The 288,358-nt window shown below is 45.7% G+C and overlaps 1 protein-coding gene across 1 annotated transcript; it reads left to right on the plus strand.

The window, feature by feature from the left end:
- The first annotated feature begins 47,008 nt into the window (after window positions 1-47,008).
- Window positions 47,009-211,022, plus strand: LOC147718188 (extracellular calcium-sensing receptor-like). The gene is made up of 5 exons (XM_086966632.1): window positions 47,009-47,380; window positions 57,837-58,676; window positions 83,697-83,924; window positions 175,527-175,650; window positions 210,112-211,022. The coding sequence occupies exons 1-5, from the start codon at window positions 47,009-47,011 to the stop codon at window positions 211,020-211,022; spliced, it is 2,475 nt and encodes an 824-aa protein (XP_086822758.1).
- Window positions 211,023-288,358: the final 77,336 nt, after the last annotated feature.

Consider the following 288,358-nt stretch of genomic DNA (forward strand, 5'->3'; position numbering starts at 1 on the left):
TCACCCCAACAGAGACAGCAGAGGAAACAGCACATCTCTCTTAACCAATCAAACTTAGAGCACCTTACTGCTGGTTCATTCACTGCATCAGTCGCTGACTTTTATGCAAAATTGGACCCGGAACATCTCTTTGCCCAGAAGAGTCATCAAAACATTACAGTGAATAGGGAAAAATATAATAGTGTGACTGTGGATGTATCTGTTGTCTCTCTGTCTGTCCGGTGGTGCTGACAAGGGATCAAGCGTTGACTGTGCACTTAGGCATACCAGAGGTCCCCGGAAGGTCTCAGGGGGATGTTCTGGTTACGGATGAGAAGGCAAATGCATGCGGAAAAGTCCATCAAAGAGAAGACTTTACACTCCCAGACATTGATATAGAAGTACAATCAAGGGTTTGGGAAGTCCCTTATGACCAAGTTGACAAAGATGGCTATTCTAAGAGTAGATTCAGGGAGAAGAATACCCCAATAGTAAGCTCTTCCCCAGACGACTCTCATTGCCTTTCTTATATTGTAGCTCAAGTCATCTGACTGGTACTTCCGTGGAATCTGATCGCGATGCACATGATGTACATGATGTTTTCTTGCCTTGTTCACAAGTGAAGCTGGGAAATGAAAATGAGAAGCATGACGTCCCCTCTGAATATTTGGTCTACATTGAAAAAGTACCAGGTTCCATTCCATCTTTACTGGAGAAATCTGTATTGAGTTCAGACCATATGCTTGAAATGATCTCTGTAATGTATTTGTGCAGAAGGTAACAAAATCTGACATCATTTACCATTCGCCTAAGACTTGAACGCAAACGGGAGAACAGACAGATGCTAGGCCGCTTTCTCCTGCTCTCCAGAGAGAGTTGAGTGATGCATCTGTCTAAGCAGGAAAACCCCGTTTTCTGTTACCCCCATTGAATCTTTGTTTAATCTTGACAAGGAAGAGCTCTGTTTAAACTCACTCTTTGGGGAGTCCATAGTGGGCCCTCCTCTGGGAAACATCACACTAAACCTTACCCCTTGTTTATCAAGGGAAAAAAGGGGGGCAGTATGGATAACAAGAAAGATGGAAAAATGAGGAGCTATATAGGGCAAAAAGGTAGGGGAGAGATGGAAGGGAAGGCCCCATTCCCATCTACCTCTCAGGGTCAACCCCCTACTTCATAGGGGAAAGGGGGGTTAACAGCTTGGAAGAAGGGAGGCCCCACAATAATTCCTAAAGGGGATAATATGAAAAAAAAACATAAAAAGAAAATGGCAAAATTACATTTCCTACAGATCTCCGATAGTCAGAGCGATCCCCAAGTTACAATGGAGGAGGAAGGTCTTACATTGCCAGTGGAGGAGGGTGCTCCCAGATCCCCGATAGTCAGAGTGATCCCTAAGTTACAATGGAGGAGGAAGGTCTTACATTGCCAGTGGAGGAGGGTGCTCCCAGATCCCCGATAGTCAGAGCGATCCCCAAGTTACAATGGAGGAGGAAGGTCTTACATTGCCAGTGGAGGAGGGTGCTCCCAGATCCCCGATAGTCAAAGTGATCCCCAAGTTACAATGGAGGAGGAAGGTCTTACATTGCCAGTGGAGGAGGGTGCTCCCAGATCCCCGATAGTCAGAGTGATCCCCAAGTTACAATGGAGGAGGAAGGTCTTACATTGCCAGTGGAGGAGGGTGCTCCCAGATCCCCGATAGTCAAAGTGATCCCCAAGTTACAATGGAGGAGGAAGGTCTTAAATTGCCAGTTGAGGAGGGTGCTCCCAGAGACCTGACTATAGTACATTTTACATTAGACGAGGGCATGGGGGCGACAAGTCCATGTTGCAGTCTCCACAAGTACCTTATTCCCCATAGACCAGTGAGTCGTCCTCTCCCTTGAGGAGGAGGATTTTAAAGGGAGGTGGGCTGCTATACCTCAGACACGACCTAGAGCACTGTGGGCCAGAGTGGGTGCAATCTTAGTGGTGGGGTCTCATGTAATGGGTAACTTACAGATGGGATTAATTAGAACTTTCACAGGGACAATAACATTGTATAACAGAAAGTCAGACATCCCATTCATCACTACAGTGTCACATCTAACGACTCATTTTCATGAGGAGGCACAAGCTGTCAGGTTTGGGGATTGATTGCCTTTATGGATCCCTCCAAGAGATGCTGTAAAGAAAGATAATGGGATGCAGAAGTTCTCTTCTTCCATCGTGGATTTTATCTGGCTATTTGATGGTGAATCCTTTCTGGTAAATAGAGAATTAATTCTCAAGCTCTTCTCTGAGATAGAGGCACTAAAGTTGATGGAAAGTAGGGATATCTCGTTTGTGAAGATTAACATACACGAGAGCTTCTTTTATTCCAGGGTCATTTTTAGCTCTCTGATTGGGGCAAATTTGGTCCTGCAATACTGCAAACATTTTTTAAAACAAGGGCTGGATTTAATGCCTGTATTAGATACTAAGGAATATCACACTTTGTGCCCTACATGTTTAGGCACCCAACTCAGAGTTCCCATCGGGTAATGATCTGAATATTAAGGTGTCATTAGATAAAAGGGGTTGCTCAATAAATTTGGTGTCAGATGGTGTAGGCACCTGTCAGGACACAGACATAGATGACGATTTGGCTCAGTGGAGTCTGGTTGCAAAATCTTTGAAAACCAATTGCCCGGTGGTAGAAAGAAGAGGTTCATTAAGATAGCCAGGGGGCTGTGGGGGGGGGGGGTACTTCTGTCCTGGAATACGGCTGGTTGACTCCAAAAGGGGTCATGCTAGCAGGGGGTATCCATCTTGCTTGACAATACGACAAACTGGAATCAGAAAGTCTTCTGCCATCCAACAAATCTTTGTATCTGCCTCAAGCTGTCATGTTTGGGAGAATCTGGCAGCCTTATCTTCTTTCTGGAGGCAAATCTATATATCCCTCCAGGGAGAAACTTTGACCATTTGTTAAGTACACTTTTCTCATATATTCATGAGATAGCTACCCTGGAAGAATGCCACTTGGTTGTATTAGTGGGAGATCTGAATGAGAACATTTCGAATTCTGCACTGGAGATTTATGCCAATCCAGACAAAGAGGATATTTAGCATATTACAGATTCTCTGCTACATCATAAAATAACAACGGACAAACAGGGTCTTCTTTTGCTTGATAGTATCAGAAGCATGGAGTTGGTCATTTTTAATGGTAGGGTCCCGCTTGATAAAATAGCAGATTTTACTTTCAACTCCATCATACACAAAGCCTATTGGACTAGGTGGTTGTCTCCTACCAAATGTTTGGGCCTGTGAAAACGTAGTGGTATCTCCGTCAATATGGAGTGACCACAGTGTATTGAGTTTGACAATTGCCTTCAATCTACCTGCATTGAACCAAGGGGACCTGGACAAGAACTCAGTGGTTTTTAATAAAGAAAATGGCCGCTCCTTTTGGACCTCAAAAGATACTACTGAGGGAGGTGTGATGGTGAAGAAAAGTTACGTAGAACGGCAAGGCTCTGATTCCTTAAACATTTTACAGCTTTTCGAGGCACAAATGAAGGAGATAAAACATTTAAGTACTGACTCAACTGGCCAACGTGTTGCAAACCAGGGTTTGTCACTGCTGAAAGTATTAAATCAAGAAATGAACCGTTTAAACAGAAAACAACATTCACAATTTTCCATTGGTAACAACAAGAAATCAACCGCCTTCAGCGAGCTAGAAATCGTTATAAATTTAGAGAAAAGAGAAGAGAGTTTGATGCCAACTGGATCGGGTTAAGGGAAGCCACCAGAACCTAAACTCAAAAAAATACTGGCACCTGATCTCAGAATACATTGGTTCAAGACAGAGGGCTCTGCCTATTTCAATCACAGAAAGTGTCACGATTCGCTCCCTGTGCTCTCATACCCACCACCAGGGGGCCACATAGTGGGACTTTCCAGTCTTCCAATAAGCTTCCAGACCCTCCTCTGCATGCATATCCTGACTTGCAGCCATTTGGACACTTATTGAAAACTTACATCCATTCCCAATCCATGCCGGGTTTTGTGAAAGATAGCCTGCTTATACATGAGGCCAGCCTACTCATGCTTGAAACTCCATTAGCCAGAATTCCCTGCTCACTGCTTTGTCTTCACCCCTGCAGGCCAAGGATGGGTGGAGGAATTCAGCTCACCTGTGGCTGGCTGCTGCGAGCCTGCTCACACCTGATGCATATGATTACTGTGATCTCTTTTAAACCCCAGTTCCCTTCAGGCCAAGGTTGGTCATTGTAGCTGTTTACCGGTGAGACCAATCCTTGTTTCCAGTGTTTCCTGAGATTTAGTTATTCCTTGTTCCTGAGCTCCTGCTGTTTTCCTTATTCCTGAATTAGCACAACCTGCAGTGCTACCTTGACTCCTGAGCCTAAGCATTCCCTGTTCCTGAACTGCAGTAGTTTCCCTTTTCCTGAATTAGCACTGCAGTGCTATCTTGTTTGCTGAGTTCCTGAGCTATAGTTATTCTTTGTTCCAGTCCCTGGGCTTCTGCTATTTTCTTGTTCCTGATTTGCACTGCCTACAGTGCTCTCTTGACTCCTTGTTTCCCGAGCTGTAGCTAATCCCTTTTCCTGAACTAGCATGGCCTGCAGTGTTACCTTGACTCCTAAAGCCTTAGTAATTCCCTATTCCTGTACTAGCACTGTCTGCAGTGCTGTCTTGACTCCTGAGCTTTAGCTCAATTCTTGTTCCTGCCCCAGCACTGCCTTCTATGCTATTTTTTTCTTGATTCCTTAACCTGCACTATTCTATATACCCTTGTAGCCTCCCCTTCTGTATATGCCTTTCCATTTCCTACCTTTCTTCCCATTTTCTTGGTTCCAGTTCTGGTTTTCGGTCTTTCTATTCTCCTGTCTTGCTTCTGTTGCCTTGTATGTTTGTTACTTGCTTTCTGCCAAGTGTGCCCTGTGATTTCCGTCCTTTCCTGTTAAGAACTCCTCCTTGCTAGCTCCTTGTCTATTGTGCTTGTGTTTAGTTCTACCCCCTTTGCTGTTACTGACTTGCGTGTTCCTGTTTGATCACCAGGTTCCATGGGCAAAGTGACTATCTAGGTGGAGTTTCTTGTTCACTGTGACTATTGTCTTTGAGTTGCATTTATAACATCACTATAGGTATAAGCGCCACAGACCCTGCCTTTGCATGCATATCCTACATGGGGGTATTTGCAGTCAGTATCTGTAACAGTAATTGTGGGTGAGAAACTTACTGAGCTTTAAATTTACCGTGTGGAGCTCCTGAGTGCCTCACTCCACACCCCCCCTTTATTGTTCATGTTGTATTATATATATATATGTATTGCACGTCTGTCCTGGGTGTAGTTAGTCTGAATGCTATATTGCCTCTTGACTGCCATTCATTTCTGGGTCTTACCCATCTTGTTCACTTCTACAGGCTTCCCCTTTGGATCCCTTTTTCTCCTCTGACTCCCTGTATGATCCTGGGCAGCGCTGAACTCTTCTTTCTGTGTCCATTTTCTACCCAGTTCCCAGTCCTTGCCCAGGTCCCTGACTGTGTTCCCCTCATAGTCCCGGACAGTCCCTGACAGAAAGGGAGTGGGTGGTCTATATCTCACCATTATGTAAAATAACGGTACACTACCATTTTTGACACCCTCTATAGAGGAGTCTTCTCTTCTGGAATATGGTCCTCCATCAAGGGATGAAGTAGTGGGTTACATAAAGAATAGTACATCCTCCGGCACACAAGGGCCGAATGGAATTCTGATTGTGTTAATTAAAAAGGAGCCAGTGGCTTGGGGGGCTTTTTTAGCACCTTTGTTTGATTTCTGCTTTCGAACTATTAATATCCCCTCCTCCTGGAAGAGCAGCATTATAGTTCCTTTGTATAAAAAGGGCCTAATGAGTCAACCTCCTAGTTTTAGAAAGATTGCGTTGTTGTCGCTACGGGCAAATTATTTGCAAAAAGCATACTCTTTCACCTGCAGGAATGGGCCAATGATCAGAACAGCTTATCACCTGAACAGGCAGGCTTTAGAAAGAACCATGGAACCCTGGACAACATTGCGGCTGTCCAGACCATTGGAGAGAAATATGCTTTCTCACGAGGCATGCCAGTTTATACAGCTTTGATTGATTTTTCCACGTCATTTGTTATGTTATGTTATGTTATGTTATATTTGTCTTTTATAGCGCACGGCTACTCCAAGGAGTGTCCCGGCGCTTTATTGCAGACCTGTACCAAGAACACATAACAAAGAAAATAGCAGGAAATAAAAGACCAAAAGGCAGAAAGCCAAGACTCATATCTAAAGAGTAAAAAGCCAGGTTTTCAGGCCCTTCCTGAAGGCCAGCAAGTTGGAGGTGCGACGCAATGCCACTGGCAAAGTATTCCAAAGCTGTGGTAGCAGCAACCTGAAGGACCGGCCCCCAGGACGTGCCCTTTTTACACAGGGGACCACGGCGAGAAACAGAGACTCAGATCTCAGGGAACGGGCAGGGCGATAGAAAGCTAGCCTCTTTTGGAGATATTTTGCTCCAGAAGCGTGAAGACCTTGTGGGCCAAGGTCAAGGCCTTAAAAACTATCTGCTTCCGGATGGGCAGCCAATGAAGTGACTGCAGGAGGCCCGAAGTTCTAGCTCCGCCAGGCAGGCCAAAAATGGGCAGTGTTGCCGAATTCTGGACCACCTGCAGCCGTTGCAAAAGATACTCCGGCAAGCCGAGATAAAGGACGTTAGAATAGTCCATTCTCGAGCCAATTAAGGCCTGGACCGTGATCTTCCTATGATCCTCCCGGAGCAGAGGAAGAAACTTGCGGAGCATCCTGAGGAGGCCAAAGTAGGTACCAGTTAGGCCCAGGATCTGGGATCTCAATGTCAAGCCATTATCGATCTTGATCCCCAGATTCTTGGCTATCTGGGAAGAGCCTGCTGGATGAAACATATTAACAGGCCACCATTCCTGCCAATCTGGATCCGATCTGCAGCCGAAGAAGAGTACCTCAGATTTATCCGAGTTGCACTTGAGGCTGTTAAGCTGGATACAGTTAAAAACAGCCCCCAGGCACCCGCGGATACTCTCTCCGTCAAAATCTGCTCCTTTCCCACACGTAAAGAGGAGCTGGGTATCATCGGCATAGGAAACAATCTGGGCCCGAAAGACTCCGCCAGTGCTGCCAGAGGGGTCATAAAGATGTTAAAGAGAATCAGGCTCAACACTGAGCCCTGCGGGACTCCGACTCCCAAAGGTGGCATCTCGGCAGAGCAAGGAGAGGCCCAGACCATTTGTCGGCGGCCAGCCAAAAAAGATCTAAACCAGCTGAACACAGTCCCCCTCAGAACGATCTCATAAAGTCTGGCGAGGAGACCCTCATGGGGGACGGTGTCGAAAGCCGCCGACAGGTCGAGCATCACAAGCATCGCTTTGCCTCCTGAATCCCGTACCTCCTTAATTGCCTCCAAAACTTCCAAGAGCGCCGTTTCGGTGCTCAAGTTGGTGCGGATGCCGGATTGGGTGGAATGCAGCAATTTATTGGATTCCAAAAAGTTGGAGAGCACAATATGCGCATGCTTCTCCAAGATCTTGGCAAAAGCGGGCAGGAGAGAAATGGGCCTGTAATTGCCCAGAACCTCCGGGTCTAAGCCAGGCTTCTTGAGTAGAGGAATGATCATCGCCAGCTTCCAGGCCTGTGGGACCACCCCCCCCACTCAAGGAGCGGTTCAAAATGGGATTCACAATGGGATTGATGACTTCCGCCACCCTTGCCAAGAACTTGCCAGGGCACGCGTCAAGAGGCGATCTGGATTTAAGGTTGGCCATCAGTTCCAAGGACGAGGAAACTGAGAGTGGCGGAAAGTCTGCCAGAACCGGATCTGCACATGCTGTTAAATCTGAGACACCCTCAGTGCAGGGAGATGAAACAACCACCCTCAGGGGAAAGAGTCCTGGATCGATTTAATATTGGTGGTAAAAAAATTGGCAAGGGCGCTAACCCACGCCTCAGAAGGGGGTGCCTGGGTCGAAAGAGTGCGTGGGGCCGTACATTCCCTCACGATAGCGAATACATCTTTGCACAAATTAGAGGCAGTCTCAATCCACCTTGCAAAATAACCTCTTTTTTCAAAGAGGATGTCACGATGGTAGGCTTTGACAGAAGTCCTGTAAGCAAGTTTTTTTGCGGAATCGTACTGCGAGCGCCAAGCCCTCTCTGCCACCTTGCATTGCCGCCGCGAAGCCGCCAGCGCTTCGGTAAACCAAGGGGCGGAAACCCGTTTAGCTGTTTTGCGGGGGGGCATCACAGGGGCAAGATCGTCCAGCCTGTCCGTCAGCCACGCTTGCAGCGATTCTAAATCCCTTTCCAGGTCTCCTGTCATAGGACAAGGGTGATCTAGGCATGCTTGTGCCAGCAGTTCCGGAGTCATCCGATGGTACGCCCTCGATACTTGGCATAACTGCCGAGGAGCAGCACTAGATTTTTTTTTGCCTTTGACGCATAGTATTTGACCAGCCTATGATCGACCAGAGCATTTGACAAAGTAGATTGTCAAACGCTGTGGAGAAAGCTTCATCACCTCGGAATGCCACACCATCTCCTGGGCCTCTTGATAGAATTACATACAGACACTTGGTGTCAAGTGATGATGGGAGGCCAGCAAGGTCTATCATGCAATCAAGACTGATAATGGGCTGAAGTGGGGCTGCCGGTTGGCCCTTTTCTGTTTTCCTTCTATATATATATATAATCTTCCAGGCACATTAAATTCATTGAGGGTGGATGCCCCTAGAATTGGTCCATTGTCCGTAGGTTCCCTACTTTATGCAGACAATGTTGACATTTTTGATTTAACTCCTATTGGTTTGCAACGTTGACTGGATGACCTAACTAAATATGCGGACGACATTTTCTGAAAAATAATATTTCCAGAAGCAAAATCCTAATCTTCTGCTAGAAAGGTAATAGAATAAAGAAAGGTTATGAGTAGTTGTTAGGGCATGAAGAACTAGAGTTGGTCAACTCATATTTGTATCTGGGAAAGGTTTTTGCAAAAGACAGGCGAGACTCAGAACATAATAAATCAGGGGTCTCCAACCGGTCGATGGCGAGCTACTGGTACCTCGCTGACCCTCTATGAGTAGCTTGTGCCTCCTATCTAATTATTAAGACGTGATTTCACATTTTATTTTGTATTCCATCATTCTCTTTTAGGACAATCACCCCTTTCCCGCTATCACCCAAACCAGCTGCTCAGATTGGCCGGAGTGACCTTAGCTGGGTCGGGCGGGCTGAAGAAGGTGACGTTCTTCCTGAAGTCACACGCCACCTCTCTTTTTCAGGCTGGCATTGCGCTTCGTATTTCCCATTTGATCCTCCCGGAGTAACTGCACGGTAAGATGGCCCGTGGCCGAGCAGCCGCATAGTGGCTTGGTAAAATGGACTCCAAGCATGCGAGGCCCTTTGGGCTCAACATTGGCTGCCACCGCACCTTGGATTTGCATTCAGAAATAAAGCGCGGTGGCATCTAAATGCAAGGACCTTGCCTGCACTAATCTGCTTTCACTGACTTCACCACGCGTTCATTTGCCTGCGCACAGTAGTCAGTGAAAGTTGCTCAGTGCATGCAAGGAACTTTGATTTTAACATGGGCTGCAGCCGCGCCTCACCTCTGCCTGAAGTGATAATGCGTCGTGGCAGCCAACTTTCAAATTAGAAGTCCTTCCATGCACTGGGCAGCTACGACGCTGTACATCTGCCTGCCTTCAATAGTAAAACACGGTGGCAGACGACATAAGAATCCTTGCCAGCACTGAACCTCTGACCGTCAAAGGCAAATATATAGCGTGGTGGAGTAATCAGTGAAAGCTTTTCACTGATTACAACACTGCGCTATATATTGGCTTTAAATACTTGGCTTTTCTCTCGGAGCATGCAAGGATCTTGGATTCTAACGTCAGCAGCCGCTGCGCTTTTCATCTTTCTTCAATAGTGGCAGCGGATGTTAAAATCGAAGGGCCTCATATGCACTGAGCCTCATTTTTGTAATTTAACTGTGGGGCATGTAGAGAGCCACTCGGGCTCTCCACTACAATGTTTCATTTCCCCCACGCACGCACGCACAACCCCGGGGCGGGCTCGCGCCGGGGTATAAATAAACGGGCGGAAGTCCGCTCGTGGTCTTTCCAGCCAACTATCATCTAGTGTCAGTGTGTCCTTATTAGTTGTGTTATATTAGCACATGGTAGGCCTCACTTACCACTTTACATTGGCGACGAGGCGGTCGTATGCCACGCGTGCCCACCGCCTCCTGCACGTCCTGCTGTGTGTGCTCCGGCCGCGGTGCCCAGCCGCTCCTGCACGTGGCGCCCTGAGGTCGAGACCCGCCCACGCGTCACCCGTGAGGGTGCGCCTTCAGCCGGCGGGACTCGTGGTGCCAGTGCGCAGCCTTCGCTTCCTGCGGGTGAGTGATCCTTCTGCCCCGCCTGCGCGTGCTCACCGCGCCCCCGCATCTCGCCGGCCGGCGAGAGGAAAAGAGACACCGGCTGCACCACGTGTTCGCGGCCCGGAGCAGGCCCGCCTCTTCTTCTCGTCAGGAAACCCCAGGGAGACGCCTCCGCTGCGTGTGCGCGCTGGGCTCCGCGCTGCTCTCCCTCATCACGCACTGGCCCTCTGCCCAACGAATCAAGCACTGGCAGCTGCAATTCCGGCCTACCTCTGCCTGAGCACAGGACTCTTAACGGACAACAAGCATTGGCCAATACATTTCGGCCCGCTCCTGCCTCTGAAGAGGGGTATTTGCAGGGCCTGCAGCCCTGTGGACAAGGCATTTAACTAAGAGAGGGGAAGACACTAGAGACTGTCACTGCACCCAAGGGTACCAGCGAGCAACAGACCCCGGGCACCCTACTTTGTGCACCACCACGACCCTGGAAAGCACCATACATCCTCACCAACAGCGTCACCATGAGTCAGGACGCCGGCGCAGTACAAGATGGCGTTGTCCAGCCGCCGCCACCTGCGAATCCCCCACAGGCCAACGCCCAGGCGGGGAACCAAGCCCCTGCTGGGCCCACTACTCCTGCACAGCCTGCCCACCTGCACGCCGGCGCAGCGCCCATCCCGCCGTTCAGCGAAACGTCGGATCCAGCCACAGCCGCCCTCCGATGGAGAGCGTGGGTCGGACGCCTCAATCTATACTTCAAGGGAACCAGAGAAACTGATGGAACGGTGAAAAGGTCTCTACTCATCCTTTATGGGGGACAAGAAATCTACGACCTATTCGAGTCACTCCCGAACACCGGTGCCGAGGACGACTACGACGCCGCGGTCGCGGCCCTAAACGCCCACTTTGATCCACAGCTAAACAACGACTTCGAGAAATTAAAGTTTAAGCGCGCATGGCAGACTGAATCTGAGTCCGTCGACATGTATTATGCGCGGCTCCGTCGACTTGCAAGCACGTGCCCGTTCACTGACCCCAGGGAAGAAATCAGGGATCAAATAATTGTCGGATGCAAGTCGAAGCTGCTAAGAAAGTTGATCCTCAGGCAACCAGGGATTTCGCTCGACGAGATCCTCGTCCTGGCAAGATCGCATGAACTATCGGATGCGAGGGCTGAAGAGATGGAGGTGGCGTTGCGCACTCCAGTCATTGCTCCAACGATGGCGCGAACCCTGACCATCAAGGAAGAGCGTGTGGACGCCATTCACAGGCGATTCCCGCCGGCAAGGCAGCGACAAGGCCCTCCACGGACCAACCGCTGTGGGTATTGCGGAGAAGATCACCCGACCACCGCCACGTGCAGCGCAAGAGGCAAGACGTGCCTCAAGTGTGGGCGCCTCAACCATTTTACCGCCGTCTGCCGAGGAGGCAAATTCAAATCAGCAGGACCACGTGCTCGTGCGGTGACGCAGCGGATCCATCAGCTATCGCTCGACCAGGAGCGACCCCCGCCGGACACCGAAGCACAAGACCGTCGGCCCAGGTACGAGGACGATGAAGATGACGAGGTATACATCGTCTCCTACGTCAGCCGGGCATCTACAAAACGAAGGCCGCCGCCCATGTGCTCCATCACTGTGGACGGGACGAATGTCAACGCGTTGATTGATACCGGAGCGTCTGTCAACGTCATGGACTCAGAGCAATACGACAGCATGTCCCCGAAGCCGACGCTGGCACCGTCCACGGCAAGAATATACACTTATGGAAGCACGGAACCGCTCCCTCTCCGAGGGGTAATACAAACCACAGTCGTCAATGGGGAATACTCCACCGAGACCAAATTCCATATCACCGAAGGCAAGAAAGGCACCCTCCTGAGTTGTCACACTGCGGAGGATCTCGGCCTGGTATTCTTCGCCAACCAGGTGCATCAAGCACACGCGGATTTCATGCTCAAAGACTTCCCAGAACTGTTTAAAGGACTCGGCAAGCTCAAAGGGCGGAAGTTCAAACTTCACATAGACCCCACTGTGAGGCCCGTCGCACTCAGGCATAGGCGGGTGCCCTTCAACCTCCGGCCACAAGTAGAGGAGGAGCTGCGGAAGCTTGAAGAGCTGGGGGTGATTGAGAAAGTGTCGGGACCGATACCCTGGGTCTCCCCGTTGGTCGTCGCCCCCAAACCAAAGCAACCAGGAGCCATTCGCCTATGTGTGGATATGAGACTTCCGAACACGGCCGTTAAGCGTGAGAGGCATATCACCCCCACCATGGAGGACATAATAGCGGACCTCAACGGGGCAAAATGGTTTTCGAAGCTGGACCTTAACTCCGGATATCACCAGCTAGAGTTGGAGCCAGCCAGCCGATACATTACCACCTTTTCGACGCACGTGGGGCTGCGTCGCTACACAAGGCTCAGCTTCGGCGTATCCTCGGGAGCCGAGGTTTTTCAAAACGCTATTCGCGAGGTGCTGTCAGGACTGACGGGTGTCATCAACCTGAGCGATGACATCCTTGTCTATTCTTCAACCCTAGAAGAGCATCACACCAACCTGAGGGCGACCCTGCAGAGGCTTGCCGACAGAGGATTGACCTTGCATCGAGCCAAATGTGCCTTCTACCAGGAAGCAGTGAATTTCTTCGGTTACACATTTACCAGGGAAGGCCTCAAAGTAGACCCAAAGAAAGCGGAGGCGATTAAAGCGGCCAGCACACCTCGGAACCCAACGGAAGTACGCAGCTTTTTGGGCATGGCCACGTACTGCGGCCGGTTCATCCCGAACCTGGCTGCCATTGCGGAACCCCTCCGGGCTCTCACCCGCACCGATCAGAAGTGGGACTGGACCTCGGCCGCAAACAAAGCGTTCCACGATGTCAAAGCTGGTCTTCTAGATAATACCACCATGGCCTACTTTCAACCAAGACGGAAAACCGAACTGATTGTGGACGCCAGTCCCGTGGGACTAGGAGCCGTCCTTTTGCAAGAGTACGGTCCGGAAGAATGGAGGCCAGTCGCCTATGCCAGCAAGGCGCTGACAGACACGGAAACCAGATACGCACAGATAGAACGGGAGGCCCTGGCAATCAAATGGGCCTGCCAACACTTTCATCTCTACCTCTGTGGACAGGAATTCACCGTGGTCACAGACCACAAGCCTCTCCTACCCCTTTTTGCAGGAACCTCAAGACTAGCTCCTCCACGGATCGAGTGGTGGGCCGTCCAGCTACAGGGCTATCGCTTCAAAGTGGTGTTCCGGCCTGGTGCTCACAATCCCGCCGACTACTTGTCGCGGCACCCGGACGTTGCCTCGGAACTGCCACCCACCGAGGACGGAGAGGAAGTAGAAGAGATCGTGCACATGGTCACGCAGGCCGCGTGTCCCGACAACATGACCCTCAAGGAGATCGGAGAAGCCACGGCGGGAGATGAAACCCTCACGAAAGTCCGCCGAGCCCTGGAGGAGAACCAATGGGCCCGCTTCCTGGATGGCGCCGCAAGCCTCCGTCCAGAGGTCAGCCATGCGAGACAGCAGCTATGGCACATTCGCAGTGAACTCAGTGTGGGAGAAGAAGGAGTGATCCTGCGAGGACACCTCCTCGTCATGCCGGAAAGCCTCCAACAGCGCGCATTGAGCCTAGCTCACGTGGGACACCAAGGCATGGCGAAGACGAAGGCGCTCCTACGAAGCAAGGTATGGTTCCCAGCGATGGACACCCAAGTAGAGGCAATGATAAGGTCCTGCCATGCGTGCACGATCACCGGAGGTGAACCCCTTCCAGCCCCTGTAATCACGGAAGATGCGCCTCGGGCTCCATGGACCCAACTAAGTATTGACTTTGGCAGCTTCCCGGACGGGAGGCAGATGTTGGTGCTGGTAGATTCCTTTTCGAAGTTCCCCATCGTGGAAGTCATAGCATCCACCGCTTTCCCACACGTCAGAAAGGTGCTAAACCGAGTGTTCGCAACCATGGGACTCCCCGAGGAAATTAAGTCAGACAATGGACCTCCCTTCCAGGGTCGAGAATTCCAATCATACCTGGAATCTCTCCGAATCACTCACAGGAAGATCACTCCGTTATGGCCTCAAGCCAACGGAGAAGTAGAGAGGTTGATGCGGACAATAAACCGAGCCCTTCGGATAGCGGTGGACAATGGGGAAGATCTGGAGGTAGCACTGGATCTGTTTCTAGGAGCCTATCGGCAAACGCCGCACTCGACGACAAAGTGCGCCCCAGCTCACGTACTGTTTAAACGGGCCCCCAGAGACGGCATACCCACGGTGAGCGCATGGATGCCGGCCGGGAGAGATGCAGATGCCACACAAGCAAGGAGACGAACCACCAACGCCAAAGCAAGTCTGCATCGCCACGCCAAGGAGACGGGAATCCGAGAAGGTGATGCAGTGGTCGTCAAAGATCGCTACCCATGATGGAAGTTTTGAACACCGTTTGAGCCAGAGGTGTGGAGAGTTGAAAGAGTTCAAGGGACAATGGTCACAGCCAGGAGGGACGGGCAAACCGTCACACGAAACGTATCATGTTTCAGAAAGGCAACCGAAGCAGCCGTTGGGCACCAGCAAGCGGAGGAAGCGGAGGAAGAAGAGCTGGTGTTGGAAGAGGCAAGCTGCCCCAGGTCCCCTAGTCCTCTGCCAGGACCGACACGCGGAGAGAGTCAACCGAGGCCAATGCCACCCGGCCTCGGCGCCGAGCGGAGTCAGCCAAGGGCCTCGGACGTGAGTGAAGATCCTAGAGCAACCCCGGCCGGGGCTGCCGAACCATCAGGAATCCGGGGTCGTCGCTACAGTCTGAGGCCCAATCCGGTGCCGAGCCAACGGCTGAGAGACTTTTCATGGACATCTCCGTAAACTGCTATTTGAATGTTCGGGGCGAAAAGAACTAAAATAAAGGAGGGATGTAGAGAGCCACTCGGGCTCTCCACTACAATGTTTCATTTCCCCCACGCACGCACGCACAACCCCGGGGCGGGCTTGCGCCGGGGTATAAATAAACGGGCGGAAGTCCGCTCGTGGTCTTCCCAGCCAACTATCATCTAGTGTCAGTGTGTCCTCATTAGTTGTGTTATATTAGCACGTTGTAGGCCTCACTTACCACTTTACAGGGCAATTTGAACATTAAGGTCAGACTTGGGGCAACTACAACAGTACATCGAAAATAGGTTCTGTGCGTCTTGCTTTGCATATTCCTCTTCTGCTGCACAACATGTGTCAACAGGCAGAAACAGGGCACAGGGCATTGCCACCAGTCAATGAGATGGGTTTTTGTCTTGTTTTTCTCTGCTTTTTGAAGCCCAGACTGCAAAATTGCTAAATTCATGCCACATATAGTCAGAAGGGAACATACACTTTTACTTGCCATCTCCTACCTTTGCAGTAAGGCACCGGCTCCAGAGTCCAGCATTGAAGAGGTTTACACCTGTGTGCCCAGGGGGATGCAGCAAATGTGCACAGAGGACAGCTGTACTCTTAGTGAATGGCTCTTGAGAAAATGGAGATGTGCTTAGTGTAGGATGCAGACAATGCTGGCATCTGAAATCTGTGAAGTGAGGAAGAAGTGTGAGAACATGATTGAGTTAGGACAGGTGAAAGCTAGACGGCAAAGTAAGCCCTTGTAAAATAGACTGCAAATGAAAGGCTACCAAGAGATTGGAGTTGGATTTCTGGAAGTAGAAGACTGGGCAGAGAGTGCAAGGCTTAACAAACGGTATGTTGCTGTGCTGGAAAGAGTGAAGAGCTGTGGCTATGCATTTTCTGGACTTTGCAGAGTTGAAGCATGTGTTATAGAACTGAGTGAAGTGCTTTATAGTGAAACTAGGGTGGCCACCTTTCCAAACACTGGCCATTTGTTGCTGTTTTAATAGTCTGCAAAAGGCCCGTGCATGAAAAAAGTCATATGTATTCACTTGTAACATAACTTTTCTCCCTTTGTTTACTTTACTTTATTTGATAATGAAGTAAGGGGAGGCCTTCTGTTGCAGCATTCTATCCATTCTAGCACTTACTATTCAAATGTGTGGAACTGAAGCACTTACCTACATGAACCGTGGGTGGTTGGACATGTTTTCTTTGGTTTATGATCCTATGTGGGACGTGTTTCCTTATCTTCCCTGATGAACATCAGTAATTAGACTTAAAGTCGATGAAGCTGGGTGTGGGGGGTGTTGCAGAAAAAAAAGCGAGTTGCTCGGCCTTTAGTAGCTCACAACGATTTTTACTGATCAGAAGTAGCTTTCACTACAGAAAAGGTTGGAGGCCCCTGTATTAAATTATGTGTTAGTGAGGCTGCCTCCAATGCTGGAGCTCTGAATAGATTTCATAAAATTTGTGGGAGACGTCATTTTAGTCATGTCGTGTCAGTATTTAAGGTTAAAATTCCGCCCTCATTAACTTATGCTGCAGAACTATTGGATAATAATTACTGGCTTGCCTTTGACAAGGCATAAGGCTGGTTCTTCCGCCAAATTTTTAATCTAAGGGGCAAATGTATGAAAATCCGTGTTTGCGATTCTCAAATAGCGACTTTTTGAGAATCGCTATTTGTGAATTGCAAAACGGGATGTATTTAGAAATACACAATTTTTGTGTGATTTCTTAGTATTCCTTAATTGCGATTAGCAAATTACGAAATCTCAATTAAGGAATACCTTCCCATTCATTTCTATGGGCCAGGAGTCCCATAGGAATGAATGGGAAGTCATTCTCAATTTTCAATTCACAATTTGAGAATCGCAAATTGAGAATAATTTCAAGGTTGCAAGGGTGTCATAAGGACACCCTGATGCACCCCTGAAATGAACATGTGTGCGCATATGACGCACATACATTCCCTAAGGGGCATCTTGACAAATGCCAAAAGGTGCATTTGTGAAAGAAATGGCAAATTACCACCAACTTGAAGTTGGTGGTAATTTGGGATTTATTAAGGAGAAATCGCACAACTTGGCAGCTTGTTGTATAGCATTTAAGGAATCACAATTTGCAATTCCTTTAATGCTTACGCAAAATTAAGGAATCACAAATTTTGCAATTCCTTAATATTGCGATGCAATTTTCCTCATACATCACATTTTGATAATTTTTTGTCGCAAACACTGCTTTTTGCGATTTGCAGCGTTTGCGACCAAAAAATCCTTTCATACATATGCCCCTTGATTCTCTGGCCGCCCCACTTGTTTAACGTTTGGAATATGGTTTAGTCTCCTCTTTCATTTTAGCTTTATTAGAGGTCCTGAGTTGGGGAACACTCTCCTTTGGGGAGGTGAGTGTTCCCTCAGGGCGGCCCTGAGAGTGGAAATCTTTGACAAGCTAAAGGATCAATCAGCATTTCTTAGATCATTTTCTTATGCAAATGACTTTTTTTGGGCTCAGTTTAAATAGTAATTCACCTATGCCAAAGTCTGCATTGAAGCTATTCATAAAGAAGTCTGCAAGCTCGATTAGTATGGCAAGAGATATTGCTCCAAGTAAATCTAAGTCCAAAAATGAGTTGGTCTGTGGTACTGCCCTGAGGAAAAGGCCACAACCCGATTAATTTGGAATCATCCACATGGGATTGAAAGACTGTTGCTTCTTTTGAGAATTATTCTGTTGCCCTTAAGAGATGTTACTGGCATATGGGATAAAATCCCGAGAGAGGAGAGAATTTGCGAATTGTGTTATACTCAAATCAAGGATCATAATCATATCCTATTTGTGTGTCCGGAATGACAAATGGTAAGGCGTATGTTTTTAAGACCATCATTTATTGAATGTAATATTAATTCAGCCCAGGAGGCCAGAATATTTTTTTTATCCCACCAAATGAAATGGTCTGTCATAGGATATTCCAGTTTTTTTAAACTGTCCTGGCTATTTATTAGGAAATACTTACAATCTCACTATTAGGTTGCATTGTCTAATGGGTGGACATCGTTGAAGTTTGTACTGTATAAAAAGCATATTCACCCATCTTTCACACTTTTTAATCTATTGTTGAATTTTAGGAAAAAAAGGGAAATATTTCTATTTCTATTTCAACTTATATAGCGCATTATCACCCCAAGGTCTCTAAGCGCTTGTACAGGAGAAGGAGAAATATTGTTTTATTGTATTTAAAATTGTCGTATTTTACAGTATTTATGCATTTTGTGGACCTCCGTAGGAGTTCTTTAACAAATACAACTTTTGAATTGAATTGCTTATTGCATTTGCAGGTTACAGAACGAATAGGATAAATGAGCAAGCACAGATCTTGTTTAGGCAGTTTTCCAAACAAATGCAGTGAAATACATTTCAGGAATTTGCCAGAGAGTACCAGATCCTCTCCTTTAGGACAAGCTATTAAAGCATTGCCGCATCTGTGGATTCCACTCCTTCAGAAGTGGTGTTTCAAGAGTCCCTTTCACTCCACCTAAGCAGACAATTTGGCAAATGTTTTCCTTTGCGTATTGGCACAACCGGCACGCGGTAACCATGGTTTGTCTCAAACAGACAGGAGAGATGCATACAATGTTAAATAGCCATTAACTCAGCAACTTGAGCTTTGCCCTTTGCCCAAAGTGTTCTCTTAATTAAGGTTGTGATTTGAGAAGGCCATATGAGCTTATTGTCATTCATGCATGCAATCTTTTTGTCAACAAGGGTTTCATTCAGAGAAGAGAGCTACTTGGCAGTTGAATTGATGGCTCTGTTGAAGGTAGCCTGAGTAGGAGTTAAGGCCCAGAGTGACTCGGCCGGCAGTGTTATCAAAACTAAACTCATGTATTCATGTGCCTGGGTGTTGTCAAGATCAGATATAGTGCTCCACAAAACATTGGTTAGTGTACCACCAGACTCGCTTTTATCTTGTATGAAGTTTTTAAGTAAGGACCAAGGCTGTCTAGGTTCTGCCTCCAAATACCAAATTCTAATCCTAATGGGGCTGGTGAGGAATGACATGGGAGCGGAACACCCACTGGTACATGTTTTGCGGCCATGACTTGTAATAATAGTAAACAATGTATACAATTGGAAGATGGGTGTTCCTATCGAAAAGAGAAGTGAAACTGTGGTTGGAAATTCAACGAAGGGGGGAATCTTCACTATTGGATGGTATAGCCCTTACACACCCAAGTGGGTGTCATGCTTCATCATGGGCTTATCTCCTTGTGGAGCTGGTACTGCAATGCCCTATGGGCCCCGCAAGAGGTTTCTTTGGTGAAGATCTTCTCTTTTAGTGAGAGTAGATTGTCAAGGGAGTGTTACAAACAGACAATCGTACAATGTGCAATCAAAAAGTTGACATGTTTCACGTCTGCATTGTCCAGGAGGGATCTGTGGTGTTTCTTCAGCTCCTTCTGAAAACAAATATCCCTACCCCACTGCCGAGCGGGATGTGTGATCTAATATTGAACAACTACTTGTGATGCTCTCTAGGTATGTTCAAGGTCCTTTGTACATACAGATAAACTCCCTACTTGAATCTCAAATTCTAAACCTGCTGGTGTCATTATGGTTGCGCCTTAGGTCAAGTCAGAGAACTACGCATAAACTGTGGCTTCAAATAGTGTGACACAGAGATTAGCTTGTGACCTACCCCTCTCTGTGTACCCGACGCCCCCTTTTTCAGTAAGTAGGGGAACATTCAAAATCTAAGTATACCTGTTAACTGAAACTACCGAGCCAGGGTCATTGACATTACGACTAGTGTCAAATACCTCATATACTGTCTCCACTTTATTTTGTAAAAAGCAGGATAGTCTATCAAAAAAGGATGAGGCACTAGGGCATTAGTTGAATTAATGCCACAGAGGATTTTTACAGTATTAAAAAGTCATTTTGATGAGTCTTCAGCTGAGTCAATTTTCTCGGTAAGGAAATTATTTTTCTTGATCATAATCAAATTGTTAAACTCTTGGATGAGTGGATTATTTTCATGTCTTTCCACTAAGCTATAATGTTCTCTCTGCCTTTTCTCTTGTCTACAGCACTTTTTTTTTTAAAAGGCCATACATTTAGATGAAAACCATGGAGCTGTGGGATTACTTCTGTGATTTTTGACAGATTAGGAAGGAGGCAATTTGATAACTGGCAGATTGACTGAATCTGTGTAATTTACTGTAGCTATGTTAGGATCATTTGGATGAAAGGGCATAGTAACAGTTAAAAGACCAGTTAGTTCAGCTATGTTGATCTCGTACCAGGGCCGGTAAGGTATCGCCTGTGCAGTTTCATTGGCTAACTGGTTATTGCCCAGAAGATTTATCCTAAAATTAATTGATGTGTCGTCTGACCACATTAATAACTGCCCTGCTTCCTACCGCAATTGAGTATTACTTGAATGATCCCAGCATTCAATGCGGAAGCAAACGCGACACGCCAGACTGAGAGGACGTCGGCTTTGTGTTGCAGATAGAGGAGTGTTCTGCTAAGATTTACTCGCGATTTTGGAGACATGGATTAAAGACTGTACATACATCCCGATGTGCCTTCCAGGTCATCCTGGCTTTGGCTGCAAATAACAAGGGGCTACATACACAAGTCCTTTGCCTGAACATTAATACCACTTTGGGTTTTGAGACAACAGATTTGGTCTACAATTGGAAAAAGAACTTCTTGGTCCTGATAAGAACCCGACAAAAAGTTGGGTTTGAAACGCGTCGACCTTTCTTCCCTTTGTCAAGCAAACCCTGTTATGTAATTGACTCATTTATGTAATGAATTAGGTTCTGGATGTAGAAATTGGTGATAATTGAAAATCATTTCTGCATGCTATTCGAAACAGACAGGATTGTTTTTGTTTATTTGTTCTTGGGATTTTCAGTGTGTTTCATCAGATTTGGGGCTAATTAAAAGTCACTGTGTTCCCGCCCTGATGTCATGGTTGGATGGTGTGAGTGCTTGGTTTAAATGTTTGGCTGAATCTGTTCGGAATGTTTGATGATGTGCATTGAGTGTGTGGTGGTGTCTCTGCGTTTCTTTAGTTTGATGAATTTGACCCTTGTGTATATAACTTTCCTCCTTTTGTATGTATTGTTGAAACACATGTTTTTAAAGTGTTGTTGGTACAGTAATGTGCAAAAATATATGCTAAATAAAATAGTTGATGGTGTAGTAAAAAGTGCAGACCTATATGTTTCATTCATAGGTTTTGCCTAGTAAATAACGCTTTGGAGTATTGCTCAGTTTTAGCAATCGTTCCGGTTTGTTGTTATTGTGACTCAGCCTTACTGAGTAGAGTCAAGACCCTTTAGTGTTTCTTGCTGACATTTTAAAGGCAGCCCTGCTTTGTAGGCTGCTTTTGAATCAAACTATGAGATTAAATTAGATCTCAGAAGGCGGATTAATCTGTCACAGTAGTGACAGATAACCAGTTCCCCAAAATATAAATCCCATCGGAAATGTTGGGATTTGCATTTGTCGGACGGTTTTTCCTGTGGCCGCGGTGACCGATCAACCTGTCCGCCAAAATCCAAATCAGGCCCTAGGTCCAAATTCATCTTCTATTTAAAAGTACTTCCAAAGTCTCAAACAACCATATTACTACATAAGAGTCACCACTAAGGTCTACCCAGGTGCCCCAAGGGTCGGGTGCAATCCTAAAATAAGGCGCAGCATTATAAAATATCATTTATATGCTCCGGTGAGGGTAAAACTGCCAATTTAGTTTTTCCCAAAGTGGATTGCGAGCTCCGTAGGCTGACACGGGAGGCGTTATTTAACATTAATAAAGTCTGTCTTTTGCATGAGTGACCTTAAAATATACTTTAAAGCATGAAAATAATAGCTACAATTATTCTAACAACTTGCCAAGTTTGGATTTAATATAACTATTGTAAGATAGAAGTTATAGAACTGCTTTTCTAAAGTTACCTAAGATAGCCTCCTAGAAGCCTCTGTGACTCTGAAGAGGTGTGAACACGGCCTCTACTATTGTGAGGCTGCAGAAATGTTCGCATAATTTTAGATTTTACACATTTGCACATAATACATCATCTGCTGCATAATGTGCAGATTATAACAACAAATAATTCTATTTCTAGCTCAAAAAGTTCAAAAGTTACTAAAACCGTAGCAGCCCATGTTGCAGCGTAGTGGAACTTTTACAAAGTTTGATTGGTACCTTTCTATTGCTTATTGCTATATTTGGATAATAAACTGGTATTAATCTGGTGTACCCAATGCCCAGACAGTGTTAACAAGTGTAAAACGGACGAAATAATGACAAAATACTATTAAACATTGTGCTGCATTACACTGCTTAATTTGCCATTTCTTGCAGCATAATTTACTCAACCCTACTGCATAATTTGACCCTCTACTGTTGCTTAATTCTAGTGGCCCAAGCAAAGGAAACATCTAGTGGGACGAGATCTGCTGACTGAAGATCCCCGGACAGGAAGGGGGTTGGGCAGCAAAACTGGTCTTAAAAGGGAGAAAGGCAGTGAAGGCAGGAACCAGGCCCACCCCTACTTCCTTCGTCCACCACCAGATGGGATCCCCTGTAATTGACTGTGCAGAGGAGCTGGAAGGTTAGTGTAAGGAAAATGTAGCCACACCCGTAGGAAGGGCTAGTAATCCAGAACCTCCACAAGAGATTTTCTCCTTTTGGATTTTTGTGTTAACCATGCTTTCTGGGACAAAAATATGCCACACTGTTATGGGAGTGGACATCAGAGAGGGCAATGCCCTGCACCCCATTGGTAAGGTATTACCCCCTTTCTTGCCAGCTTGGAAATCTGGAAAAATGTGAGCTAGCTAGTCAGCAACTCAGATCCCTGCCTGGAAACAATAAGAGAAGGAGTGCCCTGCTTAACTCATGGTATGCACAAAGGAAGGACAGCACGTGTATGGACTGAACCTGCTGCACACTCTCACCTTCACAAAAGAGGTCCTTGCCTTGCTTTGAAGTTTAAGGAGTGGACTCCCTGAAAACAACTAATACAAAAGAGCTTCAATAAGTCACGTACATCATCTCCACCAGGAAAAGACCAACTTACCAGCGTCCAGTGGACTTTTAAGCATTTGAACAGGGGCATTGTGTGAATTGTAGTCCCAACCCTCCAAAGAGCAACTCAGAGCTTGTAGAACCTTGGAAACTCCAAGACCCCAAAAGGCCCTTCTGGAGGAAGATCCACAATTTTGAGACCAAGTTGAGAATATTTGGTAAAAAACTCCATAAGTTGACTGACCCTTCATCGAGATTCAAGCCGGCGTTGTTGAATCATGACTTGGCCTGAAATTCAGGTTTTCCCCTTCAGAAACTCTGGAAGTCTCTCCATCGAGGATGATAACCAAGAGCTATAAGATTTCACCTAGGCTTCATGCTGAGCAAGTTGCTGCGAACGAACCACAACCCAGCCTTCTGAGGAGACTCACTCGACATTGAGAGAAAAAGAACCAAAAAAGTGACTAAGTCAGAATGTAACAACTTGACTGGGCCCTACTGCTCTTTGTATCCGACCCAGAGTAGCCCTGATTCTTTGACTTTGTCCCAGTCGAGTGTGACCAGATGTCCCTGGTTGGTGTTTTTGGCATTTAAGCAGTAGCCCATTTTTACTGTTAATCTTTAAAAATACATTTCTCTTGTTCCTTATATTATATTTGTGTCATTTTGGTTTCATTTTAAGATACAAATTATTCCTATTTCTTTAAATTGTTATTGTGTGTTGTGTCATACTTATTTACTGTCTTTGTGTTAATAAATGCTTTACACACTTGTTACCTAAGTTACGCCTAACTGCTCATGAGTCAAGCTGCCAAGGTTTGAGCAAGGAGTAATTTATTGAGATTTGACTGGACCATATTTTCTGATTGTGGTAATATTACTACTTGTAGGTACCTCACCTGCACTTTCTAATAAACCACTTTCCAACAGCAGCTTACCAAAGTGGATCACTTCTCTACTGATTATTTGGCATGCCCACTCCCATCTCATACAAAGGGAGCGTCATGCCTACAAATATTGAAAAGAACATCTCCATGGAAGGCTTGACATCTTAATCTAACATTATAAAAGCAGTTTCTTATCCAACTGTCTTTGTAGGAAATGCTAAGACCAACCCAAACTTCCCACACCTAAAGAAGCCCAACTTCAACACTTTTAACCTTATAGTTTACAGTCCCTCATCTGCCATCTCATGGGAAAGACATCGAGAGGGACATTATCGACCACTTCATGATACGATCAGACCCCACACCCTCAGAGCTAGCAGTTTCTGTCCATGAAGCAGTCGATGTAGAGACATCAACGCCCCAGTCTTTGTTTACATTCTACTGACCTAGGGCGGTGGTGACAGCTGACACATTTCAGTGCTTGCTCTAGCCATGTTGTGTCCTATTTCACAGACTCACACCCACAAGGGCTTAGAGCACATTGGGATGCAATAGTTTGATTCATAGGAGAAAACCTAAGACTCGCTGGTCCAGGTGGGCACCTACATATCTGAGCCCTAAAACCGGAATACTTTCCGTCCCAAGTCAATTGTTTGTCCACTTTCCACTGACTTAGAGGTGCCAGATGCAATCTGATGTGGATTTTAAGCTCATTTACCCTTTATCTACACAAAATAGTTGAAACTCTTGTTATACTTTCTAGTTAAACAATGTTTATTTCACTTTCTGCAATACTTCATTAACGCAGATGATTACAGAGTAGACACTACAAGCCAGATTTACAAGCCCCGTACTCCACATTTGCGCCGCCGTTGCGTCACTTTTGTGACGCAGCGACAGAGCAAACCCAGCGCCATGCTGCGAGTATTTTCAACGTGACGCATCTGGGAAATGCGTCACTTTGTAAAGCCCTGCGCCACATGTGTGCGTTCCGGCACAGGGGGGGGCGTTCTGGCGCAGGAAAGCCTCAGAAAAGAGGCTGTGTGAAATCTAGAAGATTTCACTCAGTCACGTTTACGGCCATGCTGCGTCAAAACCCTGCACCTGCTTGAAGCAGGCATGAGGATAGACGCAGCATGTTAGGCATAGGGGCGCTTGCGACTCAACTCCAGCAATGCGCCGCCTTTATGCCGGGGGATGTGACACGCATCTGCCCATCCGTGCACCACAGAAGGCCACATTGTAAATGCGGAGCATCAGTGGTGGCGCACGGGTGGTTTGGCGTGTCGCAACTGTTCTGGCGCTTCCCTGCTGATTAGCAGAGATGCACCAGAAGTTGTAAATCTGCCCCTACAAAGATAATATTACCGCAGGTGCCAATTGTGGTAACTCTGAGGTACATTTACATTTGAAGCAAGGCAAAACTATTCAGGTCCTGCTCTTTCAATATGAATCTGAATGGAATATTCCATGTCATATCTGATGGACTACAGAATGAGTTAGTGAGCATTGCTTCAGAAGTTTCACTAAACCTTCTCCTGAACCCAGCTGCAGTCCTCCTCACAGGATGCGCTCTCAGGGTCCTGTGGGTAATTCCACCTTTTCCACAATAACACAGGTAGACAGGTAGTTTAGTGACACCTCTCTAATAACAGCGCAGAGCCCTCAGGGGGAAACAAGGACGTCAGCAGGCAAGTGTTGTTTTCTGAACCCAGTCATTATCACTGTTTTTATAAGGCATGGTTACCCAGTCAGTATTGGGCTGATGGTCTACCCTGAGTCTTGTTCCATCAAAAGGCAATAATAGGACAGATCCACAATCCTGGAAACAAGAGGGAGTGAGACAATAAGTCCGATCCAGGGCTGGTGCTCACCCCTGATGCACATGTCCTGGTCACCAGAGCATGTCTGAGGTGTCTCTATTGTGACTCATGTCTAAGCGGCTTGAAAGGATGAACATCACATCTCACTCCAAGCAGTTGTAGGGTTACAATCTCTTTTGCGAAATGGAGCTCCACAGCTGTGTGGTGACTGCACTTGTCCTTCTTGCCTTGAAGCCACCCTCAGTGTCTGCTTGCAGGTTGTCATCAGATAGTCTGGAAACCCTCTCCACACCGGGGCAGCTTATCTTGGGGGGTATAATGGCTGCTTACGCTGGGGTGATTTTTACAGAGACCAGCTACAGTGAAAAACCTGCCCCAGCTTTGTGCAAAAGGTAAGAAGATGTCAGTAGGTAACATGTACATCTGCTTTATTTGCTTATGATGTACCATCTTTGTTGTAACCTCATTGCAAAATGTGCCTCATGGGCAGAGTGTATATCTCATCCTTTCCAAACCCCCTGAGAAACAGAAAAGCCTGACTTTAACTTCTTGCTCAAAGTCAGTCTATTAAAAATCTGTACAATGCATGTGAACTGTGCGCCCGACAACGACTGCAGTGTATAGATGGGGTTTACACAACATCTGCACTATCCCCTCAGCCCCTGCCATATACAAGAAGAACCACAATGTATGCATGTGATCCACACAGCATCTGCACTCTCCCCCAACCCTGCCCTGTATGACAAGGACTGCAGTGTATCCATGGGGTTCACACAGCATCTCCGCTCTACCCCCTGCCATGTATGACAAGGACTGCAGTGTATGCATGGGGTCCACACAGCATCTGCACTCTCCCCCAACCCTGCCGTGTGTGACAAGGACTGCAGTGTATGCATGGGGTCCACACAGCATCTCCGCACTACCCCCTGCCATGTATGACAAGGACTGCAGTGTATGCATGGGGTCCACACAGCATCTGCACTCTCCCCCAACCCTGCCGTGTGTGACAAGGACTGCAGTGTATGCATGGGGTCCACACAGCATCTGCACTCTCTCCCCAACCCTGCTGTGTATGACAAGGACTGCAGTGTATGCAAGGGGTCCACACAGCATCTGTACTCTCCCCGAACACTGCCGTGTATGACAAGGACTGCAGTGTATGCATGGGGTCCACACTGCAGTCGTTGACGGTCCAGCCACAATTGTATGGAGCTAGCCTGAACCACATGACATGCAGTCATTACGGCAGGCAGAAAAGAAGCAATGCAGTGCCAACCAGCAAGAGGAAAAAAGGGAAACCCATTGACAAAAATAGAATGAATAAAAGCCGGTATAACACCAAATATAGTATGAAATATTAACACCTGGCCGGATTCCATGAGCTTGAAAAAATGAGCAAGTCCACGTTAAAAAGGACGCAAAAGTGGAGCAATGGGCTTGTAAATAAACCCTTGGTGTATTAACTCCCTAAAATGGTGTGGGAGATTTGTATTCATCAGTGACTGAATCTCACTTGAAGTTTTAGCCACCTGCAATTTCAAAGTCTGTCTAGCCCATGTGAGAGAGACTTTTTGTTGAAACAATAGCGCTTTGAGTCTGCTTAACTTGTTGAAGTCTGTCTTCAAAGTTGGAATTGAAGGCAACAGTGAGGTATCAACAACTCCCCGTGGAGTTCCAACATTGCTGCAACATGTAACATGTTGTGAAACAGTTACTATATACTGAATGCCTGCCCGTATGCTGCAGCAATTATGTTTATACAGTATAAGATAACTACTATTAGAAAGTAAAGTTAGCGTGGGAATTATCACAGGGACTGGAGTCCCTTTTAAAAAATAGGCCAATTTAGGGGCTGACACGTTACAAGTGCCATGCAATTTAACTTGTTTATATACTAAGGAATTCCCAATGGTAGAATCACAATCCTCCCCTGTAAGGAATAATTCCTTCTCCTCCTGTTGATAGCGGAACTGAAAGGGTAAGGACCATAATTCATGGAGAAAAGTACTACCAAGCGGTTCGTATCTCCCAATCGGATTATGCTGTTCAGTGCCACAATGCAAGTGCTCCCTATGGTAAATTGATGTATGGATTAGTGACTCCATGATTGGCTGGTTTAGTTTACTTGTCAGACTCTAGTAAAGTGCACTGAGCGTGCTCAGGGCGTGTAAACAAATTATGCTGGTGGGCTTGCAACACTGGTTGTGCCACCTACAGAAGCAGCCTGCAAAAGTGTGTCTCAGGTCTGCCATTGCAGAGCCAGTGTGCAGTCTGGTACTGCCATGCTGACTGGGCAAGTGCACCCACTTGCCAGTTTCTAAACTTCCGGTTTCTGCATATTAGTCATCCCTATGGTAGACCCAAGGGCAGGATGCATTTTACGTAAAAGCGAAGAAAAGCCCTGATGTGTGTGGCATGTCCTAATAGGGAATTACAGATTGATTTATGATTTGATTTATCCATTTGTAAAGCGCGCAAATGCCCGGAGGCGTCTTGGCGCTGTGACAGACTGCAAACTTCTGAGACTGGCAACCTAGATAACTGCAGTGAATAGCCAAGTTTTGACTGCTTTTCTAAAGGACCCCAAAGATGGGGTATTTTGTATAGATAGAGGCAGCCGTTTCCAGGCCCGTGCTGTGTGCACCAAGAAACTTCTTCCACCCCAACTGGCCCGTCTAAATTTCGGAACTCTGATTAGTTTCAGTTGGCTGGATCTACGAAGTCTGGCCGGTTCATAAAGTTTCAAGTGGGTCTTTAGGAATTGTGAGCCTGATCCCTGAAGCGCCTTATAGGCCTGGCACAACAATTTGAACTGCACCCTTTTTACTATTGGGAGCCAGTGTATGGTTTTTAGTTTTTGGGCAATTGGCTCATATTTAGGGATGCCAAGCACCAGCCTTGCGGCTGCATTCTGCAGGCTTTATAGTTTGGCTAGGATCTGTACTCTAGCCCCGGTGTTCAGACCATTCCCATAATCCAACCTCGACAAGGCTAGAGCTGTCACCACTGTCTTTCGTGAATCCTCTGGTAAGTACGGCAGTATTTTTTTTATCATCTTTAAAATGAACCAGACTATGGATGCCAGTTTGCTCGCTTGGGCATCAAATGAAAGTTTGGTGTCAAGAGTAATGCCCAGATTTTTCACTTTTTCTGACGGATCTGAACAGATGCCCAGGTTATCAGGCCACCAGGCCGGGGAACAGATGTTTGCATCACCCTCCAGTAGCATCACCTCGCTCTTGTCCCCATTAAGCTTTAGGCAATCATTCAGCATCCACTGGCTAACCTGTGACATACACAATTTACATTTTTCTGCCGTCTCATTCACATCCTTGCTGATAGACACCACTATCTGGGTGTCGTGGGCGTAGGATACTGGAGTAAAGCCACAACCCCTTATAATTTCTTCCAGAGGTGCAACATATAAATTAAAACGGGTGGGGCTCAAAGAGGACCCCTGAGGAACCCCACATGGTTAACTAAATAATTTGGATTTTGCCTCTCTTATCTCTACCGAGAAAGTTCTGTTCCCTAAGTAGGATGTGAGGAGGGCACAGGCTGAGTCAATCACCCTTGCTTCTCTCAGACGGTTCAGGAGAGTCTGATGGCTGACCGTATCGAAGGCCGCCGATAGGTCTAATAGAACCAAGGCGGCCTTCCCTCCATCATCCAGCACACTCCTGAGTTCTTCCACTGCCGTGAGCAGTGCTGTGTCCGTTCCGTGTCCCTCACGAAAACCAAATTGAGAGTGATCCAGCCAGTTATCCTCCGCCAGATATCTAGACAGCCGTTTATTTAGAAGTTTCTCGAGAATTTTTGCTGCGAAAGGAATCCTGGCTATGGGTCTATAGTTTGTGGTTCCTCGCAATCTAGATTCAATTTTTTTAAGAGTGGCATCACCAATATAATTTTCCAGGCATCTGGGAAAGTACCAGTTTTTAGGATTTGTGAAAATAGTTTTTCCAATAACGAGCTCAACTGCTCTGGGAAGAGCTGCATCACTTTAGGCGGACAGGGGTCCATTGGGCTGCCTCAACTAGTGGAAATCACCTCCTGCAGGATTTGATCTGCTGTAGGCGGAGTAAATTGAAACAATGGGGTTTGTGCTGACCGCTCAGCTATTTTTGTTGGGTATGAAAAACCTGAGCTGAGTTAGCTGAGTGGTGGGTCTTGAAGGAATCGAAGACCGAAGATACCTTGTTAACAAAAAATTCACCCAATGAGTTACAAAAATCTGAAGCCATTGCCTCCGTAGTGTTATTTTCAATTTTTGATAATTTTTTTACTGTGGAAAAGAGAGCTTTACTAGAATTTTTGACTCATTCATTTTTTGCACAAAATATTTGCTTTTTTCAGTCATAGTTTTTTATAGATGGCTAGAACCGCTTTGTATTCTTCTTTGAGCTTGGTGTCATAATTTGTTCTCCACTTTTTCTCTGCTCTTCTGCAGTTCTATTTTTGTGCCTTCAGTGCTTCTGAAAACCAAGGCTGTGAGGGAGTTTTCCTTTTGAAAATCACTCTCCTTTGTGGGACTGCAACCTGAACAGCGGCATCTATCCACTCATTAAATTGCTTACAGGCTATATTGCTGTCCGAAGCAAGATCTGGGTAGGATAAACAAAGTTTATCAAAAAAAGTCTGTGAGTTGACTTTTGACCAGTCTGGATAGGTGGCCTTCCTAAGAGCTTCAACGGGCCTTCCTGTGTCAGCCATTTTCGTTTTTTACTATTGCAATGCTATCTATTCCCCATAGGCCAGATTGGGCAGTTTGATTCTAACATTTTATAATCCTAACTGATTCAGGGAACGAGGTAGACCTTCAAGTTTAGTATGCCTGAACTCAGAATGATACAATACATCTTTTAGTGCAGTTGTTTTTAACATTCTGTGTTTGAAAATACCACTTTTAGAAAGTAGAAATTTTCTTGCCTAACTATCCAAGCCTGCCTCTGCTAAGTTGTGTATTCCGTGTCTGGAGTTTAAGTGACAGGGGCTGGGGGAGTCCAGGAGACAGGGTGAGTCAGCACAGGGCTGAATAGATAGATTTTCATGCAGATGGAAGGGAGGAGTTGCACCTAGGACCTGAATAGGGCTGTGCCTTCCCTCCACAATGCTGGCTCCTCCTCCTGTGGCGTTTCTGATGTCCCTGGCTTACACTGTGAAAGGAAAGAAGGAGTCTTGTCAACAAAGTGCTCCAGGACTGACCAGAACTGGTTTGGACTATTCAAAGGCCTCTCTGCCTTCAGAGAACAAATGGAAAATGACTATAAAAGGGGGGACCCAGACCCCAGAACAGTTTTGGGAAACAAGAAGAAACCTTTGCTGAGGAGAGGAACCAGAGGAACTGAGGAAGAGACTATCCCTAAGCTGAGTGCTGTCTGGAGGGGTTGGAATGCAGTGGTTGACTGACTGCCAAAGAAAGGAGAAAGGACTTTGTGTTACTTCCATTCAACTTGTGAAGAATCTCCAATGGCTTGAGATAGAGCTTGCCTCCTGTTGAAGTTTCAGGGACAACAAACTTCCCCCTCCAGTGCCACAGGAGTTCTGTTGAGGTGCCTGTTGTGGTGTTGGGCCTTTTGAGGGACTGCGTGTCGCAAGGAGCTGGAAGCGCAACTCACGAAGAAGTGTGTCACAGGCGCAGCTGATGTTGTCGCATCACTAGAGAAGGGTGTCACCACTGCCGCTGTCGCTTCGCATCTCAGAAGTGCCTCGAATCGCCGGAGAGGAGTGGAGCAATCGCATCAGGAGCCGTCGCATCATCGGGAAGCGTGTCGGTGCTGCAGCCGCGTTTGTCACATCACTGAAGAAGGGTGTCACCGCTGCAGCTGTCGCATCGCTGAAGCATCTCAGATCACCGGAGAAGAGGATCGAGGTTGCATCAGACGCCACTGCATCACCGGAGAAGCATGTCGCAGGGCCTGTCACGGCTCATAAGAATCGTTGAGTTATCACACGGCCGTCGGGCGTGCATGCTTCGTGTCACAACAAGGAGAAGACGCCATTTTTGTTTAATTGAACCAGATCTTCATCGCATCACTGCACTGCTGATCGCATCGCCACGAAGCACAGTAAGAAACAGATGCATCACCTCCCCACGCCGAGAAGAACCGATGCTTGCCCTATGCATCAGCAGAGACCCGGCGCATCACCGGTCTTGCGTGTAAGGAACCGACGCATCACCTTCCTTGCAACACTTTTGTTGGATAGCGTTATGCACTCAAAGGTACATTGAACTCAAACTGTTGCATTTTTACTTTATTTTTATTTATTTATTTATTGGTTTATATAGCGCTGGAATCAACTCTCAGTGGAGTATCTCTGCGCTTTGACACCTGTAGAGCACCAAGAAATAAATGTGGGTGGAAGCTAAATTTCATTTTTAAACAATATTGTTTTCAATTGTTTCCGGAATTTTAAATGATCTGTGCATTGTTTGAGTGATAAAGGGAGTTTATTCCAGAGAGTAGGTCCTGCTATGGAGAGTGACTTACTCTTGTGTCTGGCTTTCTTAGCCCGTGGTACCTGCAACAGAAAATCGTTGCTGGACCTAAGAGATCGAATGGGGGTGTAAGGGATAAATGTATTTTTCAAATAGGCAGGTCCTTGGCCATTTAGGCACTTGTGAATCAAACAACATGTTTTAAATTTCGTTCTCTGCCGGACAGAAAGCCAGTGTAATTGGTCAAGAAGGGGTTTGGACTGGAGGCAGTTCTAGGAGGGGCATTAAGAACCAAGCGGGCCGCCGTATTCTGGATGACTTGTAGTCTATCCAATACCCCTTCATTGGCAGCAAGCAGTAGACCATTACAATAGTCAATCCTGCTTAGAACAAGTGCCTGGACTAAAGTTCTCCTCACCGAATCAGGCAGAAGGGGAAAAAACCTTACCCAGTAGGCTGATGGTATTAACATGTTGCTTGAGTGTCAGATCTTGATCCAGACGGACCCCTAAGTTCTTTACCATTGATTTGGGTTCGGGAACAACACCCAAGTCGTTGGGCCACCAGTCCGGAGACCAAAGCAGTTTAGCTTCCCCAAACAACATAACCTCAGTTTTACTGACGTTGCACTGAAGGCAGTTGGTCGACATCCATTGTGCCACTGCCTTCATACCAGCTGAAAAAGATCTCTTCACTTCAGCGGAGATAGTTTTGAACGGGAAGAGGAGCTGCGTGTCATCAGCATAAGACACGGGGATGAAACCGTACTAACGCATCACTCTTGCCAGGGGTGCCACATAGATGTTAAAAAGAGAAGGGCTCAGACAAGAGCCCTGTGGCCCCCTTTGGAGATCTCTACCTCCGCTGACCGATATGCACCCATGGTGACACTCTGGGTGCGGTCGGATAGGAAGCTCTTTAGCCAAGCAAGGGCTTTGTTTTTGATCCCGGCGTTCGACAACCGTTCTGTCAAGATGGAACGTGACACGGTGTCGAACGCCGCTGATAGATCTAACAAAACCAGGATGACTGAAAAGCCCCTGTCTTGGTACATGTGCAAGTCGTCAGTCACGGATACCAAGGTGGATTCCGTACTATGCCTTGGCCTAAACCCAGACTGGGAATAGTCAAGAACGTCTGCCAGTTCGATGTATCTGGATAGATGGAAATTAACATGTTTTTCAGATATTTTTCCAAGAAAAGGTAGTAGTGAGATTGGCCTTAGATTGGTCAATTCCGTCCAAGGAATGGCAGTGTTCTTCCTAATGGGTCTGATAAGGGCTCGTTTCCAATCTTTGGGGACATAGCCGGAAGTGAGAGAAAGATTCACAAGTTGCTCAAAAGCAGGGCAAAGCTGCCCTGCTAGAGCAGGTATAATCCTGGCTGGAATAATGTCCTCCGGGCTCCCACTTTTTATACTGGTCATCAATCTCAAAATTTCCTCCCCAGAAATGGGGGGGAAAGATTCCAGAGAATGTATATCCTGTTTCCACTCTGTATCAGCCTGAGAGAGTGCTGTTATTGAGGAAACCTTATCATTACCAGCATTAATTATTTTTTCATAGATCTTATCAATTTTTGTGGTAAAGAAATTGGAGATCTCATCACACAACTGCTGGGATGCTATTTCTACAGATTCGCAAGCTGTGGGTTTAACAAAAGATTGCAGAATCTGGTAGAGAACTCTGGGGGAGTTTCCAGCCTCGGCAATTTGCGCTGTTATGTGTGATTTTCGAGCTGTCCGAATTGCCTTATGGTAGATAGAAAGTGAATCCCAATATCTTTTTTTATCTTCTACCAAATGGGTGGTTCTCCATCTCTTCTCTAACTTCCTCGCAGAAAGTTTCAAGGTCCTTAAGTGATCAGAAAACCACACTTCCTGTTTAGCAGCTGGTCGGGGTTTAAAATGTCTCAAAGGGGCTATTTTATCAATGGCTATTTTAGTCGCCTTGCTGAATTTAATTAATGCCATGTCAATATTATCACTGGGAGGGATAATGGGCATAATAAACTTCTCTACAAAGGAGCTCTCTGTGACTTTATGCCATTGTCTACGGACAGGAGGTAGTGAAATCTGCTGCGACCTGACAGGCCCAGGAAATGGAGTGTAAAATTCCAGGACAAAATGGTCGGTCCAATTGACCTGCTCCGCCGGCAGACAGGAGACCAATGAAGAATTAGATAAAATCAGATCTAGCGTGTTGCCAGCTATGTGGGTTGGTCTGAAGTTTCGATTATTTAGACCCAATAGTGACTGATCTGTCAACAAGGCTTGCGCTTCGCTGCAGTCGGACTTCTCACTGTGAACATTAAAGTCCCCTATTAATACAAAGTTACTATCACTGTTGACATAAGGAGCTAGCAACTCGATCACAAGATTAGAAAAGCCTGTACAGGAGCCAGGAGGGCGATAAACTAAGGCGACTGTCTGACAGTCTCTAGACGAGTGTGTAATTTTAAAGACAAGCAGTTCGATTTCAGTGGTCGTCAATTCCTCTAAGATTTTAACTGAAATGTCTTGTTTATATATATAATGGCGATTCCTCCGCCCATTTGAATTGGACGGTCTAGCCTAGTAATTTTATAGTTATTAGGAACTCCCAACGCAATAGCAGGAGTAGAGTGCGGTTTTAACCAGGTTTCAGTAAGAAAGCACAGGTCAGGTTGTTTAGAGGAAATCAAATCCCAGACCTGGGCTGAGTCTTTCGAGAGCGACCTGATATTACAGAGGATATTTTTTCTTCCGGCTCGGATAGTATGGTCATTAGAGACATGAATGGCAGTGTTGCTTTGTAGCATGTGACATCGAATATTATCTATACTGGGGACCTTTAGGGTAGTGTCAAACTGAGAGTCTCAGCTATAGTGCAAGGAAACTGATCCAACTTTTCAATGTGTAACATAGCGTATGTTGCGTCTTTCATAGACATAAGCTTCTGTTAATCTGTCAGATTAAAAGGTAAAAATAAGTCAGAATCATTTAAATAATCCAATGAAACTTTTCCATTTTTCAACATTTGCAATGTCCAACCAAACTGCATTACATACTGTGATTGATGTTTACCATTGTATAGCACAGATACATTTTGTACAATATCAAACGCAGATGAAACAATAATATCCAGTGTTTAAATATGAGGAGACAAAGTGTTAATGCTATTATCAACCACATCAAGAACTTTGCATAAATTATCCTGATCAAGTTATTGCAAGCGGAATACAGCTTCTATTTGGGACAAATTCCAAAATTGATTATATGCAGCGTACATAAATAGTTTTTTTATGAGGGGATTTTTTCCCTGAAAGGAAGTTTGGCATATCTGTGTCCCTATTTAAAAGAGACAAATGTTGTTTGACAGATGACAATGTGAATGTGGAGTGTCCCAACCATTGCTGGTATAATTTACTTTCCGAGTGTGTAGTAATGGTATGTGACTGAGGAAAGCAAGGGTCAGGTCTACTCAGTATAAACCCAGTCGAAGCATTAGAAAAGCGTAATTGACACGCATTGATATTTATTGACCACATCAACCAGCCAAATTGATTACAGTCTGATGAGTTAAGAGTACCATTTCGAACCATGTCATATAGGAAGGCCATATAATAATGTTTGTAGTGTGGCCCTGCACCATAGGCAGCCATTTGCTGAAGTAATGGAGCATTCACATTTTTTGTCGTAGCTAAACCAAAACATGTAGGGGCGTATTAACAGGGAACATGGAAAATTAACGCTAAGGGTGCTTAACGTTAATATTTTTAACGCCGGCTATTGCTGGATAATATCGCCTGGTTATCGCGTTATTAACAACGCTAACCACCTAGGCGATAGGAAATCCAGCGACAACGACATTTTGGGAGGTTATCACTGGTAATGCAGAGATAAAACTACAAGGATAGGGATATCCTTGTTTATAGACCATGGTGGACCCAGCCATGTAATCCACCTCCTATTGGATTATATTGCTAAATCTGAAAATTAGCAGATGTTCAACAGCAGCGTTAAGCGTGGTTAGCGCTGTTTTTTTAGTCTTTAACAGGGTTATTGAGTAGCTTGATAATAGGAGAAATGTCGCCTAGCGACATCTCTCCTACTATTTATCTCCGGATCGCCTACTTTGCAGCTCATTACTTATTGAAAGGGATGTGTAGTGAAAAAGGGTGCTAACATGCAATTTTGCATGTTAGCACCCTGTTGTTGATTGGGAGATATTTTTATCTCTGCTTCTTTGGCTTTTAAAGCCAAAAAAAGCGGAGATAAAGCCCTTGTTAATATGCCCCGTAGTCTGTTGCACTGTGTCATTCAAAAATATCAACAGTGATGAAATTAAACAAGCATGATGTAATGACTCAGTACCCTGGACCTGCCAAACTTTGGTACCCCATGTCAATTTCAAATCAATGGTGTCCTTCCAGTTATCATATCCTTTCAGGGACAGGTCGGTTATGAATGAAGAAGAGTATATATATTTAGTTTGGGTCAACATAAATTTAGATTATGTTTGTGTACTCAGTTTTTAATAAAACGACATCGGGTCTGAAAGATCATAGCCAGAAAAATATACAAACATATTTTTCTGTGTCAAGGAACTCCCTTTCAACTGTGTTGGACAATATTCCCTTTGCGTATATTTCGCTAAAGGTCTGACAGTTTTGTGTAAATAATGATGACCCTAATGTTGGAAACAGAATACGTCAGCATAGTTTGCAGAATTTAAATACAAATCTTCAATACCAAATGCTGTGTAATATTTCAAATCTGAAAACAGAGAACGGGCTGTGTTGACATCCGACTCATCTGAATGTATTCCTGGTGTGATGACATACCCTAAAGAAACACAAAACATGTATAGAATTTGAATTATATTAGTCGCACCATATATTTCGAATGGAATTTGGTCCCAAACAACACCATCACTACCTGCAATATGTTGAAATATCGACAAATGTAGCATGCCGTTTGGTCATCTGGTAGATGGCCAAAACGCTGTCTACCAGATGGGCTGCAGAGCATTCAGGTGAGTAATGACCATTTATTAGAAGGAAAAAGACTGTCACAAAACAAATCCACAAGAAGAGAAACACCATTGTTAGCACCATCCAGATGTACGTCCAAAGTGGAACCAGATAAGTTCTGCGAAACCAGGAGATGAGAATGCAAATCCGAGTTGGGGGGGGCTCTTGTTCAGTGGAAGCTGAAGAAGTAAACATTGAGGAAAAGCTATATCTCTCCATATAATAAATTACTGGCACCCAGGTGAAACAATGGGGGCTGTTTTCTATTAGAAGAGGAACAGATTTCATCATTAGGCAGTTCAACTGTAAGCTCAACAGGTGGAGAGGTAAATTCATGCACAATTGAAGCTGATGGCAGTAGAGACACCAAATCGACCGGGGTCTCCCCATCCCTTTCCAGTTGTGTAGTTGGCGGTGAAGCAGGTGAAGTAATCGGGATCAAAGAAAGATCCTGACGAGGAATGCTTGTAGACCCACTATTCAGAATAATCCAAATGGTATAGCTTGACATTTTCAATAGAAATAAATTGGTTTTCCTTGAAGCCAGGTACAGGAGGCGAAATCACTGTACGAGTACCCTTTAATCCAAGAACTGGGACAGGCTCAGATAAGAGGGACCAAATTCCTTTTGGTTCTCCAGCTTTTCTTGGACCAGATCACCAAATTTAGGAAGCCAGCCAGTAACAGGAATCATCACCTTTGCTTCAGTGGACGAGGGTGAATGATCTTTAGCCAGTGTGTCACGGGTCTTTTGTAGTTAGTGTAACATAGTGGAATGGTTATCTACATCAAATGTTGTGGCAGCCGCCACAATGTCTAGACCATCAAAGTCTGATGCACAAACATTTTAATGCCAAAGAGCATTTAATATGGGGTACGCCCACCTAGAGATCTTTTAGGGAGATTATTAAGGGCACATTGCACTCCGTACAAATGAGTTAGCCAACTCAAGTCAGTAAAACAACAAAGGAGAGAGGATAGAGGTTTCTAAAGAATAGAATCTACCTCCTAATAGACTTTATATAAACAATGGGATTCTATCCTGTCTTATTCTTTCAATGTTTTGAATTCTTTTGTGATAGGTGAAAGGGGCTTGTCTCTGGAGATGTTAAAGAGAAGCACTACGTGTTTTTAAAATACCCCTCACACACTATGAGTCCCATAGTGTCATGCTTCATCATAGGGGTCTTCCCGTCCCTCTACGGGGTGGGGCGTGCTATGACCTACAACTACGCAGGAGCACTTATTAGTGAAAAGACTATGTGTGTGGTGAATTTTGTGAGAGTGATAGGGAAAGTGAGGATTGTGCAAGATTTAAAAAAGAATGAAAAAATGACCTGGCTAGTGGAAAAATACACTTTATTCTGTTCCCTAGCAGGAAACCTTAAAAGGGGAAAATAAATGGGGGGCAAGATTTACTCCCTACTTGGTCAACATGTTTCGAACACAGTCCCACTGCGTTTCTCATCAGGACCTAGATATGATCCCTACTACACTCTACACAAATTTAGAGGATTTAAAGTATGCCTATTATCGCACTGAAACTGACCACAAAAATAGGCTGGGCAGTATTATCCAAAAGGGTTGAATTGCCCCCCAAAAAATTACCAAATTGGTATCTGTAAAGGAATAAAAGGAAACCAAAAACACATCCATATACCACCTACTGGCTGTCTACTTCATAACACATCATCATAGTGTGGATATGTTCCATAGTATTTTTAGAAAAGAAAATGTCAGATTATTTTGTGACATATTTTTCAGTTCATTTCCATGGTGGTAAATATTCCATTCCATTGTTTGACAGAAGCACTCCCCTTAGTGAAAACAGACTGAACCACACACCCCAATCACGTTAGCACAGGCCGACGTTCATTCACACACACATTCTCAAAGTTCTGTTGCATATTCTGTTTCAGTAACATAGGTTTTCGTTATGATCAAGATGGATACATACACGTTGTCTCCGGATAATAGGCCACATGAGCAAGCTACGGGGAAGAACGCTTCCTATTTGGAAACAATGTTTTTTCATTCTAGAACAAAATAAAATACCAAAGCATCTCGGGTTGGGTGATGTTATCAAAGAATGAGGGATTATTAACTGTGGGCATTAAGCCGGGGGATATGAAGACTCGGCCGAAGTCTAACTTACGTGGACACAGGAAAGCTCTCGCCTGCATCATATTCCGTGCTGCTCCATGATTTGTGTTCGGCAGACTGGGTATCCGCTATTTAACCCATGATTCATTACATTTCCCGCCTCATTAATTGCTCGTAAAGTGCACACACCTGTGTGCTCTCCTTCACCTGGAAGTGTACTCACTCTGAATGACTAGTCAAAAAAGGTTTCTTGGCCGTTGATTGGTTTGTTGTCTTCACCCTATCATTGAGTGCACAGCATTGAGCTTTTCAACTAGAACGCAAACAAATATGGCCGCCTCATATTGGAACTAATGTTAGTACAAAAAACTACTCGCTTCCTGTATCATTGCTCGAAGCACATGTGTGCATTCTGTTTTTTCAAATTTTTTTAATTCATTTTCTTCGATGTTTACCATGATATTACATATACAAAGGAGGAACCACTTGGGCATATTATGCTTCAAAAACCTATTGACATTCAATGTTGTTTTAATTTAGTTTTTAAGCAGAGTCATGATTATTATCTGTTTGCGGGTGAGAACGGTGTAACGTTAATGCACAGTGAACTTAATTGTTTACAATTACACAATGTACTTAGTAAAGCTCTACGTTGTGCTCATTCAGTAGGTGGATGCACACCCTTGGGTATTTTGCAAAGTTTTTTAGTGCTGTACTCGTTTCCGTTTGATGCTTGAGACCATGCCTTTAGGCCTCAATGTTGATGGTGTTATAATTTCCGTTGCTCAACCTCCTTAGTGGGGTTTATGTATGTATTTGTGTAGGACATCTTTGTCACTAGGTTATTTGCAGGATGAAAAAACGTAGTAACAGTGATTCAAACTTTTTAGAAACATATGTACCTTTCCTCTGTATGTTCTACTATTGTCACAATTGGCTCCACGGGATCTCATCATTGAGACCTATCTCATTGGTCCTGAGGCGGTGCACCCATCGCTGTTCTTTTTCAAAAAGATTCTTCATGTACCACTTGCTCTATCACTGTCCAGTAGATGTCACTGGGTTTATGCCCTTTTTCCAGGAAGAGTGGCGCCATTTTGGTTGTGCTTCTTTTTCATTTTATGCTGCTTTTGTGCTCACCTTTCCTCAATTTTACAGCTTGAGTCGTCATGCCAACATACTCTAGGAGGCATGGGCATCTGATCAAGTATACCACATTTGTGGAATTGCTAGTGGTAAACTTTCTCTTCTCCCAGGAACTTCCATTTTGGAATTTGATATCTTTTCTCTTGGATGTCAAATGGCAGACCTTGCATTTCCCGCAAGGATGATGACCTTGTATATTGTCCATTGCCGTGGATAGATTATGAGCTATGGTCTTTTTTGTGCACTACCATGTCCCTATTGCTTTTTACTTTTCTGTGGGAAAATATAGGTTTTGCCAATTGTAATCCACCACTATTTAAGATTTTCCAATGTTTATTGACAATTTTGATTACTTCGTTTGATTCCGTCTTGTAAGTTGTGATACAAAAGGGACGCTTGTCTTCCTGTTTTGGGAAAGTTGGTTCAAGCAGGCTTTCTCTGCAGTTGTTACGTGCTCTCTTGTACGCCTTTTTAATTATCTTTGTTGGGTACTGCCACATGTGAAGTTTTTCTTTCAGTTGATGAGACTGTGTCTTGAAATCTGCTATTTCAGTGCAGTTTCTTCGGAGGCGCAAACATTTGCCATAGTGAAAGTTGTCCCTTAGATGTTTCGAGTGGAAGCTTTGGTACATGAGGAGGCAATTCTTTGATGTGGTTTTGAAATGCATGGTCGTTACCAGTCTTCCATCTTTTAACATTATATTGAGATCCAAAAACACTAGAGTTTCTTTGGAGATGGTACTGGTGAATTTCAGAAATTCGTTTTGGTAATTCAGCCAAGTGATGAAACTATTGGCTGTCATCTCATCTCCATCCCAAATATTTAAAATGTCGTCAATATACCTTTTCCAGGTGTGGATTTGGTTATAGAATGGGTTGTTGGAATTCAGTATTTTTGTTTTTTCCAAGAGGTGGACATAGAGACCATAGAGACCATCTATGCTGGGAGCAAATGTGCTCCCCATGCTGGTACCATGTTTCTGGAGGTACAGTGTATTCTCGTACTTGAAGAAGTACTTGAAGAAGTTCTCTTTCAGAGCCAGATCACAACATTCCATGACCACATTTCTCGGTGTGTGATACTCCCAGTCGATGCTAAATAGGACTTCTTCAATGATGTTTAAGGTTTCTCCATGTGGAAGGCTGGTATATAGACTTTCGACATCACAACTTATTAGCAGTTGATGTTGTGGGTCAAATATTAGATCTTTCAAAAGCACTAGAATGTCTTTAGTATCTCTCAAATAGGTAGAAGTCTTCTGCACTAATGGTCTCAAAAAAGCATTGGCAAATTTGAAACCTGGTTCCAATATCGATCCTATCCCCTACACAATTGGCCGGCCGGGCGGGTTCACCAGGCTTTTGTGGATTAAGGGGATTGTGTACAGGTAGGGTATGATGGCCGATTTTTGTACAGCCTCAACTTTGTCTGCTAACCAAAACAGTAATCATTCCTATTCTGAGGAAGCTTGCCCATCACAGAATTAACCATGACAAGGCTAATGACTATGCCACCACCATACCCTGGGGGTTGTGGAGCAGCTCCAGCCGGGGCCACTTCTATATATCGTGACATATATTGTATAGCACTTCTGTGTATATGAATCAGAGATGTATGTAATTGTCTTAACTCTGCGAGTGTAACACCAAGATAATATGGATGAGGTATAAATCTGGCCAAAACATGCCATGTGACTCTGTCAACCGATAAAGGGCCTAAACTGACCACAGAAACAGGGTGAGGAAGGACTCCATAAAACCAGATGATATGCTCCCAAGCTTACAACAGAACTTCAAGTAAGCTATAAGAACGATATTGTTGCGGAACTTCGGCTCGTGCATATTCCTGAAATAAATTATCATTTGCATCCAGTGCAGGAAATGTTACCCACAAGTATAAAACCTTGAAGTGGAATGCTGGATCCACCTTGACTACAAATATAAAATCAGCCCCCTTATTAAGGACTCCATGTTGATTCAAATGTGCTTTGACCGGCATGCAGCTATGTGCCGCAATAGCTACTGTCATTACTAAAATAATACAGAAGAAACTAGAAAAACTGCAGTGCAAAATCGGGCTCCGATGAGAAACTACATCTTTCATGATCAAGCTTGAATAACCTATTAAACTCTAATATAGGAGGTGAAACCCACACACCACTGACCTAAATGGTGAGAGGGTATTATGGCCAAGCACAAGCACTACTCAGGTGCCTTGTGAATAAGAACCAGACCAAACGTTGGTGGCGCCATGTTACAGGGAGTCTGCACTTACACAGAACAATGCGCAGGTTTATGGGACCTTGCTGTATAGGGGCCAAGCCTTCCAAACACCTTAGTGCCCACTAGCCTAGGACCAACTAGATATAGTGTCTCACTCGCTCTCCTACACATTCACAGAGAAGCAAATGATTGGACACCCCAGAACACAACAGTTCGACTCTCTCAGGAATCATGGTAACGAGGCAAAACCCTTTTGCTTGCACTCTTATTTTTGTCCACAATAAAGTCTGACAGAGACATGAAATAGCTTAGAATATTTATTCAAACTATCATAATCTATAATGAAGTATACATGCCACAGCACGCAGAAAAATACATAATAGAAATAGGGTCAGCATAGAAACTAGACCATATATCATGAAGGGAGATGTCATCATAGAAAAGACAATAGAGCCTCCCTCCCCTTGCTAGGAATTGATATTATTATATAACAGACAACCTCTGGATTTTGTCAGCAGATCCCGTACCCCATACCTTAGTGCCTAGACTCTAGATCTATATCATAGGAACTGCATTGCTCTTCTCCCTGGAATGGTCCCTCTCCAAGTGTGTGATTTTCAATGTGTGCATCCACGTAATATCAAAATGCTGGTTTCCCACTGGCTGCATTGGTATGTTGTGTCTAAGCGCAAGGGCCTGACCTGAACAGTACTACAAAAATAGGAGTCTAGAGGGAAAGACAAACCGAACTAGGACGCCCTCCACTCTGAAAGCTAATAAACAACAACAGTCCTAGTTCTCATGGCAATATTTATTTGCTGCATTGTAAACATCTATGGTCAACATTCGTAATCCAAGGGATCTCTTTAGTCTTAAGAAAATCCTAAGATGATTCAATCTATTGCCTCTTTAAAACAACAACCTCTCTGATTGAAACAAACAGGACAGCACAGACAAAAAATGTGTGAAAGAGCGAGATGGCACCTCACAGGCGCACCACCAATGGGACCCCTGGTTGGTACTCACCAGGATGGCCCTGTTCTCATCATCGGTGCCATCAAGCTAAAACCAAAAACGTGTCTCGAACCTCAAAAATAAAAAGACAGTGAATGGTGCAGTGGACACAACTTATATGTGACAAAACTGACAACATTTAACATATAAGTCACTGAGCAACTGGGACCATAAACTTTACTTTCATTCCCTTCTCTGTTGCAAAACAGTGAACACACATATACTAAAAAAGAAGAGAGTAAATACTACCTATCGATTCACTCTCTACTTACAGCCGACATGTTTCATTGCCTTGGTTTCTATCAGGCAATTTCTTCAGGGCAATACACTTTAAATGCCACTGCAAGAGACACTGAAGCTTGGGTGCTGTAACATAAACAAACAAGAGTGTGATCACCTGGTGTCACCTGGTGTCCCTCTCTGTGTTCTGCATCTCAGACTATCAAACCACCATGCTATATTAGTAAATAAATGAAAGAATTCTATTTACCCTGCATGCAGTTTTGCCTCTCATACCAGTGATGAAAGTATGCTAAAAACGGAGTCCAGCCCCCTTAGGTGAGCATGGTCCTTACTCCCCGTTCGAGAAAGTTACTGCAATTTAAAAACACAGAGCATTTAATTAATTCAGTATAGGAGCCTGCTCCCAGCTAGCGCATTACACACAGCCTAAATGCAGCTAAGTTAGATGTTACCGGTGACAGAGTAGCGGTCGGCGTCCTCTCAACCCTCGAGCGCCGACCGAGTGAATCTCTGTTTATTTACCGGCTGTGGAGTTGCGCGTTTGCGTGCTAGGATTGGTCCGCGATGACCAAGGCTGCCGGTTTTTCCGGATCTCGGATTGGTTCCTGAGATCGCGTACCGCGCGTTTCCATTGGTCCACATTGTCAGCTGACACGGGTGCCGATTTGCGGAAATTGTGATAGGACTCAGACTGTCCTCATATTGAATGCCGGTCTTCAGTAGAAGGGCGCGGCCATTTTTAAACGGACACTTAAACCTGGTTCAGAATGGAAAAAGGAAATTAAACCAGTATGTTTAAAGTTTATTTTACGCCAAGGTTTATAACTAAACTGCACTATTAAAATAAATAGGTTTTGTTGATCGTGTCCCGTATTTATCTAGTGCAGAATTTAGGTGTTAACAAATTCACAGTGTATTAGGGATTTATAATGGCAACTCACCCCGTGTTCTAAGAGTGGAAAAGACAATTAAAGGCTAATAAGGGACTATCACATGCTAAGCCTGGTCAGATCAGATATGGTGAGAGTCATGGTGCTACTGAAATGGAGAAGGAGGTTTATTAATATGGATCTTATTATCATATGTTAATTTTAATTTAGGATGGAGGAGTACCACCAGTCATGTAGGACAGTAGACCATTACGCTAGAAGACAGCTCTTCAGGTGGTTAACGCAACTTATTCCATTCCAGTAGTTCGTTCAGCCCTTTCTGCTCGCTTTGTTCTTGATATATCCAGCGGGCTTCCTTGTTGATTAGTCGTCTTTCCACAGACTGCGCGTCGCCCATCACTCTCTCCAACACTACCCAGGTAAAGGTGTGTTTATTGCGGTGGCAATGTTGCACTAACTTCGTAGTCAGTTTTCCAATCCTTATCGTACTGACATGCTCCTGGATGCGGAGTTTGATCTTTCGTGTGGTGAGTCCGATATATTCCAAACCACACTCACATTTCAATCTGTATACCACGTTGGTTGTATTACAGTTACTGAAGTGATTCAGTGACCACGTGTTCCCAGATTGAAGCGTCACGGTGGTGGTTTTCTTAGTCAAGGGACACACGGAACAGCTCCCACATGGGAAATGTCCTTTAGGGATGGTAGTGTTCTCGGTTTCTCGTCTTTTTTAGTATATGTGTGTTCACTGTTTTGCAACAGAGAAGGGAATGAAAGTAAAGTTTATGGTCCCAGTTGCTCAGTGACTTATATGTTAAATGTTGTCAGTTTTGTCACATATAAGTTGTGTCCACTGCACCATTCACTGTCTTTTTATTTTTGAGGTTCGAGACACGTTTTTGGTTTTAGCTTGATGGCACCGATGATGAGAACAGGGCCATCCTGGTGAGTACCAACCAGGGGTCCCATTGGTGGTGCGCCCGTAAGGTGCCATCTCGCTCTTTCACACATTTTTTGTCTGTGCTGTCCTGTTTGTTTCAATCAGAGAGGTTGTTGTTTTAAAGAGGCAATAGATTGAATCATCTTAGGATTTTCTTAAGACTAAAGAGATCCCTTGGATTACGAATGTTGACCATAGATGTTTACAATGCAGCAAATAAATATTGCCATGAGAACTAGGACTGTTGTTGTTTATTACCTGACCTGAACAGAACAACAAGGGGCATTGTTTAGCGACCTTGCTCACAATGTTCAGGCTAAACTCCAGGAACAGCCAGAGAGCGAATACAGTGAACAGTTCCCATGTGAAAGGCATGGACAGAGTTGTTGCAAATTAAAAGCATCTAGTAACTTGTGCAAAGCTGAATCATGGCTGAAGGGCTCATGCTAACTGAGGGGCATATTATTAAGAACAGCGTTAAAGTTATTGCCGCTTTATCGGCAGGAAACTGCTGCTAAAGCAGGGATAATGGGCTTGATAATATGCCCTTGTGAATTCCCATCGAAACCCATGTTCCTTTACCCCTCTCACTTTCTTCCCACTCTCTTCCTTTTTTCTGTCCCACTTCCCTCTCTATTTCTTTCCTTCTTCTCTCGCCCACCTCCCCTTCTTGCTCTCTCTTAATCTCTGTCTCTCTGTCTGTCTGTCTCTCTCCAACGTGTACACACAGACATACAGACACACACAGACACCCTCCATCACACACATTCCCACATACCCATATAGCAAAATATACATCCACTCATACACACATGAAATGACTCACACACTCACTCACAAACCAACACAAACTTACACACCAGCACCCAAACTCACACACACTATCCACACACATACACACACACACACTTAATGCTTTTGGGACATTCAATAATTTGCCCAGATATTCCACCCAGTGCAAACATGTGTAATACATCTAAAAAGGCCAGCCACATTCATGAACACCTCAGGTTGAAGCTGCTACAACTTTATCCTTTTCCTAGTTTTCAGATCCGGTACTACAGGGACAGACTGGCCATACTTCTTGCTGCTTCTGAGATAAACGAGAACCCACATCTCCTTCCGAATAAAACTCTAGCACTGAAGATATCAGATTCATGCATGCAGGAGATGAGAGCCCTAGGGGGGATTCTTGCAATGCTTGCTGGGACAGAGGAGATGGTTCCTAACTACCAGTGCAAGCCTCACTCTACCCTCTTTGGTTTTGTTGGAGGGAGTGCCTCTTCACTCTCCATCGCAATGTCTTATATATTAGACCGCTACAAAATTCCTCAGGTATGAATTTTAATAATGAAAGGATATATTGTGCTATTTTTCCCATTTTTGTTGTGTTTAATAAGTGTTTTATTGTATTTATTGTGCTGATTCCAGGGCCCTCAATACGAGCAGCCCGGTAATTGCTGATATGAATCGCATCCGATAAAATCAGACTCCACTGTATGGGAATTTTTTTTAATGTGATAAATACCATCTAATAAGGTTTCATAAGGTTTCATTAGGATGTTGTTGCTTATGGCTCCAAAGCCTGCATGCTCCAGTAAATACTGGATATTTTCCCCCTAACAAATATCAGCCTGTGTGACCTGCTGGTATTTAACAAAAAAACTTGTGATTGCCATATATGCAGTAAGAGTAGCTACCCTACATACACAATTAACCAGGCAACATATGATAAGTGTTTAAAGGTTGTCTGTGTGACCTACCTGGTCCTCAGTAGCTCCTCCTCCCCGTCTCTTGGATTAATTTCATACGGCCAGTTTTAATTCTTGGCCGTAAGGATACTCAATCGCAACAGAGTACCTTCACCCCAAGAATGTAGTCTGCTCGCAGAAATTCGAAGTTGACGGACCTTCAGGTTAATCACGATGAAGACTACTCTGCCGGCTCCTTGATTCATCCTCTGTGATGGCCTTGGGGAGTAAGGGCCATTGGAGAAATGGCTACATGTCCACCCACCCATGTTCCACTGTTCCTGGTGGTAAAGAAGAGTAAAAACATGTTAGTGCCTCCCCTGCCATGGCAGGAGCAAGGGAAGCATTACTTGTTTTCTATATAAAAGAAAATCCTGTCACTGTTTGTTATAATGCTGCATCCATCCTCTGCAGCTCTGTAACAAATAGTGAAATACATTGACAGGAACTGCTGTGACAGTGGTTTCTGCCAATGCCTTTTAAATGACTGTCTGCTACTTGGTCATTCATAAATTTGGCGGACGGAGTAGTCGTGGCCTGGCAGACATGATGTCCTCTGCATGGCCAATGGTGACTACTCCATCTGGCTCATAGTGAGGCATACATATCCCTGACCTATTCTTCACATACTGTTTTATTGTGATTTTAAGAGATACAACATTCTAGTCAAGTGTAGAGCACCGACTGCAGATCTGTATTTACCTTTTTTGAGTGGAGAGGCTGTGGAGTGAAGCTAAGTGGGATTTGTCTGGGGTGTTTTCAAGGCTGCAAAGGGGAGCAATGTCAACAGCTGGACTGGTGCCTGCAGTCAGCCAGGATGGGGGTTGCTGGGCCACGTACACTGGAGAGAGAGTCAATCAATCAATCAGTATTTATAGAGTGTGGCTTATCACCCCGGGGGTTTCCAGGTGCTTTCCAGGTTCGCAGGGTACGCTGTGTGTGCTGGATGTTTGCTGTCAGGAGGCACCAGAGCAATTCCATGCATTACGACTGATATATAAGCCACTCTTGCTCTTGGCCGGCATAGTGGTGCTTTTGTCCAGTACACAAATGTAATAGATGATCGATGAAGCCGTCTCCAAGGCTTTGGAAACAAACACTGCTGGAAAGGAGAAGAAGTCCAGGGCAGGAAGGGAGGATGCCCAATCTACTTTTAACCTTCCAATGACTCGAATGTGGAAGCCCCTGGTACTTCTTCCTACGCCAAGTATGTGTGAAGACAAGAATTGCCACAGTTGTTGAACCCAATTAAAAAAAATTGGCATTTGATCCAGTCTATGTGCCTGGCATCCCAGGAGTTGATTTCCAAAGTACGTGAGCCCCCCCTCATTTGCAATTTCAATGAACAAATAAATTAAATGGATAATTTTTAAACAATGGAATGAGGTGGGTCCATGATGCTTTCCAAGTTTTCATCAAAAGGCTTTCGTGCTTCAGAACTATGAAGACATTATTCCATATAACGTCAAGGTGGACTCCACATTAGCCTCCTTGATTGGGCGAGCCGCAGAGATTCTCTAGGATTATTCTCTAAGTAGTGCTGCTGGTATTAAGATTGATATTGTTTTACAGAAGTCTTTTGTAGGTAGCCACCTAGCACTGAGAGCCGGCGCTTCTTCTCCCGACACTTCTCAGTCTCTCGTCAGGAACTTTGTGTCACAAACGGTTGCGACCCAAGGTGGCTATTCTGACCTCTGCCTCAGGTTGAGCAGGAAGCAGAATAAAGGGTTGACACATCTTGTGATATTTTTTAGGTTTAACAGCTGTATGTTCAGGGTCTAATTTTAAGGCAAGAATGAACTGGAAGACAGACTTTTTAGAAATATCCCCCTTACTAAGAATCCAATGGAAGGCAAAGATTCACATGTTAGGCTTTTATTTTTTATTTAAGAATGGATTTATTGCAGCTGTCTCTTTCCTAAAATCGCCAATACTTCAATAGGGAAAAAATGTCCTGTCCTCTTCTAAAATCTTGGTGTGTATGCAACTAACATCTTCACTTCCACAGGGCTACTCCAAATTAATCTGTAGCCTTAATTTGTGTGGCTAATCAGTCAATGTTCCAGTCATGTCATGTCTCCTGGGCCATATTATGCTCAAGATTCTGCATCAGATTATTTCTTTCAGTGATGGTGTATTGCAGAATATTAAGGGTTACTTTCAATCATGCTTACATCAATGTTTCTCTATGCTCATTTGTAGAACATCAACACTGATTGCTAGTTGGAGGCTGAAGAAAAACAAACTCTGAAGTCCTTCAAATTGCATAGTTGGAGACCACAATGCAAAGTTTAGAACAAAGATGGGTGCGACACTGCTGGCCTCGCCACTGGATCGCCCCTCAGCATTCTGGTATTAGTAGTGCGAGTAGCACAAGGAACCGGAAAGTTCAAAGTGTATCACCTAGGTTGGCGCAAATCAGTTCTAGAAAGATCGATAATCTCTAGACCCGAGACATGGCCCGGGTTTCGGGATTTATATCCCTCATCAGTAGAGATAAAGTTAAGGGGTGGTGAAGAAAGCCGCCGTAGATCCGTCAAAGTACCAGTGTCCCGAGGGGCGATCCGGAGGAGGGGCTAGCGGTGTGCGCTCCATTGCTGACTAAACACAATGCAAAGTTTGACAGCACGGATACAAACTTTATTTTTCCTTTTCCCAGTCCATAGAGACGTTCTTCAAATGATCATTCATAAATCATAGTTACAGGTAATTTGAACTCGCCCTGAGAAACTCAAGGTTTTAGTTGATTGGACAAAACAAGTGTTGGCCAGAATCAGCTCTGTAAAGAGCTTGAAGGAACTATCTTAATAAAGAATATGGACTTACATAAAACTGTGGATAAGACAATATGTGTGTAAAAGTGTTTGCATTCACTGAAAGTAATTTACGGAAATGTTCTTTCCCAATTGGAGGCTATTGGAATGGCTCCTCCCTCAATTTTGTTGTATACTATAATATATTTACAAAAAGTAGCAGGAGTCAGTGTGTGCTTCAAGAACTCTAGGGACATATTAGCAAGGACCAGCGATATTTATCGCTAAACGTGCTTAGCACATTTTCTTTTTATCGCAGCCTATCTCTGGATATGTTAGCGAAGAAAACATGTTATGTTATATGTTATATGTTATGTTATATGTTATATGTTATGTTATAACGGGGTTTTATATAGCGTGCGGCTACTCGAAAGAGTGTCCCGACGCTTTGAATTGCACACTAATCTCATAACACAACAGGGAAGTAAATAAAAGACAGAGAGAAGGAAACCTAATAGGGCACTAAGAGGTAAAAAGCCAGGTTTTGAGCCCCTTCCTAAAAACCAACAGGTTGGGAGTGCTGCGCAGGGTCACAGGCAGTTTATTCCACAACTGAGGTGCTAATAATTTAAAAGAGCGACCTCCAATGCAAGCTCTTTTTGCTATTACCATGTTATTACCAACGTTTTTCTCAATTGTGCTAAAATATTCAGCGATAGCGGTGAAATGCGTGAATATCACTGGAAATCCAGCGATATTCACGCACTAACGTCAATGGGGACTTAACCTGACAATCCACCTCCCTTTGGATAAACAGGTAAGTCATGTTTTTAGCAGGCGTTAGATTATAGCGATAATCACGCTTACCGCGATTTCTTTTATCGCTTTGCCTGCCTTGCTAATAGGCGATAGCTGTGTTAGCGAATGCTTTCAGTCGCTAACAGTTTGGGTACACCCACTTTACATGTCATTAACGATAAATATCACTGACATGCAAAGTGCGCTCCAAACTGCTCGCTATCGCCTGAAAGCTGTCGCTAACTGCTATTAGCAACAGCTTGCTGATAGGCCGATAAACATATTGCCGCTTTATCAGCAAAAAGTGCTGCTAAAGCGGCGATATGGCCTTTGCTAATATGCCCCCTAGTTCCCATGGTTATACTTCTTTGGGTACAGCTGGATTCAACAATCACAAAAGCTTTCAGGAAGCACACTTTACCCTATAAGGAAGCTCAGAGGCCATCTAGTGTTTCTTGAGCCTCTATGCGCAAATCATGACAATTCCTCTCACCCTTTCAATCCAGGCTCAGTGGAGGGAGAATCAAGGCCTTCTGCAGGGAATGGCAAAACAGCTTCCCGCAGATAGGTACTGAAAATAATCAAGAAATGTTTATGGATAGACTGTGATTATTTGCCTCCAGGCAAACGTTTTATTCTGAAGCCAGTTCAATGGATCCTCCCAAGAGAAAGGCTCTATGGTAAGGTGTACGTTTGCTATTGGCAAAGAAAGCCATTGTTCCCCTTACTCCAAGAGAGAAGGGAACTGGTTTTTATTCTAAGCTTTTACAGGTGCAAAAGCCTCAGGAGAGCTCAGGCCAGTACTGGACCTAAAAAGAAGACAATTTCAATTGTTTTGGAGGTAGAATTTCTGGCTACCATCAATATACCAGGTGTTAATCTTCATATCACATTTTTGCAAAACACAAGAGGTAAGTATGAATTGCAATGGGGTATCATCTCTTCCATTTGATGGTGATACCATTAGGACTAAAGACTGCCCTTCGAGTGTTTACCAAGGTTCTGGTGCCCTTGCACTAGGAGGGCAAATCTGGATGATTGCCTAGTCTACTGTGTAAACGGGTGCTGCCAGTATCTCATGTAGGGCGAACCTTAATAGTGAATGTTACCCATTCGCTATTAAGGACTCGCAAAATTGAATGTAGGTAGGAATGGCTAAAATATTAGTGATTCCTTACTATTGCTTACTAACGAATCGCAAATTGAGATTTGCTAATAAGAAACCCCTACCCATTCATTCCTATGGGCTAGGAGGCCCATAGGAACGAATGGGAAGATATTCAGTATTTGCAATTTGCTATTTAAGAATTACAAATAGCGGGAGCTATTTCAAGGGTGCCAGGGTGTCAAAAGAATACCCTGTTGGACCCTTAAAATGTGCATGTGTGCACATGAGGTGCACATACATGTCCTAAGGGCATGAATGTGTGCCACATGGCACTTTAAAAAAAGCTAAAAAGTGCTTTGTTAAAAAAAATTGCTAATTACCACCAACTTGAAGTTGGTGGTAATTAGAAATTCCTTAAGGCTAAATTGCACCTTCTTTTGTGCTACTTACATTGCAGTTACGGAATCGCAATTAACGATTCCTTAAATGCAAGAGCAAAATAAGGAATCACAATTTTGCGATTCCTTATTTTGCTAGAAGGTTAAAACTGACCGACATTGCTCGCAGCCAAATAGCGATCGCAAACGCTGAAATTCTGCTGATTTCAGCGTTAGCGCTCGCTATTTGGCCACCTACATCTGGCCCATAGAGAGTTATATTTTTCCTCTGGGAACACAGGTTCTTGACAGAAACTAAGAGGTTTCAAATGAAGCCTTCACATGTTTAGGTGTCTATCAGGGCATGGTTTTGTAACAGATCTGGGCCTGGCCATTCTTCCAGACCAAAGAGTCAAAAAAATACAGGAGGATGAATACAGTCTTCCAGCTCTAGAGGTTTCAAAAGGAGAAGTTTGATAACAGATTCAGACAGAGCTAGCAGCAGAAGTGTTTCTTGAGCCTTGGTTCAGGTTTCCCCTCAAAAGGCGCACAGGACAGCTATTGGCTCACTGGATTTCATCAAGCCAGGATATGTCCTAGTAGACTCCAGGGGTTCCAGGTGTGAGGCAGGAGTTGCAGTTTTGTTAAAATATCTAGAATGTTTCAAAGCTTGAGTCATTGTCCACTTCTCAATAACAGATGCCAGTGAGGCAGGATCGAGGTGAATGGATAGACTCTCACCAGATTCAAGGCCTATGGTCCCCAATTCAGGATCTCAGGGCATCTAATTAGAAGGAATTAAAATCCCTAAAATGTTCCCTTCTTTCTTGTTCCCTCCTGGTCCATGTAGGAACAGAAAATATGATAGGGAAGTCATACAGGGTCGACCTCTGACCCTGCTTGCAGGCAAGTCGCTCCCAACGCCACCACACAGCCGCCAGCTGCCTTGTACCTGCTCCCTATCGCCCACCTATTTTCCCGCCATTTCCCACTCCTTCCCCCCGCTGCATCCCTGCGGCCCCGACCCCCTGCTCCCAATTGGACACCCCACTCCCGCCTCACAGCTGCTCCTCCCTCCCTATCCCCCTCTTATGGAAGCCACACCACAGGTACACCAAAGGCAAGCCCGTCGGCGCCCGTCCCGACTGGACCTTGCCCAGTGCCAGAACCCCTGGACCCCTCGAACGCCACAACACTAGACTCTGCTACGACGCCAGCACCCTCTATGTACTCAATGCCAGCCGAAATCACACCTGCTTCCAAGCCACCCCAAAAATGACTCACGGACCTTTCTCCTGCCACACTTGCAGCTTCACCTGCGACAGAGCCAAGGACTGGACCCAACCACCTCCACCTCCGCTGCATACTCCTCAACACCCACTCCGCACACAAATACGCTGTCGAGCTCTGGGGTCTGCTCGACACCTCCGCCCCAGATGTGGCCTTCCTGTCTGAGACCTGGTTGAACGACTCCTCGGCGCCCGACTCCGCCCGACACCACCATAGCCATCCCAGACGGCTAAAAGATCACCTGCAGAAATCGCGTCTGTGGAATCGAAGGAGGAATAGCCATCGTCCACAAGACCACCCTCAAGGTCGCCACCCACGCAGATGACACCCTCAACTCTGCCGAACACCTGCACTTCTGGATCCACACCGACCCCAACACCACCCTCAGAGGAACCTACAGACCCCCTGGACCCCCAGTTCAATAGAGCGACTCCAATGCCAACCTCACCAGCACCCACGCACTAGCCTCCACGGACTTCATCCTCCTCAGGGACCTGAATTTCCACCTTGAGAACAACAACAACACCAACTCCGCCACCCTGATTGACAACCTCGCCAACCTCAGTCTCAGACAACTCGTCACCGCACCCACCCACGCTGCTGGCCACACACTAAACCCTGTCTTCTCCACAGGCACCTACGTCACCTACGACCACACCATCGAACGCCACTGGACCGACCACTTCTGCATCCATTTCACCCTCAATAAACCAACCACGCACCACCACACCCAACAGCTACCTCGTCGCTGCTGGAGCACAGTCACAGAAGACCAGCTAATCACCATCATCATCATCCAAAACCCATCCACCAACCCCACCAAACCAGACACCACAGCCCCAACCTCAGACAGTGGATCGATGACTGCTCCAACACCCTCGCCCCACTCAAGAAACCCTCCAACAACCACGCCAGCAAGAGAGCCACCTCGTTCACCGACGAGCTGCAGACCACCAAACGCGCATGCCGGAAACTGGAGAAGATATGTCTCCACGAACGCACTCCGGACAAACACGCAGCCCACAAGGATGCCACCCGCAGACGTCACCATCTCAACACCACCTGGATAACAAAGCACGAGACAGCAAAGAGCTTTTCAGCATTGTAAAGGAACTCTCCAACCCCAGGGCCAATGCCAACAACATACCGCCCTCACAATAACTGTGCAACTCACTGGCCATCTTCTTCCACCGCAAGATCACTGACATCCATGACAGCTTCAACACCATGACCGCCAGACTATGCCAGACCCCACCTCCTCTGTAAACACCACCAGCGCCAACCACCTGACCTCCTGGTCCAACATCAACGATGACGAGACAGGCAAGGTCATGAACTCCATCCACTCAGGATCTCTGTCAGACCCGTGCCCATACCACATATTCAATAAAGCAGACGCTGCCATCTCACCCCAACTACGGAAGGTCATCAACATCTTCTTCGAAACAGCGACATTCCCGGAAAGCTGGAAACACGCCGAAATCAACGCCCTCCTCAAGAAGCCCAAGGCGGACCCCCAGGACCTCAAGAACTTCCATCCCATCTCCCTGCTCCCGTTCCCCGGCAAAGGTCATTGAGAAAATCATCAACATGCAACTGGCCCGCCACCTGGAAGACAACATCTTGGACCCGTCCCAGTCTGGGTTCAGACGAAACCACAGCACCGAGACAGCCCTCATCGCCGCCACAGACAACATCAGGTGCCCACTAGACAAAGGCAAAACATCAGCCTTCATCCTCCTGGACCGGTCAGCCGTCTTTGACTAGGTCTGCCATTGCACTATAAAGACACAGCTCCTAGAAGCCGGAATCCAATAAAAGGCCCTTGACTGGACCACGTCCTTCCCCCGTGGCAGAACCCAGAGCGTCCGCCTCCCGCCCTTCCTATCCGAGGCCACCGACATCATCTGTGGCGTCCCCCAGGGCTCATCCCTCAGCCCAACGCTGTTCAACATCTACATGGCCCCCCCTCACACAAGTGACCCGCCAACACAACCTCAATATCATCTCCACGAGGGAATGAAGGCCATCGCCGATTGGATGAGGAACAGCCGTCCGAAGCTGAACTCAGACAATATGGAGGTACTCATTCTCGGTCGCACCCCCTCCACCCCCTCAGCCAGGGACAACTCCTGGTGGCTAACCACACTGGGAACAGCACCGACACCCACCGACCATGAAGGCAACCTAGGATTTATCCTCAACTCCTCCCTCTTCATGTCTAAACAGGTCAACACCGTCTCCTCCTTCTGCTACAACACCCTCCGCATGCTCCGCAGGATCTACAAGTTGACCCTGACTGAAACAAGAAGAACGGTGACACAGGCCCTCGTCAGCAGCATCCTGGACTATGGCAACGCACTCTACGCAGGAATCCCAGCCAAACACCTACGATGACCACAACGCATCCAAAACGCCTCCGCCCGACTGATAGTCAACGCCCCCCCTGCAGCCACATCACCACCCACCTGAGAGACCTACACTGGCTCCCCGTCGACAAGAGGATCACCTTCAAGCTCCTCACCCACGCACACAAAGCACTCCATGACACCGGACCAGCCTATGTGAACAGCAGACTCAACTTCTACACCCCCACCCGCCAGCTCCGCTCCGCCAGCCTCACCCTTGCCGCTGTTCCCCACATCCAACGAACAACCTCCGGTAGCAGATCCTTCTCCTACCTCGTCGCCAAGTCCTGGAACACCCTTCCTACCAACATACGGCAGACCCAAGACCTACTCACCTTCAGAAAACTCCTCAAGACCTGGCTCTTCGAGCAGTAGCAACACCCTCTCCCCTCAGCGCCTTGAGACTCTCACGGGTGAGTAGCGTGCTTTACAAGTACTCTGATTGATTGATTGATTGATTGATTGATTGATTGATTGATTGATTGATAAATCAACGGATACTGGAGAAAGAGGTCAGCCTTCCGGATTTGGATTCTGGACCTTATCCTCACTTGAATGGAGAGCTAATAAATGTATTAGCACTAATGTACATTAGGGCATCTGGAACATAGCAGCAGATGGGCTGGGGAGAATCATCCTATCCTCCCAGGATATTTGTCTCACTCCTCAGATGCTTGTTCAAAATTGTCAAACTAGGAGGAAACAAATGATGGATTTGTTAACATTTACACAGAACACTCGCCTACCTAATCAAAATGAAAGATGAGGCAGTCTTAGAGGGGGATGAACTAGTGTCCTTGGCCCCAGGGGCCTCCTGTAGCACTTTCCTCAGTTTCAATTGATTATGAAACTTTTGATCAAGGTGAAGGAGCGTCAGTGACCCAGGAAGTTGTCAAAAGGAAGGAAGAAATGGTGCCCCAAAACTCACAAGTTACCTAATGCAGCTCCAAAGACAAGATAGTTTAGGGAGAATCTTGTTGTGGATCCCATTGAGGCAGTTGAGGCAAAAACTCATGCATTGATGTACCATAATTGAAATAGTTCCCCAGTGACACTGTGTGCAATGTAGTAGTTCAGCCTGCCTCAGTGGGGCACATCACTCTACCCTCCCAATAAAATATGAGGCAGAGCACCTCACACTGAAATGGACCAAGGATCTATGAACCCAGTTCTGAATGGCTGGCTGCCATCTTTGTTATACTTACATTCTAAACATATTTATTTTGTCCAAAGAGTGCTTGAGTGGTGCGGTTGTGAATTTTCCTCCACAGAGTGCTCCAATCTGTGCCTGCTGTTTCCTCAATAGGTCAGTTATGCTGCACAACATGATGTCTTGAGTGACAAGACCCAGTATCCGTCCTTTCTACGTACCGTCCCACCGATGCACTTTCAGGCCTCAGCTCTTGCCAAGGTAGTGAAGCACTTTGGTTGGGCCTGGATAGGAATCTTGGCCTCAGATTATGACGTATGCTACGTGGCAGTGAAGCAGATGAAGGAGGAGGTAGAAGGGATGGGAATCTGTGTCTCTTTCTGGGAGAAGATTCATGACTCTTACTCCAAGGAAAAGATGAGGGCTATCGCTCAAAGAATAAGGAGCTCCTCCGCCAAGGTTTTTGTATGTGATTGTTTCGAGCTGGACCTCAAGCCTCTTCTACAGGAGCTGATCGACCTTAATATGACTGATATAATCTGGATTTTTCCAACTGCTTTTATTCTAACTCCGGAATATTTTCCAATGACCTCTTTGAGAATACTGAATGGCTCCCTGATATTGGTGCTAAATTCCCCAGAAATGCCGAATCTCAAGTCATTTTTAGAGAGCCTTCACCCATCAAGGTACCCAGAAGACATTTTCATCCATTCCTTCTGGGAGGAAGCCTTTGGTTGTAAGTGGCCAAGTAATGACAGCTCTACACTGGCAATGCTTAGAGAGACAGGGGGTGAGAAGCTGTATTGCACAGGCAAAGAGGTGCTGAATGACCTGGAGTCAATGTTTGTATTGTCTGATATGAGTTATACTTATCAGAACTACCTGGCCGTGTATGCCCTGGCATGGGCTCTGCAGGACATGATGTTGTGCAAACCTGGGAAGGGACCGTTCCTGAATGCCAGCTGTGCGGATGTGGCACATCTGAAACCATGGCAGGTAAGAGGATATGAGAGACCAAACTCAAACACTGCAATATGTCTCTAACTAAATAGTGAGGACCTTCATAATAGTAGTGTTGGCATCAGCGCGCACATCAGCCTTTAATTATCAAGCCAAAGTCCGCTAATAACTAGGACCGGGAGCGGTGTAGTCCTGATGCAGACTTTTGGTGCTTCCCGACTGGGCCCTATATATGTTCAATTCGAGTAATCAGGGTTGTAGCACTCTGAAAGAATGACATGCTCAAGTTCAAATTTGAATATTTATATAAGAAGTTAATTGGCAAAATACAGGAAATATGCCATCAATACGTTTAGTAGCAAAGCGTATAATTCATAAGTACAAAGGGGCAGATTTACAATAACTGGCGCATCACTGTATATCACAGGGATGCACTAATTTTATTGTGTGATGTTAGAAACCCCTTGCGCCCCCATGGATACGCCGCATTTGCAATGCAGCACAACGTGGTGCAAGGCTGGACAGATGCGTGACACATCTGTCAGCGTAGAGGTGACGCAGTGCTGGAGTTGTGTTGTAATCGTGGTCAAGTCAAGTCAAGTCATAACATTTATATAGCGCACTACATACCCAGAGGGTTTCAAGGCGCTAGGAAGGGGGGTAGGATTAATTGTCGAATATCCACGTTTTAAGCTGCTTTCTGAACGCTAGGTGATTCTGGGTGAGGCGAAGGTAAGCGGGGAGTGAGTTCCATGTTTTGGCAGCCAGGTAGGAGAAGGATCTGCCTCCCATGGTGGTCTTGTTGATGCGAGGTACAGTGGCGAAGGCTTGGCTGGAAGAGCGAAGTTGGCGAGAGGGGGTGTAAAAGGACAGTCGAGAGTTGAGGCACTCTGGTCCGATGTCGTAGAGTGATTTGTGTGCGTGGGTAAGCAGTCGGAAAGTAATCCTCTTATTGACGGGTAGCCAGTGGAGGTCTTTAAGGTGACCAGAGATGTGTTCGTTGCGTGGGATGTCTAATATGAGCCTGGCTGAGGCATTTTGGATTCGTTGTAGTTTCTTCTGGAGTTTTGCGGTAGTACCTGCGTAAAGGGTGTTTCCGTAGTCCAGTCGGCTCGTGACCAGAGCGTGGGTGACTATTTTCCTTGTTTCGGAGGGGATCCAGCGAAATGTTTTTCTGAGCATGCGAAGAATGTTAAAGCAGGAAGAGGATACGGCGTTGACTTGTCTGTTCATTGATAGTGAAGAATCCAGGATGACGCCTAGGTTTCGTGCGTGGTCTGTCGGGATGGGTGCTTTTCCGAGGGCTTCCGGCCACCAAGAGTCGTCCCATGCGGAAGGGGATTTGCCTAGGATGAGGACTTCTGTTTTGTCTGAGTTTAGTTTCAGACGGCTTTGTTTCATCCATTCGGCGACTTCTTTCATTCCCTCGTGTAGGTTAGTTTTGGCGGTGCTGGGGTCCTTGGTGAGAGATAGGATCAGTTGAGTGTCATCCGCGTAAGAGATGATGTTGAGGTTGTGTTGGCGTGCGATGGCCGCGAGGGGGCTCATGTATACGTTGAAGAGGGTGGGACTGAGTGAGGAACCTTGTGGTACGCCGCAGATGATTTCTGAGGCCTCTGACTTGAATGGTGGGAGGCGGACTCTCTGGGTTCTTCCAGTGAGGAACGAGGTGATCCATTCCAGTGCCTTTCCTTGGATTCCGATGTTTCTGAGTCGTTGTAAAAGGGTGCTATGGCAGACTGTGTCGAAGGCTGCAGAGAGGTCGAGGAGGATGAGGGCGACTGTATCTCCATTGTCCAGTAGAGTTCGAATGTCGTCTGTTGCTGCGATGAGGGCGGTCTCAGTGCTGTGTTTGGCTCGGAAGCCAGATTGTGAGGAGTCGAGTGATTTGTTGGCTTCGAGGAAGGCGGCGAGCTGGTTGTTGACAGCTTTCTCGATGACTTTGGCCGGGAATGGGAGGAGCGAGATGGGGCGGTAGTTTTTGAGTTCGGTGGGGTCTGCTGTTGGTTTTTTCAGAAGGGCGGTGAGTTCAGCGTGTTTCCAGTCATCTGGGAAGGTGGCGGAGTTGAAGGAGCAGTTGATGACGTCTCGGAGGTGTGGAGCTATGACGGAGTCTGCTTTGTTGAAGATGTGGTGAGGGCATGGGTCTGTGGGGGATCCAGAGTGGATGGAATTCATCAGGCGGATGGTGTCCTCAGTGGAGATTGGGTTCCAGGCGTTAAGGGTGTTAACGGGGGGAAGGTGGTCAGCTGATGGTGGGGTGGGTTGGCTTCCGGGTTGGTTGTCAAAGCTGTTGTGGATGTCAGCAATCTTGTTGTGGAAAAAAGAGGCTAGGGAATCGCAGAGGGTTTGAGAGGGGGTGATGTCGTTGGAGTTGGCCGAGGGGTTGGAAAATTCCTTGACGATGTTGAAAAGTTCCTTGCTGTTGTGGGCGTTGTTGTCAAGTCGATCTTTGAATGCTGTTTTCTTGGCTTTTCGGATCAGTTGGTGGTGAGTACGGGTGGCGTTTTTGAAGGCGTCCTTGTTGCTGATGGATGGGTCTATTTTCCAGGCCTTTTCTAAGGAGCGGCACAGTTTCTTGGATTTCTTGAGGTCGTCGTTGAACCATGAGGCCTTCTTGATGCCAAGTTTGTGTTGACGTTTTTTCAGTGGTGCTAAGTTGTCGGCGGTGTTGGATAACCAAAGGGTGAGGTTGGAGGCGGCTTCGTTGGCGTTAGAAGAGAGGGCTGGGGAGGTTTGAAGGAGCGATGTGGAGATCTGTTCTGTGGTGATTTTGTTCCAGTTTCTTTGCAGAGTTGGTTGGGGGTGGATGATGGGTTTCGGCTTGTTGTAGGTGAAGTGAACGCATCTGTGGTCAGTCCAGAGGAGATCCGTAGTGTGGCTGAAGGAGACATGGTTGCTGGAGGTGAAGATGGGGTCGAGAGTGTGACCTGCGATGTGGGTGGGGGAAGTGACCAGTTGTTTAAGTCCGAGGTTGGCGAGGTTGTCCAAGATGGTGGAGGTGTTGCGGTTGTTGATCTTTTCGAGGTGGAAGTTGAGGTCTCCCAGAAGGATGTAGTCTTTGGAGGGGAGTGCGTGTGGAGTGATGAAGTCCGTGATGTCCTCACTAAATTGTGCGCGGGGTCCTGGTGGCCTGTAAAGGAGGGTGCCTCTGAGTGTGGTCTTGGGGTCGATGTGGATCTGGAAGTGAAGGTGTTCGGAGTTGGCGAGGTTGGCATCAGAGCTGGTTGAGATGCGGATAGTTTTCTTATGGACGATAGCGATTCCTCCTCCTGTATGGTCGGTGCGGTCCTTGCGTGTGATCTTATAGTCATCAGGGATAGCGATGGCGATGTCAGGGGCGGAGGAAGCGTTCATCCATGTTTCCGTTAGGAAGGCGACGTCAGGAGAGATGGTGTCAAGTAGGTTCCAAAGGTCAATGGCGTGCCTGTGGACCGAGCGGGTGTTGAGAAGGATGCATTCTAAGTGGTTGGGGTCGGGAATCTGTGGTGTGGTCGTGGCGGAGAGGTTGTCGGTGCCGCTAAATTTGCAGGAGAAGCAGGAGAACGGTCCATGGGTGCGTCCAGGAGCGGCTTGGACGCAGTTGGGGGCGCGACCGGGGTTAAGGGCTAGGAGGGTGGCGGCATCGTAGGTAACGCGGGGGGGCTGGGCAGCGCGAGGGGCAGGGGGTCTGGCGCTGGGCGCGGTCCAGGCGCGGACGGGCGTAGACTGGCTTACCTTTGGCGCACCTTCGGCGCGGATTGGGCGCGAACGCTGCGCGTGGACGCTGCACGCAGGAACTACTGTCATATATGGAAAGTGGAGGGGGAGGGGCGAGGGCGTCTCAGCTGGGAGGCGGGTCTGGCACACGAGGAGGACAACAAATAAACAAAATGGAGGCGGGGGGGAGGAGCAGAGCGGAGCGCTATTGGAAAACGCGCAGACAATGTAAATAAAGAGCCAAATGAATTATTTCCTGCAGAGCAGCGCTATGATACCACGTTCAGCCGAGCAATTCAAACAAATAGCCAAATGAATTATTTCCTGCAGAGCAGCGCTATGATACCACGTTCAGCCGAGCAATTCAAACAAACAGCCAAATGAATTATTTCCTGCAAAGCAGCGCTACGATACCACGGAGCAGCCAGGAGCACAGGGAGCGACCACTCTATCCGTGAGGAGGAGCGACTACAGCACTCCTCATGGCCAGCCTATACTTGCTGTTCTGCGTCACCCCTTACGCCTGCTACAAGCAGGCAGCGGGGATGTAAAAGTAACTCAGTGAAATCTTGTACCTTTCACTGCATAACTTTTACGGGGCTTCCTTGCGACGGAATGCCCACTCAGCATACATTATACTTGTTCAGGTATACTGTAGTGCAGGGCTTTACAACATGATGCATCTCACTATATGCGTCACTTTGTAAATATGTTGCATAGTGCTGCATTGTTTACGACGCCGCTGCGTCACATAAGTGATGCAACGGTGTCGTAAAGATGTTGCAAGGGGCTTGTAAATCTGCCCAAAGAACCTAATAAAATCTATAGAACATCTGGCATTGATTACTCATATACGAATGGGACAGGGGGTCTCTAGATACAGAGGAAAGTGTAGGGTAGATTTATGAACGTGTCCGTGTAGTGTAGTTAGTCATTTTGCTGCACTCTATTGCATTACAGTCAAAGGGCAGGAATGCACCGCATTTCGGTCAATACGATGCATTCCTGCCTTTTCCCCTGCTCTAGTGCCCCTTTAGCAGCCAAGGATCGATGCAGGCACCCTTGCACCGTGGTTCAATGCAGGCACCCTTGCACCGTGGTTCAATGGTGCCCTTTCACCGTGGTTCAATGGTGCCCTTGCACCGTGGTTCCATGGTGCCCTTGCACAGTGGTTCAATGCAGGCACCCTTGCACCGTGGTTCAATGCAGGCACCCTTGCACCGTGGTTCAATGCAGGCACCCTTGCACCGTGGTTCAATGCAGGCACCCTTGCACCGTGGTTCAATGCAGGCACCCTTGCACCGTGGTTCAATGCAGGCACCCTTGCACCGTGGTTCAATGCAGGTACCCTTGCACCGTGGTTCAATGCAGGCACCCTTGCACCGTGGTTCAATGCAGGCACCCATGCACCTTGGTTCAAAGGTGCCCTTGCACAGTGGTTCAATGCAGGCACCCTTGCACCGTGGTTCAATGCAGGCACCCTTGCACCGTGGTTCAATGCAGGCACCCTTGCACTGTGGTTCAATGCAGGCACCCTTGCACCGTGGTTCAATGCAGGTACCCTTGCACCGTGGTTCAATGCAGGCACCCTTGCACCGTGGTTCAATGCAGGCACCCATGCACCGTGGTTCAAAGGTGCCCTTGCACAGTGGTTCAATGCAGGCACCCTTGCACCGTGGTTCAATGCAGGCACCCATGCACCGTGGTTCAATGCAGGCACCCTTGCACTGTGGTTCAATGCAGGCACCCTTGCACCGTGGTTCAATGCAGGCACCCTTGCACCGTGGTTCAATGCAGGCACCCTTGCACCGTGGTTCAATGCAGGCACCCATGCACCGTGGTTCAAAGGTGCCCTTGCACAGTGGTTCAATGCAGGCACCCTTGGACCGTGGTTCAAGCGTGCCTCTGTTGCATGCAGTATTGTTTCCGGGCAGGCATATTCCTCTTTCTATTTGTGCTGCAGAATGCACATAGAAAGTGGAAGTAACGAGGCCTAGCCTGAGTTCATGAATCTGACCTAAGGTTTGCGTTGCCTTGTGCTACATTGTGTGCAATCCATGTCATGAATATGCCCCTCATTTCTTCTATCCTTTCACAGGACTTTACGCAGTGGTGTTCATACATTACTGCACAATTCCATGGTTCTCAAGATATGCACCAATGAAGCCCAAACCAGAAGAAACATTTTACTGCTGAATACATTTGAAGTTTCTCTCATTGTACATTGACATTGGGTTCAGTCGTTTCACAGTTTATTCAGGCCTGTCGGTTGATACATTGTACAACGATAGACTGGGACAGTTGGGATGTCCTTGGTTAGTTACACTCCAGTGGATATTGCTGAGAATGTGTAGTGAAGTATATTCATGAGTAGATTCAGGAGACAGAAATACTTCAAGATCTGAATGTAATAACCACAGCCTAGGCAGTCCTTCAGGTGACTACAAAGATAGAATCTACTGATTACAAGGAACATTACAACATTCTACATTCCAGTGATGTCATGCTGGCATGTAGTGTACATAAGATCACAACAATATCTCCCTTGCTTTATTGTAAACAAAAACAAAGTAAACAAATAACAGAAATGACATTACAAGATAGAGCATACTACAACACGCAAACATACTTAAATATGAAAAGTAAAGAAAATTCAATCGCAAAACCTTACTGGTTTAACAATAGTGCAACCACTGGTCCTCCATTTAGACATTGTGTGGAAAGAATGTCTTGATTCAAAATCATTAACAGAGAAATGAGAAAAAGGAGAAGGAACAGCATGAGGTTGCGAAGATGAATTAAATGGAACAAAAATATCAAGAGGATGAACATCATGAGGATGTACTCTCACAACTCTTCCTTTATTCCACTCTTCATTCCTGCTTGTTCTCACTGCATTCCTAGTCACAACTTCAATTCTAACAGGTGGTTTAAACTTAGACATCCCTTTGGAAACATGATTGGGGTCTTTAACATGTACCCAATCACCCATATTGATTTTTTATTCTCTCTTGAAATTCTATAACTTTAGATCTTACCACTTTGTCTATCTTTGACCTGCGATCACTCTTGGTCTGACATTCTCCCAACCAAGAAGGACATAATTTGGAAGCAGGAGGACGACCCCTCTGAATTTCAAATGGTGATAACCCAGAAACAGCATTTGGACATGATCGATGTGACCACAACATTTCTTCTACAGCTTTGTACACATCTATTTTGTTTGGAACAGTCCATTGAATATACTCCACAAATGTGCGGTTCATTATTTCAACTAGGCTGTTTGCTTGAGTATGATATAAAGCAGCACATACTACTATACTCTGTATTTTTAAAACGATCACCTTCATTTGCACTTAGCAATCTCACGAACAGCGAGCTCCTCGCTGCAACGCTTGTCACTCCCACCGCCATTCTCGAGGGCGAGGCGCGACTAGAGACACGCCCACCTCAGGCGGCCACGCCCCCTTGACCACACTATAAATAGTGCGCGCAGCTGGAAAGCGCGACACTAAGATCTACGAGACTCCTGAGGCGGAAGCCGGGAGAGATTGAGACAGAAATCTTATTTTTAAAACGCTTGTGTGTGATACTCTGTATTTTTAAAACGATCACCTTCATTTGCACTTAGCAATCTCACGAACAGCGAGCTCCTCGCTGCAACGCTTGTCACTCCCACCGCCATTCTCGAGGGCGAGGCGCGACTAGAGACACGCCCACCTCAGGCGGCCACGCCCCCTTGACCACTCCTCCCCTGACTATAAACCATGTGCCTCGCCAGGAAGCGCAGCGGACGAGCGCAGCGGGCGCGACGATTGCGCGCCGAAGGCGCGCCTAAGGTAAGCCCGTCTGCGCCCGTCCGCGCCAGACCGAGCCCAGAGCCTATACCCCAGGCTAGTCACAACTGCCCTAGATTAATATATTCACTCGACACCCTGTACCAGCTCAGGGAATCAGTGACCACTAGATGTAAGGAAACTATCATGCCAGAAACCGACCCTTTGGGCTGCCCAAACCTCGAATACAGGCTATCCCCATCCCCCCAACCCGAACCGGCACATCTCGAAATGGCCCTGCTGAACTGTAGGTCACTCCCAAAGCACCAGACAGAAATCCACTTACTACTAGTAGAGCTGGGCTTAGATGCTCTGTTCTTAACAGAAACGTGGCTTTCCCCTAGCACAGATCCAGACATCATTCAAGCACTCCCCCCGGATACCTTATCAAAACTCTAAATAGACCGAAGGGTATTGGCGGAGGGATTGCGATCATCTACCGGGATAATCTCTCATGCCAACTTAAAGATAGCCCCATTCTGGATAGTGAAAACGTTCTGTTCTCCCTTCACCTGCCACCATCTATGACACTCTCTGGTGCCCTGATCTACCGCCCTCCGGGACAGGTAGGGGGTTTCATAGACTCTCTCACAGACGCCATCTCCTCTCGGGCTTGTGTGACCCCTAACTTTACAATCCTCGGAGACTTAAATCTCCACTTCAACGATCAAAGCAACAAACTTGCAACTGACCTAAAAGCCGATCTGGCTTCCCTCAATCTTCACCTCCTTAACAAAGAACCCACCCATACGAAAGGTCGACTACTTGACCCAATCTTTTCCAACCTCTCCACCCTTACTGTACAAACTCCTCTTCCCCTCCCCTGGTCAGACCACTTCCTGGTTCCTTTTAAACTGCAACTTCCAGGCAAATTGCCTGACACTCCCCTCCCCCGAGCCCCTTCTCGGCCCTGGAAAAAACTGGACACAACCTTGTGGGATCAAGCACTGACGGCTACAACCCCCTTAGTAGACCCTAACCCCTCGTCAGCTGAAATCCAACTTCATAACTGGATAAAAGACTAACCGTGGGCGGCCAGCTACGCTCCGTCTGCGGAGTGTGCGTAGTTCCGCCTACTCCGCATTTTGCGGAGCTGGCGGAGCCAGGCGGCACTACGCACGCTCCGCAGACGGAGCGTAGCTGGCCGCCACCCGCCTCCCTCCCGCCCTCCCTAAATACTTTAAAATAAAAGAACGCAATAATTTTAAAAGCACTTACCTTGCCGCCGCTGGCCGCCGCGTTCCCCGGGGCTCGTTCTCTTCCGCCTTCCATATTTTGCAGTAATGCGCATGCGCGGACGGCCGCGCATGCGCATTTTCACGAGAAAATGCGCATGCGCGGCTGCCCGCGCATGCGCATTACTGCAAAATACGGAAGACGGAAGAGAACGAGCCCCGGGGAACGCAGCGGCCAGCGGCGGCAAGGTAAGTGCTTTTAAAATTATTGCGTTCTTTTATTTTAAAGTATTTAGGGAGGGCGGGAGGGAGGCGGGTTGCGGGGCTGCCGGCCAGTGGTTTTGCGGAGTGGGGCTACGCGGAGTGCGGAGGTGGGCGTAGTTTCTCGCCCACTTCGCGTAGCTCCGCGAAGCCCCACTCCGCGAACTCCGCCCAGGGTTATAAAAGACTCCCTCGACTCAGTCTTACCTCTTAAAACTCTCCCATCCAGTAGGAAATCGTCCAAACTGCCATGGTTCACAGAGGAACTTCGCGAATTAAGAAGAAAGGGAAAAAAGCTCGAACGTTGTTGGAGAAAAAACTGGAATACAAACGATAAAAGCGACTACAGAACCCATATTAGACTGTACAAAAACGCATTAAAAACTGCACAGGCCAATTTCTTTGAGGAGAAAATAGCCTCAGCCGCTAACTCCGCGAGAGAGACCTATAGAATTGTGAAACTCCTCACCAAAATACAAGACCCTCCATCCCCCCCTGACGTGGACGGTGCAAATTGCAATAAAATGGCAGAGTTCTTCTCGGCAAAAATTACCAAAATCCTAACCTCCCTTCCAACCCCATTGGCAATCCAAGCACTACCAGGCCCCTCCCCTCTCCAAGACACCCAGAGACTAACCTCTTTCTCCCAAATCTCAATCGAAACGTTCCTCAACGTTTTGCAGAAAGTCAAAAGTGGCTCTCCATCAGACCCAGCCCCAATTAGCAAATTGAAGCTAGTTGCTTCCACTATTGCTCCCCTATTTACTAAACTGATCAATGCTTCCTTTGAAAACGGTATAGTCCCGGAGAACTGGAAAAAAGCCACGGTCAAGGCCCTCATAAAGAAACCACACTTAGATCCCTCAGATCCCTCCAATTTCAGACCAATCTCGTTGCTTCCAGCTATGAGTAAAATAGCCGAACGAGTAGCAAATCGGCAACTTTCGGATTTTTTAGAGACCAACCATCTTCTTCGCATGTCCCAGACAGGCTTTAGACCAGGACAGGGGACTGACACCGCCTTGTTAGCCGTTGTCGAGGAAGCCAGAGGCATACTAGACGCAGGAGGATCAGTGGCAGTGATCCTCCTCGACCTGAGTGCCGCCTTCGACACGGTGGACCATGCAACCCTTGTCCAGCGCCTTGGCCTAATGGGAGTGGCCGACTCCGCCCTGGCCTGGATATCATCCTTTCTCAAAAACAGGTCCTTCCAAGTAGCGGACGGGTACTCCGTCTCCTCTGCTCAGCCTCTCGGGTGTGGTGTGCCTCAGGGATCTTCCCTGAGCCCCACACTCTTTAACGCTTATATGGCTCCCCTTGAGGATGTTGTAAAGCCGTATGGCATTAAATCAATAATGTATGCTGATGACACCCAGCTGATCGTCTCCCTTAACCAGGCGGACAATGCCCTGTCCAACCTGAGCAGCTGTCTAGAGGGGGTGCATCAATGGATGTGCGAATCAAGGCTAAAACTAAACGGGGAAAAATCGGAAATTCTCCTCTTAGGGACCTCCAACAAAATTCCAACTTCCCTTCCTTGGCCTCCATGCATGGGAACACCACCCATCCCCAAGTCCGAAGTCAAGAGCTTAGGGATTTGGCTTGATCAGGATCTAAGCTTCAAAACTCAGGCGAGAAAAACGGCGGGAACTTGCTTCGGCCTGATAAAGATGGCTCGGAAGATCTTACATTTACTGCCACTCCAGTCCAGGAAACTCTTGCTGCAGGGGCTCGTGAACTCCAGACTGGACTACGGAAACGTCCTGTATCTGGGAGCCCCAGCATCGGTGACCCATAGACTTCAATGCGCTCAGAACGCAGCGGCGAGAATCCTCACAGGAACTTCAACGAGGAACTCAGCTAAACCAGCTCTCAGAAGTCTGCACTGGCTGCCAGTAAAGGAGAGGGTCAATTTTAAGACCCTGTGCATCACCCACAGAATTCTGCACAATGAGGGCCCTCCCATACTCAGGACACTGGTGACTCAACAACAGTCGAGTCGCCATCTGAGGTCCAACTCTCTTTCCCTCGCCAATGTCCCCAGAATCAGGAAGGCCAGATCAGGCGGTCGCCTGTTCTCCTATAATGCTCCTAGATTGTGGAACGCCCTCCCCCTTTCCCTGAGGCAAGAACACAACTACCTCAGGTTTAGGAAACGCCTAAAAACTTTACTGTTCCCCTGAGTTCACCTCCTGATCCTTCCTTCCCTCAGTTCCGTAGTCTTTCTCAGCGCCGGGATGCCCCAGGGTAGCTGCGCGCTTAAGAAAACATAAAATCAAATCAAATCAAATCAAATCACATTGGTGTTTAATGGCATTAGAATGAACACCAATGTCAGAAATGATTTCTTTAGGAAAACATTCCCTCAAGAAAGATTTTCAAAAATTTGATAACATCAATCTTGTTTGGTTCTTCAACAAAAGTAATTTCCCAGCATTTACTATAGTAGTCAACCACCACAATGGCAAATTTAAATGTACATAATAAAATAGCAAAAGGGCCGATGAAATCAGTAGCAAGTTTTGACCATACAGTTTCAAGCAATTCTACAGGATGAAGTGGTACAGCTTGAGTTTTAAGACTTTTATCACTGATGGCACAAATAACACATGCACAAACACTAGCAATTATAGCCGAATCCATCCCAGGCCACCAATAGCTGTCTCTTATTTTCCTTTTGGCTATGGTCTGTCCTGAATGTCCTTCATGTCTATACAAGATATTCCTATTTTTCAAAGAAGTGGGTGGAATAAACGTATCCCCCCCTACCAACATACCATTTTCTTCCATTGACAATTCATCTGCCTCTTTAAAATAAGCTTGAAGATATTGAGGCAAAGCTTTTCGTTTAAGCCATCCATTCATTACATATTTTCTTACATTTTCCAAATCAACATCTTTTAAAGATTCAAAATTCCATTCCTGTTCAGTGAAAGTGGTGTCGTGACAAACATCAACACTAGCAATTAAAAACTCATCATTTTCATTGTAATTGTCAGGGTAATCAGTGAAACTTAAAGGTGAGTGAGACAAATAATCTGCACGAATATTCTTTCCACCTGGGATATGTTCAACATTGAAATTATACTGTAAAAGTTTCTAACTTAATCTTGCTATTCTCGGCGTGTGATCTCTGATAGTGAATCCACTCAAAATTCTTTCCAAGGATTTATGAACAGTCTTGAGAAAAATTTTTCTCCGCCAAAACAAACATTTAACTTGTTCAACTGCCCAACACCAACTCAGAAGCTCCTCCTCGATGACAGAAAATACTTTTTCATTTGATCTAAGCGACCTAGAAGCAAAACCAATAGTCACTTAGGGCCAGATGTAGGAAGCCTAATACCGGTCGGTAATGGCCGAAATAACCAAATTGCCTCTTTCTGTAATTTGGTTGCTTCTTTCTACACCGCTGTTGTTACTTTCAGCAATTCCCTTGCCTCTTCCTGTAGTTCTTTTCCTTCTTTCTGCACCCTTCCTGCCGCTTTCTGTACCTCTCTTGCATCTTTGTGCACCTCTCCTACCTCTTGCTGCATTCCTCTTGCATCTTTTTGCATCCCTGTTGCCTCTTTCATACCCTTCTTTGTTTAACTGTCTTGCTTCTTTCAACACCTATGTTACTTCTTTCTGCACTTTTCTTCCTTCCAACTCTCTTGCCTCTTTGTGCACCCCTCCTACATTTTTCTGCACACCTCTTTCCTGATTTTGCACCTCTGTTGGTTCTTTGTGCACTGCTCTTGCTTCTTTCTGCACCTTACTTGCCTCTTTCTGTCATTTTGTTGTTTCTTTCTACACCGCTGTTGCTTCTTTCAGCAATTCCCTTGCCTCTTCCTGCAGTTCTTTTCCTTCTTTCTGCACCCATCCTGCCTCTTTCTGTACCTCTCTTGCCTCTGTGTGTACCTCTCCTACCTCTTGCTACACTCCTCTTGCTTCTTTCTGCATACCTGTTGCCTCTTTCTACACCCTTCTTCGTGCAACTCTCTTGTCTCTTTCAGCACCTCTGTTACTTCTTTCTGCACTTCTCTTCCTTCCAACTCTCTTGCCTGTTTGTGAACCCCTCATACCTTTTTCTGCACACCTCCTGCCTCTTTTTGCCCCTTTGTTGGTTCTTTCTGCACTGCTCTTGCTTGTTTCTGAACCTTACTTGCCTCTTTAAGCAATTATGCTGCTTCTTCCCATACATCTGCTGCTTCTTTCAGCAATTCCCTTGCCTCTTCCTGCAGTTATTTTCCTTTTTTCTGTACACTTCCTGACTCTTTCTGTACATCTCTTGACTCTTTGTGCACCTCCCCTACCTCTTGCTGTACTACTCTTGCTTCTTTCTACACCTCTGTAGCCTCTTTCAGCAATTCCCTTGACTCTTTCTGCACTACTCTTGCTTGTTTCTGCACCTCTCTCTCTTCATTCTGCACCTCAGTTGCCTCTATTAGCACTTCACTTGCTTTTGTCTATACCTCTCAAGCCTTTTTCTAAACCTTTGTTGCTTCTTTCTGAACCTCTTCTGTCTCTTTCTGCACTCCTCTTCCCTCTCTGTGCAACTCTCTTGCCTCTTTCTATACCTCTCTTCCGTCTTTTTGCACAACCCTTGCCTCTTACTGGACCTCTGAAAACAAATGTGGGATCACATTGCTTCACCTCCCAGCAGGTTTGCTCCTAGGCATCATGGTAAATGCAGTTCGCCAAGTGTGTGTACTAGCAAAGTCTCTCAATTGTTTCACCAGGTAGGTGCAGATTAGTGCTGGCCATCTCTAGTCACATGTTTCTGGATTGTTATCCATCATCAGTAGAGATTAGGCAATTTGAATGTATGGGGATGCTGAGCAGGGTGCCAAAGTATTCTCGGGTCACAGTACCTCTCAAGGAGCGCAAGAGCCTCTAAACGAGCTTGTCAGATCAAATGGCTCGAGGGAGCCTTTTAAACAGGAAACACATGTGGGATCACACTGCTTCATCTCCCAGCAGGTTCGCCCCTAGGCATCATGGTAAATGCAGTTCGCCAAGTGTGTGTACTCGCAAAGTCTCTCGAGTGTTTCACCAGGTAGGTGCAGATTAGTTCTGGCCATCTCCACACACGTGTTTCTGGATTGTTATCTGTCATCAGTAGAGATTAGGCAATTCGAATGCATGGGGTTGCTGAGCAGGCTGCCAAAGTATTCTCGGGTCAAAGTACCTCTCCAGGCGCGCAGGTGCCTCTCCACGAAATCGTCAGCTCAAATGGCTCGAGGGAGCCTTTTAATCAGGAAACAAATGTGGGATCACACTGATTCACCTCCCAGCAGGTTCGCCCCTAGGCATCATGGTAAATGCAGTTCGCCAAGGGTGTGTACTTGCAAAGTCTCTCGAGTGTTTCAAGGTGCAGATCAGTGCTGGCCATCTCTAGACATGTGTTTCTGGATTGTTATCTGTCATCAGTAGAGATTAGGTAATTCGAATGCATTGGGATGCTGAGCAGGCTGCCAAAGTATTCTCGGGTTACAGTACCTCTCCAGGCGTGCAGGTGCCTCTCCACGATCTCGTCAGTTCAAATGGCTCGAGGGAGCCTTTTAAATAGGAAACAAATGTGGGATCAGCAAAACACACAAGTTGATGGACAGAGTGTTGCACAATGGCAAAGCATTCTCCCCCAGTCACAGATCTGGGTTTAATCCATTGTTATTTTGCTCACCAAGCCACCCCAGTTCAAAAATGGCCATATACAAATAAGCCATGACCCTGTGCCTCATGGGAACAGTCCAGCCCGAACTGCCAAGCCATGTCTTTCCTGCACCGGAATCAAGCATACTAGGACCGGTTTCTGGCTATCAGCCGTCTTCAGCCAGGATAGCTTGACTCCAGTGGCTTAGTGAGCAAGGGACCCACGTCTGGGCATACCCTTCCCACATAGGGTGAACAGCAAAACACACAAGTTGATGGACGGAATGTTGCACAATGGCAAAACATTCACCCCCAGTCTCAGATCTGGGTTTAATCCATCGTTATTTTGCTCACACCCCAGTTCAAAAATGGCCATATGCAAATCAGTCTTGGCCCTGTGCCTCATGGGAACAGTCCAGCCCAAACTGCCAAGCCATGTCTTTCCTGGACCGGAATAAAGCATCTTAGGACCAGTTTCAGCACCTCTCTTGCCTCTTTCGGTACCTCTGTTGCTTCTTTTAGCATTTCTGTTGCTTCTTTCTGCACCTCTGACTTAGAAGTAGTTTTAATCACCCTGCCTTATTATATACCAAGGTCTTACAGGGGAGGTCATGCCAATCACAGGGGTACCCCAACCTATATTGTACCTAGTGTATGTAGGTATTGTCACTGTAATCTAAGTGTCTTTCAGGATAGCACTTGCTCCTTGCCTGGAGTCAGTTACCACCAGTACCTGTCAGAAAAATGTTGTGGGCACTGGATGACCTTGCAACAAGGCCTCTTTCTGCACCTCTGTTGGTTCTTTGTGTATATCTCTTGCTTCTTTCTGCACCTTTCTCTGTTTTCTGGACTTCTGTTGCCTCGTTTTGCATTTATCTTGCTTTTTTTCTGAGCTTTTCTTCCTCTTTCTGTACATGTTCTACCATATTTAGACATTAACATTTAAAAAACCTTTGAAATTCACAGAAAAAAACATAGGTTTCAGGGGTGTTATAGTTAGGAATTAGCATTTAAAAAACCTTTGAAATTCATGGAAAAAACCATGGGGTTAACAGGCATTATACATAGTTTGGAATTATTGTGCCACCATATGACTTGATGGCATCCCTGTTCCTTGTGCACACCTTCGGGTGCTCGAAAATAAAGCTTCCACAATGTTTTTACTGTTGTCTTGTTTTTATTTTATTTTAGTTCATCATTATATTTCATGATGTGCTTTTCTTAGTAATCCTTATCGTTACATGTTATTTGTGCTTGAACATGGCTCCAATGCATTTCGGGATGTACCCTTCGTCGGGGAGCATCTGTAAATAACGGAGATATAGCTAGAGAACTCTGCGTGGTTATGACACGTCTTATTTATCCGATCGATTTCAGAAAGCGAAAAACATGTAAATAAAACATTCTCAGAAAAACTTGTGTTCTCTAGTGTTTACAGTGATTGTGCTCTGTTTTTTTTAAACTTAGTCTAGTGCTTGCCAATCATTATTATACAGCCGTGTGATAGTGAAGCGTTCGTAAACGGTAGTAAATAAATGGAACACTTTGTGCACTCATGTGTACCCGGTGTAATATTGGCACTGTTCGCATCTGTTAATGCAAAAAATAAATAAACATTGTTCGAGTGAACAGCTCTCTTATTTGATCTCTGACGTTCGAGGCGTCTACGATTTTCTCAGGGTTCGCAAGCGTTACTTACTGGTGATAAGGGTTGGGTTGGGGCTTCGGTTTCTCTCGAGTGCTTCTCTTCTCGGAAAATCCGGAAGTGAGTGGAACTATACTCGCGACGGTAAATATAGGAGATGAGGGAGGACTTTACTCGCAGCCATATTGGTGTGGTTAGTTAGGTAACGCCGAAAGTGGGGTGAAAATAAAGTAAAAAGAGTGAAAAAAACTAAATTAAACAAGCGTATTTGCAGACCATAGGGTGCATCACAAATTACTAATACAATTTCAGTGTGAACAATGTAAATAATTAAATTAGCAACACGTGTATGAAAAACAAGCAGATGGCCGCTTTCCTCGAGACGAACGGATCCCTCGACCCCTCACAGTCCGGCTTCCGAGCCAACCACAGCACCGAGACCGCCCTCATCGCCGCCACCGACGACATCCGAGCCCTGATGGACAATGGAGAAACAGCGGCCCTCATCCTCCTAGACCTCTCCGCGGCATTCGACACGGTCTGCCACCGCACCCTAGTACGGCGCCTCAGCAACGTCGGAATCCAGGACAAGGCGCTGGAGTGGATCACCTCCTTCCTCGACGGGAGAACACAGAGAGTCCGCCTACCACCGTACAAGTCAGAGGCCACCGAAGTCATCTGCGGCGTCCCCCAAGGATCATCTCTGAGCCCCACCCTCTTCAACGTCTACATGAGCCCCCTCGCGGCCATCGTACGCAAACACAACCTCAGCATAATCTCCTACGCCGACGACACCCAGCTGATCCTCTCCCTGACCAACGACCCCGCCGCCGCCAGAGCCAACCTGCACGAAGGGATGAAAGAGGTAGCCGAGTGGATGACGACCAGCCGCCTGAAACTGAACTCGGACAAGACGGAGGTCCTCATCCTGGGCTCCTCTCCCTCCGCCTGGGACGACTCCTGGTGGCCTCCCGCCCTGGGCACCGCACCCAAACCGACAGACCATGCACGCAACCTGGGCTTCATCCTGGACTCCTCCCTCTCCATGACCAGGCAAGTCAACAACGTCTCCTCGGCATGCTTCAACATCCTACGCATGCTACGGAAGATCTTCTGGTGGATCCCCACCGAGACCAGGAAGACCGTCACCCAGGCCCTCGTCACCAGCCGACTGGACTACGGCAACGCCCTCTACGCCGGGACCACCGCCAAGCTCCAGAAGAGACTCCAGCGGATCCAGAACGCCTCAGCCAGACTCATCCTCGACATCCCACGAACCAGCCACATCTCCGGACATCTGCGAGACCTTCACTGGCTCCCCGTCAACAAAAGAATCACCTTCCGCCTCCTCACCCACGCACACAAAGCCCTACACGACCAAGGCCCGAGCTACCTCAACAGCCGAGTCAACTTCTACGCTCCCAAACGCCACCTCCGATCAGCCAACCACGCCCTCGCCGCCGTCCCCCGCATCCGAAGAGCGACTACAGGAGGAAGGTCCTTCTCCCACCTGGCCGCCAAGACCTGGAACTCCCTCCCGACCGACCTGCGCCTGACCCAAGACCACCTCTCCTTCAGGAAGAAGCTGAAGACCTGGCTGTTCGAGCAGTAGCGGCACCCCCCCCCCCCCAGCGCCTTGAGACCCCACGGGTATGTAGCGCGCTTTATAAGTGTCACTGATTGATTGATTGATTGATTGAAAAATGAATGTGCAGTCAGCTGCATTCAAAGGAGTCTTTGTAGGCGACATGAACCACCCCTGAGAGGTGTTTTTTATAGGTAGCATGAAAATTCCAAACAATTGTTCATGCCCATGGGCTTCATGGACTGTAATTTAAAGATCCATGCCATTTCTCTTCTTAGTAGTTCCTTATTGTTGTCTTTACCCTCATGTTTTTCGACAATTTCCAGGATGAGAAACTTTAATTGTGAGACATTGTGTCTAAATTCTGTGAAGTGGGCAGCCACGTTGGATTTGTCATTCTTTGTTCTGATATTCAACTTGTGCTCGTTAATACGAGTCTTAATCTTCCTTTCTGTTTTGCCAATGTAAATTTTGCCACATGGGCATTTGATTAAGTAGATGACGTTCTGTGTGTCACATGTGGCCGTGACTCTCAATTTGATTTTATTGCCTCTCATTGGGTAGTTTATTGAGGTGCCTTTGATGATGCAATTACACTTTCCGCAGTTCCTTTGTATGTTGTTTTGATAGGTTCCTTTCTGTTGAGGATCTCTTTGATGTTGGCACTACGTGTGTGTGCAAAGATAGGGTAGTTAGTAAAGAGGTTTCCAAAGTCTTGCTCCGCTGTTAGAATAGGCCAATGTTTTAAAACAATTTTCTTGTAAGCTGTGCTGAGAGTAGAAAACTTAGATACCAGGACCATTCGGTCTTCTTGTCTTTTGTCGCTTTTCTTCAATAGTTTCTCTCTAGGGGTGGTTAGAGCTTTCTGCATAGCCTTCTTTATTATTCCGTCTGGGTAACCTCTTTCTTGAAATCTTTTTCCCATTTCATCCAATTGTACCCTCACTTGTGTTTCATCTGAAGTGATCCTTTTGACTCGTAACATTTGTGACGTTGGTAGGTGTTGTTTGAGAGAACCTTGGTGGAAACTAGTGTATAGGAGAGTATTATTCCTATCTGTAGGTTTACGAAAGAGATTGGTTTCAATGCCATTGTCAGTGATTGAGATTTTAACATCCAGAAAGGTGATGGTCTTTTTGTTTGTTTCCCTAGTAAATTGTATTCTTTCATTCGCTGAATTCAAGTTACTCAATGCCTGTATTAAAGTTTCTTACGAGTTCTTCCAGAAGATAAATACATCATCGATGTATCTAGCGTACATCTTAATGTTTTCCATCCATTCTGGTTTGTTGTAAATGTTTTCTTCTTCGAAGAATTTCATGTAGATTCTAAGCTAGATATACGCATGTTGGACGGACATGCCACCTGTATGTAGCACCCAAAAACAGTGATCAAAAAAACAGTGACAAATAAAGAAAGAATTGAATTCAAACCGGCTGTGCGCCCACCAACCCACATCTTGTAATTATACATAGTTTGACATTTCGTTCGTTCAAAACCAGAGAAATGTGTCTGTTATAGCTCACTCAGTAGCTTTGCAAATAGATCTGAAGTTTCGTAACTTGCTAGGTTGATGGTTAGGTTATTCAAGAAGGGCAAGAATGTGTGTGGAAATATGTCTTTTTCATAGAGGAGATAGTAGCTTTGAGAAGTAATGGTGTTGGCTAATGTACATGAATATTAACCAGTGGCGCTTGGATCGGTTCTTTGACATAAAATGGAGATCTGGTACAAGATACAATTTATTTGCTGGATTGCACATCAAATTGTTTGACTTTGTTTGAATTTTGGGTGATTCTTTCCAGTATGGTGAAACATGACAATTTTATAGTTTTATTAACATTTCTTGAACACTTGAATTTATTGGAATATAAATTACCATGTTATTGAAAGAGCGGGGAATATTGTGGTGTGACACTCAATTGGCACTGGATTGAATGTGCTGGAGGAGACATCGTAGTCATTTAGGACCTTCTTCTGAAAGTGCTTGTGTGTCATCATATCGTAGGCATGGTCATCATCTCACATGAATATTGAATTAATAAGTGCAATAATTTTGTTCATGATATTTAGGGCATGATATTTATGTCAGGCCATATTCTGATTACGATATATTGGTACAGCACTTCTCAAGGTAGTCTGCAATTTCAATATTGTTGTGTGGCACATCCATTGTGTACTGACTGGTATAGCTGTTTTTTTTATTTCTACATCTGGGGTCACCAGTGCAGGTTTTCACACCACTGAACAAGATAAAACTGGCATATTTAACTTTCCAGGAAGGCCTTCGTAAGTGGTGCACTAAATACTCCTGTGGCATAGAAGGTTAAGTGTTACCTGGTGACTAGAGGGCCTATCGTGCCAGTCACTAGACTGACAAGAAAAACATGGCTTCAGGCATACACAGAGAGCCTGAGTGGTGCACAACAAAGCAACCTTACTTTTACATTTTAAATAATCCACACACTAAGTAGGCCTCTTAGTCTACGGGATATAGTATTCAAAAGTGATTGTGTTAGAATTTCATCTTGAAATGTTTCTACAGTGACTGGCCACCAAATGCCATTTCAACTTTGTATGGTTATAGCTGTTCCTATGAAAAAACGGAAGTAAAATTAAAATACAATTGTTGCTACCTTTGGTTTGGTATACCGGGATAACATAAATGATTCATTTACATTTTTCACATTCAATATAAATTAATCGATGAAGCTAGATATTTCATAAATATACAGGAAAGTAACTTTTTACAAGTTAAATATTTCATGCCTGAAACTCTAGCTGATAATGCTGCTCCCAGAACAGGGATAATGGATTGGCATGGCCAGATGGCTTGGATGAGTAATGTAATCCAGGTTATCCCAAGTGGGGCAGTTAAAGAGGGTCCAGGAATATCACTTCCTTGAAAGAAATCTAGGATGTGGAGGGGAACCTGACTTTTATAGTTTAGTATAAGGGAATCCTGAAGCCGAGGTGTCTTTTGATCCAGGATACACTTTAGCCCTCCTGCTTTAGTCTCACTTGAGGAAGGAGCTCTCACCAGAACTCGTTTGGCATGTTGGATTGTAAGAGGACTGCTCATTACTCAGGTATGAAATAAATTCTCTCTAAGGGCTCAATGGATCTGCCATGTTGGATCGTACTGAGAGTAGTGCACGTAGGGATAGTTTGTGGTGAGGCAAACACTATGGGGCTTATTTACAAGGCCATTCACCAATTTTGTGTCACTTTTCCCATGTTAAAAATGGAGCAAAGTGGCACAAGGGCCTTGTAAATCTGCCCGTATGTGTTGTAAAAATCATAAGGTTTGCTATTGTTAACTTCTAACCATTGGTGAAGGAGTGTGAATAAGCTATCCCCACCCACAGGCAACTGAACTGAACAAAAGTAGCACCTCACCCTATTTGGACTAGCTAACTATTTTGTTTGGAGACCTTGTTGTGATTTCCCTGTGGGCCCATAGCCATTCCACCCTATGTTACCCTAACTGCACAAGTTTTAGGCTGTGTTTTCTTTGTGCACATTACAAAATATATTGGGTTTTTTTGTGCCACAGTGCTATTTTACAAGTAGGCTGCACACATCCTGTTATTCAGCGCTTCTGCTGGGATTCAGTCTGAACATTTCGTACAAGGTTAAACAACAAGGTGCCCTGTTCTTCGCTGTGGCCGGTCACCAACACTTAGACATAGTGAAGAGATCCAGCTGCTGTTTTTGAACAAGACAATTCTTATCACATAAGCCGCAACATGTCATTTTGAAAATAGAAAGGAACGATTCTTGCAGAGAATAGGTCATTAGATGAGAGAGCTGTGCCATGTAAGATGTAGAACAACTGTCTAGGAATTTCTGGTATGGGGTTTATTTAGAAGGTTTTATTTAGCGCTAGCTCCAGGTTATCAGAGCGCTTTACATCAGCAATGGAAGTACACATGGAAAACAATCATGGCAGTTGAATGAAACGGGCAATACAGGCGGTCAAACAAAAATAAAAATACAGGGAGTAATTTAAGAAACATAGTGAGTAGCAGCACATATAGGATAAAACAGAAAAGCAAGTTGCAGGAACCCGAATGTTATTGTAAATAGTAATTTTAACAGTATGCCAAGGAGGACTCATCAGGCATAATTGGTAGCGGGGGTGGTAAAGTGAGAGGGAGAGGGGAGAGGGTGGCGTCAAGAACAGGGGGGAGTGAGTGATAGGGGATGGTGGAGTAGCCTAAGGAGGGAGGAGGAGAGGTAGTCGGAAAGGAGATCCGGGATTTAGATTCCCCAAAATTTAGTAAGAAAATGAATTTTAAGGTCTTTTTTTAATCTGGAATAGGAGGGGTTACTTCGAAGGTCTTTGGGGAGGGCATTCCAAATGGTTGGGGCTTTGCCAGAGAAGGAGCGGGATTTCGAGGCAGTTTTTTTTAGTGGAGGGGTATGAGAAGAAGAGTGGTGCTGCTTCTCATTGTTCAGGCTCTGCCAGTTTTTTTAAGTTTAGTTGTGAGGTAGGATGGGGTCTTCTAGTAAAGGGCTTTGTGAGTATTACAGGCAATTTCATAGGAGGATCTACCTTCAATGGGGAGCCACTTGAGGGATATGAGGGCTGGGGAGAGGAGGTCAAAACGTTTACAGTTTGTTGTTAGTCTGACGGCGACGAGGTTGACCACAGATTTGATAGGGGCCAGGTGGATTTTGGGGGTGCCAGAGAGAAGGGCATTACCATAGTCGATTTTGGATATCTCCAATATACCACTGTGCAGGTAGGCTGAGGCAGATTTGTCAGTCGCTATGACACAGCTTTTCATTGTGTCAAGTTTATTGATTATGCTAATCCCACTGCTAACATGTATATGTTTTCTGATTGCATCACAGTTGCTTCGTGATACAGCACAATAGTTTCAATAAATAGTATAAGCTTCCTTTGTCTCTTTTCTGTTTATTGTGGACATGCATGAGTTAGAGAAGGTGACGATCCACATCCACATTCCCTGAAAGGGTTTACAGTGTTGTATTCTGCGGTTACTTGTTACTCTGGGAAGGTTAAAAGGGCACATAAGGCACTATGAGCTAGTTTTGATTTGGGCCCATAGGTACAGATGTGGTATGGTGATTCAGTCCTCACATACTGATGTTATGTGGTCCCAGGCATAGCTCTGTTTCTAAATAGAATCCCTGCAGCAGCCTAAAGGGCTGGACCTGCTCCTACTCGTACCCTGGATTCCAAAGGTTAGGTGTCTGACCTCTTGTTTGATCACAAGACATTAAAGCTGCAATAAGCATGTTTCTGGAGTCACAAACCAACCAGCTACAGCTGGGCCTGGACTAGACGTTGCAGGTAGCCTGAGGTTGCATCTGTCCTGACCCCTAAATGTTGTCCCAGAGCTCCTGGGAATCATAAAAGGGACCAAGATGAACTGTACAAGAGAATCTCAAAATGTGGAACTCAGAAATTAATTCAACTTCTAAGACCTCTATATCATCAGCGAGATCACAAGACAAATGTAACACATTTTGAGAGGACTTTATCAAATATAATTTCAGTCTTATCTTGTTGCCCTGCTGCTGTATCTTGCTCCAAAAAGGAGACTAAGAGGCAGATTTACTAGAGCCTCATGGAGCACAATTCAGCAGCTGCAGATGGTGAACTATGCTGCATGACAAGGAGAGAGCAGGTGAGCGCCAAATTTACGGAAAATGCCACTCTCCTCCTCTATCCCGTTAAACAGCAATGACAACGCGGGGTTTACCCCGCACTGCCATTACAACGCAGAAAATACAACGAAAGTCGTTACAACGCCTTTCGCTGGAGGGCGCTCTTGGATAGGGAATTGTTTAATTTTCTATCCAACTCCTTCCCTACTGTCAACGTGGGCTGGAGTTGGAATGGAAAATTAAACTATTCCACTATCCAGCGCCCTCCAGCGGAAGTCATTGTAACGACTTTCTTTGTAATTCCTGCTTTGGAATGGCACGCGTGGGAATACCGCGCGTTGTCATGTCTTACAACCCATATCCCGACAGTTGGTGCATAAATATGCTGCCATTCACCACAGGCACATCTTTGCACCATAGTGCAAGTGAGACTAACTTGAAATCTTTGCCCACTTTTAAGTGTGCTGCACAGTTCAGCAAACATACAAAGTCAGAAAAGAAATGAGAAATGAATGCATTTCTCTTTCTTGGCGCCTATTTGAAGCGGTAAACCCTGTCTACTTTTTTAAGAAAGTAGGGCTTGGTGTCAGAAACGTTGGTGGTGGCATGGTAAGCCCCCTTGGCACTAAGTAATGCAAAGCATGGCTATGCACTGCTTTGCCCAACGTTTGAGTAATTAGTAAAACATGTGTAAAAATTGGTTTAGCTTCAATTTGCATCTCTTTTGGGGTGCAAGCCCAATGCTAAAGCTTTGTAAATATACCCCTAAGTACAAAAGCTTAAATCATGAGCACGCTTGAGTATCCATCCGATGAGAGGACTTTATTGTCTGCATATATAATATTCCCCCTGCACCTAGTTTGTAATGAGTGAAACCGTGTGTTTGACATGACAGGAGTTGGGGATTTATATCTTGGTTTGGACTCATTTCCTTCTCAACATTTTCATACACTTACCAATTAGTATCAGATTGTAAATCCTTCTTCCTGAAAACATGCAGATGTTATATATTGATCCAGACTACATGTGCATGCTTCCCATCCTACCTCTTCAATGCCTGCTTCTGGGTGGACAAGGACATCTGTCGAGCATGTGGGTGGGCACAGTGGCGTAGAGATGGGCTGGGTTCTGTTGGCAGCTCCAGCATTGCTAAGCATGCATTCCTCTGTCCTTTATATTGAATCCAGCTGTGGAAACCAAAGAACATGAGAATGACATTATGATGATTCCTGATCAGTCATCAAGGACATTTATGCCAAATGTGGTCCCCAAGCAGTGATTCCTCTAGTGACGTTCCACCACAAATTGCAGCCAGGGATGATGTTAGCATCAAAGTCACTGAGCACTGTGTATTGTGGTAATGGTCTTGTCAAGCCGCTGTGGAAATAAATAAATTGGGCATTAACATATGGTATGTGCCTGGCGTTTTAGCAAAAATCCAAAGCATACTTTGTTTAATTGAAAACAAACTAACCTTTACATTAACTGCAGAGTTAATTTCAATTATGAAGAAGATTCTCCTGGTACAGGTTCTGAGTACATATGACATGTTTCACTCTGTCCTGTGACTTGTGATTCCAGATGTTACACTATGTGAGGAATGTGCGCTTCACCACTGGCACTGGAGAGGAAATCTTCTTTGATCAGAATGGAGACGTGCCCCCTGTGTTTGACTTTTTGAACCTCCAGATCTCACTGAATGATACAGTACAACTGGTGAAAGTGGGGACTTATGACTCCAGTGTCCCTGAAGGGAAGCAGGTCCGGATGGAGAGTGGTGCCATGATGTGGAACACTGGAAAGAGCCAGGTGAGGGTGGGGATCGATGGCCTAGTGCTGTCACCTTACATAAGGATTAGATTATTAGAAATAAAGTTGATGTACCTAAAGATAACAAGCTGCCTAGAAGTAAATGTAAAAGATTTTGCTGAAGATTGACAAGACATAAAAAAATATTAATCATAATTCAGTATCATCATTTTTTTTTAACTTTTTTTATTGGTTTTTGTAGTTGAACACCGGGTAACATATATATGCATACAATCATTATAAGTAGACTTGGGGACATGGATGGTACAGCTCAAAAAACAAGGAGGCATCAGTATGCATGGTTGTCAATAATGTTCCTTGGATTGAGTGTTACTGCAGCTCCTGTTGCCTGGTGACTTGGGACAAATAAGAAGTGGCTGTTGCTGCTGGTGTTATTAGCACCCATGTCTGCGTGTGGTATTCTAGGGGTAGGAGAGGAAGGGCTGGAAGTGAGGGGAAGGGAGGGGAGAGGGCGGGGGAGAGCAGCGAAGTCAGAGTATGAACATTTCAAACCTTTGCCTATCTGAATTCTCTGTCGCTCCCCAGCCTTACCATTCCAGCCACAGCTTCAATCAGTGGTGAAATACACCTTACCATACAAATGTTGTGTTTCCTGGGTGTGCAAGTGCGGTCCTAGAAGGGAGAGCAGGCCAGCTATCTATCTGCTGAGCCTTGTGTGTGTACCTGCTATCCTTCACAGCATGTCACCACTAGTGTTTCGTCGGTGCCCGCAGTGTGTGCCTGGGGGCTCCTCATCCATTTGCCAGATGTTGCAGAGGTCCTGGAGGACTGCATCCCATGCGGCCCTCATCAGGAGTTCATTGAGCCCCGAGATATCCTTGCGGTACATAGCAACACTTTCTGCCTGCGCCAAGTTTGTCAACGAGTGGAACCACTCCATCACGGGTGGAGGCTCCGAACGCTTCCAATGTCTGGTAATCAAGCGTTTAACTACAAGTAATCCCAGGTCTTGAACCTTGACATTAACTTGTATTTTTTCGGACCTGTAATAGAGACCCAGGAGGTACACCTCCAAGGTATAAATCTCTGTTCACACAGTGCAGCCCGTCAGGTAAGTGACAACAGCAAGCCAGTAAGTAGTGAGAGCAGTACAGTTCCATAACATATGAATTAGATCCGTATCCTCCAGATTGCACCTAGGGCAGTGGACATGAGTGTTTGTTTTGGCTGGTGTGAGGCATGCTCTCTGTATTATATACTGTATGAGGCAGCATCTGGCATTCCTGGGGATGAATGTGGGTCCCTCTTCTATGGTCGCTCATTCACTATCTGTACATGGATGATGGAGATCTATATCCCAGTGGTGTCTGAGGGGCACCAGATGTTGTGCTGCACGTTCATGCAGTGAATCAGCAAACCACTTTGAGGGGTGCCTCTCTGTGCCCATCATGTGAATACATTGGATGGTGAGGTATTGTGGGTCCTTGCTATAGATCTCCACATAGTGCTCGTAGGGCCATGATCAGGGAGGTATGAAGCAGGAACGGACCTCGTGGCAGGCCTTCCTCATCTGCCAGGACATTGAAGGGTGCCAGCTGTCTGTCATGATAGAGGTCTCCCAATGTCTGCAGCTCCGCCTCTCCCAGGCAGGGAGTTCTGCCCCGGTGGTAATACTTTGCCCTCTCAACGGGCCCTGTAGAGACAAAGTGGGTGCAGATGGGACTGTCGTGCTTGTGAGCTGTAAGCCATGTATAAAGCATCTATAATAATAATAATATTAATAATAATAATATTAACAATAATAATAATATTAATAATACAGACATTTGTAATCCTCAACAGCTACCTCACACAGAGGTGTCCCGGCGCTACCTCCAGCATCAGCTGGGTGGGGCCCCACTCCTCCTCCCAGGATGAAATATCCTTAGAATAGACACGTGTGTCCATGTATTAAATGTGTGTCCTTGTCTCCCAAGTTCAGTCTGCTAGCCCATTGGCAATCCACTGCAGCTGTGCCATCAGATAAAAGTGTTCCATATTGGGTACAGCAAGCCCCCCTTTGTCAGCTGGCAACTACAGCTCAGATAACGCAACCTGGTATCATCAGCCATGCCAAAACCCCTCCTGCATGGTACACTTGAAGGAGTGAAAGATGAGGGGGGTCAAATGTATAGTGGCAAGTTATTGAAGAAGTACAAGAGCTGGGGTAGTACCACCATCTTAAGTAGTGCTATGCGGCCCATAACTGTTAGGGGCAGGCTCTGGCACAATGTCTTCTGTTGCTTGATGGCACCTATCGCCCTCAGTAGGTTCCCTTCCATCAGCTCCTCTGCTTGATGGAAGATCCTGATCCCCGAGTAGCAAAATAGTGCAGGCTGCCACTGCACACGCATGCCGTTAACAATCGATGCTGGATCTGGAGCAGCTGGACTAAAGAGATAGAGGCAAGACTTTGCCCAATTTACACGCAGGCCGGCGAGGGACACAAAGTCAGCAAGTGTCTTCGCTATGCCATCCCTTTGCTCCCTTATATCTCTAATGTATAGATTCAGTTTGTCAGCTTAAAGAGAAACCACATTCGTCCTGTCTCCTAAGGGGATCCCCCGGTCTACTTTACCTCTCTGGAAGGCTTCTGGTAAAAGTAGTGAGGGAAGTGGGCACCCTTGTATGATACCATGGCTGATGGACACTGTCCTGTCTTAATCCTTTACCTGCTGGGACTTTCCCCCCAACCAGGGCTGAGCCCTTTTTTGGGCTATTTGGGGTAGTTTGTGCTTAGGGCTTCATACCTTTTTTTCCACATAAGGTATCCACGCCACATTTGCGTCCTTTTGAGCAACATCCTGGGGATTCTAAATGTTACCAGGGTTTGTGGATTCCCCTGGAGGGGACTAAGAAATCAGCCAAAATACAGCTAGTTTTAGTTTTGGAGAGAAAAATTGAAAAAAGTGCTGAAGAAGAAAACATCTGTTCTTTTTCCAGCAAATGGTATCAACAAAGGGGTTTGCGTGTAGAAATCAGCATCTTCCCAGCTTTTAGGAATAGACAGAATTTTGTAAGAAAACCAACATTTTCTTCACAGTTTTGGTATTTTAATGGGATATAGCCTAGTTTTTCCTTTTTGTGCTTTCAATCTCCTTCCAGTTAGTAGTAGAAGTTAACATGAAACTTAATGAAAAAATGACCCCGTAAAACTATTAATTTCTTAAACATAGATACAATTCTGAATTCAGCAAATTGCCATGTGTGTAGATCCTTCAAGGTTTTCCTATAGAAAATAACAGTTGAAATAAAACAAATATTTAAAACAAGTTGAAAAAATTGCCATTTATGCCGGCATTTTCACCTGTAACTTTTTCTAAGTATGAAAGTTGTTTAAAAGCAATAGATCGTTACATCCACTGGACCATTCTTGTTGCAGGGGTATATAGGACTTGTAGGTTCACGAAGAACCCGAGGTGCCCAAAGCCAGTTACTGATATGCACCTTGCAATGGTTTTTCATGGTGTTTTGGGTATACAGCAATTTAGTTTCTAAAATATAAAGAGTGAAAAAAAGGTATCAAGGAAAACTATGTATTTACGAAATCGGAGCGACATATGGAGTTCATAAACAGTTGTTATTTGCACAACTACGAATAGGTAAGTACCTATACTTGCATGTGAATTAGAGAGCATTTTTGAAGACCACTTATTATTTGACACACTGTCTTACATTTGAAAGGCAGAAATGCATAGAAAGTCATCTGCAATAACACTTGTTCCACTATTCTGTGTTCCCCTAAGAATCCCCCAAAAAATGGTACCTCACTTGTGTGGGTAGGCCTAATGGACCCAACAGGATTTAGCCCAAAACACAACATAGATGCATCACATTTTTTCCAGTGTAAACTGACCCTTTTCTCGCAAAGTGCCTGGCTGTGGATTTTGGACCCTTGCTCTGCCGTCACATAGGGAAGCCGAGCAACCATATATATTTTTCAAAACTACTCACCCAGGGAAATTCAGGATGGGGTGACTTGGGCGGCTCTCATGAAGGTCTGTTACACAGAATCCCTTGTAAACCTGAACATTTGTCTAAAAAAACACATTTTCCTCACAATTCCGTGATGGAAAATTTTGGAATCTGAGGGATGCTAGAAACTTTCTTTGACCCAGCATTCCTCCAAACTATGGCCCTTTTGGGGGGTTTGGGGGTAAATCACATACCCATCTCTGGGCATCCCCACCCCAAAATATAGCAAAAGCATAATCCTTGGTGCCTAGTGGGCTTTCTCTCCCCCCCCAGGGGGAAGATATGGGGCTATTGCCCCATCTTCCTCGTGTGGGAGCAGAAAGAGTGTTAGTTTTTGGGGGGCTGGGGGCATTGCATCGCCCATTTTGGGCAGGCAGCCTCCATCCCTATAGACATAAATAAAATACATCCCTTTGGCATAGTGTGCTTTCTGCCCCCTAGGGAGGCAGATTGGATGCTATTACCCCATCTCCCTTTCGGGGGGGCAAAAAGACTGAACTTTTCCAAAAACATTGGGGGGGGGCAAAACCCCTTGCCCAAGGTGCTGCTCCCCCCTCCCTGTAAGCAAGAATCCTTTAAGGAAGGATACCATTGTGAAGGGGAGATTCTCCCCTTTGCACAAAAACTCTCCCATATGCCTACATGCTCTGGGCTGAGATAGCCCCCTCAGCATGTAGGCAGTGAAACTCAAACAAGCATATTGCTTTGTTTCAGTTTCTGTTTAATTGAAATGCCAATCAGCACAAAGTTCGCGCTGATCTGCATTTCAGTGAAAACCTCAGAACAGCCTTGAGAGCTGGCAAAGCCTTTCCCCATCTCACGGGGCTGTATAGATGCACTGGAAATCCCTCGTGTGTGGGCACCAGAGGGATTTTCTGTGCCATACGCAAGAATGGTATGGAGTTCCTCTGAGTCAAGGTAAAAGAACATGGAGATACTAAAGGTGGGACTGAACAGGAATAGCCCCACACTGAGGATAAGGAGAATTCCCCTTTTTGGATCTAGGGCTCTCAGACACCTAGCAAGCTAGGTATCATGCTTCATCATATGAGCCTGCCCCTCGTCAGGTCGGCGTTGCAATTCCCGACGGGCACCCAGAACAGGTCTCTTTGGCGGGGATCTTTTGTTCTTGCCATAGGGTGCAGTGGGGGTGAGGGGCCTAGTATGTGTAGATGTGAAAGGGATGTAAGTTAACACAGGTCAGTTAGTCCTAACAATTATTAATTCAAGAAGGTAAACTGCCAGATTAAAAAATATATGGAGAGTGGCGGTGAACTAGAGACAATGTACCCTGCCGCCGGAACTGATTCCTGCAGCAGGGTAGGTCACATGCAGAGCATTTATCAAATGCTGGACACAAATGGGTGTCCTTTATGACCGCCCGATACTGTTGCAGTCCACATTAGACAACAATAGTGGTTATTGACCTGAAAAAGTAGTACGTAGTATTTCACTTATCATGTGGTGTAGATAGCCTTTGTTCTGGTTGTGAAGAAGTGCCAAGATCAATTATCGTTCCCCTGGTCACTGGCAAGTCACCCTGATTCTGTCCCCTCTGCTTTCAGGTTCTTCTCATCTGCAATCCAGGCTTGGATCACTCTGGACACTTTCCACTTCTTCAGCAGCAGCACTTTGCAGCATATCACCATTAAGTCTGAAGGGCTTTGCTCAAAGTCCTCCTCTAAGTGTCCTTTATCTTTACATTTCAAAGCGTGACTTTCCCTATGGAAATTAATGGTGATTCGCGGCTGTGTTTAGACACTGCACACGTCCCCCGTGGGTCCCCTGTGTCACTACCTTGGGTGGTTTCTGGTGGCCCCAGTGGTTCTAAAAGCTGTAGGCCATGTATCTATGTCAGTCGTGGTTCTTATACCACTTTCTTAATATATGGTTTGGTACACCCCTAGGGCTCAGAGTATATTGTGCTAATTTACTGGGTGCTATTAAGTGTACTGTATGTGCTTTTGCCTCTAGCCTCATAAAGGGACTAGAGGGATGTGTTTAGAATAAATATATATATTTTAAATATATACCTGGTGTGGTTCTCCTTTCATTTGGTCATTCACAAGATTATAGACTGGTGAAACAATCTGGTTACATTCCTCCAAGACTTAGCCTGAAGGCTGCTCTCCACAGCTACCACTAGGATTGCTTTCTATAAAGGTTGTCTTTAACCTACCATCAATAAGGGTCATTTGGACTGGTGCAAGGTGCCCACAAGAATAGTGGACAGCATATGCCATGCCAACTTCTCAAATTGGTGTGCAGGGTGTGGCATTCCAGCTTGCCGTTGTTTTACCAGATAATCTAAAGTGATTGACCATTTGAAAACCACTAAAGGTACCAGAGGTACATATAATACAAGCTTAAATACAGTAAATTTTACTGAACTTAGAGTTGTGTGTTAAGGGCTTAGCACACCCTGTCTACAACTCAAGAGAGTTTAGTAGGTAACAACTAGAGTAGGTAGGTGCATACACCACACTTCACTAGTAATGTCTTCAAGGTCAGAAACCAGTGGGTACCTGCCAGATGTCAGTATGTTACACACATCCAAGTATGACACATGTAGGAGAGTAGGGTCTGCTTCCGATGGTCACCCCCACTTTTTGCTGTGATTTTCTGGTTTCTCGATGTTAGTGTGGCTGTGGTTCTGCTAATCAGACCCACAGCCCAGCTGTTCTCTCTCTAAATTGATACCATGTACTTTAGGTACATACCTGATTGGGTATTGGGTCACCTTTGTGAGCTCCTGTATGAGTATGGACGGAAAATTTGTTCCGCTCGTGAATAGGTGGATTTTCCGCGATTTCAAGATCCGCGAATCGCGTGAAAACGCGGCAAAAACACCGAATTTGCGAGCGGGACGGATTTTGCTCAGGAAGCACTTACAGCGTTACAGCAGGTGCCCAAGTTGAAGCTAATTTCATTGTAACCATTTACAAAATGGTTACAAAGAAATTATTTTCAACTTGGGCATCTGCTGTAACCCTTTAAGTGCTCCCTGAGCGGCGCCTCCTTGCCTACTTGCAACTATTCTCTGACCCTGCTCTGACCCTCGAAGCAGGGTCAGAGAATAGTTACAAGTAGACAACGACGCTCCTGCAGGAAGCACTTACAGATATAGATAAAGCAGGTGCCTGAGTTGAAGGTCAAATTCAGTAACTCCTTAATCAGCCCCCAAAAAAATGTGTGTTTTGTCAAGGCTGGGCAGGTGTGTGTTCTCCCCATATCTACCGTCGAAAATTAGCTATGATGCTTGATGGAGGCCTCTGCATCCTTGACTTTCATGAGCTCTATCCCCGTGCAGTTCCTGTGACCACAAGCTTCATTCTTCCCCGATCTGCTGCTCTGATCGGTGCCTGTCCTTTTATACACACAAGAGGCATGTGAACTTGCATAGAAGCCCGCCCGTTTTCACCCCCACACACACACTAGTGGTATGCACTGTCTTCCTGCCCTTTAGCCACTATGATGGACAGCTCACTCGAGAGACCACGCCACCCTTCAGCGCAATGGCAAAGTTAATCAGCCCCAAAAAAAATTGCGTTTTGTTGAGGCTGGGCAAGTCTGTGTTCTCCCCATATCTACAGTCGAAAATTAGCTATGATGCTTGATAGAGGACTTTGCATTCTTGACTTTCACAAGCTCTATCCCCATGCAGTTCCTGTGACCACACGCTTCTTTCTCCCCGGATCTGCTGCTCTGATCGGTGCCTGTCCTTTTATACACAAAAAAGGCATGTGAACTCGCAAAGTAGCTCGCCCGTTTGCCCCCCCACACACACTGGTGGTGTACACCGTCTTCCTGCCCTTTACCCACTATGAAGGACAGCTCACTCGAGGGACCCCGGCGGCCTTCAGCCCAATGGCAAAGTTAATCATCCCCCAAAAAAATTGCGTTTTGTCCAGGCTGGGCAGGTGTGTGTTCTCCCCATATCTACCGTTGTAAATTAGCTATGATGCTTGATGGAGGCCTTTGCATCCTTGACTTTCTCGAGCTCTATCCCCGTGCAGTTCCTGTGACCACAATCTTCTTTCTCCCCATCTGCTGCTCTGATAATTGCCTGTCCTTTTGTACACACAAGAGGCATGTGAACTCACGTAGATTCTGCCCCGTTTGCCCCCCCACACACACTAGCAGTGGTGCAAAATCGCAAAAAAATCCACAATTTCACGGGGAAATGCGCGAATTCGCAGACTTTTTTGCGATTGTGCGCGAATTTGCGAACAGCTGATTCGCAACATTCACCCATACTTACTCCTGTATAGTGTACCATAGGTACCCAGGGCATAGGTGCACCCTAGGCCTAACAGGGGCTGCAGCATGTATTATGCCACCCCTAGCTGGCCATCCAAACTGACAAACCTGGAGGAAGAGTGCTTGGTTTTATGTGAGAGGGTGCCCTAGCATGAGCTGAGCCCCTCTGCAGCTTTCGGAACCATCTCCTTATAGCTGTTCTATTGTATAACCATACCATATACTCTTAAGTGCATTATAATCCTCGCAGTTAATGTTAACTTTGGTTTGGCTTCAACAAAATATGTCGTGTAAGGTGTCAAACACTTTGGAATACTACCACCCACCAGTTCTGGAGGCGTGGGTAGCATTCCACCCTTCTAGAGGGAGAAGACATGTGTGTTACTGCTTTACCCGGTTAAAGTTAAACAGAGCCCCAGCATCACAAAATGGATGCTGCTGCCACAGATACAAGTCTGACCTCCTGCTGCTGGACGAAACTCCGGCAGGGGAGGACTTGACAATAGGTTTCCTGTCCAGGGAGGTGCAACTTGGATACAGAACTCTTGGACCTTCGATGTTCTATTTCGACTAGAAGACTGAAGACATCTCCCTTGTGGTCAAGGAGTGACCACTCTGTGCAAACAGGCACCATCAGTGTCTTGCCGGCCTGCTTTGTTGATGCTCCCTCCGGAACCCAAAGACTCAGCGACACAGAAACTGGACTTTCAGTCTTCTCTGACTCTAACGCACATCCAAAGCAAAGCTGAGATCCGTGGCAGACACGAGCGACGTGGGACCAGACACCCTGGACATCCTGCATTTTGCTAGAAGCTCAACTACTGTGTCATATGGATACTTCATTACATATATTGCGTTAAGTTAGCATGAGTGTATTACATGTTTAAACAGCCGTTTTGCCTTCGGCTTCAGTTTTGCACACGACACGTACTTGTTGTTGTAGCTTTCACCCTAGAAGCGGTGAGGTGCTTTATTTGAGAATAATATGTTATTCCTATGCTATCAGCTTTGCCTGGTACACTTGGTACAACTGTCTGCACACTGAGAGCTGCACACTCTAAGATTAACCTAACACAAGGTTGCTGGGAGACCTGATTCTCGCACCACATTAGACATAACACAAATAATGTTGATGCCAACATTTTGGGCTCTACGCGGGTTTAAGATAGAGTTACACGGAATGAACGTAGACACTTGGTGCTGCGCATGAAGAGAGCTGGTAGCGGTTGATGTGATCTGCTCCTACTGACATTGAGAGGTATGGGGCCGCCCTGCTAAAGCCCAAATGAGACCTTCTTAGATATAAAATAATATGCTAGATAGGGTGCGCGAAATATAGGTGATATAGATTTCTATAGATTTTGCATTATAACATGCTAGCACCTTTTGCTTATTATGGATTAGTGACTATGCTGCTGACTCTGATTTTTATAATCTGCATTTTGGTATTATACAAGATACTGCGTTTGAGAACTTTGCATTGAATAATAAATATTTCAAACTTGCACTTGTGTTCTTTGACTCTCAGTTTTGGTTTGAAATGATTATATAACGAAAGAGTGTTCATGTGTTCCACGATTCCTGAGGTATTCTAAAGATCATGTTCTGGTTTGTCTAAGACATGCATCATTCCATAATGATCCATGAGACACTGTAGCTAGCTAGGTAAGGGGATTTCTGACACTGAGATGAGTTTTGGATCATCCTAACTCACTAAGGTTCTAGATCTCTATGCACAGTTCTGTGGGAGAACGGAAACCCTGCTACATGGCGCCCAACGGTTTGGTTGGCCTTAAAACATGACACTCGAGTAGTATATCATTCAATCCTTGACACCTTCACTCCCGTTTCCGGTAAACGGTGGTGTCGGAAAAACCTACCTATTTTTAAAATAGGTCTTTTCAAGCTTGAATTCTTCTAAAAACGGTTTCTTTGAATTACTACCCAGTTGTGCTACATAGTGTTCTTTGTCATTTTTCTCTTCCTGTGCTAACATGGCCGTGGAAATACCGCAGCATAGCCGAATCGCGGTTCGCGACCACTTGCGGGCATATAATGTCCCTGTGGAAGGCTTGGCTGTGGTTCTAGTGGTGAGTGCGGAACATGCGTACCCGTACGAATTATTTTATTCCTGGGTGACATTTCCGGAAGTGGACGCTAATTCGGGTGTCTACCATTCATACACTGCCACGGTTGTTCCGGCGGCTTATGCTCCGTACAGGGCACTGGAAGTACCTATCGATGCTTGGCAGCACGGAGTTTGGTTTGGTGGCGCCCTACCCCATCCTTTGACGGCTCCGAGGTTAGGTCCTTTGTCCATTCCGGGCACAAATTGGCCCGCTTTGGGTGGATTTACGCCTCATCCTAATCGCGCTACTTGTAATGTAGCCGACCTGCGGCGTCTTCATGAAGTCGCGGTTGGAGTGATTAGAGCGCTTGTTCATTACATTGGTCGTAATGTTCATGGCGCAGCCCCCGCAGGTGCGCAGCTTCGGGCGGAACAGGCTGGTTTGAAAATCAGTCCTGTTTTGGTGAATTCCGTTATGGGCAGAAAGCCAGAGAATAAGGATGATTTTCCTTACTGGCTCGCCGAGAAATTCGACCAGCTGGAAGCTGTGTTTCCTAATACGACTCCGGGTGAGAAACACCGGATTCTTACGCTTAGTTTACCGAAAGATTTGGCCCCTGAACTTGCTGACTGTGAAACATGGGGTAAGACTTTTGCAGCGGTTTACTCGAGGTGCTTTGGCACCCCGTCAGTGTCGAACCTGTCTGCGGTCCTAAAACGTGTTCAGGATGATCACGGACCGGAGTCGGCGGTTGAGTTGGGTATGCGCCTGAGCGGTTCATTTGAGACAGTTTGCGGTATTATCCTTGCGAATGTAAAAGGGCATGCAGTGAACTTTCAGGTGGCCAATGGTCTGGCGTTAATTCCCGAGGCCGAGAAACCCCGTCAGCTGGCAAGAATTATTGTGGCGGCTTATAAAACGGTTGGCCGCAATTCTAAGGGTGTAAAGGTTTTTCTTGAAAAAGAAAAGAAGCAGCCCCAGGGGCAGTCTTCGGAAACGGGTGGACAACCCAAGTCCAAAAAACAAAATTGGCCTAAAAAGCAGAATCAGGGTAAGCAACAACAACAACAGACACAGGTTTCTGGTCCGGCACCTTCACAACCTGCGCAGTCAGATCGAGTTTATGATTTGCGCGATCGCGCGACGATTAAATCGCCTGAAAGATTTCAGGCTGCTGACCAACGCTCTCCTCGTTCCTTTCAGGACTCATCGGCTCCGTCAACCGGTGGTGGAGGGGGCGGCAGGGGCAGGGGTGGCCAGCAAGGACGTGGCCAGCCCCGCACACGAAGTGAAGGGGATCGGCGGGACGACTCTACGCCAAAGAGACCGCAGTTTGCCAAGAAGAAAGTCGCAGCCTTAACGGCGCATCGATATGCCCCAGATAGTGAGAACGCGGCTTCAGAATCTGACGTGGGCTCTGACCTTGCTGGACAGCGCGGCGGAGATTACCATAGTGAGAGAGGCCCTCCGTCCACTGTTGAAGGTGACAGCGACTGACACTTATGTTGTGATTGAAACAGCTGATACACATGTTGCTCCCCCTGAAAGACTTTTTGAAATTGTCCTGTTAATTGATGGTGACATGCAGCGAACTGTAAAAGGGGTATTTTGGGAAAATCTTTCGGATACGTATGACATTTTGCTTTCGGAGGCTGACTGGCCCCCACCTTTTGTTCTCGCAGCTCCGCGAGGGGAGGAGGTGATCCTCCCCAGTTTCGCGCACACTGTATCGAGAGTGGAAGCGCTGCATTTTGCAGAAGAGTGGGCTCTGGCGCTTGCGCCGGCTGTGTACCGAAATCAGTGTGGCTGGGATAAATTGTCCCCTAGCCATGAGATTCCTTTACGGTCACAACCGCAGCCACAACCCCAGTACCCCATACGGCGTGAAGCTAAAGCTTCGGTCGCGGCTATCCTTGAACAATTAGAATATCAAGGTGTAATTGAAACGTGTGTGTCACCGATGAATAATCCCCTTTTTACTGTTAACAAGCCGGACGGCTCATATCGTCTGGTTTTGGATTACCGGCATTTGAACTCGCATTGCCGTAACTGTGCAGTACAGAATACTCACGGCTCTGCCCTAGTAAATAGTCTTGAGCGTAAACGGTTCAAAACCACGCTTGACATTTCCAATGGTTTTTATGCACATAGATTGGATGGTCTGAGTTCCCAATGGACCAGTTTTACGTGCGGCGGCGTACAAAAAATGTTTAAACGACTCCCAATGGGCTACAAAAATAGTCCTGGAGTGTTTTCCGCCCGCATAGTCTCTCTTCTGGAGAGCTTCGATCCAGTTGCTTGTTCTTATGTGGATGACATTTATCTCACAGACGACGAACTTTGGGAGCATCTGTGTCGAGTAAACAGCATAATTTGTAACTTTGCAGACATGGGTTACAAGTTTAACTTTGCAAAATCACACATTGCGGAGTACACAGTGTTGTTTCTGGGTTATGAACTTAACCACAAAGGAAAGGGGTTGGCTCCTCATTTCCTGGAGAAGTGCGCGCAGTTGCGCTCTCCGACAACGCTGAAAAAATTACAGTCTTTACTGGGTTTTTTAAATTTCGGGAGGACATACATTCCGGAATATGCCCAGCGTATCAAGCCTTTATATGCCTTGGTACAACCATCTTTTTCCAAATCATGCTGCCTGCCTGAGCATTCAGCCATTCTGCAGTCCTTGCAGGCTGATTTGCTCACTTCTGACTACTTACAGACCTGTGATAACCAGACCAACCTGGTGATAAGAATTATCCCTGGGACGGTGGGTTTCACGTACCTGACTTTTAATGAGGGGGATACTGTACCTATTGCTTACAAGTCACACTTGTACACTTCGGCTGAACTGCGCTTTTCCACTGTGGAGAAAGTTTTAACGGCTGTGCAGATGGCAATTCTTAAAGAACGTGCCCTGTCACAGGGAAAGCGCATGTTGGTAGTTACCCCGTGTCCTGCCTTGGAGGCGGTCACGAAAGCCAGTGTACCAAATTCTAAAGCTTTGCACCCTCGGTGGATTCAGTGGGCTACTTCCTTGACGTCCCAGGATGTCACGTTTATTTTTGACGCCGCTTTACGGTCGCAGGAGTATTTACAGTATGAATTTGTTCATCCTGCTCCTTTAGCGATGCGGCCGTTGGAGGATTTCCATTGAATCATTTACACTGATGGCTCGGCGCAGGTTGCGCATGGCTCTAAACATGCCTACGTTTCCGCGTGCGCCATTGTGGTCGGTGCCATGGTGAACGATGAGTTCAAGTCCAGTGTCGTGCACACGCAAACACTAGGGGACTGCACCGCACAATTAGCAGAGCTTCGTGCTCTTATGTTCGCATTGGAGTACGCTGATCCTTGTGTGACGACTTTAATCGTAAGTGATTCTTACTACTGTGTCCAGTCTTACAATGAGAACTTGTTCTTTTGGATTCAGAATGATTTTCGTGATTCCAAAGGTAGTACAATAAAACATAAAATTATCTGGGTCCGAGTGGCGGAACTTAAAGAGAAGCTGCCGCTCGTGTTTGTGATTCATACTCTCGGCCACCAGCGCGTGGGGGTCCAGGCTGTTGGCAACTCGCTTGCTGATGAAGCAGCGAAGTCTGCGGTATCAAAATACTTAGTTGCAGCAGTCACGAGGTCCAAAAGCAAAATAGATGACGACATCTTGGCGGCTGTAGCTGCCACGGAGAAGGGAGGTAAATATCCTGCGGGGTTCCCTTCGAAATACACATACCACTTAAGTCCCGATAAGGTTCCTTATGTGAAAATTCCTGAAGTTGGAGAGCGTCTAGTTCCCAACTCGGATCGCAGGGCTTCTCTGATTACAGCGGCTCATGAAGGTGTGGCGTCTGCGCATGCGGGCGTCTCAGCCACTGTAACTCAGCTACAACAGAGGTTCTGGTGGCGGGGACTGTACAAAAAGACGCGCGATTATGTCCTTATGTGTGACATTTGTCAGCAGATCAAGCCTTCTACTGCTGCGCGTCCGCCTCAGACACAGTTGTACATCTCTAATAAACCGCTTGGTTGCGTTTATTTGGATCACTGCGGTCCTTTTTCTTCTGATACTGCGTATAAATACATCTTAGTAGCAGTTGACTCATGCACACGCTTTGTATGGGTATGGCCGCATCGAAGCGCTGATTCGCGAACTGTCATTAAGGATTTGCGTGTCTTTGTGGGAATCTTTGCTTGTGGTACTTTCCATTCGGACCAGGGTCCGGCTTTCGCCTCTAAGGCGTATAAGGATGCTATGGTTTCGTTGGGAGTACAGGTGAAGTTTTCAAGTCCCTACAGGCCTGAGGGCAATTCTGTAGTAGAACGAATGAACCGCGACTTAAAGCAATCTTTGACAGCTCGAGTTATAGGCACTGGTAGAAACTGGCTGACCCCCCTCTATGGCGTGCAGCGTGCGCTTAATAATCTCCCTAGAAGGTCTCTGGGTGGGCGGACCCCATACGAAATGCTCTTTGGTATCAAGATGTACGTCCCTGACCTTGATGGTGCAGACTGCCAGGCCCAGGCCGCGGCCTTTGACGTAGATGAACATTGCAATGTTTTACAGGATCTACAAAAGACCAGAGACAGTCTTGCAAAGGAACACTTGCCCTCCACATCGGATGATGCGTTGCAGATCCCGGTAGTTGGCTGGCTACCCCAAGTTGGAGAACTGGTTCGAGAAAAGATCAATAACAAGAAAGAGTTTGGTCCCTCATATCGAGCGCCGGTTCGAGTCCTTGGAGTGAAGGGCACAAGAACAGTCATTTTACCACCACTTCCAGGTCGTAAAGAAAACAGATTTATTTCTATTGACAATGTCAAGACACACAGGGTGGCCGATTCTTCATAGCATGACACCGGCTGTATCCTGTCCTTCCATGGTGAGGAACTCTGTGCTGGCTATTACATCTGGTGCAGATCAGGAGGTGTCCCTCGAGATGCCTGCTATATCCAGTCCTTTATTAAATACTATTCCTATGACTAACATTGATGAGCTGACCTATGCAGATCCTGCTGATTTATCTATGTCCGATTTACATGCTCGTTTGGCTAACCAGTCCAGATTCTCTTTTGACTCTGATTCGGAACTTTCAAAGAAACCATCGACTATTGCAAAATATGCCACGTTGTTTAAAAAACATTTTCTAATTCCACCTTGGACATACGTTTGGCTGATACTATTTTCATTTTATCTTTTTAAGTCAATTGGTTTTGTGTTTTATTTTTTCCGCTTGATCGATGGCCATTATGTAAAAGAAAGAACAGGAATTCGGTACCTTAATGGAACATTGGCCCCTCTTTCCTCCTCACATTCAGCACACAGACTAAGGAGAGACTTGAAAACAGTAGAAATTACTGCTTGGCCTGTCCTTGATGGGATTGTGTGGGATGCGGTTAGGTTTCAGATACATGGCCCCACAGAAGTTATTAATGTTCCTAATGTGCTTAGAGTAAACATGGGAGATGTGGTTAAGCAAGATATTCGTTCTGATGACTGGGATCTTCAGGCCGTAGAAGCATTGTTCTCTGATTTGAAATATTATTCGGCCTTTGATGCTGAGGATTTGTACTTAGATTATGTCAATTATGGTGATTTGTTTTGTTATCAACATTATGGAAATCATTTCTTACACAAGACAAGTTCCAGGAGGGTTCCTGTGAATTACACTCAGTGGGAACATTGCCCTGCTCCTTTACAGGGGAGCTCAAGTACATTTCTGGGAAAATACTCTTATTTTACAGATTTTAATCAATCAAATCCTGAGTCGTTTTATTTTAAAGTGAACCAGAAATTCATGCCCAAAGTTAGACTTATTGATACAAAATTGCTGTATTCAAAGTCCTTTCTAGAAAGGTTATCTGTGGATGGCTATGAGTTATGGAAGGATGCTGTTGACCTTAAATCGGTTTGGGGTTCCAAAGATTGGCAGGTACAAGGCACTGAGGCTTTGCATCGTGCATGTCTCATCCCGAATCACATGTTGTTTTTAAATTCGACTATTTCCCAAACAACATGTTTTGGATTGGCTACTTCTAAAAAATTAAATACCCCTACTATCCCTGATTTGGAAGAATATTCAGGTTGGAGTAATTTCACTACATTATCCATCAGTGGGATACAAGCATTTTTGCAGAATTCCTCCTTTAATATTTCCCATTTTGATCCGGAGGGGTGGCTCTTGTGGCAAAGAAGCTCTGATGCTTGCCAACGTCGTTTTTTGGGTTTGTCTGGAGGTTTTACACACGTCAGGCCAGATCCCAGGTTTGAATCAGATCACACTGTTACTACTTATTCAGTAGGCAAATTGTGTCAGAACTGGTTACAACATTCCACTTTGGCTGCAGTTAAACTGCATCTGTCCCAGTTGAATGAGAATATAGAGCTAAATGATTTTATAAAAGGCCCTGCTAGGGGTAGATCTAAACGCTTTCTTTATGCTATATACAATGAAATTTGGAAATTTTCACAGGTTGAGGCAGCTAAACGCCTGAGAGCTATTGATCAGGCAAATTTGGAAAAAGTGCTTGCAGTGGTCGACAACAGTATTAACATGCTTTCTTCCAGGATTTACACATTGGATAATATTGTTTCTTCTGTTGTTGATATTGTACATGATGAAGTGTCCACGTTATACCATGGTCAAAATCAATTGCGTTCTGTAATGCAGTTTGCCTGGACTCTACAGACACTTAAGGCTGGTCGAGTTCCCTGGACCTCATTGAACGTTTCATCCCTTTTCGCCCCTTTTAATCTTACTGAAAAACAGCGCATGCTTTCGATGCGTGATGCATCATTTTCTATGTTACATATTGAGAAGCTAGAATCCTTGCCTTTCTCTGTTGCTGAAACCACTACTGCCACGTGGCTTATTCATGGTTTAATTACATTACCATTTCCTTTATATAAATTTACTAACTGTATGCGGTATATTGCTATAGGACGATATGAACCACTAGGCAATGCATTCCTACATGAGGCATGGTCGTTACCATACACATACAGATGTCTGAAGGATGGAAAAGAAGTGAATCTTAATGGTGAGGAATGCACACAGTCACCTGACCATTCATTAATATGCAGACACATTCAGTTACACGGTTCTTGTAATCAGGACCGTCCAAATTTAGCATGTGTTTTAAAAGGCACGCCAGTTCCAGCAGTGGTTCCCACATTTACATTATTAGCTAATGGTAGCTATTTGCTTTTAAACAACGAGTTATGTTGTGGTTTATTAATTGGTGTGGCTTATGTAGTAACTGTATCAGAGCGTGTGGTGTGCTGCAAGAATGTTCTATACCCACCCACGCATGGGTCTTCAGATGTCTCCATCTGGCCACGGATTCCAACCTTGGAAGCAAAATTCAATGGTTTAAGCAGAATAAGGGCCCTTTTGTCTCAAAAACAAGCGACCCTGAGTTCGGCCCGGGAAACTTATGTCCTTCACATAGCTAACACCCGCACAGAGGTGCAGGCGCTTTTAAATACTGATTTGCCGTTTCATTTCTGCGAGCTGGTACACCAGATTTTTAATGCTTCTTCAACGACTGGGCTTGCACATTTTTTTAAATTAGTAAGCAGTGGCCTCGTGACTACGTTTGAAAAAGTTTTTGGTATCATTCCCACGTTTTTCCACACTATTTTTTCGAGTTTGTTTGGTGGACTACCTGTGTTACTGGCTGTAGCCGCAGGCATTCTGTTGGTGTTTTTCTTCATAAAACATGGATGCCCATCCTGCGCAAGACGCCGTTCAACGCCTCCTGACACTGTGCCGTAATCGGATGCTCAATTACTATGGAACTTTGCCGCTTGCAGCATTAAGCACGGCCTATAGATTGTCATTTCGGTTTACCGACTTCACGTGTGTCCAACCTGTGTTTCACTGCCTGAGCTGCGAGTTCGATTGGGCCATTGATTTGTGCCTATGCTTGAGGACTGCTCCTGACGTCGATTTTGATCAGCTAATGCGTCCCGTGGTGGCTCACGAGCTGATCTGTTCTGGCGAGAGAGTTATGGCCTTGGCAGCGATAAATGGAGTTCTGGGCCAATGGGAGATCTCTGCAGCGGCGAATGCCTTTCTGACACACAGCGATCTGGTGAACCCACCGAGTTGTCCTCTGACGTTGCAGGAGGATCCGATGCTGGAGGAGCACGTATGTTCTTTCCCGTTGCTAAATTGGATGGCTGAACTATTTTCGGATGATGGCAGTGATTTCATACTGGAGGCTGTTGCAACTTTCTTTGCATATACTTTCCAATCGTGAGATGCCTGGGAGGAATGCTTTGTTGTGAAATATGACTTTCCCCTCGCTGAATTGGAGGGATGGACTATGTTCAGCTGATGGAGAGTTCACTCACGTGATGTCGCTGAAGATAACGTCTAGGTGGCACATGACTTTGGATATCGGATAAGTGCCTTGTTTTTTCTCTTACAAACATTTGAATTGATGAGACCTGGTCCTACCTTTCATATTTTTGAGACCTGGCGGATAACTTTTGGTTCAAAAGTTTTGTTTTCAGTTTTAGATTTGAGGCCACTGTAGGCATTCATACATATTCATTCATACATATTTTTAGCTTATTTTAGCTCAAGATTATTGAATTTTGCTTTCAATTTTTGTATCTGATTTAGTATTGCCTTTTCCCTTATGTTTGGCGGTGCTCGGACCAATGGGGGGGTGTCATATGGATACTTCATTACATATATTGCGTTAAGTTAGCATGAGTGTATTACATGTTTAAACAGCCGTTTTGCCTTCGGCTTCAGTTTTGCACACGACACGTACTTGTTGTTGTAGCTTTCACCCTAGAAGCGGTGAGGTGCTTTATTTGAGAATAATATGTTATTCCTATGCTATCAGCTTTGCCTGGTACACTTGGTACAACTGTCTGCACACTGAGAGCTGCACACTCTAAGATTAACCTAACACAAGGTTGCTGGGAGACCTGATCCTCGCACCACATTAGACATAACACAAATAATGTTGATGCCAACATTTTGGGCTCTACGCGGGTTTAAGATAGAGTTACACGGAATGAACGTAGACACTTGGTGCTGCGCATGAAGAGAGCTGGTAGCGGTTGATGTGATCTGCTCCTACTGACATTGAGAGGTATGGGGCCGCCCTGCTAAAGCCCAAATGAGACCTTCTTAGATATAAAATAATATGCTAGATAGGGTGCGCGAAATATAGGTGATATAGATTTCTATAGATTTTGCATTATAACATGCTAGCACCTTTTGCTTATTATGGATTAGTGACTATGCTGCTGACTCTGATTTTTATAATCTGCATTTTGGTATTATACAAGATACTGCGTTTGAGAACTTTGCATTGAATAATAAATATTTCAAACTTGCACTTGTGTTCTTTGACTCTCAGTTTTGGTTTGAAATGATTATATAACGAAAGAGTGTTCATGTGTTCCACGATTCCTGAGGTATTCTAAAGATCATGTTCTGGTTTGTCTAAGACATGCATCATTCCATAATGATCCATGAGACACTGTAGCTAGCTAGGTAAGGGGATTTCTGACACTGAGATGAGTTTTGGATCATCCTAACTCACTAAGGTTCTAGATCTCTATGCACAGTTCTGTGGGAGAACGGAAACCCTGCTACAACTGAGGAACCCTTGCAGTTGTGCATACGGGTACGAGAAGCCCCAGACCCAGACCCGAGCACCATTTTCACTGAAGCTAAGCCCTTCTCACTCTACGAGTGCCGCGTGGGGCCCGCTCTTGCATTTCAGCTTGATGCGCCTTCCCAGTTTCTAGCCCATTGGCTAGTGAGCCCACTGAAAACAATCCTTTGACATCAAACTGCTTTCCTGGTTGCTCCAGGCTTGCTCCAGCTTCCCTGCAAAGGAGAAGCTCCTCAGACCTTGCCCATCTTCACTTCCTGCGTGGATTGTGTTTGCCAAGGCTTTTTGGGTCCAGTCCTGATACCAACACGTCAGTCAACTAGATCCTTAGTGGGACAGCTCGAATCCAGATTCTGGTTGTCGTCTTCACCTCCTGGTCCTCGTGGCTGCAGAGACAAGCTTCACTTCTTCACCTGAAATCATCGCAACATCGGCTGGTTCCTTCCTGGTTCCTTCCTGGTCACTGGCTAGTGACCCAGACTTTGTCCCCTCTGCTTTCAGGTTCTTCACATCTTCGATCCACCCTGACACTCCTCCTCTGGTCGCCTGCAGCACTTCTTTGCAGATCTTCATTGAAAGCATCTACGAAATCCAACACCAAAAGGCACCTATGCACCTGGCCTCCCTGGGTGCGGTAACATGAGTACTCCAGTGCTCCTGTGGGTCTTGACTCCCAAAGTGTCCTAGTCTAAAGGGGTTTTGTCGTAGTCCATCCTGAAGTGCCCTTAAACAGTAACATTGTAACTTCTAAGTTCTCCATTATAAGTCGATAATAACTCGCAACTGTGTTTAGACACTGCACACGTCTCCACGTGGGCCTCCTGCTTCCTAATCTTTGGTTGTTTAGTGAAGTCCTAGCAATTCCCTAGGCCATAGGCCTACTCTCTGTTTCTCTTGTGGTTCTTATACTACTTCTTTAGTATATGGTTTGTTAGGCCCCTAGGGCATAACTGTATTTGTGCAACTAATCGTATGCTAATTGAGTAACTTGTGATGTACTTTTACCTCCGACCTCATAAAGAGTGCAGAGGGGTTGTGTTAGAAATACATAGATATATATTTGATATATACCTAGTGTGGTGTCCTTTTATTTGGTATTCAAGGGATTATAATTGGTAAAACAGCTTGCTTCACATGCTCTCTGAAGTCTTAGCCTATGACTGCTGGTCCATGCTACCACTAGGATAGCTTGTTTATAAGGTTGACTTTACAACCACCATCAATAAGGGTCATTTAGACTGGTACAAGGTGCCCACTAGAATAGTGGACATCATATTTCAGGCTAAATTCTCACATTGGTGGCAGCAAAAGGATTAGAGCTTGCTGTTGTTATACCATATAATCTTGACATATCATTTGAAAGATCACATTAAGGTACCTGTAATACTTTAAGTTCTACTGAACTTAGCAGTTGTAGGTGATAAGGGCTTAGCACACCCTGACTACAGCTCCTAGAGAGGGTCTAGTACAGGGGTCTCCAAACCGGTCCTGGAGGGCCGGATCCATGCCAGATTTTTAAAATAACTACATGTATCTCAATGGGGATATCCCAAAAATCTGGCATGGATCCAGCCCTCCAGTACCGGTTTTGAGACCCCTGGTCTAGCAGATAACATTTAGTGTAGGTAGGTGCACACACCACACCTCACTAGAAAATGTCCTTGGATTCAGGGCTTAGTGGGCCTCTGCCAGAAGCTGACCCTGCCAGGGCACCTTCTAAATATGACACATTTACTTTTCATGAACTGAGAAGCCTGTGTACAGCTAGAAAGCTGAGACAAGGACAGAGTCCAATCTTTAACCACCTGGTAGATATTTTAGTGGAGTATGATGCAGAAAAGGCATCTAAACCCAGTCAGCCCGGCAACACAGAGGGGGGGGGGGCATCCCTCAGCAGAAGGTCCCACTGGTGAGAACCAAGGGGAGTCTGATGATGATGTGGATGCTAACCAGATAGAAGTCAGGGATCTGAACCAGGTTAACCTAGGCCGATTTGGGACTGGAGGAGGAAGAATCCAATCCAGACCACAAGCAGGCCTAACCCTGAGCACAGAAGAGGAAGGTCACTCTCTAGTGAGTCCAACCACTCTGATGACTCAGTAGGGTCCCAAGCCTCTGCTCTGAGGAGGATGACTTCCCCTCAGAGAAGAGAGCATAAGGCTAGGATGAAGGAATCAATGCTTAGAATCAAGAGGCAAGAAGTTGCCCTTGCAAAAGAGACCCTGGCTCTTGGGAGAGAGAGGACATTTTGTTGGCTAGAGCCCACTGATGGCAGCATAATTCCTAGAGATAGGGAAAGGACACATGATCATAAAAACCTAAATAAGATTGTCCCTCCCTACAAGAGTATGGATGACATCCTCAAGTGGATAACTGCTTTCAAGAGGGCCTGCAGAGTACAGCAGGTACCCCAGAGTCAGTGGGCGGCATTCCTATGGCTCTCCTTTTCAGATAAAGGAAGAGACAAGCTCCTCACAGTTAGTGATGAGGATGCTAACAACTACACTGTCCTGAAGAGTGCTCTAATAGATAGGTTTGGTTTAACATCTGAGCAGTATAGGTTGCTGTTCAGAGATACCCAAAAGACACAGACTCAGGACTGGACTGACTTTGTAGATTTTGCTACTAAGGCTCTGGCATGCTGGTTACTGGGCAGTAAGGTCAATGACTAAACAGGATTGTATAATTTGATTATGAGAGAACAGATTCTTAATAATTGTCAGAACCAGTTATTGCATCAACACCTGGTTGACTCTGATCCGACCTCTCTCCAAGAATTGGGTAAGAAGGCAGACAAAGGATCAGAACCAGGGCAAATCCGAAGGTACAGAACCAAGGTGGTGATCAGAAGAAGCGAGACCAAAAGGTTGGGGAGAAAGCAAAAGACCAGAAGTCTTCGCCAGGTCCCCAAAAAGCTTCTAATGGGGGGGGCTCTAAGAAATCCAAAAAGAAAGAAGATCCAAAGAAACCATGGTGCAACTTTTGTAAGGTTACTACTCACTGGACCAGTGATTGCACCAAAAAGGAGGCAGCTCCAGCCACCATTGCCCCTAAGGCAACTGTTCCCCCTTGTACAGCTACTAGTGGTAGTTCTCAACAGAAGGATGCAGTAGGGTTAACCCTGGGAACTGATGTGGATTCTGGCCTAGTCAGAATACCAACTCAAGCTGTTCTTGTCTGTGACGTTGACATGGCTATGTCCTCTATTGTGAGCCCCAGTAACGTGGGCAAGTACAGACAGACTCCTTTGATTAATAATAAAGTGGCTCAGGTCTACAGGGACACATGTGCTAGTGTCACAATGGTGACACCCAACTTTGTGGACTCTGGACAGTTCATACTAGGTGAAAATTACCTAGTGACCAATGCAAGCAATGTCACTACCACCCATAGTATGGCAATTGTTAATTTCTCCTGGGGAGGGGTAACTGGCCTCGAAAGAGTTGTTGTTAGTTCAGACCTCCCTGTAGAATGTTTGTTTGGCAATGACCTAGAATCTTCAGTCTGGTCTTAAGTGGAGTATAGGACTCATGCAGAGATGTTAGGTACATCAGCACATGTCCTTGCTGTGACCAGGTCACAGGGCAACAATTGCAACAATGAACAGGCCCTGGATCCTGAAATAATGGACCAGTTGCCTACCAGGAAGAGAAGCAGTAGGGTTAAGGCACTGCCTCCCCCCCTGCCTCAGGAAGAAAGTCAGCCTTCAGAGGAAGCTGATTGTGAGACCTAGGATGAAACTGTCCCAGAAGAGCTTGGGCCTGATCAGGCTGAGTTTCTTGGGACAGGGGGACCCTCCAGGGCAGACCTGAGGCAGGCACATTTAGACTGCCCTTCTCTTGAACCCCTCAGACAGCAAGCTGCTGCTGAGGCTGCTGGGAATGCTAATGGAACCCATAGAGCTAGTGAAGTAGTGTGGCTCACTGGTTAGAGGCGGCAGACCCGAGAGCAGAGGACGGCCCGGGACCAGGGTTCGATTCCCGGCGCGGCAGGTTTCTGGACCAGGATCAGCGGACTCGATAATTCTCTCGCCTCGGTGCCCACTCTGATCAGCGATCACACTCGGCAACTCTGGGCATTAGCTTGCCTCATCTTCACTAACGGCCCCACCAGACCGCCGGGGATGCCTGGTCTCACCCTGGAGATACCCATTAAGGGACCATCTCTCAGGGAAGCCAGGAAGGGTTTCGCAGCGGTCGAAGCGCCTTGGGACCCTACGGGTAAGTAGTGCGCTATATAAATGCCAATACATTTACATTTACATAGAGTGTATTGGGATGAAGGGTTCGTGTATTCAGAGGCTAGAGACCCCAAGCCTGGTGCATCCAGGAGGTAGGTCATACCTTTGGCATCCAGGGGCTTCCGTCTTACATTAGCCCATGATATTCCCCTTGCAGGACATCTTGGCCTTTTCAAGACTTGGGACAGGCTTGTCCCTCACTTTCACTGGCCCCACATGTCAGAAGATACCAAGGAGTTTTGTCGCTCCTGTGTCACCTACCAAGCCAGTGGCATATCAGGTGGCACCACAAAGGCCCCCCTAATACCACTACCTGTGATGGGGATTCCCTTTGAAAGAGTAGGGATTGACATTGTTGGACTAATGGATCCCCAAACAGCCTCTGGGCACAGGTTTATTCTGATGGTAGTGGATCATGCCACCAGATACCCAGAAGCTATTCCCCTAAGGACCACAACGACACCTGTTGTGGTAAGAGCCCTCCTGGGAGTTTTCTCAAGAGTGGGTTTTCCAAAGGAGGTTGTCTCAGACAGAGGTGCAAACGTTATGTCTGGATATTTGACTGCTATGCGGAAGGAGTGTGGAGTGAACTACAAGTTCACCACACCCTATCATCCACAGTGCAATGGTCTGGTGGAGAGATTCAACAAGACCTTAAAGGGCATGATTAAGGGTTTACCTGAAAAGCTTAGGCGAAGATGGGACATCCTACTGCCCTGCCTTTTGTTTGCTTACAGAGAGGTCCCACAGAAGGGGGTTGGCTACAGCCTTTTTGAATTTCGGGTTGAGAGCCCTGTAAGAGGACCCCTTTGTCTGGTGAACAAAGTTTGTCTCAAAGCTCCAAAGCAAGACATTGTGGATTATATACTTGGTCTCCGCTCGAGGATGGCTGCGTATATGAAAAAGGCATCCAAAAACCTTGAGGCTAGCCAGAAACTCCAAAAAAGCCTGGCATGACCAAAAGGCTGTGCTGACTGTTTACCAGCCAGGGCGAAAATGTGGGTGTTGGAGCCAGTGGCCCCAGCAGCATTCCAAGACAAATGGTCTGGACCCCACACTATTGTTTAACAGAAGGGAGAGGTAACCTATTTGGTTGATCATGGAACTCCCAGGAGCCCCCACAGGGTGCTTCATGTCAACAGACTGAAACCATATGTTGACAGGGCTGACATGGGCATGCTCATGGCTACTTATAAAGGGCAGGAGAAAGAGAGTGATCCACTCCCTGACCTGCTCTCACAGAACCCTACTGATGGATCAGTAGATGGTGTAGCCTTGGCAGGCAGCCTCACTGCTCAGCAACAAGCTGATTGTAGACAGGTGCTCAATCAGCATAGGTACATGAATTATCTGACTCCAAGTCAGACTACCTAGTGCACTCTTGAAGTGGACACTGGGGACAGCCTGCCTGTTAAAAATAAGATTTACAGGCAACCGGATCATGTCAGGGACTGTATCAGGGCTGAAATTCGAAGATGTTGGATTTGGAAGTTATCGAACCCTCCGATAGCCCGTGGGCTAGTCAAGTGGTCTTGGTACCTAAACCTCACACCCAGGGTGGTAAGAGAGAAATTAGGTTTTGTGTAGGCTACAGGGGTCTCAATGCAGTCACTGGGACTGATGCCCATCCAATCCCAAGAGCAGATGAGTTTATAGATACTTTGGCCTCAGCCAAGTTTCTGAGCACATTTGATCTTACAGCTAGCTACTGGAGGATCAGACTAGCTGATGATGTAAAGCCAAAGACATCATTGTCGGCCCCTAGTGGGCACTACTAGTTTGTGGTGATGTCCTTTGGTTTGAAGAATGCACCTGCCACTTTTCAAAGGTTGGTGAATAAAGTGCAGCATATGTAGGGGATATTGCTGTCTTTAGCTCCACCTGGAAGGATCACCAGGTCCACCTGAAAAATGTTTTTGAGGCCCTGCAGAAAGCAGGCCTTACTATCAAGGCTACTAAGTGCCAGATAGGGCAGAGCAGGTTGTGTACCTGGGACACCTTGTAGTTGGAGGCCAGGTTCAACCATTACAGAACAAGATCCAGACCATCATGGACTGGGTTTCTCCAACCACACAGACTCAGGTCAGTGCTTTCTTGGTCCTGACTGGGTATAACAGAAGATTTGTCAAGGAGTATGGTTCCATTGTGACACCCCTCAATGACTTAACTTCAAAGAGAATGCCTAAGAAAGTTCAGTGGACAGTCAGTTGTCAAAAGGCATTTGATGACCTGAAGCAGGCCATGTGCACTGCACCAATTCTGCAAAGTCGTAACTACTCCAAATAATTCATTGTCCCAACAGATGCATCTGAGTTGGGGGTAGGGGCTAAGCTGTCACAATTAAATGATGAAGGTCAGGACCAGCCAATAGCTCTTATCAGCAGTAGGTTGACCCCTAGAGAGAAACGTTGGTCAGCTATTGAGAGGGAGGCCTTTGCTGTGGTTTGGGCTCTGAAGAAGCTGAGGCCATACTTGTTTGATACTCACTTCACTGTTCAGACTGACCATAAGCCCCTCTTATGGCTAAAACAGATGTAGGGTGAAAATCCCAAACTTTTGAGGGGGTCCATTTCCCTACAGGGGATGGACTATACCGTGGAACATAGACCTGGGAGTAACCATGCCAATGCAGAAGGACTCTCCAGATATTTCCACTTAAAACATGAAGACTCAAATGGTCAAGGTTAGTTTAATGTCCCTGCATTTGACTGGGGGGCGGGGGGGGGTTGTGTAGGAGAGTAGGATCTGCCTACTACTGTTACCCCCGCTTTTTGCTGGTGTTTTACAATTTTTCGACTTTAGTGTGGCTGGAACCCTGCTATCCAGGCCCCCAGTCTAGCTGCTTCCTCTCTAAATTGATTTTGTCTTAAGTTAAACTTACGTTTGTCTTAAGGCTACTAAATACCTTCTGTGAATACCAAAAGTAGTAAGTTTAGGATTTTGTCTCAGATTAGTTCTGTGAATTGGCCCCAATGTTCCTAGGATGTTAATTGTCCAGTGATGGGAGAGTACTTTAAACTAGCTTTTGGAAGGATGTGGGCTTCGTATGTCCACCTGTTTGTCTAAAGAAATTTCAAGCATTAATGGGATTTATGAAGTTTGGTAAAGCCTATCTCCCAAACTATTCTGAGACCTTTTTATCAATGTGTCCCTCTCACATTCACTGAGAAAGATTGGAAAGAAAGGCACACTCCAATCCTGTACAGCAACCACACTAGTAAGACAATATACAATCTGGGAATTAGGATAGTTCCTAGTCAATCAGGATTTAAAACATATTTGTATAATGAAGTAAAGACATCAGTTTCATATAAATTACATTTATATTCTGCACCAGAAGAACATTTTACTCACCAAGAAAGAAAATTGGCACTGCTGTGCAGCCAGTTGTGTTAAAAAATGACCCAGATCAGAGAGGAAGACATGTATTGTAGTAACACTGATACCTTCATTAGAAGCCGCTACCAAAGCCAGCGTTCCACACACTCCAGCACTGGGCTCAATGAAGAGCGAGTCAAGCCAGTACAGGAATCCTCCATGATCAACAGGTAATACCATAGACCTCACTGGTTACTAAAGTACATGTCTATCAAGATGTTTTCTGTATGGATGGATCCGCACAGCCAGGGATACTAATAAGAAACATAACCATCTGAATCCCTTTGGTCACTCACCTGCTGAAACATCCACATTAAAAGCACTCATCTTATGCTAAGTCTGAGGGTTCATTTCTTACATTAGTTGTGTCTGATCCATCACTCTGTTTGCAAGGATTCATATCAATGGATAAACTGTGATTACAGTCTCACATGGAAAACCATAACAGCTTGTAGTTATCAAGTCCACTCAGTTCAGATGATTCAAGGAGGATTTATTGAAGATGGTACAAGATCACAGGAAGATTAGAAAAACACCAGAGTAAGACCAATCAAATACCCCACCAGGAGCAGCCAGGATGGTGCTCAGCCCTTCTCAACTGACATCTCTGGCTCCGAACATTCTGTACTAAATCATAGAATCTTGTAAGAATCTTGAAGGAATGCACAACAACCATCCAGAAGATGACGGAACGTTTTTGACCTTCAGCCGAGTGGCTCCCATCACGTTTGGGCAGCAGAGCTTCTATCCGCAGCTAAAGAGGATGCCACAAAGGAACCCCAGGAAACAAGGATGGAGGTAAGGTGCGCGTGCTGGAGCCAACTTGAAGATATTTTGAAAGGGCGGCTCGTGGTAGCGAAACTCTGCATTTCCAAATGTAACATTTTTTAAATCCAGAGTGAAAATTTTAACGTAAAGACAAATAATAAAAATATGCTGGCAACAACTGTATATTAATGAACAGGGCAGGTAGGTGCAGAGGAATCACATGGAAGCACAAACTCATCTTCCCGATCACACCATTGTACAAGATGTAAGCGGGCTCAGGCAAAAACACAAAAGAGCACAACTTGAACCCACCATAGAGTGAAGACGTTAACAGGCTTACTTTCACTGAGGGCACAGCACTTACGTAAACACGTACTAACAACTGGCAGACTGCTGTGGGCGACCGATGGGAGGTCACTAGTGGGGTCAGGATGCCAGTTAGGGTAACTTGACTTGAGTTGCAGTTGCTTCTGTATTTTCAAGTTGCTTGAAGATTGATGAGGTGAAATATGCTAGTTCTTTTGAAGATTGTCGCCAAATTTCTGTAGTGATCAAGTCCACTCAGATCAGATGATTCGAGGAGGATTTATTGAAGATAGTAATAGTACAACATCACAGGAAGATTAGAACAAGACCAGAGTAAGACCAATCAAAGACCCCAGCAGGAGCAGCCAGGATGGTGCTCAGCCCTTCGCAACTGACATCTCTGGTTTCGGGCTTGGATAGCTGCCTTCTGAGAACAGCTTCCCTCAGTGGATCATCAGCACACGCCTCAGGCAACTCTGCCCTGATGAATCTGCAATGTCGGCCCTGCCCTGCTGTTGCAGTGATAACCCAGTCGGAAAATAAAATTGAGTTGGATATTTATTGACGTTCAATCATAACACAACAAAAAGCACCACCTCCTGGTAAGCACGTCCTGGGACAGGATAGGAGCCTTCAGTCAACATTCCAGAAATGTGAACCCGCTCCATGCCAAGGGATCGGACCAGTTACATTTATGAACGCCATTGAGGAGGGACTGGGATCAGCACGTGCTGGGGTGCTGGCACTCTTACACATTTCGCAGGAGCGTTATTGGTGGCCATAAACACAGGTTTGCCTTGTCCTTGAATTTTAAAACACTGCTCGTTTTAACTTTTTTGGGACAGAGGGGCCTATTATCAACAACTAGCGAAAATTATCGCTAACTAAACTTAGAGACATTTTTTCTATCGCCCTGCTTTGCCTGATTTTATCGCAGAGATAACGTGCTATTAGCAACGTTTATCTCAAATGCGATAACATTTCAGGCGTTAGCGCGAAATGCGATATTCACTCATTATCGCTAAAGGGGACTTAGCCATAATTTTCCAACTCCCATTGGATATAATGGCTAATAACTGGTCTGAGCAGGCGTTAGTTTTTGGAGATATTCACGCTTAGCGCAAATATTTCCATCGCTACGCCTGCCTTGCTAATAGGCACTAGCGACGTTTGCGACTGCTTTCAGTCGCTAACTGGTTGGGTACGCCTACTTTGCATGTCATTAGCGATAAATATCGCTGACATGCAAAGCGGGCCCCAAACCGCTGGCTATCGCCTAAAAGCTGTTGCTAACATTAGTTAGCGACAGCTTGCTAACAGGGCGATATAATTATTGCTGCTTGGCGGCCGAAAACGGCCGCTAAAGCGGCGATAATCTAATAACACCAGGCTTGGTAATATGCCCCTCTGTTTGGGAGGGAGGGAACTTAATTTAGCTTTTTTTGCACTGCATACCCCTCTCCATCTTATGGTCTGCCGCAGCTATGCTGTTTGTGCGGAAAGGGCTCTCATGTGCTGCCACACTTCCTGGTTGTTTGAGGTTATGTACCACACTGACATTTTTGGAGGTTGGCGGTCTACTTTGAGGACTTGCAGTGCCTACTTCAGGCAAATGCCAGTGCAGACATGCCGCTTGCACACCACTGCACCTGGACAGCGCCAGGCGTCAGAGCCCCTAGACTTTTCTACCCAGAAATGTATACAAAGGAAGAACTCCTTAGACTGAACAAAACTGATAAGAATGTGTCCGGCAATACCTTTAAGTTGTAGAGTGACACCCCATGCTTAGTCACAAACACTGCCATTTTAAATACAAAATAGACCTAGCACTCAAGTCAATCACACCTCTCAAACATATCTGTTCCACCCCTCGAGATTCTCCATGTGCTGGGGGAGGCTGCGAGTATCTTTGTGTGTAGGGTACTTTGAAGAGCCAGGTCTTAAGGTCTGTCTTAAATTGGGCCAGCGACTAAGATTACCTGAGGTGGGGGTCTATTCCAGGTCTTGATGGTGAGGTGGGAGAATGAACTTCATCCAGTTATGATGATCTTGTGGATCAGTAGTAATCTCGAAAGGTGCAGAGAAACTGTTATGTGTCCTGATAAATAAACACTCGCTCATTAAAGATAGTTATGATTTCAATGATTTTCTGAACAATTACGCACCTGATATAGTCTACTTTACTGATAATGAGAGGATCAGACCAGAGGCCCTGATCTGGTAGTCACAGTGTGGGGAGGTGAGGCGCAACAACCAGGGCAGCTGACTTTGGAGCACAGGGTTCACGGTTCGAGTCCCAGCATCTCCCCAGAGTCTCAGCTCCATGTGACTCTGAGCAATAGCTCACTTCATTTCTAAGATGGCCCACAACGCCTTAAGACCCATAAGGGTGAGTAGTTTGCACTTTACAAATAAGGATTGACTTTTTTTTGCATTTTAGTATCGGAGGGATTTACCTCATTGAGATTAGAGTACAAACAAAAATGTGGGAGTGGGATTGTGGTCATTTTCTTCGACTTCTTAAAAAAACTCTTTTCTCAATAACACTGTGAGGCTCCTATTTTGAAAGGCAAAATGAACAATAAGGAAGAGTTCAATGGATTATTTACTGATCGACCCCCGGACACTAAAACCAAATTTCAACTCACGCTTAAATAGTTTGTTGAGTCCTGCATGCAGTACCCCAATTTCATGATCCTATGTGATTTCAATTTTCATCTAGAGGATCTAAACAATTCAGAAACTGAGCAATTGATTGACAATTTACATTGCTTTGATCTCAATCAACTGGTTATAAAACCACTCACATTGCAAGCCATACACTAAATGGCATTTTTTCTAATACCAAGGAGTTAAATGTGCATTCAATTATACCATTGACCTGCACCGATCGTTACTGTCCCACAGAATATTAAAGTTAGAGCTTGAAAAAAATAAATACTTCTAAGCTTCCTGATATTGTGGCTGTCTCTCAATCTATCCTAGCAAAGGAGCACAATGCAGCTTCCACAAATAACAAGGGATGGATCAAGGCAGCAGTGTTTTTAACAAGCCTTCTAAAGCTCTTAGAAAACTCAAAAACAAACCTACTGCCACCTGGTTCTCAGCAGACCTTAAACATTTTAAATAAAAATATAGACATTGCATGTGGAGGGACAATTATTGTGAGGTACAAAAAAACTAATGCAAGCAATACATCTTACAATACAAGAGTTTGATTACAGTTAATAAATCAAAATATTTTCCTGAGAAAATTAATCTGGCCAAAAACTCAGCAAAGGAACTGTTTAAAACAGTTAATATACTTTCCAATCCTACTACCACAAACACTCAGGTACACGAACAAACTATCTACAACAAAATAGTAATTTTTTTCCACGAAAAGATAAGGAAAATATTCTGCAAATTCAACCCCAGCCAGAACACAAAAATGATGGGCATGAGTACACTCCCATTATTGAGGAGAAAGGTATTGGTTCCACTAAACTTTAGTTCCCCTTTAGGGGCATATTACCAACAAAGTGGTGAAGAGAGGTGTTAGCTGCCTTGGCTTAACGCCTCTCTTCGCCACTTCGGAAACTCCAGGCTGGACCATATTACCAAGGATATGGTGCAGCCTAGCGTTTCCCCCTGCGATGGCGGTAGGTTTTACAACTTATCGCCAGCGCAGGCAGGGAAGGTTTTTTATGTACAGGAAGGAGTTCCTTCCTGCACATAAACAAACCTTAAATGCCATTTTGTAACTTACATGCGTGCTGCTTTATGCAGCACACATGTAAGTTACAAATTGGAATTTTTAAAAAGAGGTTTGTTTATGTACAGGAAGGGACTCCTTCCTGTACATAAAGTAACCTTGACATTTTGCTTTTTCCAAGTGTGCTGCACAAGGCAGCATACATGGAAAAAGCAAAAATGAGGAGAAATGAAGCATTTCTTCTCGTTTCACCACCTTAAGAACAGGTCGTTCCTGTTCTTAAATTCGGCGCTGCCACCTATTATCGCCAAGCTTGATAATAGGTGGCAGCGTTGAAGTGAATGAGTGTTGCGGTGGAACGCCCACCGCAACACCCACTGCACGCCACCTTTCAAGATGAGTTTATCGTGAAAGGGGCCCTATTACCAAGGCAGCGTTAGGTCAATTAACGTGGCTTTAAGCCTTGTTAATTGACTTAACGCTGCCTTGATAATAGGGCGATGCAAATATTGCTGCGTTATCGGCAAAAAAGTGCTGATACGCAGCAATAAGGGGCTTGATAATATGCCCCTGAGATCTCTGCAACTCCAATCTCAGCTCATCTGACTAAACTCCTAAGTGTGACAATTCAGGCTGGAATCTTCTCAACTGATTTGAAGAAAGTCTTCATTCTTTCCATGAGGGAGACTGATTTCCAGGTTTGCCTTTATAGTTAAGATAATGGAAAAATACCTTAACTCTTAAACTCTGGAATTTTAAACAATACGCCGTACAGTTTTTGGAAAAACTATTATTGAGTCAGCGCTAGTCACAGCATCTGAAGAAATCAGAATGATTACAAACAGCGGTGGAAAAGCGTCATTGATCCTGCCGGACCTTTCTGCCGCATTCAATACCGTTTGCCACTCAGTGCTTTATGAACAGCTTGAAAGCGGGGGAGTCGGAGGGATGGCGTTGAGCTCTCAACCAGAGAGCAGACCGCAGCCTTTGAAGCCCTTACATCTCTATCATTCACTTTACCATGCGGCGTCTCAGGGTTCCTCTTCAAGCCCGACACTTTTTAATATATATGTGGGACCACTCGACAAATTGATCAGGTCGTCTGGTTTCTTGACTGACTCTTACGCAGATGGTACCCACATTGTAGATTCAATTTCAAGTGATCTCACTGAGGGTGCCAAACGTTTCAGGAAGTGTAAGCCTGGGGTAGTAGGCAGGATGGAGGCTATGGGCTCGAATTAGGCTCTGAAATGATGGAGGTCCTTCTTTTTGGGTAGGAAACAATGGGGCATATTGTCAAGGGTGTTTATCTCCGCTTTTTTGGCTTTAAAAGCCAAGAAAGCGGAGATAAAATTTTCTCCCTATTACCTAGCTGTCGCTAACACCAGTTAGCGACAGCTAGTAGGAGATAGCGACCATCTTGGGCCCTGCTTTGCATGTCAGTGATATTTATCACTAATGACATGCAAAGTGGGCGTGCCAAGATGTTAGCGACTGGAAACAGTCGCTAACATCGCTATCTCCTATTACCAACTTTTGGAGATATTCGCGCTAAGTGCGAATATCTCCAAAAGCTAACACCTGCCCCTGAGCAGTTCTTAGCCATGTTATCAAATGGTAGGTGGATAACATGGCTAAGAGCATTAGCTCGGTAATGCATGAATATCGCTGACTTTTCAGCGATATTCATGCATTTCGGCCGATTTTTATCGCTGAGGAGATATACCTTGATAATAGCAAGGTTCCTAAGCGATAAAAATCGCCGCAGCTCGGCGATAAAAATATCGCCGCTAAACCAACATAGCGATAATTATCGCTAGTTGTTGGTAATATGCCCCAATGTTTGGAACCCTACATGGTGGCATCGAGAGCTGCCCCCCCCCACCCCCTTCCAGTCCCTAAAGTTAGAAACCTGGTGTCGATTTTTGATAGAAATCTCCCTTTCTCAGAGCAGATCAATCAAGTTGGATTACACTAATTTTACCTTTCAGGAACACTATAATAATAATATAACCCATACTTGTAAAGCGCGTTCATATCACCCTTTAGGTTTTTGAAGGCACTGGGAGCCATTGGTGACATCATCTGAATGGAAACTTTACACAACAATCCAAGATTTGTATTGAACTGCCCCACCTTTCACACTAGTTCTGGCGACAAAAGGAACGAAAACAGTGATTCTATCACCCCTGTGGACCGAAGGCTGCAGCTTCTGAAGCCACCTCTGCCTGTGCAGCTCAGGCTGAAGTCTTGAATATCAAGAAGGGAGTATTGGCGTTTTAGTATCACAGCTAAAATATCGAACACAAAAACCAAAAAGAAGAGCAGCTCCCTTTTTAATTAATAAATACTACGACTGATGCTGCATTTAAGAAATCAACAGCAACTGTGTCTGAGCATAGACTGACAAGTAGTAAGCACAGAATTCAAATAAACTAATATTACTGTAAGAAATTGGATTACCAGTTGATGAGGTAAAACCCAACCCAAGCAGCAACCACAAGACTTGTCAGAGTGAACTCACGAACAAACACCAAATTAACACGTGCCCAACTCAGGCTTAAGATAGAGGCAGTGTGTATTTGAGCAACATTTGAAAACAGCAATAAAAATACACATCACACAAAGGATCTAATGCCACATTATAAAGATAGATTTTAATCAATAAATTGAGACCAAAATGACAACAATCCAATCAGTAGAACCAGAGATATTAAAGTTTAAATATATAAGTAATAATTATGTGAAAAAGCCCAAATGGCACTTGTGGCCATCTGGTCAGGCCAGATTTGGAGAAAGTCACAAGTTCAGGCTGACCACGCTGAAGTGAACACCAATTGGCCTGTCCCTCCTGACACTCTTATTATTTCTATTTTATATATACAGGCAATATAGTGGTGTACAATTTCTACTCCCACTATCCCACTAATTTTGGGCCATTAATACCTGTACATGTGTCAGTAACTATCAAGGTACACACAGGAAACAAAAATAAAATCGTCACAATGCCATCACCTACCAACACTTAAGGTGGAAAAAATGTGGGGAAAAAGAGTGAGCCCCTCACGGAAGAACCGCCAATGGGGTTTTCTGGCTAGCAATTGCCAGTATACCCATTTATCATCATCGGTGACTCACTCTTATAATAGTGGAAAGGAAAGACAAACACAAGAAAAAGACCAACAACATAAAACAGTGCTTTTTCTTAACATCAGCCACACAATCTGCTGAATGTTTCTCCGTAGCAAGTCAACTTGAACCCTTGCTGCTTAAGTGTACACATACACCAACCCCTAGTGAGAAATGAAAAAACTTGAATCTCACACACCCGCTCTCGTCAGGAGTTCTATGCATAGATACAAACATACAAACCAAAAATTAGTACAGCCATTGCGATGTCATATTCGGATGTACACCCTGGCGTAATTATCAATACCTCTAGTGAGCATAGATAGAGGATTCATTGTCATTTCAAACTCGGCTGTACACTATCATGATTATCAGTGTTTCAAATACCTCGCATATGAAACAGCCATTGCCTTATCATATTCGGCTGTACACCCTGGCATAGTTGTCAATACCTCTAGCGAGCATAGAACAAGGATTCATTGCAATTTCAAACTCGGCTATATACTGTCTTGGTTGTCGATGTTCCAACTAACTATCATGGGGAAAGGGATGCCTTCCGCGACAAGATTTCGGAGGGTGCCCGCTTTAGCATACAGTCCTTGCATTACCAATTATTTATCCAGACTCCTGTCCCTGTGAAAATACCGCCTAATTGCGCTTACCACATACATGCGAGCCTCTTACCCACGACCGGTCACTGGCAACTCGTCAACTCAGCCGCGTTCAGCCCGGAACTCCATCGATCAAAATAAATAAATTTGGAGTTACGTGCAACAGCGTATCGTGTCACATGACACGAGTGTGTTCTATGGCGGCCATCTTGGAACGGACCGCACAGTAACCTAGTTAGATAGGTGGGCAAGTCTTAATATAAATATAATTTCAAGCCCTCCAGTCTATAGATGACAATGCATGGTAGATAATGTTGCGGAACATCCAAACTGCACCCGGTGGCTAGTTATCAAGTCTACAGTGTATACAAATCAGAAAGGTATTGACAGAACCAATAGCATGTGGCAGAAATATTGACACAGGGTAAAGTCACTCATCAGCACAGATTGTGATATATCCCTGATAGACTCAATTGGCACAGTTCTAGTGAGCCCTGAGTATAGCAACCCGCCTAATGAAATCATCGTTTACTGATTTTATTCCATTTGATCAAATCATTTAGCCCTTCCCGATCAGCCTGTTCCTGGTAGATCCAGCGTGCTTCTTTCCGGGCTAGAATACTTTCGGCATTGTGACTCTGTAACGACCGGGTTCTTGAACCAGATGGGATCAGCTCCTTATGTCAGGAACCTAATCTTAAGGTTCACAGTTTTCTTTTTTGTTCCTCAGGAGCAGTACCCAAAAGCCCACCTTCCAGCAGCTCCGACCCTGCACTATGAGTTCCGCAGGGGATCGAAGTGGCTAGACGAGGGGAGGTAAGGGAGGGTACTGCGGGGAGGGAGATCTGGAACGAGATAAACACAAAACACTGGACCTCAGGAGAGACGATCCACTGTTAAGAGTATGTTGAGATTCTTGACACTAAAACTCTGAATACCTGAAATAAAAGTTTGGGTTACACATAGGAATATATGTTCTTTTCCTTAGAGAAATTCTTCTATTCAGAATTAAGAGGAAAAGTATTCAAAGTATTCTCTTGCAAATCAGATCTACTATTTAGATTATCGGATCTACTAACACATAATTAAATATATTACATAACCATAGTAGGTAGTATTCAAAAGACTCTAATTACTGAAAGAACCTAAAAGATAATTTGTTCTGCATTTAGACCATTTGTCACAAAAAGTACTTCTCATAAAATTAACCTTTGCCCAACACTGAGTGCCAAGATTATTCGTAGGGAATGAATATCAGTAAAACAATAATGTAGCTATTGCCAGATGAAAGCACAAAAAATGAATGTTCACAAATGCATTGCTTTGAATAATCTCTCTCAAAAGGAAAACCTCTAGTCATTTGCAGTTAAAATGTGCTTCGTAATTCTTTGACAGTTTTACTCATGAAATCTGACCAAACTCGGAGCTGAAATGAGCCTTGTAATTCTTTGACAGTTTAACACATGAATTATGACCAAACTCGGAGCTGAAATAAGCCTCGTAATTCTTTGACAGTTTAACACATGAATTATGACCAAACTCGGAGCTGAAATAAGCCTCGTAATTCTTTGACAGTTTAACACATGAATTATGACCAAACTCGGAGCTGAAATAAGCCTCGTAATTCTTTGACAGTTTAACACATGAATTATGACCAAACTCGGAGCTGAAATGAGCCTGGTAATTCTTTAACAATTTAGCACATGAAATATAACCAAACTCTGAGCTTTCAGCTGAAAGACATCCGCTCTTAACCAAGTGCCAGCAAGGACTGAATCCTTGCACCAAAACAGGCCAAATGAAAGTCGTCAGAAATCGAGCCTGCACCAAAGCCCGCAGGTTAAAAGCCTCTTCCTCCTTCCTCGATGCGAGTGAAAGAAAATTGGATGGATCCTACCTGTGACTTCTTTTAATGAAACTCTGTGGTAGGAAACCACCAAATGCAGGAAACAGGAAACAAAGGTCACAGAAGATGACCGGAGCCTCGAGGAGCAGCGCTGGGAGAAGTGAACTCTTCGGAACACTCCAGAATAATCCGCAAGGTTCCAAGGGTGTGGCCCTTTTTATAGGCCCAAAAGCAACTACGGTGGCTGCGAAGGAACAAAAGGTTCTTAGCAGCATCAAACTCAAAACAAGCATTGGCCCACATGAAGAATGAACAAACCAGATACTAAACAAGCATTGGTCAAAACATGAATAGCGTACCAGTGTCAAATAAGATTGCATGCATTGTTCTTAGAAATCAAAGGTGCATACATTAATGCAATATAGCATGAACTAACCCAATATGAATCAGCAAAGTACACCAAGGCCAGGGGAGGTACTAGGAAAAGGTCAAAGGTCATGGAACTGAACAGATCCTGACACCTTAGAGCACCTCCAACCCAGCCGGAACGTAACCACCTCCCTCCTCAGGACCCATCTATCCAGGCACCTGGGTACCTACCTGAGGATGGGGAACTCGCAATATACAAGCTCATATCATTAGAAACACCACTAAATCTATAGGGATTACTAGGAATACTCACTGATTACTAAGGACGTCCATGCCCTACACCACACTCATACCTCATAGTCTCGCGACCACATGGGTCCAGACTAATCTACCCTGGGCAGTTCTGATTATTTACCATTACACACTGATCACCATCAGTGCTCACTCGACACGCAATCCGGTGTGCCTTACACACTAGGCTGCAGCCCTAGTGCTCTCTTCCTCACAATCCGGTCCACAATCCGGCGGACCTAAGCACTGGTGTCCTCCCCAGTGTTCTCTAACTCACAGCCCGGTCCACAATCCGGCGGACCTACACACCAGTCTCCCACCTGGTGTTCTCATTAACGCCGCTTACCAACGACGATCACTTTCCTATTATTACCTTCAGCTCTCTCTCTCTCTCTATGTTGGGAAGTCTCTCACACTATTCACTAAAGGTTCGCTACTACAATAATATTATGGGATGGCCGAATCACTTAGTGTCAATAATTCCCTAGCTCAAGGGCTCCTATCTCTCCCTAATTATTCAGTGGCTATTTATCGGATCAGGGGCAGCATCTGTTCTGGCTGTAACACCTGACTAGAAGGAAAGGTTACCTGTGCTTTAAGAACAAGAGACACACACTGTATGCAAGAGTTATTCCCTGATTTAAACGCTCCTATTTCCTTTTGATCCATCAGTTGCTAAAGCATCTGGTTAGAAGAAAGGCTAGCTTTATCATAAGAATAACACATGCACACTGGTTCAAAAAGAACTGGGGTATCTTTATTACAATAACAATAGAATGCACATACACAAATCTGCGGGGTCTCTGTAACTAACAGTAACTGTAACACACCACTGAAAGGAAAGGGATTAGACATACAGTATAAGGACAAGGTTATCTGCGGGGTCTCTGTAACTAACAGGAACTGTAACACACCTCTGAAAGAAAAAGGATTAGACATACAATAGCCTAGGGAATAAAGACAAGATTAAGGTGTAAGTGTAAAGCAAGCTAAATTAGACTACCTCACCTATTAGAAGGAATGTTTCTCTCTCTCTCTGGTGGGATCAGGGCTCTCTCTGTCTCTGGTGGGATCAGGGCTCTCTCTCTCTCTCCCTCCGTCACCACAGCTTCACGCCTCTGGCTCGACTGCTTCAGCTGGCAGCCTCAACTCCTCCATCTGCTTTAATGCATTCTGATAAACTGGCAGTCCCAGCTGATAGTTCCAACTTTGTTCATATGACTGCTCTCTCCAGCTTCAGCAATCATCTGCCTTCTTTCTCCATTCCAGAAAACCAATAGAACTGAACTGTACTCTGCAGCTCCAGCAACCATCCTACTCTTCACTCTTCAAGAACCAAACTGACCACTCCTCCTCTCCTGCAATTCGCTAATATGGAATCCTCTCCTCTAGTGGAAAGCTCCATCCAGTAGCCTCCTCCCACTAGGTCCATGCACCGGGCTACTTGCTCTAGACGCTCCCACAGTGATCAGCTGCTTGTTTTGTCTAGAGACTTGAGCCCAGGGACACTTCTTGATTAGATTCAGCTCTGGCCGGTTCTCTCCGGTTCGCTTAGGACGAACAACAGCTCAAAACCAAAATATTACCTTTCCCCTTCAAGCATCTCAGCTCTGCAGGGACAGAAAGCAAAAAGGAGTCTCTCTAGTTCTGGGCCTTGTAGGCCTGAGAAGGATGAAATAACCCTTAGCTCTGTCAGAGTACCTACACAAACCATACCAATGTGTAATATAAAGTCAGGACCACAGGATCCACCCTCTACTATAAGCAGGATAATGAAAGGACACATAATTATGTCAACGCCAATAGGCAATAGATGGATTAGAGTCAAGAATAAGGGATCTATCATCATATAAAGCAGCTATCCTCTTCTAGGTCTGGAAGAAAGGGCTTAAAAGGGCCAACACAAGGTAAGTATACAGACTATGGATGTGAGCAAGCTTAAAGTCTTTATCACTCCGAAATAGAGCCAAAAAACCTGTCAAGACAGACTCTCACAAATTACTCTCTCCAGTACGACCCACTCCAGATCCTTGGGATCATGTCCCATCTCATCAAAGTGTTGCACCAATCGCGTAGTCAGTTTTTTTGCTCGTAGAGTGCTGAGATGTTCTTGTATCCGAACTTTCACCTTTCTTGAAGTGAGTCCAATATAGTGGAGGCCACATTTACAGGTTAGTCTGTAGATTACATTTACTGTATTACAATTACTAAACCTGGTAAGATGCCAGATTCTACCATCTCTCAGAGTGACTGCCTTGGTGGTTTTTGTCAGACTACATAGTGAACAGTTAGTACAGGGGCGGTGACCCATCGGTAACCTGTCCGTGTATGGGGTATTAAGGGTCCGAGAGTGGACCAGCTTATCCTTCAGGGTAGTGGCTCTTTTGAAGGCAAATCGTGGAGGTGGCATCTTTCCACCACTGGTATCAAGAATCGACCAGTGTTTCCTCACAATTTGTCTTAGTTTAGTAGATAAGGGATCGTAGGTCGTAACCACTAGTATACATTCCTGTTTATTTCTCACCTGTCTCTCAAGGAGTGCCTCCCGAGGTGTATTCAATGCACGTTTGCGGGCTTTCTTCACAATTTTCCTAGGATATGACCTGGCGGACAATTTCTCAACCAATTCTTCGGACTGGGTCATAAATGCATCAGTCGTGGAGCAATTGCGCCGATAGCGCAAAAATTGAGCCACAGGGAGATTGTCTCGTAAGGCTCGGGGATGGAAAGATGTATAGTGAAGTAGTGAGTTCTTATCAGTTGTTTTGGGGTGTACAGTTGTGACCAATTTTTTGTCCACTGCCAAAATGTAAACATCTAGGTAAACTGCTGTGGTTCTGTTGATCGACCAAGTGAACTTCAAGCTATCATCCACCTGGTTTAACCATGTTAGGAAGTCCACAAGAAGGTCCTCTGTACCTGTCCAGATACAAAGGACGTCGTCAATATATCTCCTCCAAAGGGAGATATGGTTCCTGAAGGGGTTATTAACCCCATGGAGGACCACATTCTCCTCAAACTGGCCCACATAAATGCAGGCCAGACTTGGGGCAAATGTGGCCCCCATAGATGTACCAGACACCTGCAGGTACAATTGGTTCTTATATTAAAAAAAAATGTTAGTCAATGCAAGCTCAATGCATTGCATGACAAAAGTCACAGGTGTATCGTAGAACCACTCCAATGATCCCAGGGCCCGTGCTGCTGCCACCAGCGTGGCGTCCTGGGGGATGCTGGTATAAACTGACTCGATGTCAATAGTCACTAGTAGTTGCAGATCGGGATCAAATTGTATTCCCTTAAGGATATTCAAAATATCCGTTGTATCCTGGACATAGGACTCCTGGGTCCTGTTTCCTATGCGAGTAAGTTGAAACACTGATAATCATGATAGTGTACAGCCGAGTTTGAAATGACAACGAATCCTCTATCTATGCTCACTAGAGGTATTGATAATTACGCCAGGGTGTACATCCGAATATGACATGGCAATGGCTGTACTAATTCCGGTTTGTATGTTTGTATCTATGCATAGAACTCCCGACGAGAGCGGGTCTTCAGCGGGACACGTTATCCTCCCGGACACGGATGTATTAAGCAAGTGGGGTGGCAGGTATGCGTGAGAGACGCTAACCCCAGGTAATTATGCTACAGTTGTCTCGAGGACCACCTCAGTGTACTTTACCTTGATCCACCTACATGGTATGTAAGGGTCTGAACCCTTGGCTCATTTTATTTTTTAATTCGTATTCTACCATCACAGGTGTGGTTTACAAGCAAGTGGAAAGCAAAGTGTTTAACCCCTGTTTGCCCTGAAGAAGTTGCGCAAACTAATAACAACGAAACATGTTGGCGACAATGATTCTCACAAGTTGTTACTTGGTGTGAGTCGTTTTAATTTGAAGAACTCGCAGCCCAGAATAAACCAGGAGTGGCCAGTGAATTCTTCAATTTTAATTGTGTGAGAATCACGTTTTTTCATTTCTCACTATGGGTTGGTGTATGTGCACACTTAAGCAGCAAGGGTTCAAGTTCACTTGCTACGGAGAAACATTCAGCAGATTGTGTGGCTGATGTTAAGAAAAAGCACTGTTTTATGTTGTTGCTCTTTTTCTTGTGTTTGTCTTTCCTTTCCACTATTATAAGAGTGAGTCACTGATGATGATAAATGGGTATACTGGCAATTGCTAGCCAGAAAACCCCATTGGCGGTTCTTCCGTGAGGGGCTCACTCTTTTTCCCCACATTTTTTCCACCTTAAGTGTTGGTGGGTGATGGCATTGTGACAATTTTATTTTTGTTTCCTGTGTGTACCTTGATAGTTACTGACACATGTACAGGTATGAATGGCCCAAAATTAGTGGGATAGTGGGAGTAAAAATTGTACACCACTATATTGCCTGTATATATAAAATAGAAATATTAAGAGTGTCAGGAGGGACAGGCCAATTGGTGTTCATTACAGTTTGAGTGGGGGGCGGCCTGCACCTCTGTTCCCCTTAAGACTCCAATTAATTTGATATGACCACGCCGAAGCACTGGTAGGATACAGGGCAGTCATGCTGAAAAGCTCCCTTCTAAGTACAGCACAAAGAGTCCCCTTTGTAGTAGAGAGGGCAGCGAGGAGCACGGTAGAGTTGCAGACATCATTTGATGTAGCACAAAGAGCCAGCCTGCCTTCGAGATGGTCTTCCCTGTAGCATTAAGATCCTGTTTTTGTCATGGCTGGTATGGTCGAAGCTTTGTGATTGCATTCCCCATGAGCAGTCAATGCTGAAGAGTGAAGGTTTTGCAGGGATTCTGCACAAACACAGCTATGCACAGTATTATGTGGTGGGGATGGCATAGATGAATGGCTTGCAGCCTATGAGCTGACTCCACATAAATCATGTTTAAAGGGAGAGCACAGGCACTTTACCACTAGTTAGCAAGGGTGAAGTATCTGTGTGTACTACACAAAGGATGGCCATTTCCTACACTTGTATGCACCCACATACAGCATGGGGTCAAATCTGATTCAATAAGTGTTGACACTAATTCATTTAAGGGAGTCAGATTGAACATAGGGGTTTAGCCATAAACCATCAGTTAGTGCTGTTTGAACGTCATCTCTAAAGTGCTTGTGAGCCTTCCACTAACCTATTAGTATTGGTTCATACCAATTTGGCACATCTAATGCACTTCTAAGTCCCTAGGAAATTGGTAATTTATGTTCCCTGGGCCTATACATTAAATGCTACTAGTGGGCCTGCAGCACTGACTGTCCCACCCACTTAAATAGCCCAGGCCTGCCATTGGAGTCTGTCAATGCATTTCTAAACTACCATTTCGACCTGACACAAATCTTCCTTTCTAATACATTCAAGTCATGCCTAAGGTAGGTCCCGGGCAGCTTAGTGGACAGAGCGCCGTGTATTTAAGATGCTGGGCATGTACTTTTAAGTTTTACATGTTCCGATAGTAAATAACTCTTGCAATTGTTTTTCACTACTGCAGGCCTAACTCTCCCGTAAGCTAATATTGGTTTCCCATACTACATTTAATAGGTGTTAACTTTCAATTGGGAGCAGATCATCAGGTTGTGTTTGGTGTCAAAAGAATGGTAATTAAAAGCCCTGTTCAATGTTAAAGTCAGAATCAGTCACAATCTTGAAAATGCCACTTTTAGAAAGTTTCCATTTTCCTGCCACAACTATTTGGTGCATGCACCGTGTTGCTGGGTCACATGACTAGGTGTAGCTGGTATTTGGACAGTTTCACATCACAAAGGCTCTGTCTGAGCACTCTCAGGCAGGTGATTGAAACCTCTAGACACCCCTACTACTTGAAAGTGGGCACAGGCATAAATAATAAACCTAAGATCCCAACTCTTCAGCTGCTATGCTGACTTCCTCCCTTAGTGATAAGACTTGATCTTAGACCACCAGAGAGGCTAGTTGGCTGGATCCAAATCAGAAGTCTCAGGGACAGAACAGGCTTCCTCCATCTTGAACCCAGCATATGGGCTCTGCCAGCTGTGAGTCACGTCTTTCCAAGTGGTGCCACAAGAGTCCTGGACTTGTGGAAGTGGGCCTGAAGGTGCACTTCCAGCCCAATTGTGATGCAAGCAAAACTGATGTGCCACACACCAAACTTCACATTGGGACCACTGCGTAACAAATCACTGATGCAGGACTTAGCATTGCTGGCAGCAACCTCCTAGGAGCCGCAGCTGCACAACGCATCCTCCTTGAAGGTTTTTGTATCCCAAGCCCCTCTTCGACGACATCCTCCATGACAATGAAGGACTCTGCATTGCAAGCCCTGCAGGTTCTTCTGAACCAGCCAATGCATGACGAATCTTCAAAGAATGACTTTGCATCATTAGGCCCTCATCAACGACATCATTGATGACAACACAGAACCTTGCATTGCAGACACGCAGTTCCTAAGAACCACTGCTGCCAAACGCACCCTTGACGTAGGTCTCCACATTGCAACTAGCTTAGTTCCTATATCTGACCTGTGGGTAAGGGTCTCAAGGCGCTTGTACGAATACTGCTGTGGAACCCATCCTGGCTTTCCCTGTGAGGCGTCCACTCCTGGGCACCCCCAAGGTGGAGGCCAGGCTTCCTTAGCATTGTGCGGGCCGTTGTGGAGATTAAGCAAGCTATTGCCCAGAGTTGCAGAGTGGGACTCCATGATTGGAATAGGCACTGATGCGAGAATTATCAGGTCAGTGGAATTTTGAGCCCAAGACCCGCTGAGGCGGGGAATTGAACCCTGGTCCCGGGCCAGACCTCTGCATCAGGGTCTGCCGCTCTAACCATTGAGCCACACTTCTCCCCAAAGCCCAATCGGCTAGTGGCTCAATGTGCTCACTGCACACAAGGACTTGTGCAATCTCCCATGTTCAGTTCCCAGCCTGCATGCCAAACATCCATGCATGCCATAAACGGGCCTCACAGTGACACTCCAAGTCATGGGCCAACAGGGGGTGCACAAACACGTTGTGATCCAGGCCAGCTACTGTTACGTTTGAGAGGCAGACATCCATGGACCACTAGAATATGCACAAGTGACAATGCAACACAGACTAAACACAGGTGACGTCCGCAAGGCGGAAGCTCAGCCAGTATCTGATCCGCAAGACTGCCAACGGCAGTGCCCCCAGTACATGTAGCAGATGTGCACAGCAAGTATGGGCGAAATTCACGAATTTGCGGTCCGCGAATTCACGCGAAAGCGAATTCGCAATTCACAAAATCCGAAAATTTGTGCGAATTTGTTTTTTTGCATGTTTGCAAGGGTTTTTGCCAGTTCGCGAGGGTTTTTTACAAGTTTGGGAACGCGAACTTGTGTGGTCGCAACGGTCGCGACCATGTTTTTTCTACGTGTCCAGCCTGTTTGCGACCCAGTGGTTCATCGCGGCCACCCTCCAAGTCATCACTGCCACCCTCTGGTTCGTCACTGCCACCCTCTGGTTCACCACTGCCACCTCTGGTTCATCATTGCCACCCTCTGGTTCATCACTGCCACCCTCTTGTTCATTACTGCCACCATATGGTTCGCCACTTCCACCCTCAGGATCATCACTGCCACCCTCTGGTTCACCCCTGCCACCCTCTGATTCAGCACTCACCACTGTCACCCTCCGGTTCATCACAGCACCCTCTGGTTCTCCACTGCCACCCCCTGGTTCAAGACTGCCACCCTCTGGTTCATCACTGCACCCTCAGGTTTGCCACTGCCACCCTCTAGATCATCACTGTCCCCCTCTGGTTTATCACAGCACCCTCTGGTTCACCACTACTACCCTCTTGTTCACCACTGTAGATTATGGGGGGAAAGCACACCTTCCCAGCCTCAACTCAGATGAATTCATTTGGGGCTGGTTAATGTGTCACTGAATTTGAGCTTCAAGTCTGGCACCTGCTTCCTTAGCTGTAAGTGCTTCCTGTTGCAGTTTAATTTTTTTACAGGAGCATTGTGCCATACTTGTAACTATTCTCTGACCATGCTTTGAGGGTCAGAGCAGGGTCAGAGAATAGTTTCAAGTAGGCAACTGAACTCTGGAGGGGCCCCTCAGGAAGCACTACAGGGAATGGTTTCAAATTAGCTTGAACTTTTGCACCTGCTAAGTGCTTTCAGTTTTGCAAAATTCATTTTTCTGCAATTTTAAGAGATTCGCGGGGCGCGAATTTGCTCGAATTTAAATGTGCAATCCGCAAATCTGTGTGAATTTGCGGATTCCTTTGTTTTGCGCGTTCGCCCGTTTTTTTGCTTATCCGCGGACCGCTTGCAGCGCACCGACTGCAAGGTTGCCCATGCGGTCTTACATGGGCGTGGCCATCTTGTGCGTGTTGCGTATTTCCGTTTCATGGCGCTATTGGCAATGTTGCGGCGCGCTATTATGAGTTCGCGCGTGTTTTTGCGTACTCACGGGGGAAAAATCACGCAAACTTACCCACGCGGTCCTCAATGGGCGCGGCCATCTTGTTTTTCATTCATTGCTATGGTTCTGTGCATGCTTTCTAATCCTCCTTTCATCTGTGCAATCCTTTGTTTCTTTGGCCTGAGTCCCTTGCTTACTTTGCCACTTGCTTACTTTGCCACTGGATTCAAGCAAGCCGGGCTGAAGACGGCTGGAATGCCAGAAACCGGTGCTCGGAAGCTTGTTTCCGGTCCAGGGAAGGCATGGCTTGGCAGTTCGGGCTGGACTGTTCCCATGAGGCACAGGGTCAGACTGATTTGCATATAGCCATGTCTGAACTGGGGTGGCAGAGTGGGCTAAAGAATGGTGATGGATCAAACCCAGATATTTTGACTGGGTATGAGTGTTTGGTTCAGATGCTCCGTCCATTACCACCCCCTTTTGTACCGCATTTACAATGCGGCGCACCATGGGGCAAAAACGACACAGGAGTGTCACGCATCTGTGCCCTAAAGGCAGCGCATTGCTGGAGTTGCGTCGCAACCACGATGCAGCTTCAGCAATGCTCTGGCGTGCCCTATCTCCCCAATGCTGCATCGAGCCGTACATCTGCTTCAAGCAGCCGCAGGGTTTAGAGTGAAGCAGCATTGGCCTAAAAGTGACTGAGTGAAATCTTGTAGCTTTCACTCAGCCACTTTTAGGATGCTTTCCTGCACAGGAACGCCCTCCCTTGCGCCGGAACACCCCCCGATGGCGCAGGACTTTACAAGGTGATGCATCTCCCAGATGCGTCACGTTGTTAATATAACCCGCACCATGGTGCCTCTTTTGCGCTGCCGCTACGTCACAAAAGTCACGTAACGATGGACCAAAAGAGCCGCAAGGGACTTGTAAATCTGTCCCTAGAGACTCAAGTCCAGGCCTTCCTTTGTACACCTGCCACTAAGAAGAGATAGTGGTGGTGGATTGATAGTTTGAGTATTTTAATGACTGGTTATGTAGCAGAAAACTTACTTTTTAGTGTTCTCACTGGTCTGCAATCATGATGGACTTTGTCTGTCACTTCGCGTGCTGCGGAGTGCTGCCTGCCAGTACTAGTCGAACCTTTTTGTAGTTGGTTTAGTGAGTTACATAACTTTCCAAGTCGACGGTCCGCGAATACAGCAATACTAATATCCTAGTAGACAACATCAGATAGGTCAATAAATGTAGTGCGATTGTTGTCTATTTGCTGTTTCCCCAAAATAATTTGTTATTGTTCTTTTGAAATGTTTAATTTGGTTGACAACAATCATCCATGTTTGGGTCTTTCTTTCATGTTGTACATCAGATTCCCCCAGGGGCAAGAGGACAGAGGAGGAGGTAGCGGCGCCGGCCGACGAGGGCCAGGAAGGCCAGGATAGGTCGCACGAGGGCTCCTCTGCTGGCCCCAGTAAGTTTTCATGTTAATATTAATAATTATACTTCCCTATCTTTTAGAGTACCGATTTTTCACTAAAGTTCCTCATTCGATTTTTCCTACATCGTCTTTGATCTTTTTTTAGACTGTTTCTAAATTCTTATCCTGCCTCTACTATGACTCCCTGTGGTCCTACTAGATTATTATTATTAATCTGTCTGTGTAGCTAACTAAGCTTGCACAGTTGTCAAAAGGTGAAACTCCCATTCTATTCAGCAATAGCTCTATGCACTGAGTGCAGTCCTCTGGGTTGTCCATAATGTCTTTTGAAGTCTTCTAAATGTTTATGCTTTGACACTTCCCAACAATAACCGTTAATGACCACCAAGAAAGAATAAGATACTAGTTTACTTTTTGATTGGATAGGAGGACAATCCATGCTACTATTGTTGCAGGGACAATTCTACACAAACAGAACTATGGACACTAAATAGTGCATTGTTTATCAATTATAATAGGTGCAGTTAGACTTTCCACATACCTCAGTCATAACAGGATTTGAGCCCCCAATCTCCTTACTGACTAGCTCGTGTGACAAAGTCATTTAGCTCCCTAATTCATCGATGATTGATCCCCAATGATGATTATCCAACCCAGGACATAAGACTACGGAGTCAGAGTCCAGAACTGTCAGAGCCACGGACTCATGCTTGCAAATTGCAAACCCTTTCGCTCACTCACTCATGACTAACAACCACAGAGTCTATGTAAGTGTTAAAGCTTTATTAAAAGTAAAAACATTTATTAAAATCAAGTTCATCATACAACATAAACAGTGGATTGAAAATGGAAAAGTGCCTAGTGATTTCACACATTAATTGTGGGCGAGCCCTCACCTGGTTGGTACTTCAAATCTTCTTTGTGGTGCTGAATCGTTGCTGACTCCGTCCTAGTGATGATGATCTGATGTTGCTCTTGTTCTTAGAAGGGAAGCTTCTGTCTGTTATGAGAAAAACGGTGCATGTTAAAAAGCAAGCATTCATCAGTTGTGCCAAAAAGTGTAGCAAGACAAGCAACACCCTTCCCTGAAAAAAAGTGCAATTTCTAGTTTTGACTAGACAGCCACTAATTATTATATTTGTTTGTGTAGTCGTAGTGACATTTTTTCATTCCTAGACAAAATACTAGGGAGTGGTGTATATGGCATCTAAGAATCTGAAATGTATTTTCTAGGTGGAACATCGGCACAACCATCCACAGGTGCCGGGGCCAGCACGGAGGTGGGCACTCCTGGGGCGGAGGCGGTGCAACAGCCAGTGGAAACTGCTGTAGGGGATGCCACAGTAGTGGCGGACAGTGGTAAGCTATTATATTCCTTACTTATTGAGATAGCAGACTGCAGAGTGTGCTCTCTGCACGGGTGTATATGTTGTACAGTACAAGTATACTATACTGTTAAGAAGACTTACAAATTTAGAACTAAGTTTTTATTAACCAGGTAGTAGCCTCCTCTAAATTGACTTCAACTCAGCTGTGAACGTTTTTTCGAGAATCCAAGTCAGATCAGAGATGAAGTTAATGGATGGGATGAACGAAAAGGGAAAGAAGGGTGTAAGTAAGTGTGGAACGACGAGCGAGTTAAAAGTAATGATGACTGGCAAAGAATGATACGTGTTTGATTGCTGCCTGAGGTAGCTGGGAATAAGATGCATGGCCGGTTGAAGGATGAAGGAAGGATGGGTGGAAGGAGAAAAGGAAGATGCCTGCCTGGACGGATGAAACAGAAACTGTATATGTGCACAATATATCCTTTGGTTGAAATTCAAATGCAATGCATGGCTTGCGGTTTCCAAAATAAAATGAAAATGTTTTCCCGTGAGAAAAAGTAAGGTTTGTCCACTTGAGACATTAAGAAGAATGATTGACATTTACTTTGAATGGATGGATGCCTGGATCATGGTACTATCTGACTCATAGATAGCATATGTGTATGTAGAGAGAGTAGACGGTCACTGGATGAACTAAGTGTTACTTTGAAGAGCATGTAAAACAGCACCCGCACATCCATTCCAGTGTAGGAAAGGCAAGGAAAAGAAGTTGTAATTTTTCCGAATACTACCATGAATAGTAGCAGTACTTTGTATTGCAAGCACAGAATATATCCGGCCATTACGGGGGCCACTCACTACCTCTATTAATAATTTTAGTACAAATCTGTCATTCATGTGTGTCCTATCAATGTTCACTCAATAAAAAAAAAAGCACCTAAAGTCATCCCATATGTAATCAAATACATATCCTGTGAAGGGATAGATAATCATATTATTTATCTTCTTCATTTTCCTTTTCTAGTAGTCATTGGCACTGTAGGGTGAAAGTTAAATTAATTAAGCAGTAACCCTTGTAACAGAGTATTCTCAGTGCCACCCGTAATAGAAAATTAAGAGCTTCACCACCTGTATGTACTGGACTGGTACAGTAATGCAAGCCTGTGTCATTATGGCATGCGTCTGTTTTTCTCGGGTGCAAGTTGACTGCCCTGGCATTATGCCAGCTTCTAGAAGTTTACGTCTCAATTTCGCTAAACAAGAGAGAATGGAATGGAATGGAATAAGTGTTTATATAGCGCGATAGCTACCCGTAGGCGTCTTAGCGCTTTAACAGAATACAGGTGGGTGAGGCGGGTCAAGATTATCTGATGAAGAAGAAGGTTTTTAAGTTTTTTACGGAAAAGCAGGATGTTAGGTTCAGATCGGATAGAGAGTGGGAGTAAATGTAAATGTAAATGTATGAAGCTTATATAGCGCATGACTTACCCTGGGGCATCTCCGCGCTTGCTTAGGGAACCCGTCCTTGTATTCCCCTGTGAGATAACCCTGGCAGGGTATCCACAAGGTGAAAGCCAGGCATCCCACCGCGAGGGGCCAATGTGGAGATTAAGCAAGCTATTGCCCAGAGTCGCAGAGTGTGAACCCGTGAGTCGAGAAGGCACCGGAGCGAGAATTAACGAGTCCATGGAATTATTGAGCCCAAGACCCGCCGAGGCGGGCAATTGAACCCTGGTCCAGGGCCGAACTCAAGCTCCAGGTCTGCCGCCTCTAACCCCTGAGCCACACTTCTCCAGTGAGTTCCAAAGCCTGGCCGCGTTTGTTGGGAACATTCTTCCTCCACTTCTTGCTCCTTTGAACCTAGGAATGATGACTTGGAAGGCAAGAGTGGACCTCAACTGCCTGTTGGGGTGATAGGGGGTGATTTAGGTATGATTTAGGGTTGCTCCTTTCCTCCAGTAAGCACGGTGTGCGATGCACATGCTTTTAAAGTTTACTCTATCCTTTACTGGGAGCCAGTGAAGGGCTTTTAGTTCTGATTTTACTGATTGCTGACTGGGGATGCGTAGAAGAGTACGAGCCGCGCAGTTTTGGATAACCTGCAGTTTTTTTAGGGTGGATTCGGGGGCTCCTAGGTAAAGGGCATTTCCGAAGTCCAGCCGGAAGAGGATTAGACCCTGGACCCAGATCTGTCTGGCCTTGAAAGGGAGGAGTGGTAGAATCTTTCGTATGAGTCTAATAATACCTATACAGGTGGCTGCTAGTTTGGTTGCCTGGTGGCTGAAGGTCAATGCGTTGTCCAGCCAGATGCCTAGGCTCTTGATGGAATCCACGGCTGGAGGTGCAGGCCTAGTGCTGGCGGCCACAGAGAGTCAATGGATTTTTGGGGGGAGTTGCCGAGCACCATTAGCTCTGTTTTATCGCCGTTCAGCTTCAGGTAGGACTGGCTCATCCAGGTGCATACTGCTTCCATGCAGCCTCTGAGGTTGCTGGAGTAAGAGGAGGGATGAGTCAGGGTGACCACCAGTTGCGTGTCGTCGGCGTAAGACACTATTTGAACGCCAAAAGGGCATATTATTTCTGCGAGGGGAAGCATGTAAATGTTAAATAGTGTGGGGCTCAAGGAGGAGCCCTGAGGAACCCCACAACTGAGTGGTTTGCTGGTCGAGGTGGTATTACCCTCACAGACACAGAAGGAGCGGTTTGAGAGAAAGGAGTGTAGCCAGGCCGCCGCAGTGGAGGTTATCCCTACATCTGACATTCTGAGGCGTAAGACGTCATGGTTTACAGTGTTGAAGGCGGCACTGAGGTCCAGTAAAATGATGGCCGCAGTGCCGCCCTGATCCACTATTTTCCTAGCTCCTTCTGTTACTGCTAATAAAGCAGTTTCTGTCCCATGCATAGGGCGGAACCCCGTCTGAGAGGTGTCCAGGGAGTTGTTGGTTTCCAAGAATTCTGTCATGCATTGGTTTACGTGTTTTTCCGCGATTTTAGTCATCCATGGTAACAGGGCAATCGGGCGGTAGTTCCCCGGATTATCGGATCCAGATTGGGTTTCTTCAGGAGGGCCTGCACTATAGCTTGTTTCCACTTAGGGGGAACACGCCCTGCTGAAAGAGAGTTGTTGATCTGGTACAGAATGCTGGGGAGGATGGTGGGGGTGATAGTTTTTAGGAAACGAGCTGGAGCTGGGTCGCTGGGGGATCTAGACTTGATTTGTAGTATTATGGTTTCTAGATTGGTCAACTCCAGGTGAGGAAATATTTCCAGGGGGGTAGGGGAGGTCGGTCTGGTACACTGTTGGGCTGGCAAGGGGTGAGGGAGTGGGGGGAAGTAGGAGTAGATCGTGGCTATTTTATTGTAAAAATAGTCGGCCTGTTCATTGCAACAGGTTTGTGCGGTTGAAGGGTCTGGTGGCTTATCTGGGAGTTTTAGCAAGCTTTTTGCGATCTGGTAAATTTCCTTGGGTTTGGATGCTGCTTCATTAATCTTATTTTCGTAGAAGCTAGTTTTAGCTTTTTTTATATTGATTTTATAGATTTTTAAAGACGCGTTGTATTGCGTTTTGTTGATATGTGAGTATTCAAGGCGCCATTTCCGTTCCAGTCTTTTACATTCTCTCCTAAGAATGCGCAGGTCCTGAGAATACCACGGGGCATTTTTGGGGCTCTTTTTAGGTTTGATGTCCTTAAGTGGTATTGTGGAGTCTAGAGAGGTGGTAATCCATTTCTTAAAATTGTCGTTGCTGATGATCGGATCAGGGTTATTTTCTGGAAAGAAGCTTCCAGTGCGGAAGTCCACAGGTTGGTCTTGAGTTGTGACCATTTGCGATTTCTGCTTGAGGCAGGAGGTAGTGTGGGGAGAGATTCTGCTGGTGCCCAGGAGAATGGGATCATGAAATGATCCGTCCATGGGAGGGTGATGGGTGAATCAACAGTAAAATGAGTAAAGTTACTGAAGATTGGGTCCAGGAGGTGCCCTTTTTCGTGAGTGGGTTGCAGTACTAGCTGTGGAAGATCTAGTGCTCGTAGATTATTTCGTAATTCAGTGGCTGCCGGATCCAAGGGGTCGTCCAGGTGCACATTTAGATCGCCTACTAGAGTGTAATTAGGAGATGAGCAAATGTCACTGGCTATCTCTGGGGCAAGTTGGTTTATGAAGTTGGTCGGAGAGCCGGGTGGTCGGTAGATGAGAGTCCCTGAAAAAGTACAGGTAGGGGAGAAGTCCAGCGAGAGAGTGAGGTGTTCGCAGTTGGGTAGATTAGTTGGAAAGGAGCGGCTGGTGTAGCAGTTTTTATAGATGATAGCTATGCCGCCACCTTTCCCCGTGGAGCAATCTGCTCGAAGGATTTGGTATTCTGCAGGGAGTGATTGAATGACATCAGGGTCGGAGTCAGTTTGGAGCCACGTTTCCGTGAGGAAAATGGCATTGGGGTATTTGTCCGAGATCAGCAGGGATATTTCTGTGGAGTGTTTAGGAAGGGATCTGCAGTTGAGTAGGAACATGCAGAACGAGGGGGGGTTGTGGTGGGGTGGCTTTGAAATTTACAGTGTGAACAGTTAAAGTGTTTTGTAGTGGGGTCCCATGATGTAAGGCAAAGGTTATTAGAGTGTCCACGTAGGAGATGTAGTTTGTTAGAGGAGTACTGTATGGGGCAAATTTTGCCAGCAGTCGTGGCCCGTGGTCACGGTCGGTCGCGGACGGGCGCAGACGGTCTTGCCTTTGGCGCGCCTTAAGCGCCCCGCCGGTGCCGCCGTTGCACCCGTCCGCTGCGCCTCCTGGGTAGGGAAATCATTTTGGAGGGCTAGGGCCTCGGGGTGGGAGGGGCCTGGCAAGGTGATCGGGTTCCTCACCTAAGATGGTGGGCCCGGAAGTTGGAAATGCGGCAGGGAAGCCAAAGGCTTCACGAGGGGGTCGCTATCACTCAGCGTTGTCCCAATTGGTAAGTGCCAGAAATAAGAAGTGAATTAAAATAAGCAAGTAATGCTACGTTCGGTTTTCAAAGTGCACGTTTTTTAAAAAATACAATTCAGGCTTTTTCAGTCAAGCTGTCCCGGCTTCCGCCTCAGGACCACGCAATCCAGTACACACCACACTCACTCGTAGTCAGAAGAAGAAGAAGAATAAGACTGGTGTACTGTCATAGTCGACTCTAATGTAGTGAGTCCATAGTGCTCATAGAATTGATTCCTGAAACTCCCACTAATGTTAGAGCAAGGCTGAATATGTGGGAGGTTAGATAGATACAGGCCACAAACGTTATGTACTGTGCTTGCAAGTTGCTAGTTCTACTGTGGCACAACTTTCTGCTGAATTATTTTGTGTTAATCTTAAAGAGCATTGGTTATAGACTAGGTTTTTCTTTCTTCATATAGATGCTCCTTCCAAACTGTCACGGGAGGAGCTGGCTAGACAGGTCCGGCAACGGAAACTGGAGGCAATTGTCGCCGAATATCGGCGGCTGGTGGCCCAGAAGGAGGAGGACACGCAGTCGACCACAACATCCACAGGGACAGCTGCATCCTCCTCCGCGCTCCCTGGGTCAGCTAGTCAGCGCAGGCCTCCAGCGGTACGGAGCCGTGGTACCGCAGCCATCCGCCACCGCCAAGCAGCCAAAAAATCAGCTGCCCCCCACAGCAGGTGCAAGGCACGCGTGCACCGCCTAACCCTCAGGGTGTCCTACCTTGAGCAGGAGCAGAAGAAACAGAGAATCCTGCTCAAGAACCTCCGCAAGGAGCATGACCACCTGGCCCAAAAAGTACACCGGCGGCGGCATTAGAGAAGGAGAGACTGTCCCTTGCCCCTTTTTAAAGACTTTTGGGGGGTGGAATTGGGAGTTGGGTTTTTTGGACTTTTGGGGGCTTTTTATTTCACAGTCATTCTTTGGGGTTAGGTAGGGGGGTGGGTCAGGTCTTGTGGGACACTTTATTTTTGTTAGGGATATAAATAATTATTACTTTCAACTTAAACATAGCATACGTGTTTTTACTGCAGTTGAGGCTGGGGGGGGGGGGGTTAACTGTAAGTTTGTTTTCCTGAAACTTAAGTGGCTTCTTGATTCAAATTGTGTAAGTAATTGCCCAAATGTTTACAAATGTTAGTGCCTGTCACAGAGTTAGTGAATTCAATTGTCCTCGGACTTCACAGGTACTACCGCCAGTCTCTCGTCTCTCATACTACTCCATTATTCTTCCTCACCCCAAATGCTTATCTTACCTGTAATTCGTGTTTGAAAATAGGGCTAGGCACAGGGCTGGCTGCATGGCAAATGGAGATTAAGGTTGGCAATCCTGGGCGGTTGAAATGGCATCATTGCGGTGGTACTAGTGGTGGTACACAGTGGCAGTTGCAGCATATGAAAAAAAAGAAAATTAAACCTTGATTGGCATGAGCGGAGCATTTGAACAGTACGATAGATACTATAGCACGTGACAGTACACTAGAACAGTGCCAAAATGTAGCCTTACAAATGCTAAAGTATTGAAAGTATAACTACTACTTGCGTGGAATTTGACATTGGCTACTACTACAAGAAATAGTACTGAAGGTGAAGGACACAGCAGCGTAATCATTTGCCACGTGTAGGAGGAGGATGTTCTTCATGATCAATCCAGTTGATGGCGCCCATGAAAATCTGCTTTGATTTGCCATTAGTCATGGGTCTATGTCATGCTAAGTAAGAATATATCCTTTGATTCCTTCACCAGCCTTGAAATGTAATTCAATTTCAGTTGCTATGACCCTATCCCCCCCAGCAAGTGTGTGGAATTATTGCTGTCATTTACTCACACATCAATGAAAACCACACAGCCTGGGGGAAGAGGGTTAGGGATTGGAAATTGGATGGAATGGTTTTTTTTGGTAAAGTTTTGTTGAGAGAGGAAAAAAACACAGCATGGACAAACAACAAATGAAGATAAACAAATCTTTGGATACGAAGATATCCATAAATATTTTAAGGGACATAAAGTAAGTGCATGCACTTCTGCAGGCACGAAGTTGATTGCTAAATGGATGGTTAGGTTACTTAAACTAAGTAGTACTTTCTAATGAATGAAAGAATGCGACAGTACAGGGCTGCAGTAATTATGCGTTTTCACTTGCCTATCTCAGCACTCAGAGAAACACTTTGTTCATTAAATTAGTTTGAAAAATAGCAAAGTAAAACTATACAATGGCTGGAGGGATGAATTCAGAAGCAGAGAGAAAAGAAATGCAGAGTCACACTCATAGAAGTTCACAGCAATAACATTACTTGAAAGATAAGTAGAAATGAACTGTTACTGTATGTTGTTGTACTTGTCTTGTTGAATTTGGGAAGTTGCATGCATCCAGCCATTCCTCTTATTTGCGGTACTCCTCCATTCCATCTGACGCTCCGTCGATCAATGTTGGTGATCAGAAGACACCCTGTCCACTGCCTGCCTGGCAGATGCTGAATTGCGGTTCGCTAATGTGAAGCCTGATTTTATCCTTTTTTCCATTGCACAGGGTGAAAGCCGCCCTGCAAATGTTGATGGAATAACAGGAAGTGATATTAAAACACCACTGAAAAAAAAATATAAGGTATGTACGCTGTGTAGTGCAAAAAGTCACACTTTCAGTTTCAGAATCGACAGTACAATAGTTTCGAAGGCGTACTCTGAGTCTCCTTTTGAAGGATAAATAAGTATGGGCGAAATATGCAGATTTTTCTGCTCAAGCTAGGTGTAGTGTAAACTACGATTTTAGAACAAAATTAGACCTTCCCAGCAGTGCTCCCAGACCCTTAAACACACAGACGCTAAAATGTAGAACACCCCCAATCAAACCCCAAAAAAGGTGCAATACTGCTACCTGTCTGAGGCCTAGTGGAAAATGGTGACAAAGCGTACTTTGAAAGTAAAGTCGGCCCAAATCCCCCCCCTATCCCACAAGGGATTTTCTTCAAACCACTTACAACCAAAATTAGACATTTCTCGATAAGTGCTCCAAGAGTAGACAGAAAAAGTGAGAGTTTTCCCTGTTTAACCCAGAAAGGACCAGGAGATATCACAACCAAAAAGAGTTTCCTTTCTGTGCGATATAGTTTTTGAAGCGTTAGTATAGCTTGTAAACAAAACCATTTGTTTTGATCAATTCTGCCCCCGACTCATCATACATTACATTTAAACCATAAAAAAACATTAAATGTATCTATATAGTTTTTATTAAAAAAGGTTATTTTCATAAACTTGGTATAAACACTTTATCACAAATAAAAATGAAGATCATATGGTATTATTCAGAACAACAATATTCATATATTTACTAAACATAGTACATGATTCATAATACATAAAATGTCATCAATTAAAAACAGTTTGTCGACGCGTTTCGGTGCTTCGATGTTTGGAACACCTTCCTCAGGACTAAAATAAATTATCTTCTTTATTTATTGTAATTTTACTTTGCGGTACCAGTTTTAATCCGGCATTAGAAGTGATGATTGCTTTTCCCCTTCCACTCAGCTTTATCGGTAGAGGATTTAGTAGTTTATGCAGGACCATCCGAATCACTACATGCAGTTCATTCAGCTTTATACTTGTTATTTCTGTTTTTCAATTCGATCCGTCCTCATCCTTTTTTGTTTCTTAAGGACTGGTATGGTGATCTTCCCTCTTCATTAATTTGGGGTGATCAGCAACGTCTTTCAACAGTTGAACGCTACGCCTATCCAGTCTCCCTGGTTGCCCGTATGAGATTAAAACTGGTACCGCAAAGTAAAATTACAATAAATAAAGAGATATTTTATTTTAGTCCTGAGGAAGGTGTTCCAAACATCGAAGGACCGAAACGCGTCGACAGACTTTTTAATTGATGCAATTTTATGTATTATGAATCATGTACTATGTTTAGTAAATATATGAATATTGTTGTTCTGAATAATACCATATGATCTTCATTTTTATTTGTGATAAAGTGTTTATACCAAGTTTATGAAAATAACCTTTTTTAATAAAAACTATATAGATACATTTAATGTTTTGTTATGGTTTAAATGTAATGTATGATGAGTCGGGGGCAGAATTGATCAAAACAAATGTTATTGTTTACAAGCTATACTAACGCTTCAAAAACTATATTGCACAGAAAGGAAACTCTTTTTGGTTGTGATATCTCCAAGAGTAGACCCCAGAACCCAGTTGCCAAAATCTCGAACACCCCCAAACACATGCAATAATGCTAACCCTAACGAGCCCTAATTTAAAAATAGTGTCAAACGATTTCTTCAACTAGGCCCTAACTCCCCCTTGCCACCATGGATTTTCTCCCAACCACTTGCAATCAAAATTCAAAAGTATCCATACCAAGCGTTGCTCCAAGACCCCAAAACCCCCCCACAAACACCAGGAACCCCCCACAAACAGCCCCCCGAAAACGCTAGAGTGAGCGAAATACCTGAAAATTGAAAAACTTTTTCACCTCCAATTTTCTCCAAACCACTTTTATCCGGTATTATTATTATTTATTTGTGGTTTTGTATAGCGCTAGAATCACTCCGCCAGGAGTATCTCTGCGCTTCTTGACCGGTGAATGAGCAGACATACTGAGGGATGGAGTTAGATTTCATTTTTGAATAAGATGGTTTTTAATTGTTTGCGGAATGTTAGGTGTTCTTTGCATTGTCTTAGAGCCAGTGGTAATTTGTTCCACAGCTTTGGAGCCATAGTGGACAGAGCTCTACCTCCATGTCTGACTCTTTTGACATGGGGAACCACAAGGAGGAGATTGGTGCTTGATCTAAGGGATCGTGCTGGAACGTAAGGAACAAATCTCCGTTCAAGATAGATAGGTCCCTGTCCGTTCAAGCACTTATGGATCAGGCAGCATATTTTAAATTTTGCCCTTTGTCTGACTGGGAGCCAGTGCAATTGCTCAAGGAAGGGTTTGGAGGCAGTTCTTGGGGGGGCATTCAGAACAAGGCGAGCTGCAGTGTTCTGAATGACTTGTAGTTTATCTAGCACTCCTTCGTTGGCGGAGAGTAACAGACCGTTGCAATAATCTATCTGACTCAGGATAAGTGCTTGAACGAGGATTTTTCTCACTGAGTTAGGTAGGAGAGGAAGGACTTTGCGAAGCAGGCCAATGGTGTGGAAACATATCCCTGAAATGTAGCTGGTATGCTGTTTTAGTGACAGGTCGTGATCGAGCCGAATACCCAAATTCTTCACGACCTGTTTAGGTTCAGGGACTGCTCCTAGCTCTGATGGCCACCAATCAGGAGTCCAGAGTATCTTAGCTTCCCCAAATAGACCTTCCTAGCAATGCCCCCAGACCCGTCAAACCAGGAGGAAACAAGTTTAACCCCCCTCAAACAGCCAAAAAGCAAAACTGCAAAAAGTGAGACTTACCAAATTTCGGGCCTACCTGGAATTCAGTCCAAATGCGCTGTGCAGCTAGGCCCTAACTCCCATTTTCCACCATGGATTTCTTGAAAAACAAATGCAATCAACAATAGACTGTGCCAGCAGTGCTCAGAGATCCCAAAACCCACCCACAAAAACCTAGAAGCCCCCCAAACAGCACCCCAAAGACAGGCAAGTGAGCAAAAACGTAAACACTTTTTCACCTCCGATTTTCTCCAAACCACTTGATTCCGATATTAGTTAGACCTAAGCATGGGCGGAAAATCCGTTTCGCTCGCGGATTTTGCGGATTTTCGGTAAATTCGCAATCCGCGAGATTCGCGAATCTCCCGCAAAATCCGCAAATCCGCGAGCAGCGGATTTTGCTCGCACTGTTCGCGTGAGTTCGCGGCTTCGCAGTACAACTTCGTGCCCCGCGAATAAGTGCAAAATTGCAGAAATACGATCTTAGCAAAACTGAAACTACTTACCAGGTTCAAAAGTTCAGGCTCATCATTAGTAGCCATTTCCTGTCGTGCTTCCTGAGGGGCCCCTCCAGAGTTCAGTTGCCAGTTGCAACTATTATGTGACCCTGCTCTGAACCTCAGAATAGTTACACATATGCCACAAAGGTCCTGAATTACAGCTAAGGGAGACAAGCAGGAGCCAGGCTGGAAGTTCAAATCCATTAATCAGCCCCTAATTCATTATTGTCAGTTGGGGCAGGGCAGGTGTTGTAACTAATTTTGCAACAATGAAAGCACTTAGCAAGTGCAAAAGATCACTAATCAGGAAGCACTAAGGAAGCAGGTGCCAGCTAAAAAAATATTCTGTGACACATTAATCAGCCCCAAATTAATTCAGGTCACTTGAGGCAGGGAAGGTGTGCTTGCGTTGCCACAATAATGTACACTGACTGGACAACCAGAGGGTGCTGTGATGAAACAGAGGGTGGCATGGGTGGGCCAGAGGGTGGCATAAGTAGTCAGAGAGTGGCAGTGGTGACAGAGAGTGGCAGTGATGAAGAAGAGTGTCCCAAACAGGCTGGACACGTAGAAACAACAAGTTCGCGAAACTTGCGACCCGACAGGTAAGTTCGCAATTTGCGAAATTGTACAAAACCCTCGCGAACTGGCAGAAACCCGCGCAAACACACAAAAAAAAAAATCCGCAAATTCGCGAGAATTCGCGGATTTTGCGGATTGCGAGTTCGCAAATCCGCAAAATTCGCGAACGCGAGATTTGCAAAATTCACCTTCCGAGCTATGCCCCCACACCCCTGCAGCCACCCGCCAAAAAGCAGAACACCCCCAAACAGGCAAAAAGCAAAAAAGGGCCTACCTTTAATTCAGTCCAAATACGCTCTGCAGCTAGGCCCTAACTCCCCTTTTCCACCATGGATTTCCTGAAAAACAAATGCAATCAACATTAGACTTTGCCAGCAGTGCTCCTAGACCCCAAAACCCACCCACAATAACCTAGAAGCCCCCCAAACAGCACCCCAAAGACAGGCAAGTGAGCAAAAACGCAAAAACGTTTTCACCTCCGATTTGGTCCAAAACACTTGATTCCGATATTAGACCTTCCGAGCTATGCCCCAAAAACCCCTGCAGGCACCCGCCAAAAAGCAGAACACCCCTAAACAGGCAAAAAGCAAAAATGCAAAAACTCATACTTAGAAAATTTTCAGCCAACCAGTCAACATCGGTCCAACCGCGCTCTGCAGCTGGCCCTAACTCCTCTTTCCCCCCATGGATTTTCTTCAAATCACTTCCAATAAAAATTATGCTATCCCAGCAGTGCTCCCAGACCCCCTCCCCCACAAATCTAGAACACCCCCAAACAGCCCCCCAAAAACATGCAATACTGGTATATTCAAAACATGGCAAATTGCTCTGTTCACAAAACATTGCTGTTTTCAGCACTTCCACTACTTCGATCCTCTTAAAACTCACCTGGACAGTCACTTGTTCCAGCGATTCACAAGAATCTCAGCAAGGCAGAACAAAATCAAACCACTGCGCTCTTTGAAAAAGAAGAAGAAGAAGGTCTACGACTAGTTGTCACTTCGTTTTTACCCAAACACACGAGCCCGCAAAACACCCATAAAGGCCAAAATTCTGCCACTTCTGGACCAAAGAACACCAAACTCCCCTAAAACATTGCCAACATCATTATGAACGAGCCTGCATCAAGCCCGAGCCCTAGAATCAGCGTGAACCATACCAACCTAAACCCAAAAACCCTATTAAATCGCACTGAACCCTAAATCGTAGATATGCTTTGTCTGTCTGTGTCAAAGAGCCTAGGTATGCTACATCAGGAGGATGCTTCACTCAGTGGTGCCTGCCTTGACCGTGTGCATGGCCCTGCCACAAGCATGGCCCAAAAATCCATTCCGCTCAAGAATTTGCGATTTTTCGGTACTTTCCCGAGATGTGCGAAATACCGAAAAACAGCAAATGTTTGACCTAAGCTTGAGGCAGTGCTGTGCAGAGGGTCAAGGCAGGCACCACTGAGTGAAGCAACCTGATGTAGCGTACCTAGGCTCTTTGTCAGACAGACAAAGCATATCTGCGATTTAGGGTTCAGTGCGATTTACTAGGGAAAGACATATGAATCATCATTTCATGCACAAAAAACAAACAGCAATTGGTTTCATCAGAGCCAGACAGCCATTGCTGTCCACTGCATTCCATCTTCTCAATTATTCATTACCTGTTCTACTTTTTGTCCGCATCTTCTTCGGAAAGTCTTGAGGAGGAGTATAAAGGAGCATGATTGAGTTGTGAACTTTTGAACCTCAGGAATGCAGACTGCGGCACCTTCAAGTCAAAAAGAAATATAAGATGAAGACAGTGCTGCTGATGGACTTGTGTGATTAGGTGATTAGAGTTTTGTTGTGGTAAAAGTTGCAAACCAAAGAAAGACACACAGGAATAAAAGTGAATAAGGATGAAAAAAAGGAAGTAATTTTCAGGGCTCGGTGTCAGGGAAGTAGAGCTCATCCTCAAACTCCATGAATTGAGACGGGACTCGGAGTAGGTCAGGTAACAGAGAAGAACTTCCGTCACCTACATCGGTGTCCTCTTCTTCCTGCATGCATTCACGTACATTGTAATCTGGTGGTATTAAGTGCTGATTTATCTTGATCAGTTTTAACCTCTCCACATTTTTGGCCGAGAGGTCGTCCTTTTTGAAGGTACAATGGCACCAGCTGCACTGAAAACACGTTCAGAAGACCCGCTTGCTTGTGGGCAAGACAAATAATTTATAGCCAGGTTGGTGATCAGTGGCCATAGAGCCATTTTCCTGTACCAATACAGCAATGGGTTCGTATAAACAAAGACCTGTGTTGGCTCATCCACATAGGCCTGCACCCTCAACTCAAGGTTCTCCACGGTTGCTCCACTTTGCGTACCATCTGTGGCCTTTGCAGCACTGGAACAAGCAAACCCTTGATGAGTTAGCCAATCCGATTCCGACAATATTATGGCTGGGCCTGGTGCAGGTGAGGATGATGATACAGATGCTGCTGGTGTCGTTAACGGCTGTGAGGGAAAGTGACTCACTTCGCCCACAGATTCAGAAGTGGAACTTGAAGTTGGATGGCCTGCTGATTCAGTTGGACTTCTGACGGCTCCTTGAATTTTCTGACGATCTTTTTCGAACCGACTGGCGGACACAGCTAGCCAATGTTTGTACTTTGAAACATCTGCTTCATCAAAAGGAATGAATGCTTTGCTGGCCACTGCCTTTTTGTACCGAGGATGCAGAATAGTAGCACAAATGTAATGTTGTTCTGTATGTATCTTTTGAAGCCTTTCATTGGCAACTAGGCCAACAGATATGCATCTTGCTTTCCAACATCATCTCTGAACGTTGAAGACACCGCCTTCAGTTGGTGCTCTAGCATGACCAACAATGGGATAGCTTTGCCCAAAGAACAGTCCTCCCTGCTGACTTCACGTGTGAAGACCTCAAAAGGTCGAAGCATGTCTGTCAGGCTTTTTTTTTTTTTTTAAACAATTTTTATTGTAAACAGGCTGACAAAAAAGAAAAGAACAATGCATATATATATCCAGGACATGGAAGATATTAAGAGAAAATTATTAAATATACAAATCAAATACATAAGAAGTAAGAAGTACTGAAGGTATAATTAATAAAACACCGAAAGATCATATACATACAAATTCATAATACAGCAGGAAAGGAAAAAGTAGCTAGTATATTTCATAATGAGTCAAATAAAGATAAGGCTTGACAAAGTCATACCATGCTTTCTGCCTCTTTAATTCTGTTAGATTGTAATACTTCCCCAACCCCTCAATCTCCCTTGGCAACTATACTAATTTCTTGTGCTAAACTAACTATCGCAAGAGCCTGGATTGCTACGGACCCACCTACTGTTTGGGATTGGTGGGTTCTAGTTATGGAAATATATTCCATGGAACTTGCCTTAGCAAATACAAGGGGTGGACGCTCTTTGGTCAAATTTGAAAGAAAATGGGGAACCTGCTGTTTGACATGGTCTGTTAGGCTTTTAATTAGCTGCCATTCCTCCAACTCTAGCCTCATGTCTTTCATAGCAGAACCTACTTTAAAGATATTGTCATTGATTACAATGCACTGCTGAAACAGATGCTCAATCATGTAAAAGGTTGAGTTCCAACGTGTTGCCACCTCCTGGATGAGTCCTTTGACTGGCAGTTTACGTACATGTTGAATGCTCCTCAGCTCCTTCCGGGCCTTAAAAGAATGGCTGAAATGTGTGCAGATTCTTCGGCAGGTGGTCAGTAACTTCTTGACTGGCTTTTCATTTTTCAAGAAATCTTGAACAACCAGGTGTATACAGTGCGCCAAACACGGCACTCTGAAATATTCACCGTCCTGTATGGCCTTAACTATATTACTGCCATTATCCGTGGAAACATAACCAACTATGCAATTTCTTGGTTGCAGCCATTCAGAGACCATACTGTTAAACTCCTCCAAAATGTGTTTTGCAGTATGAGTTTTCTCCATGGCAAACATGGCTAATGTTGCATGTTTCCGAGTAGCTTGAAAAACTGTGTCCAGTTCAACAACTGCACTTGACTTGTCTCTAACCCCTGCAAAAGACCCTGCAAAAGAGACCCAGTGTGCAGTGATGCACATGTAATCAAAGGCTTGGCAACTGGTCCACATGTCTGTTGTCAAGTGGATAGTGTGAACAGCACTCTTCTACAAAGCTGCCCCATCACCTCCAGCACATCTGGATGTAGTGCTGGAACCGCAACTCTGGCAAAAGAGGACCGGCTAGGAACCTTACATTTAGGGCAGACTGTTGCCACTAATTCTAAAAACCCCACCCCTTCCATGAAAGAAAAAGGGAGAAGGTCCAGTGCTTGCATTTTAGCCAGCTTTGCGTTATACAGACGTACCGTTGGGTGGTTGCGTTGAAATGGCGCCTCCGACCACAAAATTCCGCGAATGGTGGGCTGGATCATTTTACGTGATGATGATGATGATGACGTCTTCAAACCAGTTAGGCCCAGTGATGTAGTTTTTCGCATTGGTGTCTCTCCAACAATCTTAGTGTGCCTCATAGATGTTGCAGGGGTAGAGGGTGTGGGCAATACCACTGCAGTGCTGCTGCCAGGGGTACTGGGTGTACCAGAAAAAATGTCTGTCACTTCTTCACTTCCCCCCTGCATGATCAGCCTCTCGTCATCAACAGATGAAATATCACTGGATACATTCAGATTTGTTTTTCTTTTGCCTTCCTCGATCTTCCTCCTGTGTGCTTCCCACTCGATAGTGTGGTGTTTTTTGAGATGGCCTCTCTGGCCTCCGGTACCATAGTTGGAACCAAGCTTACCCCGAATAACGTATGCTTTACAAATCGAACAAACGACCATGTTTTCCGCCTTTGCACTAGCAGTAAAGAAGTCCCAAACTGGGGACTAGTGATGTCTGCTGTAGGTGGAGGTGCTACTTTGACTTTCAATGCCAGATGAAGTGGAGGATGGGCGAGGCTGAATTCGTTTCTGTTGTTCATTTACAGCACCACTACTTGAGGTCGAGCTGGATGGAGGCCATGCCAGCCCTTCTGACTAAAAAAGATGGAAGCTGTAGGTCGTGTTGGTGTTGTAGTTAACGGTGGTGGTACCAGTGCCACTCCGCCCATATCCCGCTCAGCAGCCATTCGGGATAGGGTGAAAATGTCTGTCTGCTGTATGCCTGCTGGGGCTGGAGTGACACCTGTGATAACTGGGTCATCGTCAGACTGTTCATCAGCAGCAGAAGACACCACTTTTTGTTCGTCGTCATCACCCATAAGTGTAAGCTTTGCGGGAGCCTTCCTTTTAGGCTTAGCTACCTTATCGGCTCATGGCGTGACTCACTCTCAGACTGCATGGCTGGGTTCCAATCATGATCAAGGTCATCAGAAGGAAGGGGGCTTGAAGAAGAACTTGTAGTAGTAGTAGTATCCCTCCTTGACCTTTTTCTTGCTGGAGATCTGGAAGACAATGGATAATCATCATCAGGAGGAGTGGCTTCCTCGGATGATACCTCCTCTTGAATATCAATTTCCTGATGTGCCCCTACTTCTGGAGGAACAAGCGTTGTAGGCAGTTGTGCCGCTCCATGAACCTCTAGTCGCAACTCTCCATGCACCTGTCCATGAGCCTCTCCTTGCGGCTTCACTTGTGCCTCTCCTTGCGGCTCTTTTTGCGCCTCTCCTTGCGGGTCTACTTGCGGCTCTACTTGCACCTCTCCTTGCGACTCTACTTGCGCCTCTCCTTGCCCATGTACTTGCGCTTGTACTAGTTGCACCTGTGTTTGTGGCTGTGGTTGTTGAACACTCGTCAGCTGAGTTACACCCGGCGTTGATTGGATGGTACTTTCTTGTGAAGAGCCAAGATCATTGGTCGATGGTGATTGCACTAAGAAAGTGGCTGCCACAGCAGCACTCATGTTCTTGGACCTAAGTTGGTGTGGTGGCACTGAGCCCAATGAAGCGGAGGTGCTGCTTCCAGCTTGGTACCATGCGGACACCGCTGCTGCTACAGGCGTAGTTTTTTTCTCCCAAAAAAGGTGTCGTGGGCACACCAGTCTCCTTTGTAGGTGACGCCACTTGCTTCTTCTGCTCCTTCTTTCTGGCAATGGCACTGGGAACTTTTTTTGCTGAGGCGCTACGGCCAACTTTCTATGGGCCCATCTTCTTGAGATGTCAGAACAGCAGGCTGCAGTTGCACAAGTTGCAGAGTTGTCTTGTCTGTGGCCACACGTGACGTCACATGACGTTGTGCTGCACACACCGCTGCAGGACTTCTTCCTGGCACTGGTGGTTCTCTTGTGCACCTAAAAGCAATGGAAGCCAGAGGAACATCAGTTATACACCCCCAAAAGTCGAAAAACACTCAAAAATCATCACAATCCCATGCCTTCCATGCTCTCAATGATGTTTAACTTCATGATACCCCACAGAAAGACTAGGCCCATGCACCACTGAGTACCCCTGGGCATAATGGTTGAAAGCCATGCAAACTGGGTGCAGCCCTGAGCACACTGCCTGGCTTCAAAATGGCCCCTTGACCCCCACCACATGGCCAGGCCCTGCCTGTACCAGGCCTCAAAATGGCCCACATCCACATGGCCAGGCCCCAACAACACCCCAAAAAGTCAGAAAACCCTCAAAAATCACCACAATTCCATGCCATCCATGCCCTCAGTAATATTTATATTCAAGACACCCCACATAAAGACTCTGCCCATGCACCACTGAGTACCCCTGGGCATAATGGTTGAAAGCAAGGCAAACTGGGTGCAGGTCTGAGCACACTGCCAGGCTTCAAAATGGCCCCTTGACCCCCACCACATGGCCAGGCCCTGCCTGTACCAGGCTTCAAAATGGCCCCACCCACATGGCCAGGCCCCAACAACACCCCAAAAAGTCGAAAAACACTCAAAAATCACCACAATCCCATGACATCCATGCCCTCAATGATGTTTAAATTAAAAGACACCCCACAGAAAGACTAGGCCCATGCACCACTCACTACACCTGGGCCTACTGGCTAGTGAGGCTTTACAGGCACCTCAAAATTTTTTTAAAAAATCAACATATAACAGTGAGCTAAAATTCCATGACATAAATGAGAATTAAGTTAAAAAAATCACAGAAACAGTTGTATCATGCACCCATGACTAACCCTGGGCCTACTGTATACTGTGGCTACCCACTACAATATATATTTTGTTAAAGTTGTGAAAACAAGTTTTAGAACTGTAGTTGCCTCAACTGCAATGCTCCAAACAAACAACACCAACTTACTTGTAAAATCTCAAGTCCAAAAGTGATCCAAACTCCAAAGTCCAAAAAGTCCTCAAATACAAAAATCCAGCAGCAGTCACAAAAAGTAATCCTTCCAGCTCCACAGCCAATCGAAAAGTGACTAGGACATGGACAAAGCACTGGGAGGAGCCTGCTGGACAGGAACAGGAAGTTGGAGACTCTGGGGCACTTCCTTACTCCCACCACACCCCAAAAAATGGACTCCTGCACCGAAAAAGTGCAGCCAAATGTCAATCTGAGGAGTTATTCTTATCAAAATCATCATTTTCACAAGGTTTATGCCTCTGCAGTGGATTTCTTTTGCAGAATTGCAATTTTTGCAATTTCGGGAACGCGAGCTGTTCAAATTTCCCGCCGGAAGTCAGCTGCCCGCCGCATCTATGTGTTCGGCATTGTTTACTCCAGCAATGCGTGATCGCGGGCCTTTATGACGTACTCGCTTTGTCAAACTCTCGCTGTGCAAGATGGCAAGCCGCAATAACTTAATTGTGTTCAAAAAACTATTGCGCGATCACACAGCAAGATCGAAAATGGCGCAGCACACGCAAAACTGGGAGAAAAACAACTCGGTGGAATCAGAATCACGGTAAGTCAACGCTGCGCGCGCGATATTGTATTTTTCAAGCGCGACCAAGCAAAATTATTCGTAGCTTGCAAATTTACGGATTTTTGGGTAAATTTGCGCGATTCGCGGATCGCGAAATCGTAAAAAAATCCGCAAATTCGCCGCGCGACACGGATTTTACGCCCATACTTAGTGCACTGTACAGTTCCACATGACTGGAGTCGAGCATGTGTCCCGGATGGTATGCCATTGCGTCAGTGGCTCTACTTGAAGCAGCACTTGCTTGCCCTGCGCCAGTCCTGTGGATGAAATAGCACAGCTCGGTGCAATCAGCAGTGTCTGTGTGCAACGGGTGCAGGCCTGGGGTGGGAGTACTTGTGAAGGCCATTTCAAGGTCACCAACCACAACCAAGTACTTCTGCATGTGGGATGTGTGTGAGAAGTTGGCCTGGCATATGCTGTCCACTAGTGCTAGTGGGCACCTTGCACCAGTCCAAACAACCCTTATTGATGATAGGTTGAAGGACAACCTTTATTGAAAACTATCCTAGTGGTAGCTGTGGATAGCAGCCTTCAGGCTAAGTCTTGAAGGAGTGTAAAGCAAGCTTGGTTTACCTTATTATAACCTCTTGAGTGTCTAAATATATGTATTTATTGCTAAACACTCTCTATGAGATTACAGAGCAAAGTACACACTTGAAATGCAATAGAACTTCAGTAAATAGCACAATATACACTGGGGCCCAGGGGGAACTAACCCATATATTAAGAAAGTGGTATAAGAACAACAACCTGACTTGATACAGTGCCTAGAGCACCTAGAATCGCTGGGGCCCCAAGGAACCACCCAAGGTAGTGACACAGGGGACCCACGGGGTACATGTGCATTGTGAGAACACAGCCCCGAACTCTGTTAGCTTCTATAGGGAAAGTCGTGGTTGGAAATTTAAAGTTAAAGGACACTTAGGGGAGGACTTTAAGCAAACCCCTTTAGACTTAAATGGTTCTAGGGCCAACACCCACAAGAGCACCAGAGTACTCGAGTTACCTCAACCAAAGAAGCTGCTGCAAAGTGCTGCTGCCATGGAGAAGAAAAGTGTCCGGTGTGATACAAGCCTGGATCAAAGATGTGAAGTGCCTGAAAGCATAGGGGACAGAGTCTGGGTCACTTGCCAGTGACCAGGGACACGGTAGATGAATGGCCACCAATTTTGGGTGTTTCAGGTGCGAAGAGGTGAAGCTTGTCTCTGCAGCCATGAGGGCAAGGAGGCATTGACGACAACCAGGAGCTCGATTCGAGCTGTCCCATGAAGGATGTCGAGTGCTGCAGCATCGGTGCTCGCACTGAACACTACAAGCCTTGGCAACAGCAACCCACACAGAAAGAGAAAATGTGTTTCAGTGTAGACCAGCTAGGTCCAGGAGACTCCCCAAACAAGGGAGAGTCAGGGCGCTTCTGGCCCAACCAGGGAAGGCCAAGGAAAGTTAAAGTTGCCTTCTCAGAGACCCACCAGTCGACAGACCAGGGATCGCAAAGGTACCTCAGGAGAAAACACAAAGGGCTGGCTCACGGAAGGAAACCCACCTCCTGTGTTCTTCGGAGTCCAGCGGGAGCTTCGGAGATTCAAACAGGTCAGATGCATCTTTGGTGCCTGCCACTCAGGGGAGTAACTCCTTCACTCCAAGGGAGAACCTTTAGTCATCTAGCACCTTGTAGATCGTTGGTGTTCCAGGATTCAGTATCAGAATTTCTTCCAGGTGTAATCTAATGTCCTGTTGACGGGGGTTTTTATCTTATACCCAAGCAAGGGGTGGGACAAACTCTGGGGACCCACCTATGCGAGGGTTTGGAAAGAGGGTTGGCTACACCCATTTCCTTTGTCCAGTTTCATGCCAGAGTAGGGGCTGGTAACCCATGCAACCGTTTGAACTGGGCTATGCCCCCAGTGCTGACTTCAAAGCACTCTTGGAGTGCACCCACCCAGCCCCAATACACTAAAGACTGCCTGGGAGGTGGTGACACCTCCCTGTGACAGGAAACCTATTGTCCAGGCCTCCTCTGGTGGAGTTTCGTTAAGCAGCAGGAGGCCAGACGTGTGTCTGTGGCATCCATTTTGTAATGGAGAAGTATGGCTTACTGGTTAGAGCAGGCAGACCCTGAAGCAGAGGTCAGACCCGGGACCAGGGTTCAATTCCCGACGCGGCAGGGTCTTGAGCTCAAATGTCCACAGACTCGATAATTCTCGCTTCGGTGCCTGACCTAATCATGGGTTCACACTCTGCAACTCTGGGCATTAAGCTTGCTTAATCTCCACAACGGCCCCCCGCGGCATGATGCCTGGCTTTAACCTTGGGGATGCCCTGTAGGGGCTATCTCACAAGGAAAAGACAGGACGGGTTCCCAAGGCAAGAGCTTAGAGACCCCTGGGTGATAAGCGCTATATAAATCCAACATACAATACAATACAATACAATGGTCCCAATTCTCTACTGAGAATCCCCCGCAACGTATGATAAGATGACCTTAATGCTCCAGAATGGGCTTTGCCCTATTCTTCACGCTTTTCTTCAAATACGGTATTAATATGACCAAACTAAACAAATTGTTTAGCAATAGACATTCTGACACTTTCTAACTTACCCATTTAAACCCAGTGAATATCTTCACATCAGCTCGCTGTATCCCCCCGGGCATATTTTCACCTCCAACATGGCTGATGGTTAAACCCTTCTTTTTGCAGACTGTAAAATCTGATTGATACCAGCCCCTCCGGCCTACCAATGCGCATGCGCGTATACTGACCACGTAACCACCCCCCTCCTCCATACTCATGGGATTATGGCGGCACAGGGTACAAGAACTCCTTGCTTCCCGCGACTTCTTCACTAGTCGCCCCAGATCCCTTCCGGATTATGGGTGGGGGTAGGTTTGCAGGTAGAGACCGCACACCGCCTGGGTAAGTGTCATCGGATTACGTCTGGTCTCTTCGGGTTCTGTACCACGATATCGGTCGAGGCCAGTGATGCCTTGACGCGCTGGGGTCCCCTATGCTTACTGTTACCACTTAACTGGGGGCATTACAGCTTTAACGGGATTCTGAGGTCTCATCGACGTTGCTTGTTAGTGTGATACTTGCTGGCGGACAGGCATGGGCGCAGTCTCTCCTCGGGTCCTCATACTTTCAGTTTCCACTGGCGGTGTGGGACACAGGGATCTTGATGATGCCCCTTGCTTTGCCCTGGCAGTCATCACCGGAACAGTAGCAGTAATTTATTAGATCGGGCTGATTTTGCCACAGCTGGTGGTCTACGGTGTGTACAAGCGGACACCTGTAGTGTTGTGGGGTGACCTGTCCCGGTTGCTAGTGGTCTTTACCGCGATCTGTTACTGGCACACGGTTGAGGATACAAATTGTCCTGTCCCCTTCCCCCCTTCTTCTCTTAGGTCCCTGACTCTTCTGTGCAGGTCCCACAGAGCAGACTGTGAAGTACCTTAGGGATTTGCTTAGGGTAGCGTTCCTTGTCCATCTTCCTTCGAGTAGGCTCATCCTGAGCCTTTTTAATGTTTTCTACAAGTGTGTGTATATTGTTGTGTGTAGAAGTGTGCACCTAATTTACTTAGGAGAATAATCCTGATATTCTTCCTGTTGTATTCCCGTCTTTTTAGGTTGCATTACTCAAGGCAGGACCAGTTGGCCTGTCCCACTACAGACCTTAAGACCCAAGGTTGTATAAAGTTTTTAAATTCACTGTGTAGTACGAGCACTAAGGTCGTGAGGAATTGCTAGATCAGCAAGAAACATGTTGACCTAAACTGAGGGTTGCAGATATCTTCGCCGCATATATTCGTGGCGTCTATCTCCCCTCCCACCATTTTAATCAAGGGAGTTAGCCAGGTCAATAAAGTTCCTTGTGGACTAACCCACCCTTTTTTTTAATTAATCACCACTTATGCACGACTACACATTCACCTGCCCTCTCACACGCATGCACCATATGGCTGGAACAAAAGATCTCCACTAAAGAGCCCCTTCGCGGGTGCCCGTCGGACATTGCAGCACCAGTCTGAAGAGGAGCAGGACCCATATGATGAAGCATGACACCTAGCTTGCTGGGTGTGTGAGGGTTCTAGTTCCCAAGAGGGAATTCCCCCCTCCTCCTTCCCTCTTGGTTTTTTCCTTCTACACCACACACACTTCCCTTTCCACCCAGTACTTCCGGGGAACTTTGTGTACCTTCTTTGCTGCTATCCATTTTGTAATGCCAGGGTTCTGTTAAGCTGGTATCGGGTGTACCGGTGTGGTCATGTCTCTCCCTCTATAAGGGTGGAATCATACCCCCGCCACCAGGACTGGTGGAAAGTATGATTCCAAAGTGTTTGACACCAAACACGACATGTTTCCTTTCAGCCATTCCAAAGTTAGCATTTACCGCAAGGTTATAATGTACTAAAGAGTACATGGTGTGCCTGCATCACAGAACAACACAGGAGAATAGATTCCGAAAGCTGCAGACGGGCCCTGCTCATGCATGAGCACCCTCTCACACAAAACCCAGCACCCTGCCTTCAGGATTGATAAGGCCTGCGATAGGGGTGACTGATTTGATTATATTTGTAGTTATATAAGGTAGATATAAGGAACCTATATCTAAGTAAGGAGTACATACACCACCTTACACAGGCTGCTGTAGCAGACCTGTTGTGCCATTTTGGAAGGCTGCCCAGGGCTGGCATAATATATGCTGCAGCCCCTGGTAGGCTTCTGGGGTACCTATGCCCTGGGCACATAGTATACCATATAATAGGGACTTATGGGGTACCCCAGTAACCAAACTGGAGTGTACCTAAAGTACATGGAACCATTTAAGAGAGGAAGCAGCTAGGCTGGGGTCCTGGATAGCAGGGCCCCAGCCGGACTAAATTTGAAAAACAGTAAAACATCAGCAAAAAGTGGGGGTAACTATAAGAAGCAGATCCTACTCTCCTACAATGTGTACATGTTAGAGACACAAGCAAGTGCTATCATATCTGTCAGGGGGTGCTGGCCACAAGCAATTTCCTGCTCAGAGCTGCAGATGTGCTGCCACCTGATAGTATAGACAAAGGACCTTTCATCCCTACAGTGACTTCTGCATGCATAGAGGAGATGTACAGAGGCTGGTCGTGGGTGTGGTGGGATGTCTGCGACCCTGAAAATCATGGTTGATATGCCCAGCACGTGGCACATCAGTGGCCTCACTATGTGTTACGTTGCCACACAGTTGCTCCTCTCTGCCACGAGCCCCCATTCTTGAGTGCGCTTCAAGGTCGCATCACGTGCACTCCTACGGCACACTGTTGTAATGCCAGTCCATGCATGTCCAGCGGCATGCCAACAACACCATGACGCTGGCCTTTGTAGGTGTGCAGTTATGTGAGTGAAGGCCAATGGTCTAGACAGGGCAGACACAGGTGTACAGCCCATGGCTGACTGTGATTGCGCTGCGAATGAGGCCAGGCAACTGGCTCATGCAACTGCAGGACTGATACACATAACACTTGGCATGCATGTGCACATTGCAAGATCAACTACTGTGGCCCTGGTGGCGACAACACCCCAACACAGAGACACACTTAGCGCACTTCCTGCCCAAATTCAGTTCCGAGCCACGCCCTGCTTCCCCTGCCGAATTACAACACCCCTGCACTGACCTGACATACACCGGGCCAGCACATGCCGCTTGTGCATGCAGGGGGGTGCGTGCAAAGCTATATGTCCCGGGTCACTGCCAACGCTGAAGGGACATGGCAACGTCTGCAGAAGACAGCAAACTGTGATGTTGCAGAGCCCATGCCCATCATGCTGACACAATAGCCACACAGAAATACTTGCTCAGATGGTGTGAATGGCTATGGGCACATGTGCACAGCCACATTTATTATCAGGCACACATACCTAGTGACACCTGTGTTGGATTTGTGTGGGGTGTGTGCACACCAGCCGGCAAGGGATGCCTGGTGCAGTCAGAATTCGACAACAGTGTACATCATAAAGGTCACAACCATTCAACCATGAAGGCCCGTGACTTGTGCTGCACAGAGTTAGTGGCCCTGGATGCACAGCGTCCTGCACGGGCCTACCACCACGGGACGTTGACTTGTGGTGAACATGGTTGATGGCACCAGGTCAGTTGTTGATAGTATCAATCACCTCTTTGACTCTGAACCGGCTTTCGTCCGGACTAAGCCGTATGTTCCTCTTACTCCTCTCCTAACATTCATTGGTGTAGACTGTGTGCTGGATGTGGGAACCAGTGGTCCGCAGGGTAGAGCTGCGCAATCATTAACGTGTCACCGGCTTGCGTTGAACAGGGTTAGTGGCACCATGTGTCGCAGGCTTGCGTTGAAAAGGGTTAGTGGCACCATGTGTCGCAGGCTTGCATTGAACAGGGTTAGTGGCACCACGCGTCGCAGGCCTGCGATATGGAATGATGCCTCACTGATCGAAGGGAGTCTGGTGCTGTGACCTCTGCCACAGACTTGGGATCACTGCCATTCAGGACTCAGGGCACATGTGGGACCTACTGGGCCAAAGGGGAAGCCAGTAGAGTATGCCAATGAGAAAGGAGTAATGTGAGCCAGCGTCGGGGGGGCCTGCGATAGTCTGCGGAGGCTGCGGTGAAGCAAGTGCAGAGGGATGCAGACCCTGCCACGCTCACCGCAGGACTCGTGGCAGCATGAGAGGCACCACCCTGGCAGACGCTTTGTCCATTCCGAATGAGAACCGTGGCAAGTGTGACAGGCTTTTTGTTCACACCCCTATGCAGGCCTGGCGTACGCATGTCCAACCCACTGCGCACTAGCATGCAGGGGCGGACATAAGATGCAACATTTCACCGTTCTGCCCTACAGCCCATGGGGACATGGTAGTGTCCACTGGCCACTACATTCCATGCACCAGCAGTTGCTCTCCACATGGCCAATTCCGTGGTTTGCACTCTTTGGTCTGTCATGTACCCCCACTCCACACCTGGCTTTGGGTAGGTTTACATTCCTTAGTCACTTGCCACTCTCGCACATGCCTACTCCATGCCTCCCCTCACATCCTGCTATTGTGTGTCTGTGGTGCCATGACATGGCTGATTTGTGGGCATGGCAAGGTCAGATTCCCAATAGAGTCATGTTGCTGTGACTGGTCAGAAGGCATATTGTGTGTCATGTTGAATGTAGTTGTGCTGCATACATGTGGGTAATGTCCTCCTCTGGCGTTGGGTCAGGGCAGCAGGTGCATTTCAGGTGGGTCTGCTGTCTTAGTGTATGCTGCCTCTGTGGTATTCTGGGGGGGCAGGATGCGTCCTGGCGGTGTTGGTAGGCCTGGGGTGGTTGCGGTGGGTGTTGTGACCCTCATGGCTATCAGTGTTGCATGATCATTGTCTCCATGGCATCTGTGGGTCTTCCGGTCTGGCACTTGGCTGGGCTCCCTTTTATGCTGCAGGTAGTCATCCTGCTTATCACCAGCAAAGCAGGAAAGCAGAATGAACTGGTATCCTGCTTATTTATGAACTGTTTAGCAACAACCACAATATATTCTTTTGGTGATTGTGTTATTTATTCACCATGTTTTTTATCAATTCTTTTATAAAAAGACCTTATATCCTTTACATGAAACACATACAAAGTGCAACATATATATTTATATACATGACAAATTACATAATACTTATGACAAAATACATGAATCAACTCTTTTCAGCAAACATAAATTGAATATGACTTAACATCAACAACAATACATCGCAATAAATGTGAGATCAAATAGAATCTAACAAAAATTCTATTAGATCTCATTGAACATTCTTAAATTTCTGTCCAAGTTCATTCCCAAATCAATTCTTTTTGATCACTTCTGCTAACTTGATAGCAGTTGCTTTTGCTAACTTAATATCAATTGCTAAGTTAGCAAAAGCAACTGCTATCAAGTTAGCAGAAGTGATTAAATAGAATTGATATTGATTATTGCCTGTTTTTGGTTCACATCACAGATCTGGCAGTTTGTTGTGAAAGTGATGTTGTGGTTTTTTCATGTGTTTTGTCACGGGAACCCCTACTTCGCATCTCATTAGGGTAGTTGGTGGTGTCCACCTGTAATGGCTGGATTTTCTGTTTAGATGGGATCAGCCCCCAGGGGCCCCTGTGACCCAGCCAAAACGTACTCACCTTCCCTCCTCAGATCGAATTCACAATGAGTAGATATACAGGTAAATATACAGATCGCACCTAAGGATGGGGAATGACAATATATATATGTACGGATTTTCTACAATATCTTATTCACATTAGTTGGTCTCGCGGCCACCCCGACCCAGACCGTTCTACCCTAGGGCAGATCTGACACACAATCCGGTGTGTCTACACATGGGCCTGCAGAACCCAATGCTCCCTTTTCCAAACTGTTCGCAATCCTGCGAAACTACACGTTAGTTCAACCCCCTAACGTTCTCACTTACTCAAGCCACAATCCGGTGGGTATTGGCACTGGTCTCCCACCCAGTGTTGTCACTAACGCCGCATATCAACGACGACCACATTCCTATGAACCATTATTTGGGGTATTATCTCAGTGGTCTACCTGGAATAAAACTACAATAATAACTTTGAATAGGGTTCCAGATTGTATAGTGTACTCCCTGCTTTTGACATCGAAGGTCCACCCACTCCCTCCTTATTCAATCACCATTTACCTGATCGGGATTTCTCATCCGTTCACCTAAACAGTTCCTGACTAGAAGTATGGTTTACCAAGATTGAACATAAGCACCAGGTACACGATAATTCTATATGAATTAGGGTATTTATTAACAATAGACATAAATCACATTACTATGCAGCATAACATTTGCAAGAAAAAAGGTAAAGATTAGAGTGCACATCCTAAATAAGTTGGGCGGGTATCACCTGGTTAGTGGGAAGTCTGGACTCGGCAGTCATCTAGGTTCCCTTCTCGTCTCTGTGTCCTGGCTCGCCTTGCAGTCACCCTCAGCCGTCACAAGTACACGTCTGCACCGCTAGGCTCAACCTCGTCTGCTTCCCCTCAGGACCTCGGAACCTTGCTGATTATTAGCTACCGTCTCTCTCTCTCTCTGTATCAGTGCGCTCCGCGCTACTTCTCGTTCAGTCTTTCTCAGAGAGTTTCGGTCCTAAATCTTTCTCCGACTTCAAAGATGGCAATTTGTCCACCATGAAAATGAATAATGGCAGAGATGCTAACGGCTAGATACCGCCTACGGACTAACTGACAAAACTGACTAATACCTTCGCTAATATCAAAGCCCGTTCCTTCATGGAAATTCACGGCCAGTAACCTGCCGCCCACCAAATTCTTGTACCTCCCCGTACCAAGGACACTTTCCCAGCTGGTCAGCCTGAAGTTGTGTCTTCGGAGTGGAGAAAAATACATTCCTTCGATAAGGGTCAGCCTGAACCGGTTCTCTCCAAGCGAACAACAGCTTGAAACTAAAACATTACTCTTCACCTAGAAAGCCTTCTCGAGCTACCGGGCAGAAAGCAAAATGGAGTCTGTCTCGTTTAAGGCCTACGGAGCCCATAATATGCATAGCTCCATGAAAAACAGCTCAGCATGTTAGCAAATGAGTGAATCATGACTAATACTTATATATCTATCCCCTAACTTAAATTCATAAGCCTTACTCTAAGGGAAATAATACGAAAATACCCTTATATATGTAAGACAGGGCCCCTGTCTATCGGCCTAATCCCTATGCTATGGGGGTGATAGGCTGGAGTCACTCTCCATCATTCTCCTTCTCCAAAGAGCTAGCAAAAAGACAGCCATAACATTACACCCCTTGACTCCAGTCTATTAACCACAAACTAAATGGAGCTAACGTCAGTAGACGAATAATATGAAACAAAATTAACTGATCTACGACCCTTCGTAAGTCTAAAAAATTGAAGCAAGGAAGGGATACACTGAATAAAGCAACAAATAGCTATGAGGATACAGATAGCAACAATAACCCCCCCTAAAATTTGTCGTATGAAATGCATGTCAGGGAGCCAGTTAAAAAGCCAGTCAAAGAAACCCTGATCTATATGTTCTCTAATTTCTGCAGTCAAGTCGTGGAGTTTGTTAATGTGGGACTGGATAGCTTTAGAATGGTCAGACAAATTAAAACAGCATAGACCTTCAAAATCAGAGCACTCATGTCCATGTTTCAACAATAAATAATCAATAGCTGCACGATTTTGTAAAATAGCTCTACGTTCACCTTGGGAATCTAATAATAAGTCTGATAAAACAGTAGACGTTTGGTTAATTGACTTTACCATCCAGCAGGCCATTTTGCCGATTGTTTTGGCATTATAAACGGCCAATGCTGGCACACCAATAATAGAAAAAGCTAAACCAAGATATTCTGATTTGGAAAAAAGATGAACAGAGGAATCACAGTCTTCATGTAATGACATTGAATCTCGGACAATACGGGAATGTGAAGAAGGATGTGAGGAAAACATTAGCAAACTTAATCTAGTGATGGCGCATGGGCCACCAGAAATATTCGCAGGAATATAGGGCCAAGATGAATTCCCGCAGGAAAAGAGCCATCCAGCTGGCAATAGCATTGAACGATAATGGCTAGTGGCTACTACTAAACGTTTACAGGTCATATTATTCTTAACTGAAAGACATGAATTAGGAAGTCTCTTTGAACATAACAAACGTTGATGAAATGAAAAAGTAGTAGCGGCTTGGAGCTTCAACCGCAAACACTCAGTAATAGCTTTAGGGTTACAGGTCATCACAAAGCAAAGATCTCCAGGGGTAATATTAAAAGTAGTAATTCTGGAATTAATAGGGACATCAAGGTCTGGAATAAGAGTACATGAGGGACAAAATTCATGTGCCGCAAAATCACCCAGAATAACATTAGGTCGGGCATTAGATACATTAAAAATATGGTGGAGTGTTTCAGTGGATGCAGGGACAGCTACCAAACAGGTCGCTAAAATGTCAGTAACGCTTTTCATAGGGGTAAGGCAAAAATGCGGAGAGTTCGTCACCCGCTTCGCGAGTGTAATCCAGAAATTCGAAGATTTCTCCCACGCGGACCGCGGGACTCTTATTATCCCATCAACCGGCGTCGGTGGATCCTCTCCTCTCCCGGCGTAGCAAGCCAAAAGGAGTCCAACGCCGACACATCCTGCAGCAGCAGTCCAAAGAATGATCTGAAAGAATACAAATACAGGCCTTAATCATTCTCGTAAGTAACATTTATCAGCTGGGACAGCTTCCCAGCCATCTTTCCCTGGCTTCATCACCAAAACGGTGTTGTCATGACCGGTCGCAATAATATCAGCCTGTTCAGGAGGATTTTTAGGCGATTGCACCCATATTTTAGCTCCAGGAAGATCAGACGATCCGAAGCCTTTTTGTCCTCGCACAGTTAGCAACGTTGGGGCAGAGCCTTTTTTGATCTCACCACTGAAGACAGGCATAATCAGTAACTGAGCAACACGGTCAGACTTTTTGATAAACAAATCCGTCTCACTGCTATTAAGCAGGAGAACCTTAATCTCTCCCTGATAATCACTGTCAATCACTCCTCCGAGTACTTGTACACCTTTCAGGGCCAGGCCAGATCTAGGGGCAATTAATCCAAAACTACCGGCAGGTATAGAGACACCAATGCCAGTTTCAACAATGATTCGATCTTTTCCTGGAAAATGTGCATCATTTAATGCATGCAGGTCAAGGCCTGCGGAACCTGGGGTTGCTCTACATGGAGCCAAAGCACCGGGGGTAATTTCCCAATACATGACAGTGTTCGCTATGGAGTTAGGTTTTGCATCAACATGTGGAGGAAACAAACGCATCAAAGGAGATTCAGCATGTAACAAAGGACGATTATTTAAAATTAACAAAGCTTGAAGTAGGACATCTCTCCACTGACTGTAACGGTCATCAGTCAACTTGCGCAACTGTTCTTTCAACAAGCCATTCATTCTCTCAATGAGTCCTGAAGCTTGTGGATAATATGGAATATAAAACACCCAATCAATATTATTTTCCGTACAGAATTCCTGCACCAATCTTCCACGAAAGTGGGATGCATTGTCTGATTGAATCTGGAATGGGACACCATAATACAGAATAATGAGCTCCAGGGTTTTAATTGTATTCACTTGGGTAGCATTCTTGCAAGGGAAAGCGACCAAAAGGCCACTATAAGTATCAACCACTGTGCAAATGTATTGACAATTTCTGCTCATAGGGAGCGGACCAATATAATCAATCTGCCAAATTTGGGCGGGCAATTTACCTCGATGTAAGTGGCCTCGAACAATTTGAGGCACCTCTTTCTTCCTAGAATGCTGGCAAATGGGACAATGTAGAATGGCATCTTTAATTAAAGAAAAGGGAATATGAATTCCTCTATCGGCAGCCCACCTGTTAGTGGCTTTCTCTCCAAAATGTCCTGCTTTCTGATGGGCCCACTTCGCCAATCCCGCCAAATCAGAATCCTGCATGTCAACCACTGCCTCAGAAATTTTAGACTGTTCATCTGCAATATTATGAAAAAATTTGTCAAGGGAGTCAATTGGAGTATGAGCATCCACGTGAAAGATTGTTACAGTACTCTGCGGGAGCAATTCCCAAATTTCTTGCCACAACTCTTTACCCCATAGCTCCTTGGAGTGCAATTCCCAATTATGAGAATGCCATGTTGGTAACCACACCGCTAGTCCATTTGCAGTGGACCAAGAATCAGTGAAAATATGACATGTACCTGGTAACTCCTGTTTCAAAACTTGGTAAATCGCATAGAGTTCAGCATATTGACTACTCTTACCGTCTCCAGTTGTGCTTAACAATTTCTTTGTAATCGGGTTAAAAGAGACAGCTTTCCAATGTCTTTTGTCACCAATGAACTTCGCAGAACCATCCGTAAACCACACATGTTTTCTATCCTCCGCGGACAGATCATCAAATGATTTACCCCACTTCACGGGAGACTCCTGCACTACGGGAACCGAACACTCACTTTCAGCCTCATTGGAGGGCGCCTGCGCCACTCGCTCATGTAAAACCGCCACACCTTTCGGACCCACACGTGCCCTGTCCTGAATGTACCATTTCCATTTAATCACACTAGCCTCCTGAGCATGTCCAATTCGATGGGACTTCGGTGAACTCAAAACCCACTGTATAATGGGAATTTCAGGTCTCAAAATCACAGCATGGCCTAAGGTCAATTGCTCGGTATCCACCAGAGCCCAATAACAAGCAAGCAACTGTTTTTCAAAAGGTGAGTAACGCTCACCAGCCTCTGGTAACTTTTTGGTCCAAAAACCCAATGGCACTTTTTGTCTGCCCTGCTTTTGCCACAAACTCCAATTGGCATACAGGCCTTCCACGGACACATTCAGATCCACATCACCGTCACTCACGGGCCACAAATCCAAAGCATACTGAATAGCTTCTTTAGCCAAATTAAAAGCAGTCTGTTGAGGTTCACCCCATTCAAACGCATTCTTTTTACGAGTGACTCGATACAATGGAGCCAAGATCTGACTCAAATGGGGAATATGCTGACGCCAAAATCCAAACAATCCAATAAAGCATTGCGCCTCTTTCCTGTTTCTGGGAACAGCAAAATCAAGTATTTTTCGTTTAACCTGTGGAATCACCTCTCTGTGACCCTCATGCCAATTAATTCCTAGAAATTTTACAGCTTGGGATGGAGTTTGTAATTTGTCAGGATTAATTTCCCAACCTTTCGCTCGCAAACAGTCAATGATTTGATCTAAATGGGACTGTACCTGGTCTTGCGTTTCACCTTGAATCAAAATGTCGTCAATATAATGACAAATCTGAACTTGTGGATTCGTGGGCACTTCAGACAAATGTTCCGCCACCAGCCGGTGACAGATCGTAGGACTATGTACATAGCCTTGAGGAAGACTCCGGAACGTCATTTGACGTCCATTCCATGTGAAACTGAATTGTTCCTGACATTCGGGGGCAATCGGAATTGAAAAGAACGCATTAGCAATATCAATGGAAGCATACCACGTACCTGGATGCTTTTGAATTCTCTGAATCAGTGTAACAATGTCAGGCACTGCAACAGTCAATTTAGGTGTGTGTTTATTCAATTCTCGATAATCAACAGTCATGCGCCAAGAGTTGTCACTTTTGCGCACGGGCCAAACAGGATTATTCCAAGCAGATGTGACCGGAGTAATGACTCCCGCGTCAACCAAATCCTGAATCGTAATGGTAATTTCTTCATGACCACCTGGAATGCGATATTGCTTCTGAGAAATCACTTTCGTTGCTAAAGGGATCTTAATAGGTGGCATGCGTAAACGACCAACCCGTACGGGTCTGGTCGAAATGTACTGTCGTGTACCAAATTGATAGTATCCATCATCCAGATGCAAAGTCATACCTTTCAAAATGTCAATTCCAATAATGTATTCCAAAAGTGGCACAACCAACACAGAGTATTCTCTACGAGGAATTCTACCAATTTTAATTTCGAGTGCAGTTTGAACAGCGGGTGTCTCTTTACCACCCAGACCGGTAATTGTAAAAGACTGTCCATTAAATTTTCTCGACTTACCATGAATTAAAGTGGCCTCCGCCCCAGTATCAACCAACGCTCGGGCCCTTTGGATATTACGATGTTTCCAAAAAATCTCAATATCTACATAGGGTCTGTAATCTCTGTGGGCCCACTTGCGTACCGGAGCTTGACCTATTTCCTAGTCATTTTTCCTGCGTTCCGTCAACCAAGACAGATCAGGGTAAATGTTCTCAGTTTTCTTTGGTATCAGGATTTCTTGTTCATATCCGTCTCCAGTACGAAACGGATTAGTGTCAGGTTCAAAAAGTTGTGAGTTACGGTCAGGGAGTCTATTACGATCCTCCCTCTTTCTTATGTCAGGGGAGTAACTCCTTGCATCTCGTCGTCTGCTAGAAACACGATCATCTCTACCCCTTTCACGATCATCCTCTCTCCCCCTCCCATCATTACGACGGGGGGATCCATCACGTTCATAGCGCCGATCATCACGGCGATCAGAATTCACACGTCGCCTCTCATCACCACTGTCATCCGAACCACGATCATACTCATTCTTTCGCACACGACGGGCACCCTCCTTTCGATCCAAACCACGCTTACGAAACATGTCCCATAAGCGATTATTAGGCTCGCCATCAATATCTTCCCTTTTGACACCATCAGCAATGAGAGCAAGAAACATGTCACGTCTAGAGAACTTATAGTCCCCACCAGTACGACCCTCAGGTCGAGATTGTCTCTCAGGTTTAAACCATTCACCCAGCTCACCAAGCTGACGAACAGACTCAAGCACAACAGACAAAGGATTGCCAGTCTGGTTAATCAATAATGTCATCATGACCTGCTTGTAAGCAACAGGAGAAGAACGGATAATGCGGTTACGCACAGAAGATGTTAGAAGACCATCCAATAACTTGTCAGCAGTACTAAGGAAGATACACGTTTTCATGACTTCCTCCTTTAAACGTTGCGACGCATCGCGCAGAGTGTACCACGGTTTTTCATCAGTAGGCCAGTCAGATTCAGTTGGATATTTATGATTACAGCCGTCAGACGCAAGCTGGAGCAAAGAAATTTGACCAACACCATTATAATTCCGAAAATGGTCCTGAATAGTAGAATCAGAACTCAAAGAGCAAAATCGTAAGCAATCAACAGCATCGAGCATAATACCGGCAGCGCCAAGCTCATAAAGACGCACCATCCAGGTAAGCAAGGCCTCACCAGGCCGTTGTCTAAATCGTTGCAGAATGTCACTGACCTCCTGCTGAGTAAAATCTTCAATACAATCAAGAGCTATACCACCCGGATTACCAGGGGCCTGTTGTAATTTTCGTCGAAAAATCGGGTGAGCAGAGACTGCGGGAAGAGCTTCCGAGGAAGCCCGCATCTTAGATTTAACAGCACAATCAGGGCAAGCTACGTCATCCGCACGGGAAGAACGAGCACGGTCACAATCGGTAGTCAAATCAATGCATGAAGCAGATTTACAATCACGTCCGGAGCGAGAAGACTCGCGCTTATCACCCTCCTCTGCCGAGGAGTCAGAAGTATGAGAATCCCAGATATTACCATCCCACTCGTCGGGGTTCCAATCCATTCCAGCTTTCGCTACAACCATACGCACTTTGCGGGAAGACACACGTCCACGACGATGTTTATATTTATATCGTGCAATACGGACCGCAGCTCTTTCGGCAATGGTCTGATATGTTTCAAGTTTGTCGGCAAGCAATTTATTTTGACAACGCAACAAAGTATGCGCGTTTTGCAACTCAACACACTGTCCTTCCGAATCTTTAAACTGTTTCTGTAATTGAACAAACCTCTCATGCAATATTCTGTATGCATTAAGAACAATCCACCCTCTGCGTCCTAAAATAGGAAGCTCATCACCCTTCACTACTGGCGCTTTCTGTAGGCATGACACCACATCGGCAGGCTCCGCCTGCTCCAAGCATGAAGACCAATTTTCACTCAAACCAGTAGAATCAGCCCACTCACGGGCCAAGGCCTCGTAAGGCGTAGACTCCCAGCCGGGAATCTGGATCGGTAATTTAAAAACCGACGATGATTTTTTCGCAAACATAATTACACGCAAAAATGATATACACAATTATAAACAAAATTTTATACGTACAAGCCGAGCGCAAACCAACAAGATTAAAACAACACAATGCACACAGGCTTCGTAAACAGTTCGTGACGCCAGATGTAATTGCTGGATTTTCTGTTTAGATGGGATCAGCCCCCAGGGGCCCCTGTGACCCAGCCAAAACGTACTCACCTTCCCTCCTCAGATCGAATTCACAATGAGTAGATATACAGGTAAATATACAGATCGCACCTAAGGATGGGGAATGACAATATATATATGTACGGATTTTCTACAATATCTTATTCACATTAGTTGGTCTCGCGGCCACCCCGACCCAGACCGTTCTACCCTAGGGCAGATCTGACACACAATCCGGTGTGTCTACACATGGGCCTGCAGAACCCAATGCTCCCTTTTCCAAACTGTTCGCAATCCTGCGAAAACTACACGTTAGTTCAACCCCCTAACGTTCTCACTTACTCAAGCCACAATCCGGTGGGTATTGGCACTGGTCTCCCACCCAGTGTTGTCACTAACGCCGCATATCAACGACGACCACATTCCTATGAACCATTATTTGGGGTATTATCTCAGTGGTCTACCTGGAATAAAACTACAATAATAACTTTGAATAGGGTTCCAGATTGTATAGTGTACTCCCTGCTTTTGACATCGAAGGTCCACCCACTCCCTCCTTATTCAATCACAATTTACCTGATCGGGATTTCTCATCCGTTCACCTAAACAGTTCCTGACTAGAAGTATGGTTTACCAAGATTGAACATAAGCACCAGGTACACGATAATTCTATATGAATTAGGGTATTTATTAACAATAGACATAAATCACATTACTATGCAGCATAACATTTGCAAGAAAAAAGGTAAAGATTAGAGTGCACATCCTAAATAAGTTGGGCGGGTATCACCTGGTTAGTGGGAAGTCTGGACTCGGCAGTCATCTAGGTTCCCTTCTGGTCTCTGTGTCCTGGCTCGCCTTGCAGTCACCCTCAGCCGTCACAAGTACACGTCTGCACCGCTAGGCTCAACCTCGTCTGCTTCCCCTCAGGACCTCGGAACCTTGCTGATTATTAGCTACCGTCTCTCTCTCTCTCTGTATCAGTGCGCTCCGCGCTACTTCTCGTTCAGTCTTTCTCAGAGAGTTTCGGTCCTAAATCTTTCTCCGACTTCAAAGATGGCGATTTGTCCACCATGAAAATGAATAATGGCAGAGATGCTAACGGCTAGATGCCGCCTACGGACTAACTGACAAAACTGACTAACACCTTCGCTAATATCAAAGCCCGTTCCTTCATGGAAATTCACGGCCAGTAACCTGCCGCCCACCAAATTCTTGTACCTCCCCGTACCAAGGACACTTTCCCAGCTGGCCAGCCTGAAGTTGTGTCTTCGGAGTGGAGAAAAATACATTCCTTCGATAAGGGTCAGCCTGAACCGGTTCTCTCCAAGCGAACAACAGCTTGAAACTAAAACATTACTCTTCACCTAGAAAGCCTTCTCGAGCTACCGGGCAGAAAGCAAAATGGAGTCTGTCTCGTTTAAGGCCTACGGAGCCCATAATATGCATAGCTCCATGAAAAACAGCTCAGCATGTTAGCAAATGAGTGAATCATGACTAATACTTATATATCTATCCCCTAACTTAAATTCATAAGCCTTACTCTAAGGGAAATAATACGAAAATACCCTTATATATGTAAGACAGGGCCCCTGTCTATCGGCCTAATCCCTATGCTATGGGGGTGATAGGCTGGAGTCACTCTCCATCATTCTCCTTCTCCAAAGAGCTAGCAAAAAGACAGCCATAACACCACCCTGGAGGTAGATTTTGGAGCAGTTAACACTGGAATACTGGCGATGTCTGCAGTTTGCACCAGCTTGTGAATGGAGTGTTAAATCTACCTCCACTTTTAATGCGTTAAGATGGGGACGAATCAGAGATAAGTCCTTGCGAATAAACCCCTTGGTGACTTTAGCTAGACCTCTGTAGTCCACACAAAATCATATCAGGTTTACCCCCCTTGGGTCTGGCTTGATGTTAGACTTGGCATCTTTTGACGTGTTTTCCCTGACTTTTTGCTTTCTGACCTCCCGGTTTTGACTCTGTTTTTGATGGTGTAATGACTCTGCGCACTTTCCTCACTGCTGTCCAGTGGTAAAGTGCAAGTGCTCCTGTAAAAAATGTGTTATGGATTGGTGTTTCCATCATTGGTTTATTTGATTTATGTGTTAATCCCCAGTAAAGTGCACTGCGTGTGCCAGGGCCTATAAATCGAAAGCTGTTGGTGGCCTCCCATGTGAACAGCCCGTAAAGTGTAACTCTGGCCTGCCATCGCAGTGCCTGTGCGCAGCCTGGGGCTGCCGTGCTGACTTGGCGAGTGCACACACTCACAAGTCCCTAAACCTTCTCTTTTCTACACGTAAGTCTCCCCTAAGGTAGGCCCAAGGTACCCCCATGGGCAGGGTCCATTGTACGTACAAGGTAGGACATGTCCTGGTGTGTGTGGCATGTCCTGATAGTGAATTACAGCCTACTTAGTTTCTCACTATTGCAAGGCTACCTGTTCTCCATAGGGCAGAATGGGCAGTTCGGTCATTACATCCTATGATCTTAACTGACTCGTTGAACGTGGTAGAAATTCGAAGTTGGTATGCCTGAACTCAGAATGATGAAGTACATTTCTTAGTGAAGTGTGTTTTAACATTCTGTGTTTGAAAATACCGCTTTTAGAAAGGAGGTATTTTCTCACCTAACCACCCAGCCTGCCTCTGCTAGCAGGTGTATTGTCTGTCTGGTTTGTGAGTGACAGGGGCTGGGGGAAACAGGGTGATTCAGCTGGGCTGAATAGGCACATCTACACCTAGATGGGTGGGAGGAGTAGCGCTTAGGTCTGAATAGGGCCGAGCTCACCTTCCACAATTCTGGCTCCACCTCCTATGGTGCGTCTCAAGACCCTGGCCCACACTGACAAAGAAAGAAGGTGCACCCTGGCAGAATGCACCCAAAACTGGTTTGAACTATTTCCAGGCCCCTCTGCCTTCAGTGGACAAAGGATTTGCTTGTATAAATATTGGGGCCCAGACTTCAAGACTTTGGAATTCGCTTGAATCAAGGAACCTGCCAAGAAGAAGAGATGATAGAGCTTCCAGGAGGAGTACTGCCCCTTTGCTGAGTTGTTGCTTTTTTTCGGTTTGCCTGCAGTTGATGCTTCTGCCTTGGCAGGGAAAGGACTGGACTGAACTTTCTCTACTTGTGCTGAGTATATCCAAGGGCTTGAGGTAGAGCTTGCCCCCTGTTCATGAAGTCTAAGGAACATCAAAGACTTCAAGCCAGACGCCATCCACGATGCCGCTGCCGACACCGTGTCCTGAAGGCAACGCAGAGAGCATGCCACAACGCTGCAACACGACCATGGTCTCACCAACGACGCCTGCTGACGCCGCCACTGAGCCGCTGCTCGCACTACGACCTGTGGGCACTGCACTCCGCAATGCCTTGCTTCATGACGACACCTTGGTACACCCGACGACGACGCTCCACGCCGGACTCTACGTCGGACTCTACACTGCTGCTTGCACCGTGGTTCAAGGGCACCGCTCATACAGCTATCGACGCACCACCCTCATTCCGCACCGCAGCCATTGCCTGCAGACACCGGTATCATCAACTCCAGTTGTCATCCAGCCTCAGTGCTTTAGCGACGCCGCTGCTGCACAGTGACCTGCCAGCACCATGACAAGCACTGCCTTCATCTCACACCAAGACCCTGGTCTCAACGACGACACCATCTGACGCCGCCACCGAGCCGCTGCTTGCACCGTGACCTGAGGGCACCACACTCCGCACCACTGCACTTTGCACCACAACACTCAACGCCTGCCAACGCCAGCACTCCTAATTCTATCAGAGAGTAGAACGACCTGCAATGGGCATGACAACAAGAGGTTATTGATGACCTGCATCGCTGAAAGGCACTGTTGGCAGGTCTTCCCGACACCGCAGCTGACGCCGCGGCCAGCCAGAACTGTTTAGACTTGCTTGTTCACGACACTGTGATAGCCCAGATGGAGCTATTGACATCAAAGAACTGTGTTTTCAAGACATCTTGCGATGCAGCTACTTTAAAACTACTGTACTGTGGATTCTAATCGTAATTGGTCTTGCTTGAGTTTATAAAAATATTGGATATTTTTCTAAACTCGTGTGGTGTCCGTTTGTAATGCTTACAATGTTACTGTTGGTTATGTGCAAATGCTTTACACACTCCTTCTAAGATAAGCTTGACTGCTCGTGTCAAGCTACCAAGGGGGTGAGCAGGGGTTATTTTGGGAGGGTAACTCCCTTATCCTAACTAGAGTGGTCCAAACCTCAGCCAACCTGAAATCCCATTTCTAAAACTTAGTTTCCAGAATCATTGGACCTGCCAATGCTCTACTAATAGCTCTAACACCCCTAACTCTAGCATCTTAGTAACCGCAGACTTAATGCCAGATTTGACTTGATCTGAGAATCTTTAAATCTTACTTTTGATGGGCAAGCTGTCAGCTGTGTCCACATCATGATTATACCAAGTTGTCAGACTTGGGGTCTTGAAAACAGACAAGCAAACATGCCACAGTCAGATAAAAGTATATCAAAGTACGTGGTTAAGTCCATGATACTTACAGCAGTTAATATTAGAGGGGAATGCAAAAAGTGTAATTTTGAAAGCATTTATACTATTACATCAGAAAATCACACCACTTCACGTCTGTTAAAGCTAGGTGTGTTACGAATCAGTGTCGTTTAAAAAAGTGGGATGTGTTTCTAAAAAGTTTGGGAAGCACTGCTCCAGAGACATTCCCAAGGGCCAAACTGCCATGACCAAAAGTAATTACGGTCTTAAAAAAAAGTCCCAGACATGCCCAAGTATATGGTACAGGCTTTGCCACCAAATCACTCTTGCCTTACCTACTTGCAAAGGGTAGAGTGGTCAAAAAAATGCCAGAGCTGTGGTGTACCACATCTCCCTTTCTGCATTTCCCAAGTGCAGATGGATGCTTTGTGCAACTCAACACACTTGTTTTACCAACATGCAGGGCAGGGTTTCATGGCTTACCTGCGCTCCACGTCCCACACTCTCCCAGCACTCATAATTGCACATTGTGAACTCAGTGCTGCCAGCTCCCCAGAGTGATCCTAATACTACGGTAACAATGTGTCATCTGAGCCCTGGGAGAGCTGTGAACCACTGACAGCCCACACTGTTCAAACTGCTGAGATCCCTCTGTGTGATCCAATTGCTGGGAGAATTTTGACCTGAGTGTTCAGAGAGACAGGAGCCCTACTTAGAACCAGTGTATCACTGCAACAAAATGTGAAGAGCTGCCATAGAGGTGAGTATGGGAAGATAGGATAAGAACTACCAACCATCTCACTTCTCTATCAAAATGCAGTTAATAGGTGACACTCAGTCAGATATTGCTGCACATGCCGGAACCTGGGGGCAATTACAGGCCATCAAACCTTTTTTGATTAGATAATGGTTTACTGATACAAATTGCACAGCTTCCTCGCTCAGATGTGAGCCTTCTATGAATGTCATTTATTTAACCTACCCAAAATGCAAACAACATTTCATTCATTGGGGTCCATTTGCATTTCTGTGCCATAGTATTTGTATAGATCCTAAATCCCATATGTGACACTAGGCTGTGAATAAGTGTATGTATTTGTGAGTGTGTAGGCACCTGTGTGAATGTGTGTATCTGGGTATATGTGTGTGTGTCTGTGAGTGTATGTGTGTAAAGTGTCTTTTTCTCATGAGTGTGTGCATGTGTTTGTTTTTTATGTTTCTTTACTCTCCCTGTTTCTGAGTTAGTGTTTATTTCTATGACTTTTCCTCTGCTTTGCCACCAGGTTCCCAGCTCCTTCTGCAGTGAGAGCTGCCCTCCTGGGTTCAGACAGGCTGCGAGGAAAGGGCAGCCCAACTGCTGCTTCGACTGTGTCCCCTGTCCTTCTGGAGAGATTTCTAATAAGACAGGTGAGCATAAGGTCTTACTAGTATTATATGTAATCTATCACACCTTTTGGCCAGCATTGACATGCTGATGAGCTGATAACATGGTGGCATAACGCTGAGCCCATGCAAGCAACAGAGGGCCCCCTGCCTTGTCTAGGCTTGGAACTGTAAACTCAGCAGAAGTAGAACGACAGCTCTGGAAGCATCAGATGAACTGGACTGGAGATGCTACTTGTCCTCTTCACACATAATACTTGTCGGTAAGCAGCTCCATTTCATGGACTCACGAATAAGAAGACGCCGTCCCTTTCTTTCTCCCTTCCCAGGGTTTCACTTACTGCTATGATTACTATTTTATCCGACCCTTGAGTTTTATACAGTTCTCCTCTGATTGCCCGGTCGTCTCCCACTCTATAACTCAACAGACGGATATAAAACCTGAAATACCAGAGTGCTACTCACTGGCTCCGCAGAATGATCATACATCAAAATGTAATGTTAGTGAAGATGCACTGCTTGGAGCGTCAGAAAGAGCAATGAGATCAAGCTCCCATGGGAAGAATGTTAGAAGTCTGTCAGAGTGGGGAATGTACAGACATTGTGCTCGGGTGTCATGGGGCTCAGTGCAAGCAAGGAAAATGCTGCCCACTTCCAACTCTTGAGTAAGTAATGAAACACAGCATTATTCAGGGGGTCAATGTGCTCCTCAGGCCTCTGGCCCCATTGCAGTCGCAGCTGCTCCACCACTGGTAGTTACACCCCTGGAGATAACATGGAGGATTCAGGTCACATTTATTTATTAATGGTTTGTTTGTAAACCAGATTATCACTTATGTAAGAGTCTCTCAGTGCGAAAGGTTGTATAGTACTTGCTGCTGCTGCAGAACATTTGTTCAGGCCTCATAGGGCCTACAGAGAGGTTGCGTTTGGTGTGAATATACTGTGCCAGAGGGTATTGCAGGGAGGGTCCTAGCACCTCCAAGGATCTTCCTCCCTCGCTGTCAGATTTGAATTTTACGACATGGGGAGGACAATAAAAGAAAATTGATAGCAATGGAAATAAGGTGCTCCATCTATCACTGGGAAACACATTTGTAAGAAATGTATAAAAGAAAATATGGGACATGGCCATGAGCACAAAGGAGAAGTTCACACTTAAGTGTTGTTCTGGCTTGGCCAGCGCAAAAGAGTGTTTTTTCCTGTGACTCCACAGTGAATACCGAGGGGCTCAGGAGGGTCCTGCAATGATTGAGATTGTGAGAGCTGCCATGTGGATCGAGCAGGCACTCCACAAATAGCAGTTGTTAGACTTGGCACCATTGGTGTGGGTCTCCCTTGCAATTTTCTGCTGTTGTCGCCTGTGTTTTTGCTGGTCTAGATGCCTTGGGCACTTTGCCACTGCTGTTCAGTGCCAAAGGACAAGTGCTCCCTATTGTAAATTGCTCTATGGATTACTGATTCCATGATTGGGTATTTGATTTACTTTTCAAACAATAGTACAGTGCACCATGTGTGTCCAGGGCCTGTAAATCAAATGTTGCTGGTGGGCTTGCAGCACTGATTGTTCCACCCACAGAAGCAGCTTGTAAAGTGTGGGACAGTTCTGCAATTATAGAGCCTGTGTGCAGTCTGAGACTGCCATGTCGACTTTGCCAGTGCACACACTTGCAGTCCCCAAACCTTCCCGTTTGTGCATATTAGTCTCCCCTAAGGTAGGCCCAAGATACCCCGTTGGGCAGGGTTTATTGTATGTGAAAGGTAGGACATACCCCAATGTGTGTGGCATGTCCTGATAGTGCAATAATACCAATTTTGGTTTTCACTATTGCAAGGCTATCTGTTCTCATAGGCTAGAATGGGCAGTTTGCTTATAACATCTTATAAACATAACTGACCCAGGGAATAAGATCGGAAAATAAAGTTTAGCATGCCTGCATTCAGAATGTTAAAGTGCATCTTTTAGTGTGAGTGATTTTTACATTCTGTGTTTGAAAATACCACGTTAAGAAAGTAGGTATTTTCTTGCCTAACCATCCAGTGTGCTGTAATCGAATCTAGGCCCCTAGTGTTATTTTCCCGATTCATGCCCTCATATAGGTATACTTTATCATATCCTTATATAGGCATAGAAATCACTACCCTATTTGGTCTAAGCCACACAGCCCAAATACGGCATGGCTACTTCCACTAGGTTTCGAGAATTAACAACTATTTCTTGGAAAAACCCGCCTTCAACAGCTAGGGATTTTCCCCTGCTTGAATATAAAGTTCTCCAAGAACTCCTGGCGTTTTCCAAGGATTTAGCCTTTGAGTGACGATATTAAGTCCAAATATGCGTCAAACTCGGCACCTTCAAAGTATAAATATGCCCAGGTTTGCCCAGTCAGACACATGGTGGTTTGGAGCAGATCGACTATCTACTTACCCTACGCCCTGCAGCAGCAAGTGCTGAAGGAAGCCGACCCTCCAGCTGACACACTGAGAGAGATGCTGTCTTTTCACTTGCCGAGAAATCCAGCTCCAGTGTTTCCTGCTTACCCTTGCGGGTATCTGGGAAATCGAGTTCTGAGAGAGAGCTACAAGACCTCCTTCATTCTAAAACCAAGGTATGGAGCTGATTAGACCTCTTAGAGAATTCTTGGAATAGGTTTCTGGCAGAGAACTACTAAACTTAGACTACTCCTCACTTACTTCTTCCCTCGTACTAGACTTAGGTTAGGTACACACGGGTCGGAGTATTTTAGAAGCACCAGTTGAGTACTTTTAGTCATTATTTATTACTGTATGTATTTTATACATTTTATGCACTTTTATGGCTTAGAAACCATATCATGCTTTTAAAGTACTACTTTATAATACTGTGTGTATTATATGCCTTGTACTTTATAACCAGTATTACGATTGTAGCAGTTCATTTCCAATGCTTGAGAAAGAAGACTGTTCAATAAATACTTTTATTGAAAACGCCCGTCTCACTATTTCTCTGCACCTCTGGTGAAACGAAGCATGCACGATTGACTGAGTAAAATAGTTATCTATTTTTTCCGCGACTCTAGAGATTTGATTTCTAATTCTTGGGAAACAAAGTTGTCATGTTTATACGGTTGTCAGAAACTAATCCCTTCTTGTTTATTCGAGAAAGTTTCTAGTGACCTCTGAGCTAGCTGGCACTCACTATTAAGTTTGATATATTTGGTAGAGACCTATTAGACCTCAGTCCTACGTCTAATCTACAGTATATATTATTCCAATGCGCAGAGCCTATTGGGAATATAGGAACTACACTACAAGTGTGTCTCTTCTAGGTTTGTGCATTGCATATCTGGCTTGTGAGTGACAGGGCTGGGAGAGGGCAGCAGCTCGGCAGTCTGAGTCAGGGCTGGGCTGAATGGACTTGGGTTGAATTTAGAGTAGGGGGAGAAGATTTTATTCCACCTGCCTGGGCCATGTCTGCTTTCCTTAATGGTGTCACCACCTCCTGACAGGAAATGCACCAGCGAGGACAGAATAGGTTTTGACTGGGTACAGACACTCTCTGCCTTCAGAGAACAAAGGATTTGTGTGTATAAAAAGGGGGACTGATACCCCAGAACTATAGATCACTTCTGGGAATCAAGAGGAACCTTTGCCGAGGAGATGAGTCAGAGAAGCTGAGGGGGAATAATGCCCCTGTGCTGTTTGCTGCCAAGGAAAGGAGAAAAAGGTCTTTGCTGTTTGCTTTGTCACCTGCTTGAAGAAAAGATCTCCAAGGACTTGAAACTGAGCTTGCCTCCTGTTCTGAAGTCTCAGGAACAGAAAGACTTCACCACCAGCTCCCCTGCATTTTCTTGCTGGCAATTCTAACCTGCAAAGAGGTGCCTGCTGTTGTTTAGGACCTCTAAAGACTGGTTGTCACTGGAGCTGGAAGATCGACGCAACAAGGAAGAAGCGTTTGGCATCTGCACCGATTTCCGACGCATTGCCGAGTCACAGAGAAGACGCGTGCCGCATCCGCACCTGGTCCCGATGCATCGCTGAGCTACGGAGAAGAAGCGCGCGGCTTCCACACCGGGTCCGACGCTTCGCAGAGAAAACCATTGTAGCACCTGCCATGTGGCTGCAAATGTTCACACATCGTCCAGATCCTCGCATCGCATCAAGCCATAATTTTTTCGCATTGCACCTGATTGTTGCCACGCATCAAGTTGCTATCTTGTCGCATTTTAACCGGAACAGTAAGAAGCAGATGCATCGCCTCCTCTCCCGTAAGGAACATATGCATTTCATCCCCTGCGCTGCTGGAAGGAACAGACACATCACCTCCCCCGAAGCAGGGAGCAGACACATCACCTTCCCTGCGACCCTTTTGTTTGCTTTGGTTGACACATCTAAGGTACTTTGTGGGAAAAGTGTTGCGTTTACAACTTGCATTGAACTGAACTATTTCTAGCATTGACTAGCCTTCTTTTGGATACTGTATTGTGGATTTTTGCCATTTGGTCTAGTTTAGATAAAGAATACTTATTTTTCTAAACTGGTGTGGTGTCCATTTGTAGTGTTTTCACTGTATTAATGTATGTGTTCACAAATGCTTTATACACTGCCTCTGAGATAAGCCTGTCTGCACATGCCAAGCTACTAAGGGCTGAGCAAGGGTTATTTTAGGAGTGTATCCCCCTTATCCTGACTAGAAGCAAGGGTCCCTATTTGGACAAAGGTGCAAACCATTGCCAACTAGAGACCCTCATTTCTAACAGCGGCCATATGCAGAGTGGGTAGAGGAGCAAAGAGGCCATGGTCAAACAAGGGTGTAGGCTGCCCTGCTGCTACAAGCTCTGGTTTTGGTGACAACAGACCTGTGAAGCAATTAGAAATGATCAAGCAAGTACCCACTGGTCTCCTCTCTTTCCCCTGTCTTTACACAATGAAGATGAGAACAAAGGAAAAAGGCTGCATGCCAAGATGGCTGCTACCGCACAGAGCAATATGCGGCCAAGCTGTGATGAGCATCTGAATCAAATACCAAGGGGCCCAGCAGTAGTGTGAGATATCAAAAATGGGCACTCTCACTGCCTGGACAGCTGGTGGCCCTCACACATGAACAGAATTGCCTCCAGGCACAAAGAGGTAGAGGAGGGTTGCCTCATCGAGAGGTATTGTAGCACTGCTTACTACCACACAATAATGTGTGGTAGCCCAATGCTCTCTATGGAGGTAATAATAGAAAATGATTTTCTCAAGAAAAGACACTCCATTTGTGATAAGTTTAGTTGCGATAAGTAGTAATAGGTTGAGTGGAAGCATTTCTCGGTAGGGTGATCACTTGTGATGCATTGGTTGATTAAAAGAAAGAGTAAGCACACATGGAGGTGCCCCTCGGAAGACATATGAGCGGCCAGCGACTTAAGCAGATACTGACTGAACAGTGGCTGGGCTTACAGGGAAGCCAAACTGATGCAAGCAAAGAATGCATAGTACTCATTGGTCCATGGGCACGGAATTCCAGCCACAGAGTAGGAAGCAATGTCCCTTATTTTATGGCAATATTAAGACCATGCATTAGACACACACCAAGTGGCCCTCTAGACAGAGATGAATGGTGAGACCTAAGGTAAGGAAACACCCACGTTGGCTACAAAGACACAAAGGTGCAGCAAATTAATGAAGCTTTGACAGATAGAGCCCTGAAGTCCAGGGAATCTGTACTGAAAGGATACAATTGCAAATTTGAGGTCATGTTACAAGCAATCCTTGATGCCAAAGCATAATTGGAGCCTGAGCTTGATGCATAACTGCTGAAAGGGACACAATCAATAAATCTGCTCTGTCGAAACTTCGATCTATGGTATGTGACGTACATAGATACATGAAAAGTCTCATTGGGTAAGTTGAGACATTGAGAAATGGAGTAGAGGTTACTGAGGCCCGTTGTGGTACAATAATGTGTATCTTGTGGGCTTCCCAGAAGCTGTAGAAGGCTGAGATGCAGATGAGTATTTAGAGAACTTAGACACACAAAATATTGGTAACAGTACACCACCTCTGCATTTTACCAGGCAGGCATCCATTTCTTGCAGCCCACAGAGACCTATAATTGCAGGTTCCTGAATTATTATGATTGCAACCAAAGATTATAGGCAGCCTGATAACATTACCCGTATTTGATTGATAATGCTTCAATAGATATATTTTCAGATTGCACATCATAGGGCTGTGGCAACAGAGCGCCTGGCTGGTTATTAAGCAATGACAGCAGAATATTCACTTTGGCCTGTTATAACAGGCGAGGTTACAAACTAAAGTTAAAATATACAAACCTGCGAGGAGACCTGGACCTGGCTTGAGAACATAAGAGTCACTCACATGGATCGGGTGAAGGAGCGCATAGGCAAGAATTGGCAAAGACAAGGGGTAGGCAGAGAGAGATCAAAAGTCTGATGAACATTAGAACAAACTGCAGCAGAAAGGGTGAAACTTGTTGAGGATGTGAAGGTCTGAAGAGATCAAAGCTCATTGGATTCAGGTTCTGAGCCTGGAGACATAGTTGCAGAAGACAACAGGGATGGTCAGGGTGAACTCAAAGCTTGTAGCCTGGGCCTGGACTTGACACCCAGGACTGCTGCACTTCTCTCATAAAAGGGTTTGATTGGAAAGGTGGAATGTAACAGAGAATCACAGGCAAAGTGGAGGCTTGTTCTGTCAACCTAGGAATGGGTCCGAATGGTGCTGCACATAATGAGAGTGGCATGCCTACTTGATCAATGGATTGCAGAACAATTGTTGAATGGATGGCGAGTCAACCTGGAATGTGCATGCTGTATATATAGTTGTTCCTGAGGAACACACCCTAACTCAATGTCCAGAAGGAAAGATTGCATGATGGGTTGGCAGAGCAGTTCAACAAACTACAGCCGGGGGAATTGAAATAGCAACTTAAGGCATTATTTGGAAACTTGTTATGCTAATATTTGAAGTTTTGGTAAATATATGATGGAAGTAGCCACTAATACAATAATCAGAATCAATGCTGTTGGCTCAGGCTGGTGACTTGGTATAAGGGTAACCAACAGATAACTACTTTAGGAGCAGATCCAGGGGTAATGGTTCATTGAGGCAAAATAGATGGCATATTTAGGAGGAAATATTTGTCTCATGTGGAATGTCAGAGGGATGTATGCAAAGAAATTTAAAGGGTAGGGAAACATTGGGGGATCCACACAAGCCATACCTCCCTGGACTCCCCAGTGTGTCCATTTTTCAGAAATGTGTGGGTTTGGTAGGTTTCCCTAGATGGCCGCTGAGTCTGGTGCCAAAAACCCAGGTGACCCCCTTGAAAAACCAAGACATTTTTTGATAGGTAATTTTGAATTATGGCTATAAATGTATTTTAATACAAAAATAGTGCTTAGAATTCGCTGTGCTATAACCTTAGTCCTCATGATTGTGGCCCCTCACAGTTACAGGCCATTGGCCCACTCACACAAGTGAGGTATCATTTTAGTCTGGAGAACAAGGGGAATTCTGGGTGGTAGGACATTTGTACTGACATGGTGATCCCACCCAAAAATGTGTGGAAATAGTGATTTCTTTAGCAAAATTTGAGGTTTGCAGGGGATTCTGCATAGGGAAATGTTGGGATATCCACACAAGCAATACCTCCCTGGACTCCCCAGGGTATTGTTTCCAGAAATTTGTGGGTTTGGTAGCTTTCCCTAGATGGCCGCCAAGCCCAGGGCCAAAAACCCAGGTGCCCCCCCCTTGCAAAGCCAGGTTGTTTTGTGATAGGTTGTTTTGATAGGTTGTTTTGATGTCTCCACAATATGTTTTGGGCCCAAGCCTGTCATGGGTACTTGGCCCACCCACACAAGTGAGGTATCATATTTTTCGGGAGACCTGAGGAACGCTGGTTGGTAGGAAATTTGTGGCTGCCCAGTGATCCAACATTTTTCTCACTCAGAAATTTGTGAAAAATTTGATTTGTTCAGCTAAATGTGAGGGTATTCTGGGTAGGAAAACAATGGGGGATCCAAGCAAGCCAGACCTTCCTGGACTCCCGTGAGTGTCTATTTTTTTTTATGTTCTTTATTAATTTTAGTAACCAAGCAAATACAGCATATAAAGAAATACAAATGCATTATGACAAGTATCCCACCCGTTCCGACCCCAAAGTTTCTTCAAACCCCCCCACCCTGGCTGGTCCTTGAACGAGAGAATGAAAAAGAAAGAAAGGAATACATTCTTCCAGTGGCATGAAAAAGACAGCAAAAATGAAAGAAGATAAAACATTTGGGCCATAAACAATAAAGCACAAGCGCAGATGCTTTATCATCTATTCCAGACATCTTAACTATCTTCAGACCATCTAATCAGAGGGGCCCAAATTTTCCATCCCCTTGCGATTGGAAGTTGGCAGCTATACATGAAGTTTGGGCCATATTAAATTATTCTTCTACCTCCCCGATTCAACCTGTAGCACTCCTGCCAACGGTCACGGTGTTTGGGTAAATCATCAGTCATCATCATGTTTAGTTTTTTATACATCCCACCTAGTGTACCTGACTCTTAAAGCAACATCTTAACCAATGTCACCTGGGTGAACCCACTGCTACCTCCAGATTTCCTCACTAAGAAATCTCTAATGTGGAGATATTAAAAAAATGACTGTTATGGACCCCAAAAGTTTCTTTAATCATGTCAAAGATAATCACTCCTGCCTCGTCCATAATGTTACTAGCCATCCTAATGCATTTGTCATGCCATATTTTCATATACCCATCATTAAAATACTAGGGAGCGACTTATTGCCGTACAATGGGGTAAAAGCATGAATGCGGCCGAGACCGAGCGTATTTCGAACTGAGATCTAAGTTTTAAAAGCACACATCAGCGTCTTGAACTTCACCCTTCAGTATGTTGTAAGAGACAACCCCTAGCCCCTGACCCCTATAACAAATCATACATTTATACAGTAGCCGCCTCTTGCACCTGATCAAGTTCAGTCCTAATTAATCTTCCTATGTCAAAAATGATTGCAGCCCAGTGATATAGCTGCAGATTAGGGATCGCCAGTCCCCTCTGTCCCTAGGTAACGTCAAAAATGTTAGGCTCTCCAGGGGTGACAATTGGCCCAAAGAAATTTTGGGAACAACTGGTTCATCGTTTTAAACCAAGTATTGTTAATAGCCAATGGAATTGCCTTAATAAAATATAGATTTTTTGGCAAAAACACCATCTTAATGACATTCTACCTCCCCACCTGGCTTAACCTAAGATTGTCTATGCGATTTATATCTGCTTTACATTTTTTAAGCAGTGGATCCAATTTAGTTTCAACAATATTAGACACATCTATCATTATTTCGACCCTATGATATGTTGCCTTCTGAACAACCTGGGGGTCATTAGTCTGGAGTCCCTTACCGACAACAAGGGTGTGTTGGAATTGAGTCTATATCCCGAGATATGCCCAAAAAGACTCTGCCTCTTCTTCAATTTCAGCTACTGCACAAAGTGGGATAGGGGTCATAATAGCTAGGTCGTCGGCATACGCCAAGATCTTAGTGCTCCCCCCCTTACTACGTGTAGCTAAAATATGGTTGTTGTCTATCATTTTCCTGACAAAAGGGTCAATGTACAAAACAAATATTAGGGGGGAGCAAGGACACTACGCACGCGTTTCCCTACTAATTGACACAGGATCTGACAGTACCTCCATAATAGTTATTCTTGCCACCGGGTTGTTGTACATTATCAAAATATCCTTAATAAAGCCTATACCAAGCCCTCTACTCTCGAGTGTTGCCCACAAGAATAACCAGGAGACCCTATCAGAGGCTTTCTCTGCATCTAGCAGGATTAGCCCGATAGGGTCTCTGGTAATCCCTACCGCATCAAAGAGCGCAATCACCCTCTGATTATGATCAATTGTGCTCCTTCCGGAAACAAACCCATGTTGGGTGGTTGAATCCCGTTTCTTAATCACAGCGGTTAGCCGATTTGCCAGGCTATGAAGTGCAATGAAGTATTAAAAGGTCACACATGTTGAAATTGAAGAAAAAAATCTACAAAATCACAAGAAAGAGTGGACTTCTTCTTATGTAAAGAGTAGTGCTCAGGACATTTTTCTCTTGGCATAAACCTTTACATCACTGTTAATTAATGTTATAGGCCGATAAGACCCCAGCTCCTTACCCAATTTCCCTTTTTTGGGAAAGACCACAATGTTGGCCAAGCCACATGATTTGGATGCCCTCTGACCAGACTGTACTGTAGTTCCTATATTCCCAATAGGGTCTGCGCATTGGAATAATATATCCTATAGATTAGACATAGGAATGAGGTCGACTAGGTCTCTATCGGATATACTAGACTTAATTTTGTGTGCCAGCTAACTCAGAGGTCACTATAAACTTCCTCGAATTAACAAGAAGGGATTAGTCTCAGACAACCGCATAAACATGACAACTTTGTTTCCCCAAGCTAAAACGTATCTTTAGAGTTGTGAAAACAATAGATAGATATTTCACTCAGTCAATCATGCATGTTTCATTTCACTAGATGTGCAGAGAAAGTAGAAAGACAGGCGTTTTCAATAAAAGGTTTTATTGAACAGTCTTCTTTCTCAAGCATAAGAAATTAACTGTTACAATAGTAAATCTTTTTGTAAAATATAATGCATACAGTAGAAAGAGTAGAATAAAATAATACTCTAAGAGCATTGTATGGTTCCTAAACCATATATAAATACATACATAAATAACAGAGGCTAAAAGTACTCAACTGGTGCTTCTAAAATACGTCTACCCTAGTTTACCTAACCTAAGCTTAGTACGAGGGAAGAAGTAAGTGAGGTGTAGCATAAATGTAGTATTCTTTTGCCAAGAATCTACTCAAGATTTCTCTAAGGGTCTAATCAGCTCCGTACCTTAGTTTAGAATGGAGAAGGTCAGTCTCGAGACTCGATTTCCCAACAAACCTGCAAGGGTAGCCTGGAAATATTGGAGCTGGATTTCTCGGGAGAAGAAAAGACAGCATCTCTCTCAGTGCGTCTGCTGGAGGGTCGGCTTCCCTTACCACTTGCTGCAGCAGGGCATGCCAGGCAAGTAGATAGTCAAACTGCTCCAAACCACTGTGTGTTTGCTTGGAAATCAGTGATTTTTGGCTTTACTCAAAAGTGAACCCCCACAGTGGTGAGGTTTTTATGAGTTATATGGTTCTAAGTGAAAAGTATAAAACCTATTTATTTGTGTTTTTTCCAGGAATAATATGGCTCAAATGTGTTAGAATGCTTTACAATTAACGGGCAGGTTGCAAGTGAAAAACCAAATTCCAATGGGCATAAGTAACAAACATTTATAGATATATGAGAAAAGAAAATGATAAAAGAAAAGTATCATGAAAGCTAATAAGCAGTCATGCTACACAAAGGTGAGATCAATGTGGGACACTATAGCTACATTGTCATATTTGTTAAGGAAATTAGAAGCATCTTACAAGTAGATGAAGACTCAGCACAAGATTGTGGCACAAGTAATACTTACTAGTGTGTTGTAGAGACAAAAAATGCTATAATTGAATTGAGTAGCAAAACAAAGAGCAGAAATTTTCAAGAAGGGGGACGTACTGGTTGCTGCGAAAAGAGAGGAGAGAGGACTAATGAGAGTCTGAGCAGTTTAAAGAAGACAAAAACTGGTGAGTCTAAGGTGCCCATGTGTAGTGAGTCAAGAATGTTGACTAGTTGTAGGGCATTGAATGAAGGACCGAGATTGAAAGCCGACATTAAGGCAATGGTCAAACAAGCAAGTAGAATTATTACCTTTGGAAATATTTTTCAGAAGAAGTTCCAGATCCTTCATGATAGAGGTTAGGATGCCAGTAGATGTGTCCACACTCAGGAGAAATGACTTGCCTGTATAGATTTTCAGCGTTGTGATCAGGCAAAGTCACAGAGTTGTGTGTGTGACCTTATGTGTAATCCAAATCATTTCTACATCAATGCAGCTTCATCGTAAAGCCACTGGAGCTTTACTTAGAATTATTATTATTTTTGTTTTGCTTCATGGGAGAATGAGCCATTGATAGAAGATCTCTTTTCAGTGGAGCCAGGTCACATTTCAGGTAGAGTGACATGTAGTCATGTGTTTATTGAACAAGCAATTGTCCTTAAATCTTGAGGTTCTCCTGTTCTAAGAATTATCCGATTAACCCCACTTTAGTCTCACCCAAAGGGTTTTATTTTTAATTGTTCTTCTTTGGATTTTTCATTATAAACATTACAACACAACAGTGGTGTCAGTGAAACAAGGGAGGTAAATCAATTGGTTAGAGAAAGAGGAGCGGTAAGTGCGAAAGACATCAAGGTTAGGTTCAAAGGGAATTGCCACGTTGAACAGTCCAACATAATGAATTTTACATTGTTAATTACTTGCCCTTCTTTATATTGAGCCTTGTAACAGACACAGTATTAAGAATGGCAACAGTACAGACATATATAGCATTGAAAGGAGATAACACAAGGGGCCAGACTACAATCTGCAGGCCATGGGGGGCAGGTGAAGATCCTTCATGACAGAGATTCAAAGACATTTCGGCAGGTGTGGGTGGGTCTGAGTCTCTCTGTTGGTGCCAGGATGTAAAGCACTTAGGGATGGGAGCAAAGTAGCATAAGGTCTCAAAAAGTAGTCACCTGATCTTGGCAGTGCTTAAGATCATGCAACCACACCTTGATAGTGGGTTTCCTGCCCCAGTGAATTACTATCCTACATTTGACCAACCGGAGCAGCATGGCAATAAGTTGTCGGTGTGTATCAGGGATATCTTTGTCATAGCCCAATAGTCCTTCCAGAGGAGAGTGAGCAGCCCTGTGACCAGTAATCAGTAGTTCGGGGAGAGAAGTTTTAATTATAAACAGCAGTAGGACCATTGTGATGACCAGGTCAGTGTCAGTCTTCCACAGCTCCCCAGCCCCTGGAATAGCATAGTATTGAAGAAGCACATTATCAATTTACATGGGGAGGGGTCATAAGGACATGTTCCAGTTCCAGGATGGCTGGGGTGGAGCAGGATATGTATTGTCTAGTGTGCAGCACATGCTCGCAGTTGAAAATGTAGTAGGGTGTCCACAGGTGTGGAAGGTGGGGACATGAGGAATGGAATGGTGAGAGGAAATGTCCATCTGGGTAAAGGTCAGAGAATAACTTATTCTTGTGTTGATGCACATGCAAAACTGGTCCTTTACCCAGGAGCAGCTGTATTTGGGCATTATTGACCAGTGGAGTGGAGGGAGAGTAGAGGAGTTACAACTTCGCTTTCTTGCAGAGATCTTCCCCAACCCAACAGATGCACTCGCAATGTCACTCATCCTCCGGGGCGCTCTGTAAGAGTGATATAGGACCATGTATAGTGGACAGGGGCAGCAGGGTCTGCCTCGATGGCCACATGCAGTTGGAAAGCGGTTGGGTACAGCCATAAGTATAGATATTAGGACTGAGTGCTTTAGGCATACAATGTTTTGTCCGGAGCTCCCATTCCGTCTTGTGTGAGTGGAATAGTGAGAGGATCCCAGGAAACCCTTGGTTGTTTACCTACCGATTGTATGGTAAGCATGTTTAGTTTTAGGCATCTGATGAACTGAGTATGGCCCGACCATAGTTTGCACCCCATACCTCCTCTGTGTCACCACTTAGCAATATTCCCAGATAGCAAACTGGGTCTACTGGCTATTGTAAGGGGTATTCAGTTTGAAATTGGTGCATGTTGTTAGTAAGAGGGAATGATATGGATTTGACCAGTTGATTTGTATGCTTGAGTACCCACCTCCTACGTAAAAGGGGCCAGAGTATAGGGTACTGCAGGTATATAGAGTGATATTATCCACATACATGGATACAACCAGTCCCTTGAAGGTGAATCCAATGCCCCTCTTTGTGTTGTGTCGGCAGAAAACCTGCCACCAATGGCTCCATTGTGATGTCAAAAAAGAGCACTCACAGCAGTCATCCCTGTTGCGTGCCCTGTGTAGCCGGAAGGGGTCGGAGATTTGCCTATGTAAGTATAACCGTGCTGTGCGGAGGGTGTACAGAAGTTGCACTTGTATGACAATGCCAGGGCTGAGACCCAGCCGGGCTAGTTAGGGAAAGAGGTATTCCCATTCCGGCACATCAAATGCCTTAATTGCATCAAGTAGGGCAGCCACTGTGCTGGGGATGCCCAGACGTGGGTCCCAGGCACTCCACACCACTGGAGTCAAGCTAGCCGGGCTGATGAGAGGTGTTACCTCGAAACCGGTCCGGTCCTCGGATGCTTGATTCCGTTCTGGGAAGGACATGGCTTTTGTAGTTCGGACTGGACTGTTCCCATGGGGCACAGGGTCAGAGCTGATTTGCATTTCGCCATTGTCTAACCCAGGGTGGTGTGGAGTGCAAAATAACGATGGATTTGGGCCCAGATCTTTGGACTGGGTTGAGTGTGTGACATTGATCCACATTCGGTCCATCACCTGTTGTGTTTGCAATTGCCGCCCTAAGTGTGCTGGGGATGCCCAGACGTGGGTCCCAGGCACTCCACACCACTGGAGTCAAGCTAGCCGGGCTGATGAGAGGTGTTACCTCGAAACCTGTCCGGTCCTCGGATGCTTGATTCCGTTCTGGGAAGGACATGGCTTTTGTAGTTTGGACTGGACTGTTCCCATGGGGCACAGGGTCAGAGCTGATTTGCATATCGCCATTGTCTAACCCAGGGTGGTGTGGAGTGCAAAATAACGATGGATTTGGGCCCAGATCTTTGGACTGGGTTGAGTGTGTGACATTGATCCACATTCGGTCCATCACCTGTTGTGTTTGCATATTCCGCACTAAGTGCGCTGGGGATGCCCAGACGTGGGTCCCAGGCACTCTACACCACTGGAGTCAAGCTAGCCGGGCTGATGAGAGGTGTTACCTCGAAACCGGTCCGGTCCTCGGATGCTTGATTCCGTTCTGGGAAGGACATGGCTTTTGTAGTTCGGACTGGACTGTTCCCATGGGGCACAGGGTCAGAGCTGATTTGCATATCGCCATTGTCTAACCCAGGTGGTGTGGAGTGCAAAATAACGATGGATTTGGGCCCAGATCTTTGGACTGGGTTGAGTGTGTGACATTGATCCACATTCGGTCCATCACCTGTTGTGTTTGCATATTCCGCCCTAAGTCCTCTGGGGATGCCCAGACTTGGGTCCCAGGCACTCCACACCACTGGAGTCAAGCTAGCCGGGCTGATGAGAGGTGTTACCTCGAAACCGGTCCGGTCCTCGGATGCTTGATTCCGTTCTGGGAAGGACATGGCTTTTGTAGTTCGGACTGGACTGTTCCCATGGGGCCTAGGGTCAGAGCTGATTTGCATATCGCCATTGTCTAACCCAGGGTGGTGTGGAGTGCAAAATAACGATGGATTTGGGCCCAGATCTTTGGACTGGGTTGAGTGTGTGACATTGATCCACATTCGGTCCATCACCTGTTGTGTTTGCATATTCCGCCCTAAGTGCGCTGGGGATGCCCAGACGTGGGTCCCAGGCACTCCACACCACTGGAGTCAAGCTAGCTGGGCTGATGAGAGGTGTTACCTCGAAACCGGTCCGGTCCTCGGATGCTTGATTCCATTCTGGGAAGGACATGGCTTTTGTAGTTCGGACTGGACTGTTCCCATGGGGCACAGGGTCAGAGCTGATTTGGATATCGCCATTGTCTAACCCAGGGTGGTGTGGAGTGCAAAATAACGATGGATTTGGGCCCAGATCTTTGGACTGGGTTGAGTGTGTGACATTGATCCACATTCGGTCCATCACCTGTTGTGTTTGCATATTCAGCCCTAAGTGCGCTGGGGATGCCCAGACGTGGGTTCCAGGCACTCCACACCACTGGAGTCAAGCTAGCCGGGCTGATGAGAGGTGTTACCTCGAAACCGGTCCAGTCCTCGGATGCTTGATTCCGTTCTGGGAAGGACATGGCTTTTGTAGTTCGGACTGGACTGTTCCCATGGGGCACAGGGTCAGAGCTGATTTGCATATTGCCATTGTCTAACCCAGGGTGGTGTGGAGTGCAAAATAACGATGGATTTGGGCCCAGATCTTTGGACTGGGTTGAGTGTGTGACATTGATCCACATTCGGTCCATCACCTGTTGTGTTTGCATATTCCGCCCTAAGTGCGCTGGGGATGCCCAGACGTGGGTCCCAGGCACTCCACACCACTGGAGTCAAGCTAGCCGGGCCGATGAGAGGTGTTACCTCGAAACCGGTCCGGTCCTCGGATGCTTGATTCCGTTCTGGGAAGGACATGGCTTTTCTAGTTCGGACTGGATTGTTCCCATGGGGCACAGGGTCAGAGCTGATTTGGAATATCGCCATTGTCTAACCCAGGGTGGTGTGGAGTGCAAAATAACAATGGATTTGGGCCCAGATCTTTGGACTGGGTTGAGTGTGTGACATTGATCCACATTCGGTCCATCACCTGTTGTGTTTGCATATTCCGCCCTGAGTGCGCTGGGGATGCCCAGACGTGGGTCCCAGGCACTCCACACCACTGGAGTCAAGCTAGCCGGGCTGATGAGAGGTGTTACCTCGAAACCGGTCCGGTCCTCGGATGCTTGATTCCGTTCTGGGAAGGACATGGCTTTTGTAGTTCGGACTGGACTGTTCCCATGGGGCACAGGGTCAGAGCTGATTTGCATATTGCCATTGTCTAACCCAGGGTGGTGTGGAGTGCAAAATAACGATAGATTTGGGCTTAGATCTTTGGACTGGGTTGAGTGTGTGACATTGATCCACATTCGGTCCATCACCTGTTGTGTTTGCATATTCCGCCCTAAGTGAGCTGGGGATGCCCAGACGTGGGTCCCAGGCACTCCACACCACTGGAGTCAAGCTAGCCGGGCTGATGAGAGCTGTTACCTCGAAACCGGTCCGGTCCTCGGATGCTTGATTCCGTTCTGGGAAGGACATGGCTTTTCTAGTTCGGACTGGACTGTTCCCATGGGGCACAGGGTCAGAGCTGATTTGCATATCGCCATTGTCTAACCCAGGGTGGTGTGGAGTGCAAAATAATGATGGATTTGGGCCCAGATCTTTGGACTGGGTTGAGTGTGTGACATTGATCCACATTCGGTCCATCACCTGTTGTGTTTGCATATTCCGCCCTAAGTGCGCTGGGGATGCCCAGACGTGGGTCCCAGGCACTCCACACCACTGGAGTCAAGCTAGCCGGGCTGATGAGAGGTGTTACCTCGAAACTGGACCGGTCCTCGGATGCTTGATTCCGATCTGAGAAGGACATGGCTTTTGTAGTTCGGACTGGACTGTTCCCATGGGGCACAGGGTCAGAGCTGATTTGCATATCGCCATTGTCTAACCCAGGGTGGTGTGGAGTGCAAAATAACGATGGATTTGGGCCCAGATCTTTGGACTGGGTTGAGTGTGTGACATTGATCCACATTCGGTCCATCACCTGTTGTGTTTGCATATTCCGCCCTTAGTGCGCTGGGGATGCCAAGACGTGGGTCCCAGGCACTCCACACCACTGGAGTCAAGCTAGCCGGGCTGATGAGAGGTGTTACCTCAAAACCGGTCCGGTCCTCGGATGCTTGATTCCATTCTGGGAAGGACATGGCTTTTGTAGTTCGGACTGGACTGTTCCCATGGGGCACAGGGTCAGAGCTGATTTGCATATCGCCATTGTCTAACCCAGGGTGGTGTGGAGTGCAAAATAATGATGGATTTGGGCCCAGATCTTTGGACTGGGTTGAGTGTGTGACATTGATCCACATTCGGTCCATCACCTGTTGTGTTTGCATATTCCGCCCTAAGTGCGCTGGGGTTGCCCAGACGTGGGTCCCAGGCACTCCACACCACTGGAGTCAAGCTAGCCGGGCTGATGAGAGGTGTTACCTCGAAACCGGTCCGGTCCTCGGATGCTTGATTCCGTTCTGGGAAGGACATGGCTTTTGTAGTTCGGACTGGACTGTTCCCATGGGGCACAGGGTCAGAGCTGATTTGCATATCGCCATTGTCTAACCCAGGGTGGTGTGGAGTGCAAAATAACGATGGATTTGGGCCCAGATCTTTGGATTGGGTTGAGTGTGTGACATTGATCAACATTCGGTCCATCACCTGTTGTGTTTGCATATTCCGCCCTAAGTGCGCTGGGGATGCCCAGACTTGGGTCCCAGGCACTCCACACCACTGGAGTCAAGCTAGCCGGGCTGATGAGAGGTGTTATCTCGAAACCGGTCCGGTCCTCGGATGCTTGATTCCGTTCTGGGAAGGACATGGCTTTTGTAGTTCGGACTGGACTGTTCCCATGGGGCACAGGGTCAGAGCTGATTTGCATATCGCCATTGTCTAACCCAGGGTGGTGTGGAGTGCAAAATAACGATGGATTTGGGCCCAGATCTTTGGACTGGGTTGAGTGTGTGACATTGATCCACATTCGGTCCATCACCTGTTGTGTTTGCATATTCCGCCCTAAGTGCGCTGGGGATGCCCAGACGTGGGTCCCAGGCACTCCACACCACAGGAGTCAAGCTAGCCGGGCTGATGAGAGGTGTTACCTCGAAACTGGTCCGGTCCTCGGATGCTTGATTCCGTTCTGGGAAGGACATGGCTTTTGTAGTTCGGACTGGACTGTTCCCATGGGGCACAGGGTCAGAGCTGATTTGCATATTGCCATTGTCTAACCCAGGGTGGTGTGGAGTGCAAAATAACGATGGATTTGGGCCCAGATCTTTGGACTGGGTTGAGTGTGTGACATTGATCCACATTCGGTCCATCACCTGTTGTGTTTGCATATTCCGCCCTAAGTGCGCTGGGGATGCCCAGACGATGGTCCCAGGCACTCCACACCACTGGAGTCAAGCTAGCCAGGCTGATGAGAGGTGTTACCTTGAAACCGGTCCGGTCCTCGGATGCTTGATTCCGTTCTGGGAAGGACATGGCTTTTCTAGTTCGGACTGGATTGATCCCATGGGGCACAGGGTCAGAACTGATTTGGAATATCGCCATTGTCTAACCCAGGGTGGTGTGAAGTGCAAAATAACAATGGATTTGGGCCCAGATCTTTGGACTGGGTTGAGTGTGTGACATTGATCCACATTCGGTCCATCACCTGTTGTGTTTGCATGTTCCGCCCTAAGTGCGCTGGGGATGCCCAGACGTGGGTCCCAGGCACTCCACACCACTGGAGTCAAGCTAGCCGGGCTGATGAGAGGTGTTACCTCGAAACCGGTCCGGTCCTCGGATGCTTGATTCCGTTCTGGCAAGGACATGGCTTTTGTAGTTCGGACTGGACTGTTCCCATGGGGCACAGGGTCAGAGCTGATTTGCATATCGCCATTGTCTAACCCAGGGTGATGTGGAGTGCAAAATAACGATGGATTTGGGCCCAGATCTTTGGACTGGGTTGATTGTGTGACATTGATCCACATTCGGTCCATCACCTATTGTGTTTGCATATTCCGCCCTTAGTGCGCTGGGGATGCCCAGACTTGGGTCCCAGGCACTCCACACCACTGGAGTCAAGCTAGCCGGGCTGATGAGAGGTGTTACCTCGAAACCGGTCCGGTCCTCGGATGCTTGATTCCATTCTGGGAAGGACATGGCTTTTGTAGTTCGGACTGGACTGTTCCCATGGGGCACAGGGTCAGAGCTGATTTGCATATCGCCATTGTCCAACCCAGGGTGGTGTGGAGTGCAAAATAATGATGGATTTGGGCCCAGATCTTTTTACTGGGTTGAGTGTGTGACATTGATACACATTCGGTTCATCACCTGTTGTGTTTGCATATTCGGTCCTAAGTGGGCTGGGGTTGCCCAGACGTGGGTCCCAGGCACTCCACACCACTGGAGTCAAGCTAGCCGGGCTGATGAGAGGTGTTACCTCGAAACCGGTCCGGTCCTCGGATGCTTTATTCCGTTCTGGGAAGGACATGGCTTTTGTAGTTCGGACTGGACTGTTCCCATGGGGCACAGGGTCAGAGCTGATTTGCATATCGCCATTGTCTAACCCAGGGTGGTGTGGAGTGCAAAATAACGATGGATTTGGGCCCAGATCTTTGGACTGGGTTGAGTGTGTGACATTGATCAACATTCGGTCCATCACCTGTTGTGTTTGCATATTCCGCCCTAAGTGCGCTGGGGATGCCCAGACGTGGGTCCAAGGCACTCCACACCACTGGAGTCAAGCTAGCCGGGCTGATGAGAGGTGTTACCTCGAAACCGGTCCGGTCCTCGGATGCTTGATTCCGTTCTGGGAAGGACATGGCTTTTGTAGTTCGGACTGGACTGTTCCCATGGGGCACAGGGTCAGAGCTGATTTGCATATCGCCATTGTCTAACCCAGGGTGGTGTGGAGTGCAAAATAACAATGGATTTGGGCCAAGATCTTTGGACTGGGTTGAGTGTGTGACATTGATCCACATTCGGTCCATCACCTGTTGTGTTTGCATATTCCGCCCTAAGTGCGCTGGGGATGCCCAGACGTGGGTCCCAGGCACTCCACACCACTGGAGTCAAGCTAGCCGGGCTGATGGGAGGTGTTACCTCGAAACCGGTCCGGTCCTCGGATGCTTGATTCCGTTCTGGGAAGGACATGGCTTTTGTAGTTCGGACTGGACTGTTTCCATGGGGCACAGGGTCAGAGCTGATTTGCATATTGCCATTGTCTAACCCAGGGTGGTGTGGAGTGCAAAATAACGATGGATTTGGGCCCAGATCTTTGGACTTGGTTGAGTGTGTGACATTGATCCACATCCGGTCCATCACCTGTTGTGTTTGCATATTCCGCCCTAAGTGCGCTGGGGATGCCCAGACGTGGGTCCCAGGCACTCCACACCACTGGAGTCAAGCTAGCCGGGCTGATGAGAAGTGTTACCTCGAAACCGGTCCGGTCCTCGGATGCTTGATTCCGTTCTGGGAAGGACATGGCTTTTCTAGTTCGGACTGGATTGTTCCCATGGGGCACAGGGTCAGAGCTGATTTGGAATATCGCCATTGTCTAACCCAGGGTGGTGTGGAGTGCAAAATAACAATGGATTTGGGCCCAGATCTTTGGACTGGGTTGAGTGTGTGACATTGATCCACATTCGGTCCATCACCTGTTGTGTTTGCATATTCCGCCCTAAGTGCGCTGGGGATGCCCAGACGTGGGTCCCAGGCACTCCACACCACTGGAGTCAAGCTAGCCGGGCTGATGAGAGGTGTTACCTCGAAACCGGTCCGGTCCTCGGATGCTTGATTCCGTTCTGGGAAGGACATGGCTTTTGTAGTTCAGACTGGACTGTTCCCATGGGGCACAGGGTCAGAGCTGATTTGCATATCGCCATTGTCTAACCCTGGGTGATGTGGAGTGCAAAATAACGATGGATTTGGGCCCAGATCTTTGGACTGGGTTGAGTGTGTGACATTGATCCACATTCGGTCCATCACCTGTTGTGTTTGCATATTCCGCCCTTAGTGCGCTGGGGATGCCCAGACGTGGGTCCCAGGCACTCCACACCACTGGAGTCAAGCTAGCCGGGCTGATGAGAGGTGTTACCTCGAAACCGGTCCGGTCCTCGGATGCTTGATTCCATTCTGGGAAGGACATGGCTTTTGTAGTTCGGACTGGACTGTTCCCATGGGGCACAGGGTCAGAGCTGATTTGCATATCGCCATTGTCTAACCCAGGGTGGTGTGGAGTGCAAAATAATGATGGATTTGGGCCCAGATCTTTGGACTGGGTTGAGTGTGTGACATTGATCCACATTCGGTCCATCACCTGTTGTGTTTGCATATTCCGCCCTAAGTGCGCTGGGGATGCCCAGACGTGGGTCCTAGGCACTCTACACCACTGGAGTCAAGCTAGCCGGGCTGATGAGAGGTGCTACCTCGAAACCGGTCCGGTCCTGGGATGCTTGATTCTGTTCTGGGAAGGACATGGTTTTGTAGTTCGGACTGGACTGTTCCCATGGGGCACTGGGTCAGAGCTGTTTTGCATATCGCCATTGTCTAACCTAGGGTGTTGTGGAGTGCAAAATAACGATGGATTTGGGCCCAGATCTTTGGACTGGGTTGAGTGTGTGACATTGATCAACATTCGGTCCATCACCTGTTGTGTTTGCATACTGCAGAGACCCACAGCTCAAGAAGGTGCATGACTATTTATTTTGTGTTTTATACAGCGCAAACCAGACCCTTGAGGGTATCAGAGCACGTTACAGAAGTAACATAGAAGGACATAGGGGGGAAAAAAGTCAAAGGGATAGGGACAGGTGGATATAGCATATGGTAGAACAAACAATCATAATATCTGGATACATTTTGGGGTCGGAACAAATCGATACATTAAGCTAGAGAAGCCGTCTCAACACCCGGGGAGTTTGTTCGGAAGTGCTGGGTGGCACTTAATGACTTCAAGACTGCATATATTGTGTGAAGATTGTGAGATGCTGAGCAGCCGGGGATAGATCCCGTCATACTATCAGGCAGGGGTGGCTGGAGTCTATTTGCAAGGATCAGGGATTAGATTTTACTGTCCACAATTATTAATGAGAGGGGTCGGTAAGAATCACAGAGATCGGCAGGTTTTCCTGCTTTAAGGAGTGTAATGATAACTGCCTCTCAGAGAAGGTGGCAGCTCCTGTGTACAGGGTGTCCTTCAACATGGTTAGAAGGTCTGGAGCCGGTAATGAAAGTCAGTGGTGAGCCCTTCAAGGCCAGGGGCCGTATCACCAGATAGGCTTCTAATAGCTTGCTCAATTTCTTCAATAGGAATGGACGTGTCTACATAGGTACGGTGAGCATTTTCAAGCATGGAATGGGTAGTAGAGTTGTAGCAAAGGGCCAGAGCGGCTGACTCCGGGACCCCGGTTTTATCACTGGCAGCAGCTCAGCTCAGGATCATGTGACTCTGGGAAATAGCTTACTTAATCTATGTTGTGGCCTCCAGCCCCTTGAAACCCTTGAGAATGATATGTTCGTGCTTTACAAATACAAGTTATACGTATTAATATTATCAAGTCAGAGCAGCTTTAAAGTGTCAAAATAATTGACCATTATGGCAGTACCTGGAGTTGGGGTCCGGAAATATAATTGGGCATGAAAGTAGGTCATGACCTCCAGCAGTTCAGTTGTGGAGGACACAGATTTGGCTTTGGAGTCCAGGAGTTCAGTGATTTTAGCTGAAGTTCAAGGGGTAAATAAGATATTTCCAAGTGTCTTGCTCTGACGGTCACCCTTCTCATGCATTTTAGTTTGTGTATGGTGGTGTAAAACGCGACTTTCGCGAAGGGCTTCCTCCTGGAATCCAGAGAGTTTATCTAAAATGCTGACTATGGATTAAAGTATCATTAGAGTGGAAGTACTGTTGTTCCAGAGACAGAACATCTCTTTTAAGTCTAGCTAGAGTACCCCTGATGGACTTGGACTGCCATACAGGTGCCCCCTAATACCACCTTGAATGCCTCCCAATGTGTAGATGGTGACTGGACAGAGCTTAAGTTATGTGTGAAATATTCCAACATGTCTTCATGGATGTCCTCCCAAAATTCTGCATCTAGTAGTGCTCCCTCTGGCAAGCAACAAGTAAAGACACGAGGAGGCACCTGCAGAATCTGTATAATCAGCATGACTGGGCATTGTCAGAAAGGGCACGTGTTAGGTGCTATAGCGAGCAGATCCAAGTTTGGACATCCCCATAGCCAGCCAGAAGTCAAGTTGGGACCAAGCCTTATAAAAGGCTGAAATGCAAGTGCCCTCTCAAGTCAGAGGGTGTGCTTTTCCCCAGTAATCTAGCAGGCAATTGTCAAGAACTATCTTGTTCAGCCCTATAAGGGGACATGGATGAAGACTTTTTGAGGCCCCAGAGAGATCCAATTGGAATTCCATAATGGCATTGAAGTCATCACCCCATATGAGAGCCGGGGGCCAAAGCTGGAGATGTTTGCCCAAATCCAAGAAATGAAGTTGGGTCATATCTTTAGGGTCCATACACTGTGGCCACCATTACCAGCCACCCATGCAAAGACCCTGCTGGTATAATATATCACCCTTCAGAGTCTATGAGAGAGTGAGATAACTGTCATGCAAGTTCTTTGTGTAGGACCCCTAGTGTAGTTTGAGTATTCAGGAGAATAAATCAGTGTGCGCACAAGCCATGGGCCTATGTGCCTCACAAATGTGTCTCCTGTAAAAACTTCTATTTAGTGTCTGTGTAAAGACTTTTTATAACCAATAAGCCTGAGAATGTTCCATGTAATCCAAGAGATATTGGCTATATTATCTCCAGGAGAGTGTCATATGAAGAAACTGTTGGTGGCTAGTGCCATGGTTCCAGCAGTTGACAATTGTGGATTGAGAAATTGTGCCAGCATGGTGTTGAAAAGGTTGGGAATACAGTCAGAAAACCGAACAACAGCTCAACAATATAATCCACAACCCCCCACCGACACCAACTTCCGAATCAGGCTGCTATGCATTAGCCTCCCACCCACTAGTTTGGGAGTCATCCCACGGGAACAGGGAAACACTGGGCGAACACCCCTGCATAGGTGGCTAGGTGGACAGACTGAAGATCAAGAGTGCAAGCTCTGCCATGTGGTCAAAGTTATAGGAGGTTAAAGAGATAAAGGCCACTCCGCTATTTCCATATCCCAAGTACTGGAGTCGGTGTTCTGCGGCAAAACTCCTTGTTGCCTGCTCTCTTGGACCTCAGCCTCAACCTTACCTTGCTGCCGCCGGCCCTGCCCTGTAGTCCCCCCGCCGCCGCAATCACAACCAAGCGGCCGCCGAGCGGGGGACTACCTTTCCGAGCGGGCATAGCGGCGGACACGACAGGCACGCCCCAGGAGGCGCTTTAAAACGCCGTCATCACCCACGTCACGGGAGCACGCGGGAGCGCCCGGGGCTAAGCCCGGGCAAAGGGCGGGCCCTCTATGGCCCTCCAAGACCAGAAGAGGCCGGGCTGGGCTACCCCCTAACTGCTGCACACCATCGCCGAAGGTATTTATTTCACCCTGATATTACCGGAAACTCTGTTTTTATTTACTCTTCCTGTGTGTGCGCCTTCCCACTAGTGAGCAACCCATTGGCTTACTCCCTCCCAGAGAAATATGAGAAAAACTGCCAAACCAAGCAGGATGCCTACCTTAAGGTCAAGCACTAAGCAGAAGACGCTCGCCCCCCAACCGGTCCCAACACTTACTGCGATTGACAAAATGTTGCAACAGACTATAGGGGTGGTGGAAACTGCTATTGCTAATACAGAAAGAAGGATGTCGCTACCACCTACAATATTCCTACATGATTCGCAAGGTGTAGCTACAGACCCCCTGGCTACCTCTATAGACCCTATTGTTGACCTAGATCTTAGTTTTGGTGTGACTTCTTTATTTGCTGATCTTCCATGCGCCCAAGCCCCAACTGAGCCATTAAGGGTCACTGAATCCCTCCAGAGCAGTTTGAATTTGAGTAACCCTCAGGGTGGAGGAAAACGAACTCAAAGTAAACAAGAGCCAAAAAAGAATAGTGATCCCTTGGTACATAATAAAAAGAAAAAGGGTCAGAGCGCCACGCAAAATCATAATCTTGTTGCCCCAATCCCTAATTCTACATCAGGAATACCTTGCTGGGTAGCAAACATGGTAGCTGACCTTAAGGCAGACCTTGAAGATACAATCACTGACAGGCTTACATCCCTAATAAATAACAAAGGGATGGGACCCCATTAGGCAAACGGTAAAGGATAGTACTCCATCCAAGGGAGGGCCAAAAGGGGGCACTGCTAACAAAACCTCGAACGACAAGGTCACTATAGACAAACAACCCTTAGCTACATCAATAGACACAACCCAAAGCAAGAGTTTGCCTGGGAAGAAGGTTCCCGCCTCTCTGAAAACTAGTACACCTTCTACTAATACTCAGGTCTCACCAAAGAAAGGGCATGGGTTGAGTGGGGCTCCATCCTTGGCGGGTAAAACTGATTAACAGCATGCAGAGGGAACAAACAAAGATACTGTCCAGCCAAAAAGTAACGTAGAAAAGACGAGATCGTCACGCTTTAGGACAATTAATCTTCCCCTGAAGCCTTACCCTTTGTGGTTGTACTAGCAGGAGTACCACCGTTGAAGGAGGGAAAAAGGGAATCGCAAATCGAACTAAAAAAATAAATGCGTACAATGGCTGCAGGTAAATAGACCCTTACCCCCCAATATTTCTGGTGAAATACTAGCGGTTAGGCGAGGGGAATGGATAGGAAGAAACATCAAAACCATAACAGGGGATATTATAACCATCAACTTTAGAGATATGGCTGCGGCTGACTACATATGTAACATTCCAGCAAGCGCTTCTAATACACAGATCTATCCCCTACCTCTCTCATACTTCTATCCAATAATGCACCCAAGGCAAATCCCAAGAAATAGATTTCCTATGAGCAGGGTTTTCCAACATGTCCCCCAGGCAAGATTTCTGCAAAGACAGCCATCCTGGCAGGATCCCCCTAATTTTGACCCATTCCTATCACAATACTCACACTGGAACAGGTTTTGCGTATTAGATGAGGTAGATTGACTTAATACTAAGGAAACAAATACACCATCATTAGAAATGTGCCTAAAAGAGGAAGGGAATATCCCAGTGGAAACTATTAACTCTAGTCCCAGCCCCATTCTTGCACAAATAGCTGCCCACGTTGCGCTAACACCATTACCTGTGTCTATGCCTTTAATTAAAGCTTCTGATTCTGAAAAGAGTAATGTGCATGACCAAAAGGGTGCCCTAACAATTCTTAGTTGGAATTTAGCGGGTATACACCGCAAACTAGCATCACCTGAATGGAACTCTCTAGTAGAGGCACACAAGATCTGCCTGTTCCAGGAGACTTGGAGCTTAGAACCACTTCATAGAGTTGGCTACGTAACATATTTCGTGCCTGCAGAGAGACATGCAAATGGGAAGGGACGCCCTTCAGGCGGTCTGCTTACCTGGATTAGTATCTCTCTCAATTGCCACATAAGAATTAAGCAGATTAATAGCCCGGACATTTTAGGACTCTCCTTAGATGGTCCTTGTAGGGGGTTCACATTGGACCTGTATAACATCTACATTAGAGGCACCAAACACGGGTCTATGTTCCCAATTGTATCCACACTTGAAGTGGAGTTAAGAGAAAAAACCGAGGGTGCCAAAATTATTATTGCGGGTGATTTTAACTGCACGTTTGAGCCACTCTTCTCTGATGATATTCTGGACCTGTTGGAGGATGATACTAGAAGGGGTATTCCTCTCCTAAATATTCCTCCGATAAAAAGATGGTCGCACAGCGCGATCCAACTGAACGCCCTGACAGTGGAGTTTGGCCTAGGAGCTGTGAATGGCCGAACACCCTCTGACCCCTTGGGTGCTGCCACATAAAACAGAGTCAACCATACTTCCAGGATTCATTACATATTGATAGATGTAATGCTATGGGATCGAGTCAAGGATATGGTAGTCCTCTCTACTGTCGAAAGCGATCATAATCCGCTTTCTCTATCTGCATCAAATCCCTGGTCTAACAAAGCAACTGAGAACCCTCCAAATGATGCCAACAAAATCTCTGTATCCACCTGTGGGAAATGCTTAAAATGGAACCAAATTGCCAGCGACGAGGCTAAGCTTAAAAATATAAGAGAACTAATTGTGTCCTCACAATCGGAATTAGACACCACTAGCGCTCTCTTGGTAATAGATGGGGTAACAGCAATCTTTGAAGACACTCTTAGGTCCATAGGTGAAATATTTGTGAAAAAGGGGTGTGTGAAAGGAAACAAGGCATCCCGGAAGCCTATGGGTAAGCATGATTGGTATAATCCTGCATGCCGACATGCAAAATCCCTCCTAATTGAAAGTGTTAAAGGTAAAATACAATCCCAGATACAAGAAGTGAGGTAAAGGTACAGACGTACACTGGAAATAGCTAAAAAGGAGTGGGATGAGGACTTCTGGTGCACCTTGAAAGAGGCTAGTGCAAGGAAAGATTCAAGGTGCTTTTGGGATACCATCAGAACAAGAAACAGACCAGACAGTGATCTTATAACTTGCAACATTACTAGCCAAGAGTGGGTTAACCACTTCTGTAAGCTATACACTCACCAACCTGATCAGAATCCCCTAGATAGATCTAAAAAAGATCAGGTGCAAGAAGTGGTTCCAATTAGGATACAAAAGGACTGGGAAGCAGACCCAATACATCTAGACTTCTCTATAAAAGAGGTTGAACATGCCATCAGTGCCATTAAGCCCCAAAAGGCACCTGGGGATTTGCTGCGCTCTGATGTCACGACATGGGGGAAATTTATCCATAGATTACTGATTGCCATATGTAGGGGCGCCCCAGTCCCTACATCCTGGAAAGGGGCGGAGGTCGTCCCCATTTTCAAAAAGTGCGCCAGGGATGACCCAGCCAATTACAGGCCATTTAGTCTTTTAGATATAAGCCAAAAGGTAGTCGGTAAGGTACTATTGACCAGAATACTGGAATGGATTAACGAAAATAATGTCCTTTCTGACTTCCAGGCAGGGTTAGAACAGGCACTGGCACAATAGAACAAGCCTTTAGACTGATGCTAGTGTACTGGAAGGTGGTGGTTATAGGCAAGGGCAGTCTTTATCTCGCATTCATCGATTTAAAGACTGCCTTTGACCTTGTTCCGAGGGAGACCCTCTGGAGAGTTCTTAGTAACATGGGGCTACCAAATTACATTTTATCACTTCTTGTAAGACTCCATGAGGACAGCTTTTCCCAGATCAGATGGGGTTCACGGGGAGAAAAAACTACCAACATTCCAGTAGAGAGAGGAGTTCGCCAGGGATGTGTTCTGGCCCCCACTCTTTTTTCCTTGTACATCAATGGAGTGGTTGAGCACCTGCTTAAAGATCCCTCAGATGAACCATCCCTGGCGGGGACGCGCATCCCTACTCTTCTCTTTGCTGATGATACGCTCCTCCTATCTAAATCCCCAATGGGTCTCCAAAAGCTCCTCAACAACTTCCAGACCTTCTGCGTGGAGCGGGGCCTTGTAGTCAATACCGACAAAACTAAGTATCTTGTAATGAACCCCCCCAAAAAATCTGTACGCCCTCCTAAATTGAATGGCGTACCTCTGGGGGGGTAGACGTATTTGACTACTTCGGAATCCGCTTGTCACACAACATGCAGTGGGCCCCTCATCTAGATAAAATGTTGCTAGCACACAAGAGGGTAACCGGGGCCCTTCTGAAGGAACAACGCTCTTGTGCTATAAGACCCATAGCTCCAGTCATTGACATCTACATAGCAAAGGGAGTCAGCTCTGCTCTGTATGGGGCAAAATTATGGGGTTCATGCAAAATCAACGAACTGGCAAGCTCTGAAAGGAAGTTTTGTAGGGCAATTATGTCACTCCCACAGGGTACTCCCACAACTCCTCTAATGCTTGACTTAGGCTGTCGACCTATTGAAGATCAAGCAAGGTTCAGACCTCTACTACTATGAGCTCGGCTGTGGCGAGTTCCGGAGCTCGCGTCCTATGCGAAAGGGCTTTCTGAATTAATGTCTCTGCCTAGATGGTATAAAATTAAATGGCTCAAGGACATGAAATCCCTTTTGTGCGAACTGGGTATAAGCGAAGCCTGGACTAACAAATCATCTCCGCCAAAGGCAGTACTTAAGAACTTGTATTAGAGTTGTATTCAGAATAAAAGGAGCACTGATTCCACATTGGGCAGATTGACAGAGAACTTTTTGTGTTTTAAGGACTTACCAATTCGGGAACTCTATTTAGACATTATTGAGAAACCATGTGATAGGTCCTTATATTTCAAATTTAGAACTGGAACACTACCCCTGCATTCCTTTACCTGTCGGTGGAAAAAGCCAACTCTGATTACAGATCTCTGTCCTGCGTGTCCACACAGACAGGAGTCAGTAGCACACTTCTTGTTTGAGTGTCAAGAATATTCCAAACCAAGAAGCAAATGGCTTAAGAACTTGTGTCGTATGCTGGGGACTAGGTACCATGTCGAGGCTCTTCGTATTTTAATGTCAGACACACGTCTGCTTTATGTTTGCACTTTGTCAAAATTTCTATTGTGGGCCTGGCGCATTAGGAGCAAAAGGCTAAAAGAAAAAGTTTAATCCTTTTTTATACTTTAATGAAATGCTTCTTTTAATGGAAAAGCAAGGGTCCTCATTTATGAAAAGTGACGCATCGCTGCGTGAAAACAGCGATGCGTCACTTTTCACTGCGCACTCCTTGCGACATTCCTGATGCGTCATATTTAATGTATGACGCATCATGTCGCAAGGAGTTACAGATACGTCAGTATTTCTGACGTATCTGTAAGCGCAAAAGTGACGCATTGCTGGAGTGTGTCACAAAAGTGACACAACTCCAGCAATGCGTCCTTTCACATGGGGAAAGCCCCATGTGAAAGGGCTTGCGTCAGTCTTACGCCTGCTGTGAGGCAGGCGCAAGATTTTGACGCAACAGCATCCTAAAAGTGACGCAGTGAAATCTCATAGATTTCACTGCATCACTATTACGAGGCATTTTGCGGGGGAACGCCCCCTCTGCATACATTATACCTGACGCAGGTATAATGTGGCGCAGGGGTTTAAAAAGTGACGCATCTACCTAGAAGCGTCACTTTTTAAATATGGCGCAACGAGGCGCATTTTTTACACCGCTGGTGCATCACAAAAAGTGACGCACCGGCGGCGCAAAACTGACGCACAGCCTCATAAATAAGGCCCAAGGTTTTTAAATTCCAATGTAATTATTTAGTTGTATTATTTGCTAATGAACTTGTGTACATTTTCATTATGAAGCTTTTATGGTAATTTTTATCGAAATAAAGCCTTTTGACTGACTGATAAAGGCCACACCAGGAATTACCCAGGGAGGCAGACAATCGAAGATATCCTTCACGTTGGTCAATCAGTCATTATCACTGAGCTGGGCATCCGCTGATGAGTGAGGTGAGGCTGCAGGGGACTGCAGTGTCTTTATTACATTTTTGGCAAATTTTACAGCAGATTTAACATCAGTAAAAAGGTACATTTTTCAGAAAAATAAAACCTGCAATTTGGCAGGGTAAAAGAGCTTGTAGGTTATATCAGCTTGTTGAAAGAGTTTTTTGGCAGGTAGGATGTCACTGTGGGCTGCTTGCACTGTTAGGGTGAAATCTGGGTAAAATGAGATGTTATTACCCTGGTACTGAATTGATCATCGTTCACGTGCCAGTCACATAACTTAATCACGGTCTCGGTACCTCAATAAGGGCTGCACTATGAGTCAAACCGGTACACCCGTAGGCAGTCTCGGGTCAAGCGAGAGGTGGGCCTGCCCCACAGTGAAGATCACTGACAAGCCTTCTCCAAAAACCTCACACAGCAAGTTCTCAACATAGTCTGCCATCTAGGTGATAGCTGTAGTTTCTGGAAACCCACTGGTATGGAGTTTTATTTTGTCTGGACTGTGCATCCAGATCTTCATTTTTAGCTTTTATAATGTTGAGACTCTTGCCCATTTACAGCAAATTTTCTTTAGAGTCAGCCTGGATATAATCTAGATCCAGTTTCCCAGCTGGTGCAGTCAGATGTTGTGTTGGTCGACTCATTGTTTGATGTGCTCTATCTGGCAGCAAGAAGGTCAAGTTTGGAATCAATGACTTTCAGCTACGTTTTTCCATCCATAAATAATGCACAACGGTCTTTATCCTTTGAATCACTTTCCCCCAGGCTATCTGCAGTGGTCTTAGGGTCTTAACTCCAGTCAGCATGGTGAGGGAGACAACTGTTCTAAAAGGAGAGCTTGGATTCTAAATGTTTTGTGTTTGTTCATGATGTGCAATGGGAGGTGTGATTGGCGTGGGCAAACGGAAGCAAGGAGCACCCGAACAAAGGAGGTCAAGTCGGCAATCCCTTCCAGGTTGGAATGAAACTGCAAGCTGATCTATTCAGCCTGGAGAGCAAAGGTTCAGAGAGACCCCTCCTAACCCTGGGCTCCTACCACCACAGGGGGCACAAGCAGACTCAGTAGTGTTGCCAGCGCCAAGCATCTTCAGTTAGTGTAGCCAGCAACAAGGCACCTGGAAGGGGTATAGTAGGTGTGGGGAGTGAGTCTGAATTTAATTGGCTGCCCAATGTGAGGTGGCACAGTGCCTCGCCAGTATAGTCCAGCTGGATGGCAGCTGTGAAGTGAAGGGTGACACTACAATATGTGGACTGGAGCCCTCAGGCAAGAATGGCACCTCGGAGAGATGTAGAACACACAGCACCCGAGGCAGAGTACAGAAGCCAAATAAGTCACCAAGGCGTGGGCAGCCAGAGGAACATGGCTGAATGTTACATGCCAACCAAAGTCTGCCCCTGGTCTATAACGGTTGGCCTCACTTTTAGCTCGAACGGCTGAATGGATTTGCACGAAACTTGGCAAAATTGTAGGGACTGTTAGCCCGATGTGCCTTTGCTAGGTCTCAATATATGTGCTCCAGTGGATTTTGAGTAATTTAGGTTCAAAAAAAGATATATATCTGGGCGGAGCCTAACCACACATCTGATCTGATTGGCTGTCAGCACTTCATCCAAGAAGTGTTGGCAGCCATCTTGGGACCAATATACATGAAGGCACCTCATTAAAAAGCATTGTAGTTAATAGAGGGTTTTAGGACTTTGGTTACATTATCAATCATTTGTTGATGGTACCATACTCGTTTTAGGAATTGTGGTGGGTTCTAAGGTGATTTTACCATGTGAAAAAACCTTCTGCTGTGATATCATGAATATTGTTTGAAAGAAAACTAATATCTCATGATTTTCCCACAGTGGTTTGGAAGGGGATCTATAAGCTAAACTGAAAGCATATTTTCTGTAAATTCACATTATCTTTCTCAGTCATGTGAAAATGAAGTCTGACATTCTCAGTAAAACATGTACATCCAACAAGGACAGAGACTGTCAGTTGATTCCTTTGTGTTCTACTGCAGCCTCCTAGAGTGTTCTAAAGAACAACTAGAGCGCTAACAGTCCTACTTATTACAAAGGTATGGCACACCTGAAGCCATCTTGATTGGAATAAAGTGGTAACTCTTAAAACATTCAATTTAAAAAGAAACAACATGAGGGGGTATATTTTGCCATAGAAAGTATGATTAGTGCTGCAGAATGAAAAATTAGGGCACATTTTGAGTGACTTCTCAAATCCTTTTCTATTTCATTAAAACATTCTGACATGCAGTCTCCCAAAATGGCCACCAGAGACAAAATAGCCCAAATGTAGCCCAAATATCACCCAGATGTAGCCCAAGTATAGCCCAATGACAGAATGTCCCAGAGTGTTCTAAAGAACAACTAGAGCGCTAACAGTCCTACTTATTACAAAGGTATGGCACACCTGAAGCCATCTTGATTGGAATAAAGTGGTAACTCTTAAAACATTTAATTTAAAAAGAAACAACATGAGGGGGTATATTTTGCCATAGAAAGTAGGCAAATGGGAAACAGCACCAGATGAGCAGCAACGTTGGACAGGAGGCCAGCAACCCCCAAGCCCAGCACACTCACTGGTCTAAGCAGCTGGGCATGGGCATGTCTATCGTGCCACATACCTTGATATAACAGTGTTTAAGCCTCCTCCTCCAGGGATGTTGGGTTGATGGTCTGCTCAAAAGCGATAGGGGAGAATCACAGGTCGCCCCCCCCCGCACAGCATTATCCAGCAGGCATCAGGTGTGTCTAGCTCATAGCTCAGGGTACACTGCCAGCCACGACCATTGATCAGCAATGATACAAGGTGAGGTAAGCAGGGCAGCCCAAGTAGTAAGTTCCAGCCAACTGCAACATTCAAGCCACGCCGCACAAGGCCCCGGCAGGACCAATTTACAGGCCTCACTATGGGCCCTTTGTGCAACTGCCCAGTTATTGCCTGCAGCAGGTAGATCACGGGTGCAGTGCAAAGCTGTGCATATAGATTTACAGGGTCACATATCCCTGGCAGATGGATTAACAGATTCAGAGTCGGGCCGTCAGAGCCCTGTAAGAAGCGGCCTTCTTGCTGGTCAGCAAAGATATACCCTGGCTCACCCAAAGTGTTAATCTGTGATTGGAGATGATATCTCTTTTCAAGAGTCACAACTAAATATTTTGACCTACAAATAATCAAAGGAATTCATTCTAGGATTTAGAAAAAGCCTACCACCACCAAACACAACAAGCCTACTTAGACCACTCTGCGTTCACTCCATCATTCCTGCATTATAGCCAATAGTTGTCAGAGCCTTCCTATCTTCAACAAGACCCCGATACTTTCTACACTGATCAGACAGTCAAATTATTCAAATTATTATTGTCAACAGGATTGTTGTTATTGTTGTCATTGCTTAGCTTATGATTTGTGCTAAACTCAACCTGATAGCCAGTCCATACACTATTTCATTTGCCGTAAAATTCTTATCTTCAGCCTCAATCTTTCCTTTTAGATTCAGTTGACTGTTGGCCGTGTCCTGAAGATCAGTGGCCGAATGAAGGACATACGCAATGTTTCTCCACAACTCTGCAGTTCCTCTCCTTTGGAGAACCTTTGGGGACAGCTCTTTCATTTTTAACCAGCCTTCTTTTCCTAATCACCCTGTTTGTTCTCTGTGCCTTCAGCAGGTACCAAGACACACCAATCGTCAAAGCAAATAACCGAGTCCTCAGCTATGTGCTTCTTGCTGCCATCATGCTCAGTTTCCTCTCCTCCTTTGCCTTCATTGGCTATCCATCGATGGTGACCTGTATGCTCCGGCAAAACTCTTTTGGTATTAGCTTTGCCATCAGTATCTCCACTGTCCTGGCAAAAACCATCACTGTGATTATAGCGTTCAATGCTCGCGATCCCACCAGCCGCTCTTCAAGGTGGCTTGGGACCAGAATGCCCAGTGCAGTGGTCCTTCTGTGCTCAGTTGCTCCAGTCCTGATTTGCACAGTCTGGCTGCTCCTTGATCCTCCGTTCCCAGTGAAGATACAGATACAGGACACCACCATCATCCAGTGTGACGAGGGCTCTGTTCTCTTCTTCTATCTCCTGTTGGGATATCTGGGCTTGTTGGCCACTGTCAGCTTTGTGGTTGCATTTTATGCTCGTAATCTGCCTCAGAGTTTCAACGAGGCCAAGTTCCTCACCTTCAGTATGCTTGTGTTTCTGGCCGTCTGGATCTCTTTCATACCCGCATATCTCAGCACACAGGGGAAGTATATGGTGGCCGTGGAGATCTTTGCCATCTTGTCTTCAGCTGCAGGGTTATTGGGATGTATCTTCATTCCCAAGTGTTATATCATCCTCTGGAGGCCGGACTTGAATACCAAGCAATACTTAATGCAAAAGACCGGCTCAAGCAACAACCAATAAAGTGAGCATGTGATTGATCTATTTCTGCACTTGTGGCTTTTGCACAGCACGGCTATTCAACACCTCTGCATCGGATCATCAGATCATCAGATCATCAGTTATTTTACAATGACCAACAGAGAGACTACAAACCTAGGATATTTAGATTTATTTGTTTGTCCTATCTAGGATTCTAAATTTAACATCACCTATTTAATACTTAATAATGTACACTTTTTGTTCTGATCTCTTTTTTATTGTTATATGGACTGAGAATATCTTTACTAAAATAGTTGTGCGGTACACATACCGATATAATCACAGGGTAGTTATACTCCTCCTTTTAGTGGAGATGTAAGAATATGAGTGCTGAGGGGAAACAGGTTTCGAAACAGCACCTTCCTGTTGGTGATTACTTGATGCACATGGGAAATATTTTCCACGGGGAGAGGAACAGAAGGGAAATGACCTCAATGGATTGTACAACAAGCACATCTCCATCTATTTCTGCACTGGATCCTACTTTCGACCACTCGTGTTGTATAGAGACCTACCGATGGATCAGTGAGGAATGAGTGAAGTCATCTTGTTGGATACAATGAGGGGCCTGGTAACAAGGGTAAAGGGTATCCCCGGCTGACCTGCAAGCCTCTGCTGTTGGCAGGGTGCACTGCACCTTCTGGAACTCTGTGATGGTATCACCTGACCTGGTATGAACTGTATCCAGTAAGTAAGACCCCTTTCTTGACAAGGTCTATAATTCAGACTTGCCTGTTCTCTTATGTATGTCCGCCATTTAGTGGAAGAATGCTATTGTAGGAAAGTGGATTATTATGCAGCGAGGCTGGTTAGACTTCACTATGCAATAATCTCACAATACACCAAATAGTTCCATAGATTCATGCTAATAAATCCCTAGGTCATTCCTGGTAGTGTGGCACAGAGAAGTCAGGCTTTATTAGAGAAATGTGTTAAGCATTTCAGAGTACCAACATGGATGATAAGTAATTGATATGAATTGAAAGAAATCCAATACCAATTTATAGAAATAAAGCACATTTTGATATAATGTAGACATCAAAATGGAGACAATCAGATGAGTATAACTGGAGTTAGGAATTTTTAAGGGAGAAATCAGTACATTTGAATCTTGGAAAATGGTAGCATTGCGGTAAATGTGAAAATATACTCGTGACAAACGATCACTTGCAGGTAGAGTTCAGTGGAAGGGGGTGGAAGGTGAGTGGGTCTCAGGACCAGGCTCTGATAGTCCGTTGATGTTTACCTGACTTGTAGGACCTGGGTGTAGAGTAGTCCTGGCTGTCCCTGGTGCTGAAGAAAAGGAGCCACCATTGTTGGTTTTACTGCTCAGACTGTGCTGATGATTAATGGGATGCAGAATCTTGTCAACTGGGCTGCAGGTGTGGCAGGTCAAGGATGCTGCAAGGTTCCTTCAAGGCACATCATCGAATCAAGATAGTATTAGCTGGACTGGCCACCAACAAGCCTTGGCAGTGGCAAGCTCAGCCTTTGGTCACTGCAATGCCGTGGAGTGTGGGGGTAAAGGGTAGCCACTCAGAACCTGTTGGAGGTAAGAACTACTTTTCTCATAATACACTAGACCATTTACTTTTGGGTGATTCCCTCGGTGAGCCCAATGGGCAGTGATTCTCTGGATCTGGGTGTGGTTTTTCCTGCAGGCTGCCGGGTAGTCACACCTCTAGTCCAACAAAGTTCTGGAGTTGCCTTTGGCTTGCAGAGGGAAGTAGCTCTTTCCTTGGGAATGAGTCTCAGGTCCAGGATGAGTCGTAGGTGAGCAGTTGCACATTGGGTGCCACAGGAGCAGTCTTTATTGCCTTCAATTTGTTAAGGTCTTGAAATTGTAGACTTGAGTCTCTTCTTTGTCAGTCAGACAAGCCCCTTAAATGCTTGATTTAGGGACTTTAGGAGGGTGGGAGTTAGAAGCCAATAGGCTACTATCCTTAGCAGCTAATCCACCTCTGAGGTCCCATTTTCTACTCAGAAGCCTCTGTTTTGCCACTTTTAAAGATTGGAGAATCCTTCTTCAGCTGTACAAACCAGGTATCCCACCCTAGGGATGTGACTAAACTTCTGGGGATGTACACCTCCTGAGTACCTAATTTTCCCACCAGGCAGGATTGCAAATGTACCTGGGGCAGGGGGCTGGCATTTTGCTCCCCTGGGAGGAAGCCTGGATCAATCAATCAATCAATCAATCAATCAATCAATCAAGACATTTATAGAGCGCACTACCTACCCGTAGGGTCTCAAGGCGCTTGGGGGTGCCGCTACTGCTCGAACAGCCAGGTCTTGAGCTTCTTCCTGAAGGAGAGGTGGTCTTGGGTCAGGGGCAGGTCGGCCGGGAGGGAGTTCCAGGTCTTGGCGGCCAGGTAGGAGAAGGACCTTCCTCCTGTAGTGGCTCTACGGATGCATGGGACGGCGGGGAGGGCGTGGCTGGCAGAACGGAGGTGGCGTTTGGGAGCGTAGAAGTTGATGCGGTTGTTGAGGTAGCTCGGGCCTTGATCGTGGAGAGCTTTGTGAGCGTGGGTAAGGAGGCGGAAGGTGATTCTCTTGTTGACCGGGAGCCAGTGCAGGTCTCTTAGGTGTCCGGAGATGTGGCTGTGTCGTGGGACGTCGAGGATGAGTCTGGCTGAGGCGTTCTGGATGCGCTGGAGTCTCTTCTGGATCTTGGCGGTGGTTCCGGCGTAGAGTGCGTTGCCGTAGTCCAGTCGGCTGGTGACGAGGGCCTGGGTGACGGTCTTCCTGGTCTCCGTGGGGATCCACCAGAAGATCTTCTGAAGCATGCGCAGGATGTTGAAGCACGACGAGGAGACGGCGTTGACTTGCCTGGTCATGGAGAGGGAGGAGTCCAGGATGAAGCCCAGGTTGCGTGCATGGTTCGTCGGTTTGGGTGCGGTGCCCAGGGCGGGGGGCCACCAGGAGTCGTCCCAGGCGGAGGGCGAGGAGCCCAGGATGAGGACCTCCGTCTTATCTGAGTTCAGTTTCAGGCGGCTCGTCGTCATCCACTCGGCTACCTCTTTCATCCCTTCGTGCAGGTTGGCTCTGGCGGCGGCGGGGTCGTTGGTCAGGGAGAGGATCAGCTGGGTGTCGTCGGCGTAGGAGATTATGTTGAGGTTGTGTTGGCGTGCGATGGCCGCGAGGGGGCTCATGTAGACGTTGTAGAGAGTAGGGCTCAGCGAGGATCCTTGTGGATCAGAGGTAGTGGGAGTTGTAAAGCTCACTGCTGTGATGTGCTACTTTACTAGTCATCCTGTCAGGGAGGGAGGTGACACCTCTCAGTTGGGCAAGCCTTTTTTCCGACTCTGGGAGTGTTCACACCTCCTGGCAGGGGGTCAGATTCCTGTCTAGGGGCAACAGCTGCAGGCTGTCAGCGAAGACACAGGAAAGGCTGGGGCAACCTCTAAGGTAGTCACCTGGGTGCATGTAATAATAATACAACTTTGGGAAAAAGATGGGTTTGATGAAGGAAGCTGTTTGATACCAAACATGACACTTTCAGGGGGACCATAACGGAGATAGCAACCTGGGGGTGCCTGGGTGGCAGCCCATGTAATTTTATGGCCCTGAACACCCATAGAGACATATAAGCTTGCACATACATGTCCAAACAGTTAATATAATGCTACCTGCCTCCTGGGCTCAGGAGACCTACCTTAGTGGCGACTGACATTAAAGATAGTGCTGTGACCTTGCTACTCATGATGAGGCCAAAGTCAAGTTTGAACAGTTGTCACTGCTCCTGCAGTCTGCAAAGGAATGCTTGCTGTCATAAGTTTACTTTGGTCTCTCAGGGTGGTACAATAGGTGCTGCAGACCCTGGTGATCCCTTTAACTTGTATGCCCTGGGTACCACTCATCATATTTACTCTGGACTTATAACGGGGTTACAGATCATGCCAGTTGGGGTTAAACATTCACGCGCATCATACTTTAGGGGGACAGCACTGGTATTGGGGGTTGGTTAGCAGGCTCCAGTACAATTTCAGACCCAAGACCATCAGCATTGGATAAAAACATGTGGGGTTGTCCATAAAAAAGGGTGCTCTCCTCTGACTATTAATAAATCTTTATTTGGCCTTGTAATGTCAGTTGCATCGAGTGTATGGTGCATTTCCTTCAGTTTTATATATTACATATAGTCAATCCTGTTTTAGGTTTAAACCTATATTAACTGCTAAAACCCCACCAAGAGGGAAACTGTCCTCATCAGTGAAAATATGGATAAACATCTGCATAACAACAAAATAAAATGCCATTCAAAGAAACGGAAGTGAGAGAGTCTTTTTAATTTCTTTTTATTGAAAGGGCCAACGCTATGTAACTTTGTAATACAAGGTAGTCACAAGAAATACATTTCTAAAACTATGCTGTTGAGGTTTGTTCTTAAGGATTTCACAAAATATTGTTTCATCTTCGTTTTGGTTGTGCTTCAATTAAAGGTTTAGGATAGGTTTGTAGTTTCTTCTCATTGGCAGGGTGTCCAAGAGACTTATGTTAGATTATTTTAAGCAAAGAATGCCTACGTAAAGCACAATTTCATTATCCCTCATACTCACTCTGCCAGGAAACAGTCTAGTTTACAGAATCAGTAATGGATTTCATAAATAATAATAATAAAATGAGAGTGCTATAATCAAATATTTAAAGAAACCCATTTCGGGACACAGTTGGGGGTCATTCAACTACACCTTACTGAATATTATGACATTGTAGGGGTGGTTAACCCTGCCGACAGCTCACTACCTTGTGAAACCTTAAAAAGTCAAATAACACCAGATTAATTTGCAGTCCTGCATTCTAAGGCACCAGAAATGTGATACTTTCAGTATTCTCACAGCTGCTTTTCTGCACTCTTTGTCTTTTACGGTTATGCTGTTGTTGTATGGATATTCATAGCTAGTAGGTGTCCCCACTGCAAATGTCTCATTTTAAGTCAGTACTAACTTTTTAACAGGCATCTCATAGCATTCTGGGGCTTGAAATCTTGCTGTTCACGTAGTAACTATGGGCTCAACAACCCAAAAATTAAAGTGCAGTTGATAAAAAGCCAGAATCATCTGAAGGTATTACACCTAACAATGGTACATCATGCAATATGACATTTATTGCAGAAATGAAGTTTATTGATATGTGGAAAGGATCCCTAGGCAGCGCACCCAAAACAACAGACCACGCACGCAACCTGGGCTTCATCCTGGACTCCTCCCTCTCCATGACCAGACAAGTCAACGCCATCTCCTCGTCGTGCTTCAACATCCTGCGCATGCTACGTAAGATCTTCCGGTGGATCCCCACTGAGACCAGGAAGACGGTCACCCAGGCCCTTGTCACCAGCCGTCTGGACTACGGCAACACCCTCTACGCCGGAACCACCGCCAAACTCCAGAAGAGACTCCAGCGGATCCAGAACGCCTCAGCACGACTCATCCTGGACATCCCCCGTCGCAGCCACATCTCCGGACACCTGAGAGACCTGCACTGGCTCCCGGTTAACAAGAGAATCACCTTCCGTCTCCTCACCCACGCACACAAAGCCCTACACAGCCAAGGCCCAGGATACCTCAACAGCCGCCTCAACTTCTACGCTCCCAAACGCCAGCTTCGATCGACCAGCCACGCCCTCGCCACCGTCCCCCGCATCCATAGAGCCACCACAGGGGGACGGTCCTTCTCCTACCTCGCCGCCAAGACATGGAACTCCCTCCCCACCCACCTCCGCCTGACCCAGGACCACCTCGCCTTCAGGAAGCAACTCAAGACCTGGTTGTTCGAGCAGTAGCAAATCCCCCTTCCCCAGCACCTTGAGACCCTCTGGGTAAGTAGTGCGCTATATAAATGCGATGATTGATTGATTGATTGATCCCTGACACATTTCCCCTATCCAAGAGAAAAGTATTGTTCCACTCTCCATTTTCATCTTTGAATTCTGGGTCTTGTAGTCCTGTTCAATAAAGGAATAAAGAAGACGACATATTCTGAATTCAAAATACCTGTACTGGAGTGGCACATCACACATGTGACTAGGTAACTAGGCAGGGCTTGTGGAAGACTTCTTTCATGTTCTCACCATTATGCATGTGCATGATGGAAGCATTTTTCACAGATACTAGTCACTACACCTTGCATTAAATGTTTAAAGCCTGGATGTTTGACAGATGACCTGCTATTAACACTGACTTGTTAGAGAAGTTAATTTATGCATCAAAGGTGTTTATCCATTCTGTGTCTATGGGGACACCAAATTAGTGAAATAATTAGACACTGAAAAATGATCAAATATGAATTTAATAATTCAAGATTCTATACAATGTAAAAAATAATTACATTGCAGCAAACAATTAGATCAGACCAATCCTGCATCAAAGGTTTACACCTTCCCAAAGGAGGTGTAACAAGGAGAAATATATATATATATATATATATATATATATATATGTATATATATACATTATTTTATTTATGTGACTTAGAAGGAGCCCAAATCACCCCTAAAGGGGTATCTTCTCGCTGTAGAAATGTTATTAGGTCAGCATAGGGAGACTAAAGAGAAGTTATTGAGGGGCTCTGGAAAAGTTTGGATTTAAGAAATTAACAGGATTGCAAATAGTTAGTGCATTCACGAAGATGAAGAGGAAGTTGATTCCAGTATGAGGGGGCAAGATGGTAGGAGGCCATCCCCCTGTGCGTGCTTTCATTATTCGAGGAGTTATTTTGATCTGGAATGGAGTGTTCTAGAGGGCTTATAGCGTATAAGTATATCACTAAGATAACTGTGAGCATTGCCGTGAAGTGCCTTATGCACTATACCACAGATTTTAAAACAAATCTGCTTCCGAACAGGCAAACAGTGAAGTCCCTGGAGTAGAGGCAAGTAAGCGGTTCTGGCTGGGGAGTTAGATAATAATCATGCGGAATCACCTGAAGTCTGTTGAGTGATGCTTCAGTGGCTGAGATTAAAATGGCTGCAGTAATCAAGGCAACTTACCAAAAGCAAAGTTTTCCTGACTGTCAAAGGGAGGTAGGGAAAAGCCTTCCTCAGAAGACATAATATAAAGAAACAAGCGCTCACCTTGGCGGTAACTTTCATAGAAAGTTTCAGATATGGGTGCAGGCCTACATTTTTCACCACTGTTTTTGGAGTAGGAGCAGGACCTACATTGTTGGGCCACCAATCTGGGGACCACAGTAGGGGCGCCTCTCCAAAGAGCATAATTTCCGTTTTACTGGCATTTAACTGGAGAAAAAATTTTCTCATCAATTTTGAAATTGCATTCATACCTTCAGAGAAGGCCAGCTGAGTATCAACAGTATTTCGGCCAAATGCCATTAGGAGCTGGGTGTCATCTGCATAGTAAATAGGGATGAATCACATATTCCTGAGAAGATCTGCCAGCGGGCCACATAAATGTTAAACAACGTGGGGCTCAAGCAAGATCCTTGAGGTACGCCTTTGGTCAGCTTTGATGTAGAGGATTGGAAGGTGCCTAAATTCACAATTTCAGTCCGATAATTTTAAAAGTCAGACATCCACTGGTAGGCTTTATTTTAAATACCAACATTTCTCAACTTAGATAGCAGAATGGAAAGGGATATCGTGTCAAACGCTGCTGACAAATCCAGCAGCTCTAACAGTAGCTGTATGGGCAATAATAAAATCGTTTTAATTTAGCTGGACACCAGTGCCTAATTAGGAAGGACTTAGGTGTACAGGAAAAAGAGTGATGAAATATTAAAATATGGTCTACATGTTTAGATCACTGCTGTTAAAAAAGGTTTTATATCAGGGCCAAAAAATGTAGTCCTGGTGGTGTGCACTTGCTAAGGTGCACCCTGCCCTTGGCTACGTGAAAAATATGCACCTAAAAAACTTCAGTAGGTGGCTGCTACTTCTTTCTCAAATCTTGAAAAAAAGTGCCTGTGGAAAGGAAAAAGACAGACACAACACAGAAGGCAAACACATTTGTTCAAAGTACTGTGCGATAGGATGCATCTCGAATTTGCATTTACACCCATAAGTGGCCGTAATAGCTAATGGGTGTTTTTATCATGCATGTATTGTCGCGTTCATATCTAGGACCCTAATTCTATATTCCCGATGCATGCCCTTGTGAGGTTACAATCAATAATTTCCTGATAAAGGCATAAGAATCAGATTCATATTCAGTAATAGCCCATGAAATCCAAAGCACAGCATGGCTACTCCCATCGACTCCTAGAAAGCAAAAAGCGTTCTTTAAACAAACCAAGCCTCCAGCAGCCCGGGAAAACCCGCCTGCTTTTGTTTTAATTTGAACAAGAACTCCTGAAGTACAGAAAGAACTGTTAGTTCTTAGTGACGTCTTATGTCCAACCTTACGTCAAACCCGGCACCTTCCAGGTATCAAATACCAAACAGATGCCTTAAGCAAACACACGGTGGTTTGGAGCAGAGCGGCCATCTACTTGCCCGAGAGCACAGCTGATGCGAGAGCCCACGGAAGCCGCCCCCTCCTGTTTGACGCACTGAGCGAGACGCCGTCTTTTTCTCCAGCCGTGAAAATCCAGCTCCGGTGTTTCCAGCCTACCCTTGCGGGTTGCTGGAATATCGAATCCTGAGGAAAGAGATACCAGACCTCCCACATTCTATTACCAAGGTACGGAGCTGACTAAACCCTTAAGAGAATTCTTGATGCAGTTTCTTGGCAAAATAATCTTAACTAACTTAACTTAAACTGCTACTTACTCATCCCTTCCCATGTATTAGGCTTAGGCCAGGTACACCAGGGTAGGCTTAGTTAGAAGCACCAGTTGAGTACGTTAGTCAATGTATTTATGTACGTATATATTTTATCCATTTTAAAGTATCATATGGCTAAGAAACCATACCAATGCTTTCACAGTATTATTTCATAATACTACTTTTACTGTGCGCACTTTACTTTTCTTTAAGTATTGAAATTGTGGCAATTTACTTCTCTTGCATGAGAAAGAAGACTGCTCAAAAAATAACACCTTTTTTATTGAAAACACCCGTCTCTCTATTTCTCTGCACTCTGGTGAAACAATCGGCCAGATTCATCAAGGAGCCGTTTTGCCAGTCCTTAATAGCTATTATTAAGGAATCGCTATTAAGGACTAGCAAAACGGGATTCATTTAGGAATCGCTAAATAAATTGCAATTCCTACACATTCCTTATTTGCAAATAAGGAATAACTCCCTTAAGGCCCCTAGGAATGAATGGGGAGTTATTCCTTATTTGCGATTAGCTATTTGCTAATCGCAAATAAGGATGCGATTTCAAGGGTGCCAGGGGTGTCCAAAGGACACCCTGTAGCACCCCTGAAATGAAAATGTAGAGTTATGTTGCGCACAAACATATCCAAAGGACATGTGTGTGTAACATACAACTAAGAAAAATGCACAAAAGTGCATTTTTCTCAGTCTTCGCTATTTACTACGAAGTCTGACTTCACGGTAAATAGCGGCAAAAAATAGTGAATTCACAATTTTTTATTGGGTCATGAATAGCATTTAAGGAATCTCAAATTGAGATTCCTTAAATGTGATCGCAATTTGAAAAATCACATTTTTTTGCGATTTCTCAAATTGCGAGTACATGACCCAATGATGAATTTCAAATGCCATTTTTGTGGGCGCAAAGGCCCGAATTCTGCGATTCGCACCGTTTGCGCCCGCAAAAATGCTTCATGAATCTAGCTGTAAGTATGCACTGCTGACTGAGGGAAATAGCTGTCTATTGTTTTCACACGACTCTAGAGATATACTCTTATTCTGAGGGAGCAAAGTTGTCATGTTTATGCGGTTGTCGGAAAATGAATCCCTTCTTGTCTGAGCTAGGGGAGGTTGTCCCTCCCTATTCATTCAAGAAAGTTTCGCGTGACCTCTGAGCTAGCTGGCGCAAACCTAAATTAAGTTTAACATAGTCAGTAGAGACCTAGATGACCTCAGTCCGACGTCTACACTGCTGTTTATGTTATTCCAATGCGCAGAGCCTATTCGGAAAATAGGAACTACACTACAGTATAGTGGTGCGATGAGCACCATTGCGCAATTTCACAGGGCCCGTGAATGAGTAACTTGTTATATTTACAAACCACATTGGTGTCCAGCTAAATTAAAACGATTTTATTATTGCCCATACACTCCAGAATAAAATTTAAGATAGCGAGTAGTTTATTGGACAATTTTTAAATACTACCACATCACTTGTTTTTTAAAAATTCACATATAAAACTGAAAAAACGAAACCTGCTCCACTGTAGTCAGGTGTCGCAGCACACCTGGATGGCATGCGGCTGTCCGGGTGGGACCCCAATGTTGAAGCATGTCACCAACCAGGTTGGTGAGTGAGGGGTCTTCAAAACAAAGGATGAATCTGTTTTTTTAGACACTCCAGTATACCTCTTTTCTCCCCCTGAAGAGATAAAAGCACAACCAGGGGGTACTCCTCCATTTGTTTGTTTAGGATTAGCCAAGGGGTCTAGGCGTATTCCCATTATATATACATATATATATAAATAACCTTTCTCTCTGTTTGTTTTCTAAAAAAAGAGGATAGGAATGTGTCTCATCTCATAGATGCCCTTTTCTTTCAATGCGGGCAGCACAGCATAGTGATGGGATTCTCTACCCTGCGTCAAAAACTAGTAAATGATGCCCTAAGTGTTACTAAAGAACCGCACCACGAATGGGTTCTGGCTTGTCATAAGTAGTTTCTAATAATGAAATATTTAATGTAACTGTGCCGAGTCTGGTCGAGTAGATGATAAATATTCCAGCTAAATGAAGGTCTACGTGTCAGATTTGAAGCTCAAAATTTAGCAAAATGAGAAGTGTGGTCCGAACTCTAGATTATTGACCTAGATTTCAATGAAGAACGGCTGAATATATGCCGATCTCCCAAAATGCCACCTTGCAGCTAAGAGGGACCTGCACTGCCTTTGGATCGAGGACCAGACCACCTTCAACTGTTTCAGCTCTTACTTAGATGGTTTTTAATGTTGGACTAATGGTCCTAAATTCTCCAGGAGAGGGACCTCTGTTCATAGAGAGACTCCAACATTGTCACAGCTGCTGCCACCTTCACTTGGCCAGAGTGGAAGCAATCCTGGCTCAGGAGAAAAGACCTCTGATCAATCAAAGGGCAGGTTCCACATTCATCTGCCAAGGTCCTAGGCAAGCCATGACTTAACCAATGGTACATTCTAATGATCAGTAATTACACATAGTCATGGAACCCTTTTGTACCATAAGGTACTTAAATACTTAGAACCATTGTGAAAGCGGAGAGGCTTGAGTACATAAATGTAAAAAATCCCTTCAGAGTTGTATATACACCTATACCTTAAAGATAATTCTGACTTTAACACAATTTGTAATATTCACTAGTGCCCAGCAGGCGCACATGTGATTCTTCGGGGTTCCATAGTGTATGCCTTGTACTCTAAACAAGTGTATGCATATAGTGGCAATGCAAAAAAAAACACAGGTTTGGTTAAGGATATTGTAATGGTGCATAGTTTTTTATGTTTTTCAATGGCAACAAATTTTCTCTACACAGTCATCGATATCCTTAACATTTCCTCAATAAGGTGTGTTGTGTGTGCACACTTGATACAGACAAAGTGGTCCCAGATAATCGAACATTTAACTCAACCGTAAAATCACTTGAGTAAATACAAAAATAATTATAACAACATTGTTTTTAATCACAAAGTGTATCGTAAAAAATCATTCATAAAATAAATACATAGTAAATCACATATAATGCCCCTAAAAGGTGAAGTAGGGAAGGGTAGTGTTGGGATAGTAAAGGTATGGGAATTGCAACAAGGGTCACTGAGACCTGAATACACCAGAAATAATGATAAGTTAACACAATAAAAAAAATAACTCATCAATTAATTTAGCAATATTTGTATGCAGTGCTTAAACAGGAATAAAGTGAAATCACAACACAAGAACATTCCACACCAATATTATAAAATACAGTAAAATTCAATAAATATTTTGACACCAGAATGACAAAAATTCCATGAGTAGAACCAGATTCAAATATCTAGTCACAGGAAGACTGGGACAAAGCCGTATGTTATGGCCGATCTGGTGAAGTAAGGTTCGGATACAAGAAGTGGACTGGGTCCAGTCTTATCTTACCTTCGGACTTAGATCAATTCTGAGAATATAACGTTCAGCAGGGAAAGGCAGACAGCAGTGTCTGAGGAGGAGGCATTGTCGTTGGGGAATTTACTGACAAGGTCACAGCGAATATTTAAACTTTCAGGCATTTCCACTTTTTTAGAGGTCGAAAATGTACAGCAAGACGAATGTGCAGACTGTAGCCAATGAGGGTTCCATGAGGCCAGATACACCCCAGAAGAGGACTGGCTGAACAGGACATGCTGCTGCAGAGAAGAATATAGTGATTGTTGTAGCTTGTTGTCTTCCTATAGCGCAAAACAGGAGGCCAGCCAACCAGGCTTTAAACCACTCTAGTAGTCCTGGGATCAAGCAGGAAGACTGGCCTTCCCCATCAGGGCAGTCCTCAGAGGGTACAAGGCATGTGTAAAGCAGCAGGGCAGTCCTCTGGTAGCAGTCCTTTTGGGCACAAGGCGTTCCTTCTGGGGGTCCACCGCAGGTCCAGAAGAGAACTGAAAAGTAGATCTGGGGGCTCAATGTGTATACCTGGCTCCAGCCTTTGAAGTGGGAAACACTTTTGGACTACTTATATCTGGTTCTAGAAAATTCCCCCCTTCCCCTCTCTAGGCTCCAAGAAGTCTAGTGTGGCAAATAACTGGTGTCAAGTTATTTGTGAGTGTGCTGAAGGCGGCCTCTTTGGAATGCAAATGGAGCATCCCATCCTGCCAACACCTAGTTCCCTTTTGTCTCCCTCTCTAGGAAGAATACACAAAGGCCAACTGACACTCTAACCACAGTCATCTGACCCGGGACACATGCTGCAGGTACCAAATGGTTAGGGCAAGAAGTCAACTTTCCACAAGTGGCATTCTCAGAAATGTAAGTTAAAATCCGGCTTTACAGTTAAGAGGATTTTAAATTACAATTCTTTTAAGACTAAACATGACCCTTCTACCTGTTCCTAATAAAAAGGTAGCACTTATAAAAAAAGTAATATGGTAACCCAATGTTATCCTTTTGGTGAAGTAGGCCTTGCAGTAGTGGAAATTGAATTTTTGGAGTTCTTCACAAAAAAGACATGTAAAACTTAAAAGTACAAGTCCCATTTTCTAAATACAATGCACCCTGCTCTATAGGCTTTTTAGTGCTTGCTTAGGGGTGTAGTATATGCATAAAAAACAAAAGTATTATGCCTGGAAAAAGGTATATATTTAATTGGCTGGTGGGTCTATCCAGGTTTGAAGGATGAAGACTAAAAACCTGACAACTAAAGAGAAAATGGATTTATTTGAACTCATGCTTGTTGCTGGTCTTGACACCCAATGCTGAGCATCTCGGATCTGCTTCACTCCTGCGCACCAGTCAGTTATGCATATTTTGTGCACCTGGGACAAGGCGCGCAATAGGTTTGCACACCAAAACTCTGCCTATGAGCATCTATATTCAAGTTGACTATGTTACATTGGGGTGCACTCTACCCTTATTCATAAAAGGTTAATTTTATTATTTTGAATTGGCAGTGTAAAAGAGCACACAGGCTGAAGTGGCAGGCATGAGATATGTTTTAAAGGGCTACTTAAGTGGGTATCATAATAAGTGCTGCAGGCCCCTAGTACCATTTCATCTGCAGGCTCCAGGAACATGTAGTACCACTTTAGTAGGGACTTATAAATAAATGTTGTGTGCCGATCAGGTGTAGGACACGTTGTGCCATGTTTTAGGTGGAGAGCACACACACTTTAGCACTGGTTAGCAGTGTTATAAAGCAAGTAGTCATAGGGCACCAGACCTTAAGCCCCATTTCTTAGAGCACCATCTCTTATAGTTAAATACAGCTCTTTCTTGATTGAATATATTTTCTCCTTAAAACGGCTTTAATTTCACCGGTGCAACTGCACTTCAGTGAGCGATACTCCCAATTTATAGTGGAGAAAGGGATCCAACTACTGGGATATATTTGATAAAAAGAAGACCATCCACAATGTAGGGGCAACCTCCTATTCGCTTCAGAATATGGTATTTGATTTATTCCATAGGAATTTATAGAGGAATGTTACGATTGGAATCTGTTTCTATTGGACTCCCCCGTGGTGGTTCTATAGGGTTTAGACCATCCGTTTACTCATCACTTACGTCCTTCTGATAGCAGGGTGGCGTTTTCGTGGCTAAATGTTCCAACAACTTGCTATCCCCGGTACATGGCCTGGATCGTGGTGAATGCAATTTTAAGGAGAAAATATATTTACTTGCCCTGATGAAGGTGGTCCTATTGAGAATGTAGCACTGAAACACATTGATGCCCAGCTTTGTTATTACATTTGGACAATACAGCAGTCAAACAGAGACAGTGTCGTAATTGGCCCGGCCGCATTAGCGATTAGCTGAACCTACACGTTGTCCTCCTTAACTTGGCTATATACGAAAACGCCATTTTGAATGTTGCGGCGGCCATCTTAGATCATAAGCGGCCTCGTGGCCGGCGTGCCCTTTAGTCCGTTGTCCGTTCCACTGACCACTCCAATCTGCCCAGCAACAGGCTATTTTTAGTACTGGTCAAGCCGCACATGCGCAGTTCCAGCTGACCCGTATGCCTTCAGGAATGTGCACCAAACTGACCAGCGGAGTTGTGCCCCCTCCAATGAGCTGGCAGTATTCCAAAACATGACCATATATGTCCTTAAATTGTGTCTTAACTTGTGCCGCCTATCTTTTATTGCCCCAAAACTGTATATAAAACGGGGTCACACCGGTGTTCGGTGTGATACCTCTTGCATTACCGAAGGGTGCTGTTTGAGTGTACCACCACCCCATGGGGTCTTAATAAACTTGTTCTTTGCCTTTTACAGTTTCCGTGCCAACAGTTCTTGAGTGTAAGTGGGTTATCTCCGGAGCGTGTAGGCCTTGGGAACCCTGATTTACTTCAATTGGCGACCACGAAGGGACTCATCGGCGACTCGGATGCCCGAAGGAGAGGTCGTGACGAAGGCTTGGAAACCCGCCATGGGCGCGCGCTGCCACGAGTGACCCGAGTCTTGGCTGCCACGATGTCTTTTCCTTTCCTTCCGATCTGACCTTCCAGGTGGCGCCGGTCTCCGACTGAGTTTTCGAGTGTCTGCATCGCTGAGAAAGTGCCGTTTGGCCGATTTGGCTTACAAGACCTTGGCAGTTGGAATCTGGACATTTGGGAATTTGGGTAAGCTTTGTGATCGGTAAGGTAGTCTTCGGACGCTTACTGAGGTCCTATGATTTGTGTTCGGTAAGGTAGTCTTCGGACGCTTACTGAAATTCTGTGATTTGTGATCGGTAAGGTAGTCCTTGGACGCTTGCCGAAGTCCTACGATCTGCGTTTTTGATTTGAGTTAGCTAACATTGTGAATTTGTGATCTTTGAACTTATATGTGTAGTGCACTTCACATAGGCAGGCATGTAGAGATGTTTCTCTAACTTTGTTTTTTTCCTCTGAGCGGCACAATCGTGTGAAGAACTGTAAGTGCCATTTTGTCTGGTGTCACGCTTTCGTGATACTTTTCGAACATGCCTGTTTTCAGCACACTCCGAGGAATGTGCTGTCTTGGAGAAGGTACCTCAATTAGGTTAGCAGAAGCACAGCCGGCTCCCCCAGAGGGAACACCAAATCGGGAGATGTACATCAAATTTGGCCTTCCCCCTATTATGTACAGTAAATTATGGCATAAGTACACCAAGGCCGATCCTGAATTGCAATGGCCTCTACACAGGTCGTTTGATTTAAGTAAAGTACAATTTGTAGAGCAATGTCTGTTTCAACGTAGGTCTAGACAAAATATGTTTGATTGTGTGCGAATGTGGGAGAAAGCGGCGCGTGAGCGAATGAAGCGTGAGGTTGCCTTGGCGGACAAAGAGCAGCGCAAGGCTGCTCGGGATAAGGCTTTACAGCTTGAGGAAAAGGAGGCTCAGGAGAAGAAAGAAAGGGAGGAACGGGAACGTAAATTGCAAACGACTGGTCAATTTCCTATCCGCCGACCACTTTATCCTGTCCTTAATAATGAAATTGATGATTTTTCTTTGTTAGATCGGTCACCGCCTCCGTACGTTTCGCCGACGGCTCCGGCTGCGGATTCAGAGGACGATGGACAAGATCAGTTGGGCCAGAAGGGTGTATCGGCTCTCAGGTTTACTGCGGAGAGGTCCGCTCATTTACGCAGTTGGGCTCGTAAAGTGAATAAGCATTGTGTTACTCAGGAGCAATTGTTAACAGAAAAGAAAGCGTGGTCGGATCTTGAATTAATGTATTTTCTGTCCAGTCTGGCGGATGAAGTTGTAGGCGCGTTTCGTGAACTTTCTGATACGTTAGAGCCTAAATCGTTGTCAGTGTATCGTGAGAATTTGGCTAAAGGTGATTTTGATCTTTCAGATGTTGATGACCTGTTCAAGCAACTGATCAAGCTGCGGGATGAGACAACTCGATTGCGGGAGGAACGAAAAAGGAGGCAAAAGGAGTCCGAGTCGGGGAATAATGGGCAGATTAAGGAGTGCTCTCTTCGTGGTTCAGATAAGAGTTCTGCATTGCATGTTATGCCTATGCGTGAAGCCGCGCCTTTGTATGTTCCACCAAAAGGGGCAGGTACGGATGAGGATAAATTGTCTAAGGATGCGAAAGGGTATTTTGTGTATAATTGGGTATATACGCCGTGGAATCGAGCGGATGTCATGGCATTGAAAAATTCTTTACCTGATCTTCGGAAGAATCCGGCGGCATTCTATGAGGGGGTGGAGGGGGCTATATCGTCTTGTGTGATGACTCTCGTGGATATAGATTTGTTTTTTGGGCTAATTTTACCACCTGATATGTGGAGGCAAATTCGTAAAAATAATGATGAAACGATATTGGGGGGAACATGGAAAGAAATAAATGCTGGAGATTTAGATAGAGAACCAGCATGTAAGCCTTGCCAGCTAATTCTAGATCTTCCGGCAGCTATCTTGAATAAATTAAAAACGCTTGTTCCCTCTAAAAAGATTGATTGGACTATGCTAACGTCGTGCAAGCAGAAACCCGATGAAACGGTTTCAGATTTCTTTACACGCTTCGAGGAGGCATTTCATGATTACAGTGGTCAATCTTTAACTGACGATACGGGTCGGCATTTGTTTGTAGATAAGTATGTAGCTAATCTCCTACCAGAGATTGCAAAGCGATTGAAGTCGAGTGAAAGTTCCTGGGCCACGGCGACCCCTGCGTCTTTGTTAACTATGGCTCAGTATTATGAGCGGCAGGAAGTGGAGGCTAAAGAAAGTGTAGAGAAAAAGGCGAAGGAATTGAAAACGAAGGTGATGTTGGCGCAGGTTCGGGGAACACAGGGTAGAGGGAATGATAGAGGTAGACGAGGTGGAGGAAACGCATCATATGGTCGTACGGACATCGCGGAGGATCAGTGTGCGTATTGTAAGGAGTTTGGGCATTGGGCCGAAGATTGTCCGGTACTTCGTGAACAGCGTAGTCAGCGTGGTCGAGGAAGTGGAAGGTCAAGAGGAGGTTATACTGGAGCGAGAGGTGGTGGAGGTGATCGTAGACAGGTTGAGGAGAGGGGCCGTGGCCAGGATGAACGAAACACGTTTGATAGACGGAATCAATATCAGATTTCGGAAGGAGAGAATGTGGAACACCAGGATTATGTGCATGCATAGGACTGCGTAGGATGGGGTAAGGAATCAGTTGAAGTGCCGGTAGATCAGCAGGGTCCATATGTAACAGCGGGCATTCTGGGTTCTACTGATCAATTTCTAGTCGACACAGGAGCTACTCGTAGCGCTCTGTCGAAAAACTTGGTTCCGAGGGCTCCCCTGTCTGGCGAAATGATTACGTGTGTAGGGTTTGATGGCACACCCTCCCCCAGCCCATTGTCCAAGCCCCTTGCACTATGCATTGACAAATACTTCAGTTTTGGCCAATTTTTGTTATCACCCCACACCCCAGACAATATCCTGGGCATTGATTTGCTTAAATATTTTCGAGCGACAATACGTTGTGCTCCAGAGGGAGTGCGGGTTATCCTGAATGACAATTATCCTGACCCTGACAGGTTTTATGCTATTTTAGACATTCCAGCTTTGGCCTCTCTACCGCATACGTTGTGGGCGACCTCAGATACGGATGTGGGAGAGATGCGTATTCCACCAATACACATTACTGTTAAGGAGGGGGCCCCTCTACCACGAGTGCCACAGTATAAGATTTCGAGAGAAGGTGAAATTGCATTGACACATATTGTTCAAGATTTGATTTCTGCAGGGGTTGTGGAGGAGGTCCCTTATAATGTTTGCAACAGTCCTATTCTTCCGATTCTTAAGAGAGACACTGACGGCAAAATCTATCGATTTATTATTGATTTGCGAGAGATCAACAAAATTGTCATTCCCCAATACCCGGTGGTGTCCGATATTACGACTTTGCTTACCTTGGTTCCACCGACGGCCACCACCTTTAGCGTTATTGATTTAAAGAATGCGTTCTTTTCCATCCCTGTTCATCCTGATAGCAGATATCTGTTCGGCTTTACGCTCAATCATAAATCGTATAGATTTTGTCGTGTTCCCCAAGGATATACTGAAAGTCCTAGCATCTACAGCCAGGCTTTGAAAAGGCAGCTAGATTCCTTTAAATTGCAGTCTGGCGTTGCGCTCATCCAGTACGTGGATGACCTTTTGCTTGCCGCTGACTCCTATGCACAATGTGAACAGAGCACACTTGCGTTGCTTTCCTTTTTGGCACAAAATAATCATAAGGTTTCCAAGAAAAAGCTTCAATACTGTAGACCCCAGGTGACCTATCTCGGTCATCTGTTGTCTAAGGAGGGGCGTGCATTAACATCCGATCGAATTCAAGCAATTTTAGACACACCAGTCCCCCGCACGCAGAGAGATGTACGTGCCTTCATAGGGTTGACGTCTTTTTGTAGGCAATGGATCATGGGTTTTTCACATATCATAAAACCTTTGCTAGCATTACTGTCCAAAGCTACACCAATGCCTCTTGAGTGGACAGATGAATGTCAGAAAGCTTTTGAGCAGTTGAGGCAGGCCCTTTGTTCCGCACCCATGTTAGGTACACCAGACTACACGAAACTTTTCACATTGTACGTGCACGAGAATGATGGGTGCGCGTTGTCAGTGTTAGTGCAATTACACGGGGATAAGCAGAGACCATGTGCATACTTCTCTGCCATTCTGGATCCTGTAGCACGAGGGTTGCCTGGGTGTTTTCGAGCGGTAGCAGCAACAGCGGTGGCCATACGACAGAGTGAGGGAATAGTGTTATCACACAAATTGTTGGTGTTAGTTCCTCACGCAGTAGATGCCCTGTTAAACCAAACAAAGACCCAATACCTTACGAGTGCACGGCTAACAGGATATGAGCTGACACTCTTGGCGCCACATATTACACTGAAAAGATGCGCTACTTTGAACCCTGCCACTTTATTGCCCTATCTGGCCGAGGAGGGTCAGGAAGAAAAACATCACGACTGTGTTTTCCTGACCGAGGAACAGACAAAGGGTCGTGTCGACTTACAGGATGTGCCACTTCCGGATGTGGATGGGGAACTGTGGGTTGATGGATCGTGTTTAAGGCTGCCAGATGGTACGACTTCCGCAGCCTATGCGATCACGACACTTAAGACAGTGGTAGAAACAGCTAGGATACCACAAAAGTCGGCTCAGGCAGCAGAGCTGATAGCCTTAACAAGAGCCTGCGAATTGAGTGCCGGATTATGTGTGAACATATACACGGACAGCCGGTATGCCTTTGGAGTGGCCCATGACTTTGGGCTACTTTGGAGGGAACGTGGGTTTCTGACATCACACGGAGAGCACATTATGCACGGAGAGCTAGTGCGTGATCTCCTAAATGCGTTGCTTGGCCCTAAGAAAGTAGCGATAGTTAAGTGCAGTGCCCATAAAAAGATCACGGACAAAGTGGGCCAAGGAAATGCCTTTGCAGACAGCATAGCAAGACAAACGGCTATGTCCCGAACTAGCTCCCCCATGTACGTGGTACAATCACAGGCTGAGCGATGGAGTGATGCTAGAGCAGAAATACGGGATATTCAAAAATCAGCTACTGAATCTGAACTCGCGGCTTGGGCAGCAGATGGGGTACTAGATGACGAGGGTTGTTGGAGAAGCAAAGACATGGAGAAGTGGAAATTGCCCGCGGCTTACTTGCAGGCGATGGTCCAAATGACACATGGACTGGCCCATGTCGGAGCTCTTGCAATCACTCGGCTTTTAACACGAGTTTGGGAACATCCCGAGATTGCTAATACTGCAAAGAGAGTAGTGCAGACCTGCCTGGTATGTTTGCAACACAATCCTGGAAAGGGGACCCATACTCCGAAAGGAGGGTTCGTTCCACCTTCTGCACCATTTGAGGTGCTTCAAATGGATTACATCCAACTCGAGCGCTGCAATAACCTGAAGTATGTCCTAGTGGTGGTCTGTGCTTTTAGCAAATAGGTTGAGGCCTACCCCACAAAAGACAACACGGCTTTGACAACAGCTAAGGTGTTGCTTAAGGAATTCTTTCCTCGCTTTGGAGTTTGTAAATTTTTGTGGAGCGATAATGGGCCCCATTTTGTTGGAAAGATTGTGGAATATGTACTGAAGGGGTTAGGGATTCAGCAGAAGTTCCACGCTGTATTCCACCCTCAGTCAGCAGGTTTGGTCGAGCGGTACAATGCTACGTTGAAACTTAAGCTGGCCAAAATTGTGGCGTCTACATCGTTGAAGTGGCCAGATGCTTTGCCGCTAGCACTGCTCTCTCTTAGATCAGTACCCCACTCACGAACTGGCCTTACGCCTTATGAGGTGGTGTTTGGCCGCCCTATGAATATCTGGGGGGTGCCCAAGCCGCGATTAATACATGATGTGCCTTGTGTTATGATGAATGATTATTTGGCACGATTAACAAATGATTTGCTCTCTATTCAGCAACAGGTTCGAGAAGCGCTCCCTGACAACTCTACTGGAGAGGGCCATGATCTCCGCCCTGGTGACCACGTAATGATTCGCTCGTTTGAGAGAGCAAGCAGTCTGGAGCCCAGGTGGAAGGGCCCCGAGCAGGTCCTCCTTGCGACCCGCACCGCTGTACGAGTGACAAACAGGAAGCGGTGGGTGCATTCGACACATTGTCGCCGTGTCTCTCCGGATCTGGTGACTCCTGCTGTGCTGACTGATTACAAGGAGATCTTGGAGAAAGAAAAGAGCCCAGCTGTGACGTCGTCTGAAGTTGAGGGAGCCTTCCCGGACCAAGTGGCTGCCGGACGAGAGCGTTACAACTTGCGTCCTCGATAAGAAGATTTTTTTTTGCACTTTATGACTGGTTGGTTACCGCTCCAGGTTTGTGAAACGGAAACCGGGAATTCCAAGGGGGGGGGATCAGTTCTGCCAGTGTAGCGACACCCGTCTTGGCCCGGAGAAGAAAACAACGGCTACCTCGGAGTTCAGCACCGTATTTTTCTTTTTTTAGGTATACACGTACGTGTATCTGAGACTTTGTGAACAATTTGTGCTATTTGAGACTTTGCATAAACATTCCTGAACTATGGCATCAACGGCATCTCGTGATAAGAAAATATTGGGTGCCTTTCTCTTTGTTCTGACTATTGTGGTGATAGCTGTCATAGCCTGGGTAGTGGAACTTGTGGTGCCTGTACGTGAACATTTGCTGCCGACTACCCCGGCTCCGTCTGAACATTTTCATTTTACACTGCCCTTTCATGAAGAACGACACCGACAAACGTATTTAAATAACACTTTCATTCAGATTCTTCACCACACACATAACATGACCAATACCTCAAATTGCTGGGTGTGTGGGATGTTGCCAGGGCACCAGAAGAGAGGGGGCACCCCACTTATTCCACTCCCGTTTTCGCATAATGGATCATGCAACGCTTGGTACACCCTCCTCTTTACTTTGAGATGGCCAACCAAAGGGGGGGTGCTTTTCCGCTTGAATAAAGTATGTTCCCATGACAAGGATGGGTTTCCCCGGGCTGAGGGCACTCGATTTGAGTGGGAAGAGTATAGGCCTGATAATGTGTCCGCCCCACGTGTATACAGCAATCAGCGGAACATTAATGTATCTAGTGCACATGTTATAAATGTCATTGCTACAAAAGCCGATTTATGTATCAGGAATAAGGGCTCGATTGCAGTGGGGAAAAGCGAATGTAATACTACTCTCACTTTTGATAGCCCGAATGGCATTTCATTTGTTGCATCACGAAATACGTATTTTATCTGTGGAACGAAGGGCTACCATCAGCTTCCATTGGGGTGGTTGGGCACGTGCTACGTATCGTTTGTGTTACCTCCTGTATTCATTGCCCCTCCAATGTATCACAATGATTACACCTTGTACCACGACTTCGTCTTGAATAGGGTTAAACGAACTGTTGTCCTGGAGGACATTGACCAAACAGACACTGCATTGCAACAGTATGTGGACTTTAATCTGGGACTATTCTCCTTTGTGGGGGCTGCACTGAACAGCCGGAAAATCAGACGACTGACACGTGTTGTCAAGGCTGTCGCGAATGACACTGCCATTGCCCTGGGGAATATTACCGAGGAACTACAGATTTCCAGGATTGTCACACTCCAAAATAGGATGGTATTGGATGTTGTTTTGGCTGATCGTGGGGGGGCATGTAGAATAATCGGGAGCAGCTGTTGTGTATATATTCCGGACAATTCTCCATCCGTGTATGATGCCATCTCCAAGCTTCATAAAATTGCAGCTGAAATACACCCGGACAATGGAACTTGGACACTTTCGGGATGGTTCTGGTCCATGCTTGCAACTTGGGGCTGGAAACTGTTGACGATTCTGTGTATACTTGTGGGAGCCATGTTTTTCATATGCCTATGTATTCAATGTGGCCCAGCTTTATGTTCAATGTGTTTATCCGCTTGCATACCATCAAGACGAGCTCTTGCCCATGACAAAATGATGCTTCACAAAGAGGTAACACAAATCATGTTAATAGACATCGAGGACGAACATCCTGATTATGTTCACTATGAGGTAGATTCAGCTAAACGCTAAAAGGGTCGTCTGTCGTAATTGGCCCGGCCGCATTAGCGATTAGCTGAACCTACACGTTGTCCTCCTTAACTTGGCTATATACGAAAACGCCATTTTGAAGTTGCGGATCAAGAAGGGCCTTGACTCATTACTCAGGGTGGCTGAGTCCAACTAATATATTAAACAAAACAAGAGCCAACACTGGGGTGTCAAATTTTGATGACTAGTCAATTTGTGGCGACGGCTGATTCGATTGAAACAAAAAACAACCTATTTTCCTTTAACCACAGACAAATTTATTCTATATTATAAATCAAACTTTTTGTCTTTTTCTGTTTTTTGAGCACACTATTCGTCGTGCATGGAAAATACGAAATATACAATACAATGGATTATATATACAAAATATACAAACAGATAAATATACAGTTTCAGACACACTTGGCCATACAATCATACAACATGCATTCACAACAACAAAAAATATAGAAAAACAATACGTCCGAGCATCGGTGATTCAGTTCAATGGAGAGAATTTCATTCTATGTTTTAACAATCTGTTCTAGTTGTAATTGTCACAGTCTGTCTTGTAGAACCAAATGAATCGAACAACTGTTCCAACAAAAATTGGTGACCAGATGCGGGACAAGGAAGCTGGTCGACGCGTTTCGAACCCCTTTTGGTTAAATGGGGGTTCTCCTCAGGACCGGAATGGTTCTGAAACAAATAGAAAGGGGAGTGGCTGAGGCAAACAATTCAAGGTTTAGATGAATGAAAGGGATCAACTCCCTGTGTTCAACAGTGGCTCCCTACCTTAATCCAAAAGTATTAAGAACTCAAACAATGGCAGGCAGGTGAAAATCCAAAGTGGAATAGTATTTCCCAATAGGCGTGATCAAAGTCGCTGTGGGGAAAGACAATACAAAAGACTACATTTAGTGTCTACTCTTTCGCACTGGTTCATTCAGCTCTAGAACGTTACGGGAAAGCGGTCGGGTACGTGAAAACTTACCCGTTCGTAACTTGCTTCGTGCTCGCTGTTCTATCAGCCGGTGTCTGTACGCCCGCTCCTCTGCTGCAAAATGGAGCGATAAGAGTTGTTAGGGGGTTAGCGTGGGAGACGCGTGTGCATCGAATGGAAGGAATGCGTAACAACATACCGATGCGGGAGCAAGGCGTGAGACCTACTCCTTCGGCGGTGTCCGTGGTTCACACTGCTCGAGTCGTCGAGTGGGAGTGGTGCCTCAGTGCTTCCTGGTTTGGATATGGAGGCCTGGGGTTGCTGGGACTTGTAGTCCAAAACCGCGATTATGGCTGGAGAGTAAAACAAAGGCTGGTGTGGACTAGCTCATGGACCGGGCTTGTAAATTTCAGAAATTTCGTTTAGTCCCCGTACGGCAGTGTTAAATTTCATTATAAGCATAGCTTCACGTTGGGACAATCTAGCTTCAGTGTCACCACCCCTGGGGTCTTTTTCAATTTTGGACAAAACTGTCCATCCCAAATCCATGTTCTCGTGCTTACATTTGATCCAATGATTGACCGGTGGGGCATTTTCCACCCCCCTGCGGACGCGAGATTTATGTTGCGTAATCCTGTTTCTGATTTCCTGTGTAGTTTTCCCAATGTAGACTAGAGGGCAAGGGCAAATGATGGCATAGACTACGTTTTTAGATTTACAGTTAGTGAAGGTGTCGTGTTTCCAATGTACATTGTCAACTGAAAAAACTGATTCCTCGATAGTCTCATCACAACAAGTGCATGTCCCGCACTTATGGTGTCCTTTTGGTGGAGGTAATCCGAAAAGGCTATGTAATGTGGGTGCCCTAGTAATAGGTAATGCTGCCCTAACGACATAGTTGGCCACACTTTTATCCTTTTTGTAAGCAAAAAGTGGTGGTGCTTTGAAATCCTCATGCAGGTTTTTTAATAGGTGCCAATTTGACATGATCAGCTTCTTATGTAAGTTTGCAGCTGGGCCGAAGGTGGTTACACAGACCATCCTTTTGACATCCGGTTTGACTCTTTTCTCCAACAACGCCTCTCGAGGGGTCCACCACGCTCGTTTGAGGGAGTTTTTTATTAGTTTTTTAGGGTACCCTCTCTGAATGAGTCGATTTTTCAATTGTTCAGCATGTAAAAAATATTCTTTTTTGCTCGAACAATTTCTGTGAATTCTCAGAAATTGCCCATAGGGCAAGTTCTGTCTTAGGCTGCGAGGGTGGTTGCTGGTAAAATGCAGCGCTTTATTCCTATCGGAAGGTTTCCGGAATAATGTTGTGCTCAAACCTCCATCTGAAGGTTCCACTTTAACATCCAAAAAGTTGATGGATTCATTTGAAGCTGAGACTGAAAATTGGATGTCAGTCGTTCTCGAGTTTAACCAACATACGAATTGGTCCAGGTCATCATGTCCTCCTGTCCAGACCATAAAAATATCGTCGATGTATCGCATGTAGTGTGTTATACTGCCGCCAAAAGGATTAGATTGATAAATGAATTTCTCCTCAAATAACCCCATGAACATTACAGCTAGCTCAGGGGCAAAGGGGCAACCCATCGCCACCCCTTTAACTTGATAAAAAAATTCATTGTCAAACGTAAAAAAGTTCTTTTGCAATGCAAACTGTGCAAGGTCTAGGATAAACTTGGTCGGGACTCTGACTGGTCTTTCCCTTTTGTCTAAGAAAACTGTTAAGGTTTCGATTGCTTGTTCTTGGGGTATCTGGGTGTATAAAGACACCACGTCCAGTGTAACTAGGAGTTGCCTGTCCTGATCAAATTGGATGGTCGAAATGCGGTTTAGGAAAGCGGTGGTATCTTGGAGATGGGCCGGGATGGTCTGAATGAAGGGTTTCAAGAAATGATCGATATATTTGGCTATAGGTTCAAACAGAGATTCGCATCCTGAAATAATGGGCCGTCCTGGTGGATTTTGTTCGTCCTTGTGCAATTTCGATAATTTCTTGAAACCCTTCATTCAGACCATCCCGGCCCATCTCCAAGATACCACCGCTTTCCTAAACCGCATTTCGACCATCCAATTTGATCAGGACAGGCAACTCCTAGTTACACTGGACGTGGTGTCTTTATACACCCAGATACCCCAAGAACAAGCAATCGAAACCTTAACAGTTTTCTTAGACAAAAGGGAAAGACCAGTCAGAGTCCCGACCAAGTTTATCCTAGACCTTGCACAGTTTGCATTGCAAAATAACTTTTTTACGTTTGACAATGAATTTTTTTATCAAGTTAAAGGGGTGGCGATGGGTTGCCCCTTTGCCCCGGAGCTAGCTGTAATGTTCATGGGGTTATTTGAGGAGAAATTCATTTATCAATCTAATCCTTTTGGCGGCAGTATAACACACTACATGCGATACATCGACGATATTTTTATGGTCTGGACAGGAGGACATGATGACCTGGACCAATTCGTATGTTGGTTAAACTCGAGAACGACTGACATCCAATTTTCAGTCTCAGCTTCAAATGAATCCATCAACTTTTTGGATGTTAAAGTGGAACCTTCAGATGGAGGTTTGAGCACAACATTATTCCGGAAACCTTCCGATAGGAATAAAGTGCTGCATTTTACCAGCAACCACGCTCGCAGCCTAAGACAGAACTTGCCCTGTGGGCAATTTCTGAGAATTCACAGAAATTGTTCGAGCAAAAAAGAATATTTTTTACATGCTGAACAATTGAAAAATCGACTGATTCAAAGAGGGTACCCTAAAAAACTAATAAAAAACTCCCTCAAACGAGCGTGGTGGACCCCTCGAGAGGCGTTGTTGGAGAAAAGAGTCAAACCGGATGTCGAAAGGATGGTCTGTGTAACCACCTTCTGCCCAGCTGCAAACTTACATAAGAAGCTGATCATGTCAAATTGGCACCTATTAAAAAACCTGCATGAGGATTTCACAGCACCACCACTTTTTGCTTACAAAAAGGATAAAAGTGTGGCCAACTATGTCGTTAGGGCAGCATTACCTATTACTAGGGCACCCACATTACATAGCCTTTTCGGATTACCTCCACCAAAAGGACACCATAAGTGCGGGACATGCACTTGTTGTGATGAGACTATCGAGGAATCAGTTTTTTCAGTTGACAATGTACATTGGAAACACGACACCTTCACTAACTGTAAATCTAAAAACGTAGTCTATGCCATCATTTGCCCTTGCCCTCTAGTCTACATTGGGAAAACTACACAGGAAATCAGAAACAGGATTACGCAACATAAATCTCGCGTCCGCAGGGGGGTGGAAAATGCCCCACTGGTCAATCATTGGATCAAATGTAAGCACGAGAACATGGATTTGCGATGGACAGTTTTGTCCAAAATTGAAAAAGACCCCAGGGGTGGTGACACTGAAGCTAGATTGTCCCAACGTGAAGCTATGCTTATAATGAAATTTAACACTGCCGTACGGGGACTAAACGAAATTTCTGAAATTTACAAGCCCGGTCCATGAGCTAGTCCACACCAGCCTTTGTTTTACTCTCCAGCCATAATCGCGGTTTTGGACTACAAGTCCCAGCAACCCCAGGCCTCCATATCCAAACCAGGAAGCACTGAGGCACCACTCCCACTCGACGACTCGAGCAGTGTGAACCACGGACACCGCCGAAGGAGTAGGTCTCACGCCTTGCTCCCGCATCGGTATGTTGTTACGCATTCCTTCCATTCGATGCACACGCGTCTCCCACGCTAACCCCCTAACAACTCTTATCGCTCCATTTTGCAGCAGAGGAGCGGGCGTACAGACACCGGCTGATAGAACAGCGAGCACGAAGCAAGTTACGAACGGGTACGTTTTCACGTACCCAACCGCTTTCCCGTAACGTTCTAGAGCTGAATGAACCAGTGCGAAAGAGTAGACACTAAATGTAGTCTTTTGTATTGTCTTTCCCCACAGCGACTTTGATCACGCCTATTGGGAAATACTATTCCACTTTGGATTTTCACCTGCCTGCCATTGTTTGAGTTCTTAATACTTTTGGATTAAGGTAGGGAGCCACTGTTGAACACAGGGAGTTGATCCCTTTCATTCATCTAAACCTTGAATTGTTTGCCTCAGCCACTCCCCTTTCTATTTGTTTCAGAACCATTCCGGTCCTGAGGAGAACCCCCATTTAACCAAAAGGGGTTCGAAACGCGTCGACCAGCTTCTTTGTCCCGCATCTGGTCACCAATTTTTGTTGGAACAGTTGTTCGATTCATTTGGTTCTACAAGACAGACTGTGACAATTACAACTAGAACAGATTGTTAAAACATAGAATGAAATTCTCTCCATTGAACTGAATCACCGATGCTCGGACGTATTGTTTTTCTATATTTTTTGTTGTTGTGAATGCATGTTGTATGATTGTATGGCCAAGTGTGTCTGAAACTGTATATTTATCTGTTTGTATATTTTGTATATATAATCCATTGTATTGTATATTTCGTATTTTCCATGCACGACGAATAGTGTGCTCAAAAAACAGAAAAAGACAAAAAGTTTGATTTATAATATAGAATAAATTTGTCTGTGGTTAAAGGAAAATAGGTTGTTTTTTGTTTCAATCGAATCAGCCGTCGCCACAAATTGACTAGTCATCAAAATTTGACACCCCAGTGTTGGCTCTTGTTTTGTTTAATATATTTTGAATGTTGCGGCGGCCATCTTAGATCATAAGCGGCCTCGTGGCCGGCGTGCCCTTTAGTCCGTTGTCCGTTCCACTGACCACTACAATCTGCCCAGCAACAGGCTATTTTTAGTACTGGTCAAGCCGCACATGCGCAGTTCCAGCTGACCCGTATGCCTTCAGGAATGTGCACCAAACTGACCAGCGGAGTTGTGCCCCCTCCAATGAGCTGGCAGTATTCCAAAACATGACCATATATGTCCTTAAATTGTGTCTTAACTTGTGCCGCCTATCTTTTATTGCCCCAAAACTGTATATAAAACGGGGTCACACCGGTGTTCGGTGTGATACCTCTTGCATTACCGAAGGGTGCTGTTTGAGTGTACCACCACCCCATGGGGTCTTAATAAACTTGTTCTTTGCCTTTTACAGTTTCCGTGCCAACAGTTCTTGAGTGTAAGTGGGTTATCTCCGGAGCGTGTAGGCCTTGGGAACCCTGATTTACTTCAATAGGGAATCAAGACCTATGCCCTCTGCTGTTTATAATGGATCCAAATTAACGTGTATATGACAGAGTTTACTGTCTATGTTCATTATCCTTCATGGATATTGTATTAATTTAGAATTGTGTAGTTTGATGCATGTGTTTTTAATATATTGTCCTGATATAAATTGTATGATTAGACAGGTTTTTATCAATTAAAATACATATATATTTTGTATAATTTGGCTTTATAAGTGCTTTTATATATTCAGAGTGATGAATGATGCTTGTTGGTGGGTTGAGTGTTTTTGAGGCATGAATGGTATAAAATAGGCCTTGACCAAAGGAAACCTTTTTTTAACTTTATTGGATGGGTGACACAATGCGTACAGCTGGAAGTAGATGGGATTGAATGGGTGGGACAGCTTGTACAACTGGATGTCAAAGGCCAGGGATGCTGAGGGTTACACATTATTTTGCTTGCTCCTACTTGGGTAGTCACCATTGTTCAAAAAATGCCTTATCCTATTAAAATACAAAAACAGCTCTCACTTGACAAACGATGGTAGAGAATCAGGTGGGCATCAGTTTGTTCAGAATGTAGGCGCCCTCCTGAAGAAACCAACGGCGGACCCCACTGACCTCATGAACTACCGTCCCATCTCGCTCCTTCCTTTTCCGGCCAAAGTCATCGAGAAGATCGTCAACAATCAGCTTGCCGCCTTCCTCGAGACGAACGGATCCCTCGACCCCTCGCAGTCCGGGTTTTGGGCCAACCACAGCACCGAGAACGCCCTTATCGCCGCCACCGACGACATCAGAACCCTGATCCCCACCGGGACCAGGAAGACCGTCACCCAGGCCCTCGCCACTAGCCGACTGGACTACTGAGGTTCCGTGACAATTTGAACCCGTGTTTTCAATATTGTCGGAAATACATAATATTGGTATCAGCGAACCGCAAATGATCCATTTAGCATATCCTGGTGTTTTCGCTATGCTACGAGCAAGAGCACTCCTGTTATGAACACATTTCTGATCTACCCACGGCATCCATCTTAGATCATGGCAGCCATTTTGTGTTTCTTGCCCTCACATACGCAATAACCTCTGATCACTTCATTTCGATTAAGGACACGTAGCCTTAGCCGGAGATTCACCTCTTTCATGACACGTGCACCTTAAACCAGATCACGCTGTAGCTGCATGACTCGACAAAGGCTGCCTCCTCTGCCCGAGGCCAGTCCTGCTAAACTGGTCTTCGTGTCCATTGTCCTGATCACGATTAGGCGGCCGAAGCCGGTAGCCTTGCCCATTTACAACCCACAAACATCTCTTATCCCGCTTTCCTATCTTCCACACCTGGCTCCGTTCCTTTCTTTCTGAATCTTTATTAGGGGGAGGTAACGAAATTTACGATGAGGCGGTCCGGCTCTTGAATGCCATATTGACAAGGGATTGTGATGAACTAGTGGGAACCCCTCTTCGTAGATGTTTGGTATCAGATTTTATCGACGGTTCCTATGTAACGCCAAATATTTATTGTTTTAGACACAAAGGTTTTGGGAATGTACCAACATGTGAAGAATTCGCCTGAAGGCCAAAATTTAGTATATAAGGAGCAACCCTCTTTGTACAATTTGAACAGGCTCCTAGTTACTGCCCATGTGTGGTTTCTGTGACTTCTGTGTCCCTGCAGTAATAAACCTTTGGTCTTTGACGCCACCATCGAGAAGCCCGTGTTTCTGTTCATTTGAGCACCAAGGCAGGTGGAACTCCGGGGTCTTTGGGTGTTGTTCCCTGACACCTCTGGACGGAACCAAAAAGTCCAGAACTCCAATTGGCGCCCAACGTCGGGCGACGTCATTCGGTACCGGTCCAAAAGCCTGAAGAGTTCGAGAAGCTTTGTGTGAAGATTCCTGAGGGAGGCGCCCCACTTCATCGATCCCGGCATATCGCAAAAGTGGCCCGAAGTTCTCTTCCACGAGGGTTCCCGTTCAGGACGGCTGCAGTGGGCCGTTGCCTTGACCGTCGCCCTGTCTTGGACCCGAGGTGCAGTCCTTAGTACAGCGAAACATGACGGGTTTCTCCTTGGTGACGTCTTCAGTGCGTCAGTTAAGTATTTAGTGGTTGCTAGCTAGTTACTTCGTGAGGGTTGTTAAAATCCTTTTTGGTTCTTGGTTTGGTTTGGTTTCGTAAGATTATCACTGGTTGTTCTGGTTACGATAATCTATTTGGTTTAGTTTGGGTATCGATACATCAGCTCGTTTTGGTAGGCCTAAGTTCTTGGTTCAGGTGCACATATCTGTTTCTTGTTTTGTTTGTTTTGTGTTCCGGTCTGAAAAATGGTAAGTCGGAGAAACTGTATGTTGTCTTGTTTCGGTTGCAACAGTGACTCACGATTGGAGGACTCATGTCTGGTTCCTCCGATTGGGACTCCCCTATATGATTTGTACTGTAAACATGGTGTGGGTCCTATATCTTATAATGAGGTGTGGGTCCGATACACTGAGAAAGATGGTGTCCTTAGTTGGCCACTGCATGGTAGTTTTGAACCCGAAATTCTTGACAATTTAGAAGCGAAATTGTTTAGGAAGAAAGCCCGGTCGGCAATGTTTGATTCTTTCCGTTACTGGCGAAAAGAATCCAAACAGAGAGAAATGAAAAGGTTAAAGAAAGAACAGAAAGAGAAAGAAGAGTTGACTCTAGAGCAAGCAACTAAGAAGCTGCAAGATAACGAGTGTGAGAAAGCCATAGACGTGGCCATTAGACAGCATAATTTAGCGATTGACAAGTGCTATCCTGCCTTGCCATCGAAAACAGCTAAGATACTGGAGGATTCCGAAAACGATCCTCTGCTGTCTTATCTGTTACGGTCACCTCCACCGTATGCACAAGGTGCTACGGCTCCACTTGTACCGAATGCTCAATTTCCGGTTGCTGGACAACCTGGTATTCCTGCTCCTGCCCCTCAGAATCAAATTCCCGTACCTCCTGTGGTTAATGTGAATGTTCCTACGGCTCCTCCTCTTCCTGGGTTGCCGACTTCTATACCTGTGTCTGTCTCGCTTACATCTACTGTTCCACAAACTATTTTTCTTGATACTCCTACTGTTCCGCTATCTGTTCCTACCTCTACTGTGTTCTCTACGTCTGCGAGTATGTTGACTCCACTTTCTGTTCATCGAAGAATCACTGATTCTGTTTCTAGTATTCTGTCTCCTTTCTATAAAACCTTAATTAAGACTCCTACTTCTGACTCTGTTCAGAGACGTAGTCAGCTTCCAAGTACTGAGGAACGGGGAATTTTAGATTCCATGGCTCTCAGATGGATTTCGAAGAGTAGGAGATATAGTACGAGAGATGTGTTAGACACATTTATGCAGTGGAAGGAACCAACACAACGGTATGTCTTTGATGAGATGTGCTCGCTGTTACGTGAGGAGATAGAAGAAGACGATGTTGAATCAAATTTAGAGGACTTAATTAAGGTTCAGAAAGAGTTTGCTGCAGGAATGATAGTAGGCCAAAATATAGAAGAAGCAATGGAACTGATTTTAAGTTATAGGAATGATCCATCACTTCGTTCACCGAGAGATTTAGAGAAAAGTAAGACGAAATTAAGTCGCCAATATCCAATGAGGGAGGTTCCTCCAATTTGGCGCGAAGCTGTGCAAGCTGATGCCATTAATGGTATTGTAGCCGCTCCAGCGCAATTCCAAAGAGTATGGATACACATTCCGTGGAAGCGAGCCGAAGTGCTAGCAGTGAAGCAGGCCTTGCCAGATCCGCGTAAGAATCCTGCTGGATACTATAAGGAACTAACACAGACAGTTGAGGCTTGTATAATGAACTTAGCGGACATCGATATGTTATTTGGCAATGTAGTTCCACAACCAGTTTGGGCTAAAATTCGTAAAGAGGATCATCAAGTTGCCTTAGGTGGTGATTGGGCAGCTATCACTGCAGCGGATGGTCAGCAAATAGGTGGTGCAAAACCCCCCTAATTGCTAATCTTCCAGGTAGGATAATCGACTTAATGAAGACTCTGATGCCCGCATTGCGTGTTAATTGGGACAAGTTATCCTCATGCAGGCAGAAGAAAGACGAAAGTGTCTCCGACTTTTTCACCAGGTTCGAAGAGACTTTTGTAGATCATAGTGGTCAGGATATGAGCACAGAAGGAGGACAGAGACTGTTTGTCGATAAGTTTGTGCATAATTTGTTACCTGAGTTATGCAATAAATTAAAAGATTCAGAGAGTGCGTGGGCTGTTTCTACAACTGCGCAAATACTTGCAACTGCACAGTATTATGAAAATAGGGATAAAGAGGAAAAAGAGAAATCAGACAAGAAAACGAAAGATTTAAAAACTAAAGTTCTTTTGCAACAGGCATATCCGCCTCGCATGAATCAGACTAATACGCAACAGGGTTCGTATCAAAGAACAGATTATAGTTCACCGAGACCTCAATATCAGTGGAACCAGTGTGCGTATTGTAAGAAAGAGGGTCACTACAAGAATGAATGTCCGATCTTAGCGCAAAATAATGCAGCAGCAGCTCAGAGAGGTCGTGGTGGTTTTGTGCAGCATTCTAGAGGTCGAGGGCGAGGTGCTATGCCTCCACAGACGAATGATCGTCCTTCCAATCACTTTGATCAACGAAATGGCCAGTCGACTCAGCAAAATAGATCTCAACAATATCTTGTTGAAGATTATTGTGAAGTGGATGAGGGATTTCAGCAAAATGGGTACTAGGACAGCCATCGACAGAGAGAGGGAGTAGTATCAGTTCCAGTGGATCAGAGTGGGCCTTATGTCGCAGTAGCAACATCAGGTGTAGTCGAACCGTTTCTGTTGGATACTGGTGCCGCAAAAAGTTCTATCATTCATGCGAAACTCCCTGGCGCACCTTTGTCCGGCTTAACAAATGTTTCTGTAGGTTTTTCAGGCGCCCCTGTTTACAACCCCATATCTGGTCCTTTGTCTATTTCTGTTGGACCGTGTCAATTGAAGGCACCCCTGATTTTGACGACGGGTTGTAATGAAAATCTGCTTGGTTTAGACTTGTTAAAACAACTATATGCGACATTGTACTGTTCTCCGGAAGGAGTACAGCTTACATTGGGTAAAAGAATCACCTCTCCGATGTACTTGTCAATGGATGCACTCCCGCCAGAGCTGCGTTCACTCCCTGATTCTCTTTGGGCGACTGGTCCTAATGATGTAGGCCTTTTAGAAATACCACCCTATGTAGTAACTTTGAAAGCAAATGTAAAATTTCCAAGAATTCCTCAATACAAAATATCTAGTGAAGGTGAGCGTGCACTTTTATTGATTGTGCAAGATTTGATTAAGAAAGGTGTGGTTGAAGAAACTAGAGGAAATGTTTGTAACAGTCCTGTATTACCGATTTTGAAACGAACTGATCCTACGAAGCCTCCAGTGTATAGGTTTGTTATCGACCTCAGAGAAGTTAATAAGATTGTGGTTCCGCAGTTTCCTGTGGTTCCAGACATTACTGCCTTGTTAACATTGATTCCTGCTACAGCCACATGGTTTTCAGTCATCGACTTGAAGAATGCCTTTTTCAGCATTCCGATAGCCGAGGAAAGCAGAGATATCTTTGGTTTCTGTCTAGGAGGTCGAAGTTTCAGATTTAAACGCGCTCCACAAGGCTATTGTGAGAGCCCATCTATTTACAGTCAAGCATTGAAAAGCCAGTTAGATTCCTTTGTCCTTCCTCCAGGTTCTGCTCTAGTGCAATATGTAGATGATCTTCTAGTGGCTGCCGATGACAAGGAAACTTGCAAAGCAGCTACGATCTCGTTATTACATCATTTGTCTAATTTGAATCACAAGGTATCACCTTCGAAAATGCAATACTGCTGCCAAGAAGTGTCCTACCTAGGTCATCTCTTGTCAAAGGAGGGAAGGAAGTTGACCCCAGAGAGAATAAAAGCAATTACGCAGATGAGTGTTCCACGCACACAGAGAGAAGTACGTGCCTTTCTAGGTATTACCTCTTACTGTAGGCAGTGGATCCCAAATTTTTCTCTTTTAGCAAAACCATTGGTAGCTTTGACTGGGAAAAATGTTCCGAGTCCGGTGCCATGGTCTGATGAATGTCAGGAGAGTTTTACTGAATTACGAAAAGCATTGTGTTCAGCTCCTGTATTGGGTACACCTGATTACAGTAAGCCATTCACGCTCTACGTTCACGAGAGAGAAGGTTGCGCGTTGAGTGTTCTGACACAGAAGTTTGGTGATAAACAACGCCCTTGTGCGTATTTTTCATCAACATTAGATCCAGTAGCTAGAGCGTTGCCTAGTTGTTTGAGAGCTACAGCGGCAGCTGCGGCTTCCATTCGACAATCTGCTGGTTTGGTGATGAACAACATGCTAGTGGTCATGGTTCCTCATGCGGTGGATACACTCATGAACCGAACCAAGACACAACACCTTACCAGTGCGAGACTATCTGGTTACGAGCTAACATTACTAGCGAGTCATATTCAAATCAAAAGATGTAATGTATTGAATCCAGAAACGCTGTTGCCGGCTAATCAAGAGTCGAGTGATTCCGAGCCACATGATTGTTGTTTTACAACGGAGGAAGAGACAAAAGGACGTATTGACTTAAAGGACACTCCATTATCAGATCCAGATGGCACGCTGTATGTGGACGGGTCATGTTTTAAATTGGAGAATGGTGATGTGACTGCTGCTTACGCAGTAACGACTTTGAAGACGATTGTGGAGACTGCAAGAGTGAGTCAGAATTCTGCCCAAGCTGCAGAATTAATAGCTCTAACGAGAGCGTGTGTTTTAGCTAAGGGAAAGAGAGTGAATGTTTTTACAGATAGTCAGTACGCATTTGGCGTGGCCCATAGTTTTGGCCGTTTGTGGAGAGAAAGGGGTTTCATTACGTCCCATGGGACTAAGATTCAACATGGTCAGCTAGTTAACGACTTGTTGGAATCTCTAACCTTGCCGACTGAAGTTGCTATTGTAAAGTGCAGTGCTCATAAAGCAATCACGGATGATGTTGGTCGTGGTAATGCTTTTGCTGATGAGACCGCTAAACAGACAGCTAGAGACATGATGAGCAGAATGTATGTTGCTACGTCTGCAAGATGGATTGCTGAGTCTGGAATGTGTGAGGATACAATGGAAAGTGTGAAAGAGATTCAGAAAGAGGCAACTGAGGAGGAAAAACGTGTATGGAAAGAAAGTACGGGCAAGTTGGATTCGAATGGGTGTTGGATTGATTTGACAGAACAGCAGCGTTGGATGTTGCCTGATGCGTATGTGCTTGCAGTGGTGACAATGGCGCATGGAGTAGCGCATATAAGTTCTAAAGGAATCTGTAAAATGTTGGCTCCGGTCTGGAAGAATGATGGGATCAGTAAGTGTGCAGAGAGAGTGGTGAAAAATTGTATGGTATGCCTGATGCATAATCCTGGCAAGGGAACTCCAACTCCTGCTGGTCACTTCGCTCCTCCTTCCTGCCCCTTTGAGGTGATTCAGTTAGACTTCATTCACATGGATCGCTGTAATAATTTGAAATATGTCCTGGTGGTAGTCTGTGCTTTTTCCAGGTGGATCGAAGCATACCCACTAAAGGAAAATACTGCCCTATCAACTGCCAAAATCCTTCTCAAAGAATATTTCCCTAGATTTGGTATGCCACGGATTGTATGGTCAGATAACGGAAGTGAGTTTATAGGGAAAGTTATGCAGAGTGTGTGTGCCGGCCTAGGTCTGAAACAGAAGTTCCACAGTGCGAACCATCCCCAGTCTGCTGGTTTAGTGGAGGGTTACAATGGCACCCTCAAGCTGAAACTAGCTAAAATACAAGCATCCACAGGTTTACCCTGGCCAGACGCACTTCCTTTGGCTTTGTTATCAACGAGAGCAACTGTACATTCTAGAGTGGGGCTTAGCCCTTATGAGATCGTCTTTGGCCGCCCGGCAAATATTTGGGGTGTGCCGAGGCCTAAGGAGTTTTGTTCTCTAGAATATCCTATGTTGATAGACTACCTTTACGACTTGACTGCTAAATTGAGTCTTATTCACCAACAGGTTTTCGATGCATTGCCAAAGCCTCCGGAGAGTCCAGGGCATCAGCTGAAACCCGGCGATCAAGTTGTAATTAGAAATTTCGCGAGGACGAAGAACCTTCAGCCCAGATACATCGGCCCCTTCCAGGTCCTGCTTGTAACAAGAACCGCAGTTCGTGTAGCTGGTCGCAAGCATTGGGTGCACGCGTCTCACGTCAAGCGTGTACCTTTGCCACTTCCTTACGACGACTGGGTGAAGAAGGGAATTGGTGCCTCCGAATTTGAACGCACGCCAAAGTTCATCCCTTTCAGCGATGCCGAATTGATCACTGACACTCCAAACTCTGACTCTCCTCCTAAAAAGACTCCTTTGAACTCTGAACATTTGTCCCCTGCATCAGAAAAAATTCTGTCATCTGCGAACTTGAACACTGCAACAGCTACCAGTGATACGCTATTTGCCGATCAAACAGTACCTGCGAAGCAAAGATACAATTTATGACCTCGTAATATGGACGAATAAAGCAGGCAACTGCCCATTGTGATATTTTGAAATTTTGAACTTTTGCCTTCAGCCAGGAAGTTTGCTATTGTTTTGTTGTTTTTAAAATTGCCTTGCCGTCTGGGTAGCCGTAGGGTCGTGGCTGTGTGCCTAGTTGAATCTGCGGGGGTCTGACACAAGGTCGATCTTTCTGTTGGTTCTGGGAACTCCCAGGGCTGATAGAGGCATTTTCATCTACGTACACATCATCAGTGGTCGCGAGCGGATTGTAGAAGATGGAGCTTCCTGCGCTGCAACGAGAAAATGTGATTTATGTTCGCAGAAACAGACTTTACAGAATTCTTCACAGCAAATGCTTTTTGATACAATGTGCCATTGCATTCTTGATTGTTTTGATATCGTTGGTGGGTGGAATCGTTTTCGGTATGAGTTTGATTTTTGTGCCAGTAACTACAGTACCTCCCCTTGATCCTGTTAGTTCTACTGTTTCCTCCATACACTCTTTTCACTCGTTTCCGGAACATGAGCAAGCTCGACGCTCAGAATTTATCAATAACACTTTTGTACAGCTCTTGCATCAACACCAACTGGTAGTTAACACTACAGACTGCTGGGTGTGTGGCTTGATACCCCATACTATGGATAAAGGTATTCCTTATCTGGTTTTGCCTTTCAGCTATAATGGATCATTTCAGGCCCTTCAAACTATCTTTGCTTATGCCCTTGAAACCTATCCTCCACGTCCACCACGTTCCACTAAATATAACTCTGCCAACAAAGCTTTGGTCCAGGGAATTATTGACATGATCAAGGACGTCAATAATACTCCATCTTACCCTAGAGACGAATTAAGAGTATATTTGAGTTGGAATTCTTCAGAGTATCGCCTTAGTTTGGGAGAAAGCAAGCGTAAAAGCTCAACTCCAATCTGGGTCGTACCTCACCGAGGTCAGGTCTGTTTGCAAGGTAATGGGAGAAATCCGAGAGCTCAGCTAGGGAGGAGTGAGTGCGTAGAGACTTATGTGTTTCCGGCTAACTCTTCCCCTGCCTTTCTTACTGCTAGGGGTACCTACTTCATCTGTCAGGACAGAGCATATACATGGTTGCCTGCTGACTTTTCGGGTTCATGTTATATTGCTCGATTGTTACCTCCGACATACACTGCTTCATCTGATTACCACAAGACCAGAGTAGCGAGAGGTGTCTTCAGCAAGGAAGATACTGCTGGTCAGGAAGCTGGAGACTTCTTCAAAGGTTTCCTTCCGTTCTGGGGGCCTATGGCCAATAGTAGAAACATACGTCAGCTAACACGGGTAGTTGAATCTACTATTACCGAAACTGCTGGTGCCCTTAGCAACTTGACAGCTGAGCTTCAGGCGGATAGACTCATGACGTTGCAGAACCGTATGGTTCTAGACGTTATACTTGCAGATCGAGGTGGGGTATGCAGAATGATCCAATCGAGCTGCTGTGTCTTTATTCCCAATAATGCTCCAACAGTCTATGAGGCGATCTCTAAGCTACACAAGATTTCCGACTCTATACACGTAGACAAGGGAAACTGGTCCTTCTTGGAGTGGTTTTGGACTCTGATCTCAGCGTGGGGATGGAAGGTTCTAATGGTCATTGGTGTCATCTTAGTATTCCTATTCTCATGCTGCCTGATTATCCAGTGTGGTCCTGCTCTGTGTAGTCTCTGTGCTGCAACTTGTTTTAGGAAACCACCTGCGTTTGGAGAAAAGGCGCGAGAAAGGATGATGATACAACAGCATGTCACTGACCTGATGAGCATAGAATTAGACTCTGACATAGACTGAGTAATTGCCTATGTAAGGGCAAAAGGAGGGTCTGAGGTTCCGTGACGATTTGAACCCGTGTTTTCAATATTGTCGGAAATACATAATATTGGTATCAGCGAACCGCAAATGATCCATTTAGCATATCCTGGTGTTTTCGCTACGCTACGAGCAAGAGCACTCCTGTTATGAACACATTTCTGATCTACCCACGGCATCCATCTTAGATCATGGCAGCCATTTTGTGTTTCTTGCCCTCACATACGCAATAACCTCTGATCACTTCATTTCGATTAAGGACACGTAGCCTTAGCCGGAGATTCACCTCTTTCATGACACGTGCACCTTAAACCAGATCACGCTGTAGCTGCATGACTCGACAAAGGCTGCCTCCTCTGCCCGAGGCCAGTCCTGCTAAACTGGTCTTCGTGTCCATTGTCCTGATCACGATTAGGCGGCCGAAGCCGGTAGCCTTGCCCATTTACAACCCACAAACATCTCTTATCCCGCTTTCCTATCTTCCACACCTGGCTCCGTTCCTTTCTTTCTGAATCTTTATTAGGGGGAGGTAACGAAATTTACGATGAGGCGGTCCGGCTCTTGAATGCCATATTGACAAGGGATTGTGATGAACTAGTGGGAACCCCTCTTCGTAGATGTTTGGTATCAGATTTTATCGACGGTTCCTATGTAACGCCAAATATTTATTGTTTTAGACACAAACGTTTTGGGAATGTACCAACATGTGAAGAATTCGCCTGAAGGCCAAAATTTAGTATATAAGGAGCAACCCTCTTTGTACAATTTGAACAGGCTCCTAGTTACTGCCCATGTGTGGTTTCTGTGACTTCTGTGTCCCTGCAGTAATAAACCTTTGGTCTTTGACGCCACCATAGAGAAGCCCGTGTTTCTGTTCATTTGAGCACCAAGGCAGGTGGAACTCCGGGGTCTTTGGGTGTTGTTCCCTGACACCTCTGGACGGAACCAAAAAGTCGAGAACTCCACTACGGCAACGCCCTCTACGCCGGTACCACCGCCAAGCTCCAGAAGAGACTCCAGCGGATCCAGAACGCCTCAGCCAGACTCATCCTCGACATCCCACGAACCAGCCACATCTCCGGACATCTGAGAGACCTACACTGGCTCCCCGTCAACAAAAGAATCACCTTCCGCCTCCTCACCCACGCACACAAAGCCCTACACGACCAAGGCCCGAGCTACCTCAACAGCTGAATCAACTTCTACGCTCCCAAACGCCACCTCCGATCAGCCAACCACGCCCTCGCCGCCGTCCCCCGCATCAGAAGAGCGACTACAGGAGGAAGGTCCTTCTCCTACCTGGCCGCCAAGACCTGGAACTCCCTCCCGACCGACCTGCGCCTGACCCAAGACCACCTCTCCTTCAGGAAGAAGCTGAAGACCTGGCTGTTCGAGCAGTAGCGGCACCCCCCCACCCCCAGCGCCTTGAGACCCTACGGGTATGTAGTGCGCTCTATAAATGTCTTTGATTGATTGATTGATTGATCGACAACGGGGAAACAGCGGCTTAAACTATATTCTGCTGTTATTGCGTGTAGGGCTGTAGCCTTTGACCCTCCATTTTGAGTAGTTGTTGTTGTTGCCGCCCCTCCTCCCGCCACCGCCTCCCAGCTGCTGACCCTCCCACGCTCCGCCCCCTCCACTCTCCATTTATGTCAGATGTACCAACGCGCAGCGTCCACGCGCTACGGACATGCCGAAGGTGCGCCAAAGGTAAGCCCGTCTACGCCCGTCCGCGCCTGGACCGCGCCCAGCGCCAGACCCCCTGCCCCTCGCGCTCCCCAGCTCCCCCGCGTTACCTACGATGCCGCCACCCTCCTAGCCCTTAACCCCGGTCGCGCCTCCAACTGCGTCCAAGCCGCTCCTGGACGCACCCATGGACCTTTCTCATGCTACTCCTGCAAATTCTGCGGCACCGACAACATCTCCGCTACGACCACAACACAGACTCCCGACCCCAACCACCTAGAATGCATCCTTCTCAACACCCGCTCGGTCCACAGGCACGCCATTGACCTTTGGAACCTACTAGACACCATCTCTCCTGACGTCGCCTTCCTAACGGAAACATGGATGAACGCTTCCTCCGCCCCTGACATCGCCATCGCCATCCCTGATGACTATAAGATCACACGCAAAGACCGCACCGACCATACAGGAGGAGGAATCGCTATCGTCCATAAGAAATCAATCCGCATCTCAACCAGCTCTGATACCAACCTCGCTAACTCCGAACACCTTCACTTCCAGATCCACATCGACCCCAAAACCACACTCCGAGGCACCCTCCTCTACAGACCACCAGGACCCCGCGCAAAATTCAGTGAAGACATCACAGACTTCATCACCCCACACGCGCTCCCATCCAAAGACTACATCCTTCTGGGAGACCTCAACTTCCACCTTGAAAAGATCAACGACCGCAACACCGCCACCCTCTTGGACAACCTCGCCAACCTCGGACTTAAACAACTGGTCACTTCCCCCACCCACATCGCAGGTCACACACTCGACCCCATCTTCACCTCCAGCAACCATGTCTCCTTCAGCCACACTACGGATCTCCTCTGGACTGACCACAGCTGCGTTCACTTCACCTACAACAAGCCGAAACCCATCATCCACCTCCAACCAACTCTACAAAGAAACTGGAACAAAATCACCACGGAGCAGATCTCCACATCGCTCCTTCTAACCTCCCCAGCCCTCTCTTCTAACGCCAACAAAGCCGCCTCCAACCTCACCCTTTGGTTATCCAACACCGCCGACACCTTAGCACCACTGAAAAAACGTCAACACAAACTTGGCATTAAGAAGGCCTCATGGTTCAACGATGACCTCAAGAAGTCCAAGAAACTCTGCCGCTCCCTTGAAAAGGCCTGGAAAAAAGACCCATCCACCAGCACCAAGGACGCCTTCAAAAGCGCCATCCGTACTCACCACCAACTGATCCGAAAAGCCAAGAAAACAGCATTCAAGGATCGACTTGACAACAACGCCCACAACAGCAAGGAACTTTTCAACATCGTCAAGGAATTTTCCAACCCCTCGGCCAACTCCAACGACATCACCCCCTCTCAAACGCTCTGCGATTCCCTAGCCTCCTTTTTCCACAACAAGATTGCTGACATCCACAACAGCTTTGACAACCAACCCGGAGGCCAACCCACCCTACCATCAGCTGACCATCTTCCCCCCGTTAACACCCTTACAGCCTGGAACCCAATCTCCACTGAGGACACCATCCGCCTGATGAATTCCATCCACTCTGGATCCCCCACAGACCCATGCCCTCACCACATCTTCAACAAAGCAGACTATGTCATAGCTCCGCACCTCCGAGACGTCATCAACTGCTCCTTCAATTCCGCTACCTTCCCAGAAGACTGGAAACACGCTGAACTCACCGCCCTTCTGAAAAAACCAATAGCAGACCCCACCGAACTCAAAAACTACCGCCCCATCTCGCTTCTTCCATTCCCGGCCAAAGTCATCGAGAAATCTGTCAACAACCAGCTCGCCGCCTTCCTCGAAGCCAACAAATCACTCGACCCCTCACAATCTGGCTTCCGAGCCAAACACAGCACTGAGACCGCCCTCATCGCAGCAACAGACGACATTCGAACTCTACTGGACAATGGAGACACAGTCGCCCTCATCCTCCTCGACCTCTCTGCAGCCTTCGACACAGTCTGCCACAGCACCCTTTTACAACGCCTCAGAAACATCGGAATCCAAGGAAAGGCACTGGAATGGATCACCTCGTTCCTCACCGGAAGAACCCAGAGAGTCCGCCTCCCACCATTCAAGTCCGAGGCCTCTGAAATCATCTGCGGCGTACCACAAGGATCCTCACTCAGTCCCACCCTATTCAACGTATACATGAGCCCCATCGCGACCATCGCCCGCCAACACAACCTCAACATCATCTCTTACGCGGATGACACTCAACTGATCCTATCCCTCACCAAGGACCCCAGCACCGCCAAAACTAACCTACACGAAGGAATGAAAGAAGTCGCCGAATGGATGAAACAAAGCCGTCTGAAACTGAACTCAGACAAAACAGAAGTCCTCATCTTAGGTAAATCCCCCTCTGCATGGGACGACTCCTGGTGGCCGGAAGCCCTCGGAAATGCACCCATCCCGACAGACCACGCACGGAACCTTGGCGTCATCCTGGATTCTTCACTCTCAATGAACAGACAAGTCAGCGCCGTATCCTCTTCCTGCTTTAACATTCTTCGCATGCTCAGAAAAACATTTCGCTGGATCCCCTCCGAAACAAGGAAAACAGTCACCCACGCTCTAGTCACGAGCCGACTGGACTATGGAAACACCCTCTACGCAGGTACCACCGCTAAACTCCAGAAGAAACTACAACGAATCCAAAACGCCTCAGCCAGGCTCATATTAGACATCCCACGCAACGAACACATCTCTGGTCACCTCAAAGACCTCCACTGGCTACCCGTCAATAAGAGGATTACTTTCCGTCTGCTTACCCACGCACACAAATCACTCTACGACATCGGACCAGAATGCCTCAACTCTCGACTGTCCTTCTACACCCCCTCCCGCCAACTTCGCTCTTCCAGCCAAGCCTTCGCCACTGTACCTCGCATCAACAAGACCACCATGGGAGGCAGATCCTTCTCATACCTGGCTGCCAAGACATGGAACTCACTCCCCGCTCACCTTCGCCTCACCCAGAATCACCTAACGTTCAGAAAGCAGCTTAAAACGTGGATATTTGACAAATAATCCTCCTCCCCTTCCTAAGCGCCTTGAAACCCTCTGGGTATGTAGTGCGCTATACAAATTTTATGACTTGACTTGACTTGACTCATCCTCCTGGACCTCTCTGCAGCATTCAACACCGTCTGCCACCACACCCTAGTGAAGCGCCTCAGCAACGTCGGAATCCAAGAGAAAGCGCTGGAGTGGATCATCTCGTTCCTCACCGGAAGACCCAGAGAGTCTGTCTCCCTCCGTTCAGATCCGAGGCCACTGAAGTCATCTGCGGCGTACCACAAGGATCTTCACTCAGCCCAACCCTCTTCAACGTCTACATGAGCCCCCTCGCTGCCATCGCACGCCAGCACAACCTCAACATCATCTCCTACGCCGATGACACCCAGCTCATCCTCTCCCTCACCAACGACCCCACCACCGCCAGAGCCAACCTACACAAAGGGATGAAAGACGTCGCCGACTGGATGAGAAACAGCCGCCTTAAACTGAACTCTGACAAGACGGAAGTCCTCATCCTGGGATCATAACCCTCCGCCTGGGACGACTCCTGGTGGCCCCCGGCCCTGGGCACCTCTCCCAAGCCAACGGACCGCGCACGAAACCTGGGCTTCATCCTTTACTCCTCCCTGTCAATGACCAGACAAGTCAACGCCGTCTCATCCTCGTGCTTCAAAACCCGGCGCATGCTCCGCAAGATCTTCAGATGGATCCCCACGGAAACCAGGAAGACCGACACCCAGGCACTCGTCACCAGCCGACTAGACTACGGGAACACCCTCTACCCCGGAATCACAGCCGAACTTCAAAAAAGACTCCAACGCATCCAGAACGCCTCCCAACGACTGATCCTCGACATCCCCTGACACAGCCACATCACCGGACACCTGAGAGACCTGCACTGGCTCCCCGTCAGCAAGAGAATCACGTTCAGACTCCTCACCCACGCACACAAGGCTCTCCACAACCTGGGCCCCAAGTACCTCAACGACCGCATGACCTTCTACACGCCCACCCGCCAGCTACGATCGACCAGCCACGCACTCGCCACCGTACCACGCATCCGCAGAGCCACCGCCGGAGGAAGATCCTTCTCCTACCTGACAGCCAAGACTTGGAACTCCCTCCCCACCCCCCTTCGGGGAACCCAAGACCATCTCTCCTTCAGGAAGAAGCTCAAGACCTGGCTGTTAGAGCAGTAACCTACCCCTCCCCCAGCGCCTTGAGACCCTCCCGGGTGAGTAGAGCGCTTTACAAATGCCGTGATTGATTGATTGATTGATTGAGTGGTTCCAATCAGGCGCTTGCTTCTTTCTTGTTACAGAATCTAGAGTGTCAACTTAAATTTTCCCCAGCTCTCTGGAGCCTTGCGGTATCCACAGCAAAGGGCCATTTTAGGTAAAAAATAGGTAGGGGTATTTTATTATCTCCGAGTCTTTTAAGAGGTCAAATAACAGGATCCTCTGTGTAAAGAAATAAGGCAGCACATTGTGGGTAGAAATCAAAGGGGAAGAGCAGATGATTGCATATTTTAATTTTACAGGTCCAAAACAAGGGAAGTCTAGCTTGCCAAGACTGGCTGTAATCCTGGAGAAAAAATGTAATTTTGTTCTTATCCACGAGAGTGGTTGTCTCTTGGGGTCCTGTTCCATTAGTATCACGAAGGAGACTTCAGCATCTCAACTTGTCATGCTCATTCTTAATATGAATATATGGTGTTTCGGGGGTAGTGAACCTGTGCAGCATTAATACTTGAATATGTGAAGAGAGGTAGGTAAGAATGCATTTGGTATTAGTATTAATTGGTTTTGTTTACCCCCAATGGACACTGAACTACACAGGACCCATCCTCTCCACTAGTCTAACATTGGTGTAGCCAAGGGTTGCAAGGGTCCAGGGTCTGCGGTTTGGCCGTGCTACCAATCAGGTAATTTCATGTGGGACAACATATCACTTTGCCTACCTTCTCTGCCCACCTTACCCTTACAAAGAATAGTAGAAGCGTGGAGACTCTAATGAATGGACACAAACAATGCATTGTCATTCTACAGTGATCATACCAGAGAGATATGGGTGGATGCCCAACTCTTTATTGGGTACGTTGGGGCTAGTAAAGAAAAGACTGTGCAGAAAAGAAACATCTCATGGCAGATAGTGCTCTGCATAAATATTTGCTATGTATTGCCTAAAAAGCAACCACGTGGGGCCTTCCAAGCTCATTCCACCAGAGTCAAGACTGCAACTGCTGTGTTAACTTGTGGAGTCCCTGTCCAGGACATCCGCCAGGCAGCAACGTGGCTGTCTCTGCACACATTCACCAAACTCTACTGGCGGCAGAGTCAGGTCCTTCGTGATATTTGGTTTGCCAAGAACATGTTACAGCCCTCTGCTAACACTATGTCTGGTAGAGACCCTATTTAGCCTCATATTCCATACCGATCACCCCTGCTCTGCAAATAAGTGTATTAATATTTTTCTTATGATGTCCTTAATTCTGCACACCATTACATCAACATAATTAGAGGCGCTGCAGTTCTGGAGTGAAAAGGTATGCTATACAGGCACCACACATGTCACTTCTGGCATAGATGATGCTGTTGATGCGAAGCCAATAACACCACGAACCAGCATACACAGGTATTGATTAAAAAGCTTTCATACCCAGTCTGATACCTGGGCATAATTTTAAGGTTAGGAATCCATAGCCAGATAAATCATAACTGTTACCAAGTATACACTTACAAACAAATATTTACAGGATAAGTACCACTAGCCAAATAAACATGTCCCTCCTGAAAAGTTTTCAGATTATGCTCTGAGTTGTCATTGAAACATAATGACCATTCATCACCATTCTGTGATTGTTACCCTTAAGCAAACATGAAATGGTTGCTAATAACAATTTGTGTCTTTAATACACATTTAAAATGCAGGATATATGAAGTGGTTCTTGATGCTGTAATTCTTTCTGGTCCTTCATAAAATATTTCAAAATTTGAAGAAGGCATTTACTTGATTCCAAAGTCTCTAACTACTACCACTAAACTCTGGGGCATATTCTCAAGAACGTGTGATAACCATCGCAAAAGTTACTTAACGCAACTTCAAACTTTGCAGCGTATCACGGGTAAATTATGCCTTGTTAACCAAGCATTCTCAACAAGGCGGAACAATGCGATAGCCTCCAGATAACGCGTCCAATGTCAGCTTAAAAATCAATGCCACACTGCAAAAATGTGAAACGAACGTAAAAATCCTGCATGAGGCCAAGCGTGATACAAAAGGCAATGAAAACCCGCTACAAGCCTGCAAATCCTGTGTGTCTGGTGGGGAAAAACACCATAAAATCAGAGGAAATAAACTGTGAAATGACAATGTCCTAGCACAACCCCACAGCTGTGACGCAGAGCAAATGTCCATTGTCCAAATCAGTTATGCAATTCCCAACAAACAGCCACAATGTACATAGACATGCATGCAGTATGTAACCTGTGCCAATGCGGAAACAAACATGGTTCACACCGTGACATTTCATCTCCCCCCTCACATTGCAGAGGGACAAACAACACCCCATGCACAGAGATGTGCCATGTCCATTATCAAACTAGTATGAAAGCATGAACTAATGTAGGGGTAGTGACTCCCTCTTACGTAGATACACAGAGTGCATCCCTGCAACATGGGACACATGTGAAACGCCGAAGAGTGGGATACCTTAACAACAGTGACACACAGAACTGGCAGTTCCGATACATGACACCATAAACAGCCTCACTGCACAGAGGTGACACACCCACCATCCATTAACAAATCCCTCAATTGACAGCACAACATGTCGCACCCAGACTTGTCTTAGTGGAGTGCCTGAACAGATGAGTGACATGCACGCAGGGTATGTGTATCGGAATGCTTTTATTAGCACATGCAGTGGTTGTGGTCAGACAACGTACTGTGCCATGACTGTTAATGACCCACACAAGGTGACGTCAACCAGAGAAGAAATTGTCAATGATGTAGTCCCTACTGGCTATACCTGCTGCGGATGCAGTGGGGTGTGGTCCACCTGCCTCATCTTCATCATCATTGTCTGGTGCATCTGGCACTCGTATCCATGGGGCCTTGCTATATTTTGCACATATGTTGTGCAAACACACAACATGCAACGATCATCTTGCCAACGAGGTCTGGGTTGTACAGGAGCTTACCTCCTGTGATATCCAGGCACCTTAAATGTGACTTTGACACGCCAAATGTGCGCTCCTCGATTCCCCTGGTGTGTTTGTGGGCCATATTGTACTGCCTCTGGGCCTGTGTGTTCAGGGCTCGGAGGGGTGTCATCATCCAAGCTCAGAGTGGATAACCTTGGTCACCTGTAACAGTGCAGAGACATGAGTCAAGATGACGTACTGCGTGATGTGTTGGCAGGCTCACTGCTTCATATGTGTTTGAAATGTGAGACCTAGTGATTCCTGTATGACATGTGCTGCATGTTGCACATGAGCTGCATCACTGTGTACTACGTATCCACACTGATGCACCTCCCCCCGGAGCACATTTACTAGTGTGCGTAGCGCAATTACATCACATGCAACCCTCCGGCACACCATTGACATGCCTGTCTGTCATTGTCAGCAAGCCTGTAAATGTAAATGTATTGGCATTTATATAGCGCACTACTTACCCGTAGGGTCCCAAGGCGCTTCGACCGCTGCGAAACCCTTCCTGGCTTCCCTGAGAGATGGTCCCTTAATGGGTATCTCCAGGGTGAGACCAGGCATCCCCGGCGGTCTGGTGGGGCCGTTAGTGAAGATGAGGCAAGCTAATGCCCAGAGTTGCCGAGTGTGATCGCTGATCAGAGTGGGCACCGAGGCGAGAGAATTATCGAGTCCGCTGACCCTGGTCCAGAAACCTGCCGCGCCGGGAATCGAACACTGGTCCCGGGCCTTCCTCTGCTCTCGGGTCTGCCGCCTCTAACCAGTGAGCCACACTACTGACCCAGAGTGCACATGCCTTCCCCCAGCAGACCACGCACACCAGGGTTATTCCACATAGTAACATTGTCCATTGCCGGACAGGTTGCGAAGATACTACAACAGAGACACACATATCAGCCACATCCTGGGCAAGGCCCGTGCTGAACAACACCCAGATCCACGTGTGGAGGGGCAACACCCCTACCCAGTACTGTTGTATGTCTGCCCACCCCGCTTGCGTACAGATGAAGATACAACACGTTTACATGTCCCAGGTCTACACCACTGCCTGCGGTGACATAGTTGTGCTCGATGTACACAGCAAAATGTAATGTGGAATGGCCCGGCCCACTTGCATACATAATGACCACACGGACACACTGAGTGACTTTGAGGGACTGGCTACGGGCACGTGCGCCCAGACCCTTTAATTGGCAGGGTCGCATCCCCAGTGATGCCTGTGCTGGATGGGTGTCATATAGTGTAAGCCACCACTCAGGGGTTGAGTGGTGCTGACAACAACCACAACTGCAAGCAGACTATCAGCAGTACAAGATAAGGACATCATGTTATGTTATTTTATAGGGGTATTTGTAAAGCACATGGCTACTCTTGCGAGTGTCCCAGCGCTGACTTAACCCTATAGACAGAGCAGTTGGAAGCGACTACAAGAGTTCTGCTCTCACTGAAACAACCAGTTTTTAAATGTCCTTCTTAAGCGGAGGAGCACTGGTTCCAGTCTTAGAGTAGGTGGCAGCCTATTCCACAGCTTAGTGGTGGTCACTTGGAACGATTTTCCACCCAACCGAGAGCGTGCAAATTTTGGTAGGACCGACAGCTTCTGAGTAGAGGATCACAACATTCTAGCAGGGGCATATGGCTGAATTCTGGTCCTGATGTAAGGAGCGCCAACATTATGAAGGACTTTAAAGACTAACACCGGAGCCTTGAACATCATCCTTTTCTGCACCGGAACAGCAGAGACATCAAGAGGGGTGTCATGTGAGTTCTGGAATCAACCAGCAGGGCGGCCCTTGCTGCTGCATTTTGTACAACCTGCAAATGGCCTAGTAGGGAGGCTGAGATAAAACAACAACTGTGTTTCATCAGCGTAAGATATAACCTTTGCCCCATGTTGTTCATCCAGGAGTGCTGACAGAGCCATATATTGATTGAACACAGTTGGGCTCATGACCGAGCCTTGTGGCACTCCAACCCTCATAAGAGGGATCGGGCGATAAAGGGAGGAGAACCTTTGGTTTGCTGGTGGCTCTCCAGAAAAGAAACAGACCACTTAAGGACTGTGCCCCCAGTGCCACACTCCTAAAGCCTGTGCTAAAGTCAATCGTGGGGCATGGTATCAAAAGTGGGCGACAGGTCAAGCAGTATCAGTACTGCTTTCCCACCGCTATCCAGAGTGGCTTTGATGGTGTCAGAGACTTCCATTAGTGCTGTCTCTGTACTATAATTGGATCTGAACCCAGATTGGCTGGAATGCAGATCATGGGTGGTCTTAATAAAATCACTGAATACCATGGCCCTTATTTATGAGGCCTTGCGTCAGTTTTGCGCCGCTGGTGCGTCACTTTTTGTGACGCACCAGCAGCGTAAAAAATGCGCCTTGTTGCGCCATCTACCTAGATGCGTCACTTTTTAAACCCCTGCGCCACATTATACCTGCGTCAGGTATAATGTATGCCGAGCGGGCGTTCCTCCGCAAAAAGCCTCGTAATAGTGACGCAGTGAAATCTATGAGATTTCACTGCGTCACTTTTAGGACGCTGTTGCGTCAAAATCTTGCGCCTGCCTCACAGCAGGCATAAGACTGACGCAAGCCCTTTCACATGGGGCTTGCCCCGTGTGAAAGGACACATTGCTGGAGTTGCGTCACTTTTGTGACACACTCCAGCAAAGCGTCACTTTTGTGATTACAGATACATCAGAAATACTGACGTATCTGTAAGTCCTTGCGACATGATGCGTCATACATTAAATATGACGCATCATTGGTGTCGCAAGGAGTGCGCAGTGAAAAGTGACACATCGCTGTTTTCACGCAGCGATGCGTCACTTTTCATAAATGAGGCCCCATGTTTACATACTACTCCAAAGCCTTGGAGAAGTATTGTTGTAATTTGGCAGCGATCAGGGTTAGCATCAGCTGAAGCCATTTTTTTTTCCGGCAGCAATCTTATCTGCCCTGTGCTGCCATGTGCTCACCATGTGCTCTGTCCTACCTTTCTGTTGTCTGCTCTTGTACTCTGCCTAGAGACAGGTTATATTAAGCCTCTTCCACTTTGCACATGCTCAGTTGAGCTTGCAGCTGTCCAAGCAGCTGTTACTAGTCTGTAAATGTCAGGATGTGTTTACTAGAATTAGCCACTGCTAACTCCTCCCACATATTGACTGTGCATTTTCTGTATGACCTTATAATTACCTAAAACCTTCTTCTTGTACTTGTACCGCCTTCTTTTGAGCCCCTGTGTGGGTATAAAAGGACCAAGCTCCTTCCATTCAGGGTGCCACTTCATACATTACCGAAGGGTGTTGTGTGAATGTAGTTCCACCTCATGAGGTTAATACATTTTGTATTTTATATTCTAGTTTCTGTGTCAACTTCTAACCTATTGGTCTGAGGACTTGTGCAGAAAAGGTGAACTCCTAGCACTGGTAGGCCTTGCTGAGGCCCACTACTACAGTATGGCAGCAGAGTTACTGGCCTGTAGTTGCTAACTATCAAGGGGTCTGCCAAAGGTTTTTTTTAGAAGTGATAGGATTTGGCCATGTTCCAGCACTCAGGCACCAAGCCCTCCGATAAATACAGATTCAGGACCAGGTTTACAGCAGGATTGATCACATCTGTAATAGAGGCGCTCTGGCCAGACAAGAATCCATATGGGAGCCAGATTGCAATGCTTGCAACGTGTTCAAAGAAATAGGTGAGAACTCCAAGAGAAGCTCTTCTAAGTTGGAATAGGCAGAGAAGGGTGTGGCTAAACTATCATTGCCGACTCGACATTCCATGCCAAATGTCTCCTGAATGTTTTTAATTTTATTATAAAAATATTGTGCCAAACGGTTTGTCTATTCCTCTGTGGAAGTAAAAAGGGGGTTAATTACTTTTGGAGAGGAAAAGGCCTTAAGAATTTTGAACAACTCCAGGATTCTGTTCCCAGCTCGTCCTACTTTTGAGGCTATGAAGCGTTTTTCCCCTCTTGCACTTTGGCGTAATGGGTCTTCAAGGCCAATTTATAAATAGTTTTCTTTATGGGGTCAGAATTCTTCCTCCATAATCTCTCCAGGCATTTGCATGCACTGTTGCTTTTTCTTAGTTTTTGGCACTACCTGTTTGTGCTACCAACATTGTCTGTGGTGCTAATTGCATGTCCCACTTCAGAAGCCAGCCTTCTAGTGTGCAAACATCCTCCTTCCAATTGACCTCTGAAAGGAATGGGATGTTGCCTTAATAAAAGGCCTACTGCCTCTGGCGTTAACTCGGCAGAGGATCTAAAACTACTAGCCCAAGGTTTGAACTGGAAAGATGGATTCCGTGATTCCTTGCATATATGGAAGGTGAGCAGGAAATGATCAGTCCAGATGATAGGAAGGGGTGAGTCTATATCAATCTTATCTGATTAAAACATCTGGTCCAATATATGGCCTTTTTCATGGGTCGGAAGTGAAATATAAGGTGTTAGGTTCTAAATGCTAACAGATTCACATAACTTTATGGACTCATGATATGTGCCACATGATCCATATGTATGTTGAAATCGCCTGGTACCACACAATGGTCATATTTGGGTGTGATAGGGGACAGGGCGGGTCCAAGAGACTCATGTGTCCCTGACTTGAGCGATTCAGAAAAGGGGGTGGTGATGGACAGAGTATCTGAATTAAGCAGAACACTCGTACCCAGTCAACAGATCAGGGCTTGATCCATCACCGTTTTTTAGCTCACTGCACCATCCCAGCTCAGAACCTGGCTACATGCAAATTAGTCTGTCCCTGGCCCAGTGCATCATGGGAACAGGGCAGACCAAACTACCAAGCCAATTCTTATACTGGAAAGGAAACCAGCTTCCGGGGACCGGTTTCTGGCATTGCAGCCGTCTTCGGCCCGGCTTGCTTGAATCCTGATGGTGCAGTGAGCAAGGGACTCATGTCTGAGCATACCCTTCCACGCTTATGGTGGACAAAACGATTCAGAAAAGGGGGTGGTGATGGACAGAGTATCTGAATTAAGCAGAACACTCGTACCCAGTCAACAGATCAGGGCTTGATCCATCACCGTTTTTCAGATCACTGCACCATCCCAGCTCAGAACCTGGCTACATGCAAATTAGTCTGTCCCTAGCCCAGTGCATCATGGGAACAGGGCAGACCAAACTACCAAGTCAATTCTTTAACTGGAAAGGAAACAAGCTTCCAGGGACTGGTTTCTGGCATTACAGCCGTCTTCGGCCCGGCTTGCTTGAATCCTGATGGTGCAGTGAGCAACGGACTCATGTGTGAGCATACCCTTCCACGCTTATGGTGGACAAAACTATTCAGAAAAGGAGGCGGTGATGGATCAAGCCCTGATCTGTTGACTGGGTACGAGTGTTCTGCTTAATTCAGATACTCTGTCCATCACCACCCCCTTTTCGGAATCGTTTTAGCTTGCTTGAATCCAGTGGAAAAAAACGATGGATTTAGGCCCAGATCTCTGTCCTGGGGTGAATGTATGACATTGTTCTGCATTCTGTCCATCAACTGTGGTTTTTGCATTTGTCACCCCGAGTGGGATGGGTATGCTCAGATGTGAGTCCCATGCACTCCACACCACTGGATTCAAGCAAGCCGGGCTGAAGACGGCTGGAATGCCAGAAACCGGTGTTCTGTAGCTTGTTTACGGTCCAGGGAAGGCATGGCTTGGCAGTTCGGGCTGGACTGTTCCCATGAGGCACAGGGTCAGACTGATTTGCATATAGCCTGTCTGTCTGTCTGAACTTGGGTGCTGTGGAGTGCAAAAAAACGATGGATTTAGGCCCAGATCTCTGTACTGGGGTGAATGTATGATATTGTTCTGCATTCTGTCTATCAACTGTGGTTTTTGCATTTGTCATCCAGATTGGGATGGGTATGCTCAGACGTGAGTCCCATGCACTCCACACCACTGGATTCAAGCAAGACAGGCGGAAGACGGCTGGAATGCCAGAAACCGGTCCTCGGTAGCTTGTTTCCGGTCCAGGGAAGGAATGGCTTGGTAGGTCGGGCTGGACTGTTCACATGAGGGACACGGTCAGACTGAATTGCATATAGCCCCAAACAGGTGAGAGCATGGAAGGACATAAAGGCGGGGACATTGAACACATTCCTGGCTAGAACATCGCCATTGCTGTCAGATGACCCCACCGCTGCCATAAATCAGTTCAATACCTGGATCAATCAGGCCACACTTGAGCTAGCGCCCGTAAAATCTATCTCCCAGAATCGAGCCTCCCCCAGTGCTCCCTGGTTCTCGGATGAACTTAAAAAACAGAAACAATTAAATAAACAAAGAGAAAGACTTTGGCGGAAGCGCTATGACCCAGAAAGTAAATCATTATATAAAGACTCACTTGCCCGGTGCAAACAGATGATCGCAGAGGCGAAAAGAGCCTATTATGCCGCACAAATTGAGACTGCCAAAAACTCGTGCAAAGAGTTATTCGACATCACTAAACGCTTGTCGGGTGGCACGCACGACCTCACACCACCTCCCTCACAACATCTTTGCGACGCCTTATCTGATTTTTTCTTCAAAAAAGTTAACGACATCTTTCAGGCTTTTTCTCTAAACACGGACTCTACACCACTATCCTTGTCCTCCACCTCACGGGATAACACACTGACCTGCTTTGTCGAGCTCACTATGGATCAGACAAGGAGTATTATTTCAAGAATCAGATCAGGTTCTGCATTAGACCCGTGTCCGCTCAAAGTTCTTATGCCAGTTATGGACACGTTGATACCGGCTATAACTCATGTTTGCAACACTATGTTTAGCTCCAGAATTTTCCCGGCTTCTCTGAAACATACGTTGGTCAAACCCCTCTTAAAGAAAGCCAATTTGAATAAAGATGACCTGAAAAACTATCGTCCGATAGCCAGTCTTCCTTTCCTGGCTAAGGTAATAGAAAAAGCCATGAATCAGCAACTGTCGGAATTTGTGGAGCAGCACCAGTTGCTCGATAACACCCAGTTCGGATTCCGCAAATGTCATGGCACAGAAACTGCCCTTCTAAAGGCTGCGGATGACATCAGAGCCATACGAGACCAGGGGGGGACAGCACTCCTGGTACTGCTGGATCTTTCGGCGGCCTTCGACACGGTCGACCACAAGATCTTAGTCGACCGTGTCGAACGACTGGGGGTCCAGAAAACTGCTCTGGACCTGCTTGTATCGTTTCTGGCCAATAGATCACAAGCAGTATCTCTAGGACCCTACCAATCATCGAAGGTGTCTCTGCCGTGTGGGGTCCCTCAAGGCTCATCCCTGAGTCCGACACTATTTAATATCTACATGTCGGACCTTGCAAATGTCATCAAAGCATTTGGGATGAGCCTGACCTCCTACGCCAATGACACCCAATTGGTACTGGCTATCAAAGGGGACGGGGATGAAGTGGCCAATCGATTCACGAGAGGAATGATGGCAATAGGTGACTGGATGGCCACGAATTGTCTGAAACTCAATTCAGAAAAAAATGAAGTGGTCATCTTCGGTCACCTCTCACCGGGCTGGTCACCTGTCTGGTGGCCACCATCTTTCGGTCCCCCGCCGAGTCCAGCTAGCAAAGTGAGAAATCTAGGCGTCATCTTCGATGCTGGCCTCAATTTTATGGCACATGCGAATAAAACTGCGGCTTCAGCTCATATGAAATTGAGAATGATTAGGAAAATACTACCTTTCCTACCGAACACGGCAGGGAAAACACTGGTCAGCTCACTAGTCCTGTCCTCCTTGGACTATTGTAACGCTCTATTCTTAAATGCCCAAGTCCGAGTGACAAATAAGATGCAGTCAATCCAAAATGCAGCCGCACGAATGCTGGCTGGGATCCCCAAGTTCGCACCAGTTACAAACATCATTAGGGATCTCCATTGGCTCCCGATACGCAGCCGTATCAAATTCAAATCGCTGTGTATTATTTACAAGTCACTCAATAATTGCGATTCTCCTATTACCATGACCAGAGAATCTGGATTTCATTAAAGACTCGGAGGCTAACATTATGCATACAACTTTTAATGCAGTTCCAAACAGCCGCATATGTCATAAAGCAAAGTTCCAACTTAGAATCAACAATAGCAAGTATCACTAGGCAATCAGCCTCTTTTAAATGTGGTGACAAAAGAAAGGAAGGTCCAATAAACTCCAGAGTAACATCAAGGTTGAAGAAGAAGAAAGAATATAATCAAAACATCATCCATCCATGAGAGATCCAAAAGATGGTCCGAAAGATGGAAGATTCAACCAGAAAGATTATCTGAAAAGAAAAGAAAGGATGTTAATAAATCCTAAAATTTAAGAAAGTACATAAGCATGTAACAAAATTTTTCTTGTAAAGAAAAAAGCATATTAAATCATTAAAGCATATAAAATCATTAAATCAACCACCCAGGGAAGGGTGGGAGGGATAATGTTAGCCTCCGAGTCTTTAATGAAATCCAGATTCTCTGGTCATGGTAATAGGAGAATCGCAATTTCATTACAAGACCGGAGGCTACCATTATGCATGTTGGTAGCCATGTAACACAACATCAGACATATGAGATACAGGTTTGCAATAATGATGAGCAAATGTTCTAGAATTAGACCAATCAGCTGCTTTAAGAATATCATCTAACTTACCACCTGACCAGAAAGACTTACTGGCCATTGCGCCTCTAATAGAATGCGGTTTAAAAATATTCAGATCAATTCCAGCAAGCTTCATGACTGTCTTAACCCATCTAGCAATAGAAGGGGAAGAAATTCCTCTATGGGGTTTAACAAAAGAAATAAGTAATTGAGAAACATCCAAAGGGCGAAGAGAATTCATTCTAATGTCATATTCTTTCATACATTGAACAACGCAGAGTTTAGTACAACTATCAAAGCGAGGATAAAAAATAGAATCAGACATAGTCTTAGTTCTTCGATGTATTTCAAATTTAACTCCGAACATATCATAAGATCTGTAAGAAATATCAAGAGCTTTCACATCAGAGACTCTCCTGCATGAAATTAAACAAAGAAGGGTAGCTAGTTTAATTGAAAGATTCTTCCTATTAAGGAGAGAGTTAACAGGCCAAGTGCAGAAAAGCTGGAGAATTAAATTGACATCCCACAGAGATTGATATCTAGGTCGAGGAGGTCTTCTAAGTCTAATACTTTTAAGAATTCTGCAAATAATAGGATTTTTACCTACCGTTTTATTGTTAATTAGAGAGTGTCCAGCAGAAATAGCAGATCTAAAACAATTGAGAGATCTGTAACTTAATCCTCTATCGAATTGTTCTCCGAGAAAATTGACTATATCAACAATAGGTGCCTCCACGGGATCCAAGTCCCTTTCCAAGCACCAACGTGACCAGACTTTCCAAATGTTGTTGTATCTGTAATGAGTCCCAGGGGCCCATGACTCTCCAAGGAGAGTTGAAGCTGTTGACGAAAGTCTTGCGAGATCGTTAGATCTCCTGACACCCTCCAGGCAAGAAGGTTCAAATTCCCTGTTTGTATAAGGGGGTGAATATGACCGTCTACGTCTGTGAGAAGATCTGTCAGAGGAGGAATTAGGAAGGGAAAATCGTAAGTTAGTTCCAGAACTGTTGGGAACCACGCTTGAGATGGCCAGAAGGGAGTTATTAGGACAATTGAGGATTGTTCCTGTCTCAGTTTCTGAAGAAGTCTCTGAATCATTGCGAAAGGAGGGAAGGCATAAGCGTTGATCCCTTTCCAAGATTGGAGAAAAGCATTCGCTGCTAGAGCACCAGGATCGGGCATCCAGCTGAAATAGGAAACCAATTGGGTCGTTAACCTGCTTGCAAATAGGTCTATTTGGAATGGACCCCAGAAATGATTGAGTGAGTTGAAAACAGAAATGTTGAGTTTCCAATCGCTGTAATCCCGAATAAATCTTGAATTCCAATCTGCGCAAAGATTGGATTTCCCGGGAAGGTATTCTGCTCTGAGGGAGATTTTGTGTTCTAGACAGAAAAACCAAAGCTTTTTTGCTAGATTGGAGAGGTCTTCTGACTTGGTCCCTCCTAAGCGGTTTATGTACGCTACAGCAGACATGTTGTCCATTTTTAGTATAACCGATCTTCCTTGGAGAAAATGTTTGAAGCTCATTAGAGCATACAGACCTGCGGTTAATTCTAGATAATTGATATGGTGCAGAGATTCTTCTTGCGACCAAATTCCTCCCGTATTCTGGTCCTGAAGACAAGCACCCCAGCCATGAAGGCTGGCATCCGATTCTAGAATAAAATCTGGTGCTGAACCAAAAATCGCTCTCCCATTCCATGCATCTAGATTGTCTAACCACCAAGTTAGTTCTAAGATCGCTTCTTGGTTTAAGGAAATACGGTCTCCGTACCAAAGGCCAGACCTGAGAGCCCTTGCTTTTATTCTCTGAAGAGCTCGATAATTCAGTGGTCCCGGAAAAATGGCCTGAATGGAAGAAGATAGGAGACCCAAAAGTCTGGCTAGTTCTCTCAAGGAGAGATTTTCTTGTTTCAATACGTGTTTTATCTCCTTTCTGATTTTGGTGATCTTCTTGGGAGGGAGAAGGAGAAGACATTTTGTTGTGTCTACTGTGAAGCCCAGGAACTCCATCTTTTTTGAGGGAACCAGAATAGATTTTTCTCTGTTTATGATAAAACCCAGATTTTCTAAGAGGTCCATAACTGTCTTGAGATCTTTGATGATCTGAGTATAATCTTGAGAAAGAATCAGGATATCGTCTAAATAAATGATGAGACGGATCCCTTTTTCTCTTAGACATGAAACAACTGTTCTGAGTAGCTTGGTGAAACACCAAGGGGCAGAGGAGAGGCCGAAAGGTAGAGCCAGAAATTGAAAGAGATGGTTTTTCCAAAGAAACTGAAGATAGGGTTGGTGATCCATTGCCATGGGAATTGTGAAGTAGGCGTCCTTCAGGTCCAATTTGACCAACCAGTCGCCTTCTAGTAAGAGGTCTCTTAGAAGATGGATGCCCTCCATCTTGAAATGTCGGTAGACCAGGAATTTGTTGAGTTCCCTGAGATTTATTACTGGTCTCCAACCCTTGTCTTTCTTCTCCACAAGGAATAAAGTACTTATGAATTTCATCAGTTCCATAGGGACTTCTGAAATTGCTCCTTTTTGTAACATTGAGGAAATTTCCTCTTCTATAATTTTTTCTTGATCTAGTGTGAGGGGAATCGGTGTTGGATGAGAGTTCTGGAAGGGAATCTGGATGAAATCTATTGAGAAACCAAGAACGGTGTTTAGAACCCAAGGGTCTTGAGTAATATTTTTCCAATTGTTGTAAAAGAACTTTAGTCTCCCGCCCACTTTTAGGTTGGAAGAAAGGGGAGGGGGAGGAGTACTCACTTTGAGGGGTGGATTCGGTAGACGCTCCTCTGGCTCGGAATCCTCTCGAGCGGAAACCTCTTCCTCTGGGTGGATAGAACTGTGGTTGGTTGGATGGTTGGTAACCTCTACCAAAATTTCCTCTGTTTCTTGGGAAGGGGCGTCGATAAAAGCGGCCGGAAGATTGCCCTCTTCTTCCGGCCCTTCCAAAAAGGTTACTGTTGTAATTGAAAACTTTTTTCATATTTTGATGCGCTTTATCCAGGGCTGTAAAGGTCGATACATGTTTACCCAGGCTTCTTATTAAATCTTCTCCAAAAAGTAGACCTTTTGGATTGATAGAGGTTTCTTTTTCAGCCATGTCCGTTAGTTTGGGGCTGATTTTGGTAAGAACCACTCTTCTTCTCTCGCAATTAAGCCCAGCATTTGCATTTCCTAAGAGGACTAGAGCCCTTTGACTCCATCCGCGAATGGAGTGTGTATCAAGGGGGCAACCGTTAAGGTAACTTTCCTCGGCTGCGTCGATTATTTTTGTCAGAGGGCCTAGGATGTCAAGGACTTTATCCTGGCAAATCTTAAGTGATCTTTCTAGACCTTTGCGTGGGTCTCTTCCTAGTTTAAAAAGATAAGTAATTAATTCTGGATCAAGATTCGGAGTTTGGCAAACTTTACCTTCAATAGAAGGTCTGTTACACTCCGCCCTTAGGAGATTGCGAGTCTCTCTCTCTAATGGGTTCCTAATCCATTTGGTTATGAATTTGGATACATGCTCATGTGGGGTCCACTCCGAGCTTCTAGGATGTTTAATATTAAAGGGAGAGAACATTTCCTCTCCCAAGGGATCCAAAATATTATCTCTGGAAGATGAAGGAGCATCAATTTCATTTGAGAGAAAAGACTCAATATCTTGATCGTCTTCGTCAAGATCAAGAATATATTCATCGGGGAATATTGAGCCATCATCATCATTGTCTAGAGCACTTTGATTTGTTGTGCCGCGAGGGTCACCCATTAAATTTGTGCCGCTGAGGACACCTTTCCAATTTGTGCCGCGAGGGACACCTGAGGCAAATGAGGTGCGATGACCTCCTGATAAGTTTGAGGTGCTAGGACCTCCCGTGCTCTCTGGGGTATAATCTATATTTTTACTTTTTTTATGCCTCTTACCCCTTTCTTGTGTTACATCATCAACCTCTTCTGGATCTGAAAGATCATTATTATCGTTGATAAAGGGTCTTTTTGATGAAATAACTTGAGATAAGGTAGAGAACATGCAGGATCTCATTTCCTTATGTATGAGTTTTTTGATGGCATCATCATTAAAATTTGATTCAATTGTATTATTATGTAATGAATCAGAGTCTGAGTCAGACATGATTGTAGAATAATATTAAGGGTCTGAACTCGTGTATATATATAAGATGCTTTCTATTAAATTATAATCTGCTCCTTTTTTTTTTTTTTTTTTTTATATTAATGAAGGTAACTCTAAATAAACCTTAAATAATAATACTGGGGTATGGGAATTGTTAGAACGAGGTATAATGCGAGGAAAAACGGCAGCGCGATGAAGGAGAACTGTTTTGAAAGGCTCGAGCGGAGATAACATCCGTTGCTCGGCTCTTGCGGTGTTTACATTGGAGGCAGTGGAGGAAAGTACCTTGGCAACCAGCGCACGCAGCGCGTGTGTTGCCAAGGGTCATTTCTTTAACGCCCGGGTGCTGGCGACATGGGGATAGCGAGGGTAAAGTGCCGAAAATGGCGAGGTGAATGTTGTTTCACGTGAAGGCGGCGCACAAGCCTAATTGGAATCGGGGAAGGCGAGTGAGCCGAAATCGGTAAATGTAAAGCGCATTTGAAAGCGCATTTGTAATTTATAGTACAGCGGCGATTTTAAGTAAGAAAGGTGGGAGGGGTGGGTACACACTGAGGAAGCCGATCTCCGTAAATTGGAGAGCGGGTGCCCGAATCAGGGGTTAGGGAAAGATAAGGAATAGGTTAAAGGGTGAAATAGACAGAAGTCGTTACGCTTGTTAAAGGCAAGGCAAGTGTAAGCAGTATATAAGGAATAATAATACATAGGTTATGATAGGTACATAATCAGATAACAATCATAAAGTTAGTAATGGTAAGGAGGATAAGAAAAACATGACTTATCTGTTTGGAGCCGCATTTAAAAGAGGCTGATTGCCTAGTGATACTTGCTATTGTTGATTCTAAGTTGGAACTTTGCTTTATGACATATGCGGCTGTTTGGAACTGCATTAAAAGTTGTATGCATAATGGTAGCCTCCGGTCTTGTAATGAAATCAAGGTCCCCACTTTCTCAAACAAAATCTTCTCCATCATGTCCCAACCCGATCTCTTCGTTCCTCTATTCAGAACTTCTTGGCTGTGCCTTGCACTAGAACAGTCACCTGGGGCGACAGGCGTTTCCTGGTTGCCGCCCCTAGACTCTGGAACACCCTTCCTGCACATATCCGAGCAAGTCCCTCCCTGTTCACATTCCGCAAACAGCTAAAGACGTGGTTATTTGACCAATAGCCTTGTATATCTTCTTTACCCCAGTTGCTGATCCATCCCTTAACTAGCGCCGAGACGCCCACGGGTATTCGCCGCGCTCTACAAATGTCAATAAATAAATAAATAAAATAGCCATGTCTGAACTGGGGCAGTGTGGAGTGCAAAAAAAGATGGATTTAGGCCCAGATCTCTGTACTGGGGTGAATGTATGGCATTGTTCTGCATTCTGTCCATCAACTGTGGTTTTTACATTCGTAACTATGGACAAACATTTTTAATGACAGCACTGTACACACTTTATAGCACGGAAAGACTTTATCCATTGAATACCCTGAGCATTGTCTACCAAGGTATATTGCATTACCGATGTCCCAATGGGAGAGAGACCCCCTCTTCCATCTAAGAGCTGAGACAGTAAGATATTTGTTTTGTTTTCCTTATGAGTATACACAAAACTTGACTCCCTACCATGTCATTTTTTTTTCTGTAAATATTATATGAAATATTCAAAGTGGCTGTTGATTACATACTTTAAAAATGTGTTAGCCATTAATTTAACTGATGCTTCTGACTATATACATACATTGGACATTGGCACCTTTTTGAGAGAAGCCACAGATGCACGGAAATCTATGTGCGCCTTATCAAGTAATTCGTATTTTATTATCCACAATATGCACTTTACCCATGTTTGCTGTTTTTGTTACTTCATGGCTTGAAAATTGCTATTTATTTATTTTTGTAATGTGTTTTATCTTGTACATGTTTTACTTTTATGGATACATTGCTATACAAATGAAATCTTTTGAATTTGGATTTGATTTCCAGATTCCATACTGTGCAATCAACCAGTTAGTATCCAAGCATTACCCATGGACCCATGCAATGACCCAGGCACTAATTGATGCACTGCTACAATCCCTTAACCTCTATCTATACACTTCAGTAAACTCCTGTTACTAGCTATGCACTCCTCCAATAATATAGCCAGTCCCATGTCCTTATTAAATCACTCTGCCAAAACCCAAACACCTATAAGTTCACTATGCTCTCTCCTTGCAGTAATCTAATGATTCAGTCCCTACTCATATACTCATGCAATGACACAGGCACTAACACATGCACTGCTACAATCCCTTGAGCACTACTGATGCAGTCCAGCTATCATCTTGTCACTACCCATGCACTTCTCCAATCACCCAGCCAGTTCCATGTCCTTATCTAATCACTGCGCCAAAACACAAGCACTTATATGTTCAGCATGCACTTTACTTGCAGTACTCTAATCATCCAGTCAGTACCCAGGCAGTCATGCAATGACCCAGACACTAACTCATGCATTTCTAAGATCCCTAGAGTAATCTCTCTGTTACTACCTATGCAGTTTTCCAATCACCTAGCCAGTCCGATGTCCTTATCCAATCACTGTGCCAAAACCCAAGCACTTATACATTCACCATGCACTCTCTTTGCAGTACTCTAATCATCCAGTTGCTACCCATGTACTCATGCAATGACCCAAGCACTAACTCATGTACTTCTAAAATCCCCTGAGCACTAACTATACAGTTCAGTGATGTCTCTGTTACTATCTATGCACTCCTCCAATCACCCTGTCAGTCCCATGTCCTTATCCAATCGCTGCAGAAAAACTCAAGCACTTATAAATTCAACAGGCACTCTCCGTGTAGTACTCTACTCATCCAGTCACTACCCATGTACTCATTCAATGACTGAGGCACTAATGCATGCACTTCTATAATACCTTATCTACCACCCACTCAGTCCCCTAAACATCTGAATAGTACTCATTCACTCCTCCATTTATCCAGGTACTACCTGTATAGTACAGCAAATCCAATTTGATTTCAAAACAAAGCATTTAATTTGTTTTTTTAGAATGTGTTTGTTTAGTAATAGAATAGTATATTTCTATATAGTTTTTTAATAATATTATATATATTGTTTAATTTCTTTTCAGATATTCTTCATTATTAAAAAAAGACTTACCATGACCAAAAAAACAGTTAAGAGGAAACAATAAAAGAAAGAGTATTATTTAAAGATAAGACAACAGCAAGAATTAGATGAACTACAACATTTGGAGAAAAACAAGTCTTGCAGTAAGAGAAAAAATGAATTTATTAAAAGACTTTCAAGGACTAGAAACAATTTGCACAATGTAGAAAGTAGAAAGAATATCACAAGAACAAAGAATAATGAAATGAAAAAGGACAAATTAATGGCAAATCACATTCTGAAAAAACAATCTATGGTACAAGAAGAAAGAATCAATTTGTAGAAATAAGGAAACAAATGGTTCACAATAGAGTAGTACTAAATTTAATAAAAGATGGCAAGAAAAAATAGATTGAAACTACTGTTGAAAAAGCTTTTGAATTAAAAAGGAAATTATTTATATTAGTTTTAACCAGAATTCAATCCTTAGATAAGCCAATATATTTTACGAAGACCAAAAGTAAAAAGAAGAGACTAATTAACAGAACTAACTTTTGGGACATTTTTTTGGGTGAATGGAAGAACACTTCAAGTTCAAAGCCTTGTTTTAATGAAGAGAGCTATTTTCAGACCAATCCATTAGTGCACGCAGTTGATACCAGTGGTCGTGCTTATTAAGTAAAGAATGGTTGTGCAATTGAAAAAGAAAAGATGGTTCCTAGAAATGTAGAAGAAGTTATAGCTGATGAAGATCTAGGGAGACGTACTAAAGCCCCAGTGTAAACTTGTGATTGTAGTAGTATTCAATAATAATAATAAGGTAGTTTATAAAGCGCCTGGTGACGCCATCCCGGCGTGTCCCCGCGCTGAAGAAAGCAAGTTATCAGAGACAAACAGACCTCCCAAACACCCACCACCTATCCCACCGCTTATAGTTAATATAAGTGCGTTTTTAGCATTGTTCTAAATTTTGTTTCAGATTCTTCCAGCCTTAGGGAAGTGGGGAGAGCATTCCAGTTTTTTGCTACTACATATCTAAAAAAGCGACCACCTAGTTTTGCTATTTTTACACGGGGAATCGTCAACAAACCCATCCCCTCTGATCGGAGGGCTCTGGTTGACTCATACCTAAGTACTAGATCAAGCAAATAGGGAGGGGCTTTCCGTTGGAGTATCCTGTGGCACATTAAGAGGGCTTTGAACATCACTCTCTTCTTGATCGATAGCCAGTGTAGAGCCGCTAATGCTGGTGTAGATGCTGCTCTTCTGGTAAGTCGTAATACAAGACGAGCTGCTGTATTTTGGAGGACCTGTAGGCACTTTAAACTGTGTTCTGTAGCACCAGGAACAAAACATTCCCGTAGTCCATACGGGAGGTCACCAACGCCTGGGTCATAGTGCGTCTGGCCTCCAACGGGAGTAAATCCAGGGTGCGATTTAATGTTTTCAGGACTCCAAAACATTTTCCTACGGGGCAACGAATGTGGCCTTCGTAGGATAGAGTGTGGTCCATATATATACCCAGGTTTTTGGCTTCTTTACAGGGAACAGGTGTGGGACCCAGACACTCGGCCACCAATCTGGCTTAAAGTATACAACAGGTGTCTATTGATATTTTATGGAACTTCTCAAAAGTATTGTAATAAAAAGTGTTAAACAGAAGATAAAGGGCCATATGCATCAAGCAAAATTGCATTTGCAAACTCCAAAATTTGCAGAATTTCGGCATTTGCGAATGCAATTTTGACAAATGGTATGTATTAAGGCAAAATAGGGAATCACAAAATTTGCGATTCCTTATTTTGCTATTGCATTTGAGGAATCGCAAATTTTGCGATTCCTTAAATGCAATGTAAGAAGCAATAAAAAAATGCAAATTGGCCTTAATGAATCGCAAGTTACCACCAACTTCAAGTTGGTGGTAATTTGCGAATTCCTTGAAAAATGCACTTTTGTGCATTTTTCAAAGTGCAATGTGAAGCACATACATGCCATTAGGGCAAGTATGTGCGCCACATGTGCACCCATGCTAATTTAGGAGTGTAACAGGGTGTCCTTTGGACACACATGCACCCTTGAAATTATTCTCAATTTGTGATTCTCAAATTACAAATCGCAAATCGAGAATACCTTCCAATTCATTTCTAAGGGCCTCCTGGCCTATAGAAATTAATGGGAAAGTATTCCTTAATTAAGATTCGCAATTTGCTAATCGCAATTAAGGAATACTAAGAAATCGCTAAAAATTTGCGATTTTGTACATACATCCCTATTTGCGATTCTCAAATAGCAATTTCTTAAAAATCGCTTTTTTGAGAATCGCAAATCAGGTTGTTGATACATATGGCCCAAAGATGCTGCAAGGACTAGAACATTGCAAAGTGAGAAAAAATACTAGTTTGCAAGGTCATTCTCTGGCGTGTCTTTCTAGAAAAGTGTGTAAAAGTGTTTTTCAACATTTGAGAATGTTAGCAGTACATCACTCTCAAATGCAGAAGTTAGTAAGAAGATTATACTACGCAAAAAGTCCAGCAATAATTTTAAGTGATTTAAATAGTGCTCTTCTGCATGGGTCAGTATCATATGAAAAAAAAGTTTGTGATGAAATAGAATTGTGTTTCTTTGGTCATGAACAAGAGTGTTTTGAGAAAGTGATACATTGATAGAAGTAGATGTTGAATAAGACCTGGAAGATAGTAGTACTGAGAAGTTTGAAGAAGAAATTACGAAGTTTAAGGTGATTTGTTGTGAAAGACCAAATTATGTTAGAATTTTTTGTTGACAAACTAACTATAGAAATCAAACTAGGAATGTTGATCTGTATTTAAAAAGTGAAAAAGAGAACAATAACTGGAAGGAATTTGAAATGTATTTGTTGATAGAAGGTTGCTTTGAGTTGGGTAGTGATCAACATATCTGTATATATTGTTACACAAAATTAGAGGATAACAAAATACCAGCTAGAGCTGCGCATAAAAACCTAGAGTTGGTAAGTATTCCTCTAGAGCTAGTATACTTAAATACTTATGAGTCCATTCTGATTCAATCTGTGCACCCAATTCTGGCTATTGTTGGTATGGAGCCTAACATAGGTAAGTTGCCTTCCACAGATTTACAGAGAGGATTAAAAGAAAGAGTTCTATATTTACCGTTAGATTTAAAGAAAAATATTGAAATTATTGGTGTAGAGAAAGAGGAAACTGAACCTGTAGTTATTCTAGTTAATGGTGTTCCTACGAAGAGTCGAAAAAATCATGCAATAATTAGTAGATGTGAGCAAAGTGCAAAAGGCGATGTTATATCTCATAAAAAGCAATAATTACTACAAAAATGTGTATGTAGAAGAAGAAGAAATAGTTTTAGCAGATGATAGTGAAATTTTAAGTGGCAAAATTGAAAAAGTGGACATGTCCTAAAGTGAAGAAATGTATGAACATTATAGTGTACATCCTTTACATTCCAAAGAAGTGACGTGAAATACTATTGAATTATTCCAAATGAAGAAGGCAAAGGGGACTCCCCTGAGTGTTTGGGGAAAAAGTTTGGAAGCTTATTGTTTTCCACAGCTGTTCCCCACTGGAAAAGGTGAATGATATGATGATTGACCAGTACAGATTCCTGCATCAGAGTATCGATCAACAAGATTGTACTTAGAAGATCCAAGAAAATGTATCCCATATATATATAATCTTTTGTTTTAAAGTAACTTTTCTGGACTTTCATATGAAGTCAACCGCATATTGAAAACAGGAGTTCATCTTCAAAGGGTTTCCTGCAAAGGAACTGTTGGACAAAGTACATCAGAGAGATTATCATTTAGAATCCCAATTGATTAATTTGATGGCGTGTTAACGTGGTACTAATGAGTATTTGGTATCATCGTCATGGAGTACATAAATATATTTCAACACAATGGTTCAGCACACCATACAGTATATAGTGACAATGTTATTAAAATTAATGATATCAATAAGCCATGGAGTTTTCTTTCTTGTTTTTATTCCAAATCTTCACACACCAGTAGGCATTGACTTTGGAGGCCTAGGGGTATGTGGCCTCAGGTTTCTGGCACCCACAAATACAACTAGACCAAGACATAGTGGATAGAGTGCAGTCAAGTGTCTTACCCTGTACCCCTGTCTTAGTATTACTAGTACTTAAATATATGTTAAGGAACTTAGGAACTCCTACGTTGTTTGTTACGCTAAGATGTGCAGAATATGCATGGGATGATTTACTTGAATTAATTCAAGAAACACATTCAAATATAAAAAACATTGAATTCAAGACACCTGGAGAACTGAGGCTTCTATCTAACTAGCAGCCCGTCCCGACCTTGTCAGGAGCAATCAGGCTTCCCGCCCGCCCCAACATTGTCCAGAAGCCCGCTCCCCCGCCCGGCCCATTTCGCGCCTGCCCCGACCCCCGCCTTTTTCAACATTGTCCGTGGGTCCCTTTACCTCAGCCGTCGCTCCTCCACCGCGCTCCTAAGTTTACCGCTTTGCCGCTCCTCGCTCCTCACCGCCGCTGGTCACCGCTCCTCAGGCCTGTCCGCTGGTGCTCACATCACCGCTCCTCCCCCGCGCCATGTCCGCCGCTCCTCGTCGCGCTCCTGAACGCCGCTCCTCCCCAACTAAAATCAGTGCTCCAACACCAAAAGATTTTAGAAAGTCTGATAATCAAAGTGTAAACTAATCTTGGGTGTTACAATCACAGATAAGATTACTTTACACTTTTATTCAGTTTGATTACAATGCTGGCGGCCAAAACTGAAACCAAGCTTGGCTTAAGGAGACCATTGGACAGTCAGAGACTGGCAAGTAATCCCAATGCCAGGCATGTCAGCCATTGGGATTTTGATTTTGATTTCCAACAGGCTTTCCATGACGGGCTTTCCGACTTGGAAAGCCTGTTGGAAAGCAACATTAGGGGCCCCTAGCAGAGACCCCTTTCCCTTTGGCCTCTGTTTTTCAGGCACCAGGAGGTCCACAAACTCCAGTTTTTCTATGGGGGCTTGTGCTGTGGCCAGTGTATGGCCACAGCACAAGCTCCCATGTGGTTACATTGTAATTAGGTAAGCTGAACCGCCGACCAATGGTCAAGCAGATACGGTGTTGGGCGGAAAAAAAGTCAGCCCAACATCGTAATAAGGTCCCAAATCTTGTAATTTTAAATAAACAATAACATCATAATATAAATTATAAAATACAAATTATGAAATATTTCATTTACTACATAATGTATTCTCAATTAAAGTTATTCAGATATCATAGTAACAAAGTATCATGGTATTGTTATTTATATACACTGAAAATGGTGAGCTAAATCAAACTACTTGCAAGAATGTATTTGATATTTTCAATAATGATGAAATTCTACCATGGATTGCCTACGCACATTCTGTTAATTGTGTATAAATAATGGACTTAGTGTTAGTAAACATAACCCCAGTCTTTTTACTCTGCATCACACCTGGGGGCCCAGGGGAGACAAAACTGGTAAGTCGGATTTCTGAAGCAACGCAAGGTCTCCTAAAAGGTCAGAGGACCAAGGTCACTGTGTGGCATATCTCGGCACAGAGGAGGCATTCCATGGGTGGATCATGGGTTTTCTATCATGTTGTTATGTTAAAAAAAATTGTAAAGGACACGTACTCAGGATTGGTTTCATGGCGCTGCTCTGAGAGGTACCAAAGCCCTAGGGAGTTACCCGTAAGCTTGTCTAAACAGCCAGGTCTTGAGGAGCCTCCTAAAGCTGAGGAGGTTGGTGCAGAATCAGATTTCGAAGGGGAGAGAGTTCCAAAGTCTTGGAGCTAGAATGGCAAACCTAGCACCACCCAGGTGTTTTAGTGTGAAGGAGGGATTTACAGAAGGTGCTTGTGGGCCAAACGCAAGTTGCTCATAGAAAACTGCCTCTAAATACGTCTAACCACAAATCTAGGGCTCCTTCAATTCAGAGATTTGAAGATGAGACAGCAACCCTTGAAGGCATGTCGCTGTGTGATAGGGAGCCAGCACAGCTATCTCATGAGGGAGGTGACATGATGGTGCCATGGTTGCTGAAAAATCAGTCTCGCTGCTTAGGTCGGTACCAGTTGCAGATGTTTGATTAGGTATAGTAGGATGAAAAAGAATAGGGAGTTTAGGTAGTAAACATTGGACATAACCATGGCAAGAGCCATCTGGATCAGAGCTTTCAGGATGAGAAATCTTCTGAAGCAGGTATATATCACTCATCCAATTTGGGACTTCATGATGAGGTCACAGTTTATTGTTACCCCAAGGCTTTTGGCCGAGGCAGATGGGGAAGGAGATGGGCCCAGTTTCTTTGGCCAAAAGTGTGGGTCCCAGGGGCTGTGGATAACCCCTGTTAAGGCTAGCTCTGTTTTGTCCGGATTGAGTTTCAGGTGATTGCTGTTCATCCACCTGCTAATGAATATCATGGTGTGCTGAAAATCACGGACCGAGTGGGGGAGTTGCTGATGGAGAATATTAGTTGGAAGTCATCAGCGTAGTTGAAAGTGCAGACTTTCCTCTCTTTCAAGGCCTGAATCAGTGGAAGGAAGTAGAGACCGTCCTGGCTTGCTCAGAAGCAGTCGCTCCTCACGCTCCCTGACTCATCTGGGTATCGTTCCGCCATTGTGCTCTGATTAATTTGTGCATCGCTCCTATTGATCCTGCTCACTGCCACCTTTGATTGTTTGATTGTCTAAGTTTCACCGTGATTGACTGAATCGTTTGCGCTGTATTGTTGACTGCTGCCTTCATTCAACTGCGCTGCTGCCTTTGGTCAACTACATTGCCCGCATTGCTTTTGTAATATTCCTGTGCCTGATTGTGCCGATGCCACTGCCCCTAGCGTAGCGATATTGCAGACAGTGCCCCCATCTCGCCTAGTTTCGTATTTCCTTCTGCTGCTATTTTGTTGTTTGTTTGCCTCCCAGCCCGTCCCTCCACCCCAGGCCCGCCTCCCAGCTGCTCCTCCCTCGCCCCGCCCCCTCCACTATCCACATATGACAGACGCATATGCGGGCAGCGTTCACGCGCAGCGGACGCGCCCCATGTGCACCGAAGGTGCGCCAATGGTAAGCCCATCTACGCCCATCCGCGCCTGGACCGCGCCCAGCGCCAGACCCCCTGGCCCCCGCAAAATCCACTCCACCCGCATAACGTACGATTCTGCTACCCTCTCAGCACTCAACTGCGGTCGTCTCCCATACTGCTACCAAGCCGTCCCAGGACACACCCATGGACCCTTCACCTGCAACTCCTGCAAGTTCGACTGCATCAGGACCCACACCAAATCCACAGACTCCAAACAGAGCTCTGACACTAACCCCCTGAAGTGCATCTTACTCAACACCCGCTCGGTCCACAGACACACCATTGAACTTTGGAACCTAATCGACACCTCATCGCCGGACGTCGCCTTTCTTGCAGAAACCTGGATGAACGCCTCATCAGCGCCCGACATCGCCATAGCCATCCCGGATGGCTACAAGATCATCAGAAAGGACCACATCAACCAAACAGGAGGAGGAATCACCATCGTTCATAAGAACACCATCCGCATCACGACCAGTTCCGATGACAACCTCACAACCGCCAAACACCTTCACTTCCAGATTCACACCGACCCTAAGACCACACTCAGAGGCACCCTCATCTATAGGCCACCCGTCCCCACACACAATTCAGCGAAGACATCACTGACTTCATCAGCCCTCACGCTCTCCCCTCCGAGGACTACATCCTACTGGGAGACCTCAACTTTCACCTGGAAAAGAACAACGGCAGCAACACCACCACCCATTTGGACAACCTCGTCAATCTAGGACTCAAACAACTTGTTGACACCCCCACCCACTTTGCCAGGCACACGCTCGACCCAATCTTCACTTCCAGCAAGCACATCTCCTTTAATCACACCACAGCTCTCCACTGGACGGACCACAGCTGCATTCACTTGAACTACAAAAAGACTACGACCCACAACCACCCACAACCAATTCCCCGGAGAAACTGGAATAAAATTACCACTGACCAGCTCTTCAAATCGCTTCACCAAAACCCCCCTGCAAAATCATCGGACCCAAACCAAGCAGCCACCAACCTCACACAATGGATCACCCACAGCGCTGACAAATTAGCACCCTTGAAAAACCATCAAATCAAGCAAGACAGCAAAAAAGCCCCCTGGTTTAATGATGACCTTAAGAAATCCAAGAAGATATGTCGCACCCTTGAGAAAGCCTGGCGAAAAAACCCAACCACTGACAACCTGACCACCTTCAAGAACGCCACCCGCAAACACCACCAACTATTCCGATCCACCAAGAAATCAGCATTCAAGGATCGACTCGACAACAACGCCCACAACAGCAAAGAACTATTCAACATCGTCAAAGAATTTACCAACCCCACCTCCGGCACCAACAACATCACTCCATCTCAAGACCTCTGCGACTCTCTAGCCTCGTTCTTCCACAACAAAATCGCTGACATACATAACAGCTTTGGAGACCAGCCCACCCCAACTACCTCCGAACTAAAACGCCCCTCCAACAACCTTTACGCCTGGAACCCACCACCCGCCTGAGGAACACCATTCACTCAGGATCGCCAACCGACCCATGTCCCCACCACATTTTCAACAAAGCAGACTCCATTATCGCACCACATCTCCGAGACGTCATCAACTGCTCCCTCAACTCCGCCACCTTCCCGGAAAGCTGGAAACACGCCAAACTCAGCGCCCTCTTGAAGAAACCTACAGCAGACCCCACTGAACTTAAGAACTACCGCCCCATTTCGCTCCTCCCATTCCCTGCCAAAGTCATTGAGAAAGCAGTCAACAGTCAACTCGCCGCCTTCCTCGAATCCAACAAATCCCTCGACACTTCACATTCCGGCTTCAGAGCCAAACATAGCACCAAAACGGCCCTCATCGCTGCAACAGACGACATTCAAACTCTACTGGACAACAGAGAAACTGCTGCCCTCATCCTACTCGACCTCTCCGCAGCCTTCGACACAGTCTGTCATAACATCCTAATACAACGCCTCAGCAATGTCGGAATACAAGGAAAAGCATTGGACTGGATAATATCGTTCCTTGCCGGAAGAACCCAGAGAGTCCCCCTCCCCCCTTTTAGATCAGAGGCCACCAAAGTCATCTGTGGCGTACCCCAAGGATCTTCACTTAGTCCCACCCTCTTCAACGTATACACGAGTCCCCTCGCATCCGTTGCGCGCCAACACAACCTCAACATTATTTCCTACGCAGACGACACTCAGCTGATCCTATCCCTCACAAAAGACCCAAACACCGCCAAAACCAACCTACACGAAGGGATGAAAGAAGTAGCCGAGTGGATGAAGAACAGCCGTTTAAAACTAAACTCAGACAAAATGGAAGTCCTCATCTTAGGATCATCCCCCTCCGCCTGGGACGACTCATGGTGGCCACCGGCCCTGGGAACCGCACCCATACCAACGGACCACGCACGTAACCTGGGCTTCATCCTGGACTCCTCCATCTCGATGACCAGACAAGTCAACGCCGTCCCATCATCATGCTTCAACATCCTACGTATTCTCAACAAAATCTTCAGTTGGATCCCCACCGAAACAATAAAGACGGTCACCCATGCACTGGTCACAAGCCTACTAGACTACGGAAACACCCTTTACGCCGGAACCACAGCCAAACTACAGAAAAAACTCCAACGCATCCAAAACGCCTCAGCCAGACTCATCCTAGACATCCCCCGCCAAGCTCACATTTCCGGTCACCTGAAAGACCTCCGCTGGCTACCCGTCAACGAGAGAATAACGTTCCGCCTCCTCACCCACGCACACAAAGCCCTCTACGACCTAGGACCCGAATACCTCAACATGCGCCTGTCCTTCTACACCCCCACCCGCCAACTTCGATCGTCCAATCAAGCCCTCTCCGCAATTCCACGCATCCAAAGATCCACCATGGGAGGAAGATCCTTCTCCTACTCAGCGGCCAAGTCCTTGAATTCCCTCCCCACCCACCTCTGCCTCACACAGAACCACCTCTCCTTCAGAAAACAAATAAAAACTTGGATATTTGATAAGTAAAGCTCTCCCCTCCCTCAAGCACCTTGAGACCCTCTGGGTGAGTAGTGCGCTATACAAATTTAAACTTGACTTGACTTGACACAGGTGCAAAATAACTTCAGAAGAAGCTGGAATTCTATCGGCCGACTCGATCTTTAAGATCGGAGTCTCTAGCTCTCGCTACAGTTCCCCGTATAAAGAGGGCACGTCTGGGAGGGCGATCTTTCAGATTCCTGCCCTCAGTTATGGAACTCCCTACCATTGTCCTTACGTTCCACATCCAATCTGTTAGCCTTTAGGAAGGGTCTGAAGATTTGGTTATTCGCTAGGTAGAGTTCTGTTCTCTTTTCCTGTGTCTTCTTGTTTGCTGTTATGTTCTTCTTTAGTATCTTTTCTGGGTCTGGAGCACAAAGCGCCGGGACACTCCTTTGGAGTAGCCGTTGCGCTATATAAGACCCATTAATAACATAACATAACATAACATAACTTGAGGTTGAACAGCAGGGCGGGAAATTGAGTCCTCATTTTGTGAGCTGTTAACTGAGCAATGTGAACCAACTAGGAGCGGTTTTCCGAAAGGAACTGATCCAATCCATGGCTAGTCCTATGGGTCAACTGTGTCAAAAGCCGCAGAGAGATCAGCAGTACAAGGGCCGGTGTGGAACCCTTATCTACCTCCCTATGGAATGGGTCTAATACCGGAAATATTATGGCCCCTATGGAATGTGTGGAATGTGCTGGGTGGAACCCTGCTTGATGGTGGTCGAGGTATACAGACAATTCTAAGAATACAGAGAGGCATCTAGTTGTGTAAGCCTCCAAGACCTTGGCTAGGTATGGAAGTACAGAGATTAGACGGTAGTTCATCAGAATTTGAGGGTCTGCACCTAATTTCTTCAGGAGTGGCAAAACAATTGCCTCCTTGAAGGTTTCAGGGGCAAGGCTCTGGGACAGTGACTCATTCAGAAGAGATAGAGCTGAACCGGGGAGAGTGGTGAACACTTCTTTTAAAATGTTGGGAGGGCAGCAGTCCCTGGGTGAACCTGCTTTTACTTTGGCTAGGAGATCCAAGAATACTGGTTGCTGATTGTTTGAAATTGTGTGAAGGTGATTGTATTTTTAGGTGTAATGGGACTAGCCCCGGAGTTTGGGCATGCCGGAATGCTGGCCTTAATTTTTGTAATCTTGTCAATGAAGAAAGTATTCAAGGAGTTGTTCCCCCTTCAGACGTGGGTTTTTTTGCTGTGGTAATGATATTGATGGTAAATTTAATTAGATAGTGATCCAACCATGTGCATGGTGTGACCGACATGACGAACGTGATTAGGTTTGCTGTCCACACCTGGTCAAGAGTGTGCCCTTTAATGTGTATGGGGGAGGACACCTGTTGAGTAAGATTTAACCCTGTGAGTAGCTCGGATAGTTTGATGGATTGAGGGCTGCCTGACGTGTTGTTAGACCTGTAGTTGAAATCACTGATCAGCAAGATTTTTGCATGAGTGGTCCTTAAGTGAGCTACCTGTTCACCTAAGGTTGTGGGAATGAAGGCATGCTATGAGGAGGCCTATAGAGCTGGGCACAGACCAGAGGGGCTTCATTGAATTCTAGTTTGACATCGAGGTAATCTACTGACGGTGGATCTAGTGCCTTTAAAGCAGTACATTTAAGATTGTGGTGAATTACGATGGCTACTCTTTCACCCACTTTCCCCTGGAGGCTTTTGGCCTGGAGGATGTAATAATCCTTGAATAGGGCTGCCAGAATGTCAGGGGAAGAATCCTGAAAGAGCCAGGTGTCTGCCAGCAGAAGGGTGTTAGGCTGCTCGAACTTTAGTAGGAGAAATACATCTAGCTGATGCTTTACCATGGAGCAGGTATTTAGATATATGACAGAAAGCCTCTGAGCTCCATTACCCTCTAGTGACTGGGGGGCTCCTGTACTATAGATGGGGCAAAGTAGTTCAGGAAAGGATGTTCTAGTTACCATTATCCCATGTTTGACCAGGCTGGAGCAAGTGGAGGGATGGGGCATTAACTTGTCTGAGTGAAGGTGTTTACGCTCATCCAGAGAGTAGGCTGTTATTTGGGCATAGTAATTGTCCCCTGCCCGCGGACGTCCACAGACAGGCACAGATGTGCTTGCCTTTGGCACATCCACTGTTGTGTCTGCCGTTCTCTCGTGCTGCATCAGAATTAAATGGCTGGTAGCAGCCATGGATCCACCCTCCTCCTCTGTGAATGGGCTCCGGGTGGGCGTATTACCAGCAAGTAACTGGGGCCAGAGCCGAGTGTGAGAAGAATCAGCAATTTAAGGTACAAACACAGCAAATTCAATACATTAGTGTAAAAGTCTTTAAAATGTTGCCATCATTAAGAAGTTAAGAATCAAACCATTTGGCAGCGGCACATTTGCTCACCCATGGATTTTGGTGCATTCCCAGATCAAAATGTTGCACCTCCCCAGGTGAGGCGAACTGGGAGAAATATGTTTGTTTCTCAACTTGTTTCCACTTTCTACGTGTGCATTTTGCAGCACCCATAGAAATTGGAAAATGCATCAGCCTGAGACCATAAGAGAAATTATGTGAAAGATAATTGCAAAAACTGAGGTTTACAGTTGGAAACAAGTAAGGAATATTTCAGTCTGGAGGTTTTCTAATATTTGACATTGTTTAAAATCGATAGCCAGACACCCTTGTTATGTTGCAC

This window comes from Lissotriton vulgaris, chromosome 4_1 (assembly GCF_964263255.1).
Source record: "Lissotriton vulgaris chromosome 4_1, aLisVul1.2, whole genome shotgun sequence".
Taxonomy (NCBI): Eukaryota; Metazoa; Chordata; class Amphibia; order Caudata; family Salamandridae; genus Lissotriton; species Lissotriton vulgaris.

Bases quoted from the DNA above. Each gene is read 5' to 3' on its own strand.
- LOC147718188 (XM_086966632.1), top strand. From the start codon at position 47,009: ATGTGTAATACATCTAAAAAGGCCAGCCACATTCATGAACACCTCAGG. The intron at 58,677-83,696 runs GTAAGAGGATAT...TTGTGATTCCAG, and splicing joins CACATCTGAAACCATGGCAG to ATGTTACACTATGTGAGGAA. The intron at 175,651-210,111 runs GTGAGCATAAGG...CTTTCCTTTTAG, and splicing joins AGAGATTTCTAATAAGACAG to ATTCAGTTGACTGTTGGCCG.